The sequence below is a fragment of the Vulpes vulpes genome, chromosome X (genome assembly GCF_048418805.1).
Source record: "Vulpes vulpes isolate BD-2025 chromosome X, VulVul3, whole genome shotgun sequence".
NCBI lineage: Eukaryota > Metazoa > Chordata > Mammalia > Carnivora > Canidae > Vulpes > Vulpes vulpes.
The window spans coordinates 79,957,265-80,184,581 of record NC_132796.1 but is presented as its reverse complement, the minus strand read 5'-3'; the positions used below and the strand labels follow the sequence as shown (position 1 = coordinate 80,184,581).

Here is a 227,317-nt window from a genome sequence, read left to right as displayed (position 1 = left end):
ATATGTGATCGGAGAAGACATAGGTTTATGGACATGCAGACTGACATTTGGTGGTGGAAAGTTTTGCTTCTTACTGCAGAGCTGCCCTCTCAAAGACTTCAGGTGCTTCCCATGACCAGGAGAGAGAGAACAGCATGGAGAGAGACTAGGCCTTTTGCTCTAAGAAGACTTGAGGCTGGAGGAGCCGAAGAAGGCTTATAGTGTACCAACTGGGGGAAAGAATCTATTCATGGAGCAGGAGGAGAGGGAGGATGGTAGGGGTAACCCACCCAGAAAGGAAACCCAGAGTCCCTTTCGATTTAACTTTCACCTGCTACGTAGGGCAGGAAGGCAGGAAGGCAGTATTAAATTTGGATATTATAAAACAGGAAGCACAGCTGGTACACAATACAACATGTAAGTCACATCTGAGCCGACAGGAAGCTGCTGAGAGCTGGAGTCATTGCCTAAACACCAGGCTGATTTGAAACTAAGAGTTGCTCTGGTCACTTTTCATCGAACGAGCATTTCTGTCCAAACGGTATTCTGGAATGATCCAAGGTTACGGTAGGTATCAACACATCCAAGTGCATTTGTGCCCATCAGCACAGGAGATAGGGGTTGACCGAACAGCTGGGCGGGGCAATCATAGTGCCTACTCCCACATATCCTGGCAGAGTAGAAAAGGGTGTTTTGGGCTGGAGAAAGCGGGAAACCCCCATCTTTTTTGAAGGGCAGTCCAAGTGTGAGTAGGGCACACATTTCCCTAAACTTTCTCCACTCCCAACATTCGAATGGATTCCAGGAACTCTGCATGGAGACACTGCCACCCCGCTGGCACAGGCCTCAGCCATGGCCCCTTTCCCAGAACTGTGGCCAGAGACAGCGATGGGTGGGCACAGTAACCCCTGTACATGCAGCCATGCCCTGTGGTGTCTTGATTCTGGTTTACCTTGCCTACCATACATGGTCCACGCAACACACAAGTGATGGGGTTGGAAAGGGGGCATGGGATTAATACATGGTTGCTCAAATAGGATGCGATTGCCCCGGTGGGGTAATCCTTCTTCCACCACTTAGGTTTATACCACTCCAGAAGAATCTGCAGGCTTGGAGAAGGTCAACAAGAAATCGCTAATAGCCCTACGCTGGGAAAATGCAGGCGACACTCTTTGCTCTAAGGAAGTTTACACAGTGAGGCCTGCAGGCAGGGCACACAGAATCCTTGAGAGGTAAAAAGAAGCTCCCTTCTTTTCACCTCCTTTGTTTGACATTGCCTTTCATTAACTTCACATAACATGCAACGAACCACTTTAAAGCACACAATTCTGTGATATTCAGTGTATTTACACTGTCCTGCAACCACCACTCTCTCTAGTTTAAAACTTTTTCAGGGCAGCCCGGGTGGCTCAGTGGTTTAGCGCCGCCTTCAGCCCAGGGCCTGATCCTGGAGGCCTCGGGATCGAGTCCCACTTCGGGCTCCCTACATGGAGCCTGCTTCTCCTTCTGCTTGTGTCTTTCTCTCTCTCTCTCTCTCTCTCTCTCTCTGTCTATGAATAAATAAAATCTTAAAAAAAAAACCTTTTTCATCAATCCATAAAAACACCCCTCCCCACCAAGAGGTCACGCCCCCTTTTCCCCTTATCCATCCCCTAAGGAACCTCTAATGTTCTTTCAGTCTCTGGGATTTACATATCCTGGATATGTATCACACACATGGAGTCATACGATATGTGACCTTTCGTCACTAGCTTCTTTTACTTAGCGTCAAGGGTTTGAGGTCCATCTAAGTCATGGCGAGTTTGAGTACCTCACTTTTGTGGCCGAATGATATTTCATTGCATGGCTGTACCACAGCCGGCTTATCTATTTATCCACCCATGAACGCTTCGGCTCTGACAACCATTTGGCTCTTAGGAATAACACTGCCATCAGTATTTGTGTCTGAGTATCTCTGTTGGCATACGTTTTCATTTCTCCTGGGTCTATACTTAGGCATGGAATTGCTGGCTCATACAGTCATTCTATGTTGACCGTTTTGAGGAACTATAAAACTTTTCCCACCAGTCATGTATGCAGGTTTCAATTTTGCCACATCCTCACCAATACCTGTTAGTGTCTGACCATGGTCGTCTCGTGGTGTGAACTGATAGCTCACTGTGATTGTGATTTGCATTTCGTTAATGACCAGTGAGGTTGAAACACCTTTTCATGAGCTAATTGGTCCAATTGTATGACTTCTTTGGAGAAATGTCTATTCAGGTCCTTTATCCAGTTTTTAATTGGGTTGTCTTTTGCGGTGTTGTAATGATACACATACTGGTACGTATGTATGTACCAGTGTGTATTTGTGTATATATGTGTGTGTGTACACTTGTGTATATATACATATATATATATGTATGTATCTCAGATATTAAACCCTTTATCAGAGAAATAATTTGAAAATATTTTCTCCCACTCTATTATTGGTCTTTTTCACATTCTTTCTAATGTTCTTTGATCAACAAAACTTTCTAGCTTTGATGAATCCAATGTATCTATGTTTTTCTTTTGTTACTTATGTTTTTGGTGTCAGACCTAAGAATCGATTGCCAAGTGCTAGGTCATAAAGATTTATCCCTATGTTTTCTTCTAATAGTTTTACGCCCTATCTTTAGATTGTTGATCGATTTGGGGTTAATCTTTACATGTGCTGTGAGGTAGAGGCCCCAATTACATTCTTTTGAACATGGTTTTCAGTTGCCCTGATACTGTTTGTTGAAAAAGCTATTCTTTCCCCCATGGAATGGTCTGGGCACCCTTATCGAAAATCAATTGACCACAGAGGTTTCGGTTTATTTCTGGACTCTCAATTCTATTCCATTGGTCTATATGTCTACCTGTACCATGCTGTTTTGATCACTCTAGTTTTATAGTAAGTTTTGAAATTGGGAGGTGTGAGTCCCCCTGCCTTGTTTTCCTTTTCCACCACTGTTTGAGTTATTCAAGGATTCTTGAGATTTCTTATAGATTTGAGGGTTGGCTTTTCCCTTTTTGAAAAAAAAAATTGGACTTCTGATAGGGGTTGCATTGAATCTGTAGATTGCTTTAGGGCCTGTTGCCATCTGAATATTAAGTCTTCCAATCCATGAGCACCTAGGTGCCTTCCCATTTATTTTAGTCTACTTTTATTTTTTTCAGAAATACTTTATAGTTTTCAGTTATAAGCCTTTTACCTCCTTGGTTAAATTTATTCCTAAGAATCTTATTATATTGGATACTATTATAAATGGAATTGTTTCTCTTAACTTCCTTTTTAGATCGTTCATTACTGGCATTTAGAAACACCACTGATTTTTGTGCATTGATCTTACATCCTGTAACTAAACTTTTCTTACTTTCATTCCTTCCTTTTTTCTTTCTTTTCTTTCTCTTCCTTCCTTCCTTCCTTTCTCTCTTCCCTTCTTCCTCTCTGCCTCTTTCTTTCTTACATACTAGTAGTGTGTATGTGTGTGTGTGTGTGTGTATCTATTTTATTGGGTTTTTAAAAAGATTTTATTTATTTATTCATGAGAGACACAGAGAGGGAGCGAGAGAGGCAGAGACAGAAGCAGGCTTCATGCAGGGAGCCTGACGTGGGACTTGATCCCGGGACTCCAGGATCATGCCCCTGGCCGAAGGCAGGCACTAAACCCGCTGAGCCACTCAGGGATCCCTTTTATTAGGTTTTATATAGAGAGAATCATATCACCTGCAAATATAGTCTTACTTCTTCCTTTCCATTTTGGGTGTCTTTTGTTTCTTTCTCTAATTGTTCTGGCTAGGATTTCCAATGCTAAATAGCAGAGGTAAAAGCTGACATTATTGTCTTGTTTCTCATCTCAAGGGGAAGACTTTAAATCTTTCACCACTGAGTATGATTTTAGCTGTGGGTCTATCATAAATGCCCTTTATCACGCTGAGGTACTTGACTTCTCTTCCTAGTTTGTTAAATGTTTTTGTCATGAAAGCATGTCGATTTTTGACAAATGCTTTTTCTCTTTTGAAATGATCATTTCTCCTTTGTTCTATTAATGTGGTGTACTACATTGGTCGATTTTTAAAAAAGATTTTATTTATTTATTCATGACAGACAGAGAGAGAGAGAGAGAGGCAGAGACACAGGCAGAGGGAGAAGCAGGCTCCCTGCAGGGAGCCTGACACGGGACTCCATCCAGTGTCTCCAGGATCACACCCCAGGCGGAAGGTGGCGCTAAACCGCTGGGCCACCGAGGCTGCCTTTGATTTTTTTAAAGTAGGCTCCATATACTGTGTGGAGCCCTACATGGGGCTTAAACTCACAACCCTGAGATCAAGACCTGAGCTGAGATGGAGTCAGACACCTAACCAATTGAGCCACTCAGGTGTTCCATTGGTTGATTTTTTTTTTTTAAATGTCAAACTACCCCTTCATTTCTGGGATAAATCCCACTGGGTCATGCGGAATGATCCTTTTAATGTGCTGTTGGATTTGGTTTGCTGATACTTTGTTGAGGACTTGGGTGTCTATATTCATAGTGGAAGCTGGTCTATGGCTTTCTTATGGTATCTTTGGCTTTTGTATTGAGGTAATGCTGGCTTTATTGAATGTGTTAGGAAGTGTTCCTTTCTCTTCTATTTTTGGAAGATTTTGAATAGAATTATTGCCAAATCTTTTTATGTTTGGTAGAATTCACCAGCGAAACCTGGGGTTTTCCTAGTGGGAGGTTTTAGATTCTGATTTCATGTCTTTACTTATTATAGGTCTATTGAGCTTTTCTATTTTTTCTTGAGTCAATTTTGAGAATTTGTGTGTTTCTGGGAACTTGTCTGTTTCCTGAAGATTAATTCATTGGCATACAACTGCTTAGAGTGTTCTCTGATAATATTTATAAGTTTTGTAAGGTTGGTGGTAACATCCCCGCTTTCCTTTCCAATTTTAGTTATTTGTGTCTTTTTCCTCTAATGAGTATAGCTCAAGTTTGGTCAATTTTGTTGACCTTTTAAATAACAAACTATTGGTTTCATTGGCTCTATTTTTTTCTACTCTCGTTTTCATTTACCTCTGCCCTAATCTTTATTATTTCTTTCCTTCTGTTGGCTTTAGGTGTCGTTTGTTCTTCTTTTTCTAGTTCCTCAAGGTATAAAGTTAGGGTGTTGCTTTCAGAGCTTCCTTTTTAATGTGTTTATAGCTATCAATTCAACTCCGAACACTGCCTTCAGCATATCCTATAAGTTTTGGTATACTGTACTTTCATTCATCACAGAGCATTTTCTAATTTTCCTAGTGACTTCTTCTTTGTAACCCATTGGCTAAGAGTGGGTTGTTTCATTTCCACATATTTGCATTTTTTTTCCAGTTTTCCTTCTCTTATTGATTTCTGGCCTCATTCCATTTGGTCAGAGAAGATACTTTGTATGATTTCCATCTTTTAAGACTTATTGAGAATTGTTTTATGGTCTAACATATGGTCTATCCTGGAGACCTGGAGAATGTTCCAAGTACACTTAAGAAGAATGTGTGCTCTGTTCTTGTTGGGTGTTCTGTGTATGTCTTTGAGGTCTAGGTGATTGATAGTGCTGTCCAAGTCCTCCATCCCTTGTTGATCTATTATCTAAAGCAGGATATAGAAGTTCCCGCCTATTACTATAGAACTGTTTTTACCATCAATTCTGTCAATGTTTCCTTCATATCTTTTAAATCTCTATTGTTTGGTGTCTATGTTTATAATAGTTATATCTTCTTGATGAATTGATTCTTTTATCAATAAAAAATGCCTATCTTTGCCTGTTGTAACAATTTGTCACTTAAAATCTATTTGGCCTGTTATGATTTAGCCACCCCAGTTCTCTTCTGGTGACCACTATTTCCACTGAATATCTTTTTCATCCTTTCATTTTGAATCCACTTGTGTCTCTGGGCATACACTGAGTATTTCATAAGCAGGATAGAGTTAGATCATGTCTTTTTGTCATCCACTTTGCCAATATCTTCCTTTTAATTGGCAAGTTTAATCCATTTACATTTAGTGATTACTGACAATGAAGGACTTTTTTTCTGCTATTGTGCTAATTGTTTTCTGTATGGCATGTCTCTTTTTGTTCCTCAGTTCCTCCAGTACTGCCTTCGTTTGTGTCTGATGGATTTTTTTCCCTTGTGGATCATTTTGACTCCCTCTTCCTTTTCTATTTCTTTCATTTATCTTCTTAGTGGTTACCATGGGGATTATGGTTAACATCCTAAATTTATAACACTCTAGCTTGATCACCTTTTTCTTTTCCTTTTCAAATAGACTGCAATTTTAGAGCAGTTTTAGGTTCACAGCAAAGTTGAGGAGAAAATTCAGAGAGTTCCCATATACTCACTGCCTGCAACCTTGCCCTCCTCACACAGCCTCCCCACCCCACTATCAATTTCCCCACAACAGAGTGGTACATTTCTTACAACTGATGTACCTAAACTGATACATCATTATCACCCAAAGTCCGGCGTTTACATTAGGGTTCACTCTTGGTGCTGTACGTTCTATTGGTTTGGACAAATGTTTAATGACATGTATCTACCATTATACTATCATACAGAGCAGTTTTGCTGCCCTAAAAATCCTGTGCTTCATCTAGTCATCTCTCCCTACCCCAGCCCCTGGCAACCACTGATCTTGATCACTCCTTTTAAATAATTAGCCAACCTTTATTGAAGACTTCCTGTGTGACAAGGACCACAGTATGTACTTTTCAAAAGCCTTATAAATCGCCCATTTAAATAAGGATCTAGTTCAAAGAAGTTACCAATCCTCTAAGGCCACCTAACTACAAAATGCCAAAACCAGGATTCAGACCGAGTTTGTCAGGCACTGGAGACCGAGGTTTTTAGCATCCACACCAACGTCTTGATGAGGATAAGGATGAGGATGAGGGTGGCAATGGTGGCAGTGGCGATGGTGGTAATGACAGCAGATGGCACCTAACATTGATGGAAGCAGTGCTTACAATGTGCTGGCACCATGCCAAGCGCCTTATGTGCGTTATCTATTCAATCTCCACTCTGGCCCCACCCCGATCTGTGAGATAGGTGCTATCATTGTTGTCATTTTACAGATGGGTAAACTGAGGCTCAGAGAAGTTAAATCACAACCTTCCTCGAATGCACAGAACCTACCAAATGGAGGCTAGTGACTATCAGTGAGGGCTTCAACTTGACACCGCCATCTCTCTCTGGGGCTGGAGAGGGTGAAGATGTGGACCAGTGTCTTTGGCTGAAAACTGGTTGGTTTGGGTTTTTGAAGTTCAAAATTAAGGCATTTAGGCTTGTCATTATTTGACTCCTTCTTTTACAAGGACATGTGAGGTCTGATGGCACTTCTCTCCCACAGGCAGGGCAGACTTTGCCCTTGGCCATCTAGCCACAGTTATTGTCTTTCCTGTCACAGGAGGACAGCCCTCAGGCTTCTGGCTACACAGCTAGGGCTCAGAAATAGCCTCCTAATCGGCCTCATCAGCTTTGAAGGAGGCCACTGCAGGAGGGGCCTAAGTAGGCCAACACTTTAACCTAGTTACATGAGGGCAGCTGTAATCCAGGCTGATCATGTCTTGCTAAGCTCTTGTGGGTGTGTCAGGGGGGATAGGCGAAGAGGGGGTGGGAGACATCCAAAAACTGCTTCCTGTGCCCATGTATCCCTGGATCTCACTGCACACACTCCTTCCCCTTCTGGAAGAGCCTGGCCTAAAGGCTACAGAGGCCAAACTTAATAAGAGCGGCTGCCAAGCACCAAGGACGGCTGGTGGCCATTTCCCACTGCAGTCCGTGTCCAGTGCATATGCTACTCTAGGCCAACGTGCTGCTCTTCCTTGAAAGGCCTGCTGCCTTGCAGGAGAGGGTGAGGAAATCATGGTCTTCCTCTGAGGGGGCCAGACACCTGCTCATGTCAATCCAGAGAGTTTAGGGCAAGGTTGGGCTCCTTCCCCCCAAACGCCTCCTAGCTCAGCTCCCTTCTGGCAACACTAGCCCTGGGAATTCCCAATAGAAGCAGTCTGAGCTGTCTGGCCAGGCTGTGGTTGGGAAATAAAGAAACCAGAGGGATGGCTAGCTTGTCTTGTCTGGCTCCCTCCCCAATCTCTCTCTCTCTCTCTCTCTCTCTCTCTCTCTCTCTCTCTGGCTTCTTCCGTCTCTTCCTCCCTGGTGGGTGGCAGGGTGGGTTTCCTTATGCAGGTGCACCCTGCCGTCTTGCCTTCCTATCCCACAAACCCTCTGCTCCAAGACGTAGCCCAGCAAAGTGAGCCCCCCTCTGGTCAGGAAGCAGAGTGCTTGCCCAGCTGGCATGGATGGTGGCAGGCAAGAAAGGGAAGGTGGAGTGCTGGAAGGAGACCACAGGCTGAAATTTGTAAGTTTTTCCAAAGGGGGACTGCTCTATACGGGGGCGGGGTGGGGGTGCTGTGTGACTCTCAGCTAGGAAGAGGAATCAAAGGTAACAACTCCGGCATCTCAGCTACTCTAAGGCACCTCAGACTGTACGATGTTTGGTGTATGTGCCTCTGGAAAAAGAAAGCTAAGCTCTCATTGAACTATGGTGTGCCACTGATTATAAGATGTAGCCCAGATTTAGAGATGTTAAAATGCAAAAAAAAAAAAAAAAGAGGGGGAAGAGATTTTAGAGTCAATGAAATACAGAAAAATTCTTTAGACCCGAGGCATCACCTCTGTTATACACCCCAGAGACCTCAACCACACAGAGCGCATGAAAGCACAGTGGGGAAGTATATTCAAAACCCCAGTAGACTCCGTGCTCTGAGAACAGGCACAGTGACTGCACTGTCTGGAAATGGGGACCCCTGACACCGAACAGGACTTTATAAAGCCATTTGTTTCACTATCTCGCAGCTGCCTTGGAGTTCAGAAAGGTATGATTTGGCGAAGGACACCCGGGGCCTCCAAGGGGACAGAGAAATCACTGAGTGCCACCTGCGATGCTTTCTCAACTATTACAGGACAATGGCAATCTAGGGTGAGTGGAGATGGGGCTGGTGAGCATGGAAGCAAGTGGCTTTTGAACATCTTTCCTGCTGAAATCATTTACAGAACCTCAAGGTACAAAACAGAATCAAATTGGGAGTTGTTCCGGGTGCAGCAAGGGGGAAAGGTGCAAACCTTACCCACTCTGCCCCCACCCACCCCTCACCCCCAAGGTGGCTTCTCCAGACTCCCCAAGGCTCTGAGGACAATCTCCAAATTTCTGGAGTGAGGGAGCTGCCTTTGTCTCTCTCGGTAAGGTTCTTTTTCTGAAGCTAGATTTCAGTATTTTTCTTCAGGCTTTTTTTTTTTTTTTTAATCTCATTTTTTTTTAAAAAAAGGCATGAGATGACTCACAACCTGGAAGCCTCAAGTGAAAACAAAACAAAAGTTTGCTTTGAATCATGAGCTGGGGTGAGGCCTGGACAATGAGATTTTTGTGAAAGCACCCCAGATGATTCTAACATGCAGGAAGACCTACATGCTCTTGTCTTGGTGGTTATCTTGCTAGCTCCAACATTCTCGAAATCAGACGGTGTTCTGGAGTGCATGGGAAGGCCCTTCCATTCCAAGGGTGGGCAGGAGACCGGAGAGCCTGAGGGCTTCTTCTAAAAATTGCCTAGTAAAGGGTCTTGTGGCTCCTGGAAAGGAGGGAACAGCTGAAGGGACAGCCAGAGCGGGCAGCACCCCTGGGGCACCCCTGGAACATGAGAAGGGCAGGGGAGACCAGAGAGACCCAGTGGCTGGAGCAGAGGGGCGGCTGGGGAGGTGTCTTTGTAAAGAACAGCCCTGCAGCTCAGGCCATTGGCTCTATCACCTATGGGAGCTGTGTCAAGGAAGCGTCTGACCTCCTTGTCAAGACCTGCCTCACTGTGAGACTCCTCTGGGCTACTGGCTGGCTGAGATGCAGGAGGAGCCACACGGGAGTTGGGAAGTTGGGAAGTGGGCTGTGGAGGCCCAAGGCCTTTGGGTCACCCGTGAGCAATAGGAGTGGCCTTCCCTACCATCTTCCCCTGGCAAACGCTTAACCTCTTTGCCAGGCAGTTCAGACACCACAGATGTGCAATTGAGATGCCAGGCAAACGCCAACTGGGAGAGAGATGGGTGGGGACAGCCAGTAACAGAGAGTCCTTGACTTTGGACGAGGCCAGCCTTGCCCGTTGCCAAGGTTAGCAAACCACATATCCTATGAGTAAGCCACTGCGTTTGTCAGACTGATTGTGTGCATCTCTGCCCCTCTACTGGCCTTGGCAAACCAGGACAAGGAGAAAACTCACCAGGGGGCAGGGGGAGCACATAGTAAACCTAGCCCCCCAAGCCACTCCCTCCCGCACAAAGGGGTAGGTGACATGTTCTGTGGGCTGGTGGGCTCTAGTCATGCCAACACCAACTCTGTGCACCCCAGGGAATGGAGGAATGACCCTGGTGGGGACTCAATGGCTACAAAGGACACAGAAAAGTTGTTGGGTGACTTGGCCACCCTCCACACAGAGGTCCCAGGAAGGCCTGGCGCTGAGGGCCCCAGGCTGGAGCATGAGGTGCCTAGACAAAGGCACAAAGCTCCACACGGGAGAGCCCATGGGATGGGTGACAGCTTATGTGGCAAGATTTCTCCTGGGTCGGGGGGCAGGCGATGGTGGTGCTTCCCACCATTTTGCAGCACTCTGGGATAAGATGGGTGTTCTCTGAGCAACTTCTATGGAAAAGGTCCTATGCCAATGGTAGAAGGAATGGGAGCCAACCCTGCCCTCCAGGAGCTCCGTGTGCATTGGGAGAGATGGCCAAAATGCACTGCTTCATAGGGGCTGATGGTGCAGGGAGCACCTGATGCTTGCAGAAGCTAAGCCAAGAGGTACCTAACTCAGAGCGGGGGCTCAGGGAAGCCTGGCCTAGGAGCTGACACTTGAGCTCAAGCCTTTGGACAAGAAGGGAGACCAGGAAGCAGAGAAACCCACGCCAAGGAAAAAGGCAAAGAAGAAGAAGATTGTGTGCAGCAGGAAAAGTGGACTATAGGACGTCTGGAGCAAAGGGTCTGTTCTTGTGTGTGGTCCTGATCGGGGAGGGTGGGGGGCGGGTGTGGGGGTGATGAGATGAAGCAGAAGATGTTTAAAGGACCCAGGGAAGCCATGCAGTCAGATCTGCCTTTGTTGCCCACAGTAGAGGGAACGAGATAGCGGGGATAGTAGGGAAAAGAGATAGTGGGTAGGGGCGGATGCGCTGGCCCAGGGCAAAGATGGACATGGCCTGGGTCACTGCTGTTCAGCTCCTTCTGAAAAGGGAGATGCATAGAAAGGCCTCATGACCCATCTTTCTGTCCTGCCGCCTTCAGGATCTAACAACACTGGCCTCACATCCTAGCATCCACTTTAGCTCAGAGCCTGCCTTCTCGGTGTGTGTGTGTCCAGGGGGACAGGACTGCTGGTCAGCTCAGTGTGTTTCAGCAGGGATGGCAGGAGGCAACGTGGGTGGAGAACTGAGGGAAGTGGCCTGCCCCGACTAGTGGTTCTGTGGCCCCGGATTGCAGGACCCTGGCTCCTTTATAGCCTGGGTGCCCAACTACCAGCCAACGAGGAGATCCCGTTGCACTGAGGGCGCCACGTCGGCTAACCATGTCTCTTCGAGAAGCAGCAGCACCGGTGAGACACGAGGTAGGGCCTCGGCGTGATATGAAGGCAGGCTAGGCTGATCGCCGTTACTGTGGGCTGCTCAGCGGGTGGCTTTGGAAAGGCAGGGCCAGTGTCGGGTCTCGTTCACCTCCCCGTGGGATAGTGTGGCCATGCTGCACAGTTCTGGTCCGGAGCCACCTTCTAGGGGAGCTGGGGTGCCTGGCCCTAAACACGTTTGGTTTCCAAGTCACCTTCTCTACACGTAGTCCTCCAGCCCAGCGCAGCACGGGGGCTCGGCAAAGCCAGCGGATATCCCCAGAACACAGTCCCCGCTGAGAGCCAAAGGCCTCCTGCCTCCCAGGGGCAGCCCTGCTGGAAGCAGGCAGCGTGCGTGGAAATCGGGGCCCCACGTCCGGCCGCACGGCTCTCAGGGCAGGGCTCTGCAGGGCGCCAGCTGCCCTTTGGTGGCTGTCCACAGTGTGTGGGACGAATGGCCCCTTATGTCTACGTTTCAAAGCAGAGGGACTTTTAAGAGGGTTCTAGGAAGGAAGGCCAAGACTCCTGGGTTCTCATAAATCTTTTAATAAGAGTAAATGAAGAAAACATTGTAACAGTAAGTCCCATGGGGAAGAATTCTTTATCATTCAAGGATCTTCAACAACAGAAATACCTAAGACTAAAATTCAGGATGCTAAGGACACGAATGAATGACCATTTATTTCCAGAGGTGACTGTAGAAACCATTTCGGTACAATCAAAAGGTTTTACAAAACAGAGAAAACGCTTTATAAAATGCCCCGGGGCGGAGGGGGGGAATGAGCAAACTGGTGGGGGGTGGGGTGGGCATGGAGCACCCGAGAACCAGCTTGGCAAAATCCTGCCCCTGCCCCTGTCTGGGGGGCTTACAAGGGCTGGTTCAAAGGGGGACCCTGGGAGGGGTGTGCCGAGTGCACAGGAATCCACCTGGGAATGGGGAGGGATTGAGGAGCAGGGCGGAGGCGTTTGCTGATTTCCTGGCAATATAAGACTACCTTGTTCTCTCTACCACAATAACACCGATATAAATGGAGAAGTCTTTATAGTACAAAACTCACACCGGAAGAAAGCAAATTTCCAAAACAACAGCTTTTGCGTGAAACAACTTTTGCTGTGTTTTGTTTTGTGCCATGGGTAGCAAACCAGTGTACAAAAGAATGTCACAGATGAGAGAAACAACAAGCGACTAGGTTTTCCTGAGCACAAACTGGCTCACTCTATATACAGAAAAAGAAGGCTCACTCCCTCTCCCCGACTCTACCCCCTCCAAGAGGGCAGGGCAAGGCAGGGGGTGCAGTGGGAGGACCCCTCCCTGGGCTGGGGGCCTGTAGGACACCCTCCCTAAGCCGGCTCCTGGTCTACCAAAACCAGCACCAGCATCTTGCCCTGTGCTGTCATGCACAGTTCTCTTCTACCCCATCCCCCGTTCAGTTTCCCAGAGGACAGATGACTCTGGATCGAAAGGTCTACAAATCCAGGGAAGTCCTTCTGGCTGAGGTAGGGGGACAAAGGGCTTTCCATTACACTTGAGCCACCTAGCTCAGTCCCGGTGCCCCACTCAGCCCCAACACCAGTGCATGGAGACAGGGTGACAACTTGCTGTCGCCAGGGAGCTGTGCCCATTCCACAGAACACTGAATTAGCCAGAAGCACAGAGTTAAACCCTGACAGAGGCTGTGGCAAAAGGGTCGGATCTACTAGCTAGCCTGGAGGTAGCAGATGGTGACAAAGTACACTGCCCCACTTAAGCCAACCACCCTGCCAGTGGACAGAGGAATGCGTCCCCGGGCCTCTGGAAAGAAGATGGGCCCGACCATCTTTGGTGTACGGAACCAAATACTGGGAAGATGGATGGGGCTGTGAGCAAGTGTGAACATCTCTGCTCTTTTGAGCGGCTACCACAAGCTGGCTAGCTAAGCGGACTGTTCTCATGGGCCCAGATCGGTGGCCCAGGCTACCCAGGGGCTAGAGAAGCACTCCTTTCCCTTTCTGGGGCTGTTTTAAAAGAAACTGTCCACTTCTATGATTGCTCTCAGACACACAGGCTGGTAGACGGCATACGGAAAGTTTGGCCAGGGTGGCTGGAGAACCTCCTTGGTACCACCAGGAAAGCCCTAGGCAGGAGCTGGAAAGCCTGGGCCCACTGGCATGGGAGTCAGCCTTTAAGGCAGGCTGCCCGAGGTGGGCTCAGGTTCTCTCTCTCCATGGGGCTGGGCCCAAAGTAACAGGTACAGATCACTTCGGGTGCTTGCTGCACCCCAGGACCTCAAACGCAAGCCACAAGCCCCTGTGCAGCCTGTGGACTGGGATCTCTCTCTTTTCCCTCTGCCTACCATGTTTTCGAGCCCACCTGGGCCCTGGGAGCCCCGCAGCTCACTTCCACCTCGCCCTTCCCCCAACCCTGACAGGTGTAGCTGTGTCCAGCCTGGCTGAGCCAGGCATGTGGCTTTCATGTTCATCTTTCCTTCCAAGTGGCAGCAAGGTATCAGCCAGAACGGGGCACTGTGCCATGGCCAAGGCAAAGGCGAGTGGTCTAGAGGCACACGGCTTCAGGAAAGCCCAGGCTGACTAACAACCTGTGCCATGCCACAGAGACAGGGAGAATGTGCAGAGTCACTATGCCATGGGTGGCATTCCGAAGCTGAGCACCTACCACACCTGGGCTGCTGGTCCCCAGCTGAGAAACAGACTATCTGCCTACAGAAGACTCTGTGTTCTGCAAGGGGACAGGACATGCCTCCAGAGGCTCCTTCCGTGACCTCCTTCCAACCTCTCATTTGGTAAAGAGCCAAGGGGCACTGAGACCGGGCACATTTTCCCAACAGCCATCCCTACACGCGGAAGCCTGATGGTGGGCAGGGCAGATCCAGTTGCTTATGAGGGTTCCCTTCTGGAGGAAAACCTGTGAATGGCATGAAGACAAACTTGGCCAAGCCCTCGAGGATGGCAGAAAATGAAGGTTATGCATCACGAGGAGCCCAAGGAGAGTACAGAAGAGTATTCGGTGTTCTCCCTCCAGCATCCCCTTCCCCCATGAGTCCTGGGAACTGATCATTTCTATGTTCTATGTTCGCAGGCCTCTGTAAGAAGGCAGTCCCTCCCACGGCTACTTCCCAGGCCTCACCTTGCTCCAAGAGACTCTCCTGCACTCTGCTGCTTTCTATAGGTCCGTCTGCTCAAATCACAACCACTGAGTCACTGAAGCTCAATCTAAGTCTATTGTAATACAGTAATATCTGGAATATGGCACCTGGCCCAGGGTGGCCAGGTTGCCTAGAGTAGGAGAGGGGAGGGGGGCCATCAGAGGAAGTCACTGAACCATTTTTTCTGTTCTTAGGCAAACCAATTCTTAGAGCCCACAAGGAGTCAGTAAATGCCCAGCTGTTTCCCTCCTTGAACTCCATGCATGACTGAGCTCAAGTCTTTCAACAAAAGGTCTTCCTTTTGAAGCATTTGAATCTGCACCCATGGGAGCCTGACTTCTTGGTACCTCCTCTGCAACCCAGACATGGGCTTTGGGGGTGGGCTAGGTGGGGCAGTGTGTGATGCCCCCAATGCGAAACAATTCGGTACTGGATCTGGCTGCGGTGACGACACATGTCCCTAGTTTCGGAAACAAGACCAGCAGGATCTGTATCTTCCCCAACCCAGGATGCTGACATAGCCAGTGAAAGCACAGAACGGATGGATCGGAGCCCCTAGGAAGACAGGCCCAAGGCAAGAATTCTCTGAACTCAAACATCCAAAAGCAAGGGAGCAAACAAATTAAAAAAAAAACCAAAAGCAAAAAACCCAACTCCAGCTTATCCTTCCTTGAAGCTGCCTTTTAAAGAGTGGGGGGGGGGGGGGGAGGAAAAGAGGGAGGGAAGGGAGAAACATTTATGGGGCACTCAAGATTAAAATGGCATCTATTATCAAACATTCAACTAAAATGGAGCGTATGATTCAAATCACAGTTTTCTCACGTTACCACTTACATTGATTAATTTCTAACGCTCACTTCTGATCAGGATATGGGTCACTTTCAGCTCTCTCAAGCAGAATTTACCCAGGGTCCTGCCTAGTAAGAGTTGACATTTTGAACTTGTTCACTTTGGATCTGCCATTGCAGCAACTCTCCATCCCCCCCACCCTCAATGGAATCTAGCCCTTGGGCCGAGGAGCACCCCCACCTCCCACCGCAGGCAGCATCTTGGAGGGAGTGGCTGGTTGGCTGCTTGCTTGGAGTCATGCGACACCAGTGGGAAAGGCTCTGGCAGGTTCTATTTTGGCCAGGAGCTGGGAAATCCCTTGGCTCTCGGCTTGCCGCTGGTATAGAAACAAGGCCTCAGTATAGAAACAAGGCCTCGGTCCCATGAGGGTGGGGGAGAGGGGATGGTGCTGGAGACAAAAGGGGACCCCCATATCAGCCTGGAGGTCCCTGGCAGTGGAGAAATGAAACCCAACCCAATCTCATCACTTCAGTGCCGAAAGAGCTACTGCTTGTTGTTCCCTGTCCCCTCAACCAGCTGTTGTGAAAGCACCAACAAGCAGAGTGAAAGCCACTGACTACCATTGCCCATGTTAAGGCCACAAGGAGCCAAGGAGCCAGGAGGAAGAGCCTCAGGGGAGGAGGAAGAGTCCAGCCCTCAGCACAACACCCCAGGCTCCAGGAGAGATGTCCTGGGGTGGGGGGAAGAGCTGGGAAAGAGAGAGCGGTGGAAGAAAGGGACAGAGAGGAAGGAAAAAAGAAATATAACAAACATTCTAATGCCCTCTCCCCATGATTTCATCAAGAATTGGGTGTCCTCCAAGCCAGGTCAGGACTTGCTTCCTCAGGGAGAAAAAAAAAAAAAAAGACAAGCACCTTCAGTCTATTTTCTTGGCTGGAAGCCGGAGCAAATCCAGCAGATATTTACACAAGGGCCCAGCCATGTATGAGAACAGGATGACCAGCTTCCCGTGGGTCATGGTCATGAGAGTCTGGTGTCCCGAGGCCCAGATGCGATACCAGGGGCCGTAGAATGGGTCTGAGATGGCCGGACACAGCATGTTGTTCAAATTCACTTCGGTGACCTGCAGGGACAAGGGAGGTAGAGTGAGCGTTCACCATCCTTTGGCTTTCTCTGGCTTCTGCCAGTTCAGCCATCTCTACCTAATGGGTGGACTAGACAAGGAGGGATTGATAAATCCCCACCTGTTCATGATGGCATTTCTCTGCCCTAGGTTTTTGGGAGTGGGTCAAGGCTAGAGCCCCCGGGAGGTGACGGGAGAGGCCATCCAATGGAAAAGCTGTTGGGTTTGGGTCTAGAGCCTGTGGTCATTCCTAAGCATCTCCTATGTGCCTAGTCCCTGGAGGGGTGTCAGGGGATGACACAAGGGTCAACAGCATGGTCCCTGCCTTCACTTAACTGGAAACCAACCAAGTTGGCATGGGCAACCACACCGAACCTCAAACCAAACAGTGCTCACCAGGTTTCCTCCACCATGAGATCTAAGGAGGGCACAGAATGAGGACCGAGTCCTCAGAGAAGAGTTCACAAAGTCAGTGGCACCCTGGATGGACTCATGAAGGATGGATGGGGATCATGGTGAGGAATGGAGTAAGCAGAGCCTTCCTTATAGGAGGCGTGGCAAGCGCCAGGCCTATAGGTGGGACTGAGCATGGTATGGTGACATGAGGACACTGACCCCTCTGGGATCAAGCGGTCCCTGTGGAGAGCAGTCAGAGTAAGGTGTGAAAGTCATTCTGTTTCCTTCCTAGAGTCTGGGGAGCATTCACCCCATTGGCAAAGAGCTCAAACTCTCCCCCAGGCAAACCAGAGCAGAGCAATACGCCGAGGGGCCGGGGGGCAGGGATAAGAAAGTGACTGCTTCTACAAAGGCACTGGTGACATCGGTCACATGCCTTAATCCTGCGAGGTCCCACGAGGCTCCACATGGCTGATGCTACATTCATGCTGCTCGCGCACAAAACCAGACATGCCACTCCTGTCCTGAGGACGGCCGCGGCACCTGCCTTCCAAAGCCCTACAAGCCCATTCACATTAGAGACAAGTCTTCGCCACCTCTCGGGGAGGCTGGGGGTCTGGTACCATGTCACAGAGGGATGGAGAGCTCTCTGCCCTCGAGCATGAGATGACTCACCCGGAACAGTGGCAGAGCCAGGACTTGAACTTTCGTCTCCTGACCCTCAGCCCCAAGCTCCTCCTCCTTCGCCTTGTACCCATGCACTCAGCAGTTTGGGGCTCTGGATAATTCAACTACTGAGTCCAGCCATCATCCACGCTCCAGGCGGATCTGAACACCCCAGAATGCCACGGGAGTTCCCTGACACGGCACTTCCACTAGCTACACAGCTTCAGGGCTTGCCCAGTATGGACCCAAGGTTGGAAGCCTCCTCTCCAGGCCTGGGCCAGGGCCAAGGTCCTGCCTCCCTGCCCCAACAGGGTCCATAGCAAACCACTTTCCAGTTGCGGCTCACCGTTTCAGAACCAGGTGGTCCTGAGTGAAGGGCCTCTTCACCTCCCCAGGGATGAAAGAAACAGCTAGTACTGAAGGCTTCAGAAAACTCTTTGGAGAGGCCTAGGCCATGGATCATAAATCAGCCACCCAAACACAACAATCTGACATCCTGGCCTTTGGCATCTTGTATTTTCAAAACAAAACAATACACCAGCGCCAACCAGGATTATCAAGATTTATGGAGAACTCCACACACAGGGGATCAAAGGGGATAGAACCAAACTTACCAGGCCCAGGATCTGCAAGACGCTGAAGTGGTAAAAGAACATGAGGCCAGTTGAGAGAAGGGCCCACCGGAAACTGCTGAGAGGCTCTGGGGTGTAAGCACCTGGAGGAAAAGAGGACACGGTGAGACTCATTGCTCCTCTGCCCCTCTAGGGTACAGGCGCTGAGGCCATGGCCACCACCAGCAGACTGCACCCTCTTGCTGCTTGGTGACATCTACTTAGATGACTTAGGCAACTCCAGATAGCCCCCTTGGCAGCCTCTGTCCTGCAACATACTGCTGGGGCCGTTACAAAGGCAAGTTTTTTTTTAAGATTTTATTTATTTATTCATGAGAGACAGAGAGAGAGAGGCAGAGACACAGGCAGAGGGAGAAGTAGGTGCCCTGCAGGGAGCACACTGTGGGACTCGATCCCAGGACCCCAGGACCCCAGGATCATGAACTGAGCCAAAGGCAGACGCTCAACCACTGAGCCACCCAGGTGTCCTTGAGGATTTTTTTTTTTTTAACAATAAAAGGAATGCATGCTTGTTAGAGAAAATTTCAAAAATGTCATAGAGGTAGAAAGGACATGGAGAAAATGAAGGAAAACACATCCCCAGTAATCCACTGCCCACATGCGATGCTGCTAAACTTGTGGGTGTGTATGCTGGGGTTGTTTTCTCTGTGCCTCAGGAGTTGGGTGTTTTTTTTTTTCCATCACTAATTGGAGTCTTAACTGTATATGTAATAGCACATCCTTCACTTTCAAGGTTGTTTTCATCTTTCCCTCATGTTTCTAAGGAGAGATGTCATTGAGGAAGGACAGCATGGTGCTTAAGAAAGTTTGCTTTCATGCCCCACAGATCTGGGTTCAAATCTAAATTGACCACATACTGGCTGTATGGCCCTGGGAAAGTTGTTGAAATTCCCTAAGTCTCAGTTTTCCTGTCTGTAAAATAAGGATAACAGTCCTACCTCTTAGAATTGTTACAAGGAATGAAGGGAATAATGTACCAAGCTCTCAGGGTTTAGAATTGGGTACGACGTGAGTGTTTAATGAGTATTAAGATGCTATCATTAGCACATCATTATTATCCTTCGAATAACTAGAGAATGTGCCATATCTAATGGCCATGCCATTTCTCTGACCGTCACACAACTCTCTCCCCCTGGAACAGCGAGAATTGTGTATGTTTCTTCCAGCATCCCTAGGAACTACCCTCCCAGTAGGCTTGAATGCATTCCAGAGCTTACAGAGCAGGGATATGGCTTATAGGATGTTGTGGGGTGTCACTCTGAATGGGGACTTGGGCAGTGGGGTACTCCAGAATGAAATGAAGCTGCAACCCTCCACCCTAAGGCAAGAGTGGCAACATTATGTCCTGGAGTAGTATTTTTTGCAAGTTGGTCTTTCACCGATCCATCCATTCATTCACCAGTTATGAGGCACCTAATATGTTCCATGCCATGTGCCAACCTTTAGGGATAGGAAGATGAAGAAGACGGGCTCCCTACAGTCCCAGACTCATAGTCTGCCAGGGTGGGGGGAGGCAGACACACCAATCAACAATTAGAAAGCAGTATGGTGGTATGACACCTGTGGTCTGTGCCACATTATCCTGGGAGGACAGGAGTGAGCTGAGGGATTGGGGAGGAGGCATAGGAACAAGGCCTATTTCTCCATAGAGGGGGCACAGAGCAGTCGTGAAGGTCAAATGGGACTTAACCAGGGCCCAGGCACCCAGAGCCAGCAGTTCACACAAAGGCAGATATGCAGACATGAGCTCCTGGGTGAAAGGCAATTCAGAAAACTATGGGTAAGAGTTGGGGTTGCAGTGGAGAATGTGGTAGGGTGGTAAGCAGGAGTAAGACTCAGACTTCAGCTGAGGGCTGGTCTGAGACCTTAGAAGCCATGCTGAGGGGCCTATGGGCTCCAGCCCATACCTGCAGGGTCATGAGCCCTGATGCCCCAAGTTTCAGGTAGGCAGTTGGCAGCAGGAGAATGGCCAGAGACTAAAAGTCATTAAGGATGCTGGAGACTGGCCAACTAGAAAGCCCATGCCTCATCTGAAGACGGCAACCACCACTCAGCTCCATTCAACCACTGCCCTGCCAGGATGGGTTCCCAGAGTTGCCAGTTTTTTTTTTTTTCTTCAGTTTTGCAAGAGGAGCCAGAAATATGAACTTTTGTGTGGAATTTCCTGATTTTTAAATGTTGGCAAATAATTCCAAGTGTTTTAAGAATGCTCAATGGACCCAACAAAACACGGCTTCATGGCTGGATTTCAGCCCGTGGATGGCCAGCTCTGAGATCTGCCATGGAGCCATGGAAAGCAGCAGGAAAGGTCCCGATGGCCAGCATGGGCAGGGTGGGAGGATTGGACAGAGACCATCGAGGCACAGGGATGGATAAGGAAGCTGCTGCAGGAACCCAAAGAAGGAAGGGGATGGGCGGCCCTCAAAGGTCATAGAGGTAGGACTGGAGAAAAGTGGAGGAAAATCTCGCCAGATGTGAGGGATATGGTGAGGACGGACAAATCTTGAGAATCTTCTGGCTCAGGCCTCACTGGGCTGATGGTGCCATTGATCATGATGGGAGAAGAGAAGGCAGATGGGGGCAGAAGGTAGGGAGATAATGAGGCCAATTTCAGACATGTTGAAATAGAGGTGTCTGCAGGGAATGTCCTGGGAAACACAAGGTTTCCCTTTTGAAGGGAATGTCCTTAAAACACAAGGTTTTGAAGGTGGTGGCTTGTGAGCATGGGCCCTGGAGTCTACAGACGCAGCTTTTCAAATTCTGGCTCTTGTCACTTATCTTGTCCAGACCTGGGACAAGCCTCTGTATCTCTGGGACTCAGTTTCACTCATCTATAAAATGGGGTGCTTCTGCCTACTTCACCAGGTTGTTGGGGAGATGAGCTGCCCTGATTTAAGTCACTTCGTAGTGTCGTATTGGGGAGTTAACAAGTGGCGATTCTTCTAATTATTATAATGAGTCACACACTCAATGGAGAAGATGGGGCTGAACATCCAGATGGAGGCGTCAGCAGCACCCGATGGCCACTAAAGTCACAGGGGCACATGTAGACTAGAAGAGGAAGGCCAGAGGCAGAAGACCAAGGAACACCATGGGGGTGAGAGTGGGGGGTGTGGAGGGGGAAAAGGAGTGAGGTGGGCGGGGGCTGAAGTCAGGTAGGTCTTCTGGGGGAGAAGCTCGGGCTTGCTGCAGGAACTAGAGCCAAGCTCGCAGCACCTTTGAGTCAGAAGGCCCTTGGAGAGTGTCAAACTCATTCCTCCAGTTTAGAGATGGAGACACCAAAGACCAGGAGATGGATCGTGCCACCACCAAAGTCAGAGCAGGGCACTGGGCTCTCAGATGCTGCCAGGCTGCCCACTGCTTAGTGCCCCTGTTGCCACTTGTCCAGACTGACACCACAGCATGTTGTACAGTCTCTTTCCTCGTCTGTCTCCCCATCTAGACCAGAGGGCCCCGGGGGAGGGGGACCTGGTCGGATTCATTGCTGTGTTTCTAGCATCTAGCATAGCACTTGGTTGGTGAAAACACCTCGAGTTACCCACTTAGACTGTGTGTGCGCCCCTTCCCATCTGCTGAATGAACGGGAGTTGGGCACCGTGTGGTTCCCTTGGCTGCTGGAGACGCTACAGGGAAGAGGGGCCCCGGAGGACCAACAGGTGCACAGGCTCCCACTCCTGCCTCTGGAGTCGGAGCCATCTTCCCCAGGTGTCCTTTCCTCCAGCGTCCGCGTGGCTCCCCCTGCTGGCATCTGGGCAGCAGTGACAGGTCCCGGGGGCCAGGGGGTGGCTGAGGGAAAGGGACAGGAGGGGGCAGCCAGGAGGTCCCCAGCCTAGAGGCAGCACAGCCACAGACCTGCGGAAAGCGGATGGCTGAGGCCACAGACCTCCAGGCAGCCCATCTCCTCACTGCACTACTCACCTGCCCTGCAGTCCCCACCTCCCACTATGGGGGAGAGGCACATGCAGACACTGCCTGGGGCTGCTGTTCTCACAGGTCCTTGCTCCAACCCCGACTCTGCTACCATCCGCTCTGGTTTTCCCAATCGGCCCCACGCCAGACTGTCAGTGCTATGAACAAGAGGCTGCATCTGAACCCCCCCTTCACTTCCAGCACCCTGTACATGGTAGGCATCCCAAAAATCATCAGTGTGTGAGCGAATCAATGGCACAGACCTTCTGGAAGATCATCAGACTATATAAAGCCCTTTGGCTTGGCAAAGGACTTTGAGGACTTCCATCGAATACCACAAGAACCCAACAGACCGCCCTTATTTGCACAAAGATATTTATACCTGGAACAACGTGGGACCCAGAAAGAAACCAAATGGGGGAGGTAAGGTGAACTCTGGCACCTCAATATTGTGTAACCACCATTCAAATGACAACCAAACTATGAGCCTGTGTAGAGAAGTCTCTGGCTAGTAAGGGCAAGTGTTGAAGGTAGAACACCAAACAACACGCCAGGGATGGAAAAACGGAGCCTAACAGCTTAAAATCAAGGGCTTGAGGGCAGACAGCCCCGGGTGTGAATCCCACCTCTGCTACTGCCTATGGGAGTAGCCAGGACAGATCGTGCTGCCCCCTAAGACCCTTTCTGAAGACTGGAGGTAACATCCATCTCTGGGGGCCCCGAGTGGGATGAGAGATACAGAAAAGTAAATAGAGCTGCTCGCCTGGCACACAGCAGGAGGCTGCTATTTTTATCATGGCAAAACCAAGCCATCCAAAATCTCCAAAAAGACTGGGAGAAGCCAGGGAATCTTGCAAAGAGGTGATCTTCCCTGTGAAGGGTAGGGCTGCGGGAGGCCTTGCCTGTGGTTTCCACTACCTTTTCACTCTTGTTAGTTCTTTTCATTGTAAAGATAATCAAAGATTTGATTTCTCTGAAAACTTATTAAAAAAAAATCCAGAAAGCAAGCAAGCATGCACCCTGAGAATAAATGATCCACTCTACATAGATATATGCAAATTGTATGCAAACTCACATCATTCCTTTTTTCCCATATACCTGAATGTGGCCCTTGGGATAATCTGAGTGAAAAAAACAGTTTTTTTTCTAAAGGAAAAGAGAAACTTAAGCACTTTTGGAAAAATTAAACACATAAAACTTTTTTTCCCGACTTTAAGAAAGAAATGTGACATTTTCTGCTAGCATTGTGTATCCCAGGAGGATAGAAGCATTTCATCTCTAAAGGTAGGGGGAACCAAGATAATAGCTTTCTCTGAAATCGATTTCTGCCAGAAGGAAGTGTCATGCGTGCTGGAAAAGAAGTCACCCACACCACCAGCAACAGCAGAGACAGATCCCCAGGAGGCCTCCCAAGGGCCCCTTCTCCCGTCCTATAATCCTACCCACAAAGGACTTACACCAAGGAGATGAGGCTGCACAGGGTGGCCTCCCATTCCCCACTCTCTGTCCTGCTCCCTCTGACTCATTCACTTCCACGAGCTATCCATTCAGAGTAAACACTGGGGACCAGACCCCATGCCTGGTGGTGGGGATAAGGAGGCAACAGTCCCGGCCCCTGACAATTGCCCAGCACTTAAAAGCAAATGATGATGGAGTGGGGGAGGGAGGGGCATGGTGCCCTGGTGGTTCAGTTGGTTATGTATCTGACCTTGGTTTCAGCTCAGGTCATGATCTTGGGGTCATGGGATAGAGCCCCGTGTCGGGCTCTGTGCTGAACATGGAGCCTGCTTCTCCCTCTCCTTTAGCTCCTCCTCCCCCACTCAGGCTCTCTCCCTCTCTCAGATAAATAAATAAAATCTTTAAATAAAATGAATTATGAGATGGTGTCATCAGGTTAGCACAGTAAGTAATGGGGACACAGCAGGGACAGCTGAGGTGGGTTTTGAAGAAGTACAAGAAGAAGCTGGGGTCAGAGCCAAGCAGGAGGGAGAGGGTACTCTGGGTGGCAAGGACAGCCCACCAACAGGTGTAGAGGTGTGACATGGCATGCTGTTTGCATGTCAGCTCAAGCAGGTCTGTGTTACTGGAACATAAAGTAGGAGGGGACATGTGTCAAGAGATGCAGCTGGAGAGACCAGCAAGTGGGGTCAGGTCAGGAGGAACCTCACTGGCCATGGCAGGGAACTTGGCCTTTATGATGCACGCGATGACATGCCACTGAGAGATTTTAAACAGGGGGCTGCTCAGCCTGCTCTGGACATGGAGATGAGAGGCTTGAAGGGGGGTAAGATCAAAGACCAGTTCAGACACAGCCACAGGTCCCAGATGACCTGGCAAGTGGCCAGACATGAGGGAGGCAGCTCCCAAGTTGCTGACTTCACTATCTGATTTAGGGGAGAGAAGAGTATAGTGTGGAGCACGCTGATGCTAAAGGCCTATGGGACATCCAAGTGGAGAGCTCAGGCGAGAAATGGCCTGCACATAGAGCTTTGGGTGTAGAGATTAACAAGAAGAGTCCACGGAATGAGATTAAAGCAGTGATCGTTGCCTGAAGAAAGAAACTCACCCCCACCACCACCCACAAAAAGGATCAAAGACAAGATGAGCCTGCTAGTCACACATGACAACTTACGTATAAAGGAGTTCAAATGAGATACATTTAGTGATCTGGTTCCTCGGCCTGCACCAGCCACATTTCCAAGTGCTCTATAACCACATGTGGCTAGTGGCTACCATACAGGGCAGTGCAGGCATAGAACATTCCCACCATCACAGAAAACTCCACTGGGAGCACACTTTTCTATAGAGGGAAAGACCAATACTACTCCTGGCTTCGGCAACATGTTGGTCATGTTCTCTCGGCTCTAACAATTTCAGGAGAAGTACTGATGCAGGAGAGCTAGGTGCTAAACTCGGAAGAAAAGTTTTTTCAGCTGTCTAAGGCAAGGAAAGGAATTCCAGGAAAGGGGAATAGGATCTGCAAAGTCACAAAGAAATCATTATCCAAATTCCCAATACTTCCATCACTCCTGAATGTTACCTTCACCCTTTTGCTCTTACTCACCCTACCTCTCAGCCCACAAGGAGCCTGCTTCCCCTCTAGCCTTCCAAAGCAGTCTCACTGGTTTTTCTCCTTTGGCCCCTCCAAGCAGAGTTAGTGACTTCTTTCTTTGCATTGCAATTGCCAGACTACTGACCCTCCTTTCTCCCTAAAACCCTACCACCACCATCCCATACCACCCACTACTCTTCCCTTGTGTGGTTGTCTACAGACATGGGGTCAGGGCCCTCAACATCCCTTGAGGATGTTAGTACCTGGCATGCCACCACTCTCTCCCAGACCATCCTTGTCCTATTTCTTGATAATTTCAACATATTCCTAGATGAACCTTCCAGGATCCCTGCCTCTGTTCAATGGCTCCTCCTCCTCAGTGATCTTGCCCTCTAGGGCACCTCAGCCACTGACCCTCCCATGGTCAGGCCTGAGATCTCAGTATTGTGAATATCTGCAATCCCCCATATGTCAAACATTCTCTCTTTCCAGCTTACACTCACACCCTGACCCTGACACTTTGACCCCACCGGAATCTGTGATCCGGAGGTCCCACCATCTTTATGCTATCCCTCATGGCTGCCACTTCCCTCCTTCAATTCCAGGGCCTGCCCTTCTAAGTATCCCTGGCATACACCTTTGACTCCACAGTGCCTCTCATGATTGGTGCCTCTCATGATTGTACTCTTCTTGGGGAACAACAACAACAACAACCCAGCCCTGGTTAAATTTCAATCTGCTCGTCTTCCTTGCTTGCACCCACACAGCTGAACATGTCTGGAGAAAAACAACAGTGCTGACAGTTCTCACTTCAAATTCGTGATCACAGACCTCAAGTGCATCCTTCATGTTGCCAGGCAATCACACTACATTTCCTCTTGTCCGTTCACTCTCTCAGGCAACGATTAATATTTTCCCTCTCTTCTCAAACCTCCAATACATCTATCCCAACCTCACTCTCAGAGGATAAATTTGCCTCCTGCTACACTGAGAAAAAAGAGATCAGGCAAAATTTTCGATGTTCTCATGATTGCCTGTATGGATCTTTTTTTTTTTTTTAATTTTTATTTATTTATGATAGTCACACACAGAGAGAGAGAGAGAGAGAGAGAGAGAGGCAGAGACACAGGCAGAGGGAGAAGCAGGCTCCATGCACCGGGAGCCTGACGTGGGATTCGATCCCGGGTCTCCAGGATCGCGCCCTGGGCCAAAAGCAGGCGCCAAACCACTGCGCCACCCAGGGATCCCTGCCTGTATGGATCTAACAGTAACTGGCTGCTGTGCTCTGCCTTCACCACCCCCTCCCCCACCCACTACAAGGGATGAACTGCCCTGGAGCTCAGCCAAGGCCAGCCTTCCCATTTATATGCAGATCCCAACCCCTTTCACCTACTGCAAACACCTGACTTCATATCCCTTCAAAATGCTCTGCAAGATTTATTTATGCTTAAATCATCCAATATGGTAGCTACTGGTCACGTGGCTACTGAGGCCTCTAGAGGTGGCTAGTTTGAATTGACAAGAGCTATTTGTGTAAAACACTGCAATTCAAGGGATCTAAAATGTCCTGGTGATCATTTTAGACTGGTTACATTGGAACTATAATATTTTGGATATACTGGATTAAATAAGATAGAAGATACTGTATTAAAGTTAATTTCACCAGTTTCTTTTACCTTTTATGAGTGTGGCTACTAGAAAGTTAGAAATGATATAAACAGCTCACAAATTTTTTTTGACAATACTTGTCCATACTCCCTGGCCACAATTCCTCTCTTCCCATTCTCTCTTAACCTGCTCTAAAATTCAGCCTCCATTCCTACCCTACCCTATTCTCACCCTACTCACTCCACCAAAAACAGTTCCCTGCAAGGTTACAAATTACCTTTCCACTGCTGAGTCCAATGGTCAATTCTCAGGCTTCATCCTAGGTGTACCTTTTCCTTCTGGAAACGTTTTTCACCCAACTTCTGGATACTGCTCTTTGTTCTCCTGTTCCTCAGCCTACTTCTTCTCCATCTCCTCTAGCACCTCCTCCCCCTCTCCCTGACCTCCAAAACTGATGAAAGGTCAGAGATGCAGAACTCAGAGATTTTCTCTTCTCTCTATACTTTCATTCCCCAGGCAGTTTCGACCAATCTCATGGCTTTATTGGGATCTATGTCTCGATGACTCCAACATGCATATCTCAGCCTCCATCTCCAGGCTCACACAGCTCATAGCCTGCTCAATATCTGCACTGGAATACCCAAATGGGCGTTTCACTTTCTTTTTTTAAGATTTTATTTATTTATTTGAGAGAGAGATCACAAGTAGGGGTAAGGGGTGGAGGGAGAGGCAGACTCTCTGCTGAGCAGGGAGCCTGATGTAGGGCTCGATTCCCAGGACCCTGGGATCATGACCTGAGCTGAAGGCAAACATATAACTGACTGAGCCACCCAGGCACCTGATATCTCACTTTCATAAATCCAGCTTCTGACCTTGGCTCCTATGGTAGATCATTACAGATTGATCTCAAGCGAGTAGATCACTGGCTCCCAGTGAGTCACAGCCTCCTAGTATCCACATCTCTCCCACCCTGATTGGGCCACATGGCCCACCTGGCTCAGCCATGCATCTTGTTTTGACCAACAGGATATCATCAAAATAGATGCCATCAGAGGCTTGATAAGCATCTGTGCACTGGAGCATGCCCTCTTGGAATGCTGCCCTGAGACCCTTCATGCCATGAAAGGCCATGCAGATAGAGAGGCCCAGCCATCTCAACTGCTCCAGGTGAACCCAGGCAAGACCAGTAGAATAATACCTTAGTCAGCTTGGGCTACCATAACAAAATACCATAACTGGGTGGCTTAAACAACAGACATTTATTTTTTCACAGTTCTGAAAGCTGTAAAGTCTAAGATCAAAAGGCACTGGCAGACTGGTATCTGGGGACAGCCCACTTCCTTTTTCACAGACAGCCACTTTTTTGTTGTATCCTCACAAGGAAGGATGGGCTAGGGAGCTCTCTGGCCTCTTCTTCTTAGAGCACCAATGCCATGCCTGAGGACCCCACCATCATGATCTAACTGAACGCTAACTACCTCACAAAGGCTCTACCTCCAAACATAATCATAATAGGAGTTAGGATTTCAACATATGAACTTAGACCTTATGAGGGCAGGGCACAAACATTCAGTCCATAACAAAGGAAGACTTAGTCTACCCATACACTTGTGAAAAACAGTAAGTCATTCGGTTTTGGGGAGTACCTCTTAATCCCTTTCACCAATTTTGCCCATTGCTCCAAGTCCTCTCCTCCCTGGCAACCAGTTTGTTCTCTGTATTTATGAGTCTGTTTCTGCTTGTTCATCTGTTTTGTTTTTTAGACTCTACATATAAACAGAATCAAAGGGTATTTGTCTTTTTTTTTTTTTTACTTACTTCACCTAGCAAAATACCCTCTAGGTCCATCTGTGTTGTCACAAATGGCAAGGTCTCCTTTTTATGGCTGAGTAATATTCCATCGTGTGCATGCATGCATGTGTATCATGTCTTCTTTATCCATTCATCTGCACTGATTGACACTCGGCTTGCTTCCACACCTTAGCACCAGTCTGCATTCCCACCAATAGTCCCCAAGGCTTCCGTTTTCTCCACATCCTCGCCCAACACTTGCTGTTTCTTGTCTTTTTGATACTAACCATTCTGATAGGTGTGAGGTGATATGGCACTATGGTTGGAATTTGCATTTCCCTGATGATGAGTGCTATTTGAGCACCTTTTCATGTGTCTGTTGGACATCTGGATGTCTTCTTGGGAAAAACATCTATTTGGGTCTTCTGCCCATTTTTAATTGGATTACTTGGTCTTTTGGTGTTTGGCTGTGTAAGCTCTTTATACATTTTGGAAACTGACCCTTTATCAGATACATCATTTGCAGATATTTCCTCCCATTCAGTAGTCTGCCTTTTTGTCTTGTTGATGGTTGCCTTCAGGGTGCAGGAACTCTGTAGTTTGGTATAGTCCAGTAATGCCATTGCTTTAAGCCACTACGTTTTGGGATGTTTGTTACTTCTACCCCCTACCCACTCACCCCCCAAATAAAAGCAATAAACAAGTACAAATCCCTCCTCCTAGTCTTCCTGATCTCAGTTAGTGGTCTTCCATCTAAGTCACTCAGATCATAAACCTTCAAGAGTCATCCTTGACCCCTCCTTCTCTCACACCCTACATCTGATCCATCAGCAAATCCGGTTGGCTGTACCTTCAGCATGTATCCAGAATCCGACAATTCTTCTCTGGCTCTCCTGTCAGTACCCCAACCACTAGCATCTCCTGCCTCAGTTATTACAGACATCACTTACAGATTTCCCTGCTTCTGTCCCTGTCCCCTGTGGTCTAATTTCAGCATAGCAACTGGGTGGCCCCTTTAAAAATTCATTTGGATCATGCGAGTCCACAGCTCAAAGCCCTCCAATGACTTCCCATCTCCCTAAGAATAAAATGCCAAGTCCTTACTACGGTCTGTGAGGCCTTATATAATCTTCCCCCTCAGCTATAGCATCTCTCTGACCTCATCTCCTACAACTTATCCCCTTCCTTCCCATGGCTCTAGACACACTGACCTACTTGCTGTTCCTGGAATATTCTAGAAATGGTCCTGTGTCTAGGACCTGTATACTTGTTTGCTCTTCTTGGCATATTCCTCCTCCAGGTATCCAATGGCTCAGCCTCCTGCCTACAAACCTTTGCTCAGATGTCACATTCTCAGTGAGATCTTGCCTTCAAATGAGGCTCTGCAGCCTCTCCAACCATTCAGCATCCCTGTACCCCTGATTCTGCTTTACCTCTTCCTCTATGGCACTTAACATTATCTAACTTACTGTACACTTCACTTATTTCTTTACTGTTTCCTTCCACACGAATGTCAACTCCATGAAAGCAAGGATATGTATCTATTTTGCTCACTGCTTTATACTCAGCAAGTGCCTGACACAAAGTAGGGGTTTGATACATATCTATAGAAGGAATGAAATGAGCAGCCCAGTATGTTAGAGAACTTTCTACAGTTCAGTATCATTTGACTATCATGTAGGAGAGAGGGATAAACAAGAGATGGAAGCCAGCTCATGATGAGTGCTGTTTGCCACATTAGGTATTTTGGACTTCACAAATCACCTTGAGATCTCAGTAAAAAGTAGGTTCCAGTGCAGTACGTCTGGGGGTGGGGACATAGAGTCTGCATTTCTAACTGGCTCCCAGGTGCTGCTGGCCCACAGACCATATTTTGAAGCAAGGGATAGAGCTCGCAGTCTGGCTATGGACAGAAGTAGAGCGAAGCTAGAGGCAGGGACACCAGTGTTGAGGCTGTTGTGGAAGAACAAGTCAGGGATGATCCAATCTGAACTAAAGCAGGAGGGATGGGAATGAATTTGAGACATGATCAGGAGATTGAATTGACAGCAGTTGGTCACCAATGGGATATGGAAGAGAAGGGGCATGAAGGGCCAATGATTATCTGCAGATTTTTGGCCAGGGTAATAAGTGGATGGTGGTACCACTTGATGGGATGGGGAACATGAAAGCAGGTCTGGGTTTGGGAACAGGGAAGAAAATGATTAGTTTAGTTCCCAATAATGATGCCATCCTACCTTTGTGCCCTCTACATAAGACATCTCCATTTTGAGCTTCAGCAAGCCTTTGCCACCCAGAAGATAAGGCCCTAAGATCATCCTAAAATGACCACAGATGTGTGATTTCCCATTCTTGCCACTGAGCACAGGCTCAAGTCAGGCTTCCCTTCATCTAGGCATTTGACCAAATGAACTGTACCTTCTAATCTGTTGAAATGTATAAGAGACTATCCTGGGGTATATGCCCATGTGGAAGGTCCATCTGGTTGACCTCCTAACCCGATGGGCTAGAAAGCCCACTCAGGCCAGGCTTTACCTTCAAAGTGCCTAAGTGGGGGATCCCTGGATGGCTCAGCAGTTTAGTGCCTGCGTTTGGCCCAGGGCGTGGTCCTGGAGTCCCAGGATCAAGTCCCACATCGGGTTCCCTGCATGAAGCCTGCTTCTCCCACTGCCTGTGTCTCTGCCTCTCTCTCTCTCTCTCTCTCTCTCTCTCTCTGTCTCTGCCTCTGTGTGTGTGTGTCTCTCATGAATAAATAAAGATAAAATCTTTAAAAAAAAGTGCCGGTGTTTGGCGCCCCGCACGTGGACCCTGGCACGGTGTGCCCATGGCAGCTGGAGGTAGCGATCCGCGGGCGGGCGACGTCGAGGAGGATGCCTCACAGCTTATCTTTCCCAAAGAGTTTGAAACAGCGGAGACATTACTAAATTCAGAAGTTCATATGCTTCTGGAGCATCGAAAGCAACAGAATGAGGGTGCAGAAGATGAACAGAAACTTTCTGAGGTCTTCATGAAAACTTTAAATTATACAGCCCGTTTCAAAAACAGAGAGACCATTGCCAGTGTCCGTAGCTTGTTGCTCTAGAAGAAACTTCATAAGTTTGAGTTGGCCTGTTTGGCCAGCCTTTGCCCAGAGACTGCTGAGGAGTCAAAGGCACTGATACCAAGCCTGGACGGGCGGTTTGAAGATGAGGAGCTACAGCAGATTCTTGATGATATCCAGACCAAGCGCAGCTTTCAATATTAGTCTCCAAATATCGCTCCACTGCTGAGGGAACTGTGTCCCAAGCCCATCACCACTGACCAGGAGTCTGGAGCTGACTTACACGGAAATACTATTGCAGAAGACAGTTGGGCTTCCTTTGGCTAGAACAACTCAGCTTGGTCTCAGTTTAGGTTGCTATTTTAGACTTAACTCCTAGGTAACCTGGCCTTCCCTCTGGGAGGGGGAGGGGTGAGGTGGGGTGATGCGCACATAAGCTACACTAGTGACTACCTTCTACCACAGTTTTGGCACCTATGTTATTTTTAAATTGTTTTTGTTTAAAAAAATAAAAATAAAAAGTAAAAAAGTGCCTAAGTGGGGGCTGACTAGCTAAGGTAACTTGAAGACCCACCTTCACCTCTGAGAATACCAGCCAGCCCTCTGCCAACAGCACAGAGTGGGGGCCCTAAGCTGGCAAAGAAGCCACCAGGTAGGCCTGGCCTAGCAGATTCAGCACTGGAGTCCTGAGAGCCAGATCCCAGCTTCCACCCTCATCCATATAGGTGGATCAAAACCCCTCTCAGCAGCACTGTCCAGCCTGCAGGGAAATTTCAGGCCCTCTCTACCTTGAAGGAGCATTGTAGGAATAGAAAAGTCAAAGGAATATGGCAATACTCTACAGAAAAGCAGTTTTTAAACATAACACGCCATGGTGCCTCGCACAACCTATGCAGTTAGTTGTCAGCCAGGTCTCTGGTGAGCTTTCAGGAAGTGGGGGATAACTCTTAGATCATTTGAGCCAAGGAGGCCTAACCTTCAGCCTCTATCAGAATTCCTTAGGGGAGTGGTGTTCAGATTTCAGCTGGCATCAGAACCCCTGGGAGGCCTTGTTACAAGGGAGCTTCCTGGGCCCCACCACAGAGTTTCTGATTCAGTAGGTCTAGGGTGGGACCTAGAGTCAGTAGCCTGAGAATTTGTAATTCTAACAAGTTCCCCAGCTAGGCAGCGGTTTCTGCTGCTGGTCCTGGGACCACCCTTTAAGAACCGCTGTCCTCAAGAATTTGTAGAAAATGCAGATTCCTGGGTCCCACCCCAGCAACCTGAATCCAGGACAGAGGCCCCAATCTGGTCCCGTGTGAGAAACACTGCTTTCTGGAAGCGGCTACAATTACAGAGGGAAGTACTTGACTTAATCATCTGCTCCTACAAAGCACTCCTGAGCTCCAATTCCTTCCTCTTCTGTGGGGAAAATCCCACAGCCATCAGACATTCTCCAATCCACCCCCCTGCACAAACCTCAGCCCCTGGCCAATTTTTCAAATTCCCCAGCTCTTCCCTCACCCCATGAACCCTGCAGGAGCCTTTGGAATCTGCCGGAGCCCCTGAGCCTTTCCCTCTGCCATCACCTGGCCAACAAAGTGGAAGTGGGAAGCCAGAGAAAGAGAACTTTCCTGGCATCCTAAGGCCAGTTAGACAAGAGGGAGGATGAGCTAATGGGAAGGGGGGGTGATTGAGGAGAAACAGGCAGAATGAGGTCGGTATGACCTTGGGGCCAGTTTGCAAGTCACTGGCCATAGTACTCTTGCTTTAACTATTGAAGAAATTAGCACACCGGCTGTATCCCAGCCCTCATCCTCCAGGGGGTAAGCTTAAAGCTTTTATACCCCAGTTTCCTGAAATGTCCCCATAGGGCATCTGATTTGCCTGTACTTCAAAATAACTTTCTTACCCTGTGTCAAGCCTAGGCATCCCCAGCTCCCCAATTCTGAAACAAGAGCTCCCTCTAGTGAAGTACGAAGGGTTTTCCAAGTAGCCAGGGCTTCTTCACCCTCCTGGAGCCAGGCAGAGATCTCCCTGGCAGCGTGGGGCACCAGTGAACCTCTCCAGAGAACAGTGTTTGGGATGCATAAAAGGCAAAAGTGTTACAAAAGAAGCCAGTAATAATAAAATGGAGTTACCAAGGAGCACCTGGGTGGCTCAGTCGGTTAGGCATCTGCCTTCAGCTCAGGTCATGATTCTGGGGTCCTGGGATCCAGTTCTGCAACGGGCTCATTGCTCAGCAGGGAGTCTACTTCTCCCTGAGCCCCTCACCTCCCTCTCATATTCTTTCTCTTCTCCCTCTCTCAAATAAATAAAATTTTAAAAACCCAGAGTTATCAAGATAGGATAAACAGATCTGTAATTATAGTACTTGGGTTTCTTTACTAATACATTTAATGAGATCTAGCAGCGAGTCTAACCACTACCATGATTTCAAGGCAGTGATGAGCATACACAATGTTCTGAGCTATCTGCCACCACTGTAATGTGACAGGAAGCCATCTGTGATGGCTACTGAAAATGAAGTCACAGGTATGGCTAATGCCACTGTTGCCTGTTGCCTATCTTCATGTGCTACATTTCTGGCTGAGGTTGGGGGGAAAACAAGATTTTTTCCCCACCCAATTTAATGGATCCCGTAATTCCTTATTTGTGGACCCCATGTTAAAGACCCCTGCCTAAATAAAACCACCACACCCACCTAACCAAACCAACCCACAGGGATGAAGAAAAGGAGAGGGAGTTCCCAGAGCCAAGAGTTGGGTCATCAACCTGCAGGTCTAAGACCGGTGTGGGTGTGCTCTTCCGCCCATCCTGCAGCTGACTTCCCTCCAAATCATCCCACTGGAACCTCTGGAAACCTGGTCCCACAATCGGCAAGTTCTTCTATACCTGCCACCTCCACACAGAATGCCCCTGGTACTTCTCCAACCTACAGAGACCTGTCTCTCCCCTAGGACACTGCTTCTCCCTCTGGCTGCTCTGAGCAGAAGCTCTTCCTCCTCCTCCTCCTCCTCCTCCTCCTCCTCCTCCTCCTCCTGTGCTCCCTGAAAGCTTGTGTGGGAAGGGAGGGGGGGTATTGAAGATTACCCCTCTCATTGTTTCTGGATGCTTACTCTTCTTTCCTTCTTTCAAGCTTCACTGAGCTTACAGTCTCCCTCTTTACATCAGGCTTTTTCCTGCCCAGCACTGCTCTGGGGTGGTTTCCACATCTGTGCCAGGGGCCCACTTCTAATATCCTGACCTCATGGCCTCTTGAATGTTCTCAACTCCACACATCTGCACCTCTATGCCACCTTCCTACACACAACTGGCTTCAGGGAGCACCCCCAGCCACCCAGCCTCATTTATGTTCATCTGACCACAGCCTCCCATGGTGTCAGATGCCACATCCTCATTCTACTGTGCGCACACGCATGCACCACCTGGTGACCTCTGATCCCTTGATTCCCACCCCCACGGACCTCCTCCTTGCTCTTCCTTCCACACCACCTTGGAACCCATGACCAATCCCTTGAATTTGCCCCCTCACATCCCAGGTGGGCAGAGGGCACTCTTTATCCCTGTTGCCCCATACTTCTCCCTACCCCCGTTCTCACTAGCTCATCACCAAGGGTAGCCTGCTAAGAGTGATAACCTAAGAAAGAGCTCAGACCACATTTTAGGAGATTGGTAGGCAGAGTCATGGTACCTTAGCAGACAGAAAGCATATGAGTACAAATTTATAAGGTGTGAATTACATGATGGGTACTACTCTAAGTGCTTTGCATACATGAACACACTTACTGCTTATCCACACCCTTTGAGGAAGTACTACTACTCTTATTTTATAGATGGAGAAACAGAAGCAGAGAGAAGTTAAGGGACTCAGCCAAGGTCACACAGCTAATTAAGTGACAGAACTAGGTTTTGAAACCAGATTGGTCCCACTTCGTAATTGGCAGCATGCACTTTTCATTGTGCACATCTCAGAACTGTTTCATCGGCAGGTAGCCAGGCCTGTTCAAACTTCTTCTCAAGCTTCTCTGTTCCTTTGACTAGGTGGGAAAGAAGTTCAGGCCCAGTCTACAAATCTGACCACTTCAGATGGTTAGGTTAGGGTCTGGAGCAGAAAGCTCACTTAGGTGTCAAGACCAAGCTTCAGGTTTTACCCCAGGTAGCGAACGTAGCCCTGCCTATGCTGGAGGTGCTGGGTGTCTGAGAGGCTAATCACAAAGTAAGCACTCTATTTCCCATTCTGTTACTGCTCCTTGGGTGATCTGCCCTTGGTTGGAAACCCGAAAGGAGGAAAGTGGGTGGCAGGGTTACCAAAGCTCTGTCCCAAACCCCAAACATCCCTTACTTTCTGGATCTTCCACACCATTGACCCTATTACTTACAAAGCCCCAATCTTAGATGGATACCTCAAGCCCGAGGTCCTGTGCCTCCATGCAGGCTGCTGAGTCCTCCTGGCAAAAATGGAGCAACTGTACAGACCAGTGTGGGGAAAGATGGGGGGAATCTGCTTCAGGGGGCCCCCCGCTGCACTAGCCACCAAACTTATAGAGCTACACTGTCAGATATGGTAGCTATAGCTGCTCAAGATACACAGCCTTTTCCATTTCTTTTTTTTTTTTAATTTTTATTTATTTATGGTAGTCACAGAGAGAGAGAGAGAGAGAGAGAGAGAGAGAGAGAGAGAGGCAGAGACATAGGCAGAGGGAGAAGCAGGCTCCATGCACCGGGAGCCCGACGTGGGATTCGATCCCGGGTCTCCAGGATAGCGCCCTGGCCCAAAGGCAGGCGCCAAACCGCTGCGCCACCCAGGGATCCCAGCCTTTTCCATTTCAATGTAAATCCATTAAGCTGAAATCAAACGGAAAACTTCCTCGGTCCTACTTCCTGGGTTGCACTAGCCATGTGTCCTCTACTCAGGGGCCACACAGAGCAGCGGTTACCATACCGAGCAGAGCTGATATAGACCATCTCCATGGTCACCGAGAATTCTATCGGGCAGTGCGCCAACAGTCTAGACTTGTCTCCTTCTCCCACCTCCCTCAACACTCACGCCTCTTGCCGGTGCCCATCTCCATTCACTGCAAAGCCCATTCCTTCTCAGCAGGGGTCTGGCACCTATGAGTCCTCCACTCCCTTGGCTCCCTAGTACCTGCCATGTTCCCTCTCACTACTGGCCTTCATTGTAGCACCTGAATGTGCCCAGCTTTGGGCAGAGAGTAAATGAGAGGAGGGGGAAAGTACAGACAGGAAGAAGTGGAAGGGGGAGGAATCTCTCCCTTAGCTCTGTAACTCTTCACCCCTCTTTCCTTAACAGCCTTCTCTTTCTCTCCCATCCCCATGTTGCCAAAGGCCTTACTTTGCCAGAACTCTGAAACAACGTGATGCTCCTGATCACTATGACTTGATGAACCTTTCTCCTGCCTTAGCTTCCAGGGCAACCAGCCACTCCTTCTACCACTCTGATGGTTCCTGTAATCTCCTTGTGCTCCTCCTCTTTTATCCACTAGTCACAGGCTGATGTTCCCCAAGGCCTTTTCTCCAAGTTCTGTTTCTTCCGCACAGACAACGTTACCCTGGACGATCTCGGCCACTCCCATGTCTGGATGTACCACCTCTATAGCAATGACACTGAAGTCAGCCTCCAGCCCAGACTCTCCTGAACAGCTCCAGAATATTCCATCTGACTGCCTCCTGGACATCTCAGCCTGATAGCCTAGAAGTGTCTCAAACTCAAGCGTAAAAACAAAAACAGAAACAACCTTCCTAAAACATGTTCCTTCCCTCTGTGGCCCTTCTCCATTAGTGCAACCTGTCTCTCCCAGCCACCTGGGTGGAAATCCTGGGGCCTCGTACTCTGTCCTCTCCCTACTCCCATAGCATCTTAATTATAATGAATACTGTCAATTTAACTATTTAGGGTTCTTAATTTAAATTAAAATAACAATCATCTTAATTGTAGATCCTCATTTCCTGAAAAATGAAAAAATGAGACTACTGTCACCTAGTGGCGAACTGATAAACCCTCAGGTGAAGCCCTTGGCAACACTCAAGGCATATATAGAAAGTGTAAAGAGAATGTTCAAGAGAGTGCTTTAGGCTGCCTAGGGAAGTCAGAGACAGCCCTGGAGTGGGGGCAGCATCTCTGAGCTAATGCTAAAGGAGGACGTGGAGTTTTCCAGGCTCCAGGCAGACAAGCTGTCATGTGTGTGGACACGGTGTTGGGGGCAGGTGGGCCAAATGTGTCAGGAGATTTGTTCACTTAGAAGGTAAAGTAATGGGAATTGAAATCTCAATGATTGGAAATGAGGTCAAAGAGCAGATGAGGATGGAACTGTAAAGATTTTGAATACCATGTAAAAGGAGTATGGTCTGCCTCCCAGACAGGATTTTTAAGCAGGGGAGCCAAATCTGATCGGATTTGTTCTTTCCTAGGTCATTCTGGAGCCTGGATGGAGGACAGACTGTGAGGAGATGCAGGGGGCAATCAGGGCAGGGACATGAGGGAAAAAATGAAGTAGTCCTGGCAACAGAGGCTGAGAGCCTGGATTTGGGTGTGGGGGTGTGGAAACAGATAAGAAGGGCTGAAATTGCAAGCATTTTGAGAATCTGGATCACTGGAAAACTTCTGAACTGACTGGCATAGGGGATGAGGCAGAGGAAGGGATCTAGAAAGCTGCTGGCTAGGTTTTTGGCTTTGGCTGTGGGTGGGATGGTGGAGCCAGTCATAGAGGAAAGAGAAGAGGAGGAAAAAGAACCAGTTGGAAGAAGGGGTATGGAATTGAGAAGTCTGATTGTAGACATGTTTCCTTTGAAGGACCTGTGGTGTTTCTCAAGCCTGCAGTTAGATCTAGGGATGGACAACGCCAGGATCTCTGGGGCAGGCAGAGCAAAGGAGCCCAAAGACCACCAGCCCCAGGAGGACAACCAGGAGACAGATGTGTCATGCAGAGCAGAGGAGAAACAAGCATCTAAAAAGAGGGATGCCAGCAACGTTAAACCCACTGACAAGCATACACTATGTAGGTACAAGGCTCTGTTGCTTCAGAATTGTGCAAGGAACAATCTGGACCTCAAGAGCCCACAGTCTAGCTGGAAGACAGATGTGTAATTAACAAGAGGCAGTATTACATATAAAAGTATATAACACCATGTGCCGGGCATCATTTTGCATATATACATATACGAGCTCATTGAACCCTCATGGCTCCCCTATGAAATAGGTACTGTTCCTGTCCTCCTTTTACACATGAGAAAGCAGACTCAGAGAGGTTTATGGCACTAGCCCAAGCACCAGACTCAGGATTCCAACCCACAGTCTGTCAGAACGCAGTGACTACATGGAGGAGCAGCATAGGGTGGGGGTGAAGCTCGCCCACCTGGTTTCCAGTGTCAGGTGAAACTCTAGTGCACGGGCTCCTAACCTTTGTAGTGCTGGGGACCCCCTGAGTGGTCTGGGGCCTCATCAATCAGGATAAAGTTTTTAAGTAGACAAAATAAAAGACGTAGGATTACAAGAGAAAACAATAATACCTAAATGATCATTGAAATATTTTAAAAATTAAGGCTTTGAAATGTTCAAGTAATAATGATGTACAAATGGTGTTAAGAAATCCCTACAGCAGCTATAATAGGAGAAGAAATTGCAATTGACATGAACTGTGGATGGATGTCTACGATTTGCACCAAAGGAAATGCTGGATGGTTGGAGTCCATGACAAAAAAGACGTGATTTTTTTTTTTCTCATTCAAGGTCATGGATCCCCTAAGTCTAGTGGGCTTACAGGGATTAATCGAGATCAAGATCATGTGAGTAAAACACTCACCCAGTGCCTACTTGGTGGAAAGTGCACAGTACGGGTCCCTGGGTAGCTCAGTAGTTGAGCACCTACCTTCAGCCCAGGGCGTGATCCTGGAGTCCTGGGATCGAGTCCTACATCAGGCTTCCCGCATGGAGCCTGCTTCTTCTGCCTATCTCTCTCCCTCTTTCTCTGTGTGTCTCTCATGAAAAATAAATTTTTTTAAGTGCACAATACATGTTAGCTTGTAAAATGTAGAAGGGGATAAGTAAAATGTGCGGTGTGTGGCTATATCGCTCATTCATTCAGCCCTGAAATATCAGGAGCAAAAGAACACCTCCCGTCCTCAGGCAGACAGGCACGTTGGCAGATGCGTGCACTGCATTATGAGAGGGATGGTGACAGAACAGTTCCAGGGCAGCTGCCCAGAGAGGCTAACTGTCCAGGTGGAGTTTGGAAGACAGATGCTTTCCGGGTGTCCAAGCTGGAGAAGTGGATTCCCTGCAGAAGTCTTGACATTTGCAGGGTGCCAAGGCATAAAAGTTGCACAGAAAATTCAGAAGACTCTAGGGCTTTTCATATAGCCTGAAGGCGGAGTACAAGTAAGGGAGGAGTATAAAAAGAAGAGGCTGGGGAAAGGGGTAGGATCAGGTCACACAGGGGCCTTTTGTGCCTCCTGGGAAAATGCACTGTGCTGGGGGGGGGGGGGGGGCTGGAAATTCCCAAATAGGGAAATGTTGTGATCCTATTTGGGCTTTCCAACACAGCATTGGAAGCTACAGGGACAGGTTGTTGGGGGGAGATGGGGAGGCTGGAGGTAGGGAGACCACACAGAGCCAGCTGTCATGGTTGAGGTGAGAGAGGGGTAAGGCCCAGCCCAAGATAGGAAGGATGATCGACTTAAGAAAAATTTAGGAGGTAAAGGCAGGAGAACATGGCGATCTCTCTGCACAGCAGCCAAGCATGATCTTTCCAACAAACACTATCATGCTGGGCTATTTGCTCAACTGTCTTGGGACAAATGAGAAACCATCCAGAAAAAAAGTTGGATCTTTATCTCACATTGTATACTGGGATAAATTCCAAGTGGATGCAAGATTTAAAGCTTTTTTTTTTTTTAAATGAAACTATTAACACAGGAGGGAGAAAATATGGGATATATTTTTGGTAGCCTCAGAGTGGAGATGGCCTTCCTAACCACAACTCAAAATTTAGAGGCCATATGATGAAAGCAAGATAATTTACATATAAATATAAACATCTTACGTAAATAAATCATAAGCAAAGTTGAAAGACAAGTGAGAAAACGGGAAAATATCCACAGCTCAGATCACAATGGGTTAACTCCAAATATTTATATAGATATATATATATTATATAGAAATATATAGAATATATTTATATCACATATAAATATACAGAAATATAGATAAATATATAATATATATATTATATGCAAAGAGTTCCTAAGGACTCAATTTTGTTAAAAAAGGCAATGATGCAAGGAAAAGATGAGCATGTGAGAAGGACACAGAATTCAAGGAAGAAGAAATCCAATGCCAATTCAACATGTAAAAGGATGCTCCCCTTCACCCAAAGTGAAGGAAATTCAAATTAAATCAGAATTGCGACACCATTATTTTTACCCATCAGACGGGCAAAAATAGATAAACGCTGGGAATACGCTCTTTTGGTGAGGGTGTGTGGAAAAAGGCACTCTTAGCCACTGCCGGTGGGCATTTAAAATGGTATGATGTTTATGAGTTAGGAAACATCCATCAAAATTATGAACACATGTACTCTTTTGATTCAGCAATTCTACTTTGGGGGATTTATCATATTAGATACGCTTGTACATGTGTAAATCAGCATGAGTACAAGGTTGTGCAGGGCAGTGGTATTTATATTAACCAAAAATTCCAAACAACTTAAATATTTACTAATAGGAGATAGAACAAATAAATTATGGTGTACTGTCGTAATCCTGTGTTAACAGCAAGGACCTTAGAACCATACCAGTGGGCTCAAATCCCAAGTCTTCTATTTAATAGCAGAGCCTCAGTTTCCTCATCTGTAAAAGGGACATAACAGCAACCCTGCCTAAGAGGACTATGGTGGGGCTGAAATGAATTCATGTGTGAGAAGAGCTTGAAACAATGTCTGGTACCTCCTGGTGCTATATAAAGTGTTGCCATTTCTATTAGACTGTATTTTGTCATCCATACAATGGAACACACGTGCTGCTGCACAAAAGAATGAGAAAACTTCCTATGGGCTTACCGGGAGAACTAAGAAGTACTGCTAGGCAAAAGAGTCACAACAAAACAGTTGTGCAGTATGCTATTTGGGGATGTGTGCCTTACAGAGGAGGGAAATAAAATATTTTTTGAATTTATTTATATATACAAGAAAAAACCCTGGGAGGATATGCAAAAAGACAAAATGGCAGTTACCTGTGGAGTTGTATGGGGCACTGTGTAGATGGGAGAAAGGGTAGGAAGGTGATCTGTCACAGAATAGTTTTCTGTATTTTACAGTTTGAATGATATAAATGATTTACATAGGAAAAGAATCAGTAGGAAGGCAAGCTGATGTTATGTCCCTTCTTGAAACTTTCACTGGCTCTCCATAGTTCTTAGAATAAAGGCCAAATCCCGGACCACAGCTGACAAAGCCTTCCATATCTGACCCCTTCCTGCCCCTCAGGCCCAGTGTTATCCGTCCTCCCCCTGGCCCTCCCTCCTGCCAGTGCTGTCGTACATGTGGTTTTGTGGGGTTATAAGGTCTCACCACCACCCCTAATTCTACACTTGCCTAGTGAATCCCCTACATATCCTTCAGTTGAAATGTTACTTCCTCAGGGAATTCTCCCTTAAACCTCCAAAATAGGTATTTTATTCTTAGTTCTCATTATAGCATGTTCCTTTCTTTCAGAGTACTAACATCAGTTATAAATAAATATTTGTTTGTGTGATTATTTGATTCATACCTGTCTCCTCCCACTACGTTACAAACTCTATGAGGGAAGGGGTGGTATCTGTTTTCACTGATTGGGGCACCCCAATGACCAGTGTAGAGACCAGCAGAAAGAAGGTGTGCTTAAATATGCTGCTATGGTTTGAATGTCTGTATCCCTCCAAATTCATATGGTGAAATCCTAACCCCTAAAGATGGATGATATTAGGGGGTGGGGCCTTTGGGAGGTGCTTAGGTCATGAGGGTGGAGCCCTCAAGAATGGGATTAGTGCCTTATAAAAGGGGCCCCAGTAGATCCCTTGCCCTGTCTACCATGTGATGATGCAGCAAGATGGAGCTGGCTAGGAACAAGGAAGAGAATCCTCCCAAGAAGGCAACCCTGCTGGCAACTTGACCTTGGGACTTCCTCAGCCTCCAGAGCTGAGAACAAGAAACTTCCATTGTTAATAAGCTACCCAGTTGGTGGTATTTTGTTATAGTAGCTGGAAAGGAGTAAGATATGTGTGTCAGATGAGTGGATAAAATAGATGCGGGGGTAGAGAGGATTCCCAGGTTCTAGCTGGGGTGATGGGGTGGTGCCATCTGCCAAGTACCACAGGAAGACCAGCAGGGCTGATAGGGAAAATAATGACTGCAGCCTAGACAGGCTGAGTGAGGTGTGCTTGGGACATTCAGGTGGAGATGCTGAGTAAACCTCATGAAACTAAAATCTGGTAAGTCTGGGCTGCAGACAGCAATGTGGCAGCCATGACTACTCAGAGTAGTGGTTGAACTATATAAGCACATGACCATTTGGGGAGCAGCAGAGCAAGAGGCAAGCCCAGGATAGAACTGTGGGGAAACCAACACATCAGGGGGATAGAGGAAAAAGAACTCCTGATGGAGGCGTGTGGGAAGGCATGGTCAGGGAAGCAGGTGAGCCAGAAGTGAGAGAGAGACTGGAAGCCCTCCGAGCAGAGCATTCCAAAGAGGAGTGACCAATGATGTCCAACATAGCAGAGAGTTCCAGCAGGATAAAGCCTGAGAGGGAGCCATTAGATTTGGTCAGGCAGATGTTGTTGGCAATTTTCAAGAGTGTTGCTTCTATGAAGAAGTGAGCGGCGCCAGGAGATACCCCATGGCAATGTTCTGAGGTGTGGGAGGTAGGTCATCAAATGCAGACAAGTGCCACTCACAGTTCTGTTCTGTTCCTGGGGTGATTTCAGGTGGTAAAGAGGTAAACATTTCATTTCTGATAGCTATGTATTTACAGTGTATTAAAAATACATCACCAGTGCACTGAATCCAGGATTTCATTGAGTAAAAATGTATTTTAGGAAAACAAATATATATATATTTTAAAAATATATATTAAACATTACATTATTTAAATATATCTTTATATTAATTACCAATATTAAATATATTAATAAATTAAATTAATTAAATCTATTTTAAGATTTTTCTTTATTTGAGAGAGTGTGAGCATGAGTAGGTAGAGGGGCAGAGGAGGGAGGGAGAAGCAGATTCCCTGCTAAGTTCAGAGTCCAACTTGGGACTCGATCCCAGAACCCTGAGATCTTGACCTGAGTCCCAGTCAAGTGCTCGCTTAATCCGCTGAGCCACCCAGGCACCCCGGAAACATATATTTTAGGAAAAAGAAATATCAGGAGATTTAAGGACATATATTCCAGACATAATACAGATGGCTCTGAAGATAAGGCACAAATTGTCATGCCCAAAGAACTGAAGTTTAAGAAATCTTGTTTGGCTAATGATTTTTAAAGATGCTTAGCTGTGAAGGGAAGATGAAAGAGACAGTGTAAGGCCAAGAGAAACTTTTTTTTTTTTTTTTTTTTTTTTTTTTTTAGAACGTGAAGACTTCAGCATCCTTCTCAGCTGAAAAGCCAGGAGTGGGGGGGGGGGGGAAGAGCTGAAAACCCAGGTAAACAAGTGACTGCTTGATGGTGCAAAGTTCCAGAGGACAGGAAGGGAGATGAGATAACCACACCACCACTTCCTCCAAGATAACAGGGAGGAATGTTAAGGATATAGGTGGGTGAAATAGTTTTGAGAGCAATGGGGAATGATGGAGGAAATGTCCCCTGTCCTGGGAATCTCTGTTTTCTCAGTTCTTGGCTGGGGAGGATAGTAAGTTTGATCAGGATGGTAAAGGCTCAGCACATGACTTCTTAGGGCAAGTGTGTAGCTGAGCTGACAAAAGATAGAACCCAACCATGATGGTGTTGAGAGCACAATTACAACAGGCCATGAAACTTTAGTGTCCCAAATCTGAATGACTTGAGACATTTCCCTTAGTAGTCCAACACTGGCTACTGGAACTGGACATGGACGCTGCTGGAAGGGACAAAGGGTGAAGCAAGCTTTTAGGAGCTAGTGAAAGGAAAGTTCTAGTAATTGGTAATAGTGGGACGAGCTGATTGGGAAGGAGAGGTAGTTGGAAAGAGTAGAGGTTCGGGTCACAGAAAGGGATGTAGGGGCTAAGGATCTGAGACAGCGGAGTTTTGGGGGATGGGGGTGGCCAAGACCAGCTGGCTGAAGACAAGAAGACATAGAAGTCACCGCAGTGGACACGCCCAAACTCCTAGAAGCTGGAGTGGGACGAGTGGTCTTCACTGGAAGCCTCTCTGGATATTGGCCAGAGTTGTAACAGAAATACTGAGTGCCAGGGGCCAAAGGCATCTATCTAGGATTATAAGGGAAGCAGCCAAGAGTGGTAGTAGTGATGAAAAGAAAAGGTGGAGGGAATGGTAAAGGAGAAAGCACTTTCACCAAGGGAGATGAAATATTATCTGGGGGCACCTGGGTGGTTCAGTGGTTGAGCCTTTGGCTCAGGTTGTGATCCCAGGGTCCTGGGATCAAGTCCCACATCAGGCTCCCCGCGGGGAGCCTGCTTCTCCCTCTACCCATGTCTCTGCCTCTCTGTCTCTCATGAATAAATAAATAAAGTCTTTAAAAAAATAAAGAAACATCGGTCTGGAAGAGACACTGGGGGCCTGGATAGCAATTGGGCGCTGAGCAGGAAGAGCAGCATCCATTAGAGGGAGCTTCAGGCAAAAATAGGAGGTCCTGGTGTTCTTTGAAAAGCTGGTTGTGGTGGTGGGGATGGGGTTCTAAAAAATATATGGCTGACCCTTGAACAACACAGGTTTCAAATGTGTGGGTTCACTTATATGGGGATTTTTTTCCGTGATAAATACAGAACAGTATCCTAAATGTGTTTTCTCTTCCTATGACTTTCTGAATAACATTTTCTTTGCTCTAGCTTATTTTATTGTAGGAATACAGGACATAACACATAGAACATACAAAATATGTGCTGATCAATTGTTTCACTGGTAAGGCTTCTGGTCAAGAGTAGGCTATGGGGATTTATGTTTTGGGGGGAGGCAAAAGTTATGCACGGGCATTAGGCTGTGCAGGGGGGCGGCATCCCTACCCTGCACATTGTTCAAGGGTCAACTGTAGTTCCAGAGAGCCAAAGGCAAGGACCTGGGAGGAAAGGAAACAGAAATTAAAAGGCAGGCTGGGGGACGAAAAGAATAGTGCAGAAAGAAGATGTCATGTTTCCTATGGTGGTGCCAAAGGACCACAGGAACAGAGGAGGGATGGGACCCCGCCTGAGCAGCTCCCAGCCGCCCCTAAGCCACAGAAAGCAGCAGGATCCTGCCTTTCAGGAAAACAGGGCTCCTGGCTGGGGGAGGTACCTATAGGAGAGCCGTCTTGCCTTGCGTAAAAATCCCATAGTCAGTTATTTCTGGAAAATGACAAGACTTCTAGGAAAGACAAGCCCCCTCCCAACCCTCAGTTGTTTTGATTTACAGGGAATATTTTCCCGCTGCTCTCTCCCTATTGACTTGCTGTCTGCAAAGCCCAGGTCCAAGGCTCGGGACCAGAGGTGAAAGCAGCCTTAGGAAATCTAGCCTGTTCACTTAAGTGTGGATAATTTCCCCCAAGTGAACAGCAGATGACAGCAAAGAGCCAGTAAGGAAGCGGAGGCTTCACAAGAACCCAGAAATGAAGAACAAATCGGATGATGTTTCTCCAGCGCTGTCACACATATCCCGCTGTATTACTATTACTTCCTCTCTTCTCCTCTCTTCCTCCTAGAAAGGGACTCCGTGTGGCAGGGAATCTCTGATCCCCTAGGACAAATGCTGGGCACATAGTAGGTGTTCAACAAATACATGTTGGGGGCAGCTGGAGGGGAGACTCCCAACTTCATGGGCTCAGGAGACAAGACACCTTGCCTTTTAGGACAACCAGGTGTGTGTGTGGGGTGGGGGGAGGTGGAAGCACTGGTCTGAGAGGGAACCTAGGCCAGGCTTTGATTTTTTGGCTCTGCTACTTAAGGCTGGGAACAAGGTACCTAACATTTCTGAGCTCTGGTTTTCTCTTCTGCAGAAGGGGCATTGTCCTTGTGGTGAGGAGACACACAAAACATGCCTAGCAGAGTATCTCGTATGCAGGAAACACTCAAGAAAAAGTTGGTATTTACTGGGGTTATTATTACCGGTAGAGTTTGTACAGCCTCTTCTCGGAGCCAAACATCAGAGGAGAGAAGAGAGAATCACCAACATTGAGAAAGAAGTTGGAATGAAGCCTTGGAATCCCTACTTCCTCTGCTTGGTTTCCCCAGACAGTGCACCAAGAGAGCCAACAGAAGGCCACAGTGACATCTAGCACTTCTAGAAGCTGCAGCTTCCCAGACTGTGGGTTCCTTGGGGTGGGAGTAGGGGGGTTGGAGGGATGGCTACTTGATATTTTCCATGTCAGAATCGTCCAGCTCAGCTACCTAATAGATTCTGATGGGCACCTCAGAGCACAGATAGGTCTAACTAGCAGCCATGCACCTTTGGCCAGAACTCGCCTCACATACCTCAGAAAGGGTGGCGGGGAGGGGGGTGGTTCTGGGGCTCTGAGACAGCTGTCTGGTTCTATTAAAACTCAGTGTACCCCTCAGACCTGGATATTATTAGGAAGCCATTTCCTTTGCCATAGGAGACAGATCTGAAGAAAAAAGGGTGCCTATCCCCTGGATATTGAGATTTTCCCTTAAAGCTTAGGGGAGGGATACAGTACTGTTAAAGCAGATTAAAAGGACCTAGATGATACATGATCTCTCAAAGACTAGACTGTTCATTAAGATAAGCTTGAATGTTCCACATAAAACCTTTTAAGCACAATTCTTAGAAACAGCTTAAATAAAACACTCCATATGCCTATAGAACACACACACACACACACACACACACACACACACACACACACACGGAAGTGCTTCTGACTTGGTGAGACCCCAAGTGGCTGCACAGGGTAAAAACAACCTCAAAGAATATACAACCAAGTCCTAAGAAAAGAACGCTGACAAAGCAGGGCACAGGGGGGCAAATCTCTCAAATGGCAGCAGACTCTACGCCAGGTTGACTGGTCCTTGAGGTGAGCTTATGCCAGAAGCTCTTGAGATTTGCCAGGATTTCTGAGTTAGAGGAAGCACAACTTCCAAACCATCTTCCAGTGGCTTCAAGGGCCCCTGTGGCTTCACGTCATTTTCAATGCTTAGAAATGAAGCCCTCGCTTCTTGAATTGAGGTGGGGGTGCTGGTCTCCCAGAAAAGGCACAACAGCCAACACAGTAGGGGGATCCAACATAGAAGGTCCAGCAACCATCTGCTAGAAGGGGATGCCTTCCAGGTTACAGGCCTCTCAGGAAGGTTAGAGCCCTGAGAAGGAGGGCTCTCATGACTCTTCTAGAAGGGATGGGAACTCCCCTTTCATCTACCACATACCAGAAGGGAGGGGATAATGTAAGGGTCATTGTGAGGTCACAAATAGTTCAGCTTCCTTCCTAAGCTGTCTCTACCAAGTTGGTGGTCTCTCCCTTGTGACGAACTCAAGGTTGTCAATGGTTTATTTTATACAGTGATTGCTGTTCCTTTACCTGTTTCTTCCCTCAATTCTATAACCCCAGAGCCCCCTGAACTTCTTGCCCCTCTCAGTATCTTCTTTGGTTCTGAGAGGATGGATATTATGAACAAAAGCACAAGGTCCCTCTCCTGAGATGGCTGAATACTTCCCTCTTCCCTTCCTAAGGTGCACCACGCTCCCCCATGGAGGATGTTTCTGAAAAGCCCCCAGACTCTAGGCAGGCCTTTTCCATTCCTGTTTTCCCATCCCCTGATGTGTGGCATAAGGCATCCTGCAGAAACCCCACCAGGCAGCAGCCCAAGATCCTGGTAGGCGCACCCGACACAATGCGAGTCCCCCAAACAGAAGGGAGTGGCTGGGTGTTGTGAGTGGCATGGATGTGTGTTTCAACTGGCCTTACCTCCTTTCCAAAGCAGGTAGATGGGCACCACGTAGAGCATAACATGCTGAATGTAGTAAATCTCCAATTCAAAGGGGAGCTGTAAGGACAGGAGGGAGAGAGGTGTTTCAGAGCAGGAAGCACTCATGTCAAGAGCTTCTGAGATGGCACACCTTTCCTCTATAGGACCCACACCTTAGCCACTACCATGCATTTCCAGTGTTCATCTCCCTTTACAGTGAGAGAAGAAAGAACAGAAGGAATATACCTTAGGACCTAGGCCGGCATCTTCCAAAGCATATTCAGCAGAGATGGCGCTTGAAAAATGTTCCGCTAAGACATCTGGTTATGATGGAAGAAACGCTGCGTCTACTAGATCCCCTGGAAGAGTCCCCATGTATCCTAGTGGCATATTGAGAATCTGGGTGGTTTCTACAACCACAGAACATACAATGGTTTAATTATTATTTCCCAAACTTAGTGGGTCAGTGCCTTTTCGTTCAAAATAAACACTCAGTGTTCTTCAGGATATACTGGAAGACACACAACCTTATGTCACTTCTTGCTCCTGGTGAGGAGGTGGTGGACGATTTCAAAGCTTATTTCTCCCTGACATGAAGAACATGTGGAGTAGGATTTATTATTCCCATTTTCCAGATTAAAAAAAAAAGTAGTTGCTTGGTCTGGCCTGGTTTAGATCCAAGAATGAAGAGTTTCCCTGCTGGATATTTGGGGTCTGTCCAGCGTTGGCCCTACTTTTGGGTGAAGACCAAGCAGCTGGGCCAGTTGTGACAGAGACTGCCAACAGGACAGCCCCACCCTCCCTCCATCCACCACATGGGCTCACTCACTGCCACTTCCCACAACTCTCTCAAAATGGAAGCTCTGGAATACCGAAGCAGAGTCTGGTTTCTACCTGGCATGGGGACCATGCACACGCCACACAGAGTTTGGCAGAGGGCAAGGAATGGAAACAGCTGGATGGCTAACTCAATTCTAGAGAGAGAGAGAGAGAGGGAGAGAGAGAAACAAACTTCAGCAGCTGGCAAGAGGCTTGGCATCTGGGGCTTACACAGCCTACAATACACACACACACACACACACACACCTCTATAAAGGGAAGCCCAGAGACAAGGACACCCAGGGGAAGGATCAGCTGCCTCCCTGTTCCCTATAAGGCAAACACAGAACCAAGACTGTGTGCTAATAACAACCCAAACCTGCCTCGTGCCAAAGACTAGAACCAAAAAGATGGCAGAGCTCCCGGAATGGGGACTGGGATGACTGTGAACCCTGAACAGAGATGCTGGTGCTGGCCCCTGAAAATAAAAACCCACACAGAAGGAAAATTTCCCACAGACACAGACGATGCTCAATGACTAGTTTACACTCACAGAGGGACACAAGATCCCAGAAAAAGAGATGAGGCTTCATGTGGCTCCGCAGACCATGCTGGAATCACTGGAAATGGTGTGACAATGGGCATTGCTGGCATGAGCTTTGGAGGTCTCAGAGGCTCGCATTAGAGCCCCACAGTAACAGGATCTGGGCTCCCCCTACCATCTGGAATCAGGTACTGCTGCACGCTTCTTCAACTGTTTCCATATCCAGGAACTACAGATGCCTCTCGAAAACCCCAGGAGGTGGGCAGGCCAAGTATCATTATCCTTATTTGACAGATGAGGAAACCGAGGCGCAAAAGGTTTAACAGGCTTGAGCGTGGTCACCCAGAAAGCAGGCAATGGGAAAAGGTCCCAGGAAGAAGGTTCAGTGCCCTGGTCATAATCCCATCCTCAGCTACCTAAGTAAGGGACCTGACCTCTCCCAGAAACAGGACTGGGGAGCCAGGCGGCTCTGCCCCAGCATGGAGTAGTGAACAGGGCTAAGGACCCCGTGGTGCCCAATGCCAACTGTGTCCTCAAGTAGTACCTCTACTTACCTCCCCGACTCTACCTGTTGTTCACCTCCCTGAAATCACAGCACCCGCTTGCTTCTCCCTCTGTTCCAGCCTTCCTGGCCTCCTGCACAGTGCACTCTTCACCCACAGGTCCAGTTTAACACTGTGGCTATGAGCACAAACTTGGGAGTCCATCACATCCATGTTTCTAGATGTCCTTATGCCCTTAACAGCCCTGGGGCCTCTGGCACATCACTTAACCTCTCAGCCCATTTCGGCACCGGCAAAATGAAAAAAATTACGTAGCTCTAAGATTGGTGTAATTTTTTATTATTTTTAGTATAACAAACGTGTATAGTACTTGTGTGCCTAGAACTAGTCAGTGCTTTCTTCTTTATCAGTTCGCCCAATGCTCATAGTAACTGTGCTGTTCCAATTATCTTCAGGTATGAGAAACTGAGGCACAGAGAGGTTTGCTAAGTTCACCCAGCTCATGTGGTGACAGAACCAGGATCCAACCCCAGAAAATCTGGCTGTAGAGTTTATAGTATTGGCCGGCACCCTGTGCTACTCCCCTGCTCCCTCTTCTCCTAAAAAAGCCTGACAGCACTGTTACCAGTGGGTGTGTAGTAACCCTCCACATGGGAGCTGGGCCCAGACCTTCCCTGTTCACATGCTCCTCCTCACCTTTTTGGTCTGCTCTGGCCCACTGTGACCCCAGGCCCCACATCATGCTGTGGCCAGGACTGGCCTATGACACAGGCCTCTCAGTTCCACATCCAGGCTCTTGTCACCACTGGCCCTCCATGACTCTGTAGGCACCCTGGTCACAAATCTTAGGGTGGCCAGGAGGCTGCCCTCCAGAAACATTTTACTTCCTCGGAGGGCTGCCTCACCCCCTATTCCAAGAGTTCCCTATCTTGGAAAGCCATGGAGAGTATAAAACTAGGTGTGGGCACTACTGCCAGCCCCAGGCAAAGGAGGAAATGTGGGGCAACAGGGAGAGAAAGGGAGGGAGGAGATGAAAGAGAAGAGGGCAGCAGAAGAAAAAACAGCCAAGTGGCAGGAAGAAAGGACCCAGAATGGGAGCAAGAATCTATCCCTCATCATTTAATAACAATACTTAATACTTCAGCACCACGTGCTGGGTTACACGCTTTTACATGTACTATCTCACTTAATTATCACGGTTTCTGAGAAGCAAGAACAAGGATCCTCCCCATTTGACAGATAAGGAACCTGAGGCACAGAGTTGTGAAATGACATCCAAAGCAGAGATGGAGCGGGGAGCCTGGGTGGCTCAGTCTGTTGAGAGTCTAACTCTTAGTTTCAGCTCAGGTCACAATCTCAGGGTCATGAGACCAAGCCCCACTTCAGGCCCTGAGCTCAGCAGGAAGTTTGCTTGGGATTCTCTCTCTCCCTCTGCACCTGCACACTCTCTCCCTCTCTCTCGAATAAATAAAATCTTTTAGAAAAAAGAGATGGGGCAAGGATGGGGGTAAAGGACATTCAGCATTGAAGAAGAAAACAGATAGTTTTCTTTACTGAACATTGGATCTGCCCTGAGTCCTCAAAACTTTTTCACAGAGCCTCCCCAACCCTCTTTCCCCCATTTCACAACACAGCCTGTTAAGTTCCATACTTCCCCCCGGAAGAAGTTCCACTTGGCTGATTCATTTATGCCCTGCAGAGCTCACATGTGGAGTGAGCTACTCTAACATACAGATCCTGGTTCCTTTTTAGCTAGAAGATTCCTAAGGTTTCAGACCAAAAGGCCTACATCATTGCCACTGAAAGTCAAAAATCACTAGCAATGTTTAAAACTACATGGGTCTTTAGCTTCCCTCCAAGTCATTTTTTTTTTTTTACTCAAAAGAGCAGATGGATAAAGCCCACCAGGCCTCTGGGCTCAGACTGTGTAAAAATATGAGGGGCATGGACTCTGTCCATGGTAAGAGTGTGACCTCCTTCCTCCCTGTGCGCAGCTCTGCCAGCTGCACCATCATGTTCTGCCATGGAGACGAGACAGCCCATCATGCCCTCCATCCCTGGTCATCCCAGTCACCATAAAAAACCCCAAACTCGTGGGATCCCTGGGTGGCGCAGTGGTTTGGCGCCTGCCTTTGGCCCGGGGCGTGATCCTGGAGACCCGGGATCGAATCCCACATCAGGCTCCCAGTGCATGGAGCCTGCTTCTCCCTCTGCCTGTGTCTCTGCCTCTCTCTCTCTCTCTGTGACTATCATAAATAAATAAAAATTAAAAAAAAAACCCAAACTCGGAGTGCCTGGATGGCTCAGTTGGTGAAGCAACCAACTCTTGGTTTCAGTTCGGGTTGTGACCTCAGGATTGTGGTATCGAGCCCCACATTGGACTCCACGCTCACCACAGAGTCTGCTTGGGATTCTCTCCCTCTCTACCTGCTTGCATGTGTGGTCCCACATGTGGAAGGAAGGAAGGAAGGAAGGAAGGAAGGAAGGAAGGAAGGAAGGAAGGAAGGAGGGGAGGGAGGGAGGGAGGGAGGGAAAGAGGGAGGAACAAGTGAACGAATGAATGAATGAATAAATAAATTCTTAAAAAAAAGCCCCAAACTCCCAGATCACCACCCAAAACCTGAATTCTAATGCCCCCTAATCCGACCTCACCTCCCACTTTCCCTCAGTTCTAGAAACTCGTGCAGCCTATCCTCTGGAACTTGCAGACTATTCTTTAGCAAAATCCTCTATATCCTCAAACTGTCCTCTGAGCAGTCCCTTCACCTTCTTTAACAAAAACCTGGTTCCCTTCCCCCTGAGGACACTGCCATCCCCACAGCCCTCTCACATGCCGGGTGGTTTTCCCCCCATGTTGCCTTGTGCCACGAAGCTGGGAGGGGTCCTGTCTGTTCCTCTCTGCTGCTTCTACATTGCTGGCTCTTCCACAAACATCCTCGCTGCTTCCTTTCTCACCCCTCCCCTGATTTCAACGACATGCCCTTGGACTCTGCCACCAACCACTCTTCTTGCTGCTGTCACCTACAGACCCTCTGCCTGCGCATTCTCCTTTGTCCTTGAGGACTCTGCCTCTTGCCCCCCTTGCCATTTCTTTCCAGCTCTCCTGTGTGAAAATTCCTGTGTTCTCAATAGTTTGTGCTAGCCTGTCACATACCCCACTCTCTAACCACCACCTCCTACCTAGCCAACTCACCTACCTCATGTCCCTCTTCCAACTCCATGGCCCCTATGGTCCACTGATCCCACCACCTTTTACTGCCTCTCACTGACCTCCCAGCCTGACTTCTACACTTGCCCGTCAGTCCCTTTGCCATATTCCCAACCCTCCAGACACTCTCTCCCCCTCTATCTTACTTGCCTTGCAAAGCCACATTGCTGGTTAAATCCGATTCTCTGCCTTCATGTCCCTATACCTGGGCAAATGAGTGTGGCTGTAGAACAATACATATGAAGCAATGCTGCTGACCCTTGAAATTCGTGACTGCAAATGTGGAGCAGGCCCTTAATGCTACCCTATCATCCAAATCCATTCATGCTCCTCCCTCCTGGACAACTATATCACAACTTATCCCAAGTTCCCCAAACCTACCCTCTACCCTTCTCAAGCTGATGATATGGCTTCCTCTTCCATTTGGAAGGAAAAGAGTGACAGTAAAAGGATGTCCACAAGCTCCTACCTCCATGGGTCCCTCCTCTCTGTACCCAGCCCCACAGCTGCCTTTTTGTTCTGCTTTTAGGAATCCCCCACCACCACACAGTAGACTGGCCAAGGCTAGTCCCCTCATGTGTGGGCTAGATCCTATCCTCTCTTGCCTACTCAAAGGACATCACACCTGCAACTTTCCCTTTTTTTCACTGGATCATTGCCATCAGAAAACAAGTAAGTTAGAAATATCTTTTATCGGAAGAAACAAAAAAATCTTGCCCCCGCTTCTCCCTAGCCCTTGTGACATCTCTGTGCAAACTTTAAATAGCCACCCTGTACTCAGCCCCATACCAGGGTGTCAGGAAGAGTTTTGGCACCTGTGTAGTTAACAACATACTGGTCCTGACCGATTTTTGGGCCTCATCTTACCTGACCCCTCACAGTGGCATCTGACGCAGTGATCATTCTCTGGCCCTTAATACACTTTCTGCACTAGGCTTCTAGGATACCATTTTCTATTCTTCCCCTAGCTCAGTAACTCCCTTTCTTTTTTTCTTTTTTTCTTTTTGTTTTTCTTTTGTTTTGTTTTGTAAAGATTTATTTATTTTATTTAAGAGAGGGAGCACAAGCATGGGGGTGGGGGGAGTGGGGAGTAGCAGAGGGAGAAGGAGAGAGAATCCTTGGGCAGACTCTCCTCTGAGCACAGAGCCTGACACGGAGCTCATTTCCAGGATCTTAAGATATGACCTAAGCCAAAATCAAGAGTTAGACACTTAACCGACTGAGCCACCGAGGCACCCCAGTGACTCCCTTTCTCAACCCCCTTTACTGGATCTTCCTTCTGTTCCTCATATTGGATGGTCCCAGAACCAAGTCCTTGGCTCTCTTTTCTAGCTACTCGCACTCCCTATATAATCTTATCCAGGCTCCTGGCTCTCAATGCCATCTGGATACTGATGACTTCCAAACGAATATGTCCAGCCTAGAGTCAGGCTGCTGAGATTGAAATTTTAGCCCCAACCTTTGGCTACACTGTACCTTTGGCCAAATCAAATTAATCTTGCTGACCTCTACTTGGCTCCTTTGTAAAATGGGGATGATAATAATGTCTATCTCATTGAGTTGTAGTAAAGTTATGTGAGGTAATGCATGTAGAGTTCTTGGCCCAGCGCTGGCATACTATGCTAGCTGTTGTGATCACCCTCCTTGTCCACATCAGTCCAGTCAGGAAGTGGTAAAGACAAGATCTCGATTCCAGCCAATAAAACTCAATGTCATGCCTCTGTGGGTCAAAAGCTGGAATTCTTCTTATCTCATCACACTGCCTTAGCAAGAGCCTCCAGCAAGAGATGATAGGTAGCCTTTGAGCTTGTCCCATAGCCCTAAGTCACACATCAGTGTATCTATCAGATGACTACCAGGATAACTTTTAGCTTCTCAATGTGATTCATTCTTTTTGACCTATCTCTAGGTGAAAGTTTCTCCCTGGAGACTTATTTCTTTTTAAAAAATACTTTATTTATTTACTTATTTGAGAGAGAGACCGCTCACAACTAGGGGAAGCAGCAGAGGGAGAGGAAAAAGCAGGCTCCCCACCAAGCCGAGAGCCTGACACAAGGCTCAATCCCAGGACCCCAGGATCATAACCTGAGCTGAAGGGAGATGCTTCACCAACTAAACCACCCAGACATTTATTTCTCAAAGGAATATCAATACCGCACTCCTCTTCTTACCCATGACAGTCCTATTCTTACTCTCATCCAATCAACACACAAAAAAACACTGACTGAGACATTCCTAGGTGGCAGGAAATGTGCTTGGCTCTGGATATATAGTAATGATGAAAACACAGTCCCTGCCCTGCAAGACTTCATAGTCTAGTCAAGGAGGCTAATGGGTAAAGGGATGAGCTCAGTGTAGCAAAAGATATGGAAAACCCTGTAGATCAAGCATGGGATCTGCTTTGATTTTTCTTTGAAAGTGAGGGAGAGATGTGCCTGGGTGACTCAGTTGGTTGATTATCCGAGTCTTGATTTTGGCTCAGGTCATGATCTCAGTCAGGGTCGTGAGACTAAACCCCATATCAGGCCCCAAGTTCAGCAGGAAGTCTGCTTGGGATTCTTTCTCTCCTTCTCCCTCTGATCCTCCCCCCATACTCGCTCTGTCTCTCATAAATAAATAAATTTTTTTAATTAAAAAAAAGAAAGTGAGGGAGAGTCCTGTATGATGTGTAGTTGTGAGGAGCTCCCACTGGTGTCCATGTGCAAGGGGATGCGAATGGAGGCAGGGAAACCAGTTAGGGGATGGCAACAAGAATGTCTAAATCCAGCTTGAGGCAGAGGCAGCAAGAGAAGTGAGGATGGGCAGCTGTGAGAGAAAGTAAGGGAGTTGAATCACCAAGACTTGGACAAATTGGATAGGAGGAAAGAAGTCAAGGATGAACCTGGGACTGAGAGCCTAGATGGCCAGTGGGATGCTGAGGCTTCTCAAGTTGGGGTCTGCGGTCAAGGAAGCATGACTGAAGGAGACAAGGTACAGGAAGAGCAGCTAGGCTCATCCTGAGTTCGTGAGGCCAGTGTGCTAGCCTGGTAGAGAGACTCCGATGTCAGTAAGAGAGTGAGGCTACATCTCAAGGAGGCTGGGGAGTTGAAAGGCAAATGATACACATGTGCAACTGTCTGTTACAATATACACACGCATGGTATAAAACCACCAGCATGGAATAGTAAGAAGATGAAACTCTAAGATGCAGAGAAATGCTAGTATTTTCTTTAAGCAAGCACCCCCCGACCATCTACACACTCCACTTTGCAGACCCCTGGTCCAGAATCCTCTCAGCAGGAGCGTGTGGGTGGAGAGGGATGGATATTGGAACCCCCGGCTAGTATCAACAGAGAAGTAACTGGGAAGAATGGGGCAGACTCAAACCTATTAATAGGGTAGGGGAAGGAGCCAGCATAAGAGGAAGAAGTTGCGGAAGCAGGGCAGGCAGAAGGCACTGGACAGTAAGGGGTCCTACAGCAGACACGGAGTGGGACCCATAGCACAAGAAAAGGATTACCTTGGGCTCCTGGAGATGAGGAAGGAAAGACAAGCCAAAATGAGATAACCATATGAAGGCGGGGTGTGCTAGAAGTCCAGGGAGCTCCCAGCTTCGGAGCTCATGCTACACAGTAAGAGATTTGGCATTACCAGAAGAGTCCATGGCTGATGATGAGGTGCAGAGTAAGAACAGGTGATTACAAAGGGAGGACCCTGGTCTAAGCTTAGCCCCAGACTGCAGAATCCCAAAAGAAATCAGAGAATCAGAAAAGATAACTGCTTATGGTCTGAATATTTGTGTCCCTCCCATGAATTCATGCCCTGATGTGATAGGTATTAGGAGGTGGGGCGTTAGGGGCTGATTAGGTCATGAGGGTGGAGCCCTTGTGAATGGGATCAGTGCCCCTAGAAGAAGTCCCAGAGGGGGCCCTAGCCCCTTCCACCCTAGGAGGACACAGCAAGGAGCCTGTGGTCCAGAAGATGGCCCTCACCCAACCACTATGGCACCCCAGTCTCAGACTTCCAGCCTCCACAACTGGGAGAAATATATCTGTTATAGAAGCTACTTAGCCTGTGATGTTTTGTTATGGCAGCTTGAACAGACCAAAACAATAACCCGTCTCCTTTAGCAGGGGAAGGGAAGGGTAAAGGACGCAACCCACTCTTACTGATGCCTTGGTAATGTTCCTTTTTTAAATGTTTTTTTTCTTTTTTTAAAATTTTTTATTTATTTATGATAGTCACAGAGAGAGAGAGAGAGGCAGAGACATAGGCAGAGGGAGAAGCAGGCTCCATGCACCGGGAGCCCGACGTGGGATTCGATCCTGGGTCTCCAGGATCGCGCCCTGGGCCAAAGGCAGGCGCTAAACCGCTGCGCCACCCAGGGATCCCTTTGGTAATGTTCCTGCCATCTGAGTTTGGCCTTGGAACACTTCGTCTTCATTAACTGACCACAGACCTCTACTGTGGTCTATGGGTGCCACAAACTCCTTGGGACTAAATACCACTTGTTAAAGGAGCCACAAAAGGAATACCCACAACCTAAAATAAACCACAATATACTCATGGAACACAATACCCTGCTGCCATTGAAAACAATAAGGTGCCATGAGAAAATGGTCTGGCAAATCCAGAATATGGAAGAGTCTATGAAACAACTGGCCCAGATTCGTCAAAATTACAATGCCATGAGCAAAGAAGTGGGGGACTGTTCAAAGATTTTAAAAAATAAACAAAAACTGAAGAGATAGGATAGTCAAAAACAATCTTGAAACCTGACTGGATCCTGACTATAAAAAATAAAATTTAAGACACTGGAATTTGGAACAAATTGGGGAGATTTCAATTATAAACTGATTATCAGGTAAAATAGACAGTATTATAGAATTGTTGATAATTTTCTTGAGTGTGATCACAGTATTGTGACTGTACAAAGGCCCTTCTTTATTTTTCAGTTCTGCAGGCTGAAGTATTTAGAAGTGAAGTGTCAGGATGTTTGCCATTTTTTTTTTTTTTTTTAAGATTCAGCGCACTTACTTAGAAGCAGTTGTGGTGGAAACAGAAAATGGAAAACTGTTAGTTGTTAAATCTAGCTGGGGGACATGTGGTCATTATTCACTATACTATCATTTCAACTCCTTAGTAATGAAAATTCCCACAGTAAGAAGTTGGGAAACTTTAAAAATTTAAATAAACTTAAATGACGTAATTTGTATCACCTAATATGGCAGAAATCCTAAGATATGTTAATGGGAAGGGAAAACAAGATGCATTCATTTTGGAGATCAAGTGGTCAATATTTACCAAAATTTTTAAATACCCGTTCACTTTGACTCACTTTTAGTAATTGATACTAACAGAGATGCTTGTATTCACACACAGAGCTGTATGTGTAAAGATGTTCAATGCAACGTTATTTCTAATAACAAAAAGTAAACCAAATGTCCATTAGTGGGAAAGTCATCAAAAAATACTCTTGAGGACAAATTATGCAACCATTTACAAAAAAAAAAGGAGGTACAACCATTTGTCTGTAAAACTGAGCAAATCTTGGGGCACCTGAGTGGCACAGTCAGTTGAGCAATCCGACTCTTGATTTTGGCTCAGGTCATGATTTCATGGTCATGAGACCAGCCCCATGCACTGAGCTCCATGCTCAGTGCAGAGTCTGCTTAAGAATCTCTCCCTCTCCCTCTGCCCCTCCCTCCAAAAAATGAATGAATGAATGAATGAATGAATGAATAAATAAATAAATAAATAAATAAATAAGTCTTTCAAATAAACTGAGCAGGGGCACCTAGGTGGCTCACTTGGTTAAGTGTCTGCCTTAAGCTCAGGTCATGATACCGGAGGCCTGGGTTTAAGCCCCATGTCAGGCTTCCTGTTCAGCAGAGAGTCTGCTTCTCCCTCTCCCTCTCCCTCCACCCCCACCCCCATACTCTCTCTCAAATAAATAAAACCTATAAAAATATCTTAAAAATGAACAAATCCACATTATACAAACCATGATTCTTTTTGTAGAAGAAAAAGGACAAATTAGTATTTGTGCTTTTAGGTGTATGTAAAATGCACAGGGAAAAGCCTGGGAAGATATTTAACAAACTGGGCTGGGGGACAGGGTTGGGGAGGAGAGGTTGGGATAGGGAAGACCTTGACTTTGGATTCAATAGACTTGTATAGTTGGAGCTTTCTAACAAATGAACATACTCATTTATTAAGCATGTAGCTAAAAGTTTTTAAAAGTCAAAGAAAGGGTCAAAAAGGAACATACCAGACTGTTGGCAGCAATTACCTCTGTGGAGTGGGAGGGGAGAATATTCATGTTACAGTCTCCTTATCTCTGCACTGCAGGAATCCTTAACCAGGAGGATGCATTCAGCTATTAGGAATGATTAGTGCAAATTTTTCTAGTTTCTACAAACTCCCTCTCTCAGAGTATCTGAGCATGTAAAGAAATTAACACATAACGGGAGAGGGGTGTTGTGTGTCTACAGACCCCCTGCCAAAATCCTTCATTCTCATTCTATCTTCCCTTATGACTCCACCTCTGGCCCCAGTAAGGACAGTTGCCTACAACCCTACCAGGCACAGGGTTTTCCATCTTAGTCTTATAGTCTGATGTAGAGAGAATGACAGGTGGGTGGGAGACTGGTCCTTCCTTTTGGAGTCCAAACCCTATCAGGGCTCCTCTAGACTTCCTCCTTTGTACTCAGAGCCCTCAGGAGAGCAGAACAGAGTTGTGGTTATCGGTAGCTGCCCCTGGGAAGCTCTCTGATGTCAGAACAAAATATTTTCAATCCATGAAAGATGCCATTTGCTCTGGTGGCCCAGCTACTTGTGGAAGTACATTTTGGGGTGTGAGATACAGCAGCCTAGAGCTACCTTCCTTGGCCAGGCAAGCCCTTAATAGAACTTCTACTAAAGTGGCAATTTGGGGTCAGTCAGCCATTGGGTATGCTGCAAGGCATCACTTAGCAATTCCCTTTATCCAAGATGAAAATGATACCCATTAGCTCTTCTGCTACCTCTTAACAGACTCAGGAATTAGTTAGGAGGGGAGTTAGGACTTAGGAATTGGGAGGAAGAGGTGAAGGAGGAAGATAATGATGCTCATAATGGCTTATATATTTACTAACTTTTATGGGCTAAATCATGCTCCCTTCCCGAATTCATATGTTAAAGTACTAACCTCCCCCCTCCCTGTACCTCACATTGTGATGTCTTTGAAGACAGGGCCTTTCAAGAGGGAAGTAAGATAAAATGAGGTCCAATAGATGGGGCCTAGCCTAATGCCTGCTGTCCTTCCTCATAAGAAGAGGAAATTAAGACAGACACAAGAGGAAAGACCATGGGAAGACAGCCGAAGAAGATCGCCATATACAAGCCAAAGAGAGAGGCCCTCAGAAGAAACTAACACTATTGACACTTTGATCTTAGACTTCTAGGCCCCCAAACTACGAGGGAGTAAGTTTCTATTGCTTAAGCCACCCAGTCTATGGTATTCGCCATGACAGTCCAAGCAAAAGCAAATGAAGACCCTGACCAACCATATACTATTGAACTCCTTCCGTTTCCTACTTATAACATAGCTCCTATCGCTATTCTCCAGTTTTAAGAGGAGGAAATTGGGGCAGCCCGGGTGGCCCAGCGGTTTAGCACTGCCTTCAGCCCAGAGCTTGATCCTGGAGACCCGGGATTGAGTCCCACGTTGGGCTCCCTGCATGGAGCCTGCTTCTCCCTCTGCCTGTGTCTGTGCGCCCCCCACCCCTCTCATGAACAAATACATAAAATCTTTAAAAAAAAAAAAAAAAGAGGAGGAAATTGAGGCACAGAGAGTTTTTTTGGTAATAGTGAGACACTAGGAATGACCGAACTCCCATCTTAAAGAGAATGGAGAAAGACACTGTGGCCTATTCATAGGATGGAATGTTACACCACAGTGAAAATATAACCACAGTTATATTCAGTAACAGGGATGAATCTTAGTAATATGTTGTTAAAGAAAACAAGCAAATCCTAGAAGACTATATATAATATAATAACATTTTAATGAAGGTCAAAAAAAACCCAGCTAAAATATATAATATCATTTTTATAAGGGTAAAAAACAACTAAAATTAAATAATATTTTATTTAGGAATATATTAATATATATGTGTGTGTGTATATATATACACATGCGCGCATATATATGTATGCATATATACATATATATATATGAGAAAGATAAAATGTTTCAAAAACTGGAAAGGAATAAAAACCAAAATTCAGATGAGTGGTTCCATCAAGGTGGGCAAGGAGGTAGGGAGCAGGATGGGGAAGCACATATAGCTTAATTCTGTATTATCAGTGTGACTAGCTCCTGGGTTGGGTTCAGAACAGCTGCTTATTATGTTACGCATGAATAAAGAAATGCACCCATGAAGAAAATTAAAACAGGCCATGCACAGACCAGTGGTAGAGTCTGCTAGAGTTAAGGACTATAAATATGATTGTTCCCATTGTGTGCATCCCAGGTGGCTTTAGAAAGAAAAGGGGGTGGGGGCTCAATCAAATAACTTGCCCCAGGTGTCCAGGCTTACTAAATGGCTAAGCCAGGATAGGAACCCAGGAAACCTGGCTCCAGAATGCATGACCTTGACTGCTGTCACCTGTTTATACTCCAGGCTATTCGCCTGACAGAAAAGAAGTAGGGTCTACTGTGAAACCTGAAGGCCTTATCCTACCTAGCTACCATGATACGGCACTAGGCATTCCAAGGGACCCAGGGGGCCCTGAAGTCACTAAACCCACATTGACTACTTCTTCAGACTGAGCCAAAGCTGGAATTTCATGTGGAAAAAGGGAGAGAAACTCTGAATACACAGGAAGGTACTTGGGGACCTGCAAGTCCAGCCCTGGACACATTACTTGATTTTTTACTCAAAGACAGAAAGCAAATATTTATGCAGCTCTCTCTAGAGAACTCAGAGAAAAGGCTAAGAAGAAAAATTGTTCCAAGGCCCACAGAGGAGCCTGGGCAGCCACAAGTCAAAGGGCAAGCAGCTGGTATGTGGGGTCCAACGTGCACCCTGCAGTATGACTTACCCGGGGCTGGCCTTCTTCGTTTAGGTACTATAACTAGGGTCTCCATGAGGGCCTTTAGTGCCACTGACAGGACCAAGGTGTCATTCCCCCCTGACGTGGCTGACAGATGCCACCTGGAATATGTAAGCCATTTAGAGTGGGAAGTACAAGAGGAAAGGTAGCCTAGGGTACCATTTGTCTATATTTTAGTGCCCACATGGGACTTGGGCATAAGTTGGCTTGGAATCAGACCAACTCCATGCTAGCAATAGAGCAAAGAAGGGGTGAAAAAGCAGCTGAGACTTGGCTCTCAGCCCAGTCAAAACAGCTCCAAGACACCCAGCCCTCCACACACCCCTCCACCACTAACTGAGGAAGGAGTGTGCTTAGTATTCTAATCTTAGGGGCTCTTGCTTGAAGGCAGCCAGTGAGCCAGGCAGCCATTTATAAGACAGGCCTCCCTGTCCTGCTGCCTCTAACATCTCCCCCTAACCAGGCCCATTGCCTCCGTTATGAGGAGGAGCCAGGTTCATGAACCCCTAAGTCAAGGGATGGCAAATGTCACATGTCCCCTAGAGGCCACCAGAGATGGTACTTGACCATCTCCTGACAGGAGTAGACTTTGCTCACTTCTCTCCCTACTTCTCTCTTCTGTTTAGCTAGCTCTTCCCAGGTTCTGGGCCTGCTACAAGGTTGTCTACCAGCACTGAAGGATAACAAACTGGCTTGTAGCAGCTCCTGGCTAATCCAGCACACAGAGAACACACAGATTCTTTATTTTCATCACAGATTTCTAGAGAGAAAATCCTCTTTGGACCTACTGGGATGAGGCCCAGCATTCTGTATTTTAACAAAGCTCCCTGAGGAAATCTGGATGGAGGAGCATTTAACCTAGCCTTGGAGAAATACTAGTAGGCCAGGCTCCAAAAGTCTAAGTGGTAGGTGTGAAACTCAGAATAGTTTCTCATAGAAATGACTGGTAGTTCCCTGGAAAATGTACTGATAAGGATAGAGACAGGACCAATGTTTGAAACAACAATAAAGATAACAAGAACAGTAATGATAATTAATAATTACTGGTACACAGTACTTAATTCTCTACCAGGCACTGTCCTAAGTACTTGGTACGTTATTAACAAATACAACAGCTATATCAGATCATTGTTATAATCTCCATTTTTCAGAAGAGGTCACTGAAGCAGAGATGAAGCAACTGCCCCAAGGTTAGTTACAGAGCCCGGATATAAACCAGGCAGTCTAACTCCAGAGTTCACATTCTTAACCTCTGACCTACCTTGTCTTGACGTGTGCTGAGGTCCCTTATAGTACAGAGGCAGCCCTTGACTTTGAAACTTAACTTTCAAATGACTCAAATCCATGATGGTTTGATCCCCTGCTATTGAAATGTCCGGTCTTCCATCCCTACCATGTGATCCCAGACCTAGAATATTCTAATTATACTGCCATGGGAACTAATCAACACTGGAATCTAACTTCATGATTCCCCAGACACTGATCCATTCATTCATTCATTCAATCAGCATATATTTATTGAGCACCTGCTATGTATCAATTATTACAAACAAGATACAAATGCTCCCTGCCTGCAGGCACTTTATGGTCTTACACCCAACTCACTCTAAATGCTGATTTCTAGCATTCTGAAGGACTCAGAAATCAAAAGATGGTTGAAATCTGTATTCCAAGGGTTTATGTTAGCTACACGAAGGGTTAAATGGATTTCCTAATACCTCAGAGAACTTGACACAATACTAGACAAATAGTAGGCATTTGTCACCTTATATAGAGATATGTCAAGAAAGCACTGAGAAAAGGACAGGTGGCCAAACCAGTGAAGAGAATTAGCATGGCCTCCTGACTGCCCCCAACAATTAGGACACAGCCACAGAAGGCTGGAAAACAATACCCAGACTTCCATTTCCAGTAACAATCAGTGGAAGACAGAATATAGCCATGAGTGCACACTGGGCACTCCATCATAGACAGGGCCCCTGGGTATCTCTCCTAGGGGAGCCTGTTGTCACAGGATATAGCTTTGTGCTCCGATTATTCTACCCACTGAAACCGAGTGATGGGAATGCTGTATCTCAGGTGACAGACCAGAGAAGGTGGAGCTCCCCCAATCCTGGCTGGAGGGTGGGGATCTCAGATCTCCTACCACCCTTCTCGCACCATTCCTTTTCCCATCCTGCATTGGCATTGTAGCACAGAGGAAGTAAAATTCAAATGTATCTGAGATGACTATTCTTGCCTAAGGGCCCACTGGGTTCAAGAAAGAAAAGGGTCTTCTCTCCGTTCCCACCTTTGGCACTAGGAGTTTGGTCTTCAGGCACACTAAAACACCTTGCCAGGTCTCAGGACAGGCCTGGCATGCACGTGCCATCAGCATCCCCTGGCCCTGGCTCCACAGGAAAGCGACCATCCCTTCCCTCAAGACAGGGCCATCCCCTCTGGCCCACGTTGCAAATGACCTCCGGCCTAGTATGGAAACTGAGAAACAACCGTCACATGAGGTGAGTGTGGCCCAGATGGGAGTGGCTCCATTCTTTCGACACCATCTAGACCAATCACAAATTGGCCAGTCACATCCTTATAATCAGACTTTATAATCAGTCACATCTTGAACACTCAATTCCATACAGAAACTTATGTCCTCCCACCCCTCTGACACATACCCAGCTCCCCCAGAGCCCTCCCCATGAATTCCTATTTCCACTGTTTGTGTCTCAGTGTGAGCCTCAGGAAAATGGAGGAGGGAGCACGGTAGTTAATGTCTACTTGGAAGAGAATTCTGGAAACCAGAAAGCCATAGATAGGCCTCTTTCCAAGCCAAAGCAAAGTCCAAGCTCAGCAGATGTTCAGATGGCATCTAGAGCCAACAGTCTGTCACCGTCACAGGGCAGGAGCTGTGAGCCCACAGGTGAGAGTCCTTCATGCTTTGAGATTCGCTGTCCTTAAGAGAGGGGAGAGGTATGCTCCAGATCAGCAAGAGGAGGGGAAGCAGGACTCCCCCCTCCCTTCTGTCAGCCCTACGGACCCCAGAGGGCAGCTTATGAGTCAGGTGGGAAGCCGGGAGGAGTAACCAGGCAGGTTCTGAAAGATTCCTTGTCTTCTCTCCCTTCCCATTTACCCACCAAAAAGCCAATTTAAGTTGCTGTCATCTCAGAATAATACAATCCTGGTATATACAGACATGTTTAGCTTCTCTAGGGCCCACTCACCCCCCTGCCACCCACAACCTATTTTGGGCCAACATAATTTACAATTCCCAGAAATGTCTGAGAAGCAGCATACACACTTCTGGTGCCAAGCCTGGCCGGTTTTACAGATATTCATTTAGCAGGTGTCTGTTGCTAAATCAGTAGCAGCTGCTAATTGCTTTTTCCTCCCTCGAACCTTCAGACAGAATGAAACATCTGGTATTCTCTCACTTCGGGTTAAAATCAGATACCTTATCATTCCTCCTTTGGGTTCCATTTTTATTAAAAAGCTTTCAGCTGATGCCTGAAACAGCACACAGCAATGCCGTCTCAGAAGCCAGAGAATAATTCAAATGGCAATGCAACAGGATGCACCTGCCTCATGCCTCCAGCCCTCATGCCCAGATGCAGGATTGCTCAGACCAGCCCCCACAAGGTGGAGCTTTAAGCCCATGACCACCCAGGGAACTGGGGCCTCTGGATGGGGCCAGGTCACCAGAAAGTGATGAGAGGGTGGGAATGTTTAGCCATGCCCACTGACCTCTGGGAAAGGGTGGTTACAGATCGAGATCTATAATAAAAACTCTAGAACAGTAAGAGTTGATGAGCCACCTGGCTGGTGAATACACCCACAGGCCAAGTGAATGGCACCCTCTTGTTACATGGGGACAGAAGCTCCTGCACTCAGGACCCATCTGAACCCTGCCCTATGTGCCTCTTCATCTGGCTGCCCACCTGTATCCTTCAAAGATCCTTCCTAAAAATTAGAGGAGACAAACCATGAGAGACTCCAAACTCTGGGAAACAAAGGGTTGCAAAAGGGGAGGTGGGTGGAGGGATGGAGTAACTGGGTGACAGGCACTAAGGAGGGCACTTGATGGGATGAGCACTGGGTGTTATACCATATGTTGGCAAACTGAATTTAAATAAGAAATTAAAAAATAAAAATAAAAAGCCAATAATAAAAAAAAGATAAAGAAAAAAAAAGATCCTTCCTAATAAACTGGTAAACATCAGTAAATATTTCTGACTTCAATGAGCTGCTTTAGCCAGTTCATCAAACCTGAGGAAACGAATTTATAGTCGGTCAGAAGCACAGGTGACAAGCTGGATTTGTCATTGGCATCTGAAATGGGGGGCACTCTCATAGTACTGAGCCCTTGACCTGTAGGATCTGATGCTACCTTCAGGCAGACAGGGTCAGAACGAGTTAAATGGTCAAATACCCAGCTGGCATCACACAATTATTTGGTGTGGGAAACCCCCAATACATACACTGAGCATCCCATTCAGTACTTATGCAACAGGGGAGACAGAAGGAGCACTGATCTCAGCATCAGGAGACTGGAGTTCAGGTCTTAGAGCTGTCACTCACTGGCCATATGACCTAGTCATTCTCCTTTTCTAGGCTCTCACATGTACAATATGATGTACTTAGATTTACCTGAATTTCTAGGGACCTCCCAAGCTCTCAAGTGCTAGGATCCAGGTGATTTTTTTAAAGCAAGTATTTGAGTTTTACCTTTACGCCTATACAATTTCCTTTCTATTCCTCAGGGGCTACTTTTAGGGTGTTTTGGAATATTGAAACTGTCGCCCAACACAGCTATCTTTCCCAGCTTTGAGACACAAGCAAATCTGACATGTCAGGGAGTCATCTGTGTCTTGATCTGAGTTGCCATAAAACCCTTAAATTAGCTCAACAATCCATTAAGCCAGCTAACTGCACTATCCATTACCAAGAACTTTGTTCTCTGGAGCTTGTCTAGTGTAGTTCTTGGTAAAATGATTTACCAACACCCAGATTACACTCTGGCTTCCTCTAATTAACGTTTAAGTAGTCCCAACAAAACAAAACGTAGCAAGTTTCACAATAATGTATTTTGGGGAGCCTATGCCGGCTCCTGGTCCTGTTCCATGTGGCCAGAGACCAACTGCCTCATACAGTGTTCCTCAATTTGGCTGCAGGCTGCTCTGAATGGGTATCTCTTAGATCTAGAACTCCCAGTGTTTAACCTTTGCTCATTTCAAAAACCAAAATAGCTATTCAATCGTACTTTGAAGGTCATCTCACCTATTTATGCTCTATGAATTTTAAAATTCACCTTGCAGTGGATTTTAGTTCCTAATTTTTTAATTTCTTTTTTGTTGAGGTATAACTCTCATACTGTAAAGTGCAAAATACCTCAATTTTTGCCAAGCCCTGTAGTTGAGGCTTCAGTTACAAGAGTTGAATGCCCAGGGACGCCTGGGTGGCTCAGCGGATGGGCACCTGCCTTCGGCTCAGGTCATGATCCTGGGATCCAGGATCGAGTCCCATGTCGGGCTCCTCGCAGGAAGCCTGCCTCTCCCTCTACCTATGTCTCTGCCTCTTTCTCTCAGTCTGTGTCTCTCGTGAATAAATAAATAAATCTTTAAAACAAATAACTGAATGCCCTATTCGGAAGATTCCATTTTTACTATGAATGCTCCACCCACATCTGCTAGAGGATAGGTCTCCTTTTTTTTTATTTTTTTAAAGACTCCATTTATTTACTCATGAGAGAGGCAGAGACACAGGCAGAGGGAGAAGCAGGCCCCATGCAGGAAGCCCAACATGGGACTCGATCCCCGGTCTCCAGGATCACGGCCTGGACTGAAGGCGGCGCTAAACTGCTGAGCCACCCAGGCTGCCCAAGGATAGTTCTCCTTAAGGGAAGAACAGAAGCAGAACAAGAGCCGAGTAAGGACTGAGCCACCTTTGCTCCTTTTTACACTGTATCGGTCATTTGCCCCCTCTCAATCTTGCTTCCCAGGCTTTCTCAAAATTTCATGTGTACACCTATCCCCGGGAGATCTTGTTAAAATGCAGACTGTAGGTCTAGGATGGGGCCCAAGACTGAATTTCTAGTAAGTTCCCAGGGGAGGCCAATTCTACTGGCCAGTGGACCATACTTTGAGTGTCAAGGACTTGGGATACAGTACGGAAGGTAGGATGGTGTAGTGGAAAGAGAGCCGGCTTTGGAAACAGAAACATGGGTTCTAATTTGCAAGTTTCCCACTCACTAGCTCAGTGCCTTTAGGTGGATTGCTTAATCTCTTTGCTTCTGTAGGGGAGCAAATTTTGCCACCCCAAGATATGCCTCTATAGCATACTGGTTATTCTAAGCTGATTATTTTGAAGAAACCTGCAGAGACAAAAGCAACTCTGAAAATGGAGTAAGAGATATTTGCATTTATAAGGTAAATCTTCATTGGTGAGAGTGTCTCCCTCATCACCAGGAGAGAGAGAGAGGGGACTCTAAATTTCGGGAAGTGCTTATCAGTGGAGAAGGAAACAACTCAAATCTGCAGAGCAATGCTACCCTTATTTACTGAGCCTTCCCTCAGAACCTCCCATAACTCCCAGAACCTCCCATAACTGACTCCCTGCCCCCATGTCATCTGTTGTCTGAAGCTGGAGAAGGTGATGGCTTTGGCCATTTCAGGGAGTTATTCAGTTTCCCTGGGTATCTCCCATGTATACAGGAGGTATACTTGCTATTAAACTTGTTTGATTTTTCTCCTGTTAATCTGCCTCATGTTAATTTAATTCTTAGTCCATCTAGAAGAATCTTAAGGCAGAGGAAAACTCTTCCTGCCCCACACATCTCAATTTATTCCTCTGTATAAATGAGATCACCTACATTTCAGAGCTGCTCTAAGGACTGTGGTGAGGGAATGAAGGAATCTACCACAGTTCTGGACACATACATGGCTCTCAATACATGGTGACTCTTGTGAATATCTGATTGCATCTGCCATTCCCTACCTTTGCTACTGTGAATCCTAGAATTTCAAATTTGGCCATGCCACATCTGGTGTGTATAGCAGCAGTCTAACCTACTATTAATGGAATACCTGTGTGTGTCTATCCAAAACTCACATGTTAAAGTCCTAACCCCCCAATGCAATGGTATTTGGAGGTGGGGCCTTTGGATGATTAAGTTTAGATGAGGTCATGAGGGTGGGACCCTCCACAAAGAAATTAATATCCTTAGAAGAAGAGATACCAAAGATCTTGAGGGATCTCTCCCTGCCCTGGGAGGATACAGCAAGAAGGTGGCTGCCTGCAAATCAAGAAGAGAGAGTTCACCAGAACTGACCAAACTGGCACACTGATCTCACACTTCTGAGCTCCAGAACAGAACAGAAGCTCTGTTGTTTAAACCACTCAGTCTACAGTGTTTTGTCATGGCAGTCCCAACTGACTAATATACCTACCCTAAACATATGAGCTGTTCAGTAACCATTTATGGAGCTCCTACTTCATGCCAGCACTGAAGCACCATTTTATTCGCCTTTGATTCTCTCATGGCAATGCAGCATCACTGTAATTTAACAGAAATTCTATTAGCTTTAACTGTTCTTTCAAATATGCTTAGGCTTCCATATTTTAACTCAAATGTAGATGACTCTGAGCAATATCTCCCTGGGGAGGAAATGACATTTTCTCACCCAAAGCAATTCCAAACTTTGAATGACTAAGTAAGTCCACATTATGCAAATCTTACTACCCACAGTTCCCCAGTAGTAAACATTTATTAAAGGTCACTGAAGGAAGCTCCTTAACCTGATAAGGGCATCTGTGAAAAACCCACAGCTAAAATCATACTTGATGATGAAAGACTGATGCTTTCCCCCTACGACGAGGAACAAGACAAGGATGTCCACTCCTGCCATTGCTTTTCAACACTGTACTTAAAGTTCAGCCATGGCAACTGGGCAAGAAAAACAAATATGAGGGATCCAGATTGGGAAGGAGACATAACACTATCTCTATTTACAGATGACATGATCTTATCGATAAAAAAATAACTTGAAAGTCCACACACAAAAAACTATTAGCAGTAATAAATGAGTTCTGAAAGGTTATAGGATACAAGGTCAATTCAGAAACAATGGAACTGTATTTCTAGAGTAGCAAAGAGCAATTTGAAAATGAAATTAATTCCATTTGCAATATCATTAAAAATAATAAAATACAGGGGCATCTGAGTAGCTCAGTCGGTTAAGTGCCTTCCTTCGGCTCAGGTCATGATCCCAGGGTCCTGGGATCCCTGCTCAGTGGGGAATGTGCTTTTCCCTCTGCCTCTGTTCCTCCCCCCTGCTCTCTCTCTCTCCCTCACTCTCTCAAATAAATAAAATCTTTAAAAAGAAAAAGAAGAAAATACATAGGAATGGATATAGCAAAATAAATGTAAAACCTATACTCTAAAAACTGTAAGACATCATTGAAAAAAATTTTTAAAGACCTAAATACATAGATAGAACACATCCTATGTTCATAGACCGGAGGGTTTAATATTGTTAAGAGAGCAATATTCTTCAAATTGATCTACATTCAATGCTTTACCTATGACTGCTTTACGGAAATTGACAAGATGATCGTGAAAGTCATATGGAAATGCAGGGCATCAGAATGGCCAAAACAATCTTCAAAAAGAAGAATAAATCTGGAAGACTCACACTTTCCAGTTTCAAAGCTTTCTACAAAGCTACAATAATCAAGAGAGTGTGATGCTGGCATAAGGAGAGATATATACATCAATGGGATAGAACTGATGGCCCAGAAATAAGCCCTTAGTTTTATTTTTGAATGAGTTTTGACAAGGGTTCCAAGACATTTCAACAGGAAAGAGTCTTTCAACAAATGGTGCCAGGACAACTAGATATCCATATGCAAAAGAATGAATTTGGATCCCTTCCTCAGATGACATATAAAAATTAACTTGAAATGGATCAGAGACCTAAATATAAGAGCTAACGCCATGAAACTCTTATGAGAAAATAGTCATAAAACTTCATGGCAGTGGATTAGGCAATAGTTTCTTAGATAAGATACCAGTATCACAAGCAGCCAAAGAAAAATTAGAGATTTGACTGCATCAGAGTTTAAAGATTTTGTGCTTCAAAGGATACCATAAATAAAATGCAAAGACAACCCATAGAATGGGAGAAAATATTTCAAATCACATATCTGATAAGAGTCTAGTATCCAAAATACATAAGAACTGTCACAACAATAAAAAAGCAAATAACCCAACAAAAAATGGGAAAGTATTTGAAAAGACATTTCTCCAAAGACATACAAATGGCCAAAAAGTACATGACAAGGTGTTCAATATCACTCATCATCAAGGAAATGCAAATCAAGTCTACAGTGAGACATCACTTCAAACCCACTGGGATGGTTATAATAAAAAAGGTCCAACAATATCAAGTGTCGGTGAGAATCCAGAGAGACTGGAACCCTCGTACACTGCTGGTAGAAACATAAAACTGTACAGCCACTTTGGAGAGCAATCTGGCAGCTCCTCAAAAGGTTAAAAATCAGAGTGACCATATGATCCAGCAATTCCACTTCTAGATATCTACCCAGAGGCTGACATGCAAAAAGATACGTTTACAAGAATATTCACAATAGCATTATTCACAATGGCCAAAAGGTAGAAATAACCCAAATGGCCATCAATGGATAAATGGATAAACAAAATGTGGTATATCCTACAAAGGAATATTCACCCATTAAAAAAGAATGAAGTACTGATACATGCAATGACATGGATAAACTTGAACCTTTATGTTGAATAAAAGAAGTTATTCAGAAAAGGCCACATATGATTCTATTTATATGAAATGTCCATCATCAAATCCATAAAGGCAGAAAGTCAATTAGCACTGGAAGGAGCCTGGAGAGAAATACAGAGATATCACTAAGGGGTATTGGGGGCCCAGGGCAGGCTGCCCCAAGATATGCCATGGTGGCATAATGATTATCTTAAATTAAAGTTAGTTAAGAGCTTTTGCCAGTGCATGGGCACCTGGGTGGCTCAGTAGTTGAGCGTCTGCCTTTGGCTCTGGTCATGATCCTGAGGTCCTGGGATCGAGTCCCGCATTAGGTTCCCTGCAGGGAGTCTGCTTCTCCCTCTGCCTATGTCTCTGCCTCTCTGTGTCTCTCATGTATAAATAAATAATATCTTTTAAAAAAAAGCCACTCTTCCCCTGAGCAGCCTGAGGTGACCTCCAAAAATAGTTCGCTACTTGCTGGACCTAGAAAACCCTACAAAATCATGGAAATCGAGAGGTTCAAATCTTCGTGTTCACTTTTTTTAAAAGATTTTATTTATTTATGAGAGAGAGAGAGAGAGAGAGAGAGAGAGGCAGAGACACAGGCAGAGGGAGAAGCAGACTCCATGCAGGAAGCCCGATGCGGGACTCGATCCTGAGACTCCAGGAATACACCCTGAGCCCAAGGCAGGCGCTAAACCACTGAGCCACCCAGGGATTCCCCCTTTGTGTTCACTTTAAGAACATGCGTGAAACTACCCAGGCCATCAAGGGTATGCATATCTGAAAAGCCACCAACTATCTGAAAGAAGTCACTTTGCAGAAGCAGTGTGTGCCATTCCATCACTACAATGGTGGAGTTGGTAGGCACGTGCAGGCCAAACATTGGGGCTGGACACAGGGTCAGTGGCCCAAGAAGAGTGCTGAATTTTTACTGCACACGCTTAAAAATGCAGAGAGTAATGCTGAACTTAAGGGTTTAGATGCAAAAAAAAAAAGGAGGGGGCGTTAGATGCAGATTCTCTGGTCATTGAGCACATCCAGGTGAACAAAGCCCCCAAAATGCAACACAGAATTTACAGGGCTCAAGACCAGATTAACCCATATACGAGCTCTCCCTGCCACATCGAGATGATTCTTACTGAAAAAGAGCAGATTGTTCCTAAACCAGAAGAGGAGGTTACACAGAAGAAAAAGATATCCCAGAAGAAACTGAAGAAACAAAAACTTATAGCCCAGGAGTAAATTCTGCATAGAATAAATGCAAATAAAAATTTTAAAAAATAGCCAATGCAAGAAAACTTTTGACTCCCTGCCTTTTGTCCCCAGGAGGCAGGAAATACATTTTCCATGTGAAAGGTACCCCCTCTCCCATCAGAAATTAGAGAGACATCCTTGTCAACAAAGGCAATGCATTCAGGGCCAAAGAAGCCTACATAAACAAATCTTATTACTTTTACTAATTTACTACCCCAGTCCAAATTGTTTAGAATTCCTTATAAATTGAAGCTCTCAAACATAAGCTTTCTTTGTCTTGTCAATTTCTCACAAATTTATTATTTCTTTGTCTAAAAAGTATAAAAAGCTGCCTGTCTTGGTCACTTCTTAGGTCTCATATTTACAAGACCTCTGTACAGACAAAGGAATTTTTTTTCCCTGTTAATCTGTCTTGTGTCGATTTAATTCTTAGACCAGCCAGAAGAACACTGAAGGGTATAAGAAAATGTTTCCTCACCAACAGGTATATAACACTGCTTTTGGGGATGATGACAATATTCTAAAATTAAATATAGTGGTGACAGTTGCACAACTCTGTGAATACACTAACAGATACTGACTTGTACATTTTAAAAGGGCAGACTTACAGTATGTGAATTACATCCTAAATAAAATCCCCTCCAAAAAAGTGACTGAAGGGAGAGATAGTAAGGCAAGTATTTGTGTAATGCTTCTAACTTTCCAAAGCTCTTTGCTAGCTCTGTGTTATCTTTTGTTATCAGTGATCTCTTCTTCATAACCTATCTGTGAGGTAGAGAGCAGATATTACTAATCCTGTTTGACAAATGAAGAAACAGGAGGCTCAATGAAGTGACATTACCTGGTTCAAAGTGCCAAGTGCCATTCAGCAGCAGGTTGGGATTGGAAACAGGATGCACAGCAGAGCTGCTCTGGCTGCACACTGGAATTACCTGGGGCGTTTGTTGAAAACGGGTATGTTTTAAAATTGGCTCTGGTGTTTCTAACTGTACAGCAGGGGTTAAGAACAAATGATCCACAGGGGCACCTGAGTGGCTCAGTTGGTTAAGCATCTGCCTTAGGCTCAGGTCATGAGCCATGCCTGGATTTGAACCTCTGCATCAGGTTCCCTGCTCCCTGCTCAGTGGGGTGTCTGGTTATCCCTCCTCCCCCACCCCCCAGTATGCTTGCGCGCTCTCTCTCTCTCTCTCCCCCCCTTTCCCTCCCACCCCCTGTCTCAAATAAATACAATTTTTTAAAAAGGAACAACTGGTGGGTTCCCTGGGTGGCACAGCGGTTTGACGCCTGCCTTTGGCCCAGGGCGCGATCCTGGAGACCCGGGATCAAATCCCACGTCGGGCTCCTGGTGCATGGAGCCTGCTTCTCCCTCTGCCTATGTCTCTGCCTCTCTCTCTCTCTCTCTCTCTCTCTCTCTCTGACTATCATAAATAAATAAAAAATTTTTAAAAAAAAGGAACAACTGGTCCACAGACTGGAGAAAGTGAAATCAACTACCAGAAATGGTTTTTATTGCATAAAGATATAGTGCTTGGGTTTAGTGGCTCTCCGTTAGATGAGAAGCCATCAGTTACAACTGCCAGAGGCTGGTCCTTCTAATCTCATTCTAAGAAAAGGAAACAAAGGCAGAGCTCTGGAGGCAAAAATGCTACTGTCTAATACTCTCACTCACTGCTGTCCCTCCCTCCATGGGCTGAAGGGCTTGGGCCCCAAGAGTCTCACCATTTTCTTCAAATGGGAAGAAAAACCAGGAGGGAGCCTAATTCACCTGTCAGAATGGAAGAGAGAGAGCTGGCCAGTTCCCTAATCAAACAGGCTCTCTTTGAAACAAATGCAAAAAAACAAACGTACAGTTAATGTGGAAAAGGAAGCCTGCCAGGGAATTTTAATCTTGCTCAGCAAGGCTAATTCAGAAACAAAGCCCCCTTTACTTTACCATCCCCCAAAAGCTTAAGGAGCCAAGAGAGTGAAGCAAAGTACTGAAGACGAACATCACAAAAAGCACATGCCAACAGGAATGCCCCTTGATTTCTAAGATGATATTGGGAATAGCAATAACAACAGCACCATTGGACGCTGACTACGTGCCAGGCACTAGGCTAAGTGCTGACCACACGTTACCTCCATTCACCTGGGCACATTTTACAGATAAGAAAATGAGTTCACAGAAGTTAGTTAACTTTTGCAAGGTCACATGGCTAAAGGCAGAGGAGCCAGCCACAGAACCACAGGAAAGGTGGCTCCAGGGTCAGCACTTTTGACCACTTTTGACTGACCTTAACATCTATGCAGAAACAGAAAGAAAACTTGGAGGATGGGCAGCAAACAATGCTAACAGTTTTTATTGCTCAATGATGTGCTTGATTCTGGTGTTTTTCTGTATTCTCTATTTTTCTGCCATTATGAACAGATACTACTTCTATAAATGAAACATTTATACATTTGTAAAGACAAAGGCACAAATGCCTTGTGCTTTCTGTTGCTGTTGTTTTTAAATGTACTGAGAAATAACCAACAGTGAGTTAATGGTGATTTTCATTTTTCACTTAAACTTTTCTGTATTTCACAAATTTTCACCAGTTAATGAGTCTTTTGTTGTAATCAGTAAAACATCATTATTTTAAGTGGTTTAAAAAATAATTCACCTGGGAAAAAAACATCATCTATCATCCCTCGGTCTTCACTCTCAAGATCTCAGGACAGGTGTGAGAGGGGTCCCTGGGATTTCCCCGAAAAAGATGGATGTTTAGATTGGCTAATTCATTTATTCTATCTGTGGATACTTACCATATACTAGATGTGAGGTCCTACAGGGGACAGACACCACAAAAGACTATCCTTGCCCACAGAGACAAGTTATGATATAGTGCTGGGAAGCTGGAGGACTGGCTGAATATATAGTCCAACTGAACTACGGAGTGCTACAGACTTACATCCATTACCTCAAAGATTACTGATTATCTACTGTTAGGTTAAAAAAAATTCACTGGAGCAATGTTTACAGCATAAAGCCAATTGTGTAGGAAATCCAAACCCAAACAAACCAACAATGCTAGAAATATGAAAATCTTTCTCTGCATTTACGAGCAAAAGAAAAATGTAGAAAGATACATAAGCCTTTATCACAATTTACCCTGGGGGTCAGGGGGACAGGATTGAAAATTGGTGGGTAAAGTGATAAACTTTCTCTCTATATTCCTGATTGGTTTTTCAATGAGCATATCCTATTTTTATTTTTAAAAATCCTAAAAGTGTAATCAATCCCCCCAAATCTCTAATGAGTATTATATAAAACTTATCACAGAGTTGATTTGGCTCAACACTTGAAAATCAATCTAAGTAATTAGGAAAGAGGAGGAAGACCATGAGCTTTGTACCAGAAAGACCAAAGCTCTCAGGCCAGTTTTGTCTCTGAGTCCCTATATGAATTACTTAAATTCTGGATGGCTCAATCTTTAAAATGGTTATGCTAATTCCACCTCACAGGATTTTTTCAAAGATCCAAGACTAATAATTAACAACTAACACTGATTGAGGGCTTCCTGTTTGCCACGTGCTGTGCTACATGCTTTACACATATTAATTAATCTTCAGGATAGCTTTAGGAAGTAAACACTACTATCACTTTCATTTTATAGATGTGACAACTATGGTCCACAGAAGTTAATTAAGTCAACCAAGTTCCTCTTCTCCCTCTCTCTCTTTTCCACACACATACACACACACACGGGCAAGTGCATGTGAGCTGTGCACATGTGCACATGCACACGTAGGAGTACCACAGCCAGGATATGAACCTGCACCCATACCCTTGTTCCTGAGATCCATATCCTCAATACACTAGGGTGAGATATTTGTGCAAGAGCTTTTCTGGTTGCGAAGTCCCATCCACCTGTAGGGAATCTTATCAGTAGAGGTGGAAAAGATAAGAAATGCACAGGAATCTAAACACAATGATAAAGGGTGAAAAGATGTAACAGAAGCAGGCTTGTGAGTATCTTCCAGTGGCCTTCAAATAAGTGGCATTGTTTACATATACAACCAGAATTCCTGATTCTCCATCCCACTCTTCAGAATCTCAGTGATGAGTTTGTAGTATCCTACTCCTGTGCCCCAGCCACGGCATTCCTTAGTTGAACCATTTTGCTCCTCTGCAACTGCATGCCTATTCTAATCACCCCAAGGCTCAGTTGGGGCTTTATTTCTCCACAAAGCCTTCCTGGACTACTTAATCCACTGGTCTCTCCAGGAGGCAATGTATCAGAGTGCAGAGTGCATGGGTTTAGCTTTAGGATTTTAGAAACCATTTAACTCTGAGCAAGTCATTCAACCTCTCTGAATCCCAATTTCTTCAAAGGTAAAATGGGGTTCTTTTACGAGTTAAATAACAACATATGTAAATTACCTGACACACAGTAGGTGCCTAATAAATGCTAATAATAATCCTCTTCCCATCTTAGAACTTGAAATGATTGCCATTTACCAATTAAGCCTGAACTGCCTTGAGATATATATTTTTCATTATTTCAATTCTAATATTGCCATAATTTATACCTTATCTTTCTAATTAAACTGCAAGTTCCTTGAGAGCCAGGAACACACCCTGACTGCTTCTGCATCCCCTGTGGCATACAGCACAACATGTCATACCAAAATGTGCTCAATAGGGATGCCTGGGTCGCTCAGCGGTTTAGCTCCTGCCTTTGGCCCAGGGTGTGTTCCTGGGGTCCTGGGATCAAGTCCCACATTCAGCTCCCTGCATGGAGCCTGCTTCTCCCTCTGCCTATGTCTCTGCTTCTTTCTCTCTCTCTCTCGCATGAATAAATAAATACAATCTTTAAAAAATGTGCTCAATAAAAGTCTGGATGGCCCATAAGGTTGGGCTAGATTCATGGAGGACAGAAAACTCCCCAAGATTAATCTTTTAAAAAAGGCAGTGATTAGACGTATTCTAGAATAGTCCCTAGATTTTGGTTTAGTTTGGCCCAGGAGCACCAGACTCTTCTCCATATCTGAGGCACAATTTTGCCCACATCAATTCTTCAGAAAGCAAAGGCCTCTTCTGAAACCAAGCTTTTTATACGTAAGTACTCCCAGGAAAGCAAAGGGACATTCTGTCCCTCATTGAGGTCCAAAATCCAAACTATAACTTTTTTAAATAGCTCAATTTGCCCGTCACAGAAATAACTTTTCTAGGTCAATTAGCACATTTCAATGTGCCAGTTAGCAAAGAGTAAGATTCTCAAGCCTATTTGCCTTGGTGAAAGCAAAGTTATCCAAGCGGCACACTTGGGGACAAGGTGTGCCAGTGGCAAAGTTGCATCTCAAGATACAAGAACATCAAGATAATGACTGTGGAAGCTGGGCAGCTGCCTCAGGAATGAACAAATCATGACTAACCCCTCCCACTAGGGTCTTGGAGATGGGGACATTCAAGAGAACCATCTAACAGCGCAGGAGCCAGGCAAAAGGGGCAGAAGGGGAAAGAAGGGGGAAAAGGAACTAGTATGAGAGATCAACAGGGCTGCACAGTAATGACCAATTTTGATAACGAGATAATATACTCGAGGCTTTGTGCCTTGAAGAAGAAGAAAGGAGCTTGATGAAAAGCATCATTACCATTCTTCTTATTATTCTCATAGAAGACAGATGGCTGCAATCACAAATATAGGCCAGGCTAGAGTCTTCAGTCTGGGAAGGGGGCTGATACAGGGTTTTAGGTTTGTTTTCTGTTTCCACTCTCCCTTGCTCAGAACACTCTGCATTCAGAAGGAACTCCCACAGGCATTTGAGGACAAAAGGTATGTACAGGGCTGGGGATGCAGCTTATGTCCAGTGCCTCATTCTAAGGACCAGCTCACCAACCTGGCAAGGTAAGCAATGGAATCGAAAATCTAATATGTGACCAGGTTCGATGGGCATCCTACTTAGCTCCCACCTCTTGGCTTTCACTTTCCATAAGGTGTTTTGGCCTGGAATAGATATTTTTGCTAAGTCACAGGCAATAGATAAGGAACCCAGCATCAACACCAGCCCAAAAGCCAATGGCTATAACAAGGAGCTAATAAACTAGGCTGGTCATAAATTAGGCAGCTTGAAACTATGCTTCAAGCCAAGAACTACTGCCAGCTTGGGTGGGGGATCTTAATATGGGATCCACAGGGATCAGATGTGGTCAGCGAGGAGGGGGACAGCAGGTGACAGTCTCCTGAAATTATCTGCAACATTGTGTTGGTGCATTTCTCTGGGAAGAGGCTCTACAGACTTCTTCAGCTTCTCAAAGAAACCTATGACCCCACTCTTTTAGATGGACAGAAGCTAAGAAACATCTCCAGCATCTGGAATCACCAGCTTTCAAACTCACCCTGTACTCCAGTCATGAAATAAGAAAAGAGCTCTGAAGTCTGAGTCAGGAGACCTGGATTTTAGGGGCACTGACTTTGGTTTCTAAGGCAAGGCATTTATGCTTCCATGGACCCCCCTCTAGTAGATGTGACCAGACAAGCTTTTGGCTCCCTGCTAATCTGATAATCAGTAGTTCCATGATGTATTTCCTCTCCTTCCCTCCAAGAAGCAAAAGAAAAATCGCCCTTAAGATACTTCATCTGAAGTCAAAAACAGACCTTCTCCAGAATATGCTATATGTTAGCAAATTGAACTCCAATAAAAAAATTAATTAAAAAAAGCCACTCCTGGTGGTCTAGTTAGAATGAAAAAAAAAGGATCCTGGCAGCAAGGAGCACTTCCTTATAATATGAGCCATTGGAATACATGTTCCTTCCTCCAAGGTGTCAGCTGCTAAGGATGGAGAGCCAGAAGAAACTGGGACCCAGGCATTCTCTAGTTGGTCTGCAAATGCCAGTGCCAGGAAGTCACAGGACAGAGCACAAAAAATGGAAATGCACTGATGACTCCACATCCTTCAGCTGACCATGGCAACTTTCTGGCACTCCCTCTGTCTCTGTCCTTACATATGTGAGTGTATGTGTGACCGTATTATACACACACACACACACACACACACACACACTAGATCATTTTCTTTCCCCTGCTTCCATATTACTGCTAAGAAAAACAAAAGAAGATTAAAAAAGATAACAAGTCAAGAAAAAAGAACAAAGAGAAGTCAAAGGCTAAATTCCTAGCTAACTGGATCATCAGGCTTAAGAAAGAGTTGCCAAAAAAAAAAAAAAAAGAAAAGAAAAAAGAAAGAGTTGCCTATCTTCCCGTGTCTTCTTTTAAGTGAATCTGAGCTCAGCTAAGGGGTTGCAAAACATAAAGTCCTCATGGCCAGAAGTAGCCCAGGAGGGGTCCCCATCATTTAAAATAACCAAACCAATGCCAGTAGCCAATACACATGCAAATGGAGCCCTAACCTGGGACTTTTCTCCACTTCATTTTAGAAAAGAAGGGCACCAAGATTATTTACCAGATTGATTGGAATTGCTCATTAAGCTCATCAAAGAATTTTCAGTGTTAAGAGAAGTTACTTGAACATTCCTAATGAGCTGGTTGGCTATAGCTTGATATCTATTCAGAGAGTATTAAGTGCTATAGCAACTATAATAGCAATTCTGTTATGAGAAAGGGGAAGAAGGGGAGAGGGAGAAATAGAAGGAAGAGAGGGAGGGAGGAAAAGATGCAAAGAGAGAGAAATATTGTATTTTGTACAGAGTAGAGAGCTATTATGGGCTGAATTATGTCCCCACCAAAATTCACCCATTGAAGGCCTAATCTCAGAATGTTACTCTATTTGGAAATACCTCCTTTAAAGAGGCGACTAAATTCAAAGGGGGACATTAGGTGGGTCCTAATCCAATCTGACTGGTATCCTTATCAGAAGAGGAAATGTGGACACACAGAGAGGCACTAGAGAAAAGACCATGTGTGGGCAGGCCGGGTGGCTCAGCAGTTTAGCGCAGCCTTCAGCCCAGGGCCTGATCCTGGAGACCCAGGATCGAGTCCCACGTCAGGCTCCCTGCGTGGAGCCTGCTTCTCCCTCTGCCTGTGTCTCTGCCCCTCTCTCTCTCTCTCTCTCTCTCTCTCTCTCTCTAATAAATAAATTATATTTAAAAAAGACCATGTGAAAAGGCATCAAGATGGTGGCCATCTGCAAGCCAAGGAGAGAAGCTTCAGGGAAAACCAATCCTGACAGCACCTTGACCTCAGGATAATGATCAGTGCCTTGACTCTGAAGTTTATTGTGAGGATCGAATACATCAGCCCACATAGAGCACCTAGAACAGTACACAATAAACACCTTGGAAGCATCAGCTGGCCTAGTGCAGAAATGCTGCTGTGGTATAACAATACTGGCTGAAGGAAAACTTTGTCACTGCGGTTCTGACTTCACATGTGTGAATGAGCTTTGGTGGTGGTGGGGGGGCAGCTTTATTTTGAAGCTCACTCAGTGGGAATCACCAGATCTGCTTTACGCTCATCGGTTCTGCAAGGAGAAGACTATCTGGCTTTCCTTGGGGATAATGTTGCATAGAAAGAGGGATGAAGGTGATCTGTTTTAGAGGAACCACATCTGCCTCAACCATGGGCTGGAAGCGCTCAAACTGAGGATCTGACTATATGAGCCCGGGGTGCAGGGGGGAGGGGGCGTTTCTGGTGGGCCACCCCTTCCTGGAATCTTACAGACCTGCTGCAAACGAAGAAGGAGAGCAGCTTTTTATCTGCCCAACTTCTTAATCTGAGAAAACACTGACAGGGCGGGCAGGCAAATGGGATGAGATAGCACTGGACTCACTTCTCTGCCTTAGCATAGCACCTCCACAGGCAGGGAGCAGTCTCCAGCACTGCCCCACAGCCCTGAGCCAGTAAAGAATAGTTTTTTTTTAATAAATTTATTTTTTATTGGTGTTCAATTTACCAACATACAGAATAACACCCAGTGCTCATCCTGTCAAGTGCCCCCCCCAGTGCCCGTCACCCATTCACCCCCCACTGGGAAGGGAGAAGAAATGTGTGGGAAATATCAGAAAGGGAGACAGAACATAAAGACTCTTAACTCAAGAATATGTTTTCAATTTGTTTTCTTTGTGCCATTCTTGGGTACTATCCTCTAGAGCTCTGAGACCAGAGCAGGAGTTCTAATGAAGGACCTGGGTAAAGTCAGGCAAGTCATATGTTGTAGGGAATGTAGATGGGGGAGCAAAGGTACCTATGTGAGCAGCCTGGGCTTGCTGATCCCAGCTCACAGGGGGACACTGAACTGAAGGTGCCTGGCCTATCATTACAGAGGCAACATTCCTTCATTTCTCCCACCCTGGTGCTGCCCACTTCAGGAGTTCCCATGGTCTATCTCTGAGATGCTTTGGACTCTTTGGAAGAAAGGGAGGAGGCCCTACAAGCCACCTGTTAAAATGCAAATTCTGATGCAGTAGGTCTGAAGTGAGGCCTAAAATTCTTCATTTCTCCAAGGGCAGCCCCCACGTGATGCTGGTCCCCAAACCACACCTGGAGTTCCACGCTTGGAGTAACCTGACATTATGATCACCTAGGATGCTGATTCTCTAAGAGCAGTCTGAGGACCCCAAGCAGTCACCATGACATGGGAACTTATTACCATGCTCATTTCCTGGTATCTTCCCAGATCCTCTTAATCAGACCTTCTGATGGCAAGCTTCATTTCTTAGCCATTTTCTTGGATGACTGCTATGGATGGACAGACATTAAGTTTGAGAGCCACTGCACAAAATCAGTGGTGCTCAACTGCAGTTCCACATCAGAAACATTTTTAAAAACCCTATGCCCAGTGGTTGAGCATCTGCCTTTGGCTCGTCAAGATCCCAGGGTTCTGGGATTGAGTGCCGCATCAATCTCCCCGCAGGGAGCCTGCTTCTCCCTCTGCCTGTATCTCTGACCCTCTCTCTGGGTGTCTCTCATGAATAAGTAAATAAAATCTTTAAAAATAAATAAATAAAAATAAAAACACTATGCCCAGGCTGTGTCACAGATCAAGATCTCAGATACTCCAAGGGTGACACCAGGCCATCAGTGTTTTGGGGTTTGTTTGTTTTTCATTATTGTTGCTCATTGGTTTGTTTGTTTGTTTGTTTGTTTGTTTGTTTGTTTTTAAGTGTCTCTAGGTGAGCCTGGAGCAAAATTTTGAGCCTGGGTTCAGAATAACTGCTTTAGATGAATGCTTTTTCTTTTAATTTCTATTGATGTACAACATGCACCTAGAAACATTTAACAAACATAAGGGTATACATGAGTATTTGTGGGGAGCATGTGACTACATCTTTGGTGAGAGTGAAGCATAACTGTGCTTGTAGGATCTAAAGGCTTCTCCATTCCTAACTCTGCCACTTAGAAGTTGTGTGACTTCCTGAACGTCAGTTTCTTCCTCTGTAACAAGAAGCTATGATACTTGCCCTATCTCCCTCACACAGCTATCATGTGAAAAGACTCTGTAAACTATAAAATGCCATCCAAAGAGGAAAGATGATAATTTTGAGATTTAAACTATGATATTTCATGCATGAGGCCAATTTAAGTCATGAAACTAGAAAGCAGTAACAAGGATTTTACAAGTGATTTTTTTTTCCTGGGCTTTCTAACATGGCCGGCTAATCCCTTGACAGTCCCACATGACAGAGTCTGAGGACAGGGCCCTGCCACCCCAACCCCTATAGCTCTTTCTTATTCTCTCTATGCTTGTTTACCACTCAACCCACTGCTACAGTGGGACTGTCCTGGCTAGCCACCGGGGGTAGGGTGGCCCAGACTGCCCTGTAGGTTTGAGTGAATGGGAGGGGGAAAGAATCTAATTCTTGCCCAATAGGGCTCTTGGCAAAGCAGACAGGTTTGGAGGCTCCCCACCAGATTATTCTGGGCCAGTGTGACTGCATCCAAACTAGAGCCCCTTTGAACACCTGGAAACCTCTAATAAGTGGGGCTCCCAGTCCCCCTTCTCACTGCCAAACCTCTCAAGAGCTTCTGTTGATTTTTCGGTCTATCCCGCATCTGGCCTAGGCTCTTAAATGCAGCCCCAGAGTTCCATCAAATACTCCCACCCTTACCTACCAAGCTCCCCTGCATCCACGGAGGCCTATGTCAAACCTCAATATTAGACATACTGGGGCAGCCCAGGCGGCTCAGCGGTTTAGCGCCGCCTTCAGCCTAGGGCCTGATCCTGGAGACCCGGGATCGAGTCCCATGTCAGGCTCCCTGCATGGAGCCTGCTTCTCCCTCTGCCGCACGCTCTCTCTCTCTCTCTCTCATTAATAAATAAATAAAATCTTAAATAAATAAATAAATAAATAAATAAATAAATAAAGACATATTTATGGGACACCTGGGTGGCTCAGCAGTTGAGCATCTGCCTTCAGCTCAGGGCATGATCCCAGGGTCCTGGGATCGAGTCCCATATCAAGCTCCCCTGCCTGTGTCTCTGCCTCTCTCTCTGTGTCTCTCATGAATAAATAAATTAAATCTTTAAAAAAAAATACATGTATCTTAAAAGTCGCATGCGCACGCGAGCTAAGGATGAGAGCAAGCCCTGGGTAATGAGGGAGTGAGCCAAAACAGTTTTGTATGTTGGTAGTCGGTTCCTACAAGAGGCAACTTACCAGCCGGGTATTTACCACAGGAAACAGCAGGGCCAGAAGGGCTCCATTCAGCATGTGCATCTGGAGCCTGGAGGAAGAGAGAGAGAGAGAGAAAGAAAGAAAGAAAAAAAAAAGATAAAGTCCAGGTTGCACTCAGACTCTGTTGCAAAGGCAGGCAAAAACCTGTCAAGTTACGCCACGCCACATGGGAGGACGTGCAATCAAGTGGCTCTCCAAGTAAACTGGCCCTGGAGCTGGTGCACACACCTAGTCGATTTGAAGCAGTGCTACTGAGATGTTCTGACCCCTGCCTCCACACATCCCCCCAAGTGCTCCCTGGACCTGAGCTGGCTACAAAGCTTGATTACATAATGAGCTCTGGGCTGCCTAACTATGTGGGCAGCCCCAATTATGGCACGGGCCACGGCGGCTCAGGCAACAGGTGAAAAGAGGGGCTGCCCCAAGCAGGTGCCCTGCTATGGTGTCAGGAGTACAGGAGTACTCGTTTCTGAGAATGGGGCTGTTTGTTTACATGGCCCATGGCCCATCCCTTCACTCAAGCCGCTGTCCTAGGCATCGAAAGGTGAGTGGAACCAGCCAGCCGACTGCAGTGTTTTGTCAACTGTGCTCCCCAACTTTCTTAGAAGCATCTTCAGGGCTGTGGCAGGAGGTGGGGACAGCAGAAGTGGCAGCCTTCCAAGCTTGCTTTGATTTTATGGATTTGATTTTATGGATTGGGTTTTGGGGACTTCAAAGCAAAACAAAAGAGAAAAAAAGAAAGGGGGGCGGCGGTGGAGAAAAGAAGAAAACCACTGGTCTCTAGCATCAGGTAAGGATCGTTTCCTAATACCAGACTTGTTGAAATATGCGCTAGAAACCCTTTATAAGTCAAGAACAATCAAGTCAGGAACCAATTCTGCCTGAGAGAGCCCTGAGGATGGACTGAAGCAACTTCTTTCATCATCAAGGCAAATGATCCTTTATTATAACTGAGGGAGAAGCAAAGAATGACAGTTTTCCTCCTGAAGAAAAGCAGGTACAACCACCACTGAGTCGACTGACTCTCTCTCTCTCTCTCACACACACATACACTCTTACACACTCATACACACACCGACACAGTATCCCTGCAATACCAGCATTTCTCCCATGCCCCAAACAGGAAAGCAGTCCTTACTCTGAAGACCCTCAAGAACTCTAGGCATTCTCTCAAAGCTCACAGATGTTTGCTTAAGACCAAGAGACATTACCAGGAGACCCATGAGAACAGCCCAGAAGCCCCAAAGATGTTTCTCATCTCCCACAGTCTGTTTATTACCGTTGCTCGTTTTTACCAATGCCACAACGATGGTGATAATGTGCACTTAACATAATCGAGGCAAGTTACATAAATTCTTATACTTAATTTTTACAGCTATCTTCTGAGACAGGTACAATTACATTTCCCATTTGTCAATGAGAGTTTAGAGAAGCAAAGTAGCCTCGTTCACGTCATGCATGAGATAGAAGAGCCAAGATTCAGGGACACCTGGGTGGCTCAGTAGTTGAGTGTCTGCTTTTGGCTCAGGGCATGATCTCAGGGTCCAGGGATGGAGCCCCGCATCAGGTTCCCTATGGGGAGCCTACTGCTCCCTCTCTCTTGTCTCTCATGAATAAATAAATAAAATCTTTACCAAAACAAAAAAGAAAAGAAAAAGAGCCAAGATTCAAACCAGGTTTATTTGACTTCAGATCCCAAATTCTTATAGCCCTCTCACTGCCTGATATCAGAGCCATGCCCACCCCCCAACACACACACACCCTGGCCACCTTCCCTCACAAATGTGACCTCAGGTGGGAAGTCAGAGGCTCCTGTTTCCTCCCTTTGGGTTTCAGAGACCTCTCTACCACCTTATTCATTCCCTGGCCTAGGCTTAATATACTTTCAGGGGGGTGACCAAGGGGAGAAGGCTTGGAGGCCACTCCAAGCCATCATGGTCTTCCAGGACCAATGCAGTGTCACTCCTGCCTACCAGGGCTGGCCAAGTTACCATGCTTCTGTAACAGGGTCATTCAAGGGGGGCATTCCATGCTCTGAGAAGCTGCTGAAAACTTTTACTCAAGTCTAAGTGCCTAGAGCAGGTACTAACTGCTAACTAGAAGAGCCAACTGTCCCATGGGAGGCCCCTGGCATAAACATTCTTGTTCAGCCACAACATAAACATTCACCCTGGGAGAGGAAAATATCACATTAACAGTCCAGGTAAAGCTGAACTCTGGTGCCAGACTTTGCCACTAGCCTTAAAAGAATGCTGGCATTTATACAAAGCCAATTAGATATCTGGGCGCCAAAAGTTAAATCATGAGGATGATGGATCTAATTGATCCCAAGGGCCCATGGAAGGCCAAAAATACAGAAGATAAAACCAATATCAAGATTCAAAACAACTAAGAAATTCCCAGATAAAGACAAGCCTGTACTGCCAGCTACATATATGTCAAAGAGTGGATTATCCCTAATAGACATAAAGGTCTTATATATTAATAACTACAAAATAATCAAACATGTATAGCACATTTCTATATGCCAATCACTGTGTTAAGTAAGCAAATGCATCATCTGATTTATCCTTTGGTTTTTATTATAATCATTATTATCTTCTTTAATTTCACAGCTGAGAAAACCAAAACACTGAGTGATTACATGACTTGCCACAAATCACATAGACAACAAGAGTCAGAAGGAGAAGTCACACTCAGGTCTTGCCAGTTTTCAGGACTGTGCTTTTCCCACTATACACTGCTTTAATCCAAGACACAGACCTTGAACATTATACATGTTCTGTGTGTATGTATGTGTGTGTGTGAAAGAGAGACAGAGACAGAGAGACAGAGATAGAGACAGAGAGAGAGAATGAGAGTCAGACCATAGGCCAGGTAGGAAAGGACTCTGGACTGCCTATTGGGAGAGGGTCATGCCTAAGAGCAATAGAACCCCTTGGGTATTTTATGGCAAAACTGTCCTAATTATATACCTGCCCTGCCCTCTATAGACCCTAAGCACAGCCCAAGAGGTAAGTGACTGGCCATATGAAAGGCCAAGGATTTTGTTTTCACTTTATAGCCACCTCCAGCCTGCCACTCAGATTTCTATTGTGTATGGGAAACAGATAATGGGCCACTAGGAAGTCCTGTGAGAGTTCCCTTACCTGTACAATGGGAACAGCAGTAGGTAACTGGTAGGATTGTTATAAGGAGTTAATATCTATAAAGTGCTTAGAAAAGCACATGGTATATAAAGACTCACATATGTGTTTCATACATAAATGGTGAAGAGCTTGCCTAAACCTTCAAGATGTAAAGGGTGGGGAGGGGCAAAAAAGGAAATCATGTGACAGAGTCGAACTGTCAAAAAAATTCAGAGTAGGAAAAGGAGGTCCATAGAAAGCAAAAGGACAGACAGACTGAAGGCCAGAACCAAACATCACAAGCTGGAGATGGACTTCTATTCACTTAGCTATAAATTTCCTTGACAGCTCAAAGTCCTGGCCATTACTATTGTCACAAATATTCTGTCAGCTTTGTTTCTGTGTAGGATACTGAGCTAAATTAGCTAAGTTGGTAAGAAACTGGGGCAGTGTGGCAAATGTCATAGATTTAATTCTCTTCCAGGTCAGTTCAGGTCATTAAATTGAGTTCCACAAAAAAATCCATCTATTACTTAGTGTCTAACATAGGTGCTGTAGGGGAAAGGTGATCAGTGTAAGACACAGTATCTGCCTTCAAGAAAGTAACAATCTTACTGACAAAGAGAGAAATGAACTAATGAAAGGAAAGGTAGCATAAAGGTGAAGAAATCAGGGTGTGGCAACAAACCTACACTCAAATTCCAGATCTACCACATACTGGCTGAGTGACTCTGGACAAGTGACTTAAAACACGTGAGTTAGTTTCCTCAATCATAAAACTGGCCTAACAACCATACCTTGCTGAAAAGTTTTTGTTTTGTTTTTAAATATTTTATTTATTTATTCATGAGAGACAGAGAGGAGGGGTGCAGAGGGAGAAGCAGGCTCCATGCAGGGAGCCTGATGTGGGACTCGATCCCAGGTCTCCAGGATCATGCCCTGGGCCAAAGGTGGCACCAAACCACTGAACCACCCAGGCTGCCCTGAAAAGTTTATTGAGAATTTTTTTTAAGTTTATTGAGAATTTAATAAGGCCATATAAACTGACCAACTTAGTGCTTAGGACATAGTTAACACTCAATACATGGCAGTTATTATTATCCTTAATAAAGCCATGTGAATGAATATCACATTACTATTCATAACAACAAGTGAAGATATTAAAAACCTTCACAAGATGACTTCTATTCCAATTTAATGCACTTGACAACCAAGAACCAAAAAATATGGAACAGATGGCAAGTTCTATAAGTGACTGGAAAGGTAAATTCATAGAGAGGATTCTCAAAGGAAATTATGAAATACTTTGAACTGACAAAAATAGGGACACCTGAGTGCTCAGTCAGTTAAGCATCTGCCTTTTGCTCAGGTCACAATCCCAGGAGTCCCAGGACCAAGCCCTGCATCAGACTCCCTGCTCAGTGGTGTGTCTGCTTCTCCCTCTGCCCCTCCTCCCACTTGTGCTCTCTAATAAAATCTTTAAAAAAAATAAATAAAAAGAAAAATACAACAATATCAAAATGTCAGATGCTTATACCATAAAATTTATAGACTGGGAAAAAAAAAAGAATCATCTCCACTCAGTAATCTAAGCTTCTGCTTTCAAAATCCAGAAAATAAGAGCAAAATAAGCCAAAAGCAAGCAGAAGGAATAAAACACTAGTGGGAGCAATAATCAATGGAAGTAAAAACCAAAACAATAGAGAAAAAACAATGAAACTAAAAGCCTACCTTTGAAAAAGTCAATACCATTTGCAATCTTCTAGGAAGAATGACATGGACAAAAAAGAAAGAAGACAGGACTTACCAACACCAGGAAGGACAGCAGGGTTATCACTATAGGAACCCTCCCCCCGAATTAAAAAAATAACAAGGAGAAACCAGGAACAATTCTATGCACAGAAATTTGACAACTTTGATAAAATAGAGAATTTCCTCTAAGACCACAAATTACCAAACTCACCCAAGATGAAACTGATAAACTAAACAGTCCTATTAAAGAAATTTAATACACATACAATGGACTACTATTCAGCCATAAAAAAGGAAATCTTGCCATTTGCAAAAACATCAATGGCCCTTGAGGAAATTATGCTAAGGGAGATAAGTCAGACTAAGAAAGACAAACGCCATACAATTTCACCTATATATGGAACATAAAAACCAAAAATAAACAAAAACTAAGCACACAGATACAGAGAACAAGACTGGTGGTTGCTAGAGTCAGAGAGTCAGGGTGGACAAAATGGGTGAAGGTAGTCGAAAGGTACAAACCTCCAGTTATACAATAAAATAAGTGATGGGGGTGTAACATACAGCATGGTGACTATAATTAATAACACTGTATTGTATATTTGAAAGTTGCTGGGCAGCCCCGGGTGGCTCAGCAGTTTAGCACTGCCTTCGGCCGGGGGTGTGATCCTGGAGACCTGGGATCACGTCCCACGTCGGGCTCCCTGCATGAAGCCTGCTTATCACTTTGCCGGTATCTCTGCCCCTCTCTCTCTCTCTCTCTCTCTCTGTGTGTGTGTCTCTCATGAATAAATAAATAAAATCTTTTAAAAAAAGAAATTTCTAAAAAAAAAAATGAAAGTTGCTAAGAGAGCAGATCTTAGAAGTCATCATCACAAAAAAACTTTTTAACTATGTGTGGTAATGGATGTTAACTAGATTTATTTTGATGAATGTTTCAGAATATACAAACATACAAAATCATAATGTTGTATACCTGAAACTAATATATTACATGTCAAACGTCATTTTTTAAAAATTGAAATTGTAGTTAAACTTTTCTCAATAAGAAATCTCCAGACTCAGATGGAGTCTGCGAATAAGTCTACCAAATATTTATACAATCTTGTCCAGAAAATAAAACAGAAGGAAACAATTCTAAACTCATCTTACAAGGCTGTTATTATGCAGATAACAAAACCAGACAAATAAAGTACAAAAAAAGAAAGAGAAAGAAAACCAAAACTAACTGAATATCCCTCATGAACACAGTTACAAAATTCATCAATTTAATTTTAGCAAATGTAAGGCAGCAATATGAAAAGAATAATATTCTGGGGGCACCTGGGTGGCTCAGTGGGTTAAGTGTCTGCCTCTTAATCTTATCTCAGGTCTTGATCTCAGGGTCATGAGTTTAAGCCCTGAGTTGGGCTCCACACTGGATGTGGAGCCTAATTTTTTTTTTAAAAAAAGAATAATATCCTGTGACCAAGTGGATTTTGTCCTGTAAATGAAAGGTTGATTGAGTATAATAAATATTACCAGGTTAACAGTGAAAAAGAATACAAACTACATGATCATATCAATTGATACAGAAGATATCTGCCACAATTCAACATCTTATGATAAAAAAAATACCAACAAATTAGGAATAGTAGGGAACTTCCTCAACCTGATAAAGAACATCTTAGAAATACTATACCCAACATCATAATTAATGGTGAAAACTGAATGCTCCTCCCACTAACATCGGGAACAAGACAAGTGTGCCCTCTCTCAAAATCAATAGGGCAACAAAAATAATAGAGATTGGAAAAGAAGAAATACAACTGTCCCTATTTGCAAAGAACATGATTATACGTGTAAAAAATCTCAAAAAGCCTAAAAAAAACCCCTAGAAGTGACATGTGATTTTAGCAAGGTTGCTGGATTATAAGGTCAACACATAAACATCAATAATATTTCTACATAATAATAGTGCGAAATTGGAAACAATTTTTTAAAGATCATATTTATTTATTTGAGAGAAAGAGAGAGAAAAAGAGAGAGCAAACAAGCAAGGAGAGGAGCAGAGGGAGAGGGAGAGACAGACAATCTTCAGCAGACTCTACACTGAGCACAGAGCCCGATGTGAGGCTCAATTCCAGGACCCTGAGATCATGACCTGAGCTGAAATCAAGAGTCAGATGCTTAACTGACTGAGCCACCCAGGTGCCCCTGGAAACCAATATATATAATTTACAATATCTCCCCCAAAACCAAAAACACTTAAGTATAAATCTAAGAAAATATGTACAAGAATCTGTATGCTGAAAACTGTGAAAAGATCATAAAAAAATTCAAAGAGGACCTAAATAAATAGACATACCATGTTCAAAAACTGAAAGGCTTATTAACATAGCAAATATGTCAATTCTCACTGAAACTATCTATAGATTCAATGTAATTTTGACCAAAATCCCAGCGGGATATTTTACAGATACAGATAAACTAACTCTAAAATGTATACAGAACGGTAGAGAAAGTAGAATAGCTAAAGTAATTTTTTAAAAGATTTTACTTATTTATTCATGAGAGACACAGAGAGAAAGAGAGAGGCACAGAGACAAAGGCAGAGGGGGAAGCAGGCTCCATGCAGGGAGCCCGATGTGGGACTCGATCCCGGGACTCCAGGATCAGGCCCTGGGCCGAAGACAGCGCCAAACCGCTGAGCCATCAGGGCTGCCTAGCTAAAGTAATTTTCTAAAAGGAGAAGAACGATGAATCACATTACCAGATCTTAAGGCTTGCTATAAAGCTATAGCAACCAAAATAGTATAATACTGGCCAAGAAAAGACTTCGATCAATAAGATAGAATAGTCCAGAAATGGACCCAGAGTGATATAGTAATTTGATTTTTCGCAATACTGCAAAAGCAACTCAGTGGAGAAAAGCCATAGTCTTTTCAATAAACAGTATTACAGTAATTGGATAAAATATAGAAAAAAATGCATTTAACCTAAACCTTGCAACTTAAGTCATAAATAAAACTTAAGTCATAAATCTAAATAGAAAATGTAAAATTTTAACACTTTTACAAGAAAACATAGCAGGAAATCTTCATGACCATTAGTTAGGCAAGTTGTTCTTAAACAGGACACCAAAAACAGAAAACATGCAAAAAATTATAAACTGAACTTAGTCAAAATTTAAAATTTTCACTCCGTGTCAGACAATTTGACAAAAATGACAACTACAAGCTACAGAATAGGAGAAAACATATACAAATAACATACCCAACAAAGAACTTTTATCAAGAGTATATAAAGAATACACTCAATAAAACAACCCAATTAAAAAATGGGCTAGAGCTTTTCTGCCCCTGGACGCCGCCGAGTAAGCATCGTTAAAGTCTCCCCTCCCACCGCCGTCATGTCTAAGTCAGAGTCTCCCAAAGAGCCTGAGCAGCTGCGGAAGCTCTTCATCGGAGGTTTGAGCTTCGAAACGACCGATGAGAGTCTGAGGAGCCATTTTGAGCAATGGGGGACGCTTACGGACTGTGTGGTAATGAGAGACCCCAACACCAAGCGCTCCAGAGGCTTTGGGTTCGTCACGTCCGCCACCGTGGAGGAGGTGGACGCGGCCCTGAACGCCCGGCCGCACAAGGCGGACGGAAGAGTCGTGGAACCAAAGAGGGCTGTCTCCCGAGAGGATTCTCAAAGACCCGGTGCCCACTTAACTGTGAAAAAGATTTTTGTCGGTGGCATTAATGAAGACACTGAAGAACATCACCTTAGAGATTATTTTGAACAGTTGGGAAAATTGAAGTGATTGAGATCATGACTGACCGAGGCAGTGACAAAAAGAGAGGTTTTGCTTTTGTGACCTTTGACGACCACCACTCTGTAGACAAGACTGTCATTCAAAACTACCATACTGTGAATGGCCACAACTGTGAAGTAAGGAAAGCCCTATCGAAGCAAGAGATGGCTAGTGCTTCGTCCAGCCAAAGAGGCCGAAGTGGTTCTGGAAACTTTGGTGGTGGTCGTGGAGGTGGTTTTGGTGGGAATGACAACTTTGGTTGTGAAGGGAACTTCAGTGGTCGAGGTGGTTTTGGTGGCAGTCGAGGTGGTGGTGGATACGGTGGCAGTGGGGATGGCTATAACGGATTTGGTAATGACGGAAGCAACTTTGGAGGTGGCGGAAGCTATAACGATTTTGGCAATTACAACAATCAATCCTCAAATTTTGGACCCATGAAAGGAGGAAATTTTGGAGGCAGAAGCTCTGGCCCCTATGGTGGTGGAGGCCAATACTTTGCCAAACCACGAAACCAAGGTAGCTATGGCGGTTCCAGCAGCAGCAGCAGCTATGGCAGTGGCAGAAGGTTTTAATTACTGCCAGGAAACAAAGCTTAGCAGGAGAGGAGAGCCAGAGAAGTGACAGGGAAGCTACAGGTTACAACAGATTTGTGAACTCAGCCAAGCACAGTGGTGGCAGGGCCTAGCTGCTACAAAGAAGACATGTTTTAGACAATACTCATGTGTATGGGCAAAAAACTCGAGGACTGTATTTGTGACTAATTGTATAACAGGTTATTTTAGTTTCTGTTCTGTGGAAAGTGTAAAGCATTCCAACAAAGGGTTTTAATGTAGATTTTTTTTTGCACCCATGCTGTTGATTGCTAAATGATAGTCTGATCATGACGCTGAATAAATGTGTCTTTTTAAAAAAAAAAATGGGCTAGAAAACTTGAACACTTCATCAAAAAAAGATATATGGAAGGCAAATAAGCACATCAAACGATATTCCAAATCATTAAGGAAAATGCAAACTAAAACCACAACAAGCTACAACTCCCCCCTATAAGAAAATTGATAAAATAGAAATATTAACAATAGCAAATGTTGAGAGACATAGAGAAATGGAAACTCATAAGCCATTGCTGGTGGAAACATAAAAACAATTTGGAAAACAGGTGGGGAGTTTCTTCTGAAGTTTATAAAAAGCCTTAAAAGTTAAAAATATGGGGAACCCTGGGTGGCTCAGCGGTTTGGCACCTACCTTGGGCCCAGGGCATGATCCTGGAGACCCGGGATCAAGTCCCACATCAGGCTCCCTGCATGGAGCCTGCTTCTCCCTCTGCCTATGTCTCTGCCTCTCTCTCTCTTTCTCTCTCTCTCTCTCTCTCTCGCTCTCTCTCTCTCTCTCTCTGTCTCTCATGAATAAATAAATAAGATCTTTAAAAAAAGTTAAAATATGCTTATCAGGGGATCTCTGGGTGGCTCGGTGGTTTCCACCCAGGGCGGAAAGGCGTGATCCTGGAGTCCTGGGACCGAGTTCCGCATCGGGCTCCCTGCATGGAGCCTGCCTCTCCCTCTGTCTGTGTCTTTACTTCTCTCTCTCTGTGTCTCTCATGAATAAATAAATAAAATCTTTAAAAAAATGCTTATCATTTGATCCAATAATCCTGCTCCTACATAATTACCCTAGTTTAAAGAAAACATGTTTACACAAAAACCTTTACATAGATGTTCACAGCAACTCTATTCATAGTAGCCAAAGTCTGGAATTGGCCCAGATGCCAAGGGGTGAATGATGACAAATTGTAGTATATACATTACAAATAAAATATGGTATATACATGCTCAGCTATAAAATGAATGAACTCATACATACAAGAACATGGATGAATCTTAAAGCTGTGTGAATAAAGCCAGTCTCAAAAGGTTACACACTGCAGGGTTCCATTTCGAGGACATTCCCTAGACAACAGAACTACAGTGAAGGAGAATTAATGAGCAGTTGCCAGGGTTCAGGGATATGCTAAAAGATGCCTGCAAGTTGAAATAAAAGGACACCAGACCATCACTTGAAGCCATATAAAGAAATAAAGAGATGGTGGTAGAGGTAAATATATGGGCAATTATAACAGCTAGTATTACTGTAACAATAGATTTTAAAAAGAGCGTATAAAGACTAGTATTGTAATTTAGATTTCTTTTTTTAATATTTATTTACTTATTTATTTATTTATTTATTTATTTAGAGAGAGAGAGAGAGAGAGAGAGGCGCAGAGACACAGGCAGAGGGAGAAGCAGGCTCCATGCAGCTCAACGTGGGACTCGATCCTGGGTGTCCAGGGTCACACCCCGGGCTACAGGCAGCGCTAAACCACTGCGCCACCGGGGCTGCCCTCTAATTTAGATTTCTAACTCCACACTTCATTTTCTACATAATTTAAGAGACTAATGCATTTGAAAATAACTACTTTACATTTTTGGGCATACATTGCATAAAAACGTAATTTTGTGCCATCAAAACCTGAAAGGGGTGGAGATAAAACTATAAAGGAGTAGCTTTTTGTATGTCATTTAAAATCAGCTCATATAAACTTAAGGTAAAATGCTATAACTTGAGAACATTGAATGTAATCCCCATGATAACCACAGAGAAAATAAAGAATATACACAAACAGAATTGATAAGGAAATTAAATTGTTCGACTACTAAAGAGCTCAAACACAAAAGACAGTAATGCAAGAAATGGGGAACAAAAAATTATAAAGTATGGAAAACAATTAGCAAAATTACAGAATTCCCTCCTTATTAGTAATTACTTTAAATGTAAATGGATTAAAACTGTCCAACTAAAAGACAGAGACTGGCTGAATGAATAAAAACCATGATCCAAATTCAGGCTGTCTACAATGGACTCACTTTAGAGTCAAAGACACAAACAGGTTGAAAGTGAAAGGATGGAAAAAGATATTCCATGCAAATGGTAACCAAAAACAGAACAGGGATGGTTATACTAATATTGGACAAAATAGACTATAAATCAGAACAGTTTATGAGACAAATTAATGAAGGCTCAATACCACAAAAGGATATAATAATTATAAACATTTACATACTTAGTAACAGACCATCAGCATATATTAAGCAAAAATGGACAGAATTGAAGGGAGAAATAGACAAGTCTACAATAGTAGTTGGAAACTTCAATACTCCACTCTCAATATTAGAACAGCAGAAAGAAGGAAAGTAAGGAAATGGAAGACTTGAACAACACTAAACCAACCAGATTTAACAGACATATACAGAACACTTAAATCAGCAGCAATAGAATTCATTCCTCTCAAGTGCCCAGGGGACATTTTCCAGGATAGACCATATATTAGGGCATAAATTAAGCCTCAATAGATTTAACAAGGCAAATATTGGGGCACCCGGGTGGTTCAGTTGGTTAAGCATTTGCCTTTAGCTCAGGTTATCATCTCAGGGTCCTGGGATCAAGCCCTGTATCAGGTCTATGCTCAGCAGGGAGTCTGCTTCTCCCTCTCCTTTTGCCCCTCTCATGTGCTCTTGCTCTTTCTCTCTCTCTCTCAAATAAATAAGGGAAGTAAAATGGGAAAATTCACAAATTCTAAATAACACACTCTTAGCCAATGGATCAAAGAATGAATCACATGGGAAATTAGAAAATGAAATGCAAAACAAAATTAGATACTATCTCCAATTAGATACTATCTCCAATAGTATGGCTACTACAAAAAAAACCACATAGAAAATAACAAATGTTGGCAAAGATGCAGAGACATTGGAACTCTTGTATGCTGTTGGTGGGAAAGTAAAATGGTATAGCAGCTATATAAAACAGTTTGGCAGTTCTTCAAAAATTTAAAAATGAAAGTATCATATGATCCAGCAATCCCATTTTCGCATATATATCCAAAAGAACTGAAAGCAGGGTCTCTGAGGACTATTTGTCCACTCATTTCACAGCAGCATGATTCACAACAGCTAAGAAATGGAAGCAACCCAAGTGTCCATCAGCAGACGAATGTATAAACAAGATGTGGTATACACACATTATTTAGCCTGAAAAAGGAATGAAGTTCTGACACATGCTACATCATGGATGAACCTGAGGATGACATTGTGCTGAATGAAAGAAGCCAGTCTTAAAAAGACAAATACTGTATGATTTCACTTATATGAATCACCTACCCAGAGTAGTCAAAATCATGAAGACGGAATGTAGAATGATGGTTGCCAGGGGCTGGAGGATGGGGAATGGGAGTCACTGTTTAATGGGTATCGAATATCAGTTTTTGCAAAATGAAAGTTTTGGGGATGGATGATGATGATAATGGTTGTATAACAGTGTGACTGTCCTTAATACTACTCAACTTTCCACTTAAAAATGACTAAGGCACACAGAAAAAAAATGACTAAGGTGCTTTTATATATATGTGCATACATATAATATATATTTTATTTATATATCTATATATGTATATATAAATATATAGAACATATAAACATGTAAATATATTTTCTATTACCTATAAATAAATAAAACCCTTTATTTCCCTTTATATATAACATAAACATGTAAATATATTTTCTATAACCTATAAATAAGATATAAGTATACATATTTATACTCTAAATAGATATAGATAAAATATATATTATATAGAGACACACATAATGAAAAAAGCTCATAGAATTGTATACCAAAAATCAATTTTACAGCATGATAATTTAAAAATATATATGAAAACCTAAACACTGAACTCCTCTAGTCTCAACTTTAGCAACCACAAAACAAATGACCCAAAATTCTAAGAAGCCTTTTTTTAATATTTTTTAAACATGTTTCTTCACTCTAGTTTTCTACATTAAAATTTTCTTGCATACAGAAAAATACAAAAAGAGTAAGAACCTCTGTGCCCCTACTTTAATCAATTTGAGCATTACTGATTCAGTTGAAGCCCTATGTATCCTTCCTAAACACTATCCATCCCCTCCACTCCCTAACAAGAGGAAATCTTAATTTGGAAATAGTGGGATTCCTTCCTATCTATGATTTTATAGATTTATCACATTTGTATGTATCTATAAACCATAAACATTGTTGTTTCCTGGTTATCCCATTAAATATATGATATACTCTCTCTGTATCCTTCTGCAAATTATATTTTTCACTCTACACAGCTTCTTCTAATTATCCATGCTGCTATATGTCACTCTACTTCATGTTTTTCACTGCTTGTACATTATTCAATTGTATATCAGAAGTCATTCTATACATTGTCATGTTGATGGACATCTGGACGTACTCTCTTTCCCTTCAGCCAGAAACTATGTTGAGATTTATTTTACATAATTTATATTATACAAACAGATCTATTTCTACTATCCCAGAGCCTAGGGTCCTTCCACTATGATCTTCTCTTTTCCATCGGCCCTTGGCTTGAGAGTGTGCACTTTCTGCCCACTGTGTGAGCCTCTGCAGTACATCCTGTCATACAGTAGTAAATGCAGTCAGGATCTAACATTTTTTAACTCACATATCAGAAACCAGGACAAAAATTGCTGAATCTAGGAAGAAATCATACAAGTGTCTGATGTGTTGCCCTGCTCACTTTTCTGTATGTCTGAAATTTTTTCAGGATAAAAACCGGAAAAGAAAAAATAACAAGAAAAGAAAAACAAACAAGAAGGTTTGACTTGCTTTGCTTGTAGGCACCAAGATAGAATAGAGACTATTAAAGATAGAATACAGTACTGATTGTAACTGGTGGCTTCCCACCAGCTTGCTCTAGACCAAATGTGACCACACAACTGGAAAGGCTGCAGAACTTCCTTTTAATGTGAAGTCCAGACAGTTGGCCAAAGCCCCAGTATGCAAGGCACTCAACTAATAAAAGGCGCCATGTATCTGAAAGCAGTTTGCATTCTGAAATTCTGCTCCTTTGAATGAAAACAATTTTCACTCCCTGGGACCCTAATTCTAACAGCAAGGTAAGTATACAAGATGGTGAAGCATCAAGACAAATCTCAGGTTACATATTATCAACATTTCCTGATTAGTCTATGTTAGGATTCATGCTAAGAAATGAACATGGAGCAGCTCATCTAACTGTTACCATGACTCAGTGTTATTGATAGCATTCTTTTACCAATGAGGGAATGGAGGCTGAGACTTTCAGCCTTGCTCAGAAGTCTTAAGAAAAACTATACAATGTAAGCCATCTACTTTCCCGGCACTATGTAAGGTTCCTTTGAAACATTATCTGTCCATCAAACCAAATGTCAAATAACAGGGCACTGTTTAAATACATCATATTACTTTCATCTGAATGATCAAATATCAAACACTATGCCATCATTGGAAATCAATGGAGGGCACTTGATGTAATGAGGCAATGGGTGTGATAAGCAACTGATGAATCACTAAACTCTACCACTAAAGCTAATAATAAACTCTATGTTAATTGATTTTAAATTTAAAAAAAGAAATCATGTGCAGAAGAACACTTAATGACCTGGGGAAACAATCATGGCATATTAACTTTGGGGAGATTATAAATCATATCTTTGAAGATAACCCCAAGTTTGTTTTTTTAAAAATGGGTATGTACACACAGAAGCCTGGGAAGACATTATACCAACATATTACCAGAGGAATGAACAGGTACTCTCATTTTCTATGTGACTGCTTTCTGTAACGTTTGATGTTTTTCTTCCAGTGATCATGGATTACTCTTATAAAAATAAAATATTTCTATCTCTCCATACCCACTACACAGCACCTACAGATCTTGCCTAAACCTCATCTATTATGCTATACTGCTTTTGGGTTTTTTTTTTTTTTCTGGAATTGCTTTTGCCTGATCTATAGCATAGTAGATATGTCACTCAGCTTTTGTAAGGACTGGGTTGGCTGACAAAGTAAAAAGAGGCCCAAAATGATCAATCCCCATTCTTCTGCTGAATACTGCTTTCCACATTTTCCCGGATGAAAAAAAGTTGCCTGCATCTCCAGCATTCCTCTTACCAGAAAATGACAGACATCCAAACACATGTTTAAAGCAGAGCAGCCCAAGAGAAAGAAAATGAAAAAATAAAATAATAAAACAAAATGAAACAAAATAAAATAAAATAAAATAAAATAAAGCAGTCCCCGCTCCAGAAACCCTCAGAGTGATTTCCAGGAGAGGATTTGTATGGGGCCGTGAGAATACTCAGTCAGAAAATATGGACCAGGCCTGTAGCAGCCAAAGCTCCCAAGAGAGAACAAAACTGAATATGTACACATTGGAAGGAAGGCAGCTTCTGGTGTGTAAGCAATGGGAAGAGGCCCGTGAACAACCTGAAAGCATCTTCCCCCTTCTCAGCATTAAGAAAGAATATGTATGGATGCAAGTCCGCAACCTGACACTCAATGGCTCCTAGGAAAGCAGACACCAGAGCAGCCTTCTGTATGAGACAAGAAATTGGTCCCCTTGAATTGCTACTTACTTACAATGGATTCAATGGACTTTTCTAGGTTCCTGGTGTCTCTCCCTTTTAAACCTGCAGGATTCATATGTAGGGCTTTCTCCCTTGCCAAGAACAGTCTTAATAAAGCTGCGTGGGTCAGTCTCCTGAACACCCTTTGCAGTGTGTCCAGAGCTAAGCCAGAAAGCAGCTACCTCTGAGGTAGAGGTGCCAAAAGGCTGCTCTTTTTTGGGTCCCAGAGCAGTTGCTGGGTTGAGACCAGAAAAGGGGGTGCTGAGATGGTCAAGCCATTCCAAGGCATTAAGACCCAAAAGGTCCAACCTGAGTGCTGCCCCCCTCCTAAACTGGGAACAATCCTAGCAAGAGGAAGTCTCCCTGCTCCAAGTCCTGCTGTTTCAAAATTTGAAAGTACAATAAGTGGCATCTAGAAGTAGAGAAGGTCACAGGGCTACTAAATGCTTGTAATATCATGTGGCCCAAAGGCCAACAGGGCATCAATCTTGCAACACCAAGATCACATGTCAAGCTGTCCTCATTCCACTCACCCCCATGCTTCCCTCACCTACCTTGGCTCACACCAGGCCTACAGTCTTCTCTCCAGCCAGCATCACACCCCCTGCTCTCTGCAGCACAGATGAAATTTCATCTCATCTCCTTCCAAATCCTCTCCAGACTGACTCAGCAGATACTCAGGACCAAATAATCCCACTTGCATCACAGATCCACCCCTCTCCATGTGAACATGAAGATGAGCAGATTTAAGGGTTTCTGTTTGCTCACAGGGGAAGGGCCACCATCTACCTCCTGAGGCAAAAGAAGTGCACTAGCTCTCTGCAATGCACTTTTCTCATGGGGCAGGGTGGGGGAAGAGTCTCAGCCATTCAGTCTGCACTGCTCAGTGACTCACTCATACTCTGCATACCCTAACCCTGCACGGCACACACTTGGGTAACTGGTAGGTTAAGCCATGGATGCTCACAAGGCAGCTAAACTGTCTGATCACAACCCAAAGCCAGGGAAATCTTAACAGCCACTCCCTTTCCTTCAGTTGGTCCTTCAAAATAGCCCCAGCTCTGACAGAGGAAGTTTCTCCAAAAGGCTGGCTTCCCTAAGAGGCTCCCAGTCCTTTGTGAAACCAAGAATTTCACCCTCTTAAAAAAAAAAAAAAAAAACAGCAGCCAAGACGCCAACAAGTAAGCTGAAAACTAAGGGGCTGACTGCACTTAGAGTGCTCCGTGGTGCTGAGATCCATGAAGACTGGGAAGGAGGAGTGAGTGCATGCCACCACATCGTGACAACACCCTCCTTCAGCCAGGATAACAGGCCCAACAGAGACCAGGAAACTCCAAACCACTGCATGCTGGGAGAGGCGGCAGTAATATACATGGACCTCTTTTTGCAAACTCTGCTCCAAGAATAGCATTAAACACACCAGAGACCTGCTCCCCTGAGCAGATGGAAGACTCCGGTTGGACATGGGGTCTGTTCAAGGTCTTAGTCAAGCTGAGGGAGGCCAAGGCTGGAGCTGGAAAGCAGGAGTATCCTCTTCACACTGCTGAGAGAAAAGCAAAAAGCAGTGTGGGGTCCCGAGAACAGCACTGTTCCCAATGCCAAGGGCCCAGGTCTCCAGCTGACAGGTGAATCCTAGTGGCACAGGAATCTTGGCAAGGGGGTGCAGAACCAGCTGACTCAGAGTAGTGGCTGCTCTTTCCTATCCAGCAAGTCTGTTATGGTTAATAACTAAAAAAGCTAGGATTTTTTTTTCCTAATCCTGGGAAGAGACCCCATCATCTACAGGGAGCATCGCCAGTCACCAAGAAAAGACTGGCTGGCTGTTAAATTGCCTCGGAGTAGAAAATCCCTGATCTGATCCTTATGCCAAAAAAGTGTTACTATGAACCCTGTGTCTCTCTATCCCTAAAGACCATGGGATGATGTCACCAGGATGAATTGCAGTTATCCAGAACCCCGGCCTACACTCACTAAGGTATTTCTCACTGTCCTGCCGTACCCATTTAATTTCTTCCTCCCTTGCTCCCTATCTTTCCGTGTCCTAGATTTAATTGCTCTAAACCTGGGGTCAGCAAAATACGGCCACCCTGTTGTATTCTGGGAGGGGTTTTTTTGGTGTGGTAAAATACACATATCATAAAATGTACCATCATAACCATTTTTAAGTATACAGTTCAGTGGCATTAAGTCCATTCACATTGCTATACAACCATCACCATCACCCAGCTCCAGAACTTTTTCATCTGGTTGTCCTGTTTTTGTAAATAAAATTTTACTGGAACACAGCCAAACCCATTCATTTAGGTATTGTCTATGGTGCTTTTGTGCTACAAAAAAGTGACCCCGTTAAAACACAGGTCATGTCAACATTCAGAAAGTTTACTATCTGGCCCTTTGCAGTAAAAGATTGCAAACCTCTGCTCTAAACCAAAATATACACCAAATTTCTGGTTTAAAATAGCACTTGGCTAACATCCAATAACACAGCACCTCCCAGATTTCTACTAAAATTCCTATGGGAAATAAAAAAAGATAAAACACCCCAAATCACTGAAAACTTAAACTGATGATCATCCTATGACAGGACTCTAGAAGAAATCTCCACTACCAATAAGGCTAATGCTGCAATGTCCAAAAAAAAAAAATCCGTGGCCAATATATGCAGCAGAAACCTGAAACAAGATAGGAAGATACTGAGTCCTTCTTGCCACTGTTGGCCTCATGGCTTAGAAATCTGGTAGCCAGCACACCGGACATTCATGCCTCCACTCCAGGACTACTGCTTGCAAAGGAAATCAACAAATCCCCAAACTGTTCTATATGCATTTGGAGACTGACTCCTACTCCCCCAAATCAAAAGGCCAGAAGCGATGGCATTGGGGCTGGCACACCGTGTCCGAGGAGTGGGAGTCTGCCCAAGTAAAACTCAGGTAGCAATGCATGTGGGAGGGCTGTGGTCTTTCACATACTGTATCTGCTCAGAGTATCAAAGAACCTAGTAGCAGTGGTAGGGATAAGTTATTCAGCCCAGGTCCAGCAGAACCCACTAAATGAAGCAGCTAAGCACTGGCAAACAGGCTGGAAGCTATGGACGTCTACCTGCCACCAAGAGAGGAAGTGAGAAGGGGTTCTAGCCAATACCAAAGAGAACATGAAAATCCCCAAAGGCAATATAGAGACCCTACCTTGGACAAGTAATAAATAAATCCTCCTTTGAATATGTATAAACATACCCAAGAAACAGCACGATTCCTACGAAAGCCTCTGGCAGCAGAAGTGCATATCATTCTGAAGACTTGGAGGAAGCACAAAAGTATGAATTTAGTGCCTGAACCAGAAGAAGTATTTTACAAAACTGTATCCCCAGTAGAATATGTGAAAACATGGACTCTCTGAAACAAGTATAGAATGCCAACAGAATAAAGCATATCGAGAAGGAAGGGTGCCTAGCTGGCTCAGTTGGTGATGCATGCGACTCCTGATCTCATGGTGGTGAGTTCGAGCCCCACACTGGACAGAGATTACTTTAAAAAATATTAAGAAGGAAAGACAACAAACGGGGGAGAAAAGAGAACATAGCAAAGCAAGGGAGAATTAGAAATTAAGATGGTAGAAGTAGAAATAAATATCACATTGGAGATGGCAAAGAGCAAAATCAATCAAATTCATAGTATGGGAGCCAATTCTGAATCTCTCCCAAGCATGCAGAGGAAAAGGAAAGCTGACCTTAGAAATCCAACAAAGGTTGTTGTTAGGAAATCTATTCATTGAACATGCCAAATGAGGTCAAAGGAGAAAACCTAAATGAACCTCTCAAAAGATTCTTAAAAACCATTAGCTAGGGGATCCCTGGGTGGCGCAGCGGTTTGGCGCCTGCCTTTGGCCCAGGGCGTGATCCTGGAGACCCGGGATCGAATCCCACATCGGGCTCCCGGTGCATGGAGTCTGCTTCTCCCTCTGCCTGTGTCTCTGCCTCTCTCTTTCTCTCTGTCTGTGACTATCATAAATAAATAAATTAATTAAAAAAAAAAAAACCATTAGCTATGGGCAGCCCCGGTGGCCCCGCGGTTTGGTGCCGCCTCCGGCCCAGGGCGTGATCCTAGAGACCCAGGATTGAGTCCCGCATCCAGCTCCCTGCATGGAGCCTGCTTCTCCCTCTGCCTGTGTCTCTGCCTCTCTCTGTGTGTCTCTCATGAATAAGTAAATAAAATCTTTTAAAAAAATTAACTAAATTATCTATAATCAACAACCATTCCTGATTTTTTTAAAAAATTGGTAATTTAAGAATAAAAGAATTCCTTAACATTATAAAGGACATTTAATCTAAACCAACATCAGAATCAACAGTGAAACACTAGAAACATTTTCATTAAAATCAGAAGCAGGGCAACAATCCCTGACAGTACCACTATTATTTAATATTGTCCTAGAACTTCTAACCAATATAACCAGGCTTGAAATGCGGGAATTGGGGGGAAGGGGGGAGTCTTGCTCTTTATAAGGAGATAGGTTACCATATGAGTGTCAATGCCATTAATTTCCAAAATAATCCAAGTGAAGTAACTGAAAAACTATTAAAATAGTCTTGATGGCCAAAAATAAACATGTATAATCCAAATCTTTCCTATGTACCAGTAATAACAACTTTGAAAATATGGTAAATAAATTCTACCATAGACTACAAACTGTCCAGGAATGACTCTGATGAGAAATATGTAGGATGCACACAAGCATGCACACACTCTTCAAGAACGTGAAAGAAAACTTCTATACATTAGAAACATACCACATCTTTTCCCATATGTACAGATTCTATTATAATGATGTTAATAACATTTTAGATTGAAAGTCATTCCCATCAAAACTAATAGAATCTGACAAAAATATTCTAAGTTCATCTGGAAGGAAAAAATGGTTCAGACTAGCTAAGAAAAAAGCATGGGTAGAGTAACAGGCTACAGTGGCAAAGAGAAGTCTGTCCTGCTAGCTGTTGCAAATATGAGAGTACGAAACTGGTGAAGGACCCAACAGAGACATTAATGGAGTAGTACAATAAGCCCCCAAAATAAATCCTAGCATACATAAGAATTTAAGTACACAACAGCAATAATCATAGAGAATGGTCATTTAATGAACAGTGCTCCAAAAAAATGACAATACAAGGAAAAATAAATTATATCCCTAATACCATTCACAAAATGAAATTTAGATGAACTGACAGCTAAATATATTTTTTAAAACAATTAAAAAACCGGATTGTCGGGGTGCCTGGGCGGCTCAGTCAGTTAAGTGCCTGACTCCTGACTTCAGCAAAGGTCACGAACTCAGGGTCATGAGATCGAGGCCGATGTAGGCTCCATGCTCAGCACAAAGTCTGCTTGGAATCTCTCTCTCCCTCTCCCTCTGCTCCTCCCCTTGGCTCCTTCTCTCTCTTTCTCACTCTAAAATTAAATGAAAAAATCCAAAAAAATCAGATTGTCTATCTGATGTCTGAAGGGGAAAAAAAGTATCAGGCATAAAAACACCAGAAGAAATTACCATGGTCTGAAGGCAGTTTGGGAACCAAACAATGTGTCCAATAAAAATGTCAACTGTATATCAAAAGCATCATCAAGTTAGAATACAATGTGGAGAAAACACTTCCTGCAAAGGTGATAAAGGATTAATACTCTATATATGGATGATTCATGCAGATCAACGAGAAGAAAAATACCCCTATGTCATAGCTGGGCAGAGAACACGAAGTGACAATTCACAGGTTAAAATATTTAATGAGTAACAGGCATAATATGCATAAGTTTGGAATTTTAAGTAATGAAATTCGAAGGGAAGAAAACAGGAAAATTGCAAGGAGAGGGAAAATGAGAAGCCATCAGTAAGATGGGTGTGGGAAGCCTGGCTACACTATAACAAGGCCCTCCTCCTACTCCCTTAGGTTTGCAAAATGGTGTCTTATGTATCAAGAGCCTGTGATCCACCAATAGAAGAATGGATAGAGAAAATATGGTATATAGGACCCCTGGACGGCTCTGCAGTTTAGCATCTGCCTCCGGCCCAGGGCGTGATCCTGGAATCCTGAGAATGAGTCCCACATCGGGCTCCCTACAGGGAGCCTGCTTCTCCCTCTGCCTATGTCTCTGCCTCTCTCTCTCTGTGTCTCTCATAAATAAATAAATAAAATCTTTAAAAAGAAAATATGATATATATACACAATGGAATACTACTCTGCCATCAAAAAGAATGAAATCTTGCCATGTGCAACAACTCAGAGGATAGACCTAGAGGTATGATGCTAAGTGAGGTCAGTCAGAAAAAAAGACAAATCATATGACCACACTTTGTATCTAAAAAAACAAAGAAACCAACCCAAAAACTCAGAAACAGACTCATAAATGCAGAGAATGAACTGGCAGTTGCCAGAGTGGAGGAGGGGAAGGGGATGGGCAATATAGGTGAAGGAGACTAAGAGGTACAATTTCACAGATATAAAATGAAAAAGTCACAGGGATGAAAAATACAGCATAGGGAATACAGTCCCACATCGGACTCCCTGCATTGAACCTGGTTCTCCCTCTGCTTATGTCTCTGTCTCTCTCTCTCTCTCTCTCTCTCTGTTCTCTCACAAATAAATAAAATCTTTTTAAAAAGAACCATTTTTTAAAATACTGATTTTTTAACTTAACACTGCACATCATAGTTCCACACAGTGGAATAGTATACACCCATGAAAATTATGTGTATGATAAAAACTTGGATCTGCAAGGAAATATAAGTTTAAAAAAAGGCCACTCCCAAAGGTAACATACTGCTTGAATTCATTTATATAGCATTCTTGAAATCACAAAGGTTTGGACATGGAGAACAGATTAGTTACCAGGGGTCAGGGACAGGATGCAGGTAGGAGAGTATTGAGTGTGGCTATAAAACGGCAACAGAAGGGGTGCCTGGGTGGAAAGTTGGCAAAGCATCTAACTCTTGGTTTCAGCACAGGATCTCAGAGTCATGAGATCCAGCCCCATGAGGGGCTCTACACTCAGCACAGAGTTGGCTGGAGATGCTCTCTCCCTCTCCCTCTGCCCTTCCTGCTCGTGCTCAGTCTCTCTCTCTCTAAAATAAATAAATAGGGGATCCCTGGGTGGCTCAGAGGTTTGGTGCCTGCCTTTGGCCCAGGGCATGATCCTGGAGTCCTGGGATCGAGTACCGCATCAGGCTTCCTGCATAGAGCCTGCTTCTCCTCTGTCTGTGTCTCTGCCTCTCTCTCTCTCTCTCTCTCTCTCTGTCTCTCATGAATAAATAAAATCTTTTAAAATAAATAAATAAATAAATAAATAAATAAATAAATAAATAAATAAATCTTTTTAAAAATTAAAAAAAATAAAAGGGCAACAGGGAAGACCCCCATGGTGATGGAACCGTTTATACCAGGACAATACCAATGTCAATATCTTGGTTGTCACATTGTACTACAGTTTTGCAAGAGATCACTAGTGGAGGAATCTAGATGAAGGGTACATAGGGTCTCTCTGTATTCTTCTTACAACTGCATCTGTACTCAGATATGATATTCATATTAATTATCTCAAAAATATAGTTTAATTTTATTATTTGTTTAAAGATTTTATTTACTTATTTATGAGAGACACAGAGAGAGAGGCAGACAGAGTGAGAAGCAGGCTCCATGCAGGGAGCCCGATGTGGGACTCGATCCTGGGTCTCCAGGATCACACCCTGGGCTGAAGGCAGATGTTCAACTGCTGAGCCACCCAGGTGTCCCAGAAAGTTTAATTTTAAAATGGTGTGATGAGTTTGTAATAAAATGGGGGGGGGGACACGGTATTAAGTAAATAAAGTAGAATAGAAAACGATGGCTAAAGAAGTCAAAAAGTAACTGAACATATACACATCTTTTTACCATGTATAACAATTTACCATCTATAACTATGCCCAAATACAGATTCTTCCTAATCTGACTAGACTATAAACAATGGAAACACAAAAATGGACAAGATTAAACCAAGAACAAAGGCATGACTACAAATGAGGAGACAGTTTTCCAAATGATAAAATAAGAGGCTATATTACATGCTCCACTGAATTCATGACAACAAATTTGAAAACTCAGAAGAAACGGGTTACTTCCCTGTAAAAGACAAATGACCAAAATTGACCCAAAAGATCTGGAAAATGAATTATCAGATAAGATACTGGAAAGGTGATTGAGAGGTACCAACTGTAAAAGGCACTAGGACCAGATGGGCCTCACTGCTGGGTTTTACCTGACGTTTAAAAAAAAACACATAATTTCTAAAACAACAAAAAAAATGGAAGGAAAATAATTATTAAAAAAGTAAAAAAAAAAAAAAAAAACACAAAACTTCTAAGGGTAACTAAATTATAACAGGCCAGAGAAAGAGAAGTGCTCTACAATTCAATTTTAATCCTTATACCTGATGAAAGGAATCCTAAAAAAAAATGACTCCATCTCACCTATGAATTCTGAGGCAAGGATTCTAAATAAAGGACTGACCAATGGAACCCAGCAATGTATCAAAATAATATACCATGACCAGCAGGACTCACATCAGTATGTAAGAGTAGCTGGACACTAGAAAATTTATCAACATAACTCGCTCTGTTAAAAAGTTTAACAGACAAAAAAAAAAAAAAAAAAAAAAAAGAAGCCATACTCAACAGACATGAAAAAGCAATTTGATAAAATGTAGGAATTGTTTTGTTTGAAAATATCTCTAAGTAAATGTGGAAACTATTTACATGTGATATGCTATTTAACAAACACCAACAGCAAATATGGAAAAAACAGAGAGAACATCTCCATTTAAAATCGGTTAGACACAGCAGGGCCCCCCCCCCCCCCCATCATTTTCATTTAACTCTGGGTTTCAAGCAAAAGTAAAACTGAAGAAAATAACTTGTAGAACAATCAGAAAGACGCAATAAAATGAAAGGAACATTTTCCAAAATTAATAAGAGAATCTGGTAAGATGGATAGATATGAGGACTACTGCTAAAATCAATAACTTTTTTCTATTCTAACAAGAAACACTTAGGAATGGAAAAGCGAACGATATTCAATTCATAATGGACAGAAAAGCTATTATTTCTTTAGGAATAAATGTATCAAGAAAGGCATGAAATGGGATCTGAACAGATGGAAAAAATACCATTTCTTAGATTAAAAGAGCTACATAACTTTAAAACATCAATTCTCAGAGAACTGAGATATACATTTAATGCAATTCTAATTAGAATTCAAACAGGGCTGGTGGGGAGGGTTAAATAAAAGTGATCTTCCAATTGACATGTATGAAAAAAATGCCAATGAATAGCCAAGAAAAATTTTTTTAATCTAGTGTAATCAAATCAACATGATTTGAGTGCACAAAGAGTGCACATTCAATCCATGAATGGATTCTTATATATAAAAAGTCTAATAGGTGACAAAAATGGTAGTTCAGTTCACGGGGGAAATTAGGGGTTATGTAATATATCATGTTAGCACAAGTGGTTGCCCATCTTTAAGAAAATCATCTTAACTAAAATTGGGAATCCAGAAGCTATAAGAAAGTAATCATATCTGAATATGAAAAAAATGTAAAAAATCATGTAGAAAAATACACTGTCAGCCAAGTCAGCACATACAGATTTAGCAAAGATATCTATAATAATGTCAATAGATAAAGGGCCAATAACCGCATATATACAAAGATGTCTTAAAAACAAATCTAAGCAACCCATAAGAAATGGGTGGATGGTATGAACAGACAATTCAAAGAGCAGATTTAATTGGATAAAACATTATGAGACAATACTGAAATTCATTCGTAGCCAAGGAAATGCATCCATTAAGTTGTCAAAATTTTAAGAGTCATAGAACCTTATGCTGGTGTGGATATGAATAAAAGAATAATCTCATACAGGGGAAGCCCAGGCGGCTCAGCGGTTTAGCGCCGCGTTCAGCCCAGGGCGTGATCCTGGGGACCTGGGATTGAGTCCCACGTTGGGCTCCCTGCATGGAGCCTGCTTCTCCCTCTGCCTGTCCCTCTGCCTCTCTCTCTGTGTCTCTCATGGATAAATAAATAAAATCTTAAAAAAAGAATAATCTCATACATACAAAAGGGAAAAGTGAATCATAATAGCCCGTTTTTGTATAACAATATTGAAATATCTATTAATATAAATATATTTATATGTAAATATTCCTGTGTGTGTATGTGAAGGGCATATGCACAATGATGTTGATTTCAGCATTGATCATAGTGGCAGAAATCTGGAAAGAATGTATACAAACATTTATGAATAGAAAAATGGCTAGGCATCCCTGGCGGCCCAGTCGGTGGAGCACACTTGAGTCTTGATCTCGGGGTCATAGATTTGGGCCTCATGTTGGGTGATGACATTATTTAAAAATAAAATCTTAAAAATGAATGAGAAGAATGGCTAAATCAGTTGTGCATCCATGAAATACTTTGCAGCTTTGTAAAGGAATAAGGTGCACCAATAAACTTTGATAGGTCCTCGTGAAGTACTGTTGAGTGAAAAAGCGAGATGTATTACCGTGTATATAAGATTCTATTTTTGTAAAACAATCAATGAACAACAGTAAAACATTCCAAAACCCCTATGTGTGTGTATATCTAATGAGCATGGAGAGAAATATGTTAGGATACGTACTGCTTTGGTAATCTGCAGGCGTGGAAAGGCAGAGGTAGGAGCCAAACAAAACAAGGATAAAAAAAAGAAAGAAAGAAATCTAGCAGTCATGTTTATGTATTTTCATACACCTACATGTATATACAAATTGAATTAAATTTATAAAAGAGACAGTAAGAATCCTAAATATGATCTCTGCCTCTTCGAAAGAAAGAAAGAGCAACCAAAATGATTTATTGGTGTTAGATTAAGGCTGATGTTTATCTTCTTTTTTATGTGTATCTGTATTCTCTATAATGAGAGTTGTTACTTTAATAATAATGAAATTAAACCAATAAATGCTACTTTAAAACATTACGCTGAAAAATAGAGCTCATTTTGGGAAATGAAGGGAAGGGAGACAGTTAAATAGCCTTCCACTTAGGAGCTTTTCAAGTACAAGATATGTGAAATCAGGATCCATTTGCCCTCATCCAGCAGAAAGTTACTCACCTAAGGCAAGAGACTAAGTGGCTATTCCAAGGAGCTGTTCAAAGCAGCAAATGGGGTATATTTCCCGTACCTAAGGCTTTAATGACTTAAGTAAATCAGAAACCCATTTACACCACTCTTCAATTACTCAAGGATCTGCTGGGCCCCTTACTTCCTGTCTCCTCCTTCTGGCCTGTGGCCATTTCACTGCTCAGGAACAGCCCGAAAATGAGGGCCAGGGAAGGGAGAAAGAGGGGAAATTAATTTGGGCAATTTAGCTTCTCATTAGCAACTCCAATAAAAGGACTGATTAGCAAGATAGTCACAACTCATGGCTAAAAGGAGGGTTCCGGGACCCTTGAGAATTTCATTTAAGGACAGATGCCTTCAGATAAACACAATTTGCCTGCAGTACACTTTAATGGATTTGATGCTTGCTATTTTTAAGAAAGTCGGAACTTGTAAAGGTGTTATTTTCTTCCCCTCACTTTAATTTGCACTTGAAGGGAAAAAAAAAAAAAACACAGCAACAGAAGAACAAAGGTCTTCAAAGTAAAGAACCATATGGGGGGGGGGGTGGCAGCTGGACCACAATGTAAAGATTCTTGAGAGGAGGGAAACAGTGTAGCCCCCCACATGCTCTCAAGAGAAACTGCAGGAAGCCAGAAACCTTCCAAGGGAGCAGGACTTGGCCATAAACCACCATCACAATCACTTGCTAAAAAAACGACCTGTCAGGGCTTGACAAAAGTCCAAACTCTGCATACAGTAGTCCCATGTTTCACTGCATACAGTATTCCCATGTTTCACTGGGCCACATAGGCTTTTGTTCCTTGGGAATTCCAGAGACAAAGTGGTGTAGGCACAAGATGTTCACATCAATGGGCTCATTCGCCTTTGTTATCAAGCAGAACATTCCCCATAGCAATGGTAACAGAGCAAAAACCAATTTTCCCTTACTTGAAGACGACGATAGCTCTAGGACATGGAGGGCAGGCCAGGAGAAAGATCTGCAATTAAAAAAGAATTAAGTATGGTTATTAGGAGAAATGCTGGCCATTGTTAGCTAGACAATGTTACTTCAATAACAAAAGCAAAACGATAACAGTAACAATAAATAACCAACTCTAACACCCCCCAAAAAATGCAATATAAAAACTTAAAAAGGCAATCAGGAGGTTTTCCAAACATGTTTCTATTTGCACAGGAGTCTAGGTGCATGGACATATCTGTGTGTGTGTGTTTGTGTGTGTGTGTGTGAGAGAGAGAGAGAGAGAGAGAGAGAGGGAAAAGAGAGAGGAGAGAGAGAGAGAGAGAGAGAGAGATACCGTGGGGGAGAGGTAAATAGTGAGTGAGGGGAGTGTTTGGCAGCAAGATAGGAAAAGCCTTTCTTAGGCCCTTTCTCTCCTAGAATACTTCCTCTTAACCTCTAGAAGAAGATCCAATTTTCAACACTTCCACGTCAGTATGATATAGTAGCCAGCCTCAAAAAGCTTTTAACCCAAGACAAACAAAAATATATTCCATGAATGGGACAAAGCACACAAATGCCATCTGGTTTGCCTCCCACAGGGGAAGGTGGGTTAATCAATACCCAGCACTGCCAGATTTAGCAAATAAAAACACAGGAGGCCCAGTTAGATTTGAATTTCAGATAAATAATGAATAATGTTTTTGTGTAAGTATGTTCCATGCAATATTTAGGATATACTTATATAAAAACATTATTCATTGTTTATCTGAAATTCAAATTTAACTGGGCCTCCTATGTTCTATCTGGCAACCCTACCAATATTGCCACTCCCAGGCTCCAAACCTCTCTTTGATTTTGAAGGGGAACAGAATTTGCCACTCTGAAATGTATCTTTTTGGCATAAGGATTATTTTAGGCTATTTTTTAAAGAAACAGTTGACATAGGAAAAGCACTGAAAAGTGAGTAGAGATTACCCTTTTGTGGGTGATGTTTATATTCATAAGGGAAATCTCCATTTGTAAAAATGGTTCTCCCTCTGTACCAGGAAAAGAAAGATGACTCAAACTCTAGAAGCTCTTATCAATGGAGAAGACACTGACCTCAGCCTGTATAATGACCCCACCCTTAATTACCATGCTTTTCCTGGTCCCCTCTCATAACTGGCCTTGGGCCCTACACAACTCCTACCACCCAACATCTTCCTTTTGTTTCTAAGCTACAGATGGTATTTGAGTGGTGGCTTGGGCCATTTCAGGGAGTTACTCAATTTTCCTGGGTCTTTCCCAGGTATGCACCAGGTATACATGCTGTTAAACTTCCATTTATTTTTCTCCTGTTAATCAGTCTTCTATTACATGGAGGGGGGGGTGGCGGGGAATGGGTGAAGATCTCAGCCAGGAACCTAGATTGGTAGGGGGAAAAATATTTTTCTTCCTCCACATTTGATTAGCTTATTTCTAACTATGACCAGGTAGTTCTACTCTTCCATTCTCCTCGCTGAGGCAAACCAAACAACAAGAACTTCATCCTTCTAAGACACAAATCAGTTCTATGCTACTTTGTTTGACCTAGACCTAGGTTATAGAAAAACTGAATCTGTAGTATAACCTTCATCAAAGCACTGGTTCTCAAGAGAGACAAAGAAATCCCTGAAGAGCACTTGGTTGAACATGCAAATTCCTGGGCTCCTCCATTAGGAATGCTGACTCCAAAAGTCTGGGACTCCAGGAATCTGCATGTTTAACAAATGCCCCAGAAGATTCAACCACTTCTAGCAGCTAGGTATGATGTGTGACCTTGGCCTAGACTATTACAGAGACAGTCAGCAGGTCTAAGGATTAATGAAAGAATGAAACTCATGTTTTGTAGAGTTCCTTCCTCTACAGTAATTTAATGGTGTAGTTTACAAAGTCATTGATATGTGTCCTTATCTTGTTGTGAGCACTTATTAAAATAGGTTATCTGCATTACAAACTTGTTTGGCTTTGTCATGTGTATATTCTTTACTAATTGGCTCTTTGGTTCTCTTGAAATCTACATTTAGAAATAAAGAATACTATAAGGAAAATCACTACAAAGAAAGCCACCTGCTTGAATCCCTACCAAGAAGAGAAAGAGGAATGGAAAAGAGAGTCTTGAAAAGAATGCGGCCAGGAGTCCATTACCCCCAAAATACCTGATCAGAGAACCCAGCCAAGGAAATAATCCACCAAGAATGAGCCTTTACCCCTGTGGAACAATTTGATTAAAAATGCAAAACCAATGACAATTACAGGTCCATAATCCTTTATTGGCAATCACCAAATCGATAAAGCTCTAAAACTGAAAGTTGGATTTTTTTTCAAAGCCAATTTGGTAGCAAGTATGACTTGAGCTAAGACTGTTTATATACTTCTGTATTCCATTTATGCTGAGTATTCATATAGCATCCATAAAAATAATATCTTCTGGGGGCACCTGGGTGGCTCATCGGTTGAGCTCTAACTCTTGATTTTGGCTCAGGTCATGATCTCAGGGTTGTGAGATCCAGCCCCGTGTCAGGCTCCTCACTCAGCAGGGAGTCTGCTGGAGATGCTATCTCCCTCTCCCCCTGCCCCTACCCCTGCTCATACTCTCTTTCTCAATCTCTCTCTAAAATAAAATCTTAAAAAAATAATAATCTTTTGATTATGCAGTGTGACCCCAGGCCCCATCAGGAGTATATATAAAATACTTCTGGTTCACTGTATTGCCTTCCTGATTTTTAAGTAAGCTCTACACACAATGTAGGGCTTGAATTCATAACCCCAAGATTGAGAGTCGAGGGCTCTACTGATTTAGCCAAACAGCCACCCCTGCCTGTATTACCTTTCTGAAATCCCAAACTTTCCAACTCCTGAAATACATCTGATCTGAATGGTTTGGGATAAGGACTGTCAAATTGGAATCTCAATTATCCAAATATTAATGTATCCCCAACTCCCCACCCCACCCCTCAGGAGTAGTACAAGAAAGAAAGAAAGCTGGTATTCTATACTGCTGACCCAGCAGGAAAAGGTACTTACCTTAAGCAAGGAACCAAGTTGGAGGTTGCACACAGTTACCCAGCATCAGGCCCACAAGCTACGGAATACAGAGAACAGACAGGGGCCCCCAACCACCTCAGAAAGTCCTCAATACTTCTGTAGTTACCTAAGAGCCATGATGGCCACCTTCCTGAGATTCTGGAATAGCCAACACATTTCATGCTAACATGCTAAACAGAGAAGCAAAAATACAACACTGGGTCCCACGGTTAACTCTCAACTTTTCCCACAGCCAAAAAGAGGTGAGCAGATTCTTGGGGCAGACAGATTTCCCGAAAACTGCTCCATATGGCTGGCTCTGATTCATGACAGCCTTATGGCAAAAGCCCAGAAACCTCCTAAAGTAGCGAAGCCTCCAGCCCCAACCCAATGATGGCACTAATGTCTTTTGACACAGCTAATCAATCTAGTTTTGACCCTAAGTGAGTTTGCCAACAATTTCATGTGGCCAAGTCACTCTGACCAGCACTTTGGCCTTTCTCATCTAGCCTGTCTATTCCCATCACCAAGATAGAGGTCATCTTCTTTGAGCAACCTTTAGATCAGATCCATGTAGACATACCAAATCAGTAGATCAGAAGAAGGACCCCAAATTCATCCTGTTCCATGTCCAGTAACTCATGGCTTCCCTCAGCAACTTCAAAGATTGAGGACTTTGAACCTCTCTGCCCTAGCACGCTGGAGCCACATCCATAATCACCATTAACCAGAGGAGCCACGTGAAATTATTTCACCATGTGAAAGTAATGTTTTAATTCAGAATCTCGATGGCCCCCAGCCTTGGCCTGAATATCCCTGCTTTCTTCTTTGCTGGGCTGCCATCTGCCTCCAAAGTTTGGTAATGTGTCTTAGACCAGCAGATGGAAAGCTTAACTATCCATCTAGTTGCAAATGGGGTGGGAAGAAAGGACATTTGGAAGTGCAAACAAGGACAGTAGGAAGAGGGGAATGAATCTGAGCAAATCCCAGCACCAAGTTGGCCCTTTTGTACTCCTGCTGAAATCTTCAGTTTAACACCTGAAGCAAAGGGCAAGGATAGGTGGGAGCAGCAGTGTGCTACAAGGCACTTCTACTTTCCTGTCATCTAGTAGCTGGGCAGGGCTTTGTTATTATTTTGCAGATGAAGGCACCTAATGGAAAAGGTAGGATTCCCTAACTTCCAGTACAACACTGTCTACCTCACACCTGACACAGTCCACACCTCATAGTGGCTTCTCTTCTTTAGCCTCTAGCTCTGCCCCTTGACCCAGCAGCACACAGAGAGTCACCCTAATGGCCTCACACCTGTACTACCATACAGCTCACACGATCCAGTCACTACAAGGTGAGGCTTCTCCAAACACAACCTAACTGGGCAGCAAATGATATTTACACAGATGGGCTGCAGAGTCCCGCTTTCCCTGAAGTTGTGCTCATCTTGGCTCCAACCCACCTCGTTCAGAACCAGGTCTGCGAGGATTTTATACTCCTTGGATCCTTAAAAAATGGAGGTCTTTTTCTGGGAAAAAAAATGCACAGGTTCTGTTCCAAACCATACCCTCTTAGACTCCCCAGGAAAGCTCCCTATACTACTCCAAGGTTCTCCTTCCCACTGTTAAAAAGAAAGCCACAGGCCTGAGGTGGAGTCACTCACCCCAAAGATAACAAACCAAGACTTAATTGCCGTTTCAGCTCCCCCAATAGAATTTTAAGCCAGTCAATCTGGAATTTTCTGGTCAGCACCAAGGAAGTCCTCCTTTGCTCAAAGGAAGATTATGTAATCTACCTAATAAGACCCTCCGCCCTTCCCCCAGAAGGGAAGGTGACCTTGTTCTAAACAATCCTTTTTCTTTTTCTTTTCCTTTGTTGATAACTTCCTTGCCCCTTCCCCTTCTACTTCCTATAAAAACCAACCATTTTTGTACAATTCCTCTCCCCTTGCTAGGTGGGATGCTGCCTGATTGAAGAATCTCTTAATAAAACCAGTTAGATCTTCAAATTTACCCTGTTGAATTTTGTTCTTTAACACTGGAAATCTGTAAATTCAGCTCTTTCCAAAGCACACAATCTAGGCAGCTGTCCCAGTTCATCCTCGACCTCGGAACTGCTCTGGTTCCCCATGCAACCAACCTCTCCAACATCACTCATCCTAGTTCCTGTTCCTACAGTTATATCAGCTCCAAGTTCACTGGCATCATGATCCAGCCTCCCATTAACTGCTTCATCCCAACATTAGATCTGATAAACTCCCCATTTTCATAACACCTAAGGAAGATTAATTTTCATAACACCCAAGGAAGATTAATTTTTGTTCACAAGAGGAAGTGTCAGTACTCTGGCAATGTAATTGGCAAGAAAGGCCAGTTGCCAAGACCATCCTAAATGAGGGACTGGCCAGGTAAATCAGTGAAGTGAGTGGGAAAACTAAGTGAAAGAGGAAACCATGAGAGAGGACCAGGGGAGTGATATTTGGCCTGGTACACAATCTTCTCATGCATGCCCAGCCCTCTGGGCTCTAAGTCTCCTGGTCCTACCTCCTATGATGGTACACAGCCATCTGGGGATTCTTGAGTGCTTATAACCATTACCAACCATAGAGAAGATCCGTTCCATGGGCTGCCCAAAGACTGTCCTAGGCTCAATTCACTAACAATCATATCCTGGGACCGGAATCCTCTCTCCCTGGACCACTGAGATAATCTCTTCACTGGTCTCACACCTCCAGGTACACTACTGGAAGAAACATCTACCTAAAACACTGTTCTGATCTGCCACTTAAAATCCTTCAAGACTTGCCAGGATCTACATAAAAAGCCCAAGCTCCTTAGCATGGCAGGCAAGGCTTTCTCCACTCTGGATCCTGTCTACCTCTTCAGCCTGGAAGCCTGGTGCTCTGTGCCAAATTGTACCCCAAACATATTCCATGTCAATAAACACACTTCTACAACCTCATTTTTCTAATAGCTACATTTTGTTCAATTATACTGATATGCAACAATTTACTCAACCAACCTCCTCCTACTACACGTGCTGGTGCTGTTATGTCTAAATTTTCAGATCCTTTACTATTTCCTTAGTCTACATTTATACAGGAGAATTTCTAGGTCTTCAAAGGGAAAATACATTTTAAGGCTTTTAACCTATAATTCTAAACTGCCTTTGAGAAAATGTCTTTGAATTTATACTCCCACCAGCAACATATGAAAATGTGTTTCTGCTACAACCTGTTTGAAAGGCAAAACATGGAAGGGGAGCAGAATTTGCCACCCCGAAATATGTCTCTTTGGCATAAGGATTATTTTAGGCTAATTATTTAAAACACACACAACAGCAGACATGGGAGAAGCACTGAAAAGTGAGTAGAACTTACCCTTTTGTGGGAGACATTTATATTCATAAGGGAAATCTCCTTTTGTAAGAATGGTCTCCCTCTGTACCAGGAAAAGAAGGATGACTCAAATTCTAGAAGCTCTTATCAATGGAGAAGACACTGAACTCAACCTGCATAATGACCCCACCCTTAATTACCATGCTTTTCCTGGTCCTCTCTCATAACTGGAGTTGGGCCCTACACAACCCCTACCACCCAACATCTTCCTTTTGTCTCTAAGCTACAGATGGTATTTGAGTGGTGGCTTGGGCCATTTCAGGGAGTTACTCAATTTTCCTGGGTCTCTCCCAGGCATGCACAAGGTATACATGCTATTAAATCTCCATTTGCATTTCTCTCCTATTAATCAGTCTTTTATTACAGGGGTGAGCGGGTAGGGGAAGGTTTCAGCCAAGAACCTAGAAAGGTGGAAAGAAAATTATTTTCCTCACCAATAACACACACATACAACTTATTTCTTTAATTGGCATGTCTCAAATGCCCAGAAATGTTTGACTGTTTTTCAACATGTTTTTTGGACAGCCATATTCCTTCTTTGGGAATATAACATCTGTGGCCTTTGCCTATTTTACAACTAGTATGTTCATTTTCTAATTGAGTTTTAAGAGCCATTTATGTTTTAGTGACACTTTATACAGCTTCTTTGATATTTCTTGCAAATATTTCCCCCAGGTCATCACTGTGGTAGCTTTGCCTATGTTAGTTTTTTAATGTACAGAAGTTTTTTATCTTTATGTAATCAGACATATTTGTCACTTCCTTTATGGTTTCTGTCTCACAACCCTGGGATTATAGAAGAGTCACCTATTATTTTCCTAATTTTATTTTTAGAATTTCAATTCCTATAGCTAATATGATTCACTATTCCAGAATGGCCTTCTCACCTTAAATTTTCTAGCTGTTCCCTATTTACCCTTCAAATACAAAATGAAGCATCATTTTCTCCAAGAAGCCTTTGGTTAAATGCCCACCCTCTGTCTTTCCATTAACTCCTTCTGCTTACCTCTTTCTGAGAAATTACCATTTTTGTCAGTGTAAAGAACTTACAAAAAGAGAGTCTTCTTTCAAGAATTTCTACAAGAGGGAACTACAAATACCAATAAAGGGTTGGGTTTTAGAGTCAACATAATGTATTAAAATGGTTATAAGGTCATATTAAGACCAGAATGGAAAAAAAAAAAAAAGACCAGAATGGTTCCCAGATGTTACAGATTGTAACCTGCTTGAATTATACCTTTAAAAAAATGGGGTTGGTCAACCACTGAAGTATTGAATAAGGAAAGTCATTGAGACACATATTTCGTAGTGTCCATACCCAAGCACTAGCCAGAGGCCAGAGAAGCTAAGCTCATAAACACCAAGCTTTCTGGTCCCACTGGCAAATTCCTCCCTATTAAGAGGATGGAAGCAGGACAGGTATCATTGCTTAAGTAGTTCAGATTATGGGCTTCAGAGTCAAAACCAACTTGGGTCCATCCACTGGCTGGCTCTGCCACTCACCAGCACAGTGAGCCTAGGCAAGAAACTGGAGGAATTCCCATTTCTAAAATAGGGATAAAAACAGTATCTGTGTCTCACAAGGTTTGGGAGAGGATCAAATGCGATAAAGCGAGCAAAGCTCTTGGCGCAATGCCTAGCACATAGCTAGCTCAATACCTAACAGCTATAATTATTCTGATCTCAATAGAAAATCCATCCCTACTGTGAGCTACATCAGCAACAGCTTGTGTTAAATTTCCAATTCATCTAACTTCACTCATTCTAACTCCATGCTTGCAGAATACTTTTCTGATATGTTATTTGGCTTCCCTCATCCAGCTGCCTACAAGGGGAGGATACTAAACTCCCCTAGGCAAGGTTTCCTCATCTGTGAAATGGGGACTATCACAGGACTACCTCATAGGGTAGAGGTAAGGACTGAAGGCTTAAAGCACTTAGTTCAGTGCCTGGCACACTATAAGGAATAAAATAAGCACAAGCTATTGATAGCAGCATCCTTCTTAGATTCCCCTTCTCTTCTCTCACTGAGAATTCCATCCAAGCCCATGGCAAGTTCTATTTCCTCCACAAAGCCCTCTCCAATAACTCCAGATAATTACTCTCTTTTTTTTCCCAGTAGCCCGTAGAACTCTTTAGGTACTTAGATTTTATTTAATTTGGGGCATTAAATAGCTCTCAATTGTTACACACAGTGCTACAGATTTTGAACTAGGACTTGATTATCAATCTTTCCCTCTTGATAAATCTTAAATTGGCATTGATGAACCACTGAACAAATTCCAAAGGCTGTTTGTAGGGTAATGAAGGCCATTAGAAATGTGCCCCCGCCCCCCACTGCCTTGCCAGTTTTATTTTCCACTATGCTTCGGGTTTCCGCCCCAGACCCCAGCTTCTATATTCTAAAATGGAAAAGCATAATAAGCATAATAGTGCTTCTAATATTTTTTTAAAGATTTATTTATTTATTCATTCAGAGAGAGCGAGAGAGGGGCAGAGACACAGGCAGAGGGAGAAGCAGGCTCCACGCAGGAATCCTGACGTGGGACTCGATCCCAGGTCCCTAGGATCACACCCCGGGCTGCAGGCAGTGCTAAACCACTGCGCCACCGAGGCTGCCCTAGTGCTTCTAATATTTAACCTCAAACTGTTGTTTCTGTGCAGATACCAAATGCTTTCTGGATATTTCTGTCTAGATGTCACCCAGGTACCTCAGACCTAACAATACGTACAACTGGACTGCCACCTTCTTCTCCTGACCTCTTCCCTCTAACTGTTTGCTCAAGGAATGGGAGAGAAGAAAAGACAGTCCTTGGTGGGAATGTGAACTGGTGCAGCCACTCTGGAAAACTGTGTGGAGGTTCCTCAAAGAGTTAAAAATAGATCTGCCCTATGACCCAGCAATTGCACTGCTGGGGATTTACCCCAAAGATACAGATGCAGTGAAACGCCGGAACACCTGCACCCCAATGTTTATAGCAGCAATGTCCACAATAGCCAAACTGTTGAAGGAGCCTCGGTGTCCATCAAAAGATGAATGGATAAAGAAGATGTGGTTTATGTATACAATGGAATATTACTCAGCCATTAGAAACGACAAATACCCACCATTTGCTTCAACATGGATGGAACTGGAGGGTATTATGCTGAGTGAAATAAGTCAGTCGGAGAAGGACAAACATCTTATGGTCTCATTCATTTGGGGAATATAAAGGATAGTGAAAGGGAATAAAGGGGAAGGGAGAAAAGATTAGTGGGAAATATCAGAAAGGGAGACAGAACATGAGAGACTCCTAACTCTGGGAAACGAACTAGGGGTGGTGGAAGGGGAGGTGGGCGGGGGGTGGAGGTGACTGGGTGATGGGCACTGAGGGGGGCACTTGTTGGGATGAGCACTGGGTGTTATTCTATATGTCGGCAAATTGAACACCAATAAAAAATAAATTTATATAAAAAAAGACAGCTCTTCAAACAGGATTCCAACTGACAAAGGCAGAAGGAACGAGGGAACCAGGAAAGCAATGTTAGGCAAACACTGTAGCAATCACTGTTAGAGGCAGAAGCTGTGGACGGCTGCTCGGATTAGTAACACAAGTATTATTTTTGCACGCGAGCTACTTGTTCATTACTAAGGAAAACTAGAAACTTCAGAGTGCAGAAATCTGACATTGCCCTGAGAGGCCTCAGTTAACATCACCAGGTATAAGACATATCATCGGGGCAGCCCAGGTGGCTCAGCAGTTTAGCGCCGCCTTTGGCCTGGGGCCTGATCCTGGGGACCTGGGATCACGTCCTGCATTGGGTTCCCCGCGTGGAGCCTTCTTCTCCCTCTGGCTGTGTCTCTGCCTCTCTCTGTCTCTGTGTCTCTCACGAATAAATGAATAAAATCTTTTAAAAAAAAAGACATATCATTGTGCACCCCCTGATATGATGCACAAGAAGGGTATAGCATCACTTCTGTGCTGTTTTTGTCCAAACTGCCCAAATCTAAGCAAGCAAAAAAAAAAAAATTGGATAAATCTGAATTAGGGACATTTCACAAAGTCACTTACCAGTGCTCTTCAAACTGTCAAGGTAATGAACGACAGAATGACAAACTGGCATGGATGGAAAAAACTAAGAAGATACAACAACTAAATATAATGTGGGATCCTGGATTGGATTGTGGAACGGTAAAGGGATATTTGTGAAAAATAACTGGTGAAATCAAAACAAAATCTACAGTTCAGTTCATAGCAGCAATGAGAATTTCCCAGTGTTCATGATTTTACCATGATCATGCAAGATGTTCACATTAGAGAAGCTGAGTGAAGGGTAAACAGAAAGTTTCTGTATCATCTTTAGAAATCTTCTGTAAATCAAAAATAATTTTAGGGGTACCTGGGTGGCTCAGTCTGTTAAGCATCCGACTCTTGATTCTAGCTCAGGTCATGATCTCAGGGTTGTGAGATCAAGCCCTACAACGGGCTCTGCACTGAGCATAGAGCCTGCTTAAGATTTTCTCTCTCCCTCTGCCCCTCTCGCCTTCACACTCACTCTCTCTCAAAAAAAAATTTTTTTAACACAAAAGTAAAAAAACAGTAATGTCATCTAATCAGCCTATTTTTAAACCTTGGCGCTTTCATGGAGCCCCTCCTTCTCCGACCCCACATGTAGTCAGTCCCCAAGTCCTGTCATGTTGATGCTTCAACCTTTTCAATATATCTCACATTTATCCTATCTTTTCCTAGTTCGGTCCCTATCATTTTCTTGAACTATGATAGCAATTTCCTATCTGATCTCCAGGTCTCCAGTGTCTCCCCTCCTTTATTCTAGTTCATAAATTATTGTCAGGTTCTCAATTATCTTAAAATAGGGCCCTCATCATATTATATTCCTCACTAAAATTTTCAGATGACCAATACAACACAATCACTATCAGAATCTCAGCTGATTTCTTTGTAGAAACTGACAAGCTAATTCTAAAATTCTTATTGAATTATAAGGGACTAAAAAAAAAAAAGAATTTTAAGAGACTCCAAATAGCCAAGACAAGTTGAAAAGAACAAGTAAAAGGACCCGCATTACTTGATTTCAAACGTCACTACAAAGCAGTAATAAAGACAGTGTGGTACTGGCATAAGGATAGACATAGTCTAACAAAATGGAGTTCAAAGTCCAAAAATAGACACAACTGATTTTCAACAAGGGTGCCAAGACCATTCAATGGGGAAATAGTCTCTTCAACAAATGGTGCTAATACAAGTGGATTTCCACATGCATAAGTATGGTTCTACCTCAGAACCACATGCAAAAATTAACTCAAATTCAGTCAAAGACCTAAATATAAAAGTAGAAACTATAAAATCCTTAAAAGTAATAATAACAGTAAATGTTCATGGTCCCAGATTTGGCAATAGATTCTTAGATGTGACACTGAAAGCATAAGCAACAAAAGAACAGGTAAATGGGACTTCATGAAAATCTTTTGATTCAAAGGACATTATTATGAAAAAAAAAAAAGACAACACAAAGAATGAGAGAAAATTTTTGCAAACCCTATCTCTGACAAGGGTCTAGTATCCAGAATACATAAGACTCTTAAAATTCAACGAAAAAATTACAAATCACCCAATTAAAAGTGGGCTCAAGATATGAGTAGAAACTTCTCCAAAGAGGACATCCAAATGGTCAATATGCTCATGAAAAGATGCTCAATATCATTAATCATTAGAGAAATAAAAAATCAAATCCACAAGGACATACCACTTCACACCCATAAGCAAGGCTAGAATAAAAAAGGACAATCAGAAGTGTTTGTGATGATGAGGAAAAACTGGAAACCTCATATGGGTGCACTTATTTTCTCATGCTTTGCTTTATTACACTTTGCAGATACTGCAGTTTTTACAAATGGAAGGTTAGCAGCAGACTTGCACTGAACAAGTCTAACCATGCCATTTTTCCAATAGTATTCACTTACTTTGTATCTCTGTGTCACATCTCAGTAATTCTTGCAATATTTCAAACTTTTTCATTATTTGTTAAGGTGATCTGTGATCAGTGATATTTGCAGTTACTGTATTGTTTTTTGAGTGCCACAAACTGTGCCTGTATAAGACCGTGAATTTTTTAAAGGATATTTATTTATTTATTTATTCTTTATAAATTTTTTATTGGTGTTCAATTTGCCAACATATAGAATAACACCCAGTGCTCATCCCATCAAGTGCCCCCCTCAGTGCCCGTCACCCAGTCACCTCCACCCCCCGCCCACCTCCCCTTCCACCACCCCTAGTTCGTTTCCCAGAGTTAGGAGTCTCTGATGTTCTGTCTCCCTTTCTGATATTTCCCACTCATCTTTTCTCCCTTCCCCTTTATTCCCTTTCACTATCCTTTATATTCCCCAAATGAATGAGACCATAAGATGTTTGTCCTTCTCCAACTGACTTATTTCACTCAACATAATACCCTCCAGTTCCATCCATGTCGAAGCGAATGGTGGGTATTTGTCGTTTCTAATGTCTGAGTAATATTCCATTGTGTACATAAACCACATCTTCTTTATCCATTCATCTTTTGATGGACACCGAGGATCCTTCCACAGGTTGGCTATTGGGAACACTGCTGCTATAAACATCGGGGGGCAGGTGTCCCGGCGTTTCATTGCATCTGAATCTTTGGGGTAAATCCCCAACAGCGCAATTGCTGGGTCATAGGGCAGATCTATTTTTAACTCTTTGAGGAACCTCAACACAGTTTTCCAGAGTGGCTGCACCAGTTCACATTCCCACCAACAGTGCAGGAGGGTTCCCCTTTCTCCACATCCTCTCCAACATTTGTGGTTTCCTGCCTTGTTAATTTTCTCCATTCTCACTGGTGTGAGGTGGTATCTCATTGTGGTTTTGATTTGTATTTCCCTGATGGCAAGTGATGCAGAGCATTTTCTCATGTGCCTGTTTGCCATGTCTATGACTTCCTCTGTGAGATTTCTCTTCATGTCTTTTGCCCATTTCATGATTGGATTGTTTGTTTCTTTGCTGTTGAGTTTAATAAGTTCTTTATAGATCTTGGATACCAGCCCTTTATCTGAGAGGTCATTTGCAAATATCTTCTCCCATTCTGTAGGTTGTCTTTTAGTTTTGTTGACTGTATCTTTTGCTGTGCAAAAGTTTCTTATCTTGATGAAGTCCCAATAGTTCATTTTTGCTTTTGTTTCTCTTGCCTTCATGGATGTATCTTGCAAGAAGTTACTGTGGCCCAGTTCAAAAAGGGTGTTGCCTGTGTTCTCCTCTAGGATTTTGATGGAATCTTGTCTGGATGACAGCACATCTGTTCACAATATGGTTTGCTGAATATTTTAAGCCTACTGTTGAGACATACTGCTCAGAAGGAAAAAAAAAAAGGATTCCTTTCGAAATATTCCTGCTGACAATGCACCTGGCCACCCAAGAGCTCTGACGGAAGCACACACAATTAATGCTGTTTTCATGCCTGCTAACACAACATCCATTCTGCAGCCCATGGATCAAGGAGTCATTTTGAATTTCCAGTCTCTCCTAAGGCTATATAGCTGCCATAGATAGTGATTTCTCTGATGGATCTGGGCAAAGTGAATTGAAAACCTTCTGGAAAGGATTCACCTTCACAGACACCATTAAGAACATTCATGATTCATGGGACGAGGTCAAAATAACATTAATGGGAGCTTGGGAAAAGTTGATCCCAACCCTCATGGAAGACTTTGAGGGGGTCAAAACTTCTGTGGAGGAAGGAAGTGCAGGTACAAGGAAAAACGCAAGAGAACGAGAATCAGAAGTAGAGTCTAAAGATGGGACTGAGCTGCTGCCATCTCATCATCGGATTTGAATGGCTGAGGAGTTGCTTTTTATGGGTAAGCCAAGAAAGTAGTTTCTTGAGATGTAACAACTCCTGGCTAAAGACGCTTGAAGCATGTCAAAATGAAAGCAACAGGACTTAAAACCACCACCCTGATCAGTCAGCAGCCATCAACACTGAGGCAAGATCCTCTACCAGCAGGATTACAACTCACTAGAAGCTCAGATGGTTAGCATTTTTAGCAATAAAGTATTTTTTATTAAGGTATGTACATTGTATTTTTTAGACATAATGGTACTGCACACTTAGCAGACCATGACATAGTATAAACATAACTTTTATATGTATGGGGAAACCGACAAATTCATTTAACTCACTTTATGGTGATATTTGCCTCACTGCAGTGGTCTGGAATGAAACCCACGGTACCTCTGAGGTATCCCTGTATACTGCTGGTAGGGATGTAAAATGGCACCACAGTGTGACAAAATAGTCTGGCCGTTCCTCAAAAGGCTATACATAATTGTCATATGACCCAGCAATTCCTTTCCTATGTATATGTCCAAGAGAAACATTCCCATAAAAACTTAAACATGAATGTTCACAGCAGCCTTATTTATAAGAGCCAGAAGGTAGAACTAACTCACTCATCAGTGAGTGAATGGATAAACAAAATATGGTATATCCTCTCAATGGAATATTACTGAACCATTAAAAGGAGTGAAGTAGGGGCTTCTGTGTGGTTCCATCAGTGAAGCATCTGCCCTCAGCTCAGGTCATGATCCTGGGGTCCTGGGATTGAGCTGTATGTCATGTTCCCTGCTCAGTGGGGAGCCTGCTTCTCCCTCTCCCTCTGCCTGCTGCTCCCCCTGCTTGTGCTCTCTCTTTCTCTCAAAGAAATAAAATGTCATAGATAATAGATAGATAGATAAATAGATAGATAGATAGATACATACATACATACATACATACATAGATAGGGTGAAGTACTGATCCAGGCAACAACAGGGATGAACCTTAAACATATACTAAGTGAAAGAAACCAGTCCATGAAGGACCATACATTATCTGACTCCACCACTTGGAAATGTCCAGAACAGGCACATTCTATAGAATGTCCTCTATAGAGCAGGGAGGTGGGGAAGAACAGATAAGGGTGAGATGGCTAAATGATATGGAACTTCTTTTTCACGTGATGCAAATGTTCGAAATTGTAGTGACAGCCATACATACCTGTGAATACACTAAAGACCACGGACTGAACACTTTAAATGGGTAAATGGTACAGTAAGAAAATTCTATCTCAATAAACTATTAAAAAAAATTTTTGGATGGCTCCTTAATACTTGTTTAACGAAGTCCAAACTCCTTAATTTGGCTTCCAAGTCTCCTCCCCCACCATCATATGACAACCCCCCACACACACACACTTCTTCACATGTCTTTCTATGGAAGGAAAATGAATTCTTTGCCATTACCCATATACCCCACCATTCAGTTTCCCATCTGCCTTCCCTCTTGCACTTCCCTTTCCCCTGGAACTCTGTCCTCACAATCTATTTTCCCATGTTTATTTCCTGTGTCTTTCATAAAACCCAGTTCAACTGCTCCCTCCTATGCAAATCTTTCCCCATTCTTCAACCTGCATATAGTAGGCTGACAAAAAAAATGATTTCCTGAAAGAATGAAGTTCAGTAGGAAGGACTACCACGTCTAAACTGCAAGCAGTGATGCAGGACTCTCCAAAGGCTGAAGATACTGCCAGAGGATAATCCCATCAAAGCCACAACTGCACTTCTCTCTTCCTTTCGGAGTTGCAGTTTACTGCTTCAGCCCCCTTACTAAGTCCCTGAGAAAGTTCCAAACTGCTACTCTCCACCTTTCCCAAAAACCCTGCCCTTGATGAAAAAAGCACTGACATTATGCTAGGGCTGCCGAGTACAGCTGTGTAGGTTGTGCACTGCACAACCCTAGTGGCGCCATTCAATTATAGTCTATGTGAATGGCACCCTCTCCTAGGGTTGTGTAGTGCAAAGCCATTCGTGGCAGCCCTGCTTTAGAAACATCAGTAGGTCGGTCCCCAGATGTCTCAGTCAGTTGAGCCTCTGCCTTTGGCTCAGGTCATGATCCCAGGGTCCTGGGATCGAGCCCCATGTTGGGATCCAGAAGCCTGCTTCTCCCTCTCCCTCTGTTTTCCCCCTGCTTGTGCTTTCTTGCTCGCTCTCTCCTTTCCTCTCTCAAATCAATAAATAAAATCTTAAAAAAGAGGAAAGCCAAAAAGAATACTCAATGAGAGAATCACTGTTAACTATACTGCTATTGAGAAGTGAATATTTTCCAATTCTTATCAAGAAGAATAAAAAACACAGAAAAAGAACATTGTCATAGCAGGCACACAGTATTTGCATGGAATTAGAAAACAGAAACATCCGGGAGAAAAATTGTCATTAATATTTTCCCAGCTGTGGAGAAAAAGAGGATACATGTTTTGATCAATACAGTGGCATGATGTACCTACATTGTCTCTATTGAAACCCTTCAACCCCTGTTAGGTTCTGATTTTAGGTACCTAAAACAAGTCCCTGGTTAATATCACTTCGGGAACCTAGCTATCAAGAATGATATGACTGATAGACTCAAGCATCATGTCTCTACGTAGGTCCCTTCCCCATCATCAATCCATTCTTCCACCTTGTCATTTATCGTGAAGTCTTGTGAAGTCTTCTGTAAGGTTGCAGAGTATGAAGCCAGCCTCCCTGAATGTGCTGCTAAAAATCAGGCACTGAACACACAAATCAAGTTGCAGACTCTGGACTCACATCAACTCCACTGAGGCACAGATACCCTCTAAAGCTCAGCCAGAGCAGCCAGCCAGCGAGCCCCCCCCCCCCCGCCCCCAGGCAAACTGCAAGTAGTGATGCAGGATGCCCCAAAAGGGGAATTATAAAGGGCTAGAAATATTAGCTGTAAAGACTGGTGAGCTGCTGGTCGAGACTATATATGCCCGGCCCTGACTTGGTTTCTCTTTTTCTTGGGCCCTCACTCCAGCAAAGTTCAGCCTCCTACGGCCACATTTCATTCCACATCTCCTCCTGCCTCCAGAGACTTCCTGGATCACCAACCAAAACTTATCTTTCCTTTTCTGAACTGCATTTGTGCTTACTGTAAGGAATACTTACAGTGCTATACATTCATCACTCCAGTGGTCTCCCACTATGGTTAATAATAATAATAGAAGCAGCAGTAATAAGAGTAATGGAAGTACCTGTGCCTGGCCCTGTGTTCAGCACCTTCTGTGTATTGTTTCATGTATTCCTTCCTCACAGCCACCCTAGGAGATGAGGGCTATTTCCCACCCCGCCCCTGTTTACATAGGCAGAAACTGAGCTAATAAGGAAAGTAACTTGTGTAAGTGCACACAACTAATAAGTACATGTAAGAGTCAGGTTTTGAACCTGGGACTGTCCAATTCCAAAGATCATGTTCAGAGCCAATGCTGCATCCTGTCTCCCCTATATGATTACTTTGCCTTTTAAAGAGGTGACTCTGCCTCCGCTCCTCAAAGTGTGTAACACAATGACAGATACATAAAAGTTTCCCAGGAAACACGTGCAAATGTGACTCTGCTCCCTGGTCAGACCCCAGCTGAGGACACCAGCTGGAAGAGAAGGGAAGAGGGGTAGTGTGGACAGAGAGGTCCAACCTTTTAAGGAGCCACAGGGAGTCCGCCGCCTCTGACCCATTTAAGAGAGGATCATGCTGCTGACTTGACCTCAATCCTAGAAAAATATTTAGAATAGAATGACCTGGTTGTCTTAAAACACTTCCAGACAACTCTGAGGGAACAGAGCCTAAGCCAACCCCATGGGAGGGATGGAGGGTATCCAGTTCCCCGCAGGAAGGAGACCAACTATGTCAGGGTCACAACCACATGGGCCAACAAACATTTGCAGAGCTCAGCAACCGAGAAGCTACCTGACCGTGGTCAAGAATCTTGGAGGGTGGGAGGCGAAATAGGAGCATTTTTTTTAAATTAATTTTTATTGGTGTTCAATTTACCAACATACAGAGAAACACCCAGTGCTCATCCCGTCAAGTGTCCGCCTCAGTGCCCGTCACCCATTCCCCTCCACCCCCCGCCCTCCTCCCCTTCCACCACCCCTAGTTCGTTTCCCAGAGAAATAGGAGCATTTTTAAAGGAGGAAAGTTTTTCCAATTTCCTTGAGCCCCAGTTTTTGTCAACTTTAAAAATAGGAGTGAAGATACCTACCACTTACAGGGCTGCTAAGGTATAAAATAAGAACGTAAAACAAGTATCGAGGGCCTGCTGCCTGTGTCTGTTTGTCCTTGCCAGGGTTCTGGGCTCACAAAGAGATGTAGTACATAGTTCCTGGCTACAAGAAGTTCACAGTCCATCTGCAAACATCTTCTGATCTATAATACTGCTAGCACTCGAACAACCAGTGAGAAAGCTGGCCGGTGGATGACCCTAACTTCTGGCAAGGCCATTTTGTCATGTGAAAATTCTGGTGGGAAAGAAGAAACTCGCCAGCAAGGATCAAGGCTGGGGAGTCATGGCTTTGCTTCCAATCTCCTGTCCACACCTCTGTATTAGAAGACTGGGGAAGGGAACTCTCACTCACTATTTGGAAAGCAATGCATGTAAACCCTGTTCTTTTCCTTCATCACATTACCATTTCTTACTTTATAGCAGCTGTGTTTTATTTTTTTTCTTCAAATGTCCATCTTCCCTGCTAGGCTATCAGCTCTTGGAGGGTGGTGGCTGTGTGCTGGTCCTTATTAAATACCCAGAAGCTAACACAGTACCTGGAACATAGGAGATGCTAAACAAATACTTGTTGGATGAATCAATGAAATGGCCACATAGATGTCCCTTGGTATATGGGCTACACTTGGTCACTCTAAAATACCCAAGCCTTGTTTATGCATAGAGTGCCTCTCAAGATTTCTCAGCAACTGGTAATGGTGGTTTGTTTCCAGAAAGAAGAAATAGTGGGGAAGGTGGAGGTTGGAAGGAATCCTACATCCTATTCAGTTCCTTTCAAATTGTTTTGAGTCTTTAAATAACTAATTGAACATAAAACCTGCAGGGAACACATGCTGATAATGGTTAATCTCTGGGAGATAGACTTCTCAGGGGCTTTTTATTTGTCATGTGTCCTATTCTTATAATGTGGCAGGCTTGGATCGGGAACATGCATTGCTTTCATGATAAAATCGCACGATAAAAAGGCAATTTTGCAAAGAACAGAGATATGGTGCCTAGCTCTGCTAACCACTTGGGGTATGAAAAGGGAGGCAGCTAGAAGTTGGGGTGGGTTCAAAAACCCAAAAAGCTTTGTCCCAACTGCACTGGGGGAGTGAAACTCCTCCCCATAGATAAGCTCCTTCTTCAAGCAACTGGAAAGATTTATTTTAATCCCTGAGATGGCCTCAAGCCACTGTTTAACAGCCTAGACACCAAGCCAGCTAGATAATTGGATTTTTTTTTAAGGGAAGGTGTCGCTCTTTTGTCTGTGGTGGTAATGACAGGGCACTCACAGTGGGCTTCTAACTCCTTAAGCTTTTCTGATCCCATCTTCTAAGCAGGAAAAACTAAAGTATAGAAAAGTTGACCCTGCTTCAACAGCCCAGAACCCAGGTATTCATTGGACTTTACTGTGAAAATTCAATGGTTCTAAATGCTGAGTGTGGATTAGATTCGTCCAATCTAAGGCAATTCCTTGAAAATTAAATACCAATGCCTGGGGCCCATTCTTCAAGACCCCACTCACCTAGTTGGGCAGGGGGCCGAGCAGAGTCATTGTAGACCATCCTAGGGGATTTTCATTGTACAGCCACATTTGCCAACCACAGTTCTCCCCACTGCTGACACAAGCAGCCCAGTAGCCTTGAAGAGACAGTCCTTACTCAGTATTTCTAAAACTCTCCTTCCTTTGAGCAGGATATTCCCCCTCAAAAAAAAAAAAAAAGGCAGGCTGAAAAAGTCTGTAACCAAGACAACAGGCTGGGAGCACAAAGAGATAGGTCTTCTGTGATTTGAAACCAAAGGAAGCAGAAGAAGACGAGCAGAGCAGGCTGAACACAGATGCTGAGTAATGGACAGAAAGGTAAAGTTTAAGAAAACATGGTGTGTGAGCCAGCGCTCAGATGGTGGCACCTCAAACTCCTGTTTCATCATCCGAACTGGGTGCCTTGACAGAGGCTCTTGAGATAGAAAACAATGTGGGCACTCGGGTGGCTCAGTGGGATAGGCCTGCCTTCAGCTTAGGTCATGATCCCAGGGTCCTGGGATTGAACCCTGCACCAGGCTCCCTGCTCCGCGGGGAATCTGCTTCTCCCTCTCCCTCCGCTCCTCCCCCCTACTCATGCTCTCTCTCAAATAAATAAATAAAATCCTAAAAAAAGGGGGGGGGTGTAGAAAGCAACCCTGAATTAGCAAACTATATCCTTAAAGAACATACTTTCTCCAGAATCCCACTTGGGGTGAGGGAAGGCAGGATTGGGAACCTCTGCTTTGGTGTAGGTTACAAACTAGTTTTTGTCCTCCAATCCCTCTCTCCCTTCACTACCTGCCCTGACCCTGTAGCAAAGCAGGGAGGACAATGAAACGTGAAATCCACATGTGCTTGGTTTTGTAAAAGAATGCTCTAACTCCATCTGTGCTCTGACCATGGAGCTCAGGTTTTGTTCCCAAGAAGCAGGGAAGCACGGAGATGGATAAAAGGGTTGGGGCCTCTGCAAATTCAAAGGCACAGAGTTGGCCTTTTGTTCTCCTTTTCAGGCAGGGTCTATTCTGGAAAGCACACATCAAAAGGAAAATTCAGCCAGCAATGAGCTGAAATTGAACAAAATGTGATGAGGCCTAAGGGGAAGGAAGAGAAAGAAAGAAGAGAGAAGAAGGAAAAAAGGGCTTTTCTTTGCCAGAGGGGCTCTTTTCTGAAAACTGCCTCGAATTACAGTGCTTTCCACATTTGGTTCACTCCAGGAAGCTTTGCATTGTACCTAGAACCAAAACGCTTTTTGCCACATGTTATAAGGAAGAACTGAGGCAGATGCAAATGGCCCAGAATTTAGGGGTTTGGTAGACACAAGGGAGAAGGAAATGCATGACTCTGGGAGGAACTCTTCTTTTTTTTTTTTTTAAATATTTTTTTAAATTTTTTTATTTATTTATGATAGAGAGAGAGAGAGAGAGAGAGAGAGAGAGAGAGAGAGAGAGAGGCAGAGACACAGGCAGAGGGAGAAGCAGGCTCCATGCACCGGGAGCCCGATGTGGGATTCGATCCCGGGTCTCCAGGATCGTGCCCTGGGCCGAAGGCAGGCGCTAAACCGCTGCGCCACCCAGGGATCCCTGGGAGGAACCCTTCTAAGCACATTCTGTTTCTCTTGGTCCAGACAGATGAGAGTTTAATTCAGAGTAATGTGGAAGCAGGGCCCTCCCACCAGCACCCCCAACAAGCAAAACTGCCGTGAGCAAACTGTTAGTGGCTGGAGGGAATACAAAACCATACGGTGACCTTTTCTTAAAGGGACTCTAGGAATGGTGTCTTCCTTTATTATTTATTAGGATAAGGATCCACTGGTCTCTGGAGGATTTGGAGTGGCCCGATGGCAGGACGCTTGGCTCTGACGAGCCTTTGAGCTTTTTGGCTTCTGGCTTTATGATTTTTTTTTTTTAATTAGCCATGTGCCAGAGGTTTCCTTCACCACAGGGAGAAATAACTAGCCTGATGGGGTCTCCCGAAGCATGGCCTCCTGGAAAGCACACATAAGTCATTCAGACACTTATTTCTGCAAGAATCACACATAAGTCATTCAGACACTTATTTCTGCAAGAATCCAACCCTGAGTCACACACCTAAACCTGGAAAAGCACTCCTTTCCCTTCCTCTCCAGAGGCCAACAGATGGGCCTTTCTCCTAAATGCTTTTGAACTTCACTTCTGTGACCCATTAGGCCATGTCCTTTCATTAAGTCCTTTGGTAGCTTCTATTCTGAGCAGAAGAAACCCACAGGAGTCCCAACAAGAAGTGCAAATAACATTTAGCAACAGGTATTTAAGGCACTATATAATTTTTAATAGCCAAAGCAGGGCCCCAAACCAAATGGCCTGCAGGCTCCTCCTGGCTTTGCCAAACTTCATAAAACTAACAACAGAAGCAACATTTTAGCAAATCTTGTGCCTACCAATTAAATGCTCAGTGGTATAAAAAAAATCTAAGTGGTTATTATCATTGCACCAGCAGAGCGATTTTGGCCAGTCGCATAATCAAGAAATACCCACTGAGCATTCAGTCGTGTTCTACACTCACTACAGATGTGGGATTCTAGAAAAATGAAAAGCCATCTGTTACGTCTGAACTCCACAAGAAATGCCTTGGGTAAACTGTACTCCCTGAGTTCCCCTCCAGGCACAGCAATAATGAGCTAAACCTAGAGTACAGAATGTACTTGCTGTATTACCTCATTTTCCTCTTTCCCCCAAGCCAGGCCCCAGCAATGACCCTGGTCAAGTGACTGGAGACGGCCTCCAACATCCGTAGACAGACAAGTTGTTGCAGGGCAGGCAGACTTTATATTCAGAGAATATCTACTTCTTGAAGAAAATGCAATGGCCTGAGAAGGAGAAGCCCAAGTGGTAATCCCAAAGCAGATACTAGCTAGTGGGCCAAAGACCTGCCCTCTCCAAATCTCTGAGCCCATGTCTGTAAGAGGCTAGGACTAGACTGGTGCTTTTCTCGGCAAATTTTAGCAGCCATGGGTAGATGTCCTCAGGTGAGAGGGGTGGGGCAAAGTGATTTATTATGAATAGTGGTTAAAACACTGAAGTTTGCAAATGATTCACATATGCATTCCTCTGCCTGTTCTCCCCCTGATGGTTTGCTTCCTGGCTCACATTCCTTTAACACTCTCTTCAGTTGGAGAACAAAGGTAAGTTAGAGACAGCATTGAGAATTCTGCATAGCCTATTACCTTCTTATTGATGTGGCCCTTAGCTGAGTCTGTTGAACCTGGGAAGATCATCCATTATATGCTCAGCAGCCACAAAAGGGTTGTGAACCCCTAGATTAAATGATTCATTCACTTGCCACACAGTTATTAAGAACCTGCCAGATACAAGGCTAAGTGGTGGGGATAATGCAGCAATTAACAGACATGGTTGTTGCTTTTTTGGAGTTTTCAGTCTGACAGGAGAGAAGAGAAATGACATGAAACAAACAAATCATCCTATAAAATAAAACTTGTGATCAGAGTTCTGAGAGCCTGTAACAGAGCCATCAACTGGGTAGCAGGCAAGGGGGTAAGGGGGTTTTCAGGCAGTGGGAACAGCATGGGTAAAAGTTTCCATGGCCCAAATGTGACACAGACAAGTCTAAGGGACTCAAAGTAGCTCCTTTGCCCTGGATCATAGAGAATGCCAGGGGAAACATGGTGCCTGGCTGGCTCAGTTGGTGGAACATGCAACTCTTGATGTTAGAGTCATGAGTTCAAGTCCCACACTGGGGACAGAGCTTATATAAAAAAGAGGAAGGGGGGGAGGAAGAGAAGGGAAAGGAGGAAGGGAGGAAGGAAGGAAGGAGAGGGAAAGAGGGGAAAGGAAGGAAAGAAGGGAGGACAGAATGGGGGGAGGGAGGGAGGGAGAGAAGGAGGAATACTGAAGAAAGAGAGAGGTGGGGCGGGGGTGGAGGAGGGAGATGCTGCAGAGATGAACAGAAACTAGATCATGGAAGGCCTAGGAAGCCAGGTAGAGGATTTTGAACTGTATCCTCTCACCATAAGACCCTAGGATTCTGCTCATAGACTGAAGCTAGGATGTGTGTTTAGCACCACAGGCCTGAAACCCTGGTGCTTTTTCCCATTAAAAAAAAAAAAAAAACACTGTCAGGAAACGTCATTAGGGGCTGGGGACTGTACTTCCATTCTACTCCATATTAAATAGACTTTTGCCAGCTCGTCTGGGAACCTGACCCCCAAGTATGCTGTGTCCATGGGAAAATGCTATCTGAATTCTAAACAGACTTCCAAAGAAACTTTTGGAACAAAACCCATTCAACAGTTGTTTGGGAATGCCTGGAAAGCAATGAAATACAGGACCTTGCTTTACTCCACAGAACCAGTGTTTGGGGAGGTGGGGGGAGACTGAACACTCTAACCACAGTCTTAAAATAAACACAATATCCTCATTTTGATTAGGAGGGTTATATTTAGGTACAATCACTGAATGGCATCATGCAGTTCCTATTTATATATTTAAATTACCACAAAACCTCAAATATGTTGGCGATGACTAGCTATCTTTACTCTAAATAGACAATGCAGAAACAGAGAAGAGGGGGGGTCTCTTTAGAAGGAAACAAGAAAACCAAGCCTATAGCTTACACACAAATCATCCTACATCTCTGCTTAACCAACTCTCAGTCCTCAAGACAGTAATTCAACAAGTGTTTGAGGGTTGAGTACCATCAAATTTTGTACAGTTGTGGCACTTCCATCCTTCTTCATGGTCCTTTCAATGGAGAATCCCTATCTATACTCAAAAAAAAAAACACCCCATGGCACCTACCATGCCCCACTTCCCCCACCCCCTCGCAGGTCTACTAACAGTGAGGGAAAACAGAAGTGTTGGCAATTTCCCAGAACTACCCACCAAATCCCTGCGGGCCATTTTATAGATTGGCCATTCTCAAAGTTGGGTGTGCATAAATATTACCTGGACAGGAGTGCCTCACAATTCAAAGTCCCAAGGCAATTCCCTGCCCCATACCTGGATTCAATAGGTCTGATGTGAGGCCCAGGAATCAGCATTTTTAATAAGCACCACTACCCCATGCCACACACACACACACACACACACACCTGGATGTAAGTGGCTCAAGGACCAAACTTCAAGAAACTCCATTGGAGATACCTTAACTAGCTGAGTCCCAAATCCTGAACTGAGAATAATGGTTGCCAGTCAGGAAACTGGCTGGCTCTGACACCAAACACCGGTGAAGGGTAAAATAAATGGGAGAGGAAAAGCCAGCATCCCAGTCAACTTGCCCCCAACTACATTTAAGTCTTTAAGAAAATCCCTTATTTTTACTTCAATCAAGCAGATGGCATCACCCTTCCGCTAATGTCCTACAGGCACCAGTAAAGGAACTTAAGAGGGACCTTTTAGAAGGAAGGTATAAAAAGTGGGAGAAGAAACAATGTTAATTTGCTTGGCCCTGCCCCAGCTTTTTTGAGCCTCCTTACCTCTTCTGCTAGTTGGTTTCCATTTCTGAAACTCAGCACTGATGTGGCAGGGAAGAGAGGCCAAGATGGGGCAGTCTTCTATTATTCACATTAATGCTTTCCTCTATTACATGAATAATCAAGAGTTGACTGGAAAGAGGAATAAATCAAAGGCAAATATTCCACTGAGAGGTTACATAGGATAAAGAAGGCCCCCTGTTGGTTGAGAGCTGTGAGGTGATAAATGAACAGTCAGGATCCCTGCCTCTTTCCATTCTCACCATTTGCCAGGAACACAGATTTAAAGCTCGTATGTCAGCACCGAGCTTGAGAGAAATAATGAGGTATCTGTGTTTTTCCACTGCTCCCCATAATACCTAGAATAGACTTTGGCACTTAATGTTAACACTGAATTTTAACCAACTGTTGTCGACTTGCCCACAAAGTCTACAGCCTGAAGGGTCAAGGCCTAGATCTGAAGTGATTATTTATTTTATTTTCTTGTAGTAAGAACATTTAATGTAAGATCTACACTCTTAACAAAGTACACAATACAGTATTGTTAACTATAGGCACTATGTTGTATGGCAGATCTCTAGAACTTGTTCATCTTGTAGAACTGAAACTTTATGCCCATTGATTCGCAATTTCCCAGCCCTCCATAATGCCTAGTAGCCACCATTCTACTTTTTGATTCAAGGAGTTTGAGTCTTCAGATGCTTCCTATAAGTGGAATCATCTAGTATTTATCCTTCTATGACTGGCTTTATTCAGTTAGCATATTATACCCAAGGTTCATCCGTGTCCTAGGATATGACAAGATTTCCTCCTTTTGGAAGGCTGAATAATATTCCTTTGTACATACATATTCTTTATCCATTTATCCACCAATGGACATTTAGATCATTTCCTACATCTTGTCTATCGTGAACAGTGCTGCAGTGAACACTGGCAGGCTAGTATCTGAGATCACGATTTCAATTATTTTAGATAAATGCTGAGAAGTGGGATTGCCAGGTCATATGACAGGTCTTTTTTTTTTAATTTCTGGAGATACCTCCATACTGTTTTTCCATTGCAGCTGCACCATTTTGCATTCCCACCAACAGTGTATGAGGATTCCAGTTTCTCTACATCCTCACAAAACCTTAAATCTTTTTCTCTCCACTATTATCAAACCATGAAAGACAAGAAGGGTTGGTCTGGCCATTTTTATTGTTAAGAAAAGAATCTTATTCCAGCTGGCTCAAGAAAAGGGAGGTTTATGATGAGAAACAGAAACAGGTATCCCATGAGAATCCTAGTGCAGGAGAAAGCTTGGCCTCAGGAGAACTGAAAGGTGGTTCTGGGTTCAATGGGGAACAGCTCCTCTGTCTCTTGGGGCACCTCTATTCCTCTTGGTAGCTTATTCATGTTACTCATGGGTCCTGTCTCCTAACTCCAGCATAGACATGGCCTACATAATGCTCCCCTCCCTATCATCTTTTGGCTCTTGTCCCTGTTGTGAACCGCCTTACTAAGTCTCTCAACTTCATGATTCTAACTTCCAAGGAGAGGAGTATGTTGGCCCAGCTCATCTTGTCAAACCTATGTTGCTTGCCAGGTGACAGACAGGCTGTTTTAGGGACAGGTGGCCAACTCTTAGTCCAATCAACCCAAGCCAGGGGTGGGCAGGTTCTCTGGAACATATGGCTGCTGCCTCCCAGCACAGCTGGCACAGAACAGTTTGCCTTTGGAGGGGATTATGGGCCAGAAGGCACAGTAAAACATAGATGGTACAAGCCTGATGCTTAGCATGTAATTTGAAAGATAATGGCATGTCCATTCATGAGCTTCAAACACCCATATTCTTACCTTTTTGGTTAGGAAGAATGATAGCCTCTAACCCCATCCCAAACCTCTTCGCCCTCTGCCCCTACTAAACCAACTTCTCCAAGCTGGTAGAAGAAGGCACATATGTTATATTTCAGGAGGAAAACACAATGCTGTCAACAATCTGAACAAGGGGTAGTGGAAGGGGATGTGGGTGGGGGGAATAGGGTGACTGGGTGATGGGCACTGAGGTGGGCACTTGATGGGATGAGCACTGGGTGTTATACTGTATGTTGGCAAATTGAACTCCAATAAAAAATATACCAAAAAGACCCAATCTGAGGTAAGGAAGAAAGGGGAAGAGAGCATGAGATAAACGAGTGCTTATCAACTGCTGCCACTGGCCTTTGGCCCATCTCTGGGCAGGCTTCTGGTCAGTTCACTTTACACCCTATGATCATCTTATCCTTCCTCTAAGTTTCTCCCAGTGCCATGTGAAATCAGCGTTCAATGTTAACTAGAACAAGGCAGGCAGGCAGGCAGCATCACAAACTGACAGATGGCAATTGGGAGCTTATCATTCTTGGATTATTTCATTCCCTGGAATGGGTACTTGCCGGAGAATAAAGCATGTTATTTTGACAGCCACCTAATAATGGCTGTCAGACACTTCTACTACTTCTACCCTTCCCCTAGATAACCTTCCTTTTCCTATCAATCCTCAGTTGCAACAATGATAAATGCCTCGCCGGATAAAGTCAATTGGAGTTTTGCTAGTGACAAGTGCCTGGACAGAAGAGAAAACAAACACAACCATTGAGAATACTCAGAAACCGACAAGTCTGAACAGTTAAGAAAACCTGGTGGTGGCCATCGTGCAAAGCCAGTAACAGATGAAGAGGAATTCAAAGGCTGTGCTGCCATGAAGACAATGTTTCTCCAAATCAGACTAGAGCCTACTGGAGTTGGAGAGCTTTTTTTTTTTTTTTAAAGATTTTATTTATTGAGAGAGAGAGACAGCAGGAGTCAGGGGAAAGGAGGAGGGAAGAGGAGAGGGAGAAGCAGACTCCCCTGCTAAGCAGGGAGCCCAATGTGGGGCTCAATCCCAGGACCCTGAGATCATGACCTGAACCAAAGGCAGACACCCAACTGACTGAGCCACACAGGCACCCCTGGAGATGAAGAGAGTCTAAATAGGGTCTCAAAAGATCAGAAATGTAGAATCACCATATTGTCCACCTGAAACTAATATAACACTGTATCTTAGCTATACTGGAATTAAAACTAAAAAAAAAAAAAAAAAAAAAAGTAAAAAGACCAGAGCTGCAAAGCCATGAAGACATGTGAAAGGATTTAATGTGTACTCTTATCTCACCACTATCCTTAAGGGGCTGAAGAGATTTCCTGTAACTCTTAACACTGATTATCATCTTATCATTCCAGGTAAGTTCTGGTAGCTCTGGAGCAGGGAGCAGACAGAATGATGTGGTTTTAGGTACCCAACAGCGGTTACCAACTTTTTTGTGCCATGTGCTACCTATCATCCCTTCTTCAAAATAGTCCTTTACCATCCCTTACACTTCTGTCACATGAGGGATACTAGATAGCCAAGATAAGGAATGAGATAGGTCTCTATGCACTGGTGTCCAACTATGTTGTCAAGTGAAAAAAGCTTCCAATTGTAAAGCATCATCCCATTTTTGTAAAACAATAAAGGTGTCAGGAAAAGACATAATAAATGCCAGCTGTTAATGATCATTTCTGGTGGGTGGAATTCTGGAGGATTTTCACTTTTTCTTTTTGGCCATTTCTGATTTGCTTAAGTTTTCCTTATAAAACATATGTGAGGTTTTTTTTGGTGGGGGGGATTGTGTGTTTTTTGCAATCCAGCAAAGGATATTTTGAACTCCCACAGTTCAATACATGGTACAACCATGGCTTTAGCTTTTACTTCCAGTTTGAATAGATTTTAGGAAAGATGGAGGGTACAAAGTAACAAGTGTCTCTGGGGTTAGAAGAAAGTCATTCGCTCTGTTTATGGTAGTCGGCACTTAGTAAGTAAGTAAATCCCCTGAATAGGACAGAAGGCAGTGACACATGTATTAAACACTTGGAACATGTCTAGCATGTGACAAGCTCAACAAATGGTAGCTTTTCTTACTTCCAATGAGAGAGCTTAAGTATTGTAATTGAAAATTATATTCATTTACTTTTAGTTGTAATGTCTACAAATTCATTTTAAATACTTTCAACATAGACACTGTGACACGTCCGTGTGTGTGTGTGTGTGTGTGTGTGTGTGTGTGTTAGTTTCACTCTACACTGTAGGGTGTGTGGTTAACATTCAGTGGTGTGCTGGAAGCCCAATAGCACTTGCTAGCAAGACTTGATTGTGCACATTCTCCTCCCACTCCTTTATTACTTTAATAACAACAGATTGGTAACTTGAAATGGACCATGGAAATTGGCAAACGCTCTAAATCAGTGCTTTAAAACATTTACCAGAACACTGCAGCTAACATCTGAAAAGCCCTACTTGAGAATACAAACTCCAGGGGTGATTAGTTAGTAACTAAAATCTCTAATCAAAGCCCACAATTGTAAACTCCACAGTAAAACAACAAACCATTCAGTTTTTAAAAAATGGGCAAAGGATGTCAACAGACATGTCTCCAAAGAAGATATGCAAATGGCAGAAACACAGAAAAAAGTGCTCAACATCATTAGTCACTGGCGAAATACAAAACAGCACCCACAATGAGATACCACTTCGCACCTACTAGGATGGTGAGAATTTGAAAAATGGAAAATAAATGCTGGATCGTATATGAAGAACTTAGAATCCTTGTACATTACTGGTGGGAGTAACAAATGGCTCAGGTGTTTGTGAAACTATTGTGCAGCTCTCAACAAGCTAAACATGGGATTGCCATATGACCCAACAATTCCACTCCTAGGTATACAACCCCCAAAATTGAAAACAGGGCGTCAAACAGACACTTGTAAGCCAGTGTTCATTGCAGCAGTATTCACAATAGCCAAAGAAAAATAAGCCAAGTGTCCATGGGCATATGAGTGGATAAACCAAATGTGGTATATTCACAAAGTATCATTTAGCCTTAAAAAGGAACAAAATACTAATATATGCCACATGCATAAGCCTTGAAAACGTTATGTGAAGTGAAATAAACCAGACACAAAAGAACAGATGTTGTATAGCTCTACTTCTATGAGGTACTCAGTTAAGTACAGTCTTAGAGACAAAAGGTGGAACAGTGTTTCCCAGGTGCTGTGGAAGGAAGCAATGGGAAGTTATTGGGTACAGAGTTTCTGTTTGGGGTGATGAAAAAGCTTTGGAAACAGATAGTGTTGATGGTTGCAGAACACTGTGAAGCCACCGAATGGTGCACTTATACAAATGGTTAAAATGGCCCATTTTATGTCATATATATGTTTCACCCCCATTTTAAAAAATGAATAATACTCCAAAAACCCTGAACTGTGTACTTTAAATGAGTGACTTATATGATATGTGAATTATATCTCAATAAAGCTATTTATTTTGAAAAGCCCACAAGCAGGTAATGGAGAATCTGAGGGGACAGGGGGTGATGGAAACAATTCTTGATCTTGATCATGGTGTATGCCTTTGCCAAAACTCACATAACTGTAGCCTAAAAAGAAAGCAAAATATACCTTAATTGTTTTTAATGGAAAAAAAGCCACACTCAAATGCTTCAGCTCTAAAACCCTTCAGATGGCTTGTTAATTACAACAATGGATATTAGAAATCCTACTTCATTGGGGAATGTCTTGGTGTTTGAGATAGGTAAATCAATTAGAAATATCATTCAGGTACTCCCACCCTTGCATGAATTGGATAGAAGACTCTAGTGGGCCCAAGGTCCTTCACCCCTTTGGAATGACACCTTAGGCTCAGGAGATGCAACAAATCTTATGCTCTGACACTTAATTTGAATGTGCCCTTTAGTGAGAAGGTAAGCTGAATCCTACCACTAGAATATTGCCACATCTACCTCCAGGGAACCTTTCACCCAAGAGTGGTTGGAAATAAGAAGAGAGGGAACGTCTTCTGGGCATAGAGATCAGGTTAAACGACTGTTTTCTGCCTGTTAAATAATGTTTCTGTGGCAAAATTAGATCTGAATTGCTTTCACTATAATATATTGGTTGTGGGGAAGAAACCTACCTCTTAACCACCAGAGATACCAATGATACCAACCAAAATAGAATCTCAAAACTGTGGACAGCCAAACTGGATTAGGTCAATTTGCAACAAAAACTTTTGAGACTTCTATACAAACAGGGGTGTGTCTGATCTGAGAATTCACTTCAAGCAAAATCCAACCAAAGGATTTTTTTTTTTAAAAAGTCTACCTTCCCATTCTGGCTGTATGGCTAGCAGGGATGAGGGAATGTGCATTGTTTATGTTTGATACTCATTTACAAGGTCATACTATTAAATGGATTTGTTTCATGGAAAGATTTCCTATTTGATCTGTTGTTTGCAGAGGTGTTTTCCTAAGAGTCAGAGCCAAAATTCACAATATGGATCCGCCAGGGCAGGGGAGTGGGGGGAGGGGAGGATATCTAGCAGTGGCAACTCCCTCACTCCAGCTTAAAGTCAGGACCCAAATGTCAGTTTTCATGTATGTCCTCTAGCCTCAAGAAGCAAAGGGGTCTTAGCACCTCAACCCAAGCAGCTGGTAGCCTCTGATGGTGGGTGACCACAGCAGGAAGGAAATTCAACTAAACAAGAGAATGTGAGGACCAGTAGAAGGAAGTAAGGAAAGAGACCAATCAGTTCTTTTTTTTCTTAAGTCACATCACTCTGTATTCTGTCATAATAAGAAGTGACTATATACAACTCCTTACAATCAAGACAGGGAGAAGCTGCTGGGCACCCCCTTTCTAAGTGAAAATGACACTGGTTCCATTTCCCTGAGTATTTTATAAAAGGAATATACCCACTCGTTCCACTAAAAGGAAGCTGTAGCCTAAAAATTAGGCAGACTTGCTTTAAGCAAACATGCTACATTAAAATCAAGATTTAACCACCATTCCAAAGGCCATAATTCACATTACCAAAGGATTTTCTTTTTCCCCAAGAGGCTCTCTACGGAATTCCTTACGTTTGCAAGCTGCCCCTCTGCACTTAAAGTAGGATTTTAACATACAGATTTGTACCACAAGCAACCTTTCAAGAGTGTTTTTCTTCTTGCTCTTACAAAAGAATCTCTGGCACTAGTAATATAGAAAATCGAAACCTAGGCCCACAGAATCCCAAGAACATGACTCTGCTAAGTGAAGGCTAGTCAGTGTTGTAAGGAAGGTGCTAGCTGATTTCCAGTGTTATAGCTGAAGATTAAGAGGTCAACTGGAAAGCTTTCCTTAAAGCCAGGCCAACAGAGCATCCCAAGATGGGGTTACCAGGACTCCCAAGTATGTAATACAAGATCTTCTCGACTCAAAAGCAATATCCCCACCCACCTACCCGCCCCATCAACTGCAGATGGCAGAGACCATTTTCCCAGGATCTGACTCTTGAAAAGGCCAGGAGGAAGCACTGACGTCAACCACACCCATCTAGGCCCTCAGACAGGGTGGAAACCTCTCAAACAGGTGGCAATTACCTTAGGTTTCCTTAGCAAAGGCACCTCTAGAGTCTTCCTCAGTCATCTAGTACCTAGGAACTCTCTTTCTGTTAAGAAAATCTTTCTTATTAAAACCATCACACCCAATGCTTCCCACTCTGAGGACATGTAGCTTCAGGAAGGCAAAAGCAAGCATCCTGAGGAATGAAGAGAAAGGACATTGGGTCAATGGGCTTAACTTTGACGTCATTACCAACCTAAACGGATAACCTTTCTAATAACCACCTCTTACTGAGTTCTTACAAGGTCCCAGGAACTAGACTCTACAGACCTTCTCTAGTTCCTAGAACAACCATGCAAGGGAAGCATTCTTACTACCATTTTACTGGCAGATAAACTGAAATTCAAAGAAACTCACGCAAGCTCCAACAGATTACACGCTCAGTTAAGTACATGCTGCAAGAATTTATGCTCTTTACTGGTAAACTCTATGCCACCTCCATGATCGCAAAAGAAACCCAGAGACCGTGTATTTTTTGGACAGCACTTAAGTGTGCAGCTCAAGGTAGCTTTTTCCTTTAAAATCTCCCCCTGCCCCGCCAATGACAACTCACACTGGGGAGTCTTCTCTCTCCTCGAATTGGCCAGAGGTGAGGAAGCTGTCAAGAGAGAGAAGTGCTACTTACTCACTCTAGCTGGGTCTTAAGATGGGGAGGTGGGAGGCGGCCCACACAGGGCCACTGGTTCTCTCTCAGCAATTGGCCTGTCAATTTGAGGGAAGTAGAGGCAGAACTCTGTTCTTGAGTGCAAGGGCCGCTGGCACACAGAGATGTGACAGTCAAGCCCTTGCCCCAGCCAGTGGCGGCTGAAGACGTCTTTCTAGGCTAGACTTTCCACAGAACATGTTTTCCCAGAAAGGAGGCTGCTTCTGAGCTAGGTTGTCTCCCTGAGCCAAGCTGGACCCCGGGGGATGGGCATCCCAGTCAGGCAGAAGGTGGGAGCTGCCACATTTGCTGGGGTACATTGGAGAGTGTGTGGGGAAGGGGGGCTCCCTTCAGTAATGTTTTTCTTTCTCTTAAAAGTGAGCCTGGAGGCAGATCCGTAGAACAATGACAGCGAAGTATTAAGCCCACATCCTAAAAAGTCAGGACAGGGTTATAGATATAAGCAATGTAACAAGTAGGAAACAACAGATAGAACACAGAAATGTAACTGTTGTACACAAGTGAAAGTTGGGGGACGGAAGGTGAGAGTTGAACAACGAGATTAAAAATCTTCTAAGAGGGCAGCCTGGTGGCTCAGCAGTTTAGCTCTGCCTTCAGCCCAGGGTGTGACCTGGAGTTCAGGGATGGAGTCCCATGTCAGGCTCCCTGCATGGAGCCTGCTTCTCCCTCTGCCTATGTCTCTGCCTCTCTCTCTCTCTGTGTCTCTCATGAATAAATAAACAAAATCTATTTTTAAAAAATCTTCTGGGATCCCTAGGTGGCGCAGCGGTTTAGCGCCTGCCTTTGGCCCAGGGCACGATCCTGGAGACCTGGGATCGAATCCCACGTCAGGCTCCCAGTGCATGGAGCCTGCTTCCCCCTCTGCCTATGTCTCTGCCTCTCTCTCTCTCTCTCTGTGACTATCATAAATAAATAAAAATTTAAAAAATAAAAATAAAAATAAAAAAACCTTCTAAGAAAAAAAGAACAATTAGAAATTTACCACTGGCCCTACAAGGAAGCAGACAAGTGAGGACAGAATTGCTGGGCTCCCAGATTGTTTCTGAAAGATCAGGGAGCCTTCCAAGGCACACCAGAGCCACAGAGGATTTGAGCCCATGGTGGAGCAGTGATGACTGGCCTGCCTCCCCTCAGACAGCCAGCCATTCTCTCCCAGCTCCCAATGACAAGCCCGCAGCACTCAATGCTGGTGTGTATCTGAGCCACAGGAAGGCACACAATAACTGGAAACTAATGTGAAAATAAATCACTTGTGTTTTCTGTTGTGGGCTGGGTTTTGATGGAGTTGGTGAATCACTACTGCCCAGCTCTACCCAGTAAAGGAGGGGCCGATAACACATCCTCTCCCAGCAGCTTGCACGCTCCTGGCAGAGGTGACCTTACAACACCACCCTCATCTGTTACTCCACTGCTCATGAACTTTTAATGGTTCCCTATTACCGACCATATCAAGTCCAAATGTCTGCTCTTCATATTCCAGCTTGTCTTGTTCTGCCTCCAACCTACTAACCTGACACCATCTCCATCCCACTGGACGCAGTTGCCACTGCAAATCAAACTCAGAGCATCCCCTCTCTCTAATGTTCTACCAGGATCTGGGATGCGTCTTCAACCTTTCAGGTAGCCACAAAGTCAATGCTACTACAGATTACTATAAATACCAAGCTCCTAGCCCTAAAAGAGACTATACTTTTAAATATTTGATATGATCCTCCCCTGTCTGACATGGTAGCCACTGCTGTGTGTGGCTGTTTCAATTTAAAGTATTTAAAATTAAATAAAGTGAAAAAAATCCGTCCTTTGGTTACAGTAACCACATATCAAGTGCACAGTAACTACACGTGGCTGGTAGCTACTGTATCAGAAAATGCAGACATAAAACATTTCCATCATTGCAGACACTTCTATTGAATGATATGGTACTATACTATATATGCAAGAGAGAAGTAGACTAACACATGCAAAAACTGTTGTATATCATCACTTGGAAAACTTGAAGACCCACATTTCACAAAAAGGAGTGCACAGGACTTAGGGATACAGCCCATCTGTGATAACCAGAAAAGTATTCTTTTTTTTTTCAAGATTGTATTTATTGATTTGACAGAGAGAATGAGAGCACAAGCAGGGGGAACAGAAGAAGCAGGCTCCCCACTGAGCAGGGAATCAATGCAGGGCTCAATCCCAGGACCACAGTATCATGACCTGAACGGAAGGCAGATGCTTAACTCACTGAGCCACCTGGGCACCCCCAAAAAAGTATTCTTCAGTGATCCCAAAAAGTTCTATAAACATTACAGGTGATTGCAACATTCCTCTTTAAATTTTTACCAAAAAGTCACCTGCAGCAGACCTCAGGAATCTGGCAACAAAGTACTAGCAAATTAGTTGGGCCTCTGTGTATACTAAAGCTCTCTGCTAGGTTCTGGGAACCAAATAACATGGCCCAGTCCCTGCTCTGGGGAAAAAGCCCATACACAGAAAACTGCAGGAGGCAGGAAAGATAAAGGTCCTAAGAGGTGCTATGTATGGGGAGCAAAGAGATCAAATGAGTAAGAAGAATGAGGTAGGGCTACATGCACAGGGAGATGAATTCAGATCTGGACTGGGCCCTAAAGGATGAATACAATTTTGACACAAGAGCTCAGGGGATGAAAGAGGAAAACTGCATTAGCCAAGGTGTGGGGAGTGAGGGGGGAGGGGAGCAAGTTAGGGCCCAAGGTGCCTTTACCGACAAGCGAGCCAAAGAAGAAATATGGCAGCTTAGCAACAATCACTTGGAATTTTTTCCAACCACTGTAATAATCAAGGAATTACATATTAACTTAGATGCCATTTTGAGAAAGATTCTGCTTTAGTGAGAGTATTTGTGGGCAAAGAGGAGGTGGAACAGACTGCCTTCTGCACTGCTGGTGGGAATATAAATGGGCACTACCTTTTTGAACAGCCAATATTAAGCTCCTGAAAAACATTCATACCTCTGACCTGATTATTCCACTTCAAGAAAAATGGTATACAAAATAATCTGAAATCCAAAGATGTATGCACAAAGCAGTTTTTTGCAATGTCATTTATAACAGAAAATACTAGGAAATGATTAGGTAAATTATGATCTAGTTATAGGATGGAGTATTACATAGTCACGAAGAATTATGCTTCTGACAAGCTTGGGGCACTTGGGTGGTTCAGTTGGTTGGGCATCTGCCTTGGGCTCAGGTCATGAACTCGGGTATCTGGGATCCAGCCTCGCATTGGGCTCCTCACTCAGCAGGGAGTCTGCTTATCCCTCTGCCCCTCTCCCTGCTCATGCTCTCTCTCTCAAATAAATAAATAAAATCTTTTAAAAAAATAATTAAGCTTCTGACACCTTTTAAATGACATGGAAAATGTTACAGGAATGTTAAGTGAAAAAACTCTGAAAATAATTAAGCTTCTGACACCTTTTAAATGACATGGAAAATGTTACAGGAATGTTAAGTGAAAAAACTCTATTGGTAGTATAGAATACAGCCACATCCGTGTAAAATAACATGAATAAAAGGAAAAAAATAAGTAAAAATGTTAACATTTTGGTAGCAAGATGACAGGTGATTTTTATTCCCCATATCAGGGTTCAGCAAACTATGCCCCACAAACCAAATCTGATTGATCTATCTATAAAGTTTTATTGAACACAAATACATTCATCTTCGTATTATCATTGCCATGGCTGATTTTGTGCTACAAAGGCTGACTTGAGTAGTTGTGGCAGACACAGAAATATTCACTATCTGGCCTTTTACAGAAAAAAAGTTGCCAACTCTTCTACTCTCCAAATTTTCCATGAGTACATGTCCCTTTGGCTATCTTTTCTCTAGAAGGCCTATTTCCACACCACAAAGGGCCACACAGAGCAGGCAAGCAACTTCCCATTTGACCTTGTAAGTAACTGGGAGCACTAGAAGTTTCTGAGGAGGGTAGAACATGATCTGACATGATATCCACTAGTAGAACACAGAACCTCAAATCTTTTAAATGGATGAATTTAAACAGCATGCCAGGAAACGTCTGTCATTCATGAACAGTTGTAACTCTGGGCCACTCCTCATTTAAAGGGGAACGTTATGGGATGCCTGGGTGGCTCAGTAGTTGAGCATCTGCCTTTGGCTCAGGTCGTGATCCCAGTGTCCTGAGATCAAGTCCTGCATTGGGCTCCCCGCTGGGACCCTGCTTCTCCCTCTGCCTATGTCTCTGCCTCTCTTTATGTCTCTCATGAATAAATAAATAAAATCTTAAAAAACAATAAAGGGGAAGGTTAACTGAAGATTGGGTTTGTTATTGTTTTCAAACTTCCTCCTCTGAGTAAGCCCTATGACATGGCCTCCTCCCTGTCATAATGACCACATTTTTCCCTCCAAAGAAAAGGGGAGGCCATGTGCCAATGTGTGACTTTCACCTGGAGAGACCATTTGAAAGTTCAGGGTGGTAGTCCTGCTTTCTGGAAGTCAGTTCTCCATTTCCAAACTCTTTCCCTTCTCCTACTTTCCTTTCCTGTTCTAGAAGGACACGGGAAGGTGACGTGACGTTGGGTAAATGGAGAAAGGTACTAAAAGGAAAGAATAGGAAGTATCTGAAGCTTCCATCTCAAGAGCCCTCAAGGAGTCCCTAGGATTTACCCCCGCCCCCCTAGAACCTGGTCAAGACCCTAAAATCTGCCTCCAAGGAATAGGACCTAAGAGGAAGTCTCTACATTCACAGGCTCCCTGCAGGGACTCTATGCCTTGACCACCCACCCCGTCCCCCTTCCCCCTGGATGCACCGCAAATAACATTTCATAAAAACTACTGTTTACTCATTCTCTCAGGCATGAACACCGTGAAAGCATGGAAATGGTCTTAAGTGTAGTTTCCTTCCAAATAAACACACTCTCAATCACCAAGATGATTAATCATCTACAGAATGAAAAACCCCAAACTACTGTCATCTCAGGTCTGGATGGAATAAAACCAGAGGAAATAGGTCTCTGGATGTGGCGTTTGTTGTGTTTTGCCGTGTTGTATTTTGCTCTTAATTGTACATACATGACATCATGAGGATTGCAGCAAATTAAAGCTGTGAATCTCATTTGCAGCTCCTTGGAAATGTTCTGTTTTCTCATGTAAATCCACAAGCTTTTTTTTTTTTAAATCTGCTTATATTGTACGTTATTGGTTCAGGAGAAAGGAGATATGAAATGCACCAAGGTGCTCAATTATTTAACGGATCATACTTAACATTTTATATTTGAACATATACGCTGCCAACAATTGTTCTAACAAGCTTTCTGAAACACGAAGCTGCACTGCTCTCCTTCTTCTAAATCAAATATAAGTAATTTGTTGTCATAGCAATGCTTCTTCCTACACTCCAAAGTAGTTCAATACAGGCTTTGTTTCAGCATGCAACTATCTATCTACCAAAAATTGGTCATTATCTTCTCTCTTCTTGACAAATGTCTTATTCAATTTAGCTGCCTGGTTTCAGTTATCAGGAGACTGCATTTCTGCGGCATTTTCTCGCACCTGGACGGGAAAGGAGCTCACAGAACCCCTCTGGAACTGCCTGAAAGCATCATTACATTTAAGTTACTGGGTGACAGCCCATCTCACTAGTCATGATGACAATGATCCTTTGATTACCCAGCTTTACAGTTTAGAGAGTGTTGTCACCAGCTTTATTGTGTTTGAGGCAGTACTAAGAGATGCTTACATGTTTCTTCAATTCCCGACATCAGGTGGGTGATTTCACCGTGCTCATCAGCAGCAAGCTACCCTTGTTCTTGCTCTTTTTGAAGGTTGAGTTTTCTACCCCCATTGATGTGGTACATGTTAAGATAATGAGGACAATTAAAGAAGCTTTTGGAATTGCCACTGGATACATGGCAATTAAGGATCATTTTGTCAGTTCCTGTGCATAGGCCCACTGAGAGATATTTATTAGCTGTTTAGACAAACACCCATGACCACACCCCAGAGCCAGTATCAGTATGAATGCTAGTCTTCTATTTGTAGAGCATGTTAGAATTTACAAAGCAATGTCTCAAAAGTGATCTGATTTGGACTGTCCACTTATCTACCCATCCCCGAAACACAGATAAACACAGCTGGATCTCATTCCATGCCTTACAGCTTATCCATTTTTTAAAAGATTTTATTTATTAATGAGAGACACAGAGAGAGAGCGGCAGAGACACAGGCAGAGGGAGAAGCAGTCCCCTGACGTGGGACTCGATCCCGGGTCTCCAGGATCAGGCCCTGGACTGAAGGCGGTACTAAACTGCTGAGCCACCCGGGCTGACCCTCCATTTTTAAATAAAGGTGAATCACTGGTGTTCTCAAATCCAGTTCCTTACAGCCTTGACCTTTATTTCATGCAGCCATATTGTGTGGAGTCTAGAGCTCGGCCCTTCCTGCCCCTTCCTCACCCAACCACCATTAGATTGAAATTTCTTTTGTACCATGCTTTTGTGAGAAATGCAAATGTGAAGAATCAGAAGGCAGAAAGGAGATTCTTTGACAGCACCCCAAGTCTTTAAAAAGAAAGAGAACAAAGGTGGGAAGAGGATTCCCAGAAACTTTCACTTTTTAAAATATATTCCTATATTTTTTTTTTAAGTTTTTACATTTATGATACTGTGTTCCTTCTATATTTTAAAACAATTTAAAAACTGAAGAGGGGAAAAGAGGAATACAGTTGCATTTAAATGAAAGGACAGGCAGAAACAGGTGGTCCTAACTGGCTCACCTGCTCCCCCTTCTTTGAAATTCTCTGGGAGGGAAGGAGGTCCAGGCAAGGCAAAGAGGACCAGCTCAGAGCACTCAGTCAGGAAATAGAATCAGAATCAGGGGTTGCCCTAATAGAGCCTGAAAATGAGATTTCACAGAACCATGGAGGCTCCAGAGCTAGAGCTGAAAAGTTCCATTCCCATGCAAATGTGACCAAATGTAATTTGTCTCTCTGTATGACTTCTAGCTTCATGTAGTCTGATTCTCTTCAAAAATCTAATAAAAGGTGTAGTCATTGCCATCACTCCTGTTGCTTGGTCCCTGTGAGCACTTGTCTCCCACAGACTTTTTTTTCTTCAGAATGAGCAGAGGAGCTGATGAATTATTTAGAACCCCTATGCAACTATTATTTCAATTTCTGCATACCTCACCTCTGTCAGGTGGAAGGGGATTGAAGACTACCCACATAATTACAGGCGTTCAGCCCAAAAAAGGCAGAGAGATAATGGAATCTGGGCCATAGAAAAGGCTAGGCAGTATAGGAAGAAAAATGCCTATGGGTCTGAAACCTGTCTGACCAGCCAATGGTAATGTCTATAAGGCCTAAGACAAATAAAGCTCTCCTTCCCAACCTCTGGCCCAACTCAGAAGGAATGAGGCTTTCAAAACTGTTTTAATGATGACAAAATCCTCTGGCACTGGAGGATATGAGAGTATTAATTTTGTTTGGCAAAGTCAAATTGCTTTAAGAACTTAATTCTATAACCAGGAAGGTACAATTCTGATTTTAAATGTGTTTCTTCCCTGTAGCTCAAAATCCAATTTACCAGCCCACCTAGAGGGATGCTTTTGCTTTCACCAAGTCATCCTTATTAATTTATCTACAGGCTAAGTTGCAATAGGAACCCCTATATTGAACATTTGATCAACGGATGTAACAAAGAAATGTAAAAAGTAACCCACTACACCTAATAACCTAGCTTCAAAAAATACAAAGTAACATTGATAGTACTAAAGGAAGAAACAGATAAATCCACCTTTGCAGTGGTAAATTTTAACAACTCTCCCAGCCACTGACAGGAAGCAGACAAAAAATGGGTAAGGCTGTCTAAGAGCAGTAAAATTAACAAGGTTGATCTAGTGGACATTAGCCTCATGCCAAGGCACAAAGCAAGTCTCAACAAATTTCAAAGAAACGGACCACTCAGACTGCATTCTCTGATCACAATATTATTGAGTTAGGAATCAACAAATCAAACATTTCTAAACAAATGCTTAGAAAAAATTGTTTTAATCCTTCTGAACACCCATGGATTAAGAAATCTCATTAAAAATCACAAAATACTTCAAAACCGATCAATGTAACAGAATACTACATATTGAAATTTGTGGGATCCAGCTGAGGCAGTAGGTAGCATAAAATTATTAGCCTATCATACTTATAGTCAAAGAAGACAGTCTGAAAAATAAATGAGCTAAGCATCCAACTTAAGTTAGAAAAAAGGACAGGAGATAAAACTGAAAGACAATATAAAGGATAAAACAATTTTTAAAATGAACAGAAATGAACAAAATAGAAGACTAACATACTATAGAGAGGCTTAACAAAGCCCAAATGGCTTCCTATAAAAGATAAATAAAACTTACAAGCTTCTGGTGAGATTGATTTTTTTGAAAAACAAGAAGTCAGAGAAAGACAAATATCATGTGATTTCACTCATGTGGAATTTATGAAACAAAACAAGTGAACAAAGAAAAGAGATGAAAAACCAGACTCAACTATAGAGAACATATTGATGGCTGCCAGATGGGAGGTGGGGAGGGACAGGGAGGAGGAGCGGTATAGGTGAAGGGGATTAAGAGTACGTGTACATGGTGCGCAGGGGTAGCATAGTTGGTTAAGCATGTGACCCTTGGCTTCAGCCCAGGTCGTGACCTCAGGGTGGTAGGATCGAGCCCTGCACTGGGCTCCAAACTCAAAGTGGAGATTCTCTTCTGTCCCTCTCCCCCCTACCCCTGGTCTCTCTTGCACTCTCTCTCAAACAAATAAATCTTTTTTAAAAAGAGTACACATATGTGATGAGCTCTGAGCAATATATAGAATTGAATCACTACATTGTACCAGGAACTAATAACACTATATATTAATTGTACTGGTATTAAAAATATTTTTTTAAAAATTAGTAACATTATGAATGGAGGGGGTTATCTTTTTAATATCTGCAGTTTCTACAGTTGAGGCTTTTATTAACAATTTTAAATCAATATATTTGAAAATGTAGACATAATGGTTACTACATTTGTAGAAAAACCACCAACACTGACTAAAGAGGAAATAGAATACTTGAAAATTCCTATCATCATGAGAGGAATTGAATCAGTAGTCCAAAATCTTCCCACAAAGAAGAAAACAAAGCCCAGATAGTTTTACTGGCAAATTTTAACAAGCATTCAAGAAACAAATAACTCTAATCTCACAAGAACTATTCCAAAGTTAAGAAAAAGAGAAAGCACTATCCAACCCTTTTTATGAAGCTAGCATAAACTTAATACCAAAATCTAACAAGAGAATATGAAAAAGGAAAATGAGAGCCAAACTGACTCAGAAACATAGCTGTGAAAACATCAAATCAAATACTAGCAACCCATATCTAGGAGCAAGAAACTTAATATATCATGACCACAGGGTTTTGATTCCAGGAATGCAAAATTGGTTTAATATTGGAAAATCAAGGGATGCCTGGGTGGCTCAGCAATTGAGCATCTGCCTTTGGCTAAGGTCGTGATCCTGGGGTCCCAGCATCAAGCCCCATATTAGGCTCCCCACAGGGAGTCTGCTTCTTCCTCTGGCTATGTCTCTGACTCTCTCTGTCTCTCATAAATAAATGAATAAATAAAATCTTTAAAAAAAAAAAAAAAGAAGGGCACCTGGGGGCTCAGTGGTTGAGCACCTGCCTTTGGCTCAAGTCATGATCCTGGGGTCCTGGGATTGAGTCCCGCATCAGGCTCCCTACAGGAAGCCTGCTTCTCCCACTACCTATGTATCTGCCTCTGTCTCTCATGAATAAATAAATAAAATCTTTAAAAAAAGAAAAATCAATGTAATTCACCACATTGTAAGATTAAAGAACAAAAGTCATCTTAATAGATGAAGAAAAAGCCTTTGAGAAAATGCAACATTCTCTCATGACTAAAAAAAAAATGTAACAACTTAGCAACTTCAAAATAGAAAGGAACATCTAGGGCAGCCTGGGTGGTTCAGCGGTTTAGCTCCACCTTTGGCCCAGGGCCTGGTCCTGGGGACTCGGGATAGAGTTGATAGAGTCCCGCATCAGGCTTCCTGCACGGAGCCTGCTTCTGCCTCTACCTCTCTCTCTCTCTCTCTCTCAATCTCATTAATAAATAAATAAAATCTTTAAAGAAAAGTAACATCTATAATCTGATAAAGACTGCCAACGAAAAAATCTCCAGCAAACATCACACACTTAATGGTGAAACACTGCAAGCATATCCTTTAAGACGGGGATCAAGATAAGGACATCCACCATTGCCACTTCTATTAAACATTATACTAAAGGTCTTAACTAGAATAGTAAGGCAAGAAAAAGATATTTTTAAAAAGACAATGGCTCCAAAGAAAGAGACAAAGGTCTCATTGTTTGTAGATTATGATTACCAACATAAAGAATCCAAAAGAATCCTCAAATAAATTAATTACCATTAACTTAAAAGCTTTTGGCAAGGTTGCTGTATACAAAAATAATGAACAAAAATCAATTGCATTTCTAGACACCAGTAACTAATAATTATAACACATAAGTTAAAAAAAGAAAGAAAAATGGTTAGAGACTGTACAGGGTAGTTGGTGAAGCCCCTTTAGGTCTGATGTCTAAAACCAGCTAGCTCCACCACTAGCTGTGTGACTCTGGGCAAGCTACTTAGTTGTTCTGTACCTCTTCCTGTTAGAATTCTTGTGAGGATTAAGTGAGTTAATATAGGTAAGGCCCTTAGACCGGCCTGGCACAATGTCAGTGCTAAATAAATGCAAGCTGATATTATTAATGTGAAGTAGTATTTAATACACCTACTATCAAGAGCTCCAACGTTCTAACGACTGGACTCCAAACCATCTCAGGGGTAAAACATCAGGGAGCCACCTATCATAAGAGCGAATGAAACTCACCCATGTTTTCCCTAAGGCTGCGCACCGAACTCCCACACCCAACACACAGCTCATTACCCACACACCCTACAGTCTACAGGGCAATCAGCAGAAGCACATTCCCTTTCTCTGGAGGCTTCTGCCCCAGTCTTACCAACTCTAACTGGCAGCAAAAGTCAACAAACTTCAGATTTCCTGCAAGGATGCAATCCAGAGTTCCTGATGGCTACTTTTTACCATCACAAGGGAAAGGCAAACCTCAGCCTCTTAGTTCATGCTAATGCCAGAAGGCCTTTGTGAGTTATCAGAAGAAAAACTTTTGTTACTGGCTCCAGTTCTTGGGGCAAGGGGGGGGGGGCAGGGGGAGGAAGACAGTACTAAATATTCAGAACACCTACTATGTACCACACACTTTTCTCTGGGCTTTGCAAGTAGAAACTCATTAATTTAATTGTCTCATAACCCAACAAGGTAGATGGAATTCTTCGCCTTACAAGTAAGAAACAGGTGACAATGCTTATGTAACTTGTTGAAAGGCACAGAGCTCATGAGAGACAAAAATCAGCTTCGGGGACCCCTGGGTGGCTCAGCAGTTGAGCGCCTGCCTTCGGCCCAGGGCATGATCCTGGAGACTCGGGATAGAGTCCCCCATCAGGCTCCCCCTGCATGGAGCCTGCTTCTCCCTCTGCCTGTGTCTCTGTCTCTCTCTCTCATAAATAAAATCTTTAAAAAAAGAAATCAGCTTCAAATCCAGATCTGACTCCAAAGCCCTCTTCCGAGCTCCAAGAAAGGAGGGAAACTAGTTCCTGAAAATAATGGGGGAAGAGGTACTCCATGTATGGAAGCTATGGATTGCAATTCTCCTCCTGAATACAGAGGCAGAGAAATTAGCATGGGAATCCGAATGATCATCATGAGGAGAGCAGTGAAAGTCTAAAAAGCAGCAGGGTATCCAAGTGAGTGTTAGCAATGTAGTCAGATGATATGCTGGTGCCATTTTATGGCATGACTGAGCAGTAGTTTAAAAACCCACAGGAAGACTGCCATCAAGCCGAACCTTTTCTGAAAACTAGGATAGCATGGAGGGGACATACCCTCCCTATGAACTGACCCAGACCCGGGTGAGAAGATGGTAAAAATCAGCTGGGGCTATGGGACAGGGAGCTGAAGAACAGGATGCATGTGCAGCTTCGGTTACAATGCCACCAGGTCGTTAGCTCCTTCCATGTGGCAACCCTGCTGGGCTTCCTTACTTGATAGCCTATAAGTGATGAGCCTCCCAAGTGCTTTAACCTGGGACCCATGAGCGCACATTTGTGCAGCACTGACCACGCACCGAGCACCACTGCCATCATCATCCACTTGTCAGGACTTGCTCTTTCTGTGCCCAGGAAGATGAGTTTGCTTCTCCTAGTGGTGGTCCCTAATCTAAACACACAGAAGATGGTGGCTTTGGGGGGGGCCACCTTCCAGAGCCCTGCCTGACCCTGGCGGATCCACACATCATCCAAAATAAGCACCTCCAGGTTTGAGAACACACACGCCCACACTCACCAACAAGAACATAAAAATATTCTTAAGACCAAAGCTACCATTTTAACTACAGTATCACCTAGGCTCATAGATTATTAACCTTAAGTGTCCTTGAATACAAGGTGGTTCTTTTAATGACAACATAGATAAATACATAGATAAGATAAATAAAAGGTGAATTATGCTAGGTCTAGTTACCGTCTACCTGCTTTTAAACTCTGAAGGGAGAGAAAGTTGCATACAACCTGCTGTTTAGATTGCTTCTCTCCTAGAAACCACTATCTCCCAGAGCCCTCTTGTGAAATAGAACACAAATTCTAGTAATTCTAACAGAGTAATAAAATGTGAGCACCCCATACTTAAGTGCCCTATTACCATTCAGTCTTTATTTGATCTTTAGAAATACTTTTAAAGACTACAGGGCCTCAAATTAAATAATAAGCACTATAAGAAAGCTAGTACTTTCTGATATGGGTAACTGAAAAGAAACTATTTCTTTCTAAATTCCCAAGGGAAAACAGAACCAATGTGTTACTGTCAACATGGTAAAGCCATTTGAGGTTAATTGATCCATCCAGGAAGCTGCTGGGAGCACCATTAGATTCTCCCCCACTTTTGCACTTCTGATGCATTTTGTCCCTCATCCAGTTCTCTGATTTTTCTCCATTCTGCCAGGAAGCAAGAAATGAACCAAAGTGTCACAAAATGTCAGAGCTGGAAGGGAGCTTAAACTGTCAGTCCAACCTTCTCTTTTACAGTTGCAGAAAGTGAATTCTACAGAGGGAAGTCGCTTATCTGATATGGCAGTGCTGATGACTAGCAGGTGTCCTGACACAGTGTCAGAGTGGAACAGACTGCATGCAGGACTCTTCTCAATAGTTAGTTCTTAAATGGGTTTGCAGAAAATTGGCAAATCATTCTTCATCAATACAAAAAAATAAAAATGTACCTGGTAACCTCTTTAAATGATGGGCTCTATTACCCTACCAGTTAACAACGCCAGCTTTGTTTTTGTTTGGGGTTTTTTTCTTTAAGGTTAGATATTTATTTATTTATTTATTTATTTATTTATTTATTTATTTTATTTATTTTATTTTATTTATTTATTTGAGAGAGAGAGAGAGAGTGTGTGTGTGTGCTAGTGCGAGCTTGACCATGCATGCACACTTAAGTGGGGAGAGGGGCAGAGAGAGAGAAGCAGACTTCTCACTGAGCAGGGAGCTAGATGTGGGACTTGATCCCAGGACCTGGGATCATGACCTAAGCCAAAGGCAGACACTTAACTGACTGGACCACCCAGCTGCCCAACAACACCAGCTTTGGAGTCAGCCAGTCCTAGGCATCCATACCAGCTTGGGCACTTTCTAGCTGTGTAACCTTGGGTATTCACTTAACTTCTCTGAATCTTATTATCCTCACCCATAAAATTCATGTGCTGATGAGAGCATCATTCCCACAGGGTGCCTGGTACATGGTAAGTGTTCAATAAATATTAGTTGTGACTATTCTGATAAGCTGGCACAGCAGATGGCAGGGCTGTCAGGTTCCTAATCCTGTGAGTGCTGGGAGAGGGATCTGGGAAGAGCAACCCAGTGTCTCTACACTGAATTACTTCTTCAGAGAAGGCCCCAGACTTGGAACTGAATTTCCAATGTGGAAACTGTTAGGGAACAGGGCTAAAAGAAGCTGCCTGATACTGACACCACTAGGAGTCCACCCCACTGCACTCATTCTCAGGCGCACACATAAAAAATCCATGCGCTTCCGACCCCTAAGGTACATTTCAAAACAAGTTTACCTAAAAAAGGACAGCTGAGGCAGAAAAGTCACAGACACACTAAGATTGGGAAAACCCTATAGAAAGAGTTGAAAAGTGCCATAATTAGACACAAGGGCCAAGGGGCAGAGTGCTAGATAGAGTCAAGGAGTCACTAGCTGTTCCAGTAAAGGGAAAATTAGCCATCTTTAGGCCTCCTGGGCCTGAGCTATAATTCCAGTGGTGATCAGTGCTGCCCCCCACCCCCAAGCAAGGTTCTAAGGCTCAACATCAGAGCCCCACTCCTTCAACTGTAAGGAAGCCTGGAAGCATAAAGCACAAAATGGAAATCTCATTGAAGTTGTAACATGGGCCATTAGGTTCCCCGGCCCTTCAAATGATGCCCAGAATAGTGTAATAGGATGGCAAAGGGAGGCGACCTGGCATGCCAGCCCTGGTTGTGCCATTCCCAAGCAGTACGACCTTGGGCATGTAGCTTCCTGCTCGGCTTCTTCCCCTAGCTGCAAAATGGAGAGCTTGAACGACAGGCATTCCAAAGGGCCTCTAGCATTTTCCTGCTCTAAGTTCTGCACAGATCCTGCCACCTAAAAATGCAGTAATTAAGACTATAAATGAGGCTTGATAATAAGCTCCCCAGGGAGCAGAAACCATATCTGCTATTCCTTGTGTATCTCACTGTCCGATATGGTGCGAGGCCCAGAGTAATTGCATAATAAATGTTGAGTGATACTGGTTCGCTGCACGGTGCTTGGCATATCATAAGCTTTTCACATGCCAGGCGGCTCCCCTCCAACCCTCTCTCCCACCAGACTTTTCAAAGAGGTCACATTTTCCCATTCCTGGGCTTTTAATAAAATGCAGCATTGCACAAGAAAACAAAGCTCCTTGTGACTTCATGTGACAAATGATTAAACACCTAGGTGCCAGGCGCCCTGCTCCATACTGGAAAAGGGGAAGGCGGGGGCCTAGTTGCTGGCACTCGTCCCACAGGCTGTATGAGTCAGGGCAAGTTAATTAACCCAGCCCACTGCAAGGCCCAGTAAGTGCAGCAGCTATTACTGAGGAACTCCTGAATTTTACAGCAGAGATCTCTCCTGGCAGACTAGCAGCTAATGAGTGAGCAATGGGATGAGCACTTCAATAGCACGATCACCCACTTTTGGCTCAGAGTGCACGGAGTCTGGTCTTCCACACTAGTGGTTCCTAACCCAGGTTGCACACTGGAATCACTTGAGGAGCTTTTAAAAAATGCTGATGCCGGGACGCCCAGGTGCCTCAGCAGTTGATCACCTGCCCCTGGCTCAGGGCATGATCTGTGGTCTCAGGATCGAGTCCACATCAGACTCTCTGCTTGGAGCCTGCTTCTCCCTCCACCTACGTCTCTGCCTTTCTCTCTCTGTGTCTTTCATGAATGAATGAATGAATGAATGAATGAATGAATGAATAAATAAATAAATAAATAAATAAAATATTTAAAAATGCTGATGCCCAGGCCATCACCCAGACAATTTAAGAATGGGGTGGAAGGAGCAGGTATCATTATTTTTCAAATGCTTCCTTAGGGACTATATGGCCTGAGCAGCTTCCTTAATGACTGCATGGACTCCTGGCTTCCACCTTCTCCGTGTCCACTTCTAGCCCCCAATTTAGGGACTAGTTCAGCAGATAACTAACTCCGAGGCCTACAAGAGCCCCCAAAATTCTACCACAGTCACACATCAGACTGTTTTCTGAGCCATAAAATAACTGTCAATGTGGAAACATTTCTGGCAACTAAAACTTAACCTAAAAGGTTTTCTTAATTAACTCTCAGTCAGCAAAGTAGTCAACTAGTCCAGTCTATGCCCCAGCCATTCCATTTATTGGAGGCTTAAGTGGCCTGAGATCTCACCCTTCTTTCTGGAAGCTTCTCTACTTCTCAGGCTAATTGTTAAGCTGTCCCTTCTGGACTGCCCTACTCCCTGCCCCATACTGATGCTTCTCACTCCCTTTGCAGCTGAGTACCCAGTCTCTCCACCATGCCATTCCCACCTTCACCCCTGCCCCATCCCACTGTCTCCCTCTCCCTCTCTCCCCATCTCTGTCTCTCCCTACCTACCACACCCCTCCCAATGTGCGGTTTGCTTTTTCAGTTCCTCCTTAATCAGCCTCTCCCCATTCTCCATCACTTCACTATTCTTCCCCCCTCCTTTCTCCCCTTTCAGCTGAACCCCCTGGCAATGGGGTAGCTGCCACCTTCTGGTGGTGGGTCCTCTCTCCATCCCTCGCTCCCACCAGCCACGCGGGCAGCATGGGTTCTGCAGGCCTGGCCTCCCAAACACATGACGTCTTCCACGTTGCCAAATCTTCTTTCATGAGTTGGCTTCCTTTGTCCCCTGGACCTCTTCTATTCAAACAGTTCTCTCAGGCTGCCGATCATCTCCTTTCTTTCTTTAAAAAGTCTTTTTCTTTTTTCTTAACTACCCAAGAAATTTGTACTTCCATCAAATCCACATGACACAGAAATGTAGTAAGTAAAAAAGTGAGAGTGTCCCCCCTTCCCCTAATCACTCAGGAGTAAGCACCATTTGGGATAAGTTCTAGACTTTTACAATGCACTCACAGCCATGCACACATCAAAGGGCTTGTTTGTTTTCTTAGGGAATGGGTTTCTATCATACATACTGCTCTGCAACTTATTTTTTAAATTTTTAAGTAATCTTACACGCAGCATGGGGCTTGAACTCATGACACCAAGATTAAGAGTCACATGCTCTACTGACTGAGCCAACCAGATGCCCCTACAACTTGTGTTGTTTTGTTTTGACTTTTAACAACATATCATGTATATCTTTCAAAGTGAATGCAGAGATCAGCTTCCCTCTTAAAAGCTGTGCAATATTCCACTGGCAGGGTTTACCATTCTGCTACCCGGTGGGCTGATTCCCAACAATCTCTATTTACCAACACTAATGCCATAAATGTCCTTTTATATGACTCCTTCCACTCAAACATTTCTAGGTAACCATTTAGAAGTGGGTGGATGGCTAGCCACAGGACCAGCCTGTACTCACCAATTCCAACTGCCCCTTCTCAAGGCCTCTTTGTACCACGTGGCACAGGGGACCTGCTCCTGCTTCCTGAAATTCCTTCCACTTCCTGGATGGCTCCTTTGCTGAGGCTACTTTCTGCCCCCCAAAAGCAGCCATCCCACAGAATAATTTTCTTCCTTCTCTTCCCTAGCTGGCATGATGTTCTAGTCTTCTCTTTTATCTTCTCTAGACAACTTCCTAAATTGACATTTTGAGCCCTAACCACAACTCAATTGCCTGCTGGCCATTCTAGCTTCAATGTCTCAAGCCTCTAGAACTGGACAAGTCCTAAAATGAACTTGTGACCCTATTCTGCTAAGCCTCCATTCTGTCATCTGAAAAACAGAATTTTCCCAATCAGGAGTCTAGTAGTCAGTAGATGTGGTGGGGGCTAGAGCAATTCATAAAAACACAGGCACAGAACATATACTCTAAGGAGTGGGGAATATACATAAACAATTATGTAATCCGAGGCAGAGTAAAATGTTAAAATAGACAAGAGTGGCTAAATCTGGGGTGGAGGTTTGAAGGAAGCTTTACAACAGGCAGTGTTTGGGCTGAGCCTTGAATGATGACTAGCATTTCGACAGGAAAAGGAAAGAAAATATTTCTGGCTGAAGGTATGGCATGAACAAAGTGTAAACTCAGAGAGGCATAGAAGTACATGGTGCACACATCAAAAAGGAATGTACAAGAGGATAAGGCTAGAAAGAAAGACCAAAGGAGACTCTGAATCCTATCATCATAAGGAGTTCAAGCTTTCTCTAAAGAGTTTATCTATTTGCCAGCACTAGTCTATATGCCAACTCCAAATGATCAACAGGAACTGCCTAAAATGCTATGCTAAAAAAAAAGATTTGGAATTTATATGGCAACTCACTGGAAAAGCATGCCTATGAATGATTAGCAAAAGCACCTCAGAGCACCGTGAGGTATATGCATAAGATGTCAGGTAATATGGAGCTATTGAAGACTTTTGAGCAATGGTGTGTCATGCCCCAGCATGTGTGTTACTTGTATCATCCTGGCAGCAGTGTAAAGGATAAACAGAGCAGGAATCAGTCAGGAGCTACCATAATAAGCCAGATGGCAGTGGTGATGATGATGGTGATGGTGATGAAGATAACCAGATGAATTAAGGCAGAGGGAATCAAAGAAGGAAGAGACAGGGGATCCCTGGGTGGCGCAGCGGTTTGGCGCCTGCCTTTGGCCCAGGGCGCGATCCTGGAGACCCGGGATCGAATCCCACATCGGGCTCCCGGTGCATGGAGCCTGCTTCTCCCTCTGCCTGTGTCTCTGCCTCTCTCTCTCTCTGTGTGACTATCATAAATAAATTTAAAAAAAAATTTAAAAAAAAAAAACAAAAACAAAGAAGGAAGAGACAGATGGAAGAGGTGATGAAAGACAGAATTAGGATCACTCAGAGACTGTCATGATAGAAGGGAGGAAAAGGGAGGAATGGAAATGTGGAAAGGTTTCAAAGGATTTAACCAGGGTCACTGGATGGCCTGCAGTGCCATCAATGAAAATAGGAACATTGAGGGAAGAATATAATTGCTTTTCATTTCAAGCCCTCAAACCACTTTACTTGAGGTGCATGAATCTCAAGAGCCCTTGAGTACACTAGGAGGTAGAAAGCAGTACACGTTGTTGATGGCCTCAGCATTTTTACAAAACATAAGCCTACCAGATCACCAAAGAAAAAATCCATCAGTATCTGATCCTAGACACAATGTGCGAATAAAACTTTGAATGTTCATGCTCTTGAAAAGTAATTCTTCCCATTGAGCTAGCACTTTTGATACACGGACCTTATTTCACATGCTTCCCACCACTTGCCCTATGAATTGGGAAGGGCAGAGATCATCATCCTATGGTGTTAACAGCCATTATTCACATTTATGAAACACTTGCTACACACCAGACACTGTTCTAAATACTTCACATGTAAGGGGAACCTGGGTGGCTCAGTGGGTTAAGCATCTGCCTTCAGCTCAGCTCATGATCCTGGGGTCCTGGGATCGAGCCCCACATCTGGCTCTCTGCTCTCCCTCATATTGGGAGGCCTGCTTCTCCCTCTCCTTCTGCTGTTCCCTACCACTCATGTCCTCTCCCTCTCTCTCTCTCTCTCTCATATGAATAAATAAAATATTTAAATACTTTACATGTAAACATGCATTTCACAAGAACATGCATTCTTACAAGAACCCTACAAAGTAGATACTATTCTCCCCATTTTACAGAGGAAAAAAATCCCAGAAATGTCAGTGAACCTGCCCAAGGCCTTGACACAGCTGGAAAGCAACAGAGCTGGGATTTGAACCTGGCCAGTCTGGCTCCAGAGCCTGTACTCTTAACTGCCATGCTCTAAGTCTTATTATAAGAAGACTGAAGCACAGAGAGGGTCCCCCTGACTAGCCACCACTGAGAGGTTCTGTCAACAACTTAATGATGAATTCTATAACCAAGGTTCAGGGCTGGCTAATGCTTAATCCAGCACTCTTTGGACAGCACTCTTTGACTCTCCACTGTTTACCAACCTTTCCCACTAAGATGACACATTGCTTTGACCTTTTTCCTCTTTGACCTTTGTCACCCTTGCTAGATGTGGTTTCTGAGTCCTGCTCAAACAACATGAGATTTCTCTTTCTCTACTGGTAGGCAAGAACAAAAGCCTAGCTCCTTTGGCACTAGAATGGTTGGGGGTGGAATGAGGCCATGTGTGGCATTAGAGAGAGACAGTGAACCGGGATTTGGGAGACTCAGTTCTGCTTCTAGTCAGCTGTGTGACTTTGAACAAATCACTTCTCTCTGGATCGCAGTTTGCGAAAGTGGAAAAATGAGGGAGGAGGCGAACCAGATGAGTCTCTGGGTTTCCTTCAGCTCTGACTTGGCACTGCTCTGCCATTTTGGCAAACCCGAGGGAGGACTGCTAGAATATGTTGTATGGTATATTTTAGTCAACCAAAGGGGAAATCGGTTAGAACCAAGGGAAAGAAAGAATGAGATAAAATAAAAATGACCTTTGTGGAAGGCTACAAATGAGGTACTGTACCAGAGGTAGACTTATTAGCACCTTACCTGGGGAGGAACACGTGCTCAAAAATGTCATAAGGGTCATTACTGCTACTAACTTTCATAGTTGACAGAGATAACAGAAAATTCTAGCAATGGCTTTCTCTTAAATTTGACTCCTTTTGCCCACTTGACTCAGTTGTGGGATTCAGTGTTTAAAAGGTCTGGGCAGGCAGGGCGGGGGGCCCTACAGGAGCAGTGGCACCAACTGTCTTGATGGTGATGGATAGTTGTAACTAGAAAGCGAGACCCCCAAGCCCAAGAGGAAGGTAAAGAGAAAATGTAAATATGAGGGGCCAGGGTTAGTCCGCAGTGGAGGTGGGGGAGGAGGGGACACACACACACACACACACACACACACACACACACACACACAAAACACACACATACACTCACACACCCAAAAACAACAACAGGTGCAGACCAGTGTACTCTAGAAATTGTTTTTCCGGACAGACCCAAAGCAGGGAGTAAGACACTTGGGAAGATGATCCCAGCCTGGTTTCCATGTGTATCCATCTGAGCAAACATAGCACCACTGGCTGTGAGGCACAGCTAAACACCCCACAGCAGTCAGGAGCCCCTACATGGTAGGCTCCACATTCTTCTCCATGGATCCAATGCAGTCTTGGCCTAAAGGATGCCCCGCCCCCAACCTCCTGTGTCCACACCAGCAAACCCACCCCCAGAAAGCCCCAGCAGAGGAAGATGGCCACCACGGGGCTGGGGCCAGGGTGGGGGAGGCACCAATCTGTTCTCTTCCCTCCCTGGCCAAAACCTTCACAGGCAGACAAGAAACATGACCTTAGCTTGGTGCTAAGTTTGCAGGGCTATTCTGAGAACAGCTGAACTGCAGGGTCTGGTGGGGTGCCATGCAGTAGAATGGCAATCCAAAGGTGGAAGTAGCCCTGCTCCTTCGGGGTGCCTGGGGAGCCCAGGAAAGAGGGAGAGATGCCCACGTAGTGCCACAGCCTGGGGGAGTAGGGGGGACAGCACTGAAGATAATAAGGCACTTGGGCACATGACCCTCAGGAACATTCCTGCAGGGCCCTGAGATAAAGGGGCAAGCGAAGGGCTCACACACACACATTCAAGCGCCGGGAACTTCAAAGAGGAAACTCAAAACAAGTGCCAGCAGACAAAGAGCAAGCAGTGATATGAAGAGGACCCTTTGTGGCAATCTACCCCTAGGGATGCTTTCCAATGGCCTCCAGGTGGGGGGTGTCCAAGGGTGGGAGGCACCCCCCACTCCATGGCTGTGAAGTCACATGACCGTGGCCTTGGCCCTGAAGGCTGCACTTAAGGGTGGCTTAGCCCTCAGAGCAAAGAGAATGAGCTGGTCTTGAAAATCCAAGTGGTTTACCATATCCCGGAGCTATCGTGATTGTTTTCTTTTTCTGTCCATTTTCTATCCATCTGACAGGTAAAGCAAGGCACTGGTCTTTTTCTTTTTTAAGATTGTATTTATTTATCCATGAGAGACACACAGAGAGAGGCAGAGACAGAGGCAGAGGAAGAAGACTCCCTGCACGGAGCCTGATGAGGGACTCGATCCTAGGACCCCAGGATCATGGACTGAGCCAAAGGCAGACACTTAACCACTGAGCCACCCAGGCGACCCAGCACTGGTCTACTTTAAACTTGTCTTCGTCTCAGAGCACAAACTTGCCTTCGTCTGGGAGCAGCCCTACCTCCTCTGATAACTGCCTAACCCTGGTAAGGGTTGAATAAATAAATAAATGAATAATAAATAAATAAAATATTTTTAAAAAGAAATCTACACACCTGTCTCTGTCTACCCCAAACCCCTCCTTCCATACTTCCATCTGGTACTCACAAGTTTCCTAGGACACCAATCTCAAGATTGTTTGCCCCGTGAAGTCAGCCCAGTAATGAAGAGCAGCCCAGAGGTCCCTGAAAAGCCAAGCTTCCTACCAGTAACAGCCATCCTCCAAATTCTTCAGCCAGGACTGGGTGATTTCAAGGAACTTTTCAAATTGCCTAGAAAGCTGTCCATAGGCTTCAGACAGCTAAGCAACACTGCCCTAAGGTGATTACATAGGCGCTAATATCACGGGACCAGTATTTTTGCCCACTACATGGAATGGAGATGCCAGGAAAGCTTTTCTTAGATGAGCTTCTTAAAGCTGCCTTCCTGTACCTAATCCTTATGGTCTTATCCCAACATCAGGCACCCCAGCTTACAGGAGCAGCAGCCATAATGATAATGATGACGGTCACTGTCGGCACTATCATCATCACAGCTAAAACTTATTAAATGTTTACTGTGTGCCAGATACTATCTTAAGTGCTTAAGGAGCATTTTCTCCTTTTCCCCCCCACTTAATCCTCATAACAGCCGGGCAGGGAAAGGATGACTATTACTCCATGTTACAAACATGATAATACAGGCTCAGAGAGGTTAAATAACTTGCCCAGGGCTAGACAGCTAGACAGATTTGAACCCAAGCCTTTACCACCCTAGAGTCTGTGCTCTTACCCAGTGTGATACTGCTGCCTTGAAATACAACATGGTAATATTGCTACTATGAAAATCTGCTAGCATTTATTACATGTTCACCATAAGCCAGAACTTCCACTAAAATGCTTGCTTTGTCTCGTTGAATCATCACAACATATGAGGTAGGTACTATTATCCCCATTTTACAGATGAGTGAAACTGAGGTGTGCAGCAGTTAAGTAATACATCTAAAATCACGTGGTGAGGCAGCTAAAATGCACACCCAGGAAATACGGTCCAAAAAGGCTCGAGCCGCTAGGCTGAACTTGGAGGAGAAAAAGGAGGCATTTCCACTGCCCTCACTTAGGCTCCCTGCTGCATCTTACCTCCAAGCCTACAGGGGCCCAGCAAAAATCTGGTGGGTCAATGCCCATGAGGAAGCCTTCTGTGTCAGTTCAGATCTGATTCAGCTAGGACAAGAGGATCAGGACTCCATCCAGAAGCCTCTCCTTACCCTCATCATCTCAAGCCGACTTCTGAAGACAGCACCTCACATCCAGCAGCCTCATCTACTGCTCTGCCCAGAACATCTAATTAGTGTTTACTCAGGGCTCCCAGAGCCATAGTTAAGAGCTTCACTGTGCAATCTGACTCTGTGCCTTATCTAATCGGTACCTGAATGAAATGTCTCTTTGCTAGCAACAGCCAGAGCACAGTCAGGCAGTCTTTCTGCAAACAGAAAGGTGATCTTTCCACTGGCAAAGGTGATTCAAAACACATGGGCAAAATACACCCGGAGCTTCTATCACCACCAATATGTGACAGAGACAGTGAGAATGAAGGCATCGGGATGGAGTTAGAAGGGGCTCAGGCTTCCTGCTTTCTCCTCCAGACAATTTTGCTTCTTATTCTTCTACTCACCCAAACACCTGCCCACAGAGCAGAGTTTGGGCGGTCTTTGCCCAATGGGCCAATCTTCTCTGACCTCCTGGCTCCTGCCATCCATTCCCTTCCCCAAGGACCTCCAGGCCCAGGACAAGACTCATCCTCCCTTCCTCCCTCCAGCATTTCCTCCAGCAGCTACAGTAAAGGAACCACAGCCAACTGAGAGATGCCGTAAACCTTCCCCTTCAGGATCTCAAGCTGGCAACGGGCCAGGTCCCCTGACACGCCATGCATTGACAGATGTGTAAGCCATGTCCTGTTTAGCTGGCAGCCCTTTCCCTGGGAAGGAGCTAATAGGGAGGACTGATGCCCAGAAAAGGAGTCCTCCCCAAGCCTTCAAATTGAACTGCTGAGTCCAAGCATTTTAGTGAGAGACTTATGGGGGTGGGGGGTTAGCAAGACAACCCCCTGAGAACAGAGGGGCCAAAAAATGGGACAAAGAACATGGGAAAGGTCACCTGCTCAAAAACACTGTGATGTACCCCCAACAATTGGACATCAGGTTGGAGTAATGAAGTCCTTTTGAAAAATCCTCTCCCGGGGTGCCTGGGTAGCTCAGCCTGTTATACATCTGCTTTTGGCTTGAGTCATGATCCCAGGGTCCTGGGATCGAGCCCCACATTAGGCTCCCTGCTCAGTGGGGAGCCTGCTTCTCCCTCTCTTTTCTCCCTGCCCCTCCCCCTGCTGGTGCACTCGCGCTCACTCTTTCTAATAAATAAAGAAAATCTTAAAAAAGAAAAAAAGAAAGAAAAATCCTCTTCCCCACACCCAGTTGGATCTATGAGCCATTCACACTTCAGAATGAACCTCTTCAATGGAACTGCTTTCTTCTTAATTTTCCCGTGGATATCACCACCTCTGACGGGAACAATCATTTTTGGACTGTAGAAGGGACTGTTTAAGAGCTGGGATTATTCTGGAAGGGGGCAAGCTTGGATGGGATGGGTTGGCAGAGAGACTTGGAAGCAGGGGAGAAGGAATAGGAAAAAGCAAAGTAGCAGGATAGCATCCCATTTCATCAGTTCAGTTCTGCTGTGGACATTAGCAGAGGTAGCAACCATCCCATGAGCCACTAAAAATTATCATCTGGCCACAGGTGGGATGCCTGCTAGCTCATTTCCTGTATTTAATGCCTGCTAGCTCGCATCAATGTCCTTTGTGTCCGTCCTTGTCAGTGTAGGTCCTCCTTGGGACAGCACAAAGAACAAAATGCTCTATTTCACAGGCCCCCAACTGAGCACCAATGAGCAACTGCAGTTGTCTTATCAACAGCGCAGAAATGACAGAACAATTCTGGAGTTTTATTTGGTTTGCCAAGGGAGAAATAAGATAAGATCTGCCCCTGATAATCATATGTGGCAGTCAGGATGCACGGAACTGTAAGACTGCTTACGGTCGGGATGCTTCCCTGTGCTTTGCATATACTGTTTCCTATGCCTAAAAGTCCCTTCCCTCCCCCACCCCCACAACACCCAACAAACACCTACCATTCATTCCCACGTCATTATTGAGCACCTACTATGAGCCAGGCCCTATTAGAGGTATTAGAATAGAAAACCAGACAAAGAAGAGTTCCTGCTCTGGTGCAGCTGTGTCTCCTTCATGAGCCAGTTCAAATGTCACCCCTTTTAGAAGGCTTTCCTTAATTGCAATACGTAAAAAACAAAACAAACAAAAAAACAACAACAACAACAACAACAAACAAAACCCAAGACCCTCTGTGCTCTGCTTTGTTCAAATCTGTTACTATCCTTTTAATATTGTAATTTAGTTGCTCTCCTGCCTGTCTCATCTATCTAAACTGAGCAACAACGGATGCCTGGGTGGCTCAGCAGCTGAGCGTCTGCTGTTGGCTCAAGTCATGATCCCTGAGTCCGGGATCGAATCCCACATCGGGCTTCCTGAATGGAGCCTGCTTCTTTCTCTGCCTATGTCTCTCTCTCTCTGTGTCTCTCGTGAATACATATTTTTTAAAATGATAAATAAATAAACTGAGCAACAAGAGGAAAAACAATGTTTCTTATTATCTTGGAGTCTCCACTTGGCTGGCACAATGTATCACACACAATAGATGTTAGATAAATAGTTGCTGAGTGGAATCAAGAATGAATAAATTCCCATGAGCATTTGAAACAAGCATCCAGGGGTGCCTGGGTGGTTCAGTGGGTTGAGTGACGGACTCTGGATTCCAGCTCAGGTTATGAGCTCAGGGTGGTGAGATCGAGCCCCACATCGGGCTCAGCGCTGGGAATGGCGCCTGCTTGGAATTCAGGATTTTCTCTCTGCTCCTCCCTCCCTCTTTCTCTAATAAAATAAGTACATAAACAAACAAACTGTCCTGCATACAGAGAGTTAGTATATAGTAACTATTTGTCAATAGCTCCTCCCTTTAGTTCCCAAAGATCTTCGGGACTGCAAGGGAGGGAGGGAATGTGGAAAGACTGGAAGGTGATGGAGGCCTGGTTGAAATACTTCAGTGACAAAACTCTCTCAATCACCCAATAAGCCACTGGAATGCAAAAGCTACCTTAAAATCTACCTCGCAATAACGTGGGGCCCTCCACCTTTAATTGTAGCCAGATTATTTAACACCTACATAAACACTGAGGCACTGCCAGAAGGTCAAGTGCCCTGCCCACAGACCACCCAGATTCATGCCAGTCAGAATGAGCTTTTGAACCAACTTGCCACCTAATACCTCAGCTACTAGAAAAAGTCTCTCCAGTGGGGTCCAAAGCTCATGGGCATCGGAATTACTAGGCAGCTTGTAATAAATACAGATTGCCATCCTCACCAACTACCTACTCAGATGTCACACAGAGAGCCAGGCATCTGCATTATAACAAGTTTCCAATGACATCTTTCACAAAGAATGTTTCAGAATCACTTCTCTCCCCTGCACTGACTGTCTCTTCATGTCCACTCTGGCAGTTACTGGCAGAAGAGGGGGAAGTTAGGATAAGATACTCTCAATTTAACAAAAGATATGTAAGACCACGAATGTGTTAACTCAACGAGGGAGCCCTTTTAAATATGTGTGTGTATATCAAATCATCACATAGTAAGCTTTAAGTGCCTTACAACTTTGTCAATTAATAGTTCAATAAAGCTGAAAAAAATTAAAGTACAAAAAAGAAAAAGATATGAAAGACCAGAAGTTGACAAACCTGACTCTTCCTATAGAGGGCATTTCAAAGAGGCATGATGACAATGGGCTACCCACCGAAAAATCCAGAAAGAGATGGAAAGTGAGTCACTAGCCTAATAACATTTAATTTATAGGATATTAAAGAAGGGAAAGAAGAAAGTAGGCCCATCCAGATGTCTGCCAAGGGATTAAGACCAAGATCCAACAGCATAATTTCCTCACTAGGATGAAAGCGAACAGACACTTTGGGCAGAGAGCGGGCTGTAAGCTCTAATAATTGGCTCTTTGTGATAGAAATTCAACAAAAAAAAGTTGTGTGAGCTGGAGCTGAAACCACCTCTCTCTTTGGTTATTTTAAAAAACAGGTGATTCTCCTAATGGGCATAGGAGAATGAGGAACCATGCCGATCAGACCTCAAGGTAACACAGACAGGACCACGGGAAGGAAACAAACAAAAAAATAAAGGAAGGAAGGAAAAAAGAGAGCTCTGTCAGTTGGTTAACATCATCCAGGTAAACAACTAATGTACACATATGCTATTATGTTAAGCTCTGCAGGGAGTTACAAAGAAAAAAAAAAACACTACTTTCCACTAAAAAAAATTTGTTTGTGCCAACAGTGGAGGCTGAACAAATGTGCAAAAACAAGTGACCCAGCCAAACACAGAATTACCTAAAAGTATACAAAGGTACATGTTAATCAGCCAAAAAGTCTGAGGAATGTTCAGAGGGTTGAGAAAGGGAGACAAAAGCTGTTACCAGAATGACTGGAATAACTGGACTTGGGTCACAGTCATCCAGAAAGGAAATCTTCGAAAGGATCTACAGTAGGGAGGAACACACACACAACAAATCCTATGCTGCCCATGATGAAGGTGGTACATCTATGGCCAAGGGACAGAGATCCAGGGAGCCTGTGGATCACCCCATGAATAGGAGCCAGCAACATACTGTTGCTTAAAAGCAGTCACCATGGGGATCCCTGGGTGGCTCAGCGGTTTGGCGCCTGCCTTTGGCCCAGGGCGCAATCCTGGAGTCCCAGGATCAAGTCCTGCGTCGGGCTCCCGGCATGGAGCCTGCTTCTCACTCTGCCTGTGTCTCTGCCTCTCTCTCTCTGTGTGTGTGTCTATCATAAATAGATAAATAAATAAATAAATAAATAAATAAATAAATAAATAAATAAATAAATCGGGATGCCTGGGTGGCTCAGTGGTTGAGCGTCTGCCTTTGGCTCAGGGTGTGATCCTGGGTCTGGGGATCGAGTCCCACATCAGGCTTCTTTGCATGGGGCCTGCTTCTCCCTCTGCCTGTGTCTCTGCCTCTCTCTGTCTCTCATGAATAAATAAATAAAATCTTTTTTAAATAAATAAATCTTAAAAAAAAAAGCAGTCACCATGCTAGATTGTATTAGCAGATGCTAGGTAGGGACTGGTAGAAGTCACAGAGTCCAGTTTCTTTCTTTCTTTATTTTTTATTTATTTTTTTAAAGATTTATTTATTCATGAGAGAGACACAGAGAGAGAGAGAGAGAAAGAGAGAGACAGAGACACAGGCAGAGGGAGAAGCAGGCTCCCTGTGAGGAGCCCAATGCGGGACTCGATCCTAGGACCCTGGGATCATGACCAGAGCCAAAGGCAGAAGCTCAACCACTGAGCCACCCAGGTGCCCCTGCGTCCAGTTTCATAAGCTGTACATTAGAAGGGTGTGCAAGCGTGGGCCAGGAGCCAGAGAAAAGCAACAGAAATGCGTAGAGGAATGAATTCCAAAAGCTATCAAGAAAGGTGTGAAGGAGTTGAGGTTTGTCAGTTTCTGAGTTTGAGGTAAACAGATATTGGTCATCAACCAGCTCTGATCCGCTCTTCCCAGTTTCTCTGTTTAAGTGACCACGTAGTTAACTCAGAGGATTAAAATGCTTTCCTTTCACATGGCCCATTTCACGGAGTAGATGGAGGCAGGAAAAGATGAGGTAATTTGCTCAGGCTCCCATTGCAATCCATGAGCAAAACTCGCATCATAATGTTAAATCCCAGGGCTGTCTGTGGGGTGTTTAAGCTACCAATGCATGCCACTTCTCTTTATAATGGATGCCCCCAAAAGACTGTAACAATGAAAGATGGAAAAATTTTCTGCAAATTTCCTTGGGGGGAGAAATAAACTAAAAAGGAATGTCATGCTTCACTGCTGAGGCCCATATAAACATTATCCTCTTGTGTCCCCCTAGACTGATGACATAGGACACAGTCCATCTGATAAGCTGTCAGCAGATGGCTGGATCCCTCATTGTACCCATTACCCACCGACGTCAATTCCAAGCAGGAGCAGTTATCAGTGCTCCAGACAACAGATGGGGAAGGAGGTGTGGCTGGTCTCAAGTCAAGGAGTGCAAGAAGGAGGGGGAGGACAAAAAGCCTAGTTCTCAAATCCATCAGGTCTTCTCTAAAACAAATCCATCATGGGGCAACAGAACATGCCACTGTTTATTCAGTTAGTTCCAAAAGGTGTCACAAAAAGCTCAGGACTGTTTTGGATAGGTGCCATTCTTACACTTTCAGCAAGGAAGGAAGAAGTAGGGAAAAATCAAACAGTGGAGCAAAAAGCAGGCAAGCCACATTTGGTGGAAATGAGACTTTTAATACAATGTAAAGAAGACAGAGCACCGACAGCAACGGCGACTCTTTAAAAGGGTGGGGCTCACTCAGAAATATTGACTAAAAACAGTGGCTTGGGGCTCCGAGATCTGCAGCATTGATTATTAATTTGGCCAATATCCAGCTTGTTTGCAGCTTGCCTTATGTGAGCATCCATATGCTGTACCCCACTAAGTTCAGTGCCCAATCAGGATTTGTTGACACAGATACGTACAGAACTGGCAGGAATTGGTCAATTAGCAAAGGCATCCAAAATGGGATCTTTTTGTTACATTCCTAAGACAGAGACAATATAACCAGACGCCAGGGAGATAATGGGCCACTCACTAACTGAAGAACACCAGTCTTTACAGATACAAGCAGTCCAATTTCTAGCATGTGAAACATCCTGCTAAGAAAACTGTAGACTCTGCGACTTAAGTCGCTATGAGAATCTCCTTCTGCTAAAGCTTCAATTCCCACAGTGGTGGCTCAGGTTGAAAGTCACCTCTGGTCACTATATTGCTGGGTGATTTTTGGTAAATTGCATCATCACTGACTAAATTCATTCTGTCACCCTACCTGCCAGAATAATATGCATTAAGGAAGTAGCCATGCTTGGAGAAACATTTATTGATGTAATTGGTAAACACCACTGATATTCACTAAGGGTCTTAACAACAATGTGGAGGTCTTGCCTGCTGCTTGCTGTTCTTGAGAACCCTCAAGGATCTCTGGCTTACACTGAGATGGGAGATGCTGGTGCTTCAATCACACAAACCTCTATCATCCACAGTCCCGGGGTCTTTGAGAAATCAGATGAGACCAAAAAGAAACTGGACAGCAGAAATATTAATCGAGACCTGAATTCAGCCATGAGAACTGCCCTTGCTTATGCTTCTAAAACTAGCAGTCACCCAAGAGCAGCATGGCTATGATGAGGTGCTGTTGAAAAAGGCCTCAGGAATAAATATTTTACAGACTGAAAAATGGGAGATGGGGAGACTAACCAATTTCCCTCCAACTCTTCCACTTCCTGACCTAAAGCAATACTGTCCTTGTTAGAAACTTACATGGACTCTGAGGAACGAGGCCTTTCTATGAAGCCCAAATTGAGTCATCCAATGGGGAAAAACACATCAGAAATGTTTCTGCTAAGCTATCCCCTTTCATTTCAGCCAATGTGTCGGTCCCTTGCCTTTTCGGGACCTCTGAACTCCGCAGAATGTCCTGCCATCATGTTGTCTAATTCAGCAAGCTCACTTGCCAAAGCATTGCTCTGTCCTCAACATCTCCCCTTTGGAATATACACAGCCACAAGAAACATTTTGCCATCTCTGTTTCCAGGCCCAAGCTAACCTATCATAACCCTAAATAAAATCAGGTACATGAAGATCAGGTGTCTTATAAACAGTAAAGTGTCAGATAAGTGTAAGGTATTATTAACCAGACTTACTATCCTTAGTCCTTGCTGCAGTCAAGTCAGAAAACTGTTTCCAATCATCTGTGGTTAAATTTTTTTTCTTTAAGGACTCATAACAACTTTTAAAAACCCATACTTTCCTGCTCCCCGGGAAGAGCCATAGGTAAGGTATGGGATATGGGACTGACCAAAGCCTGGATCCCACAGCAGGCCTGAGGTGACTATTTAAATGACACAAAGCAGTGACAGGAGTAAAGAGCAAAGGCGAGTAATACTGGGGCAAGCTCAAGAATTCCTGGCGTGACTCTGTTCTCTGCCTCAGCCCTAGGGCTCCAGAGTTTAAGCGAAGCATGGGATGAGGAAAAAAAGCACAGGTGACAGGAATCAGTCCCTAGATTACCCCCCCCCCCATACACACACCAAGCATCTATCCCTTCACAGCAGCCAGCCCCGAATGCCAGCATCATCTATATGTGGCCTGGTCAGGTTGACTTTACTGGGGAGATACAGGAAGCAGAAAATGAACAAGGCCATCTGAGCTCAGCCAAGAAGAAATGAGTTTCCTTTTTCCAGATGAGGAGACCAAAAGCATTTCCAGAAGAGCTCTCTGCTACAGCCCTGGCCACTACTTAAGGAGAGAAAAATCAGAGAACGTTGACTGTCCAGAGCTGGGAATGCAGCTGTCTCATTTTGCAGATGGGCAAACTGAGGCCCAGCAAGTATACTCTTCCTCAAGGTCACATAACTCATTAATGCCAGAACTAAGTCTCCAGAGGCTTCTAAAAGCTTCTAAAAACCTTTCCACTGAAAACCCTGGTGCTGCCAGGTTTGATGTCATCACACCAGCAGCAGCCCCAGTCAGGCTGAATTTAGTCCTTTGTTGACCTTCTAGATATGTGGCTGCCAGAGGCCTCAAGACTCCTTTGTGAAAGAGGCACCCTTTGACCCTCACCACCTGCCATCCAAAAAAAGCACTCCTGTCCCAAGAGCCTCACACAGCAGTGGCTGAAATGCGTTGTTTCCTCTCATTAACAAAAAGCCCATTCATGAAAAAGAAAGAAAGAGGACTGGCTCAAATTTACCCAGAAGATCTAGCTGGGAGAGCCCTGGGCTTCCTGTGAATGGCATCACATCCCAAGAAGCCCTCTCTTTAAAAAAAATGCTGCCCTCCAGCCCTGCTTGATGGTGAGAGCCACCCAATCAATAACAGCCTCTTTATTCCACAGCTATCCACACCTCCTTGCCACATCTGCAAAGATGGGAAGAGCCTTGAGGCCATTCACCACGTTTTACAGATTGGGAAACTGAGGCCAGGAACCTGCAATCAAAGATATACCTAGAACACATGCAGAGCAGGCGTCAAAGCCACAAGTAGGCAGTGCCTGGCTGATCAGCCTCGGCCTCCCCCTGAAACAGCCCTGTCATTCCACTGACAGCTTGCAACCCCAGAGAAGGTGGGTTAGCTTTCCAGACCAGATGCTAATTCATCTTTTGGCTAGAAGCAAGTGATCTCCCATCCCTGGGCCCCAACAGGCCTATAAAACCAAGATAATAATCTCAACCTCCTGCCCCACAGGGTTGTCACAGCCTCCTGAGAATAACCTTCTACAAATATAAAAGCAATAAAGATGCTAATGACAGGTTTCAAAACTGCCCCTGAATAAAACACACCAGGTTTCTCACACCCTGAAATCTAAAAAAGATTTTTTTTCCTTTTCTCCTCTTCCTCCTCCTCTATGATTTTATAGTTTTAGAACATCTCTCCACACAAGCTGAGTACAGAAAGACAGTCTCACTCTTGGTCCTCACCCAGATTATTTTTATGTATCTGGCAACTTTCCTTTTCAATCCCATTTGTTTTTCTTAACACCACTAATGCGAGGTAAAAAAAATCAGCTCTCAGAGTACCCAGGACCATGACCACAGGAAATAGAGTAAGAGCAAGAAGATGGAGAGGTTTGCAAAATATATATATAAATAAATACCCTCTCACCATGGATAGATATCACCAGCTCAAAGTTCATGAGTCAGCCTGTTTCAGAATGCACTTAGTAGGAGCTTGGTGCTGCTCAAATGCCTCAGAGTTCAAAGGCAGACCTTGCCTTAAGAGCATAAAACTCTCAAATGAAAGAGTCATTAAGGCAAACCCATAAAAGTATTTCCCCAAAGTACCACAGTGGAGACAAGGAACCTTATGTGACCACCTCCAGGAAAGAGCATTATCAGGCCTCTGGGAAATTAACTGCAACAGAGGGGATGGGGGCCACCCATGAATCCCAGATGGGGTTCAAAAAGGGCACCTGAAAAAAAAAAAAAAAAAGGGCACCTGGCTGGAGCTGGACTCCACGCTTGTGAAAGGCCAGGGCAGGGCCTGTGGTTCCTAGGGCTTTATCACTATGTTCCTCAACTCCACTGTGGGGCTGACACATTGTGCAAAGGTAAAAAGAAAACCAAATCTGGAATCCACGCAAAAACAGCCACTCTTGGAAAATCATTTTTAAGGGTCCCCTTCCCGCAGGATGAAGTGCTCTACAATTCTGAGTGTCCGGAGCACATAAACGACTCTTACCACTAAGGCTGCCAGGGAAAAAGTCAACAGACTCACATGCATCATGGTGACCAGGTGACAGGGGTTGAGCAGGTAGATGACGGTCTTGGTGGCGAACTTAAAGCCCACCTCCACCCCGAAGGTCAGGCACAGGGCTACTAAGAGCAGATTCTTGCTCAGGCTCTCCTTGCCTTCCTCTGGCCGCTGGGTCACCTGCTCTGGCTGGCAGCCACGGCCACCCCTACCGTCCTCCTTGGTCTGCCTCAGGATGTGCCGCAGGGCCACCAGGATCTCCAACAGGGCCAGGGTCAGGACCACCACACTTTCCAGCAGCCGCTGCTGCCAAGAGAGGAAGGCAGCACAGTCGGGGCCCCCATTGCCTGCAAAGCTGGGGTCCACACCCCCATAGAGCCAGTCCAGGAGACTTTGGTAGCTATACCGGGACATGATGCCAAGTGGTTCCCCTTGACCACCGTGCAGGAAGCAAGAGCCAGATGGAACACAAGCCCAGAGGGTTGCCCGGGTGCTGGGACATGTACAGAGGGCACACCCCTGCACCCACACCCCGCCCTCCGGACAACGGGGCACCTAGAGCAGGGGAAGGGAAGCTACACGCGAGGCCCAGGGTCAAGTGCTGGCTCTAACTTGTCCCCACGGCTGTCTGGGGAGCCCCCCGCGCTTCTCCAGTGGCCACCAACGAGGCAGGGTTGAAAGGAGCCGTTGGCCAATCTAAAAGGAAGGAGAGGAAAAAAAAAAAAAGGTCTCAAAGAGGCAATTGCATCGGGAATTACGAAGCGGGGCGGGGTAACTAGCGATGGGCAGAAAAGGGGAACAGGGGCAGTGGCGAAGCAAGCAGGGGTCAGGGGAAGCCGGAGGCCGGAAGGGTCAGGGTGAGGGCTGAGGGGACCCGGCAGTGCCGCGGGAGCCAACCGGGGAGCAGCGGGGGTGACAGCGAGGGGACACGCGGAGGCCAGGAAAGGAGCTAGCGGGGCCGGGCAGCCGGGGAGGGCGACGGGGCTGGCAGGGATGCCGGACTCCTCGTCTCACGCACTCGCCACAGGGGGAATCTCTTACTCCGGCAACCGCGTGGCCTTCTCTGCCCCCAGCTAGCAACTTCGCCGCCGACGGGCCCCTCCGGCCAATTTAGCGCCTTCCCGGGCGGGCCTCCCGCCCCCGGGTCCACCCCCGTAGCCCCCAGCTCCACCCCCGGCCCCAGACGCCCGCCCTCGGGCAGCACCTCCCCCCCGCCCGCGGCCCGCCCGGGACCTGCCCCCCTGGCGCAGGCAGCGGCGGGAGGAAGCCGCGGGGAGGGAGGGGGAGGGGGAACGGGGAGCAGGAGGCCGGGCCAGCAGGGGGCTGGGCTTCGGCCGGCCCCCTCCCTCCGCCCCGGCGCCGCAGCGGCCCGCGCCTCCCGCCCGGCCCCGGGGAACCAGCCGCCGCGCCCCCTCGGGGCTCCACTCACCGGCAGTTCGGCCCGCGGCCCCGGCTCGGCTGCCGCTCAGCTCCCGCGCTCCTCGAGCTCCCAGCGCCCCGGCGCTCGGCTCCCCCGGCGGCCGCAACTGCCGCCGCTGCCGCCGCCACAGCGCGCGGCTCCTCCTCCCCGTCTTCCTCCCCCTGCAGCGGCCGCACTCGCTTCCTCCTTCTTCCCCTCCCTCTCTCCTCCCCCTCGCCGCCGCCGCCACCTCCCACTGTCCCCTCCTCGGCGTCCCGCGTGGCCTCGCACCCCCCGCCCCCGCCCTCAGACCGCGACTGCCCCACCTCCCCGCCCAGGCCTCCCGCGCTGCCCCTCCCCCTGCCGTGGCTCCCACCGTTCACACCTCCCGCCGTCCCTCCGCCCGGCCTCCCTCCTCCTCCGCCCCCCTCCTCCAGCCTCAGTCCTCAGTCCCCGCCTCCTTCCCCTCCTCCCCGGCCTGCTTCGCGTCGGGCGCTCCTGGAGCCTGCACGCGTGCACACCCACCTTCCTTCAGCGCAGGCTACGTGCCTCGCCCCCTCAGTGAAGCCTTTCTGGCCAACTCCCGCTCCCGCGATGCTGTTCCCTGGGCGCATCATCTTGTGCAGAGCACACAGTAGGCGCTCAGCCGGCCCCCCACCGTGTGCCCGGGGGGGGGGGGGGGGGGGGGGGGGGGGGGGGGGGGGGGGGGGGGGGGGGGGGGGGGGGACAAATAAGCCTGACCAGCGCCTAGTGGCTGTGCGGTGCCGCTGTTGCTCAGGGTGTGTGCTGGGTCTGACCTCTTCGGCGCGCTGCCTCCTCTCCACCCTGAAACTAGCCTCCCCCAGGAACCATGATGTCCTCTTCCCTTACCTTTGTAGCCACGGCCCCACTCCCCACCAGAGCCTGAGGACGGAGGGGCCCCTTTGCCTTCTTTTCCCTGCTCTCCCACCTCGTGCTCTGCTCCAGTATTTTTCTCTCTTCACCTGAGGCCACAGCCATTCCGTCTTGCGGCCCTCCTTGGCCCTTTTCCTCCTGCCATGCCCTCCGCCGTAGGCTTGCTGCATGAAAGAAGCTCCCCCCGCCCGACTTTTCTCCTTCCTCTCTCCCTCCAAGGGAGCAGCTGCTTCCCACCCCGCATGGGGCCGGGTGTCCCGCCACTGAAGACCAGCCTGGACAATGAGGGTGGGGGTGTTGGGCCCCAGAATCCGATAAGAGCCTCTGATTGGAACATGGCTCCCTCTTCCTTGCTGCTTTCTACGCACTGACTGTGGTTTGCCCCCCTCGGGACAAGGACGGAGGAAAAGGGCCTCAGAATCTACCCCATGTTGGTTAAGTATGTGTTGAAGACTCCCAGTGAGTTACGAAAATATCCAGAAAAACACAGGCACTTGGCCTGGGAAACACTTTCAGGTGTTGGCGGCAAGCCAGATGCAAAACATATAATACAATCTACTATATTATCGGGCCACCGCCCTCCCATCCTTTCCAAGTCTGGTTTTCCCCCGACACAAATAGAGCTTCAGAGCCAGGTAGCTCTATATAATTCCAAGCTTTACATGGCATCCACTATAGGCCTGATGCTCTTCACGTGCTAATTAATAAAGAACAGCAACAAACAGGAGTTTATTCCAGGGCTCACCCATGCATTGTCCTTAGTTGTTTTGTTTAATCCTATGCAACATAACCAAGGAACATCAAGGATCAGGTTGTGGCCCTCTTGGCAGAGACATGGCTGCATCAGGAGACCTCAAGTTTCTACCTTTGAGGAAGTGAGAATGAAGTTGTAGGATTCAGTAAATGGCTTCATTAATCACTCCAGTTTTCATGCTGAACCTGGGTTGGCAATCTGGTCTAGAGGATCCTCTGTTGGCAAAATGACCCTCTTTAATGACTATAGCCAGGCCAACTTCCACATCTGAGTCAGGAATTCCTCTTTTTCATAGGTAAAAGAGCCATGTATTTTTTAGGGCCTGGGCTGTCATTCCTTCACTTGCTGTGTCACCTTGGGCAATTCATGCAACCTCACCGCGCCTCGATTTCCATTAACTGAAGGGCTACTAGTTATTATCCAATTCCTAGGATTATGCATTTTTAAATGAGTTGAATGTGGAACACTGTGTAGTATTTGGTGCAGAGAGAGTGCTCAATGGGTGCTATCCATTATCATTACCCAGTTCTGCATCTGTGTGTGCTTGGGCACATGAGGGCATACACCCTCAAATGCAGTGCCCTCCCCCCACATCTGCATAAACAATACTACCCGTCCTTCAGATCTCACTTGACATCACTGTCTCCCCAACCCCCAGCCTCAGCTCCCAGAGCTTTCTCCCTCTGAATTTCTATAGCAGTTACTGCCTGCACTACTCAATTTATCCTGAATCACATACTGCCTCCCATTGTTCTCTCATTGTTAGTCCTGTCTCCCACACTCAGATCTTTGACAGCAGGGGATGGGTCTTAATCTTTCCTAATACCCTCCCCCACAGCACCTACCAGTGTGGCAAATATAGTAGGGACTAGACAGACATCAAGAGATTGTTAGGCCGCTTGGTAAAAGGCAAGCAGTAATTGAACTGAAATTGTGGGTCAAATTTTAGACACTCAAAAAGACTCAAGACACATGGCCTGATCGCTTCCTCGCTCGGACACAGGCCAGAGTCTCCAGTCGCAAAAGCAAATGAACTTTGCTTTTTAAGTAGAGCCTTGCAGGGTGCAGTGAAAAGGGAACCTGGAATCCAGGCTCTGTTCTGGGAGAATGTCGGGGGGGGGGGGGGGGGGGGGGCGGGGGGGGAGAGTGAATCAGCTCTCCTTGCTTCAGCGTACTCAGGTAAAATGGGGGGGGGGGGTCGAACCAGAATCGTTTCTAAGATACCTGCTGGCTCTGATAGTCTATGATTCTCAAACTCAGCCTTCCCACCTTTTCATCCAAGTCTTGTTTGAATCTTAAAGCAGAGGCGCCTGGGTGGCTCAGTTGGTTAGGCGTCTGCCTTTCACTGGGGTCATGATCCCAGGGTCCTGGGATGAAGCCCCACACAGGGCTCCCTGATCCATGGGGAGTCTGCTTCTCCCTCTCCCTCTGCCTGCCACTCCCCATGCGCTAGCTTGAGCTCTCTTTCTCTCTCTCTGTCAAACAAAATCTGAAAAAGCAAGCAAACAAGCTGGTCCACCTGTCCCAGCAATAGAGGCTAGCCTCTTGGCCTGTTGAGAAAATACCCTAAATTCTCTTGTCCAAAGTACTTTCCCAGGTGTGAGCTCAGTTGACCTCCCAAGGAGCACAGAATGGCAGAAATTATAACCTCTTATGTACCATGGACAAGCTAAATCTCAGGTGAAGTGACTTGCCTAAGATCACACAATTTAGGGGATCCCTGGGTGGCTCAGTGGTTTAGTGCCTGCCTTTGGCCCAGGGTGTGATCCTGGAGTCCTGGGATCAAGTCCCACATAAGGCTCCCTGCATGGAGCCTGCTTCTCCCTCTGCCTGTGTCTCTGCCTCTCTCTCTCTCTCTCTCTCATGAATAAATAAATAAAATCTTTAAAAAAAAATCACACAAATTAGTGGCAGAACGAGGACTAGAGTTTGGGGTCTGACAGCATAGGCCAGAGCAAGCTCTTTCTATTTGACGTGGCCATCTGACCTTTTCTCCCCCTGCACTTTCTACTCTTCCAATCCACTCCTGTCCCTCTACCCACAGTCTAACCTGAAAGTCAAGTGCCTGCATGACCGCCCACCAGCTAAAAACAATGCACAATCCTGATATTATATGAAGTATTATCAGTAAAAAATAAAATGCATGTGTATGAGGGAGAATGAAGAGAGAAGCCTTTGTCTCCGTTTGACTATCTGCTTACTGCTTCCCCCCCAACTCCCCCTCCCCACTCATGCAACACCAGCATTCATTCTACCCATATTTACTGAGCCTCTGTTCTGTGCATAGGAATACGCTAAACATGTGAGCAATTAATTTCTGCCTTCAAGGAGCTTAAAATCCAGCTCAGGGGACACAACTCAGAAAGAAGGTTAGATAACAGTTCGTGAAGGAGGTATAAATAAATACAAGCACAGCAAAGAGGAGCTGCCACCACAAGAGCAAATCTTTTTTTTTTTTTTAATTTTATTTATTTATGATAGTCATACAGAGAGAGAGAGAGAGAGAGGCAGAGACACAGGCAGAGGGAGAAGCAGGCTCCATGCGCCGGGAGCCTGATGTGGGATTCGATCCCGGGTCTCCAGGATCGCGCCCTGGGCCAAAGGCAGGCGCCAAACCGCTGCGCCACCCAGGGATCCCCACAAGAGCAAATCTTGAGCATTACCAGGCAAAACTCATCTATGGGAAGAAAGGTCTACAAGGTGGCAAAGGGAAGCAGAACTTGCCACCCCAGAACATGCCTCTTTGGCATAAAGATGATTTTAGGCTGATTATATTTTAAATACAGAAGACACAGGAAAAGCTTCAAAAACTGAGAAGTTATCCTTTTGTAAGAGACATTTATGTTTCCAGGGGAATTCTCTATTTGCCTTGGGTCCTTGACCTGCTGCCTTGACTTGCCATCCCCATATTTGGCAGAAAGGTGCAAATCACAACCTCTCCCTATTTCACAAGAATATGACTGGGACAGATAAAATTACATCACACTCTTCATAATCTTGCTGGTAAACAAATCCAAAAGATGATTATTGTCATTAAACCTTAAATAATAGAAAAGTCATGCTTTCCCAAGGGAAGACACTTAGAAGTACATGTGTCATGTACCTACTAAAAAAAGAAATAAAAACTTCAGGGCACCAGGGTGGCTCAGTGGTTGAGCATCTTTGGCTCAGGTCGTGATCCCAGGATACTGGGATGGAGTCCTGCATCAGGCTCCTTCCAAGGCACCTGCTTCTCCCTCTGCCTATGTTTCTGCCTCTCTCTCTGTGTCTCTCATGAATAAATAAATAAAATCTTAAAAAAAAAGAAAGTAAATCTTCGGTGACAGCACACACTCCCCAAAAAGGGTCTTTGGTTTGGGGCAAACTAACTTTGAACAGAAACTAACATTATTAAACCTTTTATTTATAATCTAGAAAGCACAAGCCAAGTTGAAGAAATAGTTCGAGACTAAAATTTGGTCCTCAAACTTCCAAAGTTAAAACTGACCTTAATTCCATTCATTGATCATTAGTGGAAAAATGTTTTCTTGGCTCGTAGTCCCTAAGCTACCACTTAACTCTGTCATCAGAAATTCAATTTGACATTATTTGGCTATTTAAATCATGAAGCAGTCAGGCAGTTGTCTTTTGTCCAGGGGTTCCAAGAAAGGTCTGTGGTTAAATGTCACAAGCTCAGGCAGAGCCAAAAGCTTGCTGTGGCATACTGGGCAAAGGAGGGCACTCTTCAGGACTTGGGCTGCTTTCTCCGCCCTTGACATAGCCTGTGCAAGCCTGACTGGGCAGCCGGGTATTATAGTTGAAAGCACAGAGGACTGTCAGCCAGGACACCTGGGTTGGATTTGACTAGCTTGGGCCAATCACTCCCTTTCTTTGGGTCTTGGCTCTCTCTTTTGGAATCCGAAAAGATTTCAGCCACTCCAAATTCCCTTCTGGCTTTAATATTCCTTGAAAATAATGGGGAATGTTGGTGAAAGAGACAATACAGATTCTGAGGCCTTACAGATTCAGGTTGCAGTTTGGAATCCCGGATACCACTTTTCTTATCTATACCGTGATGAGGTAATGAAGGAATTGCTTCTTTGAAGAGGGACATAAATCTATTCATTGCAGGCTAAGCTAGTCACAGGTGCATGGAAATGGCAGACCCAGCATCTTCCTAAGGAGGCTCATTTCTCCTGGCTGCATTTCCTCATATCCTTTGTTGCTATTTTTTTAAATCAATATGTATTAAGAGATACTATGTGCCAGGTAAGATGCGCAAACAGGTATTTTATAGCTAAAATTTCACAGAAAACATATTTCGAGCATTAGACTGCATAAAGGCAGCATCCCTGGTTTTGGCAGAAGTTGAATACTGCAAGATATAATTTAAGTTCCAGCGCTGAAATTAACATGAAAGTATCAACATTTGAAGAACAAAGTAAGTGAACAAATTGGCCCTAAGATAAGATAGACATGGGTTCAATTCCTTGCCAACAATGAGCTTCTATAACCTCAGGCAAATGTCTTCTCAGAGCTTTTTTCCCCCTCGTGTGTGATATGTTATTTGCAGTATTTATCTTGCAGGGTGGTGGTGAGGATCAATGTGGTAATATATATGGAAAGTAGCTAGCACCCTGTCTGGCAAGTAAGTCACTCCATATCTGTTTGCTTTAGGGACTCCCCCCCCCCTTTGCAATTCCAAAAATTCATGCTTTAATCCTAAGACAGAAATCAAATCTATCCTAAATCTATCCTGAGTGGGTCAAGTGGGCCAATTTTCTGTTGAATGCCCTTTTGCTGGGAGCCTCAGGTGGAACAGACATCCTGTCCCGCCACAACATAGCAGTGGTGTTATTAGAAACTGCACACTTTCCTACAGGGGAAGAAGAAAGGAAAGAAAGAAAGAAAACCAAGCATCTGGTACATGTGCTATCGATTTGGAGATGTGGACAAGCTGGCAGTTTCTAGTTGCTCTTTTCCTGAAGTGTAATGCTGTCGGAAATCTATATGCTGAAAGCAGTTTTGGAAAGCTTGCTTGGGAACCCCTGGAGGATTCTGAGAGCTGTAACCGCATCCATTGTAGCTCTAGGCAAGTCCCCTACCTTAACCTGGTTCTCTGTAAGATAAGCAGTCAGGGCACTATCTCCTCCCTGTGACACTGAAGATAAAGCGATTGGGCCCCTCTTGGGGAGCCCAAGAGCTTTTTCATTCTTTTTTTTTTTATGATAGTCACAGAGAGAGAGGGAGAGAGGCAGAGACATAGGCAGAGGGAGAAGCAGGCTCCATGCACCGGGAGCCCGACGTGGGATTCAATTCCGGGTCTCCAGGATCGCGCCCTGGGCCAAAGGCAGGCGCTAAACCGCTGCGCCACCCAGGGATCCCCCAGCTTTTTCATTCATTGTTCCAGCAGTGAAGTCAGATTAAGGAAAAAAGATAGATTTCATTTGACTTGAGATTACTAAAGAAGTATTGATAATAACACCCCCTCTTGGAGTGGGTTAAAGAGTATCCCCCCCCAAAAAAAGTATCCAGGGCCAGGTGAATTTGCATCTCTGCTGAGAATTCATGAGTTCATGAGGGGAAGCAGGGCAGTAACAATCAGCTTCCAAATTTACACTTAGTGTCTCAATCCGCACCTGAGAATCACATTATTAACGATAATGAAAAAATAGTAACAACTGTCATTTACTGAGTAGTTATGTGCTAAATTATCTCAACCTGGGTGGGGGGCAAAGCTTAAGGAGAGAGGGAGGGGCTGGAGAGAGAGAAAGAGAGAGAGTGAAAGCAATTAGCTTAAGATCCCAATGGTAATAAATGGAAAGGCGAGTTTCCAAACCAGATCTATCCAAACACAGAGCCCAACCAGCTGACCCCCACACCACTCTGCCTCTCGTTTAGAGTCTCATATGACCTGTGGCTTGTTCTTACAAAATGACTGGCTAGGTGTGGAGGACTAATTTATGAACAAAAGCACAGTCTTTACTGTTTGGACCGGGGGAGTTGAGAGGCAAATGAGCCACACAGGGTTTGCGCTGGGGACCTCAGACTCATGATCACAATATTTTAATTATCGGAGCACGTGGTGATACCTCCTACCTTTAAAAATGGGTATGCTTTTTTATTTGCTGCTTCAAATCAGGATGTGATTTGCTCTCTCAAGGACTAATTTGGCAGAGCTGGCATCTGCTTTCAAAACCCTGGGGACTGAATAACCTCAGAGCAGCTCCCCCTTGGATGCACTTCTCTGATTATTGATGGATTTGTTTCTTTTTTAAAAAGATTTTATTTATTTATTCATGAGAGACACACAGAGAAGCAGAGACACAGGCAGAGGGAGAAGCAGGCTCCTTGCAGGGAGCTTGACGCGGGACTCCATCCGGGGTCTCCAGGATCAGGCCCTGGCCTGAAGGCGGCGCTAAACCACTGAGCCACCCCGGCTGCCTGATGAATTTGTTTCTAAGGAAACAGAGACAGAAAAAACAGAGGAGTAAGAAACAGGAGTCCCCATTTTGCCCAGGGATTGGCCTCTGGCATGCTAATCACATATGTACACCAAGAGTTCAAAAAATGAGCATTTCATCCTCAGATTCTTGGTTTATCTCCATGCACCTCAGCCTGTTGCTAGAACCTCCCCTGCTTGGCGCTACCCTCTGTGGCAAAGACTTAATTTCAGGGCCACTTCTGACTGTCTTCTTCCATCTGTTCTCTTCATCAGCCCTCCATCTATTCTTTCTGACCCATAGAGATCAGGATATAGTATTAGTCCCCAGCACAATTACAGATTCTGTTCCTTTCCATATCTGATGGTTCCTTTACTCAGGCTTACAGTCATTTGCAGGAACTCCATGTAGAGAAAAGTACAATTTATCATCACAGCAGGTGAATAATAAGATGCAGTGATGGCATGAGACTCAGAAGCTTTCTGTTTTTCTGCTTCAGAATGGGCCATCTCTGACACAACGTTCCCTGCATTTTCAGATGTTGTACAGCAGAATGTTTATGGACTTCATGCAGATGAAGAGTGACAGGATCTGCTAAAGTAAAACCCAACTGGATAAAAAGTCAATATAGTGCAGCATTAGTTAACAATGCTGTATTATATGCTTAAAATTTTGCTGCAAGGGCAGATCTTATGTGAAATGTTTTTGTCACAAAAAAAATCATAAAGAGGATAAGGGCAAACTTTTGGAGCTGATGGATGTGTTCATGGCATTGATTGTGGTGATGATCTCACAAGTGTGTACTTATTTCCAAACTCATCAAGTTGTACATGTTAAACATGTACAGCTTTTTGTACATCAACCATACCGCAACTAAGTGGGTTTTTCTTAAGTAAACATAACTGGGTATAAGGTACACGGGATCTCTCTGCATCATCTCTTACCACTGCACATAAACCTACAATTATCTCCAAATAAAGAGTTTAATTTTAAAAAACAAGTAGAAAATTCTCAGATACAAGATTTGATCTGGAGTTTCTTTTTTTCTGTATATATATATAATTTACATTTTATATATATATTATATATATATATATATATATTTTTTTTTTTTTGGAGTTCGATTTGCCAACATATAGTATAACACCCGGTGCCTGTCCCGTCATGATCTGGAGTTTCTAAAGGAAAGGGATGAGTGGATAATTGGATCCAAAAAGTTCTGTTTCCCTCACAGGTCAAAGGAATTCCAATCCTGAGTGCAGAAGCCATGCCCCTACTAATATTCAATTTTTAAGATTTTTTAATGTTTTATTTTTATTTATTTCTTTTTTTTAGAGAGGGAGAGAGAGACAGCATGAGCAGGGTGGGGAGGGGCAGAGGGAGGAGAGAGAGAATCTTGAGCAGGCTCTACACCCAGCACAGAGCCCAGCCCAATGCAGAACTCGATCTCACAGCTCTGAGATCATGACCTGAGCCAAAATCAGGAGTCCAACTCTTAACCAACTGAGCAACCCAGGCACCCCCTCAATTCTTTTGAGATAAAAAGAAGGAAAGAAGAAAAAAGAAAAACTAGATGCAAAAAAAAAAAAAAAAAAACCATAAAGAATGAGATCTAATGGTGTTGTTTATTCTCTTTTTTTCCCTTAATGTGATTTTTCCCCCTCGGTTGGGTCTACTGCAATAACCAAAGCTTATTTTAACCTAGCCACATCATCTGCTTGGAGATGGTCACATCAACCATCAATGGAAGGGATCTTTCCAAAATAGTGCTTCTGGAAAAAACAAAACAAAACAAAACAAAACAAGGATTTATCTGTCCTCTAGGGCCATTCGCATTTACTGGGTCCCTCCTCGCCCTGTCTGCTTTACCCCCAGCCTGCCCCCCACCCTTTCTCATCACATCATCCAAAGATTGGATTTCATTCTGTTTTCTATAGGAGGCAGACTAGGCTTGCTTGGAAAGAAAACATCTCTGGAGAGATTAGACTCTGACAAATTCTCATTTCCAGCATCTAAAGGCAGAGGGTTAGATTAAGAAATAAATTACATAATATTGTGCTCCAATTGCACTATGTGAGCTCTCTAATATATGGCATTTTTAATGGATGCCAGCCAAGGTGGTTCTTAGGAGCAGATGGTGAGTACTAAATTGGTCAAAAGGCCCCACACACCTAGGAAGAGGATAAGAGGAATATCTTGGATTTAGAGCAGAAAAATGACTTCTGGGTTTGCTTCTTGTTCTGATGTAAATGCTCGAAGTCCTAAGTTTCACACGGAAGTGTGCATGGATGCCAGCTGGTGGGGGGGCGGGGGTAGGGCAAAAATAGGTATTTTGCTCTAGCTAGCACTGAGGGCTAAAGGGGCCTCATAACTAGCCGGGGGTTTTTACTTCCTGTTCTTTCTGACATCCCTCCAAATGTCTGTCACTTCTTCCTTTCTGCTTTTATCTTTTCTCTTCCTTACCCTGTCTCCTTCCACTTCTCCTTTTCCCTTGGCCCAGAAAATTATATTTATTTTCAAAAACAACCTGAAACGTTCAAATAGTGCCACCTGACCAGAAAACCTGGCCAGCATTTTTTGTCAATCTCTCTTCATAGGCCCCTCCTACTCTGGGTGGGCTCACATCTCTGGGATGGGCCATCCCAGCCCCCCAAATGGCCCACAGGGTAATCACATCTGTCTTTGGCTGCCTGGTGGCCAGTGGAGGGAAGGTGGGGAAAAGCGGCCCTTTGCTAAGGGGACTTACTGGGTGATTCTCCAACCCTCCAGAGAAACACAGTCACAACAGGGTGGCTCTGACATTTCCCTGCTTTCCACCCTCCTTCTTCCTCCCATCTGCCAAGATTCTTGCCTATTCCTCTGGGCAGGTGAAAAAAAAAAAGCACCTGCAAGAAGGACTATGGCTTCTTGGATTGTTATAATAAGCAGCAAGAACAACATTAGAGCTCTGTAGAGGATAAGAGAGGAGAAACAGGAGGGAGACAACTGGTACTCTCTGCCCATTATGCCGAGATTACAAAGGAGACCAAGAAGTCACTAGCCTTTCTTACAGAGCCCATTTTTTTAACCCTGTAATGACAAATGAAATCAGAAGGGGGAAGGAAGGGCTTTTAAGGAATCAGAAGATAAGCTGAAATTGTGTTACCTTGATTTAATTCTTCCCTTAATGAAAGGCAAGTAGAAATGGTAGCCTGAATCCCAAGTACAGGTGCTGGAGTAGGCCATGAAAAGAGTAGAGCCAACTTCTGGGTGATGCCTCATCAGTATTCTCTGGGTAGCCCTGTAGCAATGGAGAGAGCAAAAGTCTTTGAAGGAAGGGAGAGTTGGTTCAAATCCTGGCTCCTGGGGCATCTGGGTGGCTCAGTGGTTGAGTGTCTGCCTTTGGCTCAGATCGTGATCCTGGAGTCACGGGATGGAGTTCCACATCTGGCTCCCCACAGGAAGCCTGCTTCTCCCTCTGCCTGTGTCTGCCTCTCTCTGTGTGTCTCTCATGAATAAATAAATAAATAAATAAAATCTTTGAAAAAATTCCTGGCTCCTCCACTCACTAACTCCATTTGTGCCCTTAATCTCACCTCCTCCCACCTGCTTAAGAACATGACTCCAGTAATCCTCACCTCTCTTTTGCATTAATAATGTCTTCCTATTTACATGCTGCAGTATCTACCATTTCAAAAATAAAGTCCTTCATTGACCCCGCATCTCTGCCCCCACCCCGTTGCTTCTGTCCCATTTCTCTTCCTCCTGTTACAGCAAAATTCCTTGAAAGAGCTGTCTGTATTCGCTTTCTCATTTTTCTCCACTTCTCCTTCAAATCATCTCCAGTCAAGCTTTTAATCTCTTTCACTTCATCGAGGTAGCTCTTCCCAAGGTCACAAATGAACCTCCATGGTGTCAAATCAAATGGTCCATTCTCAGTCCTCATCCTGGTTCACATTTCATCAACATTCCAAACAGAAACCTCCTCCTTGAAACATTTTCTCCCTGTGGCTTCCAGGACAACATTCTGTCTGTCACTAGCCAACCCCCTGGATGCTACTACTCAGTCCCCTTTCTTGGTTTTTCCTCTCATTCCCAACCTCTACCATTGCATTGCCCCAGAATTCAGACCTTGAACTATTTATTTGCTTGATAATCTCCCCTAGGTGGTCACATCTGGTTCTGTGCCTTTAACTACCTTGGCTACATTGAAGATTTCCAAATTTGCATCTGAGGTCCAAACTTCTCTCAACTCCATACGCATCTCTCCAACTCTATATTAAACATTCCCTCTTGGAAATCTAATAGTCAAATTTAATGTGACACGTTGAGATTTCCTGATTTCCCTTCCACAAACTGGGTTCTCCTTCGTTCCTTCCTGGAGTTGATGGCAGCTCCATCCTTCCAATTGTCAAAGTCAAAATACCTTGGAGTCAACCTTGACTCCTTTTTCTCCTACACCTGGTCCCCAAGACACCTGCAAAGTATATCAAACTTTTCCTTAAAATAATGTCAGAATGTGACCAGGCATCCCCCCCCCCCCCCCCACCGCCGCCCCGTCAATCACTACCACCCTGATCCTGGCCACCATCATCTGCCCTTAATCTCTCTCTCTCTTTTTTTTAAGGAGAGAGAGAGAGAGAGAGAGAGAGAGAGAGAGAGAGAGAGAGAGGAGAGGCAGAGGGAGAGAGAGAAAGAATCTGAAGCAGACTCTGCACTGAGCACAGAGCCTGACACAGGGCTCTATCCCACAGCTATGAGGTCATGACCCGAGGCGAAACCAAGAGTCAGAAGCTTAACCAACTGAGTCACCTGGGCATGCTTCTGCCCTTAATCTCTTAAAATCTATTCTCACTCAACCGAGTAGCTGGAGAAACTTACTTAAAATTTACTTTAGATCATGTCATTCCTCCCTGACTATTCTCCCACGGCTCCCAGTTTCACTCTGGGTAAAAGCCAAAGTCCATATAATGACCTGCAAAACCTAACATGATTTAGGCCCACCCTTTATTTCATGCTATTTTCCCATTCTGCTCCTGTCACACTAGTCTCCGTGATGTTCCCTAAACATGCCACGCATGTTCCCACTTTTGGACCATTGCCCTGGCTCTACCTCTGCCTGGAAAACTCTTTCCCTGGGCATCTACATAGATCATCTCTTTGCTTTCCACAGGTCTCTGCTTAAATGCCATCTCCACAGAGAGTCCTTTCTCAGTTTACTGTTTCCCTTGAGAAATATTGCCATCTGCCATATTATAATTTTAGTTGATTAATGTTTGTCTCTTCCCAATGGAAACTTCTCAGAAGCAGGGACTTTGTTTTATTCACTGCTCTATTCACCAGCACTTAGAATAGTGCCAGGCACATAATTATTCAATTAATTCTTGCTAAACAAATGAATGAATGGATAGATGGATCGAATAAGACTTGTCCAAACAGATGGTATCATATAGAACAAGCCCTCAGTAACTCTGCACCTGTTTTTTAGCCTAATCCTCATACCTGGAAGTAGAGAGATGAAGCTTTATTTTACAGATGAAGAAAATGATGAGGCTCAGAGAATCTAAGCAACTTTTCCAAAACCACCTACTTGGTAAAATTCCTCCCTTCATCCTTTCATTTGCTCATTTCCTCAAGAAATATGGTTGAGCCCTTATCATCTGCCAAGCACCATTCTAGGCACTGAAAATACAGCAGCAAATAAGACATGTGAATTTCTTGCCCTTCACAGAGCTGAAACTTCAGTGGAGTCAGTGATCCTATGAGCAGAAGATGCTTAAATGCTGTTTCGTTGGCTTGATTCATTGATAGTGGATCAGCTGATACTCTCAGAGCAGATCCTTTGAAAATGCCGATTCCCATCCTGTAGGTTGGGGGTGGGGCCCAATTTTCTGCATTTCTATAAAGCTCCCAGGAGCTGCTACTGGTGCTGCTGGTCTAGGAACTACACTTCGAACAATGTCCTATTATCAACCGCACTGCCAAAGAAATAGGAACATCTATTTGGCCCCTGTCCTTTCATGTAACACAGCCTAGGCAGAAGGGCTAATTACAACAGGTGAAGTTTCAGAAAACCAGAATACAAAATTTCCTGACAGATGTGTTAAATATAGCACTAGGAACACTAGAAGGCAGCTGGTGTTCAGAGATACAGGCAGCATCAGGGAACTCACAAGTTTCAAGGCCATGGCCATCGGAGAATTCCCAATTCCTGGAGAGAGGAAGGGAGACAAATGGCAAGAACAGAACAGATTCCCAGTTATGGAGAATTATCACGGCCCCGACAGGTTCAGGAACAAAAGGCCAGAATCAGAACACAGAGATAAGGTGTTTGGACTCAGGATGAAGTTTGGGTCATGGCAGGACTTGCCTTGGACCTGAGCATTGAATTAGAGGCCCTCAAATTCCTAGAGGGCAAGGTTGAGTCCAGAGATGGGGCAGAGCTCATCATTGGACTACTAGATTGGGGGTTAGGTGGCTCCAAGGGGGCACTGTGGAGACAGGAGGGCTTTGGGAATGGGGAACCCAGCAGATTCCACGTGCTCCTGTCAGAAATTCTTGGAACTCATGAGGCAGCAAAAAGTGGGTTGGGCTTTGTTTTGAATGACATGATCCAAAAAGAGGAAATTTAATATTGACTATTGACCAGAGATAATGCACACACACACACACACACACACACACACACACACACACACACACACACCTCGATTTCTCTCTTATCTGTCAGGCTAGAAAGCACTTGGATATGAAGAATATTAAACTAATATTGGAAAGGAAGAGGCAGCAGAGAATTATGTTGAGAGTGAACTGATGGAAGAGATTGACAAAGGGAATCTGGTGTTTATAAAACTATGCCCTTGATGAGATAACAGGAAATGTGGGAGGAACCCTGAGAGAGCCAGAACCTAATGCCGTGAATGTCACACCAGTCTGTGCACTCCAAGTGACTTTCCCAAAGAAGGGTGACTAAAACCCCAGATTCCTGGAAAGTCCCTGAGCCGAGAGTCTGACATCTTTCCTTCAAAATGAGCCAGAAAGGCAGCCTAGCCCCACTGAGCCAGAGCTATAGACCAGCCCTAGTACTCGTTATGAGCATGGCTTCTTGAGCCAAAGAGGCATGGGGCCATATTCCAGCTCTGCCTCTTAACTTCTCTGGGCCTCAGTTTTCACATCTATAGCTAGGGATGATAATACAAATCACCTACACCACGGAAAAATGGCGAGAGGAATCATTCCATGCACATAAGTGCCTAGAGCAGTGCCTAGCACGTTGTTTGCACACCATCGGTGTGCATATTTGTTGCAAAGAGGAAGAGTTGGAAGAGACATGCAAGTTCAATGCCCTCATTTGCTAGCAAAGGAGCATGAAGGGTAGAGAGTTGTTTTAGGTCACCAGCAAGCTCATACATAGCAAGGCTAAGAACACAACCCAGGCCTCCTGAGCTCAGCATTAACTTTTCAGAGGAGTGGCTTCCCAGCTTCTTCAATCACAAGTACCTTGTACATTGCAACCCACACAGGTAAAACATGTATGTAACTGACATGAAATAATACTTAACATACTGCCTTCACTGTAATATTTTTCCATTCTATTCTTCGAGACCAAAACCCAAAATAATGATAACAATTGGGGGAAAATAAAACCCATCAGGGTCAGAAGCCAGGGTAGGAACTGAATGAAGCCAGCTGGGAAATATCATACCTGTGAGTGGTGACACACCTAGGAGCCCCTGAGAGGCACACAGATGCCTATCACACAGAGAACAAAAGAGACCCAGTCTCCCCCAGTTACACTGAATAAGCATACCCCTTTCTTATGATCACAATATTGTGCTGCCCCCATTCTGGAATAATCAAAGCATTATATGGGAGACACCTGGGTGGCTCAGTCAGTTAAGCATCTATCTTCAGCTCATGTCATGATCTTTGGGTTTGGGATTGAGGCCCAAGTTGGGCTCTCTGCTCAGTAGGGAGCCTGCTTCTCCCTCTGCCTTTGCCCCTCCCCACCCCATTTCGGGTGTGCTCTTCCTCTAATAAATAAATAAAATCTTTTTTTATTTTCTTAAAGAAGCATTAGGGGAGAGGAATGAAAGAACAGACAGAGCTCAGGTGCCTCTGACCACAGGTCATGGCTGAGCTGAGGGACAATGGAAAACAGCAGAAATCAAAAATGAGAGTGAAGATTTCAAGTCAGACAAGATTGGATTGAACACATCACATGAAATTAGTAGAAAATCAGGGATGCTGTCCACATGACATTGTTTATGAGAAGGGAAGGAGCTTTGAGCTAATTTAAAACATTCAATGGAGAAGGAAACATTTCATGTTCGGCTCTGTGTGCTCAGACAACTGAATAACCTCTTCGCATTTGTAGTAGTATGCAGAAGTATATCCTTGTTCACAAAGAGAAACAAAGTGTTCTTTTTTTAAATTTATTTTTTATTGGTGTTCAATTTGCCAACATATAGAATAACACACAGTGCTCAGCCCATCAAGTGCCCCCCTCAGTGCCCATCACCCAGTCACCTCCACCCCCCGCCCACCTCTCTTTCTACCACCCCTTGTTGGTTTCCCAGAGTTAGGAGTCTCTCATGTTCTGTCTCCCTTTCTGATATTTCCCACTCATTTTTTCTCCTTTCCCCTTTATTCCCTTTCACTATATTTTATATTCCCCAAAAGAATGAGACCATATAATGTTTGTCCTTCTCCGATTGACTTACTTCACTCAGCATAATACCCTCCAGTTCCATCCACGTTGAAGCAAATGGTGGGTATTTGTCGTTTCTAATGGCTGAGTAATATTCCATTGTATACATAAACCACATCTTCTTTATCCATTCATCTTTCGATGGACACCGAGGCTCCTTCCACAGTTTGGCTATTGTGGCCATTGCTGCTATAAACATCGGGGTGCAGGTGTCCCGGCGTTTCATTGCATCTGAATCTTTGGGGTAAATCCCCAACAGTGCAATTGCTGGGTCGTAGGGCAGGTCTATTTTTAACTCTTTGAGGAACCTCCACACAGTTTTCCAGAGTGGCTGCACCAGTTCACATTCCCACCAACAGTGCAGGAGGGTTCCCCTTTCCCCTTTCTCCACATCCTCTCCAATATTTGTGGTTTCCTGCCTTGTTAATTTTCCCCATTCTCACTGGTGTGAGGTGGTATCTTATTGTGAAGAAAGAGAAATTAAGGAGTCAATCCCATTTACAATTGCACCCAAAAGCATAAGATACCTAGGAATAAACCTAACCAAAGAGGTAAAGGATCTATACCCTAAAAACTACAGAACACTTCTGAAAGAAATGGAGGAAGACACAAAGAGATGGAAAAATATTCCATGCTCGTGGATTACAAGAATTAATATTGTGAAAATGTCAATGTTACCCAGGACAATTTACACGTTTAATGCAATCCCTATCAAAATACCATGGACTTTCTTCAGAGAGTTGGAACAAATCATCTTAAGATTTGTGTGGAATCAGAAAAGACTCCGAATAGCCAGGAGAATATTAAAAAAGAAAACCATAGCTGGGGGCATCACAATGCCAGATATCAGGTTGTACTACAAAGCTGTGGTCATCAAGACAGTGTGGTACTGGCACAAAAACAGACACATTGATCAATGGAACAGAATAGAGAATCCAGAAGTGGACCCTCAACTTTATGGTCAATTAATATTCGACAAAGGAGAAAGACTATCCACTGGAAAAAAGACAGTCTCTTCAATAAATGGTGCTGGGAAAATTGGACATCCACATGCAGAAGAATGAAACTAGACCACTCTCTTGCACCATACACAAAGATAAACTCAAAATGGATGAAAGATCTAAATGTGAGACAAGATTCCATCAAAATCCTAGAGGAGAACACAGGCAACACCCTTTTTGAACTTAGCCACAGTAACTTCTTGCAAGATACATCCATGAAGGCAAGAGAAACAAAAGCAAAAATGAACTATTGGGACTTCATCAAGATAAGAAGCTTTTGCACAGCAAAAGATACAGTCAACAAAACTAAAAGACAACCTACAGAATGGGAGAAGATATTTGCAAATGACCTCTCAGATAAAGGGCTGGTATCCAAGATCTATAAAGAACTTATTAAACACAACAGCAAAGAAACAAACAATCCAATCAGAAAGCATGGCTTTCTGGGTAATTCTGGGCAAAAGACATGAACAGAAATCTCACAGAGGAAGACATAGACATGGCCAACAGGCACATGAGAAAATGCTCCGCATCACTTGCCATCAAGGAAATACAAATCAAAACCACAAAGTGTTCTTTAATAGATAATTGATCATTGAAATTACCATACCGCTGTATGAAGGATTGCTGTGTCACCTTTGGAAAAGATGTATGTCCGTATTCGCTGATTGAAAATCTCAAACATGTATATTCTTCTTGGCAAAAAGAAAATAAAGAAGAGTAGCGGTGGATGAAGCTATTCTGGACATTTCTCAAGAACGTAACCATGCAACATGTGGTTATTTTACATCTGTCTTCTTTCACTCAACATAACATTTTTCAAGGTTCACCCACATTGTAGTATGTGTCAGTACTTCTTTCCTTTTTATGACCAAATAGCATTCTATTGTATGGTTACATTTGTCTATCCATTCATAAATTGATGGACATCTGGCTTATTTCCAATTTTTGGCTCTTTTCAATAATGCTGCTACAAACATTGAGGTACAGTTTTTTGTGTGAACATGTACTTTCAATTCTCTTGGGTATATACCTGGGCCTGGATCTGTTGGATCATATGGTAACTCTGTATTTAACTTCTTGAGAACCTGCCAAATTGTTTTCCAAAGTGGATGCACATTCCCAATCAGCAATGTACAAAGGTTCCAATTTCTCCTGATCCTCATTGACACTTGCTATTATCTGCCTTTTTGATTATAGCCATCCAAATAGATGTGAAGTGTTATCTCATTATCATCTTGATTTGCATTTCTCTAATGATTAGTAATGTTGAGCATCTTTTCATATGCTTATTAACCATTTGCATATTTTCTTTGGAGAAATGTTTATTCAGATCTTTTGCTCATTTAAAAAATTGAATTTTGCCAATTTGAGATGGCAAAATATGAAAGTATTAAGAAAGCCTCACCTTCGGGGCAAAATTTGATGTGATGTAACCCCCAAATAAAAATTGTCAAGGAAGACATAATTTTAAAGAGGATGGGTAGAGGGAATTTGACTAGGGTCACATGACTGTGACCCTAACCGGTGAACAGAGATCACTACAGACTTTCCCAGAATTATTCTTAAATTATTAGAGATTTGAAGAAAAATTATTAGAGACTTGAATATTGCAAAATCTTCATAAAGACTCTGGAATAAAATGCAAACACCTCCTGTAATCTAAAAATCTTTCCCAAAGGAAAAATTATGGTTGCCTTTTTAAAAAAAATGTTTTAAGGGGCACCTGGGTGGCTCAGACAGTTAAGCGTCTGACTCTTGGTTTCAGCTCTAGTCATGATCTCACTGTCCTGGGATCAAGCCTCACATGGGGCTCCATGCTCAGTGGGGAGTCTGCTTGAAGAGTGTCTCTCTCTCTTCCTCACTCTCTGCCCCTCCCGCCCACTTGCTCTCTCTTTCTCAAAATTTTAAAAATTAAAAATAAAAACATTTTAAGATGTCTGATGTATACATTAAAGCAAATCCAATGTCCTAATCATAAGTGAACAGCTTGATGACTATATATATATAGCTACATATGCATATACATATATATGTATATATACTTGTGTAATCCCTACCTGGATTAAAACATGGAACACTTTCATAATTCCTCATGCCCATTTCTAGCCTACACCCCACCCCAGAAGTAATATTATTCTGATTGGTGTCTCCATTAATTATCATGTCCTATTCTCCAGCTCCATTTAAAAGGAATCAAGCATTATATTCTTTTGTATCTGACTTCTTTTGCTCAATGTAATATCTGTGAGATTCATACACATCATTGTTTGGAGTGAGAAGGGAATCTGTAGGCAGAAATGGTGATGACAGAGATGGGAGTTTGGTTACATACGGGAAGATTAACGATGAAGGGGGTCAGGTTTCTCACTGTCTGAGAAGGGAGATACAAGAAAATAAAGAGTAAAACTAAAATGAACCTTGCAGTACTGGGTTCTGCACTGATATGAACTTGTACTGTATGAGCTTCATGCTGTAGCAAATTACCACAAACTTAGTGCCTTAAATGATCTATTCTTTTACAGTTCCAGAGGTCAAGAGTCTAAAATCAAGGTGTCAGCAGGACTGTGTTCCTTCTGGAAGCTTCTATAAACTTGTTTCCTTGCATTTTCCAGCATCTAGAAGCCACCTACATCCCTTCATTCATGGTGTCTTTCCTCCATCTTCAAAGTGCATCATCCCAACCTCTGTCTCCATCATCACATCTTTTTCTGTAGTCAAATCTCCTTTGCCTCCCTCTTGTAACAACACTTACAGTTACATGGGCCTACCCAGATAATCTTGGAAATACCTTCATTTCAAGATCTTTAACTTAATTCCATCTGCAAATTTCCTTTTACAATGTAAAGGAGTATATTCACAGGATCTGGGGTCATTATTCAGCCTACCAGAGGTGGTATAGATATATACTTAGCTAGATATAGAAATAAACACAGAGGGGTGCCTGAGTGGCTCAGTCAGTTAAGCATTTGGCTTTTGGTTTGGGCTCAAGTTGTGATCTCAGAGTCATGAGATCAAACCCCATATCAAGCTCCACACTCAGCATGCAATCTGCTTAAGACACTCTCTCCATCTCTGAAACAGTCTATGTCACACATTAGACTCTCTCTCAAACAAATAAATATCTACAAAAAAGAAAGAAAGAAAGAAAGAAAGAAAGAAAGAAAGAAAGAAAGAAAGAAAGAGCTGATGCCAAAGTTGTGGCAAGAAAAGTACAAGATGAGCCTGGAAAATATCATTGTACTATTAAAAAGCAAGGAAGTACTCAAAAATAACAGAGACATGTCAAAATAAATATAAGCCAGGGATCTTATATATTGGCCAAAGTGCAACATTCAGTGCGTTAAAATAAACAATGATTGTAACACATTGAGTTAAATAGGAAACTGCAAGTCCGTACTGATAGAAGGAAATAAATGAGGAACTGGGAAAAAGTACACAGAGTGGGATTAACAACAGATTAGACATTGAAGAAGAAAAAAAGTGAACTTGAAAATTTAGTAATTGTGTTAGTGTCTAGTGTTGCATAATAAATAACTCCTAAATGTAGATGCTTGAAACAACACATATGTATTATCTCAGTTTCTATGGATCTGAAATCTGGGTATAATTTACCTGAGTCACTCAGCTCAGGGTCTTGCATAAGACTGCAAACAAGTTGTTGGCTTGGGTCTTGGTCATGTCCAAGGTTCAACCAGGACAGGATCCATTTCCAAGTTCACTCACTGGTTGTTGTCAGAATTGAGTTCCTCATAGGCTGTTGGACTGAGGGCCTCAGTTCCTTGCTAGCTGTTGGCCAGAGGCCACCCTCCATTTCTTGCCACATAAACTTCTCCATGTAGAAAGTCACAGCCTGTCATCCAATTTCATCAGAACAAGCCAGTGAAAGAGACAAAGAGTACACGTGAGGTGGATGTTACAATAATTTATAAACTAAAAGTAGAAATGGCATCCCTTTGCTTTTTCTAAAATCCCTTTTGTTAGAAGCAAGTCACTAGGTCCAGCCCCAACTGAAAGGGAAGTACTTACACAAGGATGTGAATACCAGGAAGTGGGAATCATTGTCAGAAGCTATCTAGCACAGTCTGCCCTCTACCCCCAATGATTCATGTCTTTTCCACAGGTCAACTATATTCACCCACTGCACAGATTTCTTAAAATCTCATGTCATCACACCATCAGCTCAAAGCCCAGAATCTTTTTATCTAAATGAGAGCCAGGGTGCTTGAGGCTCCTCAAATAACTTGTATATAACTTCCTCGTATATAACTTGTATATAATAAACTTCCTCGTATATGACTACCAATGCCTCTCGATTTGAAGATCTGTAAAACCAAAGAGATGAGTTATCCATCCCTCACTCCCACAAAAACACCCAGCAGACACTGGTGGATGAGGCATAGAATAACTGCTATTGATGCCCCTCTTCAAAATGGGAGGAAATGAAACATGCAATGGGGCCCCCGGTCCATAGCAATTCTGAAATCTACCAGGAAAATGTTAGCAATCATTAAGTTTGGAGGCCCAGGACTAATTCTGTGTGGCACTTGACTGCACCCTCTGGCCTCTCAGCTCCACCCTCTGAGTCTTCCTTCTGTTTTCTTTTTTTTAAGATTTTATTTATGTATTCATGAGAGACACAACCAGAGAGAGGCAGAGACATAGGCAGAGGGAGAAGCAGGTTCCCCATGGGGAGACTGATGCAGGACTCGATCCCAGGACCCTGGGATCACGCCCCAAGCCAAAGACAGATGCTCAACCATTGAGCCACCCAGGCACCCTTCCTTCTGCTTTCATTAAAGGTGGTGCTTGCTCACAGATGAGCAATCTTGTCAGTCTCCTTGCTGCCAGTAGAATTCTGAGCTGTCTCCTTCCTTAGCACCACCTCTCTTTCACTTTTGGTCAAAGCTAACAGTGTTTCTGCTGATAGTTTTTTCAAAAGCTTTGTGGGGCTTTTGTGAATCTCTTCAGGGTTTACTTCATTAGATAAAAACATAATTAAAAATCTCTAAAATTATCCCTTCTCTACCTTGGGACTCTGCCAAGCCAGCTGAGAGACAATGTCCCCAAGTTTCCTAGAGCGCTACTGTTCAATTAGAGGATCTGTGAAGAACATCCATAATTGCTTTAGTGGGCCCTCGGTGTTAGAGAAGAATACTCAGACTCTTTTAATCCTTCCAAGGTCCTAACAACAGGTTGCATAGTCACACATTTAGACCATTTTTCCTGAGAGTGCCAGAAAGAGAGTGCCATTTTTCCTTTTCTTGTTCTTCTTCTCCTCCTCATCCTCCTCCTTCTTCTCCTTCTATTTCTCCTTCTCCCTCTTCTTTTCCTCCTCCTCCTACTTCTCCTCCTCCTCTCCTCCTTCTCTTCTTCCTCTTCCTTCTTCTTCACTAACTTCTCAGTACATAGTGTGTACCTTTAATCAGAGTACTGCTGCTATCATATTTCTAGAAAATCTTAATGTTTCTTCCTAAAAAGGGGGGGCTTCCTCATCACTTTCTTCATTTTCTGCTTCTGGAAACTCATTAAGATGTATGCTAGAGGGAATCCCTGGGTGGCTCAGCAGTTTGGCTCCTGCCTTCAGCCCAGGGTGTGATCCTGGTGTCCCGGGATCGAGTCCCACATCGGGCTCCATGGGTGGATCCTGCTTCTACCTCTGTCTGTGTCTCTGCCCCTCTCTCTCTCTGCATGTCCCTCATGAATAAATAAATAAAATCTTTGGGAAAAAAAAGATATATGTTAGAGCTGGCCAACTTAACTCTCATGTCTTTTGATGATTTTATTTCTCCTTTTTAAAAAATACACATTCTGGGTGATATACTTTATTTTAGTTCTCCAGTACCCTATTTGATAGTGACTGTCTTAGATATTATAGTGTCCATTGAGTTATTTAAGGGACTACATGAATTTTTATTTGCTAAAATTTAGTATTTGCATTTATTAATCCAGGTCTATTTAATAGAATTAAATATTTTCTTATTTGTATGGATGCTGTACTTTATTTCTTTTTTTTTGTACTTTATTTCTTTGAGGGCTCTAAATGTATTTATTTTATAGCATCTGTATTGCACTTGAATTTCTTCTAGAGGAAATACATTTTTATTTTTATTTGTTGGTTGTCTTTAAGTTTTGAGCTTTAGAATGTTAGTTGTTTCCCCTTGAATGTTTATATGAGTATGCATATGTGTGTGTGTGTGTGTGTGTGTGTGTGGGTACATGTGTGTGTATGTGTGTTTCCCTTTTTCATCTCCCTTCTTTCTTGACTAGTAGATTTGCAGTGACTTCTGACCCCCTGCGGTTCTCATTCACACCAGGTTATACTATCTTACTGTGGTAATATTAAATATATCATAGATTTGATATCTAATCAATAATCAATTTGTTCAGGTCCTTATTAGGGACTTGTTTCCTTGCCTCACAGAAGTGATCTGGTTCATATAATAAATCAGGGATCCAAACAGTGATCAGCTCAAGCTGTTAAAACATTCTCTTGTGTCAACTCAGATTTAGTTTTAAGGTAATGAGTCCAGACATTTTTATTCCCCATCTATATAGATATTATGTAGGCTCCCCCCTTTATTCACTATTATGGTATCTATTCTGGTCCTTTTGGAGGGTTTGTTCAGTATAAAACAAAACAAAACTTGTGTTGATGCTAGATTGTGTCTCAGTATCTATACTTCTGCTTTATTCCATTGGCAAAAATTCCAACTACTATGTTGTTCCTACAGGAGCAAGTACCCTTTTGGCTAAATATACTTAGGTATAAATCTCAGTTATGCCCTACACTAACAGTATGACTCATATTCATATGTAAAATGGGAATAGTCTTGTGAGAACTAAAAAAGATAACACATGTAAATCCCCTGGCACCTAATGGAGGCTCTCTAGACAACAGATTGCCTCCACTTGAATGATGCTTGAATCTTACCACAGCACACCCAACAAGACATTTTCCCTCTCAACTTTGGCCAATTTCTAGTATCTTAATCTTAGCATCTTTTGCTCTCTGGAGAGGCTGAGAATTTTCAAAACAACCAGTTTCTAGTTTCTTTTTGTTTAACAGTTCTGTCCTCAATTTCTCTCTTTCCTCTTGCATTTTACTTCAAGTGGAAAGAACAAGTAGTAACTTTAAAACCTTGCTTGGAAATGTCTTTAGCTAAATCACCAAGTTCATTACACATACACTCTGCTTTCCATGTAACCGCAAACAAAAATGTCACCAAGCTTTCTGCCATCATATAACAAGGATCTTCCTTCCTCCAGTTTCCAACAACCTATTCTTCACTGGCTGCTCAAGGAAATTTAGGTCTCTACCCCCTTCCAGGTTCCAAAGCCATTCTTACATTTCCATGTATTTGATAAGCAGTGGTCACTCCTTGGTACTCACATCTGGATTTGATATCTAATGTTGCAGAACAAATCATCCCTAAATTGAGAAGCTTGAAACAATGTTTACAATTTCATAGGTTTTATATATCAGACAGCCAGATACATGTTAGCTGGGTGCTCTGTTTCTAGATCTGTCACACAGGCTGCAGTCATTTCAACGCTTGTCTGGGAAAGGATCTGCTTCCAAGCTCACTGATGTGGTTGCTGACAGGACACGATTCCCTACTGGTTGTTGGACTGTTGGCCTTAGATCATCCATGGCTATTGGATGGGGTCAGATGTCACCCTTATTCCTTGCCTCATGGGCCTGTCCAGAGGGTAGCTCACAACATGGCAGCATGCTTCATCAGAAAAGACCAGCAAGAAGAGCCAGAAAGAGAAAGTGAATAGGACAGAAGTCACGGTCTTTAATAACCTAATCTTAGAGAAGACATCCCACCACTTTTACTTTATTCTATTCATTGAAAGCAAGCCATTAGCTCCAGCCCACCCTCATATCATCACAAGAAGAAAGGTGGGTACAGTATAGTAAGGTATTTAGAGAGACAAAGCATATTCTCATAACTTTTATTACAGTACATTGTTACAATTGTTTTAATTTGTTATTGTTCTTATCTCTTACTATGCCTAATTTATAAGTTAAACATTATCATAGGTATGCATGTATAGGAAAAACATAATACATTAGGGTTCACCACTATGCATGGCTTTAGTTACCTACTAGGAGTCTTAGAATATACTCCCAATGGATAAGGGGGGGACTACTGTATTGAAAAAGTAGTCAAATTAGAGTTCCATTCCAAGTGAAAATATCTTCCAAAACAAAACATTGCTTTTCATCATAAGAGAGAGGTTTTATAACTATATATGGTAACAGATGGTCATTAGGCTTATTGTGGTGATCATTTCACAGTGTATATAAATACCAGATTATTATGTTGTACACCTGAAACTACTATGTTATATGTCAGTTATACCTCAATGTAAAACAAAACCAAAACATTGCTTTAAGAAATTAAAAAGACTTAAAAAAATGGAAACACATCCCACATTCACTGATTGGAAGACAAAGTATTTTGTATTTATTTCCTTCAGATTTTTTGGAAATAAATGGCCCTTTAAAAATTGCTAATAGTTAAATAAATAAGTAAAATTGGTAATAGTTAACTACCATATTAACTGTTTACTGAACATTTTGTGGTATCTCATTTTTTTCTGTAACTGAAGTTACTTTTTCTCATTTTCTTCTTTCGTTTGCACTTTTCCCCAAAGAAACACTGAAAATGTTCTCCCTATTCCTCACTAGGCAGCAATTCTCTTTTCTGAAGTTCTCTCAAGAAATCATGCATGTCAAAACACAGTATATGGGACACCTGGGTGGCTCAGGGGTTGAGCATGGGGAGCCTGTGAGGAGCCAGCTTTTCCCTCTGCCTACGTCTCTGCCTCTCTCTTCTGTGTCTCTCATGAGTAAATAAATAAAATCTTTTTTAAAAATCACATTATATAAGAAGAATCTCAGCATTGTGCAAACAAAGGAATTTCAAGATACAGCACTTGAGGAAACAATATAGAATCATACAACTCTCAAGGTGACAGATACCTTACAGATGATAGTAACACAGTAAGAGTTGAATACATTTAAAACCAGAACATCTTATTAGAATTTGTTAAGACCATTGGCAACAAATCTCTTTCATCCTAAGTCCTTATATCCAATAGCTGACAACTTTTCAAAAATTCCTTCTGATCCCTACTGAGGATAACCCCATCCAGTCACCAAATGCCCATTGCAGTCCTTTAGCTGCCACTGGGGACCTGTTCCTTCATTCCAGGAATATTTATCAAATATCTATCAAGTGTTGGTACAGATATTTAATGGATCTAGTCTCTAGGTGTCAACTCTCTTCCCTCAACACCAAGGTTTATGGAGGTACGATCGATAAATACAATTAAACATGTTCAAAGTATACAATATGATTATTTGATACATGTACACATTGTGGAATGATTACCAAAATCAAGTTAATAGATACAGTCATCCCGTCACATAGTTACCTTTTTTCTTTGATGAGAATGCTTCAGAGCTACTTTCTTAGCAAATTTCAAGTGTACAATACAGTATTATGAGCTATTGTCATCATGCTGCACATTAAAATCATTCATCTTATAACTGAAAGGTTGTATCCTCTGTCCAACATCTCCTGATTTCCCCCACCCCTGGCAGCCACCATTCTGCTCTGTGTTTCTATGAGTTTGGCATTTATCTGTCTATCTATCTATCTATCTATCTATCTATCTATCTATCTATCATCTATCTTAAATAGATGTGATTCCACATATAAATGATACTACGCAGTATTTGTGTTTCTCTGTCCGGTTCATTTCACTTAGCTGAGTGCCCTGGGTTTATCCATGTTGTCTCAAATGGCAGGATTTCCTTTTATTGGCTGAGTAACATTCCAGAATGAGTGCACACGTGTGTGTGTGTGTCTGTGTGTGTGTGGGTGTGGGGGGTGGGTGGGTGTGGGTGTGGGTGTACATACCACATTTTTATCCATTCTTCTGTTGACTTAGGTTGTTTCCATGTCTTAGCTACCATGAATAATGAATAATGCTTCAGTGAACATGGGGGTGCAGACATCTTTTTGAGATAATGATTTTATTTCCTTCAGATATATACCCAGAAGTGAAATTATTATTTTTAAGTTTTCCCCATGAACTTACTTCCATACTGTTTTCCATAATGGCTGTACCAATTTACATTCCTATGAGCAGTATACAAGAGTTCCCTTTGCTCCACATCCTTGCCAGCATTTGTTATCTCTAATCTTTTTTTTTTTATGATAGCCATTCTAATAGGTGTCAGGTGATATCTCATTGTGGTTTTGATTTGCATTTCCCCAAGGATTAATGATGTTGGGCACCCTTTCATGTACCTCTTGGTCCTTTGTATATCTTGTTTGGAAAAATGCCTATTCAGATCCTGCCCACTTTGAATCAGATTATTTATTCTTTTGCAATTGAGTTATGCGAGTTCTTTATATATTTTAGGTACTACTCATTTATCAGATAAATAGTTTGGAAATATTTTTTTTCCATTCTATAGGTGGTCTTTTTATTTTGTTGATGGTTTCTATTTATTTATTTATTTATTTATTTAAAAAGATTTTATTTATTCATGAAAGACAGAGAGAGAGGCAGAGACACAGGCAGAGGGAGAAGCAGGGTCCATGCAAGGGGCCCGACGTGGGACCTGATCACAGGACTCCAGGATCACGCCCTGGGCCAAAGGCAGGCGCTAAACCGCTGAGCCGCCCAGGGATCCCGTGTTGACCGTTTCCTTTGGTGTGCAGATGCATTTAGTTTGATGTGGTCCCACTCATTTTGCTGCTTTTTTTTTTTTTTTTTGCTTATGCTTTTAGTGCCATAACAACAACAACAAAAAATCATTGCCAAGGGGCTTTCCTCTGTGTTTTCTTCTAGCAGTTTTACAGTTTCAGGTCTTACATTTAAGTCTTTAATTCAGTTCGAGTTGTTTTATGTGAATGGTTTAAGATAGGGGTCCAGTTTTGCCAACATGATTGGAAGATTTAATGTTAAGATATTAATACTATCCAGGGTGACCCAAGGATTCAATGAAATCCCCAGCAAAATCCCAATAATGTTTTTTTGCAGAAATAAAAAAAGCCCATCCTAAAGTTTTTAAAAGATTATTTATTTATTTATTCACAATAGTCACAAAGAGAGAGGCAGAAACATAGACAGCGAGAGAAACAAGCTCTCTGTGGGGAGCCTGATGCAGGACTTGATCCCAGGGCCCCAGGATCACGGCTTGAGCCAAAGGCAGACACTCAAACACTGAGCCACCCAGGTGCCCCAATCCTAAAATTTTTATGGACTCTCCAGGGATCTGAACAGCCAAAACAAACTTGAAAAAGAAGAACAAAGCTGGAGGACTCACACTTTGTTGATTTCAAAACAAAAAATACAGAGCTATAGTAATCAAACAGTATGGTATTGAAAATATAAAGTGTTAGGATACTGCAAGACTTTTCTGCAATTATTCCAAAATATGTACCCAAGCTTATAGCAATTTCTACTCCATAATTGTATTATAAATAAAAAATAATAGGGTACTTGCATAAAGACAGACACATAGACCAGTTAAATAGAATAGAGAGCTCAGAAATAAACTGTCATGTATATGGTCAAATGATTAGTACCAAGACCACTTGATAGGGAAACACAGTATTTTCAACAAATGGTACTAGGAAAAGTAGATATCTACATGCAAAAGAATGAAGTTGGATCCACATCTAACGCCAAAATACCAGTTAATTACCAATTAATGAGACAAATTACTAATTAATGAGAGAATTGACACCAATAGAAATATTAAAAGGGAAATGGGGGATATTATGAACAACTTTATTTCTAAAAAGTCAACTGCTTGGATGAAATGCACAAATAATAAAAGACATAATCTAGGAAAGCTCACTCAAGATGAAATCAATAACCTAAATAGCATTGTATCTATAAAAGAAATTGAATTTGTAATTAAAGCCCTACCCACAAGGAAACTCCAGGTCCAGATGGTTTTGCTGGTGAACCTAACCAAGTATTTACAGAAAAAAATGATTTGAATTCTACCCAAACCCTTCTAAAAAGTTGAAGAGGAGGGAAACCTTCCAAACTTCTATGAGAACAGCATGACTAAAGTTGGTACAAGAAAAGGAAGTTACAGAAAAATATCCATCATGAAACCAGATGCGAAGATTCCAAACCAAATTTTAGCAAACTGAATCCAAGAATATGATAACTGGGTAATATATTATGATCAGCTAGAGTTTATCTCAGAAATGTAAGTTTTGGTTAGTATTTGAAAATCAGTCAATTAATAATCATATCAACAAAAAATGAAACATCATATGATCATTTCAATAGACATGGAAAAAATGGACCAAATCCAACATTCTGGAAAAGAGAACAAACTAGAAATAGAAGGGAACTTCCTCAATTTGATGAAGAGCATCAATAACATCACAGTTTCTGTGCAAAACTGAAGTCACATTCCACAGGTAGAATTTCCTCTTCCTGATGGAATTGGGCCTACCCAGATTGTCTAGGATAATCTCCTTTACCTCGTGTCAACTAATTGTGAACATTAATCACATCTACAAAATATCTTCCCAGCAATATCCAAATTAGCATTTAATTAAATAGTTGAGGACTGTAGCCTCATCAAGTTTGAAGCATCAAACTGACCATCACACAACCCAAAGGTCTATCAACAGGTGAATGGGCAAATCATATCCCGTTCAATGGAATTGTAATTCATCAACAAAATAGGAATAAATTATTGAGATATGTAACAAGGATGAATCTCAAAGTAATTCTGTTGATTGAATGAATCTATACAAAAGAAGAGTGAGTGTATACTATATGATTCCATTTTCTAGCAAATGCAAATTAGTCTATCGTGACAGAGTGGATCAGTGGTTGCCTGGGGACAGAAACAGGTTTCTAGAAAGTAGGTGGACCAGGAGCAAGGGATCACCAAGAAGCTTGAAGAAACTTTGAGGGAATGATTGGCACGTTAATTATTTTGATCATATTGATGCTTTCACAGGTACATACACATGTCAAAGTTTATCAAACTTTATACTTTAAATATGTGCAATTATGTCAATCACACCTCAATGAAACTATTAAAATTAAAACAAAAAGTCAATTGGACACCCATGAAATTAATCTCATAACTCAATAATATGTGGTTTGAAAATCAAAGTGTGGCAGGCTTGAAAGAACATTGCTTTACTTGTTAGTTTGCTTGTTTGCTATCTATCATTCATCCTCTTCCTATTTGAAGGGAGATCTCCCAAGATGTGAGATATTGGTGGGATAAAGTACCCTGCCTCAACTACAGAAGTTGAAGGGTAAAGATCTCTCTTTCTCCCTCTCCTGGGATTGAAGAATCTGGAGAAACTAGCTGAGAGACAGGGATGGTTAGTATCTAGTCACTGTAGTTTCAGCATGCCCAGTCTCTCCAATTGTGTCCCGGTCATACTGTTTCTGCTGGAAGAAGGCTGTGTGCTTCCTCGAGGACCCTGGGACCCCTTTTGTTCATGTCATCTTCCAAGTCTGGTTCTCTAATTTCCCCCTTGGTTTTGGGAGCCTTCCACCCCTAACATCCTTTCAACAAATTCCTTTGTTTCAATTGTTTTGTTTGGTTCTGTGTTATAGTTGGTTTCTGCTGTTTACATCAAGAATCCTGATAATATAGAGAAGGGGACAGGTATGGAGAGAAAATTCTGGAAAGTCCACCAAACCTCAGTCAAGCAGGAACCAAATATCTATTTTATTTAGTAAGATACAAAACCATTGTCGTGAAACCCTTGGGTATCTTTACTTGGAGTTGAGGAAGAGGAAAGTGTGTTCAGCAATTTTTACACAATACACAGAGCCTGCCAGTTTGCTCTGGATACCTGGACTATGATGCCATCTTCAAAGACTTTTCCCACAGGGCAGGCTTGTGGGGGTGGGCATTGAGGTAGTTTTTTTTTTTCCTTTTTCTTTTCAATAGGGACAAGTTTGGGTTTCTAGAAAGTAGAGTATTAGTAGCTGTTTGCCATCAGTAGACAGAGGGACCCTGGATTTGGACCCTCCACAGTGTGACTCAGGGATTAGGCAACTCTCCGTGTCCTAATCCAGGTCTCTTTATTCTTCCCTCTGATGGTGGGATATGCTTCCAAATCCTTACCCAGTGTATGGCTTCTGGGTGATCTGAAGCAATGCTTCCCTTTGCAAGGCATGGCAGGCATAGCAAATGGTACCAATTGCATAACATGCTGTGAGAAACAAATAAGCAGGCTGCTTGCTGGCCTTGGTGACTGGCCTGGGGCTTCTTTGTAATCCTGGCACACTGGTTAGGAAACTCTGAGCTAAAGCAGTCAATATCAAATTTTCTGCCTGACCACTTGAAGGCCTTTACAATCTGTCCAAGCCTGCTCTTCTTCCACTCTGAGTCTTACTCCAGTCCACTGATTTTAGATTGTGATCCAAAAAAAAATGGCTCCAAGTTTTGATGGAAATGAGACTGAAGTGAGGAAAGTTTTAAAAACACAGCTCTGGGCCAGTGATCTCTTCCTCCCCTGGCCTTGTCTTGTTTTCTTTGCCATGGATCACATTCAGCTTTACATTTAACATTTCAGAGAATGCATCTTGTCCTGACTTCCCAATGAGGTTGGAAGATTTTGAAAGGCACAGCGTCTAGCTCATTTCCAGCATTTAACAAACAATCATTGAGTAAATAAACTAACACATGAATGAAGATAGTTAACATTTATTGATTACTACTTGCCAGGCACCATGTTAAAGCTGTTTGTGTATATTATCTCTTTCAATCCTCACAAAAACCTATAACATGAGTATTATTAATACACTCATTTCACAAGCATGGGAAGTGAGTCCTAGGGGATGGAAGTGACCTATCCAAGTTTACATGGCCAGTAAATGGGATATCTGTTATTGAAACTATAGTTGACCCTTGAACAACATGGGGATTGGAGGCATTGAACCCTGGTGCAGTCAAAAATCTGTGTATAACAGTTGATTCCTCCAAAACTTAACTAAGAGCCTACTGTTGATCTGAGCCTTACTGACAACATACAGCCAGTTAACAAATATTTTGTATGTTATATGTATTATATAATGTATTCTTATAATATGTGAGCTAGAGAAAAGGAAATGTTATTAAGAAAATCATAAAGAAGAGAAAATAGGGCAGCCTGGGTGGCTCAGCGGTTTAATGCCGTCTTCAGCCCTGGGGTGATCCTGAAGACCCAGGATTGAGTCCCACATCAGGCTCCCTGCATGGAGCCTGCTTCTCCTTCTGCCTGTGTCTTTGCCTCTCTCTGTGTGTCTCTCGTGAATAAATAAATAAAATCTTTTAAAAAAAGAAGAGAAAATAGATTTACAGTACTGTATCAAAAAAATAGACCCATGTAGTTCAAAGCTGTGCTGTTCAAGGGTCAACTATACTACTAGTCTCAAGGTAGCATGATTCAGAGAGGGAGAATGTTAAGGACTTTTAAGACTTACAGTTCTCAGATACCAGATGTTCTCTAACAGGCCTGACAGGCAAAGTATCAAAAGAGCAGGGAAAACTCAGCAAACTGAGTTTTATAGAAGGAAGAAAGAAATGGAAATGATCACCAAATTAGGACCATTGGTTCACTCTCTCCAAGGACCGTCTCCCCATCTAAGCCCTTTGCCAGATATTCAGCAAGTTTCTGCTCTCTGTTAAGTGAGAGAAGTAACCCATATTCATTCATAAAGCCCTAATGAAGCAACTATTTGTAAAGGAGCTTTCTATGACTAAAAACTACACATATGAACCAGCCATTTATGTAGAAGCTAGCATACTGCCTGGCACATACATAATAAGCAGTTAATAAATGAATCATTCATGGTATTGTTAGCGTTGATACAAAGTATATTTATTGAGTACCTAATATGCACAATATTCTGGGGGATTTCATAGTCCCTGGCTTATATAATTCTCTCAACCATCCCTTGAATTGGATTATTTTACTGCATTTTAACAAATGAAGAAACTAAAGATCAGAGTGATGAAAGATTTCCTCAGTCCCAGTAATCTGATACCAAAAATCATGCTCTTTATAATGGTAAATAACATGTATGCTAACACAAATAAATGGACCAAAAAGAAAAAAAACCACGGCCACCAGTTCTTTCCAAAGCCTTACTAATGACGCCTATGGTTTGAATCCAGCTGAAGGATGAAATTTATTTATTTATTTATTTTAGAAACTGAGAGAGAGAGAATGAGAGAGAGAGCAGGGAGTGGGCAGAGGAAGAGAGAGAAATTCAGGCAGATTCCATGATGAGAATCAAGCCCAATGTGGGCTTGATCCCTTGACCCTGAGATCAGACCTGAGCCAACACCAAGAGTTGGGTTCTCAACCAAGTATGCCACCTAGGCAACCTAAAGTGACTGAGTTCTTAGCCAATAGGATTCAATTAGAAGTTATTCATGAAACTTTTGAATTGGGCCCCTGAAAGAAGCATAGAAAGAAAGAAAGAAAGAAAGAAAGAACATGCCTTCCACTGCCCATGCTCTCCCTTCCTATCAGTTGGAACATTAACAGAGTGGGGAGAAAGAAGATAGGAACCTGTGCCCTTCACACCTTCAAACCTCTATACCAGCCCTGGACCCAACCTGCTTGGACTAGGTAAATGAAAAATGAGCTATGTTGTTTCAAACACAATATTTGACTGTCTTTTATTAGAGCAGTTGAACATGGAACTAATGCAAGTACTCGTGGAAAGATAGATTGTTTTAGAAGGTGAACTACTTTTGGCGTTTTGTGATAAAAGTTTAGAAATAGAAGGACCTTTATCTGTCATCTAATCCAAGGTCCTTCTATTTCAGATTAGACCCAGAGAGGAAGAAAGGACTTGTCAAAGGCTACCCAGGCAACTGGTGTTGCCATCTGTCACCATCCAGGGAGGCTATCCTCTTTATTTATGTACTTGGCATTATTAGAGGCCAATAATAAATGCCCTTTCTAAAAATAAGAACCCAACTTGTGCTTGTTTCCAGATAGGTGAGTTTCTAAAAGCAGGTCTGTGGTAGCCCCATGAAGGCCAGCATACTGAGACACTGATGTGGTGGGTGTTTTTAAAAACCAACCACGCTATGAACTGGTAAGTTGAACTGTATAATAGTGACACCCAGTTTGTTCAATGATAATAAGAGAGTTTAAAAAAAGATTGTATTTATTTATTCATGAGAGACACACTGAGAGAGGCAGAGACACAGGCAGAGGGATAAGCAGGCTCCCTGAAGGGGAATGACAGAACTTGGCTGAGGTAAACTTTGAACCCGCAAGGTTGACAGTCATACGATAAGCATTCAGAGGACACACCGAACACCTATTACATGGAAAGCATGCTTTGAATTAACTCACTTTTGTAATGGAGGATCCACCCAAACAAATATCAGTGTCCAGAATGCTGAAAGGTCAGGTAAGCAGAGGAGTCAGATTTACCCTCAGCAAGCAGGGGAGAGTGCTAAAAACAGTATAAAAAGACAGAGAAAGAATATTGGGGGAGGGGGAAAGGTCTGGTGACAAAATGACATCAGAGATACGCTGTGTTCCTCCACAGCAGTGACAACTTTCCATCTCACTGTTTCCTCGAATCTCTTAAGGACCACTGAGTACTATGAGAATCAGCTTTAGAATGATTGTTGGAGGCAGGGTAGGATAATGGTTCAGATCACTCAACCTTTGGGGATGGCTCGACCTTGATTCGAATTCCAGGTCTGCCACTTACTAGCTGTTTATCCTTGCTTTACCAAACCTTTTTTTTTTTTTTTTTTAAATCTGTGAGCTACATATAACATTCCTTGTGTCACTTGGCAATTGTGGGGATTATACATGCCATAGTAATGTGCAAAGCACTTAGCACGGTGGCTGGCACAAAGTAAGTGCTTAGTTCCTATGCACTTCCATTATCATGGTGTTTATATGTGGTTATAACACTGAAACCTATTTGAATGGAAGGAGTAGGAAGGCTAAACCAAGGCTCCTCACAGTAAGGGCAGTAGTTTTTATTCCCAGGAAAGTGACGATGCCAGGGTGCCACTGCCAGAGATTCTGTCAGTAGTCTGAGGTGAAGCATCTTCTGACAAGCTTTCGAGATGCTTCTGGTAGATGTGCTCCGAGGACCGTACCTCAAGGAAGAGAGACCTAAGAGCCTAGAAACAGAGGGCAAAGGGCTCCAAGTCTGCACTCTTTGGATTGCATTAGGCTATACATGTTTCAGAGTTAAAGATAACAAGTGCCCATTCACAGCCCCAGTGGTGCAGCGGTTTGGCGCCGCCTGCAACCAGGGGTGTGATCCTGGAGACCCGGGATCGAGTCTCACATCCGGCTCCCTCTGCCTGTGTCTCTGCCTCTCTCTCTCTCTCTCTGTCTGTCTGTCTGTATGAATAAATAAATAAATAAAATCTTTTTTTAAAAAGCTGCCCATTTAATTTCCTTCAGCTGCTTTTACCTGCTACTTTCAGAGGGCCCTGGCTCCCACTCCCGTCCCTCAGGAAACACAAGTGATTGCTGACCAAATGGGAGGCTGTTAAAGCTATGGTTGATTAAGCTGCTAAGTGAGAAGCACTCCACTTAACAATTGTCCTGCTCTCGTCAAAATTAGAACCGCAGAGTGGCTGATAATGGGGTAAAGAATGCATGTTCTCTGGCTGGTGCTCACAGCCCCTGCAGTTCAAATTCCCAGGCTCCCCTGATGCCTACCTTGAACTCTTCAACTAGGATATTGGCTCCTTTTGTACTGAGATCAGACACAAGGACAATAGACAAAGTGCCCCACCTTGTGAGAACAAGGTTGAAGATGATACAAAAGGATCTGTAAAGCTTTAAGACTGATGAGGTTTGGGGCACCTGAGTGGCTCAGTGGTTGAATGTCTGCCTTGCGCTCAGGGTGTGATCCCGGGGGTCTTGGGATTGAGTCCTGCCTCGGGCTCCCCACAGGGAGGCTGCTTCTCCCTCTTCCTATGTCTCTGCCTCTCTCTCTGTCTCATGAATAACTTAATAAAATCTTAAAAACAAAAAAGACTGATGAGGTTTGCTTTGACACCATCTCCCCTTACTTCCAACATGAATAAAAGGTTACAGAGACAGAGAGCATCTCCTGGTGGCCATCACTGAAGAATAAATCTCTGATGTTGGGGATGAGATTCTGGGATATGGGACTCTGAGAGGTCGTTTATTCCTTCTAGAAGACCTTGCTTTGCTCAAGGAGGCCTTCTGTACTTTGTGAAATGGGGATCCAGAATAAGAACTGTACCTCCATTTAGACTTACTGACCCCCAAATCATCTCCCTCAGGAGTTTGCTTTTCAGTAAAAAGTCACCAGCTACTTTCCCTTCTCCAGCAAGCCCATTAAATAAGCTGCACAGAAACCCAAAGGTTTTACTTTTTCCTGGAATTTGGATTCAATGAGATCCGTAGGGAACCATCGGCCTTTCTCCATTCTGTGGAAAGAAGTCGGAGGCTCACAATAGTTTGTAGAATAGTTTGCCTGTTGAATTCTTCTTCTTTTTAAAGATTTTATTTCTTGGGGATCCCTGGGTGGCGCAGCGGTTTGGCGCCTGCCTTTGGCCCAGGGCGCGATCCTGGAGACCCGGGATCGAATCCCACGTCGGGCTCCCGGTGCATGGAGCCTGCTTCTCCCTCTGCCTGTGTCTCTGCCTCTCTCTCTATCTCTCTGTGACTATCATAAATAAATAAAAATTAAAAAAAAAAAGATTTTATTTCTTTACTTGACTGAGAGAGAGAGAGCACACAAGTAGGCAGAGCCTGTGGCAGGCAGAAGCAGAGGGAGAAGCAGGCTCCCTGCTGAGCCAAGACTCCCCATGCAGGGCTTGATCCCAGGACCCCAGGACCCCAGGACGCCAGGATCACGACACGAGCTGAAGGCAAATGCTTAACTAACTGAGCCACCCAGGCACCCCCAGTTGAAATCTGCTATTTTCTGAAAGTCTGCCATTCCATGGCCACAGAGATCTGGTATATTTCAAACAGGCTACATTTCATTATCTTTCCAGTGCCTGCCCTATCTGCCTCAGCTAGAGACCCTCCTCCTACACTAGCATGCAGCAGCTCACATTTGTTTACTAATGATAATCACAGGCAGGAGAGCACTGGCCTAGGAGGAAGGGGACCGGGGTTCCAGTCTCAGCTTCTCTACCAACATGCTATGTAACCTTGAGCAAGTCCTCCCCCCCCACCAAGAATTTCCTCATCTGTAAAATGAGGAAGAAGATCTCTTGGGTCCTCCCATCTCTGCCATTCTGAGTCCTTACATAAAGGCTTAAATGTAACTTGGTTCTATAACATCAGTAACCCTAAGCCGGTGCTTCCTGAGTTCCTGTGTGCACCAGAATCAGCCAGAGAAGAAATCCTAGTTTTGGAAATGGATTCTACATCTGAAAAATGACACATATTCAGGATAATTCATTATATGCATTGATGGTGTGAGTTACCAGAGGATTGGAGAACAAGCCATGTGTCCATCTGAAAGTGACTAATGAGATAAAGTCTGGGACATCCGCATAATGGAATACTATAGGGCTGTGAAAAGTACTAGAAAGTTCTCTGTGATAGATAGGAAAATATCTTTGTCCTTAATTTATATAAGTATCTTTAATTTTTAATCTTTATTTTATTATATATATATATTTTTTTTTTTTTTTGAGAAGAGAGGAAACAATTGTAAGTTGGGGAGAGGAGCAGGGGGAGAGGGAGAAAGAGATTCTTAAGCAGGCTTAATCCCCAGAGCAGAGGCAGACGCGGGGCTCCATCTCACAAACCTGAGATCATAACCTAAGCTGAAATCAAGAGTCGGGTGCTTAACCACTTAGCCACCCAGCTGCCGCTAATATATTTTTTTAATTTTTAATTTTTTAAAATATTTTTTTTAATTTTTTTAAATTTTTATTTATTTATGATAGTCACAGAGAGAGAGAGAGAGAGAGGCAGAGACACAGGCAGAGGGAGAAGCAGGCTCCATGCAGGGAGCCCGATGTGGGATTTGATCCCGGGTCTCCAGGATCGCGCCCTGGGCCAAAGGCAGGCGCCAAACCGCTGCGCCACCCAGGGATCCCTTAAAATATTTTTTTTAATTGAAGTATAGTTGACACAGGATGTTATGTCAGTTTCAGGTATACAGCATAGTGATTTGAAAGCCTTGTACACTATGCTCTGCTCACAAGTGTAGCTACCATCTGTCACCATATAACCCTATTACAACACAACCAACAATATTCCCTATGCTGCTGTACCTTTCATCCCTGTGACTTATTCGCCCGGTAACTAGAAGGCTGTACTTCCCACTCCCCTCCCCCATTTTACCCATCCCCCCATCCCTTTCCCTTCTGGCAGCCATCAGTTTATTCTGTGTGCATATGGGTCTGTTTCTGCTTTTTTTGTTTGCTTGTTTGTTCATTTGTTTTGTTTTTTAAATTCCGCACACAAGTGAAATTACATGGTCTTTGTCTTTCTCCGTTTGATTATTTCACTTAGTAAAATGCCCTCTAGGTCCATCCAGGTGATTGCAAGTGGCAAGATCTCATTCTTTTTAATGGCTGAGTAATATTCCATTGTATATATGCATATCTTCTTTATCCATTCATCTATCGATGGCCATTTGGGCTGCTTCCATATCTTAGCTATTGTAAATAATGCTGTAATAAACGTAGGGGTGGGTATGTCTTTTCAAATTTGTGTTTTTGGTTTTTTTTTACAGAGGTAAATAACTAGAGGTGGAATTACTGGGTCATATGGTAGTTCTAATTCTAATTCTCTGAGGAATCTCCATACTGTTTTCCATAGTGGCTACAACAATTTACACTCCCACCAATAGGGCACAAAGGTTCCCTTTTATCAGATATGGACAGATTTATAAGTTACAGTATTTTTTCTTAAAGACACAGAACAGGAGAGCTAATTTTTGCTGGGGAGAAAATGAAAAACATATGTCTACCTTTGCTTGATATCTAAGAAAGCACCTGTTAAAAAACTGTGAAGGGATTCAAAAGAAATGCATACAGCAGTCAAGTAGGTTTATATGGCTGGTGGGGGTGGGGTACGGTGGTAATTGGGCAACTGAGGGAAGGGATGGGTTTGCTAAAGGAGGCTTTCACTCTATACATTTTAATGTTTGTGAAGTTTTTGCCACAAGAGTGTGTCTCCTCAAAAAAAAAAAAAAAAAAAGAGTGTGTCTCCTTAAAAATTATATAATAAAATAGAAAAAGAGACCCTACTTGGAAGCTACTTCAAAATACTGAGCTTAAGGAGTCAGAACTCCAGAGGTTTAGAATCTGCATTTTTTTACCTGTTCCCCCAACACATTTGGATGGAAGTGGTGAGCAAACTATACTTAGAAAAACACTGGCCTAAATGCTGTGAAACAGGAAGATTGACAAAGATCCCTGTAGTGTAATGTAGGGCCTTCCCTTTAATGATTTATCTGTCAAGCAGCCCCACATCACTCCAAAATTATAAGGTCCCCAAACCCTTTCCTTCACTTTCTACCTTCCTACATCTTCCAGGGATGTGACCAAACCCTTCTTTGGGAAATCCTAATATTTTTTTTCAAGATGTTATTTATTTATGAGAGACACAGAAAGAGGGGCAGAGATATAGGCAGAGGGGGAAGCATGCTCTCTGAGGTGAGCCCAATGCAGAATTCAGTCCCAGGACTCCGAGATCATGACCTAAGCCAAAGGTAGAAATTAAATCACTGAGCTACCCAGGTGCCCCTCTGAGCCACCCAGGTGCTCCAATCCTAATATTTCTTGATGGCGAAAAACATTGTATCTCCAGCACCTATGTTTGTATGGGTTTTTTTCTTTCACGGATTTAGGCCAGCAGGACTTGTTCATTTGGAGGAGTAACGGTTGTTGGGAAACAGAAAACTCCCTCTCAATGAGGACATCAAAATTATTTCACTGGCCTTGTACTTCGGCTGCTAGCAGGCCTACACAACAGTGCCGTTTGCAGAGCCAGCCATAGGAGTAGAGCAGTGGGCCTAACTCTTGCCTCCTATTAAGGGGACCCACCTATGCATTTCAAGTTAGGGTGTCGGTAATAGGCAGGTTTTGCCTGGAACTGTCTTATACTTATCCTTTGAGCTAATTTGATGCCCTTTAAAAATAATATTCTGCAACATTTATTATTACTTATGTGTGCTAAGCACTTACCATGTTATCTTATTTTTTCAACCCCTTGAGTTAAGTACTACCATGTTTTCCATCTCCATTTCACAGATATGGAAACTGAAGTTTAAGTAGGTTAAGTGACTAGCCACAGGCCACAGAGCTAAGAAAGTAGTAGAGTTGGAATTTAAATCCGGGCAGTGTGATATTAGAGTCTGTGCTCCTGACCACCTCACTATACTGCTTCTCTTTGGTGGTGGTGAGAGAGTCATCCCTATTCAAAGCCAAGGCTGAGTCACCCAATAAAAAGTTTCTGCAACTTTGTCCCAAGAGCTCTGGGAGTCTCCACTGGCTCTGCCTCTGACCCACTCTCCCTATCCCTCTTGCTCTGGTCTTCTCTGCTTGATTTTCTCTGAAAGATCCCAGATTTTCTGGTCGGCTCATTGGGATTGAGACTTTGTTTGGACTGTCTGCCTGGATTTTTTAAAAAGATTTTACTTATTTAGAGACAGGGAGAGCACGAACAGGGGGGAGAGGAGCAGAGGGAGAAGCAGACTTCCCACTGAACAGGAAGCCCGATTCAGGGCTTGATCCCAGGACCCTGGGATCATGACCTGAGCCAAAGGCAGATGTCCAAACAACTGAGCCACTCAGGCACCCTTCTGCCAGGATTTAAGATTCAGCTTCTCTCTTGATCGCTGGCTTTCAGATCACCTTTGGTATCAGACTCTGCAGCCCTCAGGAAGGCTTAACCCCAATCTCCACCCAGATTCCCAGCCCAGGCCCCCAGCACAGATGTCGTATCCTGGCACCCTGCTTGTCCCACCAGAAAGAGAAGAACAGACTCTCTTGGTCTCTCTCAGACTTTTATTTCTCAGTTAGCTGGCTCTGCTAACCCCTCATCCTCAGTTATGTGCAACCAGGTCTTCCATACCTTGCCAACAAGTTGATTTCCTCTAGCACACCACAGAGGAGCCAAAGCAGCAGCAATGACTTATTAGTAGCCCAAGATTGTACCTTGAAGCTATAATTGGATTTGATGTCATTTGCTGCCCCTCCCTACTAGCAGCTGAGATATAGCCCAGGCAGTGTGGAGACAGAAGAGGAAGTGTCTAATACAACAAACATAGTCCACACTTTATTTTGTTTTGTTTTGTTCTCAGGAGTGGGGGTGAGTTGCACCAAACCTATCACTTGTTATTGCCTTTTACCATGGTTAGATTTGAAAGACAATTGGTTCTAGAGGGAGAGAGGTGGAGTATTTGGCCACATGACAGAGTAACACAAACTGGCCCCGCCTCAGAATAAACTGGAAGGTTTAATCAATGGTGTTACCAGTCCGAAGCAGAGAGACAATAACAAGCCATCTCATTTTTGGAGAAAACTTGCTTGGTTCTGTTAGCTATGGTGAGAGCCTAACAATGCTTTGTTAATTTGTATTTTTTAGCATCTCCTTGTCAACAACCAAGTCCTAGGGGCTATGTGGCATTAGACCACTTTATTTCCTGTTGCTGCTTTGAATACTTGCTTCCCCTTCTCAAAATCATTCAGCAGTTCTCTCCTAAGAACACCAGAAAAACTAGGTCCTACCTATGATCTGTTTACGTAGCATAGACAGCATGGACTCCAGAACCTAAATGCCTGGTTTGAATCCCAGCCCTGCTACCTACAACCTGTGTGATTTTGGGCAAGACACCAAACCTCCCTGTTTCCCAATTTCTTTTTCCGTAAAATGGGAATAATAATACCACCTGTCTTGATGGATTGTTATGAGGAATAAATGAATTAATATTTGTAAAGCACTTGGGGGTGCCTGGGTGACTCCGTCAATTAAGGGTCTGACTCTTGATTTGGTCTCAGGTCATGATCTTGGGGTGGGGAGATTGAGCCCCATGTTGGGCTCTGGGCTCTGTGAGGAGTCTGCTTGAGATTCCATTTCCCTCTGCCCCTTCCCCCAACTTGAGCTCTTCTTCTCTCTCTCCTTCTCTCCAATAATAAATAAATAAATAAATAAATAAATAAATAAATAAAATCTTTAAAAGAATATATTTGTAAAGCATTCAGAACAGTGTCTGACTATAGTAAGTGCTACATAAATGTTTGTTAAATACATAAATGAGTATATTCATTCATTAAACAAATATCTGTTGAGCATCCAATGAGCTAGCCAGGAGTTGGCAAACTTCTGCTATAGGGAGTCACACAATAAATAATTTTTAGGCTTTGCAGGCCACGTGTTCTCTGCTGCAACTGCTCAACTTTGCCATTGTAGTGTGAGAGCTGTCACAGACAACATGTAAATAAATTGATGTGGCTGCATGCCAATTTCAATTTATGTTTCAAAACAAACTTTGGCTTGGATTTGGCCCACAGTCTAGAACAGGTTGTGAAGCCCTGTGCTAGGGAATGAGGGATACAATGGTGTGCAAAACAGACCCACTAAATCCTTCTGTCTAGTGTGGGAGACAGACTTCAAATAATTACATACCTTATCAATTATGGTAAGTGCAGAGGCGGGGTTGGAGGAACATGCTCTGAGAGAGATCAGCAAGGGCTTCTCTGGGGAAGTGGCTTCCAGCTGCAATCTCAAAGTCAGACTTACACTGTTGAATGGCAGTGTGGGGAGAGGCATGTGTCAAATGACTTGTATCATCACCATGCTCAAAGACTAAGAACATTCTGAACATCCCAAATATCCTCCATCTTCTTTCTGCCTCATTTAGTTTATGAAGAAACAACTGAGATTTTTGTCCAATCCTTTCCTGAAGATGTTTGTAATTTCAGCATGTACAATCTCTTGTGAGAATGGCAGAATCGTTAAGAACATAGACTATCACCTGACTACCTGGCTCACATACTAGTTGGGCACACTTGGGCGAGTTACTTAACCTCTCCATGTCAAAGTTACCTCTGTCAGAGGAGGATGACAGTGTTGGCAGGACTTACCTCATAAGTTGGTTAGTGACAATGAAATGAGCCAATGCATGTAATCTATTCGGATTCATATCTGGATCATAATAAGTGTTAATATGCATTAGCTCTTGCTGATGTGGATTATGTGTTCAATATCTTTTGTAAGGCACACTAAGTTTTCCCTTTTTTTCCTGTGAATAGTACCTTTTTCAGGGGCACCTGAATGGCTCAGTAGTTGAGCATATGCCTTTGGCTCAGGTCATGATCCTAGGATCCTGGGATCGAGTCCCGCATCAGGCTCCCTTCAGAGAGCCTGCTTCTCCCTCTGCCTGTCTCTGCCTCTCTCTGTGTCTCTCATGAATAAATAAATGAAATCTTTTTAAAAAATTACCTCCTTTATACTCCGAGGGGTACCACTTTACTAAGTTCTCTTATTTCAGGATTTAGTTAACAAGCCAGTAAGACATGTGTTGAGCACTTATGTTCCAGATTCTGTACTAAACAATTTATGTACAAATCTCAGATCCTCAAAATCAAAGTTTTTTTTTAAATGAGTTTATTTATTTGAGAGAGAGAGCAAGCAGAGGGAGTGACAGGCAGAGAGAGAAACAGACTCCCCACTGAGCAGGGAGCTCAAAGCAGGGCTGGATCCCAGGACCCTGAGATCATGAGCTGAGCTGAAGGCAGATGCTTAACCGACTGAACCACCCATCCACACCAAAATCAGTTTTATTAGCCCACTTAAATAGAGGAGACTGAGGTTCAGAGAAGTTAAGCAATGAGAGACTGAATTTACAAATGTATAATGGCCAGACCATGAAGGCAGCCTACTATAAATTAGACTTGTAAGAATTCAGACTGCCATCTCTAGCAACAATCCAGGAAGTCAAATAATAATCTCTGTAACAATTGGCCCTAAATGGCCAGGATGTGATTAATAACTGACAGCTTCCATAATTGTCCTTGCTTCCAACTTAGGACCAACCAAAAAAGTCAGTTATG

The 227,317-nt window shown here is 43.9% G+C and overlaps 1 protein-coding gene and 1 pseudogene across 14 annotated transcripts; one reads left to right on the top strand and one right to left on the bottom strand.

Moving 5' to 3' along the window:
- Positions 1-12,158: 12,158 nt before the first annotated feature.
- TMEM164 (transmembrane protein 164) lies at positions 12,159-182,912 on the bottom strand. 14 transcript variants are annotated; one of them, XM_072743858.1, is made up of 8 exons: positions 182,133-182,234; positions 181,704-181,787; positions 181,116-181,397; positions 113,886-113,935; positions 85,621-85,687; positions 48,856-48,934; positions 18,360-18,460; positions 12,159-16,683 (listed from the first exon to the last, which is right to left on the bottom strand). In XM_072743858.1, the coding sequence occupies exons 3-8, from the start codon at positions 181,122-181,124 to the stop codon at positions 16,477-16,479; spliced, it is 513 nt and encodes a 170-aa protein (XP_072599959.1). In that variant the 5' UTR covers positions 181,125-181,397; positions 181,704-181,787; positions 182,133-182,234; the 3' UTR covers positions 12,159-16,476. The 14 variants fall into 14 exon arrangements, with proteins under 14 accessions (XP_072599959.1, XP_025870625.1, XP_025870628.1 ...); XM_026014840.2 differs by having other exon boundaries at positions 182,110-182,233; XM_026014843.2 differs by having other exon boundaries at positions 181,080-181,397; positions 182,110-182,221.
- On the top strand, positions 31,562-32,059 carry LOC112932006 (DNA-directed RNA polymerase II subunit RPB4 pseudogene; annotated as a pseudogene).
- Positions 182,913-227,317: the final 44,405 nt, after the last annotated feature.

What these genes read in the sequence shown, in the direction of transcription:
- TMEM164 (XM_026014834.2), bottom strand. Translation starts at nt 181,505, where the DNA reads ATGTCCCGGTATAGCTACCAAAGTCTCCTGGACTGGCTCTATGGGGGT. An exon ending in CTGTGGTAAATACCCGGCTG is followed by an intron (nt 48,935 to 85,620) that starts GTAAGTTGCCTC and finishes CTGTCCTTACAG; the next exon opens with CTCCCCTTTGAATTGGAGAT. An exon ending in CTACCTGCTTTGGAAAGGAG is followed by an intron (nt 18,461 to 48,855) that starts GTAAGGCCAGTT and finishes CTTTTCCTCCAG; the next exon opens with GTGCTTACACCCCAGAGCCT.